This window comes from Ranitomeya variabilis, chromosome 3 (genome assembly GCF_051348905.1).
Source record: "Ranitomeya variabilis isolate aRanVar5 chromosome 3, aRanVar5.hap1, whole genome shotgun sequence".
NCBI classification, from domain to species: domain Eukaryota; kingdom Metazoa; phylum Chordata; class Amphibia; order Anura; family Dendrobatidae; genus Ranitomeya; species Ranitomeya variabilis.
In genome coordinates, this window is record NC_135234.1 from 765,041,184 (window position 1) to 765,329,541 (window position 288,358).

Below are 288,358 nucleotides of genomic sequence, written 5' to 3' on the forward strand. Positions count from 1 at the left end.
ATTATACCAGAATGGGGTCTTATACCTTGATAAGGTCATTTTACCAGAATAGGGGTCATTATGACAGTATGGGTCACAGGATGGGGGTCATTACACCAGGAGGTGGCCCATTATGGTGGTTCTACAAGGATGGGGGTCATTACACCAGGATGTGGTCAAGGATCGGACTCATTATACCAGGATGGCAGTCATTATACCAGGATGGGGATATTAATACAGGAATGGGCCAAGATGGGGTACATTATGTCAGAAAGGGCCCAGAATGGGGACATTATTACAGGATGAGGGCCAGGACGTTGAGACATTATTACAACATGAGGGCGAGGACAAGGGACATTATTACAGAAATGGGCCAGGACAAGGAACATTATTACAGAAAGGGGTCAGGACGAGGGAAGTTATTGCAGAAAGTGGTCAGGACGAGGGACAATATTACAAGATGAGGGCCAGGATGGGGAACATTATTACAGGAAGGGGCTAGGACAAGGGACTTTATTACATGAAGAGTGCAGGACGGTGGACATTACAGAAAGAGGTCAGGACAAGGGAGATTATTACAGAAAGGGGTCAGGACGAGGGAATTTATTTGGGCCAGGATGGGGAACATTATTACAGGAAGGGGCTAGGACAAGGGACTTTATTACATGAAGAGTGCAGGACGGTGGACATTACAGAAAGAGGTCAGGACAAGGGAGATTATTACAGAAAGGGGCCAGAATGAGCGACATTATTGCAGAAAGGGCTTAGTATGGGGGACATTAGTACAAAAAGGGGCCAAGATGGAGAACATTATGACAGAAAGGAGCCAGGCTGAGGGACATTATTATAGGAAGGGGTCAGGGGAGCATTGTTACATGGAGGGTGAACACATACGTCTTTATAGGATCTAGAATGCTACAAGGGTCCGTACATCTGACCAACATGCAGGTGGGGGCCCAGGTCCAAATTTCTCATCAGGGTCCAGTTATGCCACTGCGTCTGAGCTAATAATATATCAAAATATTGGACTCCACTCGGTGAAGAAAAAAAAATTAAATCTCATAAATGCAATTTTTGGCTCAATTTGCCTTTAGAAAAAAATAAATAAAAAGAGACCAGAAAGTTGAAAGGACTCCAAAATAGTAACGAAAAAAACTACAGCTCGTGCCGCGATGAACAAGAACTGACTCTATCGAAAAATCAAAATCAAAGTTTTACCGAAGGTCGAGGAAGAAAGACGGAAAGGGAAGAGCGGGCCCACAAAAAAAACTGGGGACAGTCCTGGGAAAGGTAAATCTGAAGAACTTGCCGCCCTCTGCTGATCACTGCATCCTATCTGAGCAGAGGGACTCTTCACCTCCTCCCACCCCCCCAGCAGCATTGTGCTCAGGATTAGAGGGAAGCAGTGAAAGGGTTAACGCTACTCAACTGTGCAGAGTGGGAGAAGAGTCTGGAACATTCCATCTGAGTGCACAAATGGGGGAGGAGGGGGCACTTCCTGTATCTGAGCCACACTGGGGTCCTCACAATATTTCTACCTGGTGCTACATTGTGATACATTGTATCCTAAGGGCCTGGGAGGGGGGGGAGTGCCCCTGCAGAGGAGACTTTATTAGGGGGCGCTGTAACTTTTGCATCCCAGGGATCTCCCCTCCTGCCATGCAGACAATGGTGCACACAAATTCCTGGACTCTCTGCAGCCTCTGAAATTTAGACTGGAGGAAAGATTTGAAGGGTAAGGAGCAGGCGGGCCGCTCTCCTCCTCTGTTCTTTGTATTTTCTTCACAGGGGACAATGCAAACTTTGAACCTGAGCAGAAAAAGACGATTCGTTTTGACGTTTCGCTTTTCGAAAAAATTTCCATTGTTGGGAGGAGAGAATTTACCAAAATTTTCCATTATTTGTGCCGATTTCAGTTGATTTGTTTTCAAATTTTTTGTTGCAAATTTTTTCACAATAATTTTTTCATCGTGAATTTTGTGCTTTTGCAGCCGATCGTCAGTCCTCAATCCGTAAGGCCGAAGTAAACTTATGGGAAACGTTTTCTTTCTTTTTTTTTTCTCCAGGAGTTTACAAATCTTTTCATTTTAAATGGACGGGAGCATTGAAAACAGATAGGCCTTTTAATTTATTCTTAGATCCGTCCACCCCCTTTTTCTTTTTTTTTTTTCCCGTCCTCTTTTTTTTCCCCTTATGTCAAAAATTCGAGGCTCCGGGTTTTGGGGTTCGGAAAACATTTTGCGATCTGTGACTGCCATCAGAACTTGCAGGGGTGGGAAAAGCGGTTTGCTTGAGAAAGTTTTGAAAACTTTTTCAAACTTTATTAAGACGTAATGCGATTAATTAATTGTGAGAAATGTAAAATTTCGCCAAAATTTTTCAAATTTGCAAATGATATTTTGCGCTTTAAAAAAAAGAATAAAAATCATTTTTTACCCCCTTTTAACTGTAATAGCTAATTGCTCAGGTCCAACTGTAGAGGTGAGTGTTTATTTTGACAGTTGACATGTGATGATGTCATCGTATACAGCGCTGTGACATCAGCAGTCCCTAGGGGGTTTACAATGAGCTAAGAGAAAGAACTTGTCCCTAGAGCTTGCAATCTAATATTACGCCTTATGCTATGTGTGTATGCACTTAAATATCTCATGACTACATCACTTCCAGATCTGTAAATTTCTTGGGGACTACAAGTCTCAGCAATCCTTCATGAAGCCGTAGCTTATCCTTTAACTACTATTCCATGTATCAAAATCGGTTCTAAATCCAAAAATTTACAAAAAAAAATGTTTCCGTTTTTTGGAAAAAGGATCATTTTTGGATGAAAAAAAAAAAATAGCATGAAATAAAGGAAATTGTAATACAACCGCCATCCAGCGAGGGGCGCTAAAATGCAACTTTTTTTTGTTAAAAAAAAAAACTAGTCCTACAGAAATCAGTTTTTTTCTATTCCTTAATACAAAAGCGTAAAGTTTGCCTTTTTTTTTCTTTTTTGGATTTGCAGCATTGCAGTAAATTGTCGGCGTGCTGACCGCTTTAGCTTAAAACGGGGGATGTCCTGATCTCACTATGGGGGGCGGAATGTTGGCAAGTTCCATATATTATTTGTAACAAGATTCCATCTTCTTTTTTTTCAGGAAGACATTAGAAACAAAAAAAAAAATGTTCCCATACTCTCCCCTCCAACCTCGCCTCTTTTAACCTATGCTGAGCTGGCTGCTGCTGCTGTTGCAGCAGGTTTTTCTCCCACGTGAAATCAACACACAAGAGACTGGAAAGACCAAAGGATTATTATACAAATATTTTATTTATTAAACTTTTTAAAAACATTTTTTTGGAGATGTTCAATTCTTGGATACAAGCGCAACAACAGGAACACGTCACCGCAATGCAACGCCAGCCGGAATGTGCATTATTCTAGCTGCACAGCGGGCGATGGCTACGACTGAAAGCTGGGGCTGAGCTCGAGCCAATAGAGGGTTAAACAGTTGTCAAGGAAACTTTGCGTAAACTTTTTTTTTTCCCCTCTCCTGATTTTTTTTTGTCTTACTGCTGAAAAACCAACAGGAACTAAAGTGGAATTAATTGCTGCAATTGTTAAAAGATGAAGATTTATCGACGGTCCGCCAAGGGCTTTTCAGCTCGCTTTTTTGGAAACTTTGACGGGATACTATAGTTTTGGAGAGGTCCGTTCTTTACCTACATGGATTACACATTTGAATGTATTTTAATTTATTTTTTCAAGACTTTTTATTTTTGCCTTTGAATTTTTTGGTGGAAATTTCTAGTAAAAGTGAACCTTCCCTCCCCCCCCCCCACATCCCATCAACACTACTTTCTTCTTTTTCGGGTGCGTTTGTTTTAAACAATGGCTGAAAAAGATGTGGAGAGAAAAGTTCGAATATACAGGAGTGTGTCTTTTAAAAAACTGGGAAACTGGAATGCAAAAGCTTTTAGTGAAGAGGGAGGCACGGAACTGCCCGGGAAAGGAGATGTCACCCAACCCACATGTCAAAAAACACATCGTCCCCCTGCCAGATCCCTCAGCTTAACTAGGAAGGTGTCCAAGATCTCTTCAGCCAGCAAAGACCAGAATATCCCATCGGTCCGGCAGATTTCTCATCGGTTTTCGCCCCACCAGAGGGACGACGGGGCTGTGAGCGACGATGAAAATTTAAGGAGCTCAGATCATCGTTTTCCGGCCGGAGCTTGTGAGGGCAACAGTATAGTGGAGCCTTCTCAAGGCACTCAACAAGACTTTATAAACCCGACTGGGAGTGATGGACTCTCCCTGGCACTGCCAGGTAAGTCGCATGATTTTCATAGTCCAAGCTCATGGGAATCTCCGAGCTCAGGGATTTCACTAGATGAAGTGGACACCTTCTGTAGTTTTCTACATCAGCCAGATAACCGGGAACTGTTTGTGACAGAAGGGACTAATTGGCCAAGCGTTACTGAAATGAGAAAACTTTTCGGAGATAGCACTAGAAAAGCTCCATCTAGGGCTTCTTCACTGCCCGATTGTGAAGAACCAAAGCCGGGGTCTTATTTCAGGGAGATGTCAGGGATTGAACCACAAAAATATTGTCCTATAGAAACTGCAACTGCCAAAAACTTTAATCATTACACCAAAGACCAGCCTTCGGGTCCTTCACATTTGCCCAAAAATCCTTCATCAAAGTTGGAAAGCAACTATTTCAGAACACTGTCGGAGAGTAAAAATGAACAATATACCCTGTGTTTGGATACAAAAGAACACCGAAATATTAACACTGGTCCCAAACCTCAACCTCCTCCCCCTCCTCCAAGAAGCTGTATCCCATTTGGCCTGAAATCTCACACACTTTCATCTGGTCTACCTAAACAAGAGGCAAGGCAGCAATCACTTAGTTTACATTCCTGGCATAGTTCAGGCAAACCACAGACAGCCCCTGATAATGTCAGACTCAAAGACAGCTACAGCATGGATGAGCTGCAGAGGAATACCATGCTGCCCACCGTGGGTAATAAAAACAGTTCCAATATCAGGTCCCAAGAACCATCGTCAGGAAGTGACGAGGAAGATGGGTTTGATGTCCTCAGGGAAAGTCTCAGGAAACGCTCTACTAGGAAGGAAAATTACTCTTTAGTATGTGATAATAAAGACTTGGATGAGGGTGGATACAATATTGTCAATGCAGCATGTGACATGGACCAAGGATCAAGTTTGTCTGACTTTTTAGTGCAAAAATTGGTACCAAGTTGCTTAGTTCCTTCAGTCAGGTCTGGTGCTTCTTCGCCAGAGCTAAGTACTAATGTTTCAACCACTACTCCTCATGAAACACCTAAAAGAAACTCTTCTGAGGTAGTAACACCAGGTCAGCTGGCCTCGGTGTCTCCAATGCCCACCGTGTCTCGAGTTGCAAAAGTTAACATTCCACCCTTTATGCAAAGTCCTTGCGGATCTAGAAGCAGCAGTAGATATTCAAGTACCGAAACCCTCAAAGATGATGACCACTTCAATGCATATTATGCTGGGCAAGCACGAAACCTTCAGGGAGGGTACAATGTTCATCGATCACCAAGTTTTGGCCAACATGAAAGTATGTCACGACCCGTAGTCCGTTCTAGATCAAAGATATCATGTAGTGTAACGAAACCAAGAAATGAAATTGTTAATGATGGTCTACAGTGTGATCTTGAAAGCGAAGATGCTAAACAAAAGAAATCTAGGTCAAACCCAGATATCACATTGGATACCCTAAGCTTACTGAGTTACTTAAAATCAGACTTTTCAGACTTTAAATTAAAAAACAGAGGTCCAGGGACTAGTGAGAAGGAAGGTGCCTGCTCCAGGCTTGAGGCCTGTCAGGAAACTTCTGGACAGCCAAGTTTAGTTGTCCGAGGTCGACCTGTTGGGCAGAATCGATTACAACAAGGGAGCCGTCCAACATTAAAAGATTTGACAGCCACATTACGACGTACTAAATCCTTCACATATTCTGAAAAACTGGGATCCCGACGTGTGACCGCTCACAGCTCCATGAAGCAGAGTTCTTCAGAACTCATGCTTGCCACCCTATCCAACAGTGATGGTATATTTTCACATACAGACGTTGCTAATAATGTGAAGGAAAACTATAATGAACCAGAAGCAATGCAGGATAAATACATCCAAGAAGCCAGACAAGTATTTGAGAAAATCAAGCAGATAGGGTCTCAGGAGGACTATAGTTTCGACCAGGAAGTGATTGAACATCTCAAAAGTAGAAAAAGACCTGACATATCTCACGTAAGCGTCACAGAAGATGGTGATGGCAAATGTATAGCGAAATGTACATCCAATGAAATTGGGTCCGATAGGAAGACCTCTGACTTATCTGTACAAGAGTCCAGTTTGACTGATGAAGGCATTGTTACTGAAGTAGACCCTGCACCTTGTACTTCATATCGAGACCTTGGTCAGAAACTTAAAGTTTGGAAATCAACAGAAATGTACCAAGAAGAAAATGAAATTTTGCATGCCCAGAATGGAGACTATAACACTGGTCAATCCCATACAAGTAATTTAGATAGTACTCAGTGCTCTGACGCTCCACAAATGGATTCTCCACCAACACCTGGAACTGTTAGGCGAAGACGGAAATTTCCTTCACTTGGAAATAGTGGTACAGATTCTAGTAGTGGGAGCAATGGTGAGTCTGGTAGTGACGCCTATAGATCTCTAAGCGATCCAATGCCTCACCGGAGTTACTCAATCACCGAAGATGATAAAAAATTCTCTATGGATAGTAACCTCCTCGGATCGTTAAATTCAAAGTCGGGAATCTCAGATTCTTCGGCTACAGCACTATCTGAATGTACTGGTAGTGCTGCCAGTGTACTTTCTTTCAGTAGTGACGGTGTCAAGGATTACAACACAGTCATCCAAAATATCGTTAGTCAACCTGGAGCCCTTGATAAAGTCATTGATGAAAAGGGCAACGGGAAGACCATCAAGAAAAAATCATTCAGCGATCCAAGTCGTCGTGGAGAATTGTCACCTGCTGAAGACTCCAATGAGCCTTCCAAAGAGTTGGAACAATCCATCCTGGCATCTACCAGTGAACCCATACTATCTGAGCAAAGGGATGAGTTAGAAGAACTGGATGAGATAGAAGAGGAGGCAAAGTTTCACACTGAACCAGAGCATTCATCTTCTGCAGATCTGGAAGAAAACGGTCTGGAAGGAAGTCAAAGTTTAAGTTTCGACCCAAACCTTGTAAACGTCTTGTCTCCCAGGGTGATTAGACGCAGCTTTAAAAAACGCTCCAACAGAATTGGAAGCCATGATAGCAATAAGGAAGGCGAGGAACCAAAGGAAGCACTTTCTAAAATCAGGCAAGGAAACAAACATATCCGACACACCAGTGAACCGGCAACATTTATTCCAATCTCCCCTCCAGAATGCAAAGTGTTAGTCCATGGTAGTGCCCATTTGACAAACGCAGAGTCTACAAGGCCTACAATCAAACAACACCCAGTTTTAATAACCCCCTTAGAAGATGTGTCCAAGCCAACATCAGCTACCCCAAGTAGCTCTAATAACTTCAATCCCATGGATTTGCCAAGAACAGCACCAAGCACTCCAACCACAACTGAGCCGAAGCCCCTAAGGGTTCCCAAGCCTCTCGAAGAGACCGGTAACAGGAACAAGCCTAATGTGGTGAGTACAAGGCGTTGTTAACTTTCATTCAAATTTACTGTTGTTTCATTATGGTTTGGTTTTTGGTTAATGCTGACCCTTCATAATGTATTTGGTTTTGTTGGCTTTGTTGTACACAACCAGATTATGGCCAATGTGCTACGAAGTGTTGCGGATCACCATTAGTTCATCTAAGGCTGTATTTATCTGGTAGACATCTGTCTAGTTCTACAAAGTTTTACTAAGCAATAGAAGAGCAACATGTTTATCGTCCTAATGATAAACATAGGCCTTATACTACAGTTGTAATCTTCCCTTGTGCCACCATATGGCATCGTTTTATGAAAGGTAAATTATTCCCAAGATACAGTGTTTCGAAAAGAATTCAGGATGGTCAGATGTACTAGAGTATGGCTCAATAAACTAGAGTATGGCCTGATGGTCCAGAGCATGACCTCTTGGACTAGGGTATGGCCCGATGGACAAGGGTATGGCCCGATGGACTAGGGTGTATGGTCTAATGGACTATGGTATGGCACAATAAACTATAGCATGGCCTGATAGACTAGAGCATGACCTCATGGATTTGGGTATGGCTCAGGAAACTATAGTATGGCCTGATGGACTACAGCATGACCCCATGGATTTGGGTATGGTCTGATGGACTAGGGTATGGCCCGATGGACAAGGGTATGGCCCGATGGACTAGGGTGTATGGTCTAATGGACTATGGTATGGCACAATAAACTATAGCATGGCCTGATAGACTAGAGCATGACCTCATGGATTTGGGTATGGCTCGGGAAACTATAGTATGGCCTGATGGACTACAGCATGACCCCATGGATTTGGGTATGGTCTGATGGACTAGAGTATGGCCTGTGAAACTAGAGTATGGCCTGATGGACTAGAGCATGACCCCATGCATTTGGGTATGGCCCGATGGACTAGGGTATGGCTCGGGAAACTAGAGTATGGCTTGACGGACTAGAGCATGACCTCATGGATTTTGGTCTGGCCCGATGTACTAAGAGTGTGGCCCAATGGACTAGGGTATGGTCCCATGGACTAATGATAGACTACTGTAGGTGCCTTGAGCAAGAGCAATTATATAAGCAAAGGTGCATGTTTCAAAATATTTTGATGATATACAATATATCCCAAATGGTCCATGAGCACTCTACATACAGCGCCTTTAGAGGACCCTTCATCATGGTGATATTCTCCCAAAAAGCAATAATAGTAGAGGAGAAATTCTCCGTCATACAGGATGGATGGATAGATGGATGCATGCCATAGGTTGTTTTTTAATTAAGTTGAAGGCATAACAGAGGTACAGTGTGGCCCCATAGACTGCTATTGATTGATTGTTCCTTCCAAAACCCAGACACCTTGGCCGTCTGATAACGTAGGTGTTGATAACAGTGTGTGAGAAACAGCCTGGAAAACATCTTGAGTGCAGTTTCTACATCAAGGTCCTGGGTGTCTTTCCAAGTTTTGTTTTACGAGTCTGTACTAGAAGTACAGGGTGTATTCAAGAACCTCAGAGTCCTCGGTAATTTATTTAGAATCTTTTTATACATATATTGTATTTGCGTATAGTATGAGTTTGTGTTTTTGCTTAGTGATTTATGTATGGAGCAGTCATTTTGGAATTTGACTTGCTCCTATTGAATTAATTACACTCTCCTGAACATTGGCCAAAAAATGTGCAATTGCTACAGAGGTTAAGGGTTTGGGGCCTGACGGACGTACAGGAGGCCGGCGGCTGGTCCGTTCATCGTGGCCCGTACTTGGACCGTGTCTCACAGACAAATGAATGAGGCTTTTTGGTCCTGCAATGTAACGTAAAAAAACTTGCTGGCATTTGTTAGAATTAGAATTTGTAGAATTTAACATGTTTTTTTTACAATTTCCACTTTTTTTGGGCCTTGGGTTGACTGCGAGGATTGAGAAATGTCCTGATTTAATGACCTTGTTTGGGGAGGGAAGTCTTTCACTTTCCTCAATAAGTGCTCGTTTCCTGCTGCGAGGAGTTGGCAGATTAATAAGTGAGCGTTGGATCTTTGCAGGGGACATTTTTGAGTGTGTTGTTGAATAACTCGTGTCATTTATTGATAGTGTTTTTTTATACTTTTTTTTGTGCAGTCATACAATTTTTGCTGAGCAATAGCTGTATGGTCCTCAGAGACTCAAGTTCACGATCTCGTAACTTTTCCCAATAATATGGCTTGTATTCTGTATGGAAGAGTACTCAAACTACAAAGACCATACTATTACTTGGGTGTGCGTAAATGCCTCACAGGTGGGCTTGTGGGTGCAGTATTTGTCTGTTAAAAAGTCCCCGTCACTTGCCATAAATATGTAATTTTTCCTGCGTGGTGTAAATGCCGCTGTTTTCCTGAATCTGGCGATGTTTTTGTTTTGTTCCTGCGCCTCTCCGTTCCTGAGATATGGTCGTATCTCCATCCTTACATAAATGTTGTTTTTTTTTACCAAGTGGGTGTGTTCTTTGTGAAGACGTCCATAAAAGGCTTGATGAACGCACCCATTTGACTAAAATGACTAAGTTTCGATACCGAAAAGAAGAGGCCATATCTCAGGAACAGAGAGGCGCAGGAACAAAAGAAAAACATCACCGGTTTCAGGAAAACGGCGGCATTTACACCAGATAAAAAAAGTAGACATTTATGACAAGTGACAGGTCCTCTTTAAGAGCACTCATGTGCCAGTGAAAGATACTGTAAGTGGTGGTTTGTGTTCAAGAAGGTTTGTTAAAAATTGTTAAAAATTATGTCTAACTTTTTGGTTTCTCATCTACTGATGTCTATCATGGTTCAAATTTAAGGCCATTAAAAGCCTTTTTGGCTGCTGACAAGTTGCCTGTGGCTCCTAAAACTTGACATTTGCGGTTCTCCTAACTCAATAGATGGTTGTCGCCTTTCTAAGTCTGACCGCCGTAGATGAGGCGCCCAGGAAGACCTTTTGTCTCACACAGGTTTCCTAAAATTTCAGATAATTTCCATATACTGTCGGGTTTGCTCTGAGATTGGTCACTCAATCCCAAATCTTCCTCTCGGAGATTGACTGGAGACCAATGTTACTTACCGTACCTCTCCGCGGTCCAGTGATGGTTTCACGCTGGTGGCCAAGGCTTTCAGCTGTTGGACTCCCCTGGTAATTGTAGCCTGGTGGGAGATTAATGCAGAATTTAGCCTAAGACTATTACCTGTGGATGTACAACCCGTTGAGCTAGCCTTTGTCTTAATCTTGACCTCGACCTTAGTCTTGTCGATGGATTCTGCCTTTGGATCTGTTGTACGGTACTTGTTGCCCAATCCCTTGGGTTAGACCTTTGACCTGTCCTCGTGTTAGTGGAATCCTGACTGCTCTCTCGGGAACGACTCTGGTCTTTGTTCTGGACTGTTGACCACTGCTTCGAAATCCAACCAAGAAACTCCAAACCTCCTCATGGTCCAGGGTAAAGATTTAGGAAATTTCTTAGATTCTCACTTCAGTTTAGCCAGTTACTAATTGTAGGTGAAGGATACACTTCTCCTGTTAGAATCACCGGTGTCTTACGACGCATTGTTGCTTGTTGAGGTATCGTAAACTTTAGGCACGTGACATAAAAATAAGATTCGGCTTCTGTATCTTTTCAGACACATTCCTTACCCTTGTCAGATGGATCACGTAATTTTGGCCAAGTCTGCTGATTTTTGATCATTGCCAGTCTCTGTCATCCAGCCTTGGCTTCTTCTGTTGAGTGGTGTATCTTTGGTGGAGAATTTCCATCTCCTGTAACCGCACATTTTGTCCCCACTTTCCAGACTTGATAAATCTGCCAGTTTATCCCCTGATATTGTGAGGCCTTACCAATCTTCCCTTACTTCCCATGTTCCCTTGTGTTCTCTTTCCCAACACAATAAGTAACATAGAACATTAAAAGAAAAAACTGCAAAAATATGTAAGAAAGTTGTCAGGTCACAACTGCTCTACTTCCTGGTTCTTGGCTCGTTCAGGGCTCTTCAGATGAAAGTAACATGGAGATTTGGTCTGAAACATAATCCCTTGAATTATTCTTGCCTGGAGGCATTACAAAGATTTGTCAATAAAAAAAGTAATTAAATAAATTCAACAACGAACGGCTTATGGGCCCCATCAAGTAAAACAATAGTCCTGGCAATCCTAGATTCCTTCTATAACCCAATATCTACAGGGCGCTGTGCTGTCAGACACTCCCCCTCCTGCTGACAGCCACACCCCCTCCTGCTGACAGCCACACCCCCTCCTGCTGACAGCTACACTCCACCTCCTGCTGACAGCCACACCCCCTCCTGCTGTGCTGACAGCCACACCCCCTCCTGCTGACAGCCACACCCCCTCCTGCTGACAGCCACACCCCCTCCTGCTGTGCTGACAGCCATACCCCCTCCTGCTGACAGCCACACTCACTCCTGCTGTGCTGATAGGCACACCCCCTCCTGCTGTGCTGACAGCCATACCCCCTCCTGCTGACAGCCACACTCACTCCTGCTGTGCTGATAGGCACGCCCCCTCCTGCTGTGCTGAGACACACCCCTCCGGCTGACAGGAGCACCCACTCTATTCTTTCTGTGCTGATAGGCCCGCTCTATGCTTTCTCTGCTGATAGGCCCGCTCTATGCTTTCTGTGCTGATAGGCCCGCTCTATGCTTTCTGTGCTGATAGGCCCGCTCTATGCTTTCTGTGCTGATAGGCCCGCTCTATGCTTTCTGTGCTGATAGGCCCGCTCTATTCTTTGTGTGCTGATAGGCTCGCTCTATGCTTTCTGTGCTGATAGGCCCGCTCTATTCTTTCTGTGCTGATAGGCCCGCTCTATTCTTTCTGTGCTGATAGGCCCGCTCTATTCTTTCTGTGATGATAGGCCCGCTCTATTCTTTCTGTGATGATAGGCCCGCTCTATTCTTTCTGTGCTGATAGGCCCGCTCTATTCTTTCTGTGCTGATAGGCCCGCTCTATTCTTTCTGTGCTGATAGGCCCGCTCTATTCTTTCTGTGCTGATAGGCCAGCTCTATTCTTTCTCTGCTGATAGGCCCGCTCTATTCTTTCTGTGCTGATAGGCCCGCTCTATTCTTTCTGTGCTGATAGGCCAGCTCTATTCTTTCTCTGCTGATAGGCCAGCTCTATTCTTTCTCTGCTGATAGGCCCGCTCTATTCTTTCTGTGCTGATAGGCCCACTCTATTCTTTCTGTGCTGATAGGCCCGCTCTATTCTTTCTGTGCTGATAGGCCAGCTCTATTCTTTCTCTGCTGATAGGCCCGCTCTATTCTTTCTGTGCTGATAGGCCCGCTCTATTCTTTCTGTGCTGATAGGCCCGCTCTATTCTTTCTGTGCTGATAGGCCCGCTCTATTCTTTCTCTGCTGATAGGCCCGCTCTATTCTTTCTCTGCTGATAGGCCCGCTCTATTCTTTCTGTGATGATAGGCCCGCTCTATTCTTTCTGTGCTGATAGGCCCGCTCTATTCTTTCTGTGCTGATAGGCCCGCTCTATGCTTTCTGTGCTGATAGGCCCGCTCTATTCTTTCTCTGCTGATAGGCCCGCTCTATTCTTTCTCTGCTGATAGGCCCGCTCTATTCTTTCTGTGCTGATAGGCCCGCTCTATGCTTTCTCTGCTGATAGGCCCGCTCTATTCTTTCTGTGCTGATAGGCCCGCTCTATTCTTTCTGTGCTGATAGGCCCGCTCTATTCTTTCTGTGCTGATAGGCCCGCTCTATTCTTTCTGTGCTGATAGGCCCGCTCTATTCTTTCTGTGATGATAGGCCCGCTCTATTCTTTCTGTGCTGATAGGCCCGCTCTATGCTTTCTCTGCTGATAGGCCCGCTCTATTCTTTCTGTGCTGATAGGCCCGCTCTATTCTTTCTCTGCTGATAGGCCCGCTCTATTCTTTCTGTGCTGATAGGCCCGCTCTATTCTTTCTCTGCTGATAGGCCCGCTCTATTCTTTCTGTGCTGATAGGCCCGCTCTATTCTTTCTGTGCTGATAGGCCCGCTCTATTCTTTCTCTGCTGATAGGCCCGCTCTATTCTTTCTGTGCTGATAGGCCCGCTCTATTCTTTCTGTGCTGATAGGCCCGCTCTATTCTTTCTGTGCTGATAGGCCCGCTCTATTCTTTCTCTGCTGATAGGCCCGCTCTATTCTTTCTCTGCTGATAGGCCCGCTCTATTCTTTCTGTGCTGATAGGCTCGCTCTTTTTTTTCTGTGCTATTAGTCCTGTCCTTTTCCTGCCGTTCATGAAAAGCGAAATATCTGCAAAGTTCCAGGATCGTTGTTACCTGGGGAGTGAGAACCAGAACCCCACGAGGAGCCACCGCCACGTGTCCACATCTGCGACAACTTCACAACAGGAGCACGAAGACGTTCTGTTGTCGGCCAACGTTCCTCGCCGCAGTGTTCCTCAAAACTAAGACTTCCTCTGTGTTTTTTGTTTTCGGGAATATTCCAGCTGTCACGCTGCGTCTTATATAGACCAGATCGCTACAATCGAGCGCAATCAGACCCAATTATAGAAAGCTAAACAGAAAACCAAATTATTATTATTATTATTATTATTATTTATTGTTATAGCGCCATTTATTCCATGGCGCTTTACAAGTGAGGAGGGGTATACATAATAAAAACAAGTACAATAATCTTGAACAATACAAGTCATAACTGGTACAGGAGGAGAGAGGACCCTGCCCGCGAAGGCTCACAATCTACAAGGGATGGGTGAGGATACAGTAGGTGAGGATAGAGCTGATCGTGCAGCGGTTGGTTGATCGGTGGTTACTGCAGGTTGTAGGCTTGTCGGAAGAGGTGGGTCTTCAGGTTCTTTTTGAAGGTTTCGATGGTGGGCGAGAGTCTGATGTGTTGTGGTAGAGGGTTCCAGAGTAGGGGTGATACGCGAGAGAAATCTTGTATCAACCAACCTTCGAGCTGTAACATGTCGCGGTCCCGGCTGAGATGTCAACCCCGCGCTGCCGTCTCATAGCGATATAGTCCGTAGGGTCGTGGTACATCTGTGGTCCGGCCGCCCACGTTCACTCCCGGGAAACTACAGGTTAATACAGGATAACTCCTGTCATTAACAACATGGGGATAGTCCTCTTTTTTGGTACCATATTGCGATATAATATTGCGGTGATATGGCACTGAGCATTGTTCCTGCCTATGGATATATAGTATATTATATTTTGGTCTAATTTACTTTTTATGCACTATATGGCGGTATAATATTTGACCTCTGTATAGTGGTATTATTTAGGCAACACGTGACAGTATTGTTTCGGTTCTCTATGATAGGATTTCACCTTTGTCTTTTGTGCACTGTGTGGCGGTGTAATATAGGACCAGCTATTTGAGTACTATATTGTAGTACTATTTAGTTGATATATGACGGTATTCTTTTGGTTCTGTTTTGCCAGTTATGAAGTATTAGTATGACAGTTATTTGGCCACTATATGGTGGTATTTTGGATATAGTTCTGTTACTATTACCGTATGTCACCATTTTCAGATGAGCCTCTCTCCCATGACTGTAAGAAGGCTTTTCCAGGGACCTGTTAGGTGGGATGGCGGTAGACCATTAGAGATGATGTCGCCAGTGGTCCATGATCAGCCCATCACGGGGAACCGTCCATGAACTGAACAACTCCTGTAAGAACATCATAAAGGGTTATTCTGAACTTCTGTCCAGGTAATGCTCCAAGGGGTCAAATGCTGCACCTGGCGGAGAAGACACATTCCTGACAGAGGAGGAGGATCTGTGACTAGTGGTTCTCCTGGGCACCACAGTACCCACAGGTCTGAGCCGGTGTCACATCCGTACAGGAGCTCCATCATAGAGACTGACCCAATCACAGCGGGGCGCTACTATCTGCTGAGCTACTGTATCTGATCCTATCCTGTGTGATATTGTCTGCTGTGCTGTGTATCTAATCCTCTCCTGTGTGATACTGTCTGCTGAGCTACTGTATCTAATCCTATCCTGTGTGATACTCTCTGCTGAGCCGTGTATCTAATCCTATCCTGTGTGATACTGTCTGCTGAGCCGTGTATCTAATCCTCTACTGTGTGATACTGTCTGCTGAGCTGTGTATCTAATCCTATCCTGTGTGATACTGTCTGCTGAGCCGTGTATCTAATCCTATCCTATGTGATACTGACTGCTGAGCCGTGTATCTGATCCTATCCTGTGTGATACTGTCTGCTGAGCCGTGTATCTAATCCTCTCCTGTGTGATACTATCTGCTGAGCTACTGTATCTGATCCTATCCTGTGTGATATTGTCTGCTGTGCTGTGTATCTAATCCTCTCCTGTGTGATACTGTCTGCTGAGCTACTGTATCTAATCCTATCCTGTGTGATACTCTCTGCTGAGCCGTGTATCTAATCCTATCCTGTGTGATACTGTCTGCTGAGCCGTGTATCTAATCCTCTACTGTGTGATACTGTCTGCTGAGCTGTGTATCTAATCCTATCCTGTGTGATACTGTCTGCTGAGCCGTGTATCTAATCCTATCCTATGTGATACTGACTGCTGAGCCGTGTATCTGATCCTATCCTGTGTGATACTGTCTGCTGAGCCGTGTATCTAATCCTCTACTGTGTGATACTGTCTGCTGAGCTGTGTATCTAATCCTCTCCTGTGTGATACTGACTGCTGAGCTGTGTATCTAATCCTATCCTGTGTGATACTGTCTGCTGAGCCGTGTATCTGATCCTCTACTGTGTGATACTGTCTGCTGAGCTGTGTATCTAATCCTCTCCTGTGTGATACTGACTGCTGAGCTGTGTATCTAATCCTATCCTGTGTGATACTGTCTGCTGAGCCGTGTATCTAATCCTATCCTGTGTGATACTGTCTGCTGAGCTGTGTATCTGATCCTCTCCTGTGTGATACTGTCTGCTGAGCCATGTATCTAATCCTATCCTGTGTGATACTGTCTGCTGAGCTACTGTATCTGATCCTCTCCTGTGTGATACTGTCTGCTGAGCTGTGTATCTAATCCTATCATGTGTGATACAGTCTGCTGAGCTGTGTATCTAATCCTATCCTGTGTGATACTGTCTGCTGAGCCGTGTATCTAATCCTATCCTGTGTGATACTGTCTGCTGAGCTACTGTATCTGATCCTCTCCTGTGTGATACTGTCTGCTGAGCCGTGTATCTAATCCTATCCTGTGTGATACTGTCTGCTGAGCCATGTATCTAATCCTATCCTGTGTGATACTGACTGCTGAGCTGTGTATCTAATCCTCTCCTATGTGATACTGACTGCTGAGCCGTGTATCTAATCCTATCCTGTGTGATACTGACTGCTGAGCCGTGTATCTAATCCTATCCTGTGTGATACTGACTACTGAGCCGTGTATCTAATCCTATCCTGTGTGATAGTCTGCTGAGCTGTGTATCTAATCCTCTCCTGTGTGATACTGTCTGCTGAGCTGTGTATCTAATCCTGTCCTGTGTGATACTGTCTGATGAGCTGTGTATCTGATCCTATCCTGTGTGATACTGTCTGCTGAGCTACTGTATCTAATCCTATCCTGTCTGATACTGTCTGCTGAGATGTGTATCTAATCCTCTCCTGTGTGATACTGTCTGCTGGGCTACTGTATCTAATCCTATCCTGTCTGATACTGTCTGCTGAGCTGTGTATCTAATCCTATCCTGTGTGATACTGTCTGCTGAGCTGTGTATCTAATCCTATCCTGTCTGATACTGTCTGCTGAGCTGTGTATCTAATCCTATCCTGTGTGATACTGTCTGCTGAACCGTGTAGCTAATCCTATCCTGTGTGATACTGACTGCTGAGCTGTGTATCTAATCATATCCTGTGTGATACTGACTGCTGAGCTGTGTATCTAATCCTATCCTGTGCGATACTGTCTGCTGAGCTGTGTATCTAATCCTATCCTGTGTGATACTGACTGCTGAGCCGTGTATCTAATCCTATCCTGTGTGATACTGACTGCTGAGCCGTGTATCTAATCCTATACTGTGTGATACTGACTGCTGAGCTGTGTATCTAATCCTATCCTATGTGATACTGTCTGCTGAGCTGTGTATCTAATCCTATCCTGTGTGATACTGACTGCTGAGCCGTGTATCTAATCCTATCCTGTGTGATACTGACTGCTGAGCCGTGTATCTAATCCTATCCTGTGTGATACTGACTGCTGAGCTGTGTATCTAATCCTATCCTGTGTGATACTGTCTGCTGAGCCGTGTATCTAATCCTATACTGTGTGATACTGACTGCTGAGCTGTGTATCTAATCCTATCCTATGTGATACTGTCTGCTGAGCTGTGTATCTAATCCTATCCTGTGTGATACTGACTGCTGAGCCGTGTATCTAATCCTATCCTGTGTGATACTGACTGCTGAGCCGTGTATCTAATCCTATCCTGTGTGATACTGACTGCTGAGCTGTGTATCTAATCCTATCCTGTGTGATACTGACTGCTGAGCTACTGTATCTGATCCTCTCCTGTGTGATACTGTCTGCTGAGCCGTTTATCTAATCCTATCCTGTCTGATACTGTCTGCTGAGCTGTGTATCTAATCCTCTCTTGTGTGATACTGACTGCTGAGCTACTGTATCTGATCCTCTCCTGTGTGATACTGTCTGCTGAGCTACTGTATCTAATCCTATCCTTTGTGATACTGTCTGCTGAGCCGTGTATCTAATCCTATCCTGTGTGATACTGTCTGCTGAGCCGTGTATCTAATCCTATCCTGTGTGATACTGTCTGCTGAGCTGTGTATCTAATCCTCTCTTGTGTGATACGGTCTGCTGAGCTACTGTATCTAATCCTATCCTGTGTGATACTGTCTGCTGAGCAGTGTATCTAATCCTATCCTGAGTGATACTGTCTGCTGAGCTGTGTATCTAATCCTATCCTGTGTGATACTGTCTGATGAGCTGTGTATCTGATCCTATCATGTGTGATACTGTCTGCTGAGCCGTGTATCTAATCCTATCCTGAGTGATACTGTCTGCTGAGCTGTGTATCTAATCCTATCCTGTGTCATACTGTCTGCTGAGCCGTGTATCTAATTCTATCCTGTGTGATACTGTCTGCTGAGCCGTGTATCTAATCCTCTCCTGTGTGATACTGACTGCTGAGCCGTGTATCTAATCCTATCCTGTGTGATACTGACTGCTGAGCTGTGTATCTAATCCTCTCCTGTGTGATGCTGACTGCTGAGCCATGTATCTAATCCTCTCCTGTGTGATACTGGCTGCTGAGCTGTGTATCTAATCCTCTCCTGTGTGATACTGACTGCTGAGCCGTGTATCTAATCCTATCCTGAGTGATACTGACTGCTGAGCTGTGTATCTAATCCTCTCCTGTGTGATGCTGACTGCTGAGCCATGTATCTAATCCTCTCCTGTGTGATACTGGCTGCTGAGCTGTGTATCTAATCCTATCCTGTGTGATACTGTCTGCTGAGCCGTGTATCTAATCCTCTCCTGTCTGATACTGACTGCTGAGCCGTGTATCTAATCCTCTCCTGTGTGATACTGACTGCTGAGCCGTGTATCTAATCCTATCCTGTATGATACTGTTTGCTGAGCTGTGTATCTAATCCTATCCTGTGTGATACTGTCTGCTGAGCTGTGTATCTAATCCTCTCCTGTGTGATGCTGACTGCTGAGCTGTGTATCTAATCCTCTCCCCGGTGACTACACCTCCCATCATGCACTGATGATAATGATTTCTCCGTGTTAACCTCTCGCTGCCCTGCCGTCGCTCAGCTCCACATCAGTCGCATTCTTGGGAGATTATACAATAGTTTACATTTCTTTATGAAGTCATTTCTGCGCAGACAAAGAGCTGAAGATTCTTCTTCTTCTTCATCTTCTTTTTTTCAGTGTTGGAATTTTTCTTTCTTTTTTTCCACGTCAGGTATTTCCAAAAACAAACATGTTGTTCACTGGGAGAAGCCGGAGGTGACGGTATGGGGGGAGAGCGGCTCCAAGCCCTCAGGATTGGGGATGGGGAAGTTTAAAGGGGAATTCCACCAGAGATGAAAGCCTACCGGACCCTCAGAAAAGATAGCGGAGCCCTCGTGGCAAATGTAGGGATGAGGGGGCGGAGCATAACACATGGTTACTTGGCATGCTCCGCCTCCTGAGGGCAAACATTAGACTTAGGATAGTAAAGAGGGCAGGGGAGCACAGGGGCCAAAGTCTAATAGGGCCCAAATTTGTCCACGGTCAAATGATCCCTGCAAATGGCACTTTTTCTTGTAGCGGAGCAGTGAGTTTCCGTCCAGAACCACTAAGGCTACTTTCACACATCAGTTTTTTGCTGTCAGGCAGAATCCGGCACAAATTGTGAAAAACTGATGCGACGGATTTGTTTTTTTGCTGGATCCGTTTTTTTTTTAAATTCACTGGATTGTGCCTGATGGCAAAAACTTGATGTGAGAAAGTAGCCCTAAACAGAGCGCAGCAGTCAAAATGGATTTCTCATCGTCTGCTGCGCTCTGCGTAAGCGGCAAGTGATGAAATAGCAGCTGAACAGATGATGTAAAAGACTCAATACTGTCAGTCTTTAGTGAAAGCTGTTTATGATTTTTCACACTTTTTCTAACCCTGACTAGGTTTAGGGATAAGGTCATGGATAGCGTTAGGGCTAAGTATAGGCTTAGGGCTAAGGTTATGGATAGGGTTAGGGCTAAATATAGGGTTAGGGTAAGGTTATGGATAGGGTTAGGGCTAAGTATAGAGTTAGGGATAAGGTCATAGATAGGGTTAGGGCTAAGTATAGGATTAGGGCTAAGGTTATGGATAGGGTAAGGGCTAAGTATAGGGTTAGGGTTAATGTTATGGATAGCGTTAGGGTGAAGTATAGAGTTAGGGCTAAGTTGGTTTTGAGTAAGGTTAGGTCTACGTTTGGGTTTTGTGCTAGAGTTAAGGCTAGGGCTGGACTAAGGCTATGGTTGGGCTTAAAACTAGGTTTAGGGTTATGGTGTAGTAAAGGGTTAGATATAAGGTTGGGTTTAGGATTAGCATAAGGGTTAAAGCTAAGGCTAGGCCTAGTAATAGAGTTACAGCGAAGTATAGGGTTAAGGCTAAGGCTAGAGTTAGGGTTAGGTTTAAGATTGGGTTTTGGGCTAGGGTTAAGGCTAAAGTTAGGCATAGGGCTACGGCAAACTTTAGGGTAGTGTGTTATGATCCTTAGTGGTTGAGGATCACAAATTACTCCAGCTAAGTAACAAACATAGGACAAGCTCTAGGGAGGTGGTAAACTGGACTGACCGCAAAACTGAACCTATCCAAACACACTAGAGGTAGCTGGTGAACGTGTCTAAAAATCCTAGACGTCTCGAGCCAGCCTGAGGAACTAACTACCCCTAGAGAGAATGAAAGACCTCTCTTGCCTCCAGAGAAATAATCCCCAAAGATATAGAAGCCCCCAACATGTAATAACGGTGAGGTAAGAGGAAGGCACATACACAGGGGTGAAAACAGATTCAGCAAATGAGGCCCACTAATACTAGATAGCAGAAAATAGAAAAGGGGTCTGTGCGGTCAGTAAAAAACCCTTACAAAATATCCACACTGAGATTTCAAGAACCCCCGCACCAACTAACGGTGTGGGGGGAGAAACTCAGTCCCCTAGAGCAACCAGCAAGCGAGGAGATCACATTTTAGCAAGCTGGACAATAAACATGATGAATGCTGATAATCAAAAAATGAACAAACAAAAACTTAGCTTGTCTTGGAGAGACTGGGAGCAAGGTAGTCACAAGGAATCTGAAGAGCACTGAATACATTGATAGCAGGCAAGGAACTGAGTATCCAGGTGAGCTAAATAGGAAACCAACCAAGGATAACGAACCAGCTGATGCAGCTAACCTGCAGAAAGACAACACTACACAGTACCGCTTGTGACCACTAGAGGGAGCCTAAAAATAGAGTTCACAACAGTAGTGTTAGGGCTAAGGTTAGACTTAAAGCTAAGGCAACGGTGAGGTATAGGGTTAGGGTTAAGTTTGGGTTTAGGCAGAGTCGGCTCCAGGCTTTCTTGGGCCCCTGGAGAAAGTCTCAGTGGGTCGCTTTAAATATTATGGGCACCACATACTCCTCCATACAGTATAGTGACCCCATATAGTGCTCCATTTAGTATAATGGGCACCACACAGTCCTTCATACTGTATTATGGGCACCACAAAGTGCTCCATACACTATAATGGGCACCATATATTTCTCAATTCAGTATAACGGGCACAACATAGTCCTACATACATTATAATGGGACCCATATATTGCTCCGTACAGTATAATGATCCCCATATATTGCTCCATACAGTATAATGGGCGCCATAATATGCTCCCTACATAAACGATAAATAAATACCTCTCCCCGTTCCCCCGCTGCTCTGGTCTCCTCAACATCTTCTGACCCTCTGCACTGCTCTTAACTGAGACATCACAGAGCTCTGATGCAGGGGGAAAATGATGGGAGAAGCAGCGTCAGCGAAAGGCTCCCTCTGCCACCATTGTTTTCAACTGTATCAGGATGATGAAACAGTTGTAAGTACAATACAGGGGGAGAGTGTCAGCACAGACACCGGGCCCCCTTAACTCACGGCCCACATGTCAAGCGCTGGTGTCTCAAAAGGCAAGTGCCCCCTCCCTGTGTTAGTCCAGGGCCCCAGCTGTTATGACCCCAATGGCGAGGGTCTCAGAGGAACGTGGAAGTCTGCAGAATACAAAAATCCAGCTCATAGGGCAGTGGTAACTGGGTTGACCATATATCTACTCCTAACGCCAACACTAGAAGTAGCCGGGGATCATTCCTACGTTGATTCTAGATGACACGCGCCAGCCGGAGAATCTAGCTACCCCTAGTAGAGGAAAACAAAGACCTTTCTTGCCTCCAGAGAAGGGGACCCCAAAGCTGGATAGAAGCCCCCCACAAATAATGACGGTGAGGTAAGAGGAAATGAGAAACACAGAAATGAACCAGGTTTAGCACAGAGAGGCCCGCTTACTAATAGCAGAATAAAGAAAGGTAACTTATATGGTCAACAAAAACCCTATCAAAATCCACACTGGAAATTCAAGAACCCCCGAACCGTCTAACGGTCCGGGGGGAGAACACCAGCCCCCTAAAGCTTCCAGTAAAGGTCAGGATATAGATTTGGAACAAGCTGGACAAAAATACAAAACCAAAACAAATAGCAAAAAGCAAAAGGCAGACTTAGCTGATATAACTGGAACCAGGATCAGTAGACAAGAGCACAGCAGACTAGCTCTGATAACTACGTTGCCAGGCATTGAACTGAAGGTCCAGGGAGCTTATATAGCAACACCCCTAACTAACGACCCAGGTGCGGATAAAAGGAATGACAGAAAAACCAGAGTCAAAAAACTAGTAACCACTAGAGGGAGCAAAAAGCAAATTCACAACACCCAGCATTTGCCTGGGTGCACCAGGTGGTGACACCAGCCTTGGGTTTAGGGTTAGGACAAGGGTTAGGGCTAAGACTCAGCTTATGGATAGCGTTTTGACAAATTATAGGGTTAGGGATAAGGTTGAGATTAAGGTTAGAACAAGGGTTAAGGCTAAGGCTAGGCATAGGGTTAAGGTTATGGCTAAGTATGGGTCTGGGCTTAGAGCTAGGGTTAGGGCTAAGGTAATTGTGAAGTAAAGGGTTAGGGTCAGACTTAGGGATAGGGTTATTGTGAAGTATAGGGTTAAGGATAAGGTTGGGTTTAAGGTTAGAACAAAGTTTAGGGTTACGGCTAGGCATAGGGTTAAGGTTATGGCTAAGTATGGGTCTGGGTTTAGAGCTAGGGTTAGGGATAAGGTAATGGTGAAGTAAAGAGTTAGGGTCAGGCTTAGGGATAGGGTTATTGTGAAGTATAGGGTTAAAGATAAGGTTGGGTTTAAGGTTAGAACAAAGGTTAGGGTTACGGCTAGGCATAGCGTTAGGGCTACGGCTAAGTATGGGTCTGGGCTTAGAGCTAGGGTTAGGGATAAGGTAATGGTGAAGTAAAGAGTTAGGGTCAGGCTTAGGGATAGGGTTATTATGAAGTATAGGGTTAAGGATAAGGTTGGGTTTAAGGTTAGAACAAAGGTTAGGGTTACGGCTAGGCATAGCGTTAGGGCTACGGCTAAGTATGGGTCTGGGCTTAGAGCTAGGGTTAGGGATAAGGTAATGGTGAAGTAAAAGGATAGGTCTAGGCTTAGAGATAGGGTTATTGTGAAGTATAGTGTTAGGGATAGGGTTGGGTTTAGGCTTAGGGTAATGCAAGTGTTACCTTTAAAAAATGTAATAAAAAATGAATAAAAACAATGTAGAACTTTTTAGTTTTACAACTTACCGTATATTTTAATTTACCAATAAACTAAAAGTTCAAAGAGCAAATTACAATGACCTCAATATTAAAACCCATCTGCTTGGGGAGGTAACGGGTCTCATACTGGAAAGTGGCTCAGGGAGAGAACAGGGTCGCTGGTAAATCTCATCTGAAAAAAAATTGATCGATCGCTGGCCGTCTTTACGATTGGGAGACATTGAGAACAATAGTTCATCATGTAGGAGCTGTATGACAGTAGTATAGGTGCTGTATGGCGGCACTATGTACTTATTGTCATCTTAGTGTTGTTTGGCGATAACATGTCAGTGCTTTATAGAGCTATCATATAGATATTTTATGTGTTAGTATCATTTGCAAATTTTATTGGATTGCAATGTGCACACTGTAGACTATTGCAATATCATATGGGCACTGTATGGCAGTATAATCACTAATTTATGGAGGTAGGTAATTATAGTATGAAGGTGTAACATGGGCACTATCGCAGTAGTATGAATATTGCATGTATTACATGGAGCAATCATATGGGTACTGTATAGCACTATCGTGTAGATATTGTGACTTAAGGTACCGTCACATTAAGCGACGCTGCAGCGATAGCGACAACGATGCCGATCGCTGCAGCGTCGCTGTTTGATCGCTGGAGAGCTGTCACACAGACCGCTCTCCAGCGACCAACGATGCCGAGGTCCCCGGGTAACCAGGGTAAACATCGGGTTGCGAAGCGCAGGGCCGCGCTTAGTAACCCGATGTTTACCCTGGTTACCAGCGTAAAAGTAAAAAAAACAAACAGTACATGCTCACCTGCGCGTCCCCCGGCGTCCGCTTCCTGACACTGACTGAGCTCCGGCCCTAACAGCAGAGCGGTGACGTCACCGCTATGCTTTCACTTTCACTTTAGGGCCGGATCTCAGTCAGAGCAGGAAGCAGACGCTGGGGGACGCGCAGGTGAGCATGTACTGTTTGTTTTTTTTACTTTTACGCTGGTAACCAGGGTAAACATCGGGTTACTAAGCGCGGCCCTGCGCTTAGTAACCCGATGTTTACCCTGGTTACCAGTGTAAAACATCGCTGGGTATCGTTGCTTTTGGTGTCAAACACAACGATACACGGCGATCGGACGACCAAATAAAGTTCTGGACTTTATTCAGCGACCAGCGACATCACAGCAGGATCCTGATCGCTGCTGCGTGTCAAACTAAACGATATCGCTAGCGAGGACGCTGCAACGTCACGGATCGCTAGCGATATCGTTTAGTGTGACGGTACCTTTACACTATATGGCGGTATGTTGTGGCCACGGTGCAGAAATATTTTAAGTCTGCTTTTTCCTTCTTTCCCCTTTTTGTGTCCAATAACAGAAACATTTCTGCCCCCTAAAATGTAAAGTCTGTATGTGCCCAGTATTAAGCTTTGCGGTATAACGCAGTGTACAGGGTTTCAGGGAATAGTTTTATAAAGTCTCATTTCAGCTCCTTCCCAACACAGAACAGCTGTGTAAATCTATTTCAGGCTCTCAGACTCCTCTGTTTTCTCAAGATTGTAACATTATTCCAAGGAGAGCGAAGAAGAAAGCTGAATATTATTCTTGTTACTGAGGTGCCGGGATAGTTATGTAAACCCCACAGAAGATAGATGCCCAATTCACAGCGAGTCCAGGATTAAATGACAAAGTGAAGGTTACAAAGACAAATAATCCCTTCACCGAGACTCCTATGTACAGGAGCGACTGCTGCAGAGATGCCGTATACCCCAGGTATCAGGATACAGCACAGTACCAAAGGATCACAGGAAGAAAAGCCACATTCACCAAGAATACAACTACTATAATCTGGCTCGGACTGGCCCATAGGGGAAAAGGTGAATCCCTGGGTGGGCCCTTCTGTAGGACTGCTCCTAAGTCTAAAAACATAGCTATCATATACTATTATATAACTGCCCCTATGCACAAGAATATAACTACTATAATACTGCTCCTATGTACAAGAATAGAACTACTATAATACTGCCCCTATGTACAAGAATATAACTACTATAATACTGCTCCTATGTACAAGAATATAACTACTATAATACTGCCCCTATGTACAAGAATATAACTACTATAATACTGCTCCTATGTACAAGAATAGAACTACTATAATACTGCTCCTATGTACAAGAATATAACTACTATAATACTGCTCCTATATACAAGAATATAACTACTATAATACTGCCCCTATGTACAAGAATATAACTACTATAATACTGCCCCTATGTACAAGAATATAACTACTATAATACTGCTCCTATGTACAAGAATATAACTACTATATTACTGCTCCCTATGTACAAGAATATAACTACTATAATACTGCCCCTATGTACAAGAATATAACTACTATAATACTGCTCCTATGTACAAGAATATAACTACTATAATACTGCTCCTATGTACAAGAATATAACTACTATAATACTGCTCCTATGTACAAGAATATAACTACTATAATACTGCTCCTATGTACAAGAATATAACTACTATAATACTGCTCCTGTGTACAAGAATATAACTACTATAATACTGCTCCTATGTACAAGAATATATCTGCTATAATACTGCTCCTATATACAAGAATATAACTATAATAATACTGCCCCTATGTACAAGAATATAACTACTATAATACTGCCCCTATATACAAGAATATAACTACTATAATACTGCTGCTATATACAAGAATATAACTATAATAATACTGCCCCTATGTACAAGAATATAACTACTATAATACTGCTCCTGTGTACAAGAATATAACTACTATAATACTGCCCCTATGTACAAGAATATAACTACTATAATACTGCTCCTGTGTACAAGAATATAACTACTATAATACTGCCCCCGTGTACAAGAATATATCTACTATAATACTGCCCCTATGTACAAGAATATAACTACTATAATACTGCCCGTATGTACAAGAATATAACTACTATAATACTGCCCCTATATACAAGAATATAACTACTATAATACTGCTCCCTATGTACAAGAATATAACTACTAAAATACTGCTCCCTATGTACAAAAATATAACTACTATAATACTGCTCCTATATACAAGAATATAACTACTATAATACTGCTCCTATGTACAAGAATATAACTACTATAATACTGCTCCTATGTACAAGAATATAACTACTATAATACTGCTCCCTATGTACAAGAATATAACTACTAAAATACTGCTCCCTATGTACAAAAATATAACTACTATAATACTGCTCCTATATACAAGAATATAACTACTATAATACTGCTCCTATGTACAAGAATATAACTACTATAATACTGCTCCTATGTACAAGAATATAACTACTATAATACTGCTCCTATGTACAAGAATATAACTGCTATAATACTGCTCCTATGTACAAGAATATAACTACTATAATACTGCTCCCTATGTACAAGAATATAACTACTAAAATACTGCTCCCTATGTACAAAAATATAACTACTATAATACTGCTCCTATGTACAAGAATATAACTACTATAATACTGCTCCTATATACAAGAATATAACTATAATAATACTGCCCCTATGTACAAGAATATAACTACTATAATACTGCTCCTATGTACAAGAATATAACTACTAAAATACTGCTCCCTATGTACAAAAATATAACTACTATAATACTGCTCCTATGTACAAAAATATAACTACTATAATACTGCTCCTATATACAAGAATATAACTACTATAATACTGCTCCTATGTACAAGAATATAACTACTATAATACTGCTCCTATATACAAGAATATAACTACTATAATACTGCTCCCTATGTACAAGAATATAACTACTAAAATACTGCTCCCTATGTACAAAAATATAACTACTATAATACTGCTCCTATGTACAAGAATATAACTACTATAATACTGCTCCTATATACAAGAATATAACTATAATAATACTGCCCCTATGTACAAGAATATAACTACTATAATACTGCTCCTATGTACAAGAATATAACTACTATAATACTGCCCCTATGTACAAGAATATAACTACTATAATACTGCTCCTATATACAAGAATATAACTATAATAATACTGCCCCTATGTACAAGAATATAACTACTATAATACTGCTCCTATGTACAAGAATATAACTACTATAATACTGCCCCCTATGTACAAGAATATAACTACTATAATACTGCCCCTATGTACAGGAATATAACTACTATAATACTGCCCCTATGTACAAGAATATAACTACTATAATACTGCCCCTATGTACAAGAATATAACTACTATAATACTGCCCCTATGTACAGGAATATAACAACTATAATACTGCTCCTATGTACAAGAATATAACTACTATAATACTGCCCCCTATGTACAAGAATATAACTACTATAATACTGCCCCTATGTACAAGAATATAACTAATATAATACTGCTCCTATGTACAAGAATATAACTACTATAATACTGCCCCTATGTACAGGAATATAACTACTATAATACTGCCCCTATGTACAAGAATATAACTACTATAACACTGCCCCTATGTACAAGAATATAACTAATATAATACTGCCCCTATGTACAAGAATATAACTAATATAATACTGTCCCCTATGTACAAGAATATAACTACTATAATACTGCCCCTATGTACAAGAATATAACTACTATAATACTGCCCCTATGTACAAGAATATAACTACTATAATACTGCCTCCTATGTACAAGAATATAACTACTATAATACCGCTCCTATATGCAAGAATATAACTACTATAATACTGCCCCTATGTACAAGAATATAACTACTATAATACGGCTCCTATGTACAAGAATATAACTACTATAATACTGCCCCTATGTACAAGAATATAACTACTATAATACTGCCCCTATGTACAAGAATATAACTACTATAATACTGCCCCAATGTACAGGAATAGAACTACTATAATACTGCTCCTGGAATGTCTGTATAATTATATTGAGGGGTTGGTTGTGTTTTGAGCTTCTATATACGGTGTTGGTTTTGTTACAGTGTGTCAGTGACGATGTCCTGGGGCTGGTGCTTAGGTTGTTTATTCATAGTGATCTTACTGTCATCATAGTTTTCTCTTCCGTAGATTTGGGGGTCATGTTCCTTTACTGACTCACTCTTCTTGCCTCCGGATGAGTAGCCCTGGATCGTTGCCCTGTTTATCATGCCATATAAAGGCACCCGGCTGCCATAGACAGAGCAAGGGAAGATTTTCAGAAAAACAGCTCTTATATTAAAAATAAACCCTTCACTGAATCAGTTCTGGGTGTTTTAAGCTGAACTTGATTTCTGCAATGTCTCCATGGAATAGGAGAGGAGAATAGAGGAGATGGACTGGGCTATGCTTGTTACCAGTCAGCTAATTAGCAACACTCAATGCCAAGAGGCTGCTGCTAAAGCAAAAGGTATTTTAGAGGTTGAAAAATAATAATACAACTAAATTCTGACATTATAATGCTAGGTAATGCTTCCTCCTCCTCCTTAATATAGGGTGCTAGATGCCTTTGTAAAGAAAGCGTCAGACATGCACGTGGAAAAGTATGGGGGGCGCCAAATTTTATGGGTGCGCAAAGTTTTACCCTTTCCACCTCCCCAAAATTCTCATCTTGCCCGCTGTAGCATACAAGGGTATTGAATCATGTGTGCAGTACTGCCTTCTCCTACAGGTTTCTGCCTCTTATCTATAATTTCATGAGGATAAGAGATAAGGACCTGCTCGGAGAGCTGTCCCAAAATAAACAGATAAGTCTCCTGCAAAATGTATTTATTATTTCAAACTACTAATATCATATATGTTTTTACATACTTTTTCTAACCCAAACTGAAGCTAGTATTACAGTTAGGACAAGGGTTAGGCTAGGATTAGGCTTATGGCTAGGACAAGCATTAGGTTTAGGGATTGGATTATGGCTAGAATTAAAGATATGGCTAGGATTAGGGTTAGAGCTGGGATAAGGGTTAGCGCTAATACTAGAGCTATGACTAGGTTTAGGGTTAGAGCTATGCTAATGGCTAGGGTAATAGATAGGATTAGCGTAAGAGCCAGGGTTAGAGTTAGGATTAGGGTTAGAGCTAGTGCTAGGGTTATGTCCAGAATTAAGGTTAGGACTAGGTCTAGAACAAGGGTTAGTGCTAAGACTAGGTATGTAGCTAGAATTAGGGCTAGGGTTATGGTTAGGATTGGAGCTAGGGCAAAGGTTGCGGCTAGGATTAGGTTTAGAGCTAGGGTTAAGGCAAGGATTTGGTTAGAGCTGGGACAAGTGTTAGAGCTAGGGTTAAGGTTAGGGATAGAACAATGGTTAGTGCTAAGACTACTTTTGTGGCTAGGATTAGGGCTAGGGTTATGGCTAGGATTAGGGTTAGGGCTAGAACGGGTTTGAGCTAAGACTATGTTTGTGGCTAGAATTAGGGCTAGGGTTATGGTTAGGATTAGAGCTAGGGCAAAGGTTGTGGCTGGGATTAGAGTTAGAGCTAGGGTAATAGATAGGATTAGACTTAGAGCCAGGGTTAAGGTAAGAATTAGGCCCCTTTCACACATCAGTTTTTTGCCATCAGTCGCAATCCGTCAAATTTTGAAAAAAATGGATCTGGCGTCTGATGCCGCCGGATGCGTTTTTTTTCTCATAGACTTGTATTAGCGATGGATTGCGATGGATAGCCTCACGTTTCATCCGTCGTTCACCGGATCCGTCAAGAATTGTTTGTCCGGGGGCCAGAGACAATGGATATAGCAATGTTTCTTATGTACGTCGAAATAACGGACAGTGACTTCTCCGTCCGTCATTTACTAGAATGGAAGCCTATGGCGCCGGATCCGTCAAATGAAGGAATCCGGCGACGGATTCTGTTTTTTTTAACTGAGCATGCTCCGATCCAATTAGCCAGATCCGCTAGTCAGATCCATCCAAAAAACGGATCCGTCGCATCAGGTTTTCACAATCTGCGACGGATCCGTCAAGCCAACGGATTGTGACTGACAGCAAAAAACTGATGTGTGAAAGGGGCCACAGGTTAGAGCTGGGACAAGTGTTAGAGCTAGGGCTCGGGTTATGGCTAGGATTAAGGCTAGGGCTAGAAGAAGAGTTAGCGCTAAGACTAGGTACAGTGCCTTGCGAAAGTATTCGGCCCCTGGAACTTTTCAACCTTCTCCCACATATCAATCTTCAAACAGAAAGATACCAAATGTTGTTGATTCTTCACCAAAAATTTACAAGTGGAACACAATTGTGAAGTTGAACGAAATTTATTGGTTATTTAAAATTTTTGTTGAAATTCAAAAACTGAAAAGTGGGGTGTGCAATATTATTCAGCCCCTGTAACTTAATACTTTGTTGCGCCATCTTTTGCTGCGATTACAAGTCTCTTGGGGTTTGTCTCTATCAGTTTTGTACATCGAGAGACTGAAGTTCTCGCCCATTCTTCCTTGGCAAACAGCTCGAGCTCAGTGAGGTTGGATGGAGATCGTTTGTGAACAGCAGTTTTCAGCTCTTTCCACAGATTCTCGGTTGGATTGAGGTCTGGACTGTGACTTGGCCATTCTAACACCTGGATACGTTTATTTGTGAATCATTCCATTGTAGATTTTGCTTTATGTTTGGGATCATTGTCTTGTTGGAAGACAAATCTCCGTCCCAGTCTCAGCTCTTTTTCAGACTCCAACAGGTTTTCTTCAAGAATGGTCTTGTATTTGGCTCCATCCATCTTCCCATCAATTTTAACCATCTTCTCTGTCCCTGCTGAAGAAAAGCAGGCCCAAACCATGATGCTGCCACCACCATGTTTGATAGTGGGGATGGTGTGTTCAGGGTGATGAGCTGTGTTGCCTTTACACCAAACATATCGTTTGACATTGTTGCCAAAAAGTTTGAGTTTGGTTTCATTTGACCAGAGCACCTTCTTCCACATGTTTGGTGTCTCCAGGTGGCTTGTTGCAAACTTTAAACAACACTTTTTAAGGATATCTTTGAGAAATGGCTTTCTTCTTGCCACTCTTCCATGAAGGCCAGATTTGTGCAGTGTACGACTGATTGTTGTCCTATGGACAGACTGTCCCACCTCAGCTGTAGATCTCTGCAGGTCATCCAGAGTGATCATGGGCCTCTTGGCTGCATCTCTGATCAGTCTTCTCCTTGTTTGAGATGATAGTTTAGAGGGACGGCCGGGTCTTGGTAGATTTGCAGTGGTATGATCTCCTTCCATTTCAATATGATCACTTGCACAGGGCTCCTTGGGATGTTTAAAGTTTTGGAAATCATTTTGTATCCAAATCCGGCTTTAAACTTCTCCACAACAGTATCACGGTCCTGTCTGTTGTGTTCCTTGTTCTTCATGATGCTCTCTGTGCTTCACACCGAACCGTGAGACTATCACAGAGCAGGTGCATTTATACGGAGACTTGATTACACACAGGTGGATTATATTTATCATCATTAGGCATTTAGGACAACATTGGATCATTCAGAGATCCACAATGAACTTCTGCACTGAAAGTAAAGGGGCTGAATAATATTGCACGCCCCACTTTTCAGTTTTTGAATTTCCACAAAAATGTAAAATAACCAATACATTTCGTTCAACTTCACAATTGTGTTCCACTTGTTGATTCTTCACCAAAAATTCACATTTGGTATCTTTATGTTTCAAGCATGATATGTGAGAAAAGGGTGAAATGTTCCAGGGAGCCAAATACTTTCGCAAGGCACTGTATGTGGCTAGGATTAGCGCTAGGGTTATGGCTAGGATTAGGGCTAGAACAAGGGTTAGAGCTCAGACTATGTTAGTGGCTAGGGTTAAGGCTAGGGTTAGAACAAGGATTTGTGCTAAGGCTAGGGATGTAGTTACGATTAGGGCTAGTGCTAAGGAAATAAAATAGTTGATTAAAAATTAAATAATGAAAAAAGTTAAAAAAAATATATATGCACAGCAACTGTATCATTTAGCTTTATATTCTTAACATTTTTTGTCTGATTTAAGCTAAAATCAGAATTAACTAGAAGGTCGGTCTACTTGTTACATCAGTATTTTCTGAAAATACAGGGGATAAGGGGTTCAATACTGGTCTGATGGAGGAGACTCGGAGAGCAGAATAGATGCTTGGCCCGGGCGCTGCAGAACCGCGGAGCGCCACCGGCCGGTCGTCTTATTTTCTGTTTACTCCTGGTTGGTGAGCTCATGTGCAGGATTCGAGCCGAGCAATCGAGTGATCACATTGTTAGCAGCTAAACATGATATAGCGCACTTTACTAGAAAGAAATCGCGGATGCTTGGTGGAAAAGGTAGCGCAGTACGCGAGAAAATTTGGTGCAGCACGTGAGGAAAAAGTAGCGCATGCATTCCCAAAAAAGTATCGCATCACTTTACTATTTTTTCGCCATTACTTATGGAATCTTGGACTGAGGCTCAAAGTCGGCAGTTTAGAGTTTATATATAGCCCCTTGGCTGCGGTGTCGGTGGGCAGTGGTTTGGGGGTGCTCGGTGGTGCCCCCGCGTCACATGACATTCTCTTCCTTTTTTAGTGCTCGAGCTTCTTCTTCTGAGCTAAAAATGTCCATTACGTTGCGTCTCCTCCATAAACAAGTTTCCGCTATACCTCGGCTCTATTTGATTCCCCGGCGTTCCGGCCTCAGTTTGGTTTGACCCCTTCGCTGGCACTTCATAAAATACCGAGAGGCTTCTATACTCCGCGGTGTTGGCGGGCGCCGCAGAACATGCTCTATAAATGTGCTAACGTTATTTCAGAAACACAGTGTAGCGCCCTCCTGACCTACTCCAGCGCAGCCAGCAGAGGGTTTGCTACAATGTATCAGTGTCACCAATACTGTTTAGACTTGGACTTCCATGTTTTCTGAACTGGAACATTGTAACAAACTCCTCCTGTGTAAGCAGGACGAGGGTAGGAAAGTCTCTGGATGTATCCTGCACCATGAACATCCCCCAAACCTGACCTAACCCGACACCCCACAAAGCCGTTCCCCGTACACCGCTGCTCTACTCGGACGGATTCTCAGGCTTTTTTTGGGGGGGGGTGAAATAATTTGTCTGAAAATAGACTGAACAACAGATTTTCAGCTGCAGTTTCCAGGAATAATGTCAGAAAAGGACAATGTCATCATAGAACGAGGATGAGGAGGAGGCGCTGGCTCATTGACTCCATCATCCCTGCCAAATACTGAGCCGGTCAAAAGCCCAGCGAGAGGAGAAGAATCCAGGGGTGGACGATGGCTGAGAGAGGTCAGAAGGAACATGGGTTATTTAGGGATCAGCATGTTATCCTGGCACCCTGGGGCCCTAAAATCTGTGGCCGGGGACCCATCCGTGCCATGGAGAACGTAGGGTGGAAGCCATTGTAGATGTATCAAGCTCCTCACCAGCATCTCCTCACCGCAGGTCAATGGGTGCCTTACCTTATTCTGTAAGGAAATAACCGAGGGGGTTCTCCTTATACGAGATCCATTTTATCACTTTACAAAATGAAGAACAATAATGTGAATACCCACTGGGTTCCTGAGGACACAACGCCAGTGATCTAGAGGTGGGTTTCCATCATTTGTTCCCCATAACCCATGAATCGCTCGTACTCTCCGAGTCCCTTCCACCAATCCCCAAACCCCCTTATCCCAAAAGTCCATGACATCTACTGATGTAATTATAGTTTGTCCCCTTTCCCCTGTGACTTTTTTTGCTTTTTGCTGGAATAGGACATAACATTTTTTCAAATTATATTATACTTTATCATTTTTTACTTTTTATTTATGCAGAGCACAGCAGATAAGATGATGTTGTCGGCTGCTGCGCTCTACATAGGCTGCGATCTAAATGGCAAACTTCAGTTCATTATAATGAGAGCTTTTCCATCTCGGTCGCTGGCTTTGCAGAGTGCAGCAGCAGATAAGGTGAGTATGTCATGAGCTTCTGCTCTCTACATAGGCAGCAAGTAGGATGACAACGTTTTTATTTTTTATTTTATTCACTTATATGGTGTCATTAATTCCACAGCGCTTTGCAGACATTATTCGTTATGAGAGCTTTGCTATCTCGGTCAGTGACTATGCAGAGCGCAGCAGCTGATAACAACAAACTCATGCCAAAAAAGAACCGCCACTCATGTGACAGCTGCTCCGGTGCTTGGTCGGGTATAACTTCGTACTCCATAGACTTTTTTACCAAGGGCAACTGCCTCTGTGGCTCCTACCCAACTCGGCATCACCAGTGATCTCCATCAGATGTCCCAGTCTCCAAAATCCCCCAGATTAACTCATCACTTTGCCAAGAAGGTGCTTTCCAATAGTCGGGTCTATGACCACTTTTAATAAAATCTTAGACCTGACAACTCCTATATAAACAATAAATCATTAGCAGATGTTGAGCCAGGTGGATCTCATCACCCCAAGTCAAAACTTTTTCCAGTTGGTGGAGTCTCCCCCCTTTAAATGGAGATGACTTCTATATTCTGTCACACTCATCCTCCGGAGAGCAGAACTCATCTTGGGTTTTCGGCGCGGCAGGTGTTAATCTTCCCCTAGACCCTCCAAGTCGTTCCTCCTCCTAATTATAATTTTCTTGGCAGTCGGTGTCTCAGACGTTCCGCGATATCCCGTTATCTAATAAAACTTCCGCAGGATTATAAACTTCCTCGGCTCGTGTTTTACACCCCAGCAGTCGGTGTAGAGTTGTGAACAGAGTGTTCTTACTACTGAAGTGTGTGTAGTCATTGAGCTGACGGGGTCCCTACTCATGGGGGGCTATAGGGGTCCTACACATATGTAAGTATTGGCAGATTTTGCATAGCCCCATCCATTACAATCTTCTATGGCAAGAAGTTGCTCTGAAACTCCCCCTTGTCGCCGCTGTCGTTCTGCTTCCTGTTCTGAAGTGCACTCCCTCTTTGGAAGGTGGTCCTTCACCTAAGCTCCGCAACGGCTCTCGTCACACCCATCATCACCCGTTGGTCCAACCTCTCCACTGCCTTCCGTCATTCCTGCCTTCCCACAAAGGCTGCACTAACTATTGCTCAGATTCACGCGGTACCGCCAAACTGTTCCAAAATGGCATTGAACCTCCTCCTTATCATAACATAAGTCAGAGCTGCCATCTCTCCTTGGAAAAAGAGCTTTGAATGGATTCCCGTAACCCCCAGATCCTGCCAAAGCCTTCTGGAAACAAGTGATTAAGAATTGGTTCTTTTATCCCATAATCAACTTGAATATTTAAAGAAGACCTCATACCATGCCCTTATGTTATTCCTACTACTCCCCTGAGTGTGTTGTTTTTTATTTTTTTAAATTCCTCCAAACGGTTCCAGAGATATAGCTCTTTTTATTTATGTATGCTCCTTTTTCAGGGGGTGTGGCTTACAGGATCCTCTGGGGCGTGGCCTTAAAAATTAGTTCTAAATAAAAAGACCTATATCTCTGGAACTGTATGGCGGAAATTAACAAAAATAAAAACTGGAATAATCAGAAGAACAAAGGAACGGAAACAAGAATAAAAAAATGGCCACCTGGTGACACGTGTTTCTTAAGGAGGCAGATAATTGGCATGGAATGGTCTGTCCTGTAAAGGGGACATGGCTACTGCCTTAAAGGCTTTAGTCTCCGGCAATATAACCTGTAACAATGCATGTAGAGCTGATAGTTTGTTGATGAAGAGTAGGGGGGTGACCATCACAAATCATAAACAGAAAATTACCCGTGACCACATTGTTCGCTATCATTGGCAGGTTCCAGGACTACTAAAAAAAATCAAATCATACACCATTTCATACATCAGCTTCCTGGATTCCATCACACGCACCCATAGTCATCATTGACCTCCAGCTCTGTAGTGTGGGATATGTGAGATTCCTGTATGTGACAAGTAAAAAAGAGGAGTAGGATCTCTGGAGATCCCACAGTCAGGCCTGAAAATTTAGATTTTAAGTGGACCTATGGTTTAATATGGTTGTTTTGAATTTTGCGTGGAATATTTTGATACATTTCCTGCAATGTTTAATCAGTGTCTTTTGGACAATATATCTCTCAAACATTGAAAGTGATGACAGTTTTATTATAAGATACTTCATCAATGAGTAGGGCTGAGAAAACAATCTGACTTCCTCTCTCCTATCAGATAAACTCGGGAATGTTGGGATTTGGGACCTGCGGACTGACTTAACTAATGTGCAGAGATAAAGAGGACAGATAATATAACTACTATAATACTGCCCCCTATGTACAAGAATATAACTACTATAATACTGCTCCTATGTACAAGAATATAACTACTATAATACTGCTCCTATGTACAAGAATATAACTACTATAATACTGCCCCTATGTACAAGAATATAACTACTATAATACTGCCCCCTATGTACAAGAATATAACTACTATAATACTGCCCCTATGTACAAGAATATAACTACTATAATACTGCCCCTATGTACAAGAATATAACTCCTATAATACTGCTCCTATGTACAAGAATATAACTACTATAATACTACCGCTATGTACAAGAATATAACTACTATAATACTGCCCCTATGTACAAGAATATAACTACTATAATACTGCCCCCTATGTACAAGAATATAACTACTATAATACTGCCCCTATGTACAAGAATATAACTACTATAATACTGCCCCCTATGTACAAGAATATAACTACTATAATACTGCTCCTATGTACAAGAATATAACTACTATAATACTGCTCCTATGTACAAGAATATAACTACTATAATACTGCCCCTATGTACAAGAATATAACTACTATAATACTGCCCCTATGTACAAGAATATAACTACTATAATACTGCCCCCTATGTACAAGAATATAACTACTATAATACTGCCCCTATGTACAAGAATATAACTACTATAATACTGCCCCCTATGTACAAGAATATAACTACTATAATACTGCTCCTATGTACAAGAATATAACTACTATAATACTGCTCCTATGTACAAGAATATAACTACTATAATACTGCCCCCTATGTACAAGAATATAACTACTATAATACTGCCCCTATGTACAAGAATATAACTACTATAATACTGCCCCTATGTACAAGAATATAACTACTATAATACTGCCCCTATGTACAAGAATATAAGTACTATAATACTGCCCCTATGTACAAGAATATAACTACTATAATACTGCCCCCTATGTACAAGAATATAACTACTATAATACTGCTCCTATATACAAGAATATAACTTCTATAATACTGCCCCTATGTACAAGAATATAACTACTATAATACTGCCCCTATGTACAAGAATATAACTACTATAATACTGCCCCTATGTACAAGAATATAAGTACTATAATACTGCCCCTATGTACAAGAATATAACTACTATAATACTGCCCCCTATGTACAAGAATATAACTACTATAATACTGCTCCTATATACAAGAATATAACTTCTATAATACTGCCCCTATGTACAAGAATATAATTACTATAATACTGCTCCTATATACAAGAATATAACTACTATAATACTGCTCCTATGTACAAGAATATAACTACTATAATACTGCCCCTATGTACAAGAATATAACTACTATAATACTGCCCCTATGTACAAGAATATAACTACTATAATACTGCTCCTACAGTGGTGTTCAAAAGTCCTGCATAGGTATAGGATAAATTGATTTTTCAAGTTTTAAACGTTTTCTGTCGAATATCTTCGATGCTAATATGACATATTATATATGGTTTTGTTCAGAATACAATTTTGCATTCTCTCCCTGTAATATTTTTAGCTTTTGAAGCAGTTTTGCCTGAAATTATTGCAACAATATGGGAATTGAAAGCACAACTATATATTGTACAGCTTCAGATCCAAAATTAGCCAATCACAGATGAGGTTCTTGTGACCAATCATAACCTGGATATGGCAGCCAATCACATTGCATTACATTGCATCACATCTGCTGCTTTGTTTGTTTGTTTTATCTGTTGGTCTATCTAGTGAATCATACTGTAGAGTTTTATGATGGGAGCCTTCAGATTTTTGTCAGCGGAGGATCGTGTGCGAGTTGTGGTGCTACATGAAGAGGGTTATACTGGCCCCCAGATCGCAAGGAAGGTCGGCTGTAATCAGAGTATAGTTGTAAGAATTTTGCAGAAACATAAGCAGCTTGGAATTACCCAGGACAGGCCCAGATCTGGTCGGCCCAGAAAGTCAACTAAAAGGGAGGATAGAGTACTGATAAGAACATCCTTGCCAATCGAAAGCTCACCTCTCCTCAGCTTCTGCGAGAATGGCAAGAAAAGTGCAATATTGAGGTATCAACATCAACTGTTAGGAAGAGATGTTTGGAAGCAGGATTGAAAGGGTGCAAGGCCCGAAAGAAGCCATTGATGACATCCATACAAAGACAAAGGAGAAAACTGTGGGCATTGAAATATTTAAAATGGAGGAAGGAGGAGTGGTAAAAAGTGCTATTTAGTGATGAAAGCACTTTTTGCATTTTAGGAAATGATGGCAAGTCTTATGTGAGAAGGTTCCCACATGAAGAGCACAAGCCAGAGTGTTTGAGCTTCTCTGTGAAACATCCGATGAAAGTAATGGTCTGGGGCTGTATGGCAGCCAATGTTGTTGGAAGAACAAGGTGGCTACTATTGACTGGCCAGCTCAGTCTCCGGACCTTAATCCAATTGAAAATTTGTGGCACAAGGTATCATTAGAGATATCTAGAAAACACCCAAGGACCAAGAGTGAGTTGACTGAGGCTCTGATACAGGCCTGGAACCACATCATCACTTGTGAACATCTGCAGAAGCTTGTTCACTCAATGCCACAGAGATGCAAGCTGGTGCTCAAGAGCAAAGGCTGGCCAATAAAGTATTAGAAGCTAAAGATGCACTCAAAAGGCCCTTTTCAGGACTCTGAATTAAATAAAAAATAATAAATCTTAAAAAGTAAAATTTATGTCTGTGTGAACTTGCATTGGAAGTTAATGAACTTGGAAACCTGTTCACCATTCTACACACTGTACTCGTGTAGGTATGGTTATGCTGTAAAAAAAATTATCAAAAATGCGAATGCCATAAAATTAATACACTTGGGACATTCAAAAATGAGTATGGCAAACAATGAGGGATTACAAAAACATATATGTTCCACCAGTTTCACTGTAGAGCTGCAGAAGTATGAAACATATAGTTTTCTTCATGCCTATGCAGGACTTTTGAACACCACTGTATGTACAAGAATATAACTACTATAATACTGCCTCTATGTACAAGAATATAACTACTATTGGAGCGCCCCCACACCGCCGCAGGGCCGAGGGGTACCCGGAGCCGGGCCTCTGGTTCTCAGTCTCGGGGTTGTCACGGTGGCTAGACCCGGTCCGTGGCCCTGTCCGTCAGTGGGGGACGTCCGGTGCAATAAGTGATGTTGTAATGGTAGCGATGTAGCGGTGCAGTTGTGGGGTGCAGGTCGCGGTAAATAACGAGGACACCAGGTTGCAGTCTCTTTACCTCTTTACTGAAGCTCTCTGGGTCCTCAGTCCGAAATACGGCTCACCAGGCTGCGCAAGTCCGGCCGGTCCAATGGCACTTCCAGAGCTCTCCTTGCAGGTGGAAATCTGTGCCTTCCTTCTAGCGCTATGTGTTGCAGTCCTTCCCTGCTGTGCTTACGGAAAGTACCCCACAACTGTTGTGTCTGTTTCTCGTGTTCCCTCACAACAACTTAATTCGCAATGATCTTCCTCGTCCCTCCAGATACTATGGTAGGAACGCACCCGTATGACGGGGAGGCTCGGAGATCTTCCGGGACTCTATCTGCGCCCCTCTCCTGTTGGTACCCCCCTTTGCCTTCCTGGGTGATGCGTGAGACAGTCCGCCTCAAGCTAACTGCCCTGCCGTAGGTCTGAGGTATGGCTTGAAACTCTTTACCTCCTCGGCGTTCCGGCCACCGGTAGTGCGCCTCAGTAAGGTGCTGCCTCTTTCAGCACAACCCTCACTGGTATCTCCTTTCGCTTGATTTCGTTTCTCACTCAGCACAATCTATCTCGCTTCTTAGTCCTTCCTTGGGCACCGCCGCTATGCTGAGCAGGCACGGTCCCTTTACGTTCTTTCCATGCCAAGCCTCTGCCAGGATCCCACCCCTGGCAGAGACCCTACAGTCTCTCCCTTCACAACACCCCCTGCCACAGGGTGTTGCTCCGTTCAATCCCGTCAGCGTTCTCTCTAACTTCCTGCCTGACCCCCAGTTTACCCACTATGGTGGGGAGTGGCCTAATGAATAGCACCCTTAGCTCCCCCCGGAGGCCCAGCTGTGAAATGTATTGGTGACTGTGATACCTGCTCAGAGAACTCCTTCAGTGCCATCGAACGCACCATGGCCCCCCTTAGTGGCTGAGCCATGATACTGCAACGACCAGGACTCTGGGGCGCTGCACTATAATACTGCCACTATGTACAGGAATATAACTACTATAATACTGCTCCTATGTACAAGAATATAACTACTATAATACTGCCCATATGTGCAAGAATATAACTGCTATAATACTGCCCCTATGTACAAGAATATAACTACTATAATACTGCCCATATGTGCAAGAATATAACTGCTATAATACTGCTCCTATGTACAAGAATATAACTACTATAATACTGCCCATATGTGCAAGAATATAACTGCTATAATACTGCCCCTATGTACAAGAATATAACTACTATAATACTGCTCCTATGTACAAGAATATAACTGCTATAATACTGCCCCTATGTACAAGAATATAACTACTATAATACTGCCCTATGTACAAGAATATAACTACTATAATACTGCTCCTATGTACAAGAATATAACTACTATAATACTGCCCCTATGTACAAGAATATAACTACTATAATACTGATCCTATGTACAAGAATATAACTACTATAATACTGCCCCTATGTACAAGAATGTAACTACTATAATACTGCTCCTATGTACAAGAATGTAACTACTATAATACTGGTCCTATGTACAAGAATATAACTACTATAATACTGCTCCTATGTACAAGAATATAACTACTATAATACTGCCCCTATGTACAAGAATATAACTACTATAATACTGCCCCTATGTACAAGAATATAACTACTATAATACTGCCCCCTATGTACAAGAATATAACTACTATAATACTGCCCCTATGTACAAGAATATAACTACTATAATACTGCCCCTATGTACAGGAATATAACTACTATAATACTGCCCCTATGTACAAGAATGTAACTACTATAATACTGCTCCTATGTACAAGAATGTAACTACTATAATACTGGTCCTATGTACAAGAATATAACTACTATAATACTGCTCCTATGTACAAGAATATAACTACTATAATACTGCTCCTATGTACAAGAATATAACTACTATAATACTGGTCCTATGTACAAGAATATAACTACTATAATACTGGTCCTATGTACAAGAATATAACTACTATAATACTGGTCCTATGTACAAGAATATAACTACTATAATACTGCTCCTATGTACAAGAATATAACTACTATAATACTGCCCCTATGTACAAGAATATAACTACTATAATACTGCCCCTATGTACAAGAATGTAACTACTATAATACTGCTCCTATGTACAAGAATATAACTACTATAATACTGGTCCTATGTACAAGAATATAACTACTATAATACTGCTCCTATGTACAAGAATATAACTACTATAATACTGCTCCTATGTACAAGAATATAACTACTATAATACTGGTCCTATGTACAAGAATATAACTACTATAATACTGCTCCTATGTACAAGAATATAACTACTATAATACTGGTCCTATGTACAAGAATATAACTACTATAATACTGCCTCTATGTACAAGAATATAACTACTATAATACTGCCACTATGTACAGGAATATAACTACTATAATACTGCCCCCTATGTACAAGAATATAACTACTATAATACTGCTCCTATGTACAAGAATATAACTACTATAATACTGGTCCTATGTACAAGAATATAACTACTATAATACTGCTCCTATGTACAAGAATATAACTACTATAATACTGGTCCTATGTACAAGAATATAACTACTATAATACTGCTCCTATGTACAAGAATATAACTACTATAATACTGGTCCTATGTACAAGAATATAACTGCTATAATACTGCCCCTATGTACAAGAATATAACTACTATAATACTGCTCCTATGTACAAGAATATAACTACTATAATACTGCTTCTATATACAAGAATATAACTACTATAATACTGTCCCCTATGTACAAGAATATAACTACTATAATACTGCTTCTATATACAAGAATATAACTACTATAATACTGTCCCCTATGTACAAGAATATAACTACTATAATACTGCCCCTATGTACAAGAATATAACTACTATAATACTGCTCCTATGTACAAGAATATAACTACTATAATACTGCTCCTATGTACAAGAATATAACTACTATAATACTGCCCCTATGTACAAGAATATAACTACTATAATAATGCCCCCTATGTACAAGAATATAACTACTATAATACTGCCCCTATGTACAAGAATATAACTACTATAATACTGCTCCTATGTACAAGAATATAACTACTATAATACTGATCCTATGTACAAGAATATAACTACTATAATACTGCTCCTATGTACAAGAATATAACTACTATAATACTGCCCCCTATGTACAAGAATATAACTACTATAATACTGCCCCTATGTACAAGAATATAACTACTATAATACTGATCCTATGTACAAGAATATAACTACTATAATACTGCCCCTATGTACAAGAATATAACTACTATAATACTGCCCCTATATACAAGAATATAACTACTATAATACTGTCCCCTATGTACAAGAATATAACTACTATAATACTGCCCCTATGTACAAGAATATAACTACTATAATACTGATCCTATGTACAAGAATATAACTACTATAATACTGCCCCTATGTACAAGAATATAACTACTATAATACTGCCCCTATGTACAAGAATATAACTACTATAATACTGCTCCTATGTACAAGAATATAACTACTATAATACTGCTCCTATGTACAAGAATATAACTACTATAATACTGCTCCTATGTACAAGAATATAACTACTATAATACTGCTCCTATATACAAGAATATAACTACTATAATACTGCCCCTATGTACAAGAATATAACTACTATAATACTGCCCCTATGTACAAGAATATAACTACTATAATACTGCTCCTATATACAAGAATATAACTACTATAATACTGCCCCTATGTACAAGAATATAACTACTATAATACTGCCCCTATGTACAAGAATATAACTACTATAATACTGTCCCCTATGTACAAGAATATAGTTACTATAATACTGCCCCTATATACAAGAATATAACTACTATAATACTGATCCTATGTACAAGAATATAACTACTATAATACTGCTCCTATGTACAAGAATATAACTACTATAATACTGATCCTATGTACAAGAATATAACTACTATAATACTGCCCCTATGTACAAGAATATAACTACTATAATACTGCCCCTATATACAAGAATATAACTACTATAATACTGTCCCCTATGTACAAGAATATAACTACTATAATACTGCCCCTATGTACAAGAATATAACTACTATAATACTGCCCCCATGGAGCAGCAGTCCCCGTTTGGAGCAGTATAGAGCGTTCTCTCACTCATACTCTCAGGTATCCCTGGCTGAATGTTGGTGGTATGGGGGGACGCCGGGAGGTTTGGGGTGCGGGGGTCTCTTCCTCTCTTTGCTGGCTGCAGGTCCCAGTGTGGAGACTTTGTGAGTTGATCTCTATTCGCAGGGATTTATTACTGCCTGGTAGGAGAAGGGAGGGGAGTAAGACACAGGGTTTGTTACTCTTGTGACCTAACCATCTGGAAAGCAGAGACTGTTGGGCTGAATCCTACATGCAGAAAACTCAAGCGAAAACCATCCATATTTGGTGAAAGCGCTCTTGGTTCAGAGCTCCCAGTCCTATCAGCCTTTTAACCCCCGACATGCTGCAGAGCCCATGAACTCGGCAGCAAACTAGTTAATGCTAAACACAATGATATGTACAATATATATCATCAATAACCTCTATATGCACCGCGCATAAAATGTTTCTAAGAACAATAAAGTTTTGTCCCATGATATACTGCAACACAGTGCCGCTATAATAATACTGCCCACCACAGTGCCGCTATAATAATACTGCCCACCACAGTGCCTGTATAATAATACTACTCACCACAGTGCCGCTATAATAATACTGCCCACCACAGTGCCGCTATAATAATACTGCCCACCAAAGTGCCGCTATAATAATACTGCCCACCACAGCGCCTCTATAATAATACTGCCCACCACAGTGCCTGTATAATAATACTACTCACCACAGTGCCGCTATAATAATACTGCCCACCACAGTGCCGCTATAATAATACTGCCCACCAAAGTGCCGCTATAATAATACTGCCCACCACAGCGCCTCTATAATAATACTGCCCACCACAGTGCCTGTATAACACTGCCCACCACAGTGCCGCTATAATACTGCCCACCACAGTGCCTGTATAATAATACTACTCACCACAGTGCCGCTATAATAATACTGCCCACCACAGTGCCTGTATAATTATGCTGCCCACCACAGTGCCGCTATAATAATACTGCCCACCACAGTGCCGCTATAATAATACTGCCCACCACAGTGCCGCTATAATACTGCCCACCACAGTGCCGCTATAATAATACTGCCCACCACAGTGCCTGAATAATACTGCTCACCACAGTGCCTGTATAATAATACTGCCCACCACAGTGCCTGTATAATAATAGTGCCCACCACAGTGCCTGTATAATAATACTGCCCAGCACAGTGCCTGTATAATAATAGTGCCCAGCACAGTGCCTCTATGATAACATCCCCTACCACAGTGCCTCTATAATAATGTTTTCCTGAGTTCTTTATAAAGCAGTGTCTACCACAGTGCCTCTGTAATAACAGTGCCTCTAATAACAGTACCTCTGTAATAACAGTGCCTCTGTAATCACAATGCCTCTGTAATAACAGTGCCTCTGTAAGGTCTCGCTCACACGAGCGACGAAATCGGACGAGTGCAATCCGATAAAAAATCAGATTGCCCTCGGCCCAGTGTTTTTCTATGGGGCAGATGACATTTTCTCATGCTGCGCTGCATTCGGATATCTCCCGATGCAGTGTGATTCCCGCGGACGCCGGCAGCAGAGGAGATGGAGAAATTACTTTCTCCGTCTCCTCGGCACCTGTGCTGCGATTCTCTGATGTGAGAAGATGGAGGCACCGAGCACTGACACTCATCACGATCGCAGCAGAGCCGCAGCCGAGGGTCATTGGCATCCCGCATCCGATGCCATACCCCAGTGTGACTCCGGCCTATACGCTCTTGTCAGAGTGACCCGTAATTGAGTTTAAACATGTTCAAGATCTCTGCTTGTGGAGCGCCCCCAGACGCAGGGCCGCGGGGTACTCGGTACCGGGCCTCTCTGTCTCGGTCCTGGGGTTGTCACGGTAGCTACACCCGGTCCGTGACCCTGCTGAGGGGAGTCCAATGAAAGGTGGAATGATGGTGCGTGGTGCAAGGTGCGATGAATAACGAGGACACAGGGTTGCAGTCTCTTTACCTCTTTACTGAAGGCTTCGGCATCCGCAATCCAGAGCACTGCTAACAGGGCTGGCTGAGACCGGCCGGTCCGAAGGCACATCCAGAGTTCCCTTTGCAGGTGGAAATCAGTGCCTACCTTCTAGCGCCTGGGTGTTGTAGTACTTCCCTGCTGAGCACCACGGGATAGTCCTCACAACTGTTGTGTATGTTTCTGATGTTCTTACTCTCTCCGTTCCCCAGATGATATGGATAGGATGCACCCGTATGACGGGGTAGGCCTGGAGTTATTTTATAGGGACCCTAGAGATGCCCCTCTCCCACAATTGCCTCCGTTGTCTTCATTAGGTGATTTAGGTGAGACAGCCAACCTAAAGTTAACTGTCCTGCCGTTGGTTTGAAGTAATGCTTGGAGCCCAATACTTCCTCGGCGTTCCAGCCACCGGCTACGCGCCTCAGTAGGATGTTGCCACGGTCTTAGGGCACGACTCCTACTGGTTCTATTCTCCTTTGTGCTGTGATCTCGTTTCTCACTTCACAATAAACCTCGCTTCGTGTCCTTTCTTAGGATGCCGCTGCAACGGGTGCAGGCGCGGCTCCGTAACGATCTGTCCTTTTCGCTAGGCCACTGTCAGGATCCCACCCCTGACAGAGACCCCCCTGAATCTTCCCAGGAACTCCCTCTCTCACAGGATGTTGCCTGGGCAAAACCCAGTCAGCTTCTCTCTAACTTCCTATCCAGCCCCCAGTTTTACCAGAGTGTGAGGAGTGGCCTAATACATAGAATCCTTTGCTCCCCCTGGTGGCCAGACTGTGAAGTGTAATGTGTGACTGTGATACCTGGTCAGGTGAACTCTTTTAGTGCCATCAGACGTACCATCACTCCCCTTAGTGGCAGAGCGACGTTACTGCAACGACCAGGACTCTGGGGCGCTGCACTCCCCCCCCGGTTAAATCCAGTAGTCCCGGACTGGGAAGAAGAACAACAATACATGTTAGCAAAAGACATACAACATTTTTGCTTCCCTTTATGGGAGGTAAGGACACTTGAACATTACAAACGGAAACATATTTACATTTTTACTCAAGGTTATAAATAACACTTATGATTAACTCGACTATAAATAACCATCATTACCCAGCCGGGTATTCTATCTACTAAGTGCAAATTTTTGAACAATAATTTAACTTTTCCTTTAAGGGCGTATAAGCTGAACCCACTAAAGGCTTACTATAAAACTCTAAAATATAAATTAACTTTGTCTTTATTTCTCTGACTTCGAACATGCAGGACCGCCTGGCTACTCGTCCGGGCCTACTGCCTATTTTCTTCTATAAGCTCAATTTTTATTCACAGTATAAGATCAATCAACCATCTCTCTATGGTTTCCAGGAGGACTCACTAACCCCTACGGGTTCACTTTCTTTCAACTCTTTCCTGTCCTCAATCTCTAGTATCATCATCAAACATTTCTTATTATTTCTTAAATAACTACACACTATCCATTACTATTCAACATTCTTAAAGTAACATTATACTTAAGTGCAACACATGAACATTCCCTTTAAGAGGGAACCAAGTCTCTTTGAGGTAGTGCAGACTCTCTATCTGCAAGTCCGTTTAAGGCAAGAACTTCTGCGCTGTATTCAAGAACAGTCTCTTCAAAAAGTTCTCCTTTTTGTAAAACCAGTAGGGGGCACCTTTAAGAAGGTGCGAAATATTTACAACACAGTTTGTGAACCATTCACCGTCCATGATTCGGCAGTCTTTGTAAACAATGATGAACAAAAGCAAAAACAAAAACAATAGGGATCCCAGGTAAACGAAGGGATCCCTTTAAGGACAACCCTGGTCGGGTTTTAGCAGCAAACAGTAGAAGACAAACAAATAACTATTTACAGTTCCATGACTTTGAGGCTTACTCCGGTTCTGGCGGCCTCCACCGGGGCTTTACCTGACAGGTGGCCCTCTGTGGCTCAGGCAGGCTTGATTCCAAGTCTGCTCCCGGTGCCAGGTGCACTCCATGAGTTCGGGTCTTCTGCACGACCAGGTCGTGCGCTGTGATGAGTGTCTACGTGGGCCAGTGGATAATGCCGGTGGCGGCAGAGGCTGCTGCAGCCGCTTCAGCGGCAAGCTCCTCCCCCTCGGTTCTGGATACCGCCAGGACGGCTGTACAGCACTGCATATCCCGGGCCCACCAACTTCTTCCCTTTAGATGCCGGCGATACGTCACCACATCTCCTGGCCTCAGGAGGGACTTGGCGCCGTCTCCACACAGGCAGGGCTCCACCTCGTCCTGGGTGATGCGGACTCTCAGGGCCGCTCCAATTTCTTGGACGAAGCCTTTCCCTTCCTGGGGCTGGTAGACAATCACAACGCCCCATTTCGGCAAGGAGCCATCCAGAAGCTCGCCTCGCGCCTCCCGCTCCACTTCCCGCTGGAACTCCGCGATCAGGTGGTTCCGATATTCTCCCCAAGGGAAGGGCCCGAGGTTGTGCCCCCCCGGTAATTTGGGGCCAGGCGGCGGGGACACCGGGGCGCCAGTGGTCGCAGTGGTAACTGGGTCAGGTGCGGAGGTGAGGCGTCCTCCCCGGGAGTCGCGGCACTGAGTACCTACACTTAAGGTAACTCCTCCGGCGCCACTCCACTCTCCTGAGGGAGGCGTACGGACTGGGGACCGTTCAGGCATGGGATGCCCCATCGGCAGCTCCCATGAATCCAAATCCTCCAATGGGGGCATGTCGGAGTAATCCTCCGGTGACGGGGGTCGGTGCGGGGCCATTCTTTTACGTAGGCCTTCTCTGGTCTCCAGTCCCACCTCATCTGAGTCATAGTTTCGTTTCTTCGGTCTCCGCCCGCCATAAAAGATCAGGAGGCGGGTCTCAGCTGCTGACGGACACGTCCTCAGGATACAGTAATATTTAGACTGGGCGGCCATTGCCCTTCTTCTTCTCCTGTGCTCCTCTTGTCGCTGTAATGGCGGCGGTTTTGGTGGGAATTTCTGGCGGCAAATGGCAATACACAGTCTTTGCAATAAATCACGGTTGAAGCACAATTCGGACACATTTCCAAGGCACCGATGACCTGATTCCTCAGGCTTAAGTAGATCCTGTTCGTGACGCCAAGTTGGAGCGCCCCCCAGACGCAGGGCAGTGGGGTACTCGGTACCGGGCCTCTCTGTCTCGGTCCTGGGGTTGTCACGGTGGCTAGACCCGGTCCGTGACCCTGCTAAGGGGCGTCCAATGAAAGGTGGAATGATGGTGCGTGGTGCAAGGCGCGGTGAATAACGAGGACACAGGGTTGCAGTCTCTTTACCTCTTTACTGAAGGCTTCAGGATCCTCAATCCAGAGCACTGCTAACAGGGCTGGCTGAGACCGGCCGGTCCGAAGGCACATCCAGAGTTTCCTTTGCAGGTGGAAATCAGTGCCTACCTACTAGCGCCTGGGAGTTGTAGTACTTCCCTGCTGAGCACCACGGGATAGTCCTCACAACTGTCGTGTATGTTTCTGTTCTTTCTCTCCGTCCCCCAGATGATATGGATAGGACGCACCCGTATGACGGGGTAGGCCTGGAGTTATTTTATAGGGACTCTAGTGACACCCCTCTCCCACAATTGCCTCCGTTGTCTGCTTAAGTGAATTAGGTGAGACAGACAACCTAGAGTTAACTGTCCTGCCATTGGTTTGAAGTAATGCTTGGAGCCCAATACTTCCTCGGCGTTCCGGCCACCGGCTACGCGCCTCAGTAGGATGTTGCCACGATCTTAAGGCACGACTCCTACTGGTTCTATCGCCTTTGTGCTGTGATCTCGTTTCTCACTTCTCCACAATAAACCTTGCTTCTTGTCCTTTCTTAAGATGCCACCGCAACGGGTGCAGGCGCGGCTCCGTAACGATCTGTCCTTTTCGCTAGGCCACTGTCAGGATCCCACCCCTGACAGAGACCCCCTGAATCTTCCCAGGAACTCCCTCTCTCACAGGATGTTGCCTGGGCAAAACCCAGTCAGCTTCTCTCTAACTTCCTATCCAGCCCCCAGTTTTACCAGAGTGTGAGGAGTGGCCTAATACATAGAACCCTTTGCTCCCCCTGGTGGCTGGAGTGTGAAGTGTAACGTGTGACTGTGATGCCTGGTCAGGTGAACTCCTTTAGTGCAATCAGACGTAACATCACTCCCCTTAATGGCAGAGCGACATCACTGTAACGACCAGGACTCTGGGGCGCTGCACTTGCTTTCATTGAGTGGAAATATTGCTGATTACTTGAAGAACTTTCATTATACAATGATTCTTCTGTATAAAAAGACGTTTTGGATCAGTTATGGGGCCCCTTCAGGAGGGTCACCGTGTTACTATCACTGCACCTGTAATGCTCGATGGTGGCACATGTGGTTCGTGGTGGAGCCACTGTGCCACCGGACCGTGCCTGCCTAGGAAGGGGTAACTATGGGGCTACCAGGTGTTCACTGGCACCCCTGATGGTGGAGACAGACTGGGCTGCAGGTAGATGACAGGCATCACTGCTAGGCTGTCCCCGGTACTGCATCTACTGACCCCAGGGGTCAGGTTCACTGACACGGACTAGGGCTATGTTCAGACACATCAGGTTAGGATACCGGGTCAGGGACTGGCCACACATGGACCGGGGAAACAATGTTCAGGCTCTGGCGGCATCGGGACCAGGAGACTTTGGTTTCAGGACTGGACACAGTAGGACCAGGGGACATTGTATTCAGGACTGGCTGCATCGGGACCAGGGGACTTTGTATTCTGGACTGGATGCTCCGGGACCAGGGGACTTTGTATTCAGGACTGGCCGCACCGAGACCAGGGGACTTTGTATTCAGGACTGGACGCAGTGGGACCAGGGGACATTGTATTCAGGACTGGATGCTCCGGGACCAGGGGACTTTGTATTTAGGACTGGATGCTCCGGGACCAGGGGACATTGTATTCAGGACTGGATGCTCCAGGACCAGGGGACTTTGTATTCAGGACTGGATGCTCCGGGACCAGGGGACATTGTATTCAGGACTGGATGCTCCAGGACCAGGGGACTTTGTATTCAGGACTGGATGCTCCGGGACCAGGGGACTTTGTATTCAGGACTGGATGCCTCGGGACCAGGGGACTTTGTATTTAGGACTGGCCGCACCGGGACCAGGGGACTTTGTATTCAGGACTGGCCGCACCGGGACCAGGGGACTTTGTATTTAGGACTGGCCACACCAGGACCAGGGGACAACGTTCAGGAACTGGCCGAAAGAGAGACCAGGGGACATTGAGAGAGGACTGTACGCTTTGGGACCAGGGGACAACGTTCAGGCCCTGCCCACATCTGGAGCAGGAGGATTTTGGGAACAGGACTGGCCGCACCGGGACCAAGGAACAACGTTCAGGCACTGGCCACACTGGGACCAGGGGATTTTGAGAACAGGGATGGACGCATGGGTACAAGGGGAGAACGTTCAGGCACTGTCCGCACTGGGAGTAAGGGACTTTGGGAACAGGACTGGCCACACCAGGACCAGGAGACAGCATTCAGGCGCTGGCTGCACTGGGACAGGACCAGGAGACAGCATTCAGGCACTGGCTGCACTGGGACCAGGGATTCGGGTTCAGGACGCTGGCCGCACATGTTGATTTTTATCTTCTAAATTGTATTATATGTCAAATTCTATTAATATAGAAATTAATAAAACCTGCTTTATTGGGGCATCCTGGAATATTGCTGACCTCTCCTTAGGATAAAACACCCGCCATTCAGCTAAATGAGCACCGTGTCCAAATGTGTGATTTACCTTGGAACAGCGCCATACATAGGATTGTGGCGATCCATGGTACTGCAGCTTTCAGCAGCATAGCGTTAACACAGTCAGGCATCATAGGGTGAATGTAATATAGGGTAAAGATGCCTAATAGTCCAAAAAATTTCAATAATTTGGCAACATGTGGTTCTGAATATATCGGCCCATCCAAAATCTTGTGAATGACTGTGCATTAACTCCTGCCAGTGCCAGCGAATCCATCTCTGTTCCCCCTTTCCTAAAGCCCCTAGCGTCCCTCTCCGGCCATCTGACGCCTTGGGAAGTATGAGTTAAGATGTAGAGACAGAAGTGCAGAGGGGACGATGAAAAAACAGTTTACTGCCCTAGAGCCTGGGAAAAAATTAGGGAGTATCTGTAGACAACTGGAAAATAAACACACGACTCCGGGGCCGCACATAAACATTCGGGTATTATTAGCAACTTAAATGGATTCAGAGATTTGGAGATTTTTTTCATTTTCCTCTTGTTGAAAAAAAAAGTAAAAATAAAAAACGTGCCTCCGCTCCGACCCCTTTTACCCGTGGGAGAAAAGCTTTATCGGTTAACATCTACAGATTTCCGGAGGAGACGAGGCGAAATGCCATCTACAATGGGAAAATAAAACACTGGGACTTCCACCAAAAAACGTTAAAAGTTTTTTCCTACTTATTTTTTTAGAAGGTAAAATTCCGTTACAATCGAACTACCCCATAAATGTCTTTGTGACCCGACCGCAAAGTCCACAAGAAGCAGGGGGCAAAGTTCCTCCCTCCTCCAGGTACTAGGTCAGGTCTCTACACTTTGGCCCCATAGGGTATCTTCTCCCTGCTTTGCCCCTATAGTCACTGCCAACTGCGGCCCGGCCCACTGCATTTCCTATCCACTTTCATCAAGAGAGGACTACAAACATTTTGCTTGCAGGTTCTCCATATTTGCACCCCATGGTAGCTGTCCACTTCAGTGTTGTGGCTTATACGTTCTGACTTTGTGGCCTGTGCCCACTGTGGAATTGTAGAATCTGCCCACTCTGACTATGCTGCTCTACTCACTTGGACCATTTGGACCCTACTAACTTTGTCCTTGCCCTGTCTGCCCACTTTGGCCCTGTGGTTTTATCCCACTTTCACCTTATGGACTTTATCCACTCAGTCTCTGAAGCCTCAGCCCACTTTGTCCATGTAGCATCCAATCAGTCTAACCTTACGGCTACTGCCCTGTCCTTTCAGTGTCTGCCGACTTTGGCCCTGAACCTTCTGCCCATTTTGTCCTCCCAGGCTTATTGTCTCTTCCCACTTTGTCCTTGGACCTCTATCCGGTGAGTCCTTGTGGCATCTGCCCACTTTGTCCTTCCAGCATCCGTCCAGTCTAACCTCGCAGTGCCTACCTGTTCAGCCCTGAGGTCTTTGCCTACTTTGTCCTTATGATCTCTTCCCACTTTGCCCCTATGGTTTCTTTGCACTTTGTCCTTGGACCTCTACCCGGGTGAGTCCTTGTGGCGCCTGTCCACTTTGTCCTTCCAGCAACCGTCCAGTTCCTGTGGTGTCTGCATGTTTGGCCCTGAGGTCTCTGCCCATTTTGTCCTTATGGTCTCTTTCCACTTTGCCCTTATGGTCCCTTTGCACTTTGTCCTTTGGGCCTCTACCGATGAATCCTTGTGGCGTCTGCCCACTTTGTCCTTCTGGCATCCGTCCAATGTAACCTTATGCCCTGTCCTTGCAGTGCCTGCCTGTTTAGCCCTGAGGTCTTTGCCTATTTTGTCCTTTTGATCTCTTCTCACATTGCCCTTATGGTTCCTTCACACTTTGTCCTTCTGGCATTCGTCCAATCTAACCTTATGAATGACAATAGAACGACAACTGCCCTGTCCTTGCAGTGCCTGCCTGTTTAGCCCTGAGACCTCTGCCCACTGTGCCCTCTTGGTCTTTGCCCTCTTTGACCCTGATGCCACATTTGTGCAGCATTTTACCATGATAAGGACTAAATGATGACATTGGCCCTGTGTCTGGAGCCGCTGCTAATTACTGTATTAATTACTGTATCCCAGTGAATAGAGAATCGGGGGGCAGGTCGGGCCCACGGCCGTTCTCAGAGGAACAGAAGCCATCATTCTCCATGGAGATCAGCGGTGATAGGAGCAGAGCAGCTTAGTCCTCAGTTTCCCAGTAGGCTTGTCCTGCCCCGGGCTGACCATTGACCATGAGGTTAGGGGCCCCGGATTATTGCTAACAGCAAGGAGCACAGAGTTAATAAGGGGGGAATCCTTCTCTGTATGTTAGAAAGCTCTGCGAATTCCGCCCATTTATGAGACCTCAGATTGCTGTGAGGGCATCGGAATATTCTTTACATTCAGAAAATAAAGACCTGAACTGAGCGGCTATTTCTCACTGCTGAGGGTTTGTTACAATTGTATCCAGCTAATTAGCTGAGCTTTGTTGTACCTGTGAGCTGCTAAATCTCCGACAGTTTGTTACATGTTACCGACGGTGATACATTGTATCAATTCGGAGTCTAAGTGCTTATTTCTGCTGGGTAGAAAGTGCAGAGGGAGCCACGCTGACATCTTTAATTCTGCCCAATCTCACAACTGTGTGTGTTCATGAGGAATAACACTGTTTCTGGCCATTATATGACTTGTATCCTGCACTTTTCATCAGTTCCCTCCTCTATTCTCTCTATCTCTGATTTTCAGTTGTCGCTGAGCTAGTGGGTGCATTCTGTCCTCACCATATGCAAGGCCGTGGGGGAAGGGGGTGAGACTGGCTCTCCTAAATGAGACTGGTCAAGTATGGAGTCTTATTCCCAGTGCTCCATGGGAAAAAGAAAATGCATTAGCTCTCTAATGCCACCTTTAATGCGTCTGTGCTTGACATATAGGGTAGGTGACAGACAGTAGTGAGAGGTTCTGATACACTGTAACAAGCACTGCAGCTGTGTGTTCATGGTTTTCCAGCCTCCTGATTGACTTTCAGAATGATGCAAAATGAATACACAAAACACTTTATAATCAGAAATGTTGGTAAATAGGGAGATTTCCGGCTGGCTGCGCTCCTGGAGGATTTGGTAGATCTGAGATCTGATGAAATCCATTAATTATATCTATTGGTAAATAGATAATTAATTTACAAAGTTATTTTTTTACTTCGTTTGATGGATAAATGTTTGGGGGGGATGTGGAGTAATATCCCATTTTTAGAGTTATTACATCTGCTCCTGGGAAAGCTGGGTTAGGTCGCACGTGAAATGTGTATGTGCTGCCATGATAAGTAGCCAAGAATTGATATCAGTTTATAGGAAAGTTCTATGTCAAACCCTATAGCCTCAGTATTAACGAAAACCAACATGGCCTTCACCACCCAGCTTTCCCAGTCTCAGCGGTGACAATTCTGCTTAATCATGGATAGATAATTGTATCACCCTATATTCTCCATAACCTGACATTTTTTTCCTTTCCAGTGTATGGAAAAGCTGGGTGAAAGTTATAACGCCAGCCACACAGTCTGTCACCCAGCTTTCCCAGAATCAGATCTGGATCCAAGCAGACGTCTTAAGGGCTATTTACATGGGACTTATTTCTATAATTATTGAGTAAACAGAGTTTTACCTGCGGAAAACACTGCTGGCAACCGATCCTCCAACAATGGCGTTATTTAACGAGCAAAAAAAATATATTCACTGCTAGTTTATTACAAAGTGCCCAAACTGGTAATTAAGTTATTTATTCTGTTGTAATGAGAAAATTGCTTTTTTTGTGTGTCTGGATTTTAGATTGTCAAGTCGGACTTTCCCTTTAAATTGTAGCTCCGCCTCCTGACCACACCCTGCTTGTTTATGGAACTGTGCAATGATTGGAAGTAAATAGATACAATGTAGAGCTAAGCTCCGCCCAAACCCCGCCCCTGCTTAAATGGATTTTCTATATAAACTTTTGTCCTAAATAGACACATATTAATCAAAACTTTTTGCTTTTTTTGTGGGGGAGATGACAATTCCTATCGTGGAGCAGGGGTTTTATGTTACGCCGCTGCGGATGTCGGACTTTCCCTTTAAGTGCGGAGCTTTTGAGCGCCTGTGTTATTTCAGTGTTAAAATAATCATGTTGCTAGGAAATATGTTGTATGTTATCCATCAAACGTTCGGCCGGAGGGTGACAGCATCAGTTTGGCGCAGAAAAATATCATTAGGTTTTTGGGTTTTTTTGCTGCATATTTTGAATGTCTCCATTCGCTTTATTTTTGGCCTTCATTTTTTTTTGTTTCTGAATCTGCCTTGTCGGAGATGCTGTTTATAGCAGCGGAGCGTGAAAGGCCAGCGTTACCCCGGCTCTGTGTGTTCAGCCATGTTGCTAAGAGACTAATAACAACGGATAATGATTCCGCAGAAAAGCAGCCATTAATTCCCATGTATCAGGTGGAGGAGAGAGGGAGCTGGGGACTTCATAATAAACTCCGCGCTGGTAATTGTAGTCTTGTTCTGTAGCTTTGTAAAGATATAAATACATAGAACCCAAAAAACTGCAGAAAAATAATGATGGGCTGACTATTATATCGTACTATGTCCTGCTTATTACCTGACCATCAAAATTGTACAACAGATGCCAATAAGAAAGTGGTGACATGTGCCGGCAGCTTCACATGGGATGACAAACGTTTTTTCCCCATTGATAGATATAAGAACAGTGCCCCCCCCATATACAGTATGAGCCCCCATAGAGCCTCCTATATATAGTATGATCCCCACACAGACCCTATATACAGTATGACCCCACACTTAGCCCCCTATATACAGTATGAGCCCCACATAGCCTCCTATATACAGTATGATCCCACACAGCCCCCTATATACAGTATGATCCCACACAGCCCCCTATATACAGTATGAGCCCCACATAGCCTCCTATATACAGTATGATCCCACACAGCCCCCTATATACAGTATGATCCCACACAGCCCCCTATATACAGTATGAGCCCCACATAGCCTCCTATATACAGTATGATCCCACACTCAGCCTCCTATATACAGTATGATCCCACACAGCCCCCTATATACAGTATGATCCCACACTCAGCCCCCTATATACAGTATGATCCCACACTCAGCCCCCTATATACAGTATGATCCCACACACAGCCCCCTATATACAGTATGATCCCACACTCAGCCTCCTATATACAGTATGATCCCACACTCAGCCCCCTATATACAGTATGATCCCACATAGCCTCCTATATACAGTATGATCCCACACACAGCCCCCTATATACAGTATGATCCCACACACAGGCTTCTATATACAGTATGATCCCACACACAGCCCCCTATATACAGTATGATCCCACACAGGCTTCTCTATACAGTATGATCCCACACACAGCCCCCTATATACAGTATGATCCCACACACAGCCCCCTATATACAGTATGATCCCACACACAGCCTCCTATATACAGTATGATCCCACACAGACCCTATATACAGTATGAGCCCCCATATAGCCTCCTATATACAGTATGATCCCCACACAGACCCTATATACAGTATGACCCCACACTCAGCCCCCTATATACAGTATGATCCCCACATAGCCTCCTATATACAGTATGATCCCACACAGCCCCCTATATACAGTATGATCCCACACAGCCCCTATATACAGTATGATCCCACCCATAGCCCCCTATATACAGTATGATCCCACACATAGCTCCTATATACAGTATAACACCACACACAGCCCCCTATATACAGTATGATCCCACCCATAGCCCCCTATATACAGTATGATCCCACACATAGCTCCTATATACAGTATAACACCACACACAGCCCCCTATATACAGTATGATACCACCCATAGCCCCCTATATACAGTATGATCCCACCCATAGCCTCCTATATACAGTATGATCCCACACAGCCCCCTATATACAGTATGATCCCACACAGCTCCTATATTCCTATATACAGTATAACACCACACACAGCCCCCTATATACAGTATGATCCCACCCATAGCCCCCTATATACAGTATACTCCCACACACAGCCTCCCTACATACAGTATGATCCCACACACAGCCCCCTATATACATTATAATCCCACACACAGCCCCCTATATACAGTATGATCCCCACACAGACCCTATATACAGTATGAGCCCACACTCAGCCCCCTATATACAGCATGAGCCCACACTCAGCCCCCTATATACAGCATGAGCCCACACACAGCCCCCTATATACAGCATGAGCCCACACACAGCCCCCTATATACAGTATGACCCCACACGCATCCCCCTATATACAGTATGATCCCACACTCAGCCCCCTATATACAGTATGATCCCACACTCAGCCCCCTATATACAGTATGATCCCACATAGCCTCCTATATACAGTATGATCCCACACTCAGCCCCCTATATACAGTATGATCCCACACTCAGCCTCCTATATACAGTATGATCCCACACAGCCCCCTATATACAGTATGAGCCCCACATAGCCTCCTATATACAGTATGATCCCACACTCAGCCTCCTATATACAGTATGATCCCACACTCAGCCCCCTATATACAGTATGAGCCCCACATAGCCTCCTATATACAGTATGATCCCCACACAGGCCCTATATACAGTATGACCCCACACTCAGCCCCCTATATACAGTATGAGCCCCACATAGCCTCCTATATACAGTATGATCCCACACAGCCCCCTATATACAGTATGATCCCACACAGCCCCCTATATACAGTATGATCCCACCCATAGCCCCCTATATACAGTATGATCCCACACACAGCCCCCTATATACAGTATGATCCCACACATAGCTCCTATATACAGTATAACACCACACACAGCCCCCTATATACAGTATGATCCCACCCATAGCCCCCTATATACAGTATGATCCCACACATAGCTCCTATATACAGTATAACACCACACACAGCCCCCTATATACAGTATGATCCCACCCATAGCCCCCTATATACAGTATGATCCCACCCATAGCCTCCTATATACAGTATGATCCCACACAGCCCCCTATATACAGTATGATCCCACACATAGCTCCTATATTCCTATATACAGTATAACACCACACACAGCCCCCTATATACAGTATGATCCCACCCATAGCCCCCTATATACAGTATGATCCCACACACAGCCCCCTATATACAGTATAATCCCACACACAGCCCCTATATACAGTATGATCCCCACACAGACCCTATATACAGTATGAGCCCACACTCAGCCCCCTATATACAGCATGAGCCCACACTCAGCCCCCTATATACAGCATGAGCCCACACACAGCCCCCTATATACAGCATGAGCCCACACACAGCCCCCTATATACAGTATGACCCCACACTCAGCCCCCTATATACAGTATGATCCCACACACAGCCCCCTATATACAGTATGATCCCACACACAGCCCCCTATATACAGTATGATCCCACACACAGCCCCCTATATACAGTATGACCCCACACTCAGCCCCCTATATACAGTATGATCCCACACACAGCCCCCTATATACAGTATGATCCCACACACAGCCCCCTATATACAGTATGATCCCACACACAGCCCCCTATATACAGTATGACCCCACACACAGCCCCCTATATACAGTATGATCCCATACACAGCCCCCTATATACAGTATGACCCCACACTCAGCCCCCTATATACAGTATGATCCCACACACAGCCCCCTATATACAGTATGACCCCACACTCAGCCCCCTATATACAGTATGATCCCACACTCAGCCCCCTATATACAGTATGATCCCACACTCAGCCCCCTATATACAGTATGATCCCACACTCAGCCCCCTATATACAGTATGATCCCCACACAGCCCCCTATATACAGTATGACCCCACACACAGCCCCCTATATACAGTATGATCCCACACTCAGCCCCCTATATACAGTATGAGCCCACACTCAGCCCCCTATATACAGTATGACCCCACACACAGCCCCCTATATACAGTATGACCCCACACACAGCCCCCTATATACAGTATGATCCCACACACAGCCCCCTATATACAGTATGATCCCACACACAGCCCCCTATATACAGTATGATCCCACACACAGCCCCCTATATACAGTATGATCCCACACACAGCCTCCTATATACAGCGTGAGCCCACACAGCCCCCTATATACAGTATGATCCCACACACAGCCCCCTATATACAGTATGATCCCCACACAGCCCCCTATATACAGTATGATCCCACACACAGCCCCCTATATACAGTATGATCCCACACACAGCCTCCTATATACAGTATGATCCCACACACAGCCCCCTATATACAGTATGATCCCACACACAGCCCCCTATATACAGTATGATCCCACACTCAGCCCCCTATATACAGTATGATCCCCACACAGCCCCCTATATACAGTATGACCCCACACACAGCCCCCTATATACAGTATGACCCCACACACAGCCCCCTATATACAGTATGATCCCACACACAGCCCCCTATATACAGTATGATCCCACACACAGCCCCCTATATACAGTATGATCCCACACACAGCCTCCTATATACAGCGTGAGCCCACACAGCCCCCTATATACAGTATGATCCCACACTCAGCCCCTATATACAGTATGATCCCACACTCAGCCCCCTATATACAGTATGATCCCACACTCAGCCCCCTATATACAGTATGATCCCACACTCAGCCCCCTATATACAGTATGATCCCCACACAGCCCCCTATATACAGTATGACCCCACACACAGCCCCCTATATACAGTATGATCCCACACACAGCCCCCTATATACAGTATGATCCCACACACAGCCCCCTATATACAGTATGATCCCACACACAGCCCCTATATACAGTATGATCCCACACTCAGCCCCCTATATACAGTATGACCCCACACTCAGCCCCCTATATACAGTATGATCCCACACTCAGCCCCCTATATACAGTATGATCCCACACTCAGCCCCCTATATACAGTATGATCCCACACTCAGCCCCCTATATACAGTATGATCCCCACACAGCACCCTATATACAGTATGACCCCACACACAGCCCCCTATATACAGTATGATCCCACACTCAGCCCCCTATATACAGTATGATCCCACACACAGCCCCCTATATACAGTATGATCCCACACACAGCCTCCTATATACAGCGTGAGCCCACACACAGCCCCCTATATACAGTATGACCCCACACTCAGCCCCCTATATACAGTATGATCCCACACTCAGCCCCCTATATACAGCGTGAGCCCACACACAGCCCCCTATATACAGTATGATCCCACACACAGCCCCCTATATACAGTATGATCCCACACTCAGCCCCCTATATACAGCGTGAGCCCACACACAGCCCCCTATATACAGTATGATCCCACACTCAGCCCCCTATATACAGTATGATCCCACACTCAGCCCCCTATATACAGTATGAGCCCACACTCAGCCCCCTATATACAGTATGATCCCACACTCATCCCCTTATATACAGTATGACCCCACACACAGCCCCCTATATACAGTATGATCCCACACACAGCCCCCTATATACAGTATGATCCCACACACAGCCCCCTATATACAGTATGATCCCACACACAGACCCCTATATACAGTATGATCCCACACACAGCCTCCTATATACAGCGTGAGCCCACACACAGCCCCCTATATACAGTATGACCCCACACTCAGCCCCCTATATACAGTATGATCCCACACTCAGCCCCCTATATACAGTATGAGCCCACACTCAGCCCCCTATATACAGTATGACCCCACACTCAGCCCCCTATATACAGTATGATCCCACACTCAGCCCCCTATATACAGTATGATCCCCACACTCAGCCCCCTATATACAGTATGATCCCACACTCAGCCCCCTATATACAGTATGACCCCACACACAGCCCCCTATATACAGTATGACCCCACACACAGCCCCCTATATACAGTATGATCCCACACTCAGCCCCCTATATACAGTATGATCCCACACTCAGCCCCCTATATACAGTATGACCCCACACACAGCCCCCTATATACAGTATGACCCCACACACAGCCCCCTATATACAGTATGATCCCACACTCAGCCCCCTATATACAGTATGATCCCACACTCAGCCCCCTATATACAGTATGACCCCACACACAGCCCCCTATATACAGTATGATCCCACACACAGCCCCCTATATACAGTGTGAGCCCACACTCAGCCCCTTCTCCCTATACGCAGTATCATTCCTGAGAGTGTGCTCTCGGTTTGGCAGCCATGAAGGGTTGCATTTACCAGTCAGGTCTATACTCAATAATGGAAAACTTTTTGAAAAGTATTGAAACTCAATTTAGAGGACGCCGACCCGTGTCTGCCCATAACCCGGTCCAGGCCTTCCATCTTTATAGTGGACCTACAGAAACAATCATCCTACAAAAACTGGATTTGGCCAGGGCACAAGGGGTTAAACCCCCGATCTTATTACATGCCTCGCACATGTAGACCTCTTAATCAAATCCACGTATTCTCCAGATCCGAGGCAGCCTGAGAATTCTAGCCGTCTAACGCTGGTTCAGAGTTGAGAGTTCCGTTCCAAGCATGTAATGACATCTTGAGTTATAAGAAACATTATATCACGGCACATCTGCTGCACATCGGTCCATTATTCGTGTGGTGGAGCAGAATTCACCATCATTCCTGTCCTCAAACATCATTCAGAGTATGTATCAGGATTTAATTCACGGCAGGCTGTAAATGGAGATGCTCGAGTGTAATCATCGGTGCTGACATCTAGTGGACAGTTGGAGAACTGCAATTTTTCACAATATTCAGAATGAAGGAATAATGTCTTTGTAATCCCTGCTTTGCTCCCGCTTTCTCCATCTGCATCGGTGAGAAAAATATATAAGCCGTCGATGTCAAGTCTTGCTAGAAATAACTATGTATATGAATCTGTAAATTCAGAATAACACCCCCCCACACCCAAAAAATGAAATATTCTCCATAGAGAATGCTCACCTCTATTATGTGGTCATCATAGACAGGTGAATCGGTCATGGTACAGGGGTGTCATTATGGAGGTGTTGTGATTGCTAAATTGTGGGTGGGATCTGAGTAAGCGGGGGTGGGGTTTTCACAAAAAATGGCAAATTTGCCCCTCTGACAACCCTTCCTGTTTTTGCTGTGGAATAAATCATCAATGTCTGCACTTGTGAAAAAAAAAAAAAGATCAGATCTCGGACAGAAAGTGTTAGTAAAGCCGCCGCCATCTTTGTCCTCCAAGCTTAATGCTGGATTTCATAGGAGTTCATTATTTCACTAGAGTAAATAACAAGTGATCAATCCACTGCAGGTTAAAATCCCCTGGGGGGAACTAAAAAATAGAGTAAAAGTTAATTAAATAATGACTTTTAAAAGTAGAAAACAATTTAAACCCCCTTCATTTTCCCAATAAAATAAATAAATAAATAAAAAATAAAAAAATAATTGGTATTGCTGCATCTATAAAACTCCAATATATAGCAAAGGTAAAATTAACTCATACAGTCAACGCTGACGAGAAAAAAAGATTTCAAACCGTTAAATTGACGCAACTACCTAAAAAAAAAAAAATGCAATAAAAAGACATCAAAATGTTGTAAATACCCCAAAATGTAATAAAAAAAAAAGAAAAAACTTCTGCTCACCACAAAAAAAATTAAGCCTTCATACAGCTCCATCAATAGAAAAAAATAGTTACTGGTCTCAGAAAATGGCGACACTAAGAATTTTTTTTTTCTTTTTTAAAATATTAAAATATATTAAGAAAAAAGATAAATTAATAATACAATGTTGATCGCGCTGATACATTTTTTTTTAACACACTTTGGGCTGAAATCATCACTTTTTTTTTTTAATCACTTTTTTTTTTTGTCTTGATTTTTAATTTGCTCCAACGTCTTCAAGATGGCGCATACGGTTCACGAATTTTAAGCAAATTCAAAAATGTTCTTTATTTTTCTCGTTTTGGTGACTTTTTAGTGGAAAAAAAAAAAAAGATTCTTCCCCTAAAATGTTGCAAAATTTGAGCAAAGGTTTCAGAAGTACATAAAAATCACAAGTGGGACCGGACTGGAATACATTGCAGCAAAAATTATTTTTAAAAAATGGGACTTTTTAAACCAAGAATAAAGCAAAAATGAAAAATAACAAAAAAGCGAAAATGCAACAGTGAAACTTGTTTTCAATAAATTATATGGTGAAGCGAATGAAGTCATTGAAAACTACGACTCGTCCCACAAAAATCAAATAGAAAAATAATAAGTTATTGCTCCTGGAAAGAGAGAGGAGAAAAACGAAAGCGCAAAAAAATCCCAGGACGTCAGAATGTCTGAGCGTTCATCCTCTCGGAACGGAACGTGGGCTCAGACGCTGGCAGGAAGGTTCTCGCGTGTCTCCGCTGTGGACATAATCCAGACCTCGAGCAGCGCACCGGGCCAGAACACATCGTCCCATTAAGTCATTTTCTCATTAGGAGCAGTGATTGTGTTATTAGACGAGGGTTCTGGTACCTGATGTCTGGCCGGGCCCCGATCATTTCATTACTCCACATAATAACATTCCCACTAACACAATGAAACGACAGACGTCCTACAGAAACCCCCAATAATAAATGGGCAGTGAGCGCTCATACCTACATACACTATATATATATTATTATTATTTATAGCACCATTTATTATATGGCACTAAACATATACAGTATATTACACTGATCCTGTATTATACCCCAGAGCTGCACTCACTATTCTGCTGGTGCAGTCACTGTGTACATACATTACATTACTGATCCTGAGTTACATCCTGTATTATACCCCAGAGCTGCACTCACTATTCTGCTGGTGCAGTCACTGTGTACATACATTACTGATCCTGAGTTACCTCCTGTATTATACCCCAGAGCTGCACTCACTATTCTGCTGGTGCTGTCACTGTGTACATACATTACATTACTGATCCTGAGTTACATCCTGTATTATACCCCAGAGCTGCACTCACTATTCTGCTGGTGCAGTCACTGTGTACATACATTACATTACTGATCCTGAGTTACCTCCTGTATTATACCCCAGAGCTGCACTCACTATTCTGCTGGTGCAGTCAGTGTGTACATACATTACTGATCCTGAGTTACCTCCTGTATTATACCCCAGAGCTGCACTCACTATTCTGCTGGTGCAGTCACTGTGTACATACATTACATTACTGATCCTGAGTTACCTCCTGTATTATACCCCAGAGCTGCACTCACTATTCTGCTGGTGCAGTCACTGTGTACATACATTACTGATCCTGAGTTACCTCCTGTATTATACCCCAGAGCTGCACTCACTATTCTGCTGGTGCAGTCACTGTGTACATACATTACATTACTGATCCTGAGTTACCTCCTGTATTATACCCCAGAGCTGCACTCACTATTCTGCTGGTGCAGTCACTGTGTACATACATTACATTACTGATCCTGAGTTATAGCCTGTATTATACCCCAGAGCTGCACTCACTATTCTGCTGGTGCAGTCACTGTGTACATACATTACATTACTGATCCTGAGTTATAGCCTGTATTATACCCCAGAGCTGCACTCACTATTCTGCTGGTGCAGTCACTGTGTACATACATTACATTACTGATCCTGAGTTACATCCTGTATTATACCACAGAGCTGCACTCACTATTCTGCTGGTGCAGTCACTGTGTACATACATTACAATACTGATCCTGAGTTACATCCTGTATTATACCACAGAGCTGCACTCACTATTCTGCTGGTGCAGTCACTGTGTACATACATTACATTACTGATCCTGAGTTACATCCTGTATTATACCACAGAGCTGCACTCACTATTCTGCTGGTGCAGTCACTGTGTACATACATTACAATACTGATCCTGAGTTACATCCTGTATTATACCACAGAGCTGCACTCACTATTCTGCTGGTGCAGTCACTGTGTACATACATTACATTACTGATCCTGAGTTACATCCTGTATTATACCCCAGAGCTGCACTCACTATTCTGCTGGTGCAGTCACTGTGTACATACATTACATTACTGATCCTGAGTTACATCCTGTATTATACCCCAGAGCTGCACTCACTATTCTGCTGGTGCAGTCACTGTGTACATACATTACTGATCCTGAGTTACATCTTGTATTATACCCCAGAGCTGCACTCACTACTCTGCTGGTGCAGTCACTGTGTACATATATTACATTACTGATCCTGAGTTACATCCTGTATTATACCCCAGAGCTGCACTCACTATTCTGCTGGTGCAGTCACTGTGTACATACATTACTGATCCTGAGTTACATCTTGTATTATACCCCAGAGCTGCACTCACTACTCTGCTGGTGCAGTCACTGTGTACATATATTACATTACTGATCCTGAGTTACATCCTGTATTATACCACAGAGCTGCACTCACTATTCTGCTGGTGCAGTCACTGTGTACATACATTACATTACTGATCCTGAGTTACCTCCTGTATTGTAGCCCAGAGCTGCACTCACTATTCTGCTGGTCCCCTTTTGTCCTTTATGCACCCTCATCTTGCCCAGATGCTGAGAGTTGTAGTCCTCCCCCTTCACACTGATACATTATGGCAGCGCCTGTGTCTTGCGCTCCGGTGAGCTCATCGCTTCCTCCTCTGCCTTCCTTCGCCCCACATCTTCTGTTTATACATGGTGAAGCTTTGCACAATGAGCTGACATTGAACTGTCACTGTGGTGGGGAGCGGCGCAGACTTATCTTCCCCACTGATCTCCGCTCTGGAGCACTAAATGGCTGAATTAATAGAATAATACTTAGGGGCACCGATAGGGACTCCACAGTATATGATGTTTGCGTCTATGAATGGCGCCTGCTGGTTGAGAGGGTAATGGGGACGTCCAGGAATCTGTCGGCCCCTGGGAGCTCATATATGGTCACGTCAGATCCTCGGGGCCCCACTAGGACTATAGTAATGAGTATGGCCGCTGTCAGGAGCCGCGTGCGACAGATGTGGCGCCAAACCTCCGATATCCATCTGACTCCCGGCCCACAGTCACTCATATGAAAATCTGAAATTATGGGTTTCCAAACAAACAGTCCTAGAAGTGACATCCCAGAATCACCGAGCCCACCCTCTGTAGAAACAGCAAAGCACACGGCAATGAAAGGGTCCACTAACCAGTATATTTATATGATAAGTCAGAGCTGCATTCACAATTCTGCTGCTTGTTTTTTCGAGCCAGACACCTTTCTAACGTCACACCTGAGCTCCTATTCTATGCAATACCTGAAGTAAAGATAATATAGTGACTGCACCAGCAGAGTAGTGAGTGCAGCTCTGGGGTATAATACCGGATGTAACTCAGGATCAGTAATGTAATGTATATATACAGTGACTGCACCAGCAGAATAGTGAGTGCAGCTCTGGGGTATAATACAAGATGTAACTCAGGATCAGTAATGTAATGTATGTACACAGTGACTGCACCAGCAGAATAGTGAGAGCAGCTCTGGAGCATAATACAGGATGTAACTCAGGATCAGTAATGTAATGTATGTACACAGTGACTGCACCAGCAGAATAGTGAGTGCAGCTCTGGAGTATAATACAGGATGTAACTCAGGATCAGTAATGTAATGTATGTACACAGTGACTGCACCAGCAGAATAGTGAGAGCAGCTCTGGGGTATAATACAGGATGTAACTCAGGATCAGTAATGTAATGTATGTACACAGTGACTGCACCAGCAGAATAGTGAGTGCAGCTCTGGAGTATAATACAGGATGTAACTCCGGATCAGTAATGTAATGTATGTACACAGTGACTGCACCAGCAGAATAGTGAGTGCAGCTCTGGAGTATAATACAGGATGTAACTCAGGATCAGTAATGTAACGTATGTACACAGTGACTGCACCAGCAGAATAGTGAGTGCAGCTCTGGAGTATAATACAGGATGTAACTCAGGTTTAGTAATGTATGTACACAGTGACTGCACCAGCAGAATAGTGAGTGCAGCTCTGGAGTATAATACAGGATGTAACTCAGGGTCAGTAATGTAATGTATGTACACAGTGACTGTACCAACAGAATAGTGACTGCAGCTCTGGAGTATAATACAGGATGTAACTCAGGATCAGTAATGTATGTACACAGTGACTGCACCAGCAGAATAGTGAGTGCAGCTCTGGGGTATAATACAGGATGTAACTCAGGATCAGTAATGTAATGTATGTACACAGTGACTGCACCAGCAGAATAGTGAGTGCAGCTCTGGGGTATAATACAGGATCTAACTCAGGATCAGTAATGTAATGTATGTACACAGTGACTGCACCAGCAGAATAGTGAGTGCAGCTCTGGGGTATAATACAGGATGTAACTCAGGATCCGTAATGCAATGTATGTACACAGTGACTGCACCAGCAGAATAGTGAGTGCAGCTCTGGGGTATAATACAGGAGGTAACTCAGGATCAGTAATGTAATGTATGTACACAGTGACCGCACCAGCAGAATAGTGAGAGCAGCTCTGGGGTATAATACAGGATGTAACTCAGGATCAGTAATGTAATGTATGTACACAGTGACTGCACCAGCAGAATAGTGAGTGCAGCTCTGGAGTATAATACAAGATGTAACTCAGGGTCAGTAATGTAATGTATGTACACAGTGACTGTACCAACAGAATAGTGACTGCAGCTCTGGAGTATAATACAGGATGTAACTCAGGATCAGTAATGTATGTACACAGTGACTGCACCAGCAGAATAGTGAGCGCAGCTCTGGGGTATAATACAGGATGTAACTCAGGATCAGTAATGTAACGTATGTACACAGTGACTGCACCAGCAGAATAGTGAGCGCAGCTCTGGGGTATAATACAGGATGTAACTCAGGATCAGTAATGTAACGTATGTACACAGTGACTGCACCAGCAGAAGAGTGAGTGCAGCTCTGGGGTATAATACAGGATGTAACTCAGGATCAGTAATGTAATGTATGTACACAGTGACTGCACCAGCAGAATAGTGAGTGCAGCTCTGGGGTATAATACAGGATGTAACTCAGGATCAGTAATGTATTGTATGTACACAGTGACTGCACCCGCAGAATAGTGAGTGCAGCTCTGGGGTATAATACAGGATGTAACTCAGGATCAGTAATGTAATGTATGTACACAGTGACCGCACCAGCAGAATAGTGAGTGCAGCTCTGGAGTATAATACGGGATGTAACTCAGGATCAGTAATGTAATGTATGTACACAGTGACTGCACCAGCAGAATAGTGAGTGCAGCTCTGGGGTATAATACAGGATGTAACTCAGGAGCAGTAATGTAATGTATGTACACAGTGACTGCACCAGAATAGTGAGTGCAGCTCTGGATTTCAAATCCTATCCTGTGGAATTCTGTCTGCTGAGCCGTGTATCTAATCCCATCCTGTGTGATACTACTTCTTCTATGAGGACGTGGATTGGATGCACTGGTTTTACCTTCACCAGTACGTTCTCTCCCAGTGACATACGTGGCGCCGTTCTTGTGTGATTTCCGCTCTTCTCATCTTATGTGTCTAAACGGAATACTATTCAATAAACTCCTGACAACGGGCAATGAAGGGTTAACACGTTTCGCATAGGAAGATCCTTCAGGAGGGGTCCCATTCATTGTTTACATGAGATGGGGCCCACTCTGCTCCACCGGAGGAGCAAGAGTATCAAAAATATAATATATGACCATTTAAAGTCATCCCCCATCATCTTCAGCGAGAGCACCACCGCCACCGTCCCTGGGGGTCTACATCCCGCTGTGCAGGGGATTCTCAGGGATCAAAGCGCATTTCCTCCAGAATAATAAGAAACATCCCGAATAAGTATAAATCCTGGGAAAGCTGGGAGGGAACCAGAGCCACCCCATCATAGAGAGCCTGGGCTTATGGCTACAAGCCGACCAGTAGCCAATCTGGAAAATAACGAGCCATCAGTTCTTGTAATGGGGCTGCAGCTATCAGGGATATCACAGCTATCTGCCATGCAGTTATGAAATGGTTAATACCCAGGAATGGGGGTTCTGCTTTCAAACTCCTGTGAGAAAGCCAGAGGGTCACACAATCTGCCCATGAAATAAGCTGCAGAGAGAGCAGATTACTAAGTGCACCCTGGACATAATGTAACCCAAGTCTCAGAACGCCCAAAATATCAAAGAGGCCTCCCAATATGTGGCCACAAGACGTATTAACATTCTACATGTTTCATATGGAAAACATTGACACGTATAAATATTACATTTCTATATCACAAAACTGTGCATTGTTATCAGCAAAATATAACTACTATAATACTTCTCCTATGTACAGGAATAACTACTATAATACTGCCCCTATGTACAAGAATATACCTACTATAATACTGCTCCTATATACTAGAATATAACTACTATAATACTGCTCCTATGTACAAGAATATAACTACTATAATACTGCTCCTATGTACAAGAATATAACTACTATAATACTGCCCCCTATGTACAAGAATATAACTACTATAATACTGCTCCTATGTACAAGAATATAACTACTATAAGACTGCCCCTATGTACAAGAATATAACTGCTATAATACTGCCGCTATGTACAAGAGTATAACTACTATAATACTGCCCCTATGGACAAGAATATAACTACTATAATACTGCCCCCTATGTACAAGAATATAACTACTATAATACTGTCCCTATGTACAAGAATATAACTACTATAATACTGCCCCTATGTACAAGAATATAACTACTATAATACTGCCCCTATGTACAAGAATATAACTACTATAATACTGCCCCTATGTACAAGAATATAACTACTATAATACTGCCCCCTATGTACAAGAATATAACTACTATAATGCTGCCCCTATGTACATGAATATAACTACTATAATACTGCCCCCTATGTACAGGAATATAACTACTATAATACTGCCCCTATGTACAAGAATATAACTGCTATAATACTGCCGCTATGTACAAGAATATAACTACTATAATACTGCTCCTATGTACAAGAATATAACTACTATAATACTGCCCCCTATGTACAAGAATATAACTACTATAATACTGCTCCTATGTACAAGAATATAACTACTATAATACTGCTCCTATGTACAAGAATATAACTACTATAATACTGCTCCTATGTACAAGACTATAACTACTATAATACTGCCCCTATGTACAGGAATATAACTACTATAATACTGCTCCTATGTACAAGAATATAACTACTATAATACTGCTCCTATGTACAAGAATATAACTACTATAATACTGCCCCTATGTACAGGAATATAACTACTATAATACTGCTCCTATGTACAAGAATATAACTACTATAATACTGCTCCCTATGTACAAGAATATAACTACTATAATACTGTACCCTATATACAAGAATATAACTACTATAATACTGCTCCTATGTACAAGAATATAACTACTATAATACTGCTCCTATGTACAAGAATATAACTACTATAATACTGCCCCTATGTACAGGAATATAACTACTATAATACTGCTCCTATGTACAAGAATATAACTACTATAATACTGCTCCTATGTACAAGAATATAACTACTATAATACTGCCCCTATGTACAAGAATATAACTACTATAATACTGCTCCTATGTACAGGAATATAACTACTATAATACTGCTCCTATGTACAAGAATATAACTACTATAATACTGCTCCTATGTACAAGAATATAACTACTATAATACTGCCCCCTGTTCTAAGAATAGGATGAGATTTGTACGGCTCATTGCTTTCCTCTGAGCTATATGGTTCTTCATTCCTCTCTTTTCGTATACTTTGACCTTGTAGTTAGAATAAGGTGAATGAGATAATTGTGTCTCTGTTTGTCTGTAGTGATAGTTACATTGTGTCCATTTTTTATATGTACAGTACATGGATACACAACATAAATGCATGGGGATCTATAGATCATAGACGTTTGATATTTACCTTTATGTAGATTTGGATACAATATTACACCACCAGAGGGCGATAATGAGCATTGTAGGCCAAGCTCCTCCCACTGTTAGGAGAGACCATGAATTCTCTGCCCTTCATGATTCATGATGGAAGCAATTTTCAGGATAGAAATAATGCGTTTTCATTAGAGGTATTGAATAAATTGTTATTCCTGTGTCATACACTAGTGTTTCCTGTAAAATTCTCTTTACTTTCAGCCATTAATGGAGTTGCCCTTTAAGTTTGTTTTTCCTAGTATCAAAGTTCGAGATGAATCGTTTAATCTTAGTGAATATTAATTTCCATAATTAGATCTTGTTTAATGGGATTGACCTGTTCGCCATCATCTGTTTGATCCGCGCAGTTACAAGATGTCGCCAAATCTCTTGATTGAATATTCTAAATCTCATAATCATCGTTTTCCTGGAAGGCGAGAGATTATGACTCAGCGGGAACGAAGGTATAATTTGCTGGTGATGTTTACCGGAGTTTGGCAATTAAGGGGGGAAGGGCAGAGCGGTGGGTGGGCTGGCTGCTCCTTGTAAATGGGATTGTTAGTATAGGAAAGAAATGCAAAGATAACCTCTTATATGATGGACGGGGAAGAAAAAAATATACTCTTTTTACCCAAAAATTATTAATACTGCCACAGTAACATCAATAGTAATACTCCTAGGCAGTGCCTACACAATATTTCTATTCAATGTCCAAATTATCCACCATGCAGTAGCCTAAATAATACCATCACACAACGTCCAAACAATGCTACCATATAGTCTCATTTTTCCAAAAAGTGCCTGCTTAATACTGCCAGTCAGTGCCCGAATAATACCGCAATATAATGCCCAAATAATACCATCACACAATATCAAGACAATACTACCTTATACAGTAGTACTATACACCCATACATTTCCTACACAATATATAATACTGCCAGTCAGTGCCCAAATAATACTGCCATACAATATATAAATAATACCATCACACAACGTCCGAACAATACTACCATATAGTCTCATATTTCCATACAGTGCCTGCTTAATACTGCCAGTCAGTGCCCAAATAATACCGCAATATAATGCCCAAATAATACCATCACACACTACCAAGACAATACTGCCTTATACAGTAGTACTACACACCCATACAATGCCTACACAATATACAATACTGCCAGTCAGTGCCCAAATAATACCGCAATATAATGCCCAAATAATGCCATCACACAATACCAAGACAATACTACCTTATACAGTAGTACTGCACACCCATACAATGCCTACACAATATACAATACTGCCAGTCAGTGCCCAAATAATGCCGCAATATAATGCCCAAATAATACCATCACTACCTTATATAGTAGTACTATATACCCATACAATGCCCACACAATATATAATACTGCCAGTCAGTGCCCAAATAATACCGCAATATAACGCCCAAATAATGCCATCACACAATACCAAGACAATACTACCTTATACAGTAGTACTACACGCCCATACAATGCCTACACAATATATAATACTGCCAGTCAGTGCCCAAATAATGCCGCAATATAATGCCCAAATAATACCATCACTAACTTATACAGTAGTCTATACACCCAAACAATGCCTACACAATATACAATACTGCCAGTCAGTGCCCAAATAATACCGCAATATAATGCCCAAATAATACCATCACACGATATCAAGCCAATACTACCTTATACAGTAGTACTACACACCCATGCAATGCCTACACAATATACAATACTGCCAGTCAGTGCCCAAATATTACTGCCATACAATACCTAAATAATACCATCACACAATATCCAAAGAATACAACCCTATGATCTCATAATTCCATACAATGCCTACATAATACTGCCAGTAAGTGCCCAAATAGGATTATATGGCCATTGTATGGATGATGCTATCACATAACATCCAAACAGTACTTCCAAATACTTCCATGTAGTTTCATAATTCCGTACAATGCCTACACAATACTGCCAGCCAGTGCTCCAATAATACCGCCATACAAAGCATAAAACAGTATCCACGCAATACTACCTTATAATGCTATACTCCCATACAATGCCTACCATAATAGTGACATACTACCATTTGGGCTCATATTTTCCTACAATGACAACACTATACTGCCAGTCACTACCCAAATAATACCTCCATACAATACCTAAAAAATACCAACACACAATATCCAGACAATACTACCATATGGTCTCATATTTCCATGCAATGCCTATGCAAAACAGTGCCCAATAATACTACCATACAATGTCCAATTAATGTCATCATATAGTATCTAGACAATACTGACATAAGCTGCCTACATAAAACTAACATATAGTATATTTCCATCACAAAATACTGCTACCCACCTTCAAATAAAACGGTCATTCATTGTCCACATTATACCACCATATAATGCATAAGTAATGCCACCATACTGTATCTAAATATTGCTGCCATATAGTACATAAATAAAGCGATTTATTCGTTCCCCAAGTTATATGCCCAAGAAAACTGCTATTCGTTATCTACATAATAATCCCTAAGTAATACATCACATGGTTTTCAGATAATACTACCGTAAAGTGCTGAAATAGCCCTGCTATATATTTCCCACACAAATATTGACATCCATCTCCAAATAAAACTGCAATTCACTGTTCACATAGTGCACCATAGGATGTCTAAATAGTGCTGCCATCTAGATACTAAGTAACAGCGCCACATACATACACATAAATAATACCGTCACACAGTATCCAGATAATACTACATTACAGTGCCTACATAATAATGCCATGTATTTCCCATAACATACTGCTTTCTAGAGTTTAGCAGCATTATCTGTTGCAATCTGAAGTACCGTAGTCTAAATGCGAATATCTGCTCTACTGCCATGCTCCTTCTCCATACTTTACACTGCAGCTCTGCTCTTTCAAACTGCCTCTATGTACAAGCACAAGCTGAGCAGGCGGTTGATCCTGACAGTGATTAGTACAAAATAAATCTAAACGTTAACTTTTAATTATAAGCTGTAAAGTGTTTTTCTTTTGCATTATGCAACCCTTTACTGCCAATTTTCATTTTTGTGATTTCATTTTTATTGCCGTAATTTTTTTTTTTCCCATCCATGCAGCTGTATTAGGGCTTGATTTTTTTTTTGTGCGACGAATTACTTTAACATAATATTCTGAAAAACTGATTTGAAAAAAAAAGTAGTAAAATGGTGAAAAAATGGAATTGCGCCATTGTTTTTTGGGGGTGTTGTTTTTACTTCGATTATTGTATGGCAAAAATGACCTGATATAATGATTCTTCAGGTCAGTGCGATTATGGCAACACCAAACACGTATGATCCGAGTCTTACCACCTCCACCGATCCGCTGATCGAAGGTGCTGTGGTATCGAATCATAAATGGGACAGCGCCATACCTCCATAGTGGCCTTGAATGGTACTGCTTCTCTGTCCTATACAAGTGAATGGTAGATATCGCATAACTAGTAATTCCCTAATGCAGTGTTCCCCAACTCCGGTCCTCAAGAGCCACCAACAGGTCATGTTTTCAGGATTTCCTTAGTATTGCACAGGTGACTGAATGCTTGCCTGTCCAGGTGATGCAATTATCACCTGTGCAAACTAAGGAAATCCTGAAAACAATACCTGTTGGTGGCTCTTGAGGACCAGAGTTGGGGAACACTGCTCTAATGCAACGCCGTCATCAGGGGCTTCAGCCCGGACCCCAGGTGGTTTTCTCGTCTGCCCCTTGAGTGGGACATCTCACACACAGAGGAATGTGTGAAGGGAATTAGTCGCGGTGCGGTAGGCCGGAGATCTCTTGAGTATGGACCCCCAGCAAACTGAAATATGAAATCACTTCATCTCCATCTCCGGCCAAGAATGCGAGCACCGCCGACATGGAATGTAATGGGCTGAATGTGGCAAAAGCGTGTTTTATTAAATCAGGGGGAGAAGTCATTAAAATAGCAGCAGTAGACTGCAGGGGGTAAAATCCAGAAGGACGGTGAGGTCCCCGGCCAAGGCCAAGGCCTGTGCATTAGCCTGCTCCAGATTCTGAGCGGTTTTGGCCCCTTTTCTGAGGCCTCGGTTGCAGGCGAGGTTACCCCCTAGATTGGAGACTCGCCAAGAAAAGCTGCTCTGGGATGCCAGTTACCATGGAGACTCACGAGGAGGAATCTGATCTGACAGTCAGACTAATGGACAAGTCTCCGGTTAGAGGGATTGAGGACAGAAGCAGACAGGAGTGATGTTTGGGTGACAGGTGGGTGAGCAGTGTCCAGGTGACATCAGGTCAGGGGCAGCATTCATATTGTTGTAGTACTCTAGTTTCAGGTGATCATCTGGTGGCCAGGAGCTACGTGATTGTGTGGAGGTCTAGAGTCAGGTGATAATGTGGTGGTCTGGTGTCAGGGGATTGCGTGGTGGTCTAGAGTCAGGTAATAATGTGGTGGTGTGGTGTCGGAATCGTGTGGCAGTCTAGAGTCAGGTGATATGTGGTGGGCTGGTGTTAGGGGATCGTGTGGTGGTCTAGAGTCAGGTAATGTGGTGGTGTCAGGGGATCGCCTGGTGTTCTGGTGTCAGGTGATTGTGCGGAGGTCTCTAGTCAGGTGATCATGTGGTGGTCTGGAGTCAGGTAATCGTGTGGTGGTCGGGTGTCAGGTGATCGTGTGGTGATTTGGAGTCAGGTGATCGTGTGGTGGTCTGGTGTCAGGGGATCGTCTGCTGCTGTAATTTGGTGACCACCTCACATACAGCTTATGGCTCCAGTCACCAGCACCATGGTCTGTCATCACTCTGACAACCCAATATTTGTCTTCCTGCCAATATAGCTGCGAGCCGTGTGTGTACAGATCACGTCTCACACATCTGTTTACAGACCTAGATCCTGCAAACCTAGACTCTTCCAGTGTGTCATTATCCTGTACCCCAAGTGTCAGTGTCGCTATCCTGTACCCCGAGTGTCATCATCCTGTACCCCAAGTGTCAGCATCATCATCCTGTACCCCAAGTCAGTGTCATTATCCTGTACCCCAAGTGTCATTATCGTGTACCCCCAGTGTCAGTGTCATTACCCTGTACCCTAGTGTCAGTGTCATTATCCTGTACCCCGAGTGTCAGTGTCGCTATCCTGTACCCCGAGTGTCATCATCCTGTACCCCAAGTGTCAGCATCATCATCCTGTACCCCAAGTGTCAGTGTCATTATCCTGTACCCCAAGTGTCATTATCGTGTACCCCCAGTGTCAGTGTCATTACCCTGTACCCTAGTGTCAGTGTCATTATCCTGTACCCCGAGTGTCAGTGTCGCTATCCTGTACCCCGAGTGTCATCATCCTGTACCCCAAGTGTCAGCATCATCATCCTGTACCCCAAGTGTCAGTGTCATTATCCTGTACCCCAAGTGTCATTGTCGTGTACCCCCAGTGTCAGTGTCATTACCCTGTACCCTAGTGTCAGTGTCATTATCCTGTACCCCCAGTGTCAGTGTCATTATCCTGTACCCCGAGTGTCAGTGTCATTATCCTGTACCCCAAGGGTCAGTGTCATTATCCTGTACCCCCAGTGTCAGTGTCATTACCCTGTACCCCGAGTGTCAGTGTCATTATCCTGTACCCCGAGTGTCAGTGTCATTATCCTGTACCCCGAGTGTCAGTGTCATTACCGTGTACCCCGAGTGTCAGTGTCATTACCCTGTACCCCGAGTGTCAGTGTCATTATCCTGTACCCCGAGTGTCAGTGTCATTATCCTGTACCCCAAGTGTCAGTGTCATTATCCTGTACCCGCAGTGTCAGTGTCATTATCCTGTACCCCCAGTGTCAGTGTCATTATCCTGTACCCCCAGTGTCAGTGTCATTACTCTGTACCCCAGTGTCAGTGTCATTATCCTGTACCCCCAGTGTCAGTGTCATTATTCTGTACCCTGAGTGTCAGTGTCATTATCCTGTACCCCCAGTGTCAGTGTCATTACCCTGTACCCTAGTGTCAGTGTCATTATCCTGTACCCCCAGTGTCAGTGTCATTATCCTGTACCCCGAGTGTCAGTGTCATTATCCTGTACCCCAAGGGTCAGTGTCTTTATCCTGTACCCCCAGTGTCAGTGTCATTACCCTGTACCCCGAGTGTCAGTGTCATTATCCTGTACCCGCAGTGTCAGTGTCATTATCCTGTACCCCGAGTGTCAGCGTCATTATCCCGTACCCAGAGTGTCAGTGTCATTATCCTGTACCCCAAGTGTCAGTGTCATTGTCCTGTACCCCGAATGTCAGCGTCATTATCCCGTACCCAGAGTGTCAGTGTCATTATCCTGTACCCCGAGTGTCAGTGTCATTATCCTGTACCCCGAATGTCAGTGTCATTATCCTGTACCCCGAGTGTCAGCGACATTATTCTGTACCCCGATTGTCAGTGTCATTATCCTGTACCCCGACGTGGGCCGGACGTGGTGGTGACCCATGCCAAAATGGAGAAATGCGTTTGTAATAATTATAGGGGATAACTCAGGAGACTCTTTGCATGGAACAAGACAACTACAGGACACAGTTTTATAAGTGGTAAAGTCTATATTGTCACACGGTGATTCAAACAGGTGCAGAGAGAAACTCAAGTCCATAACACTTGGAGTAAATATTAAATGCAGCTCAGCAGTCTATAGGAACTTCAGAGGAAAATGCAGTCACGCAGAAAGTCTATGAAGCACAATTATTCTTGAGGATACTTGACACGAATAAGTCCTTGTTTTAGTCCAAACACAGATAGATATGCTTATAAGGCAGTTCAATTAATATCTTAGCTCAACCAGGGAGGCCTGGGTAATAGTCTCAGGTTCTTGCAGAGCAGCAACAGCTTACATGTCCAGCAAATGCAGATGGAAGTAAACACGAGCAGCAGATGAAGGAGGATTTCTGGAACTGGTGTATGCAGCAGCAACTCAGAGCAGAGTAGCAGGATCACCACACAGGTTCACAGGAGCAGGCGTATAGCCAGGGAGTAACCAGAGGTCAGGAGCTGGATGCAAGGCAGAATACTCTAGCACAGACTGAAGGCTGGGGTGGAGTTTTATAGCAGGAAGACACAGTGCACATGAGACCAAAGACGCCATCTTGGAAAAGGGTAGTAATGCACAAAAGGTAATAAAAAATGTTCAGAGTCCTGACAGCGTTTGGCTTCACTAAACATGGGCATGTAGACCCTGACTGCAGATACCAACCTGAGGAGCATCATCTCTGTGTATTTCTGGATCACAGCGCTCATCATCCTCAGCAACCCAGCTTCTTGTAACCACAGCAATAGACAAAATATTCCTTAAATAGCTGCCGACTATAGTCTATGGAGAGGTGAGATAGAAGCTGACGGACCTGCGCAGAGTTGGTGCTGTTACGTTATAGTGACTGATGACACCAATGATTTCATTCCTAGGATCAGCGTAGGTTACCAATAACTTTATTTCCAAACTGCCTAAGGCAAAAGATTCCGAATTAAAGACCCCTAAAGTAAAAAATAACTTTAATAAATATAATACATAAGGCACGTGCTCTATTAACACCACATACAGTGTGAGATCATTAGACTATATTATACTTTATTACAGGAGATCGCGGCTTTATAAAGGTAATCTTTATCAGATATTGTGAACGATAATAGAGTTTACAAATATTTCAGGATTCAGTAGTATCATTTAAAACATAAATAACAGATCACTCAGTGACGAGCTTCGGCCTATAGTGCTTTTGCCTAGGTTTGTAGTGCTCTTGTGCTAGCATAGGTATGACAAATGTCTCCACTGGCTAGAATCACCAGAAATCTCTCTGTAGTGTTGATGGTTCTTATAGTTATTGCACCACGTGGCCACAGACCACACGTTTTTGCTCTATGTCTGTTAGCCTCCCCTAGGATTTGCCACAGGGCAAGTTAGAAGAGTGAGGCTAAGATTTTTGGGGCAGCTGAGAGCTGATGTTGGTAACCTGGGAGGGGGCCAATATCTCTGGACCCTTTCCAGGCTATTAATATAAACCCACAGCTGTCTGTTTAGCCTTTGCTTATTTGAACTTATAGGAGGACCCTGGGTCATTTTTTTCTGGGATCCCCCATAAATTCACCATTAAAGGCTAAGCAGACAGCTGTGAGCTGTTTTTAATAACCTGGGAACCTTTCGGGATATTGTCCCCTTTCCAGATTATTAGATTATTAACATCTGCTCCCAGCCATCGGCTTTCCCTTTGCTGGTTATGAAAATTACGTAGGAGCCCATGCCAAATTTTGTCATTTAATTATTTATTTTACACAGGAGGGACACAGCTGCTGCTGAATACAACTCCCATCATTGTCGTCTGGTCGCGCTGATCTCAGGGAAACCAAGTGACAATGATGAGAGCGGCCTTCAGCAGCCGGCACCTGGGATCAGCGAGAACTGTACTGCTTTTTCCCAGGTGCCGGTACGTGTCACGCTGATGATACGTGGATGTCATCTGTGTGCCATTAGTGTGCACGTGTGAGGTACACATTTTGTCCGTGCTGCTGATAAATATGGACATGTCTGTAGGTTTTTCACACAGACACACGGTCAGGAGCACTCATGGTCGTATTGACAGAGTCCGTAAAAGCAGCAGTGACCTTCACTAAACACCCAGCACGAGCCAGGTCTGCAGACCGCCTCTGACCCAATGCCGGCATTGGAACCGCTGACTGAAAAGAAGTCATGGCCTTCTGGGCCAGCATTAACCGAAGCCATGTATCTGTGGCTTTAAGCTACCATCCCAAATGTGGCTGTAGGGCCAAACGCCTTCTGAATTCCTTTCAATAACGCCACCAGGCGCTGCGCCCGCGGGCTTTTTAACAGTTATAGATGGTACTGAGGTAAATGAAGATCTCTGAGCAACACTCAGGGCATTTTTGACCCATGACAAAATAGGCGTGTAGCCAATTATTCATTATTTTTGCAACAGGAGGTACTGTAGATAAAATGAGGGGGTCAGGAAAAAATTGTAAAGGGGTTGGAAGTTGTAGAGGGGGAGGGTATGTGGCATGGAAGAATCTTTATTAGATGCTTGTGAAGCCTCATATGCTGGCTGTACTGGGAACAGTGATTACAGGTCAGGGGAATCCAATTGAATATTGGAATGCCCCACAAAGTATTTTATATCACCCAGCTGTATTTACAGCTGCATCGCTTAGTACTGTTACTGCTGTATAATATTCTCTATGTTGTTTCTTTTTAGTAAGTGTAGTACGTCATCACAATGCTGGATTCACTGCTACACTGCTCAGTACCGCTGAATAATGACTTCCATGCTGTTTTTCCTTTCCAATAAATGTTTTATCTCTTCCAAAAGCTGGATTCACAGCTAAACTGCTCAGTACTTGTACATAATGTCCTCCATACTGCTGTAGCAGTCTAGTACGTGTTTTATCTCAAGTGCTGGATTCACTTCTACACTGCTCAGTTGCTGCAGCTACTGAACATGTGCTACACAGAGGAGAGCAGGAATCCTTCATGTCTGTATGTACAGTGTATGGAAAACATCATGACACTTAGTCTCTACCCACTAGCTGAAAATTAGCGATGGAGCCTGCAAAGGAGAAAACCAGTGAAAAATGCAGGATACAAGCCATTTAATGGTCAGAAATAGTGGTATTATTCTTCTAAACACACAACGGCTAATTTTAAAAAGTCACCAGGAATAAAATTAAAATGTAGTTTGCATATTTCTGAAAAATTCAAAACACCTTTTGGGACTCTCAGGGCGGCCATAATGATTCTCCCTGTGCCTTAGATCCATTTGCATAGCAGACTACTGAGTAACCAAAGGTTCTAGGGCTCCCAGGGGTGAATGATGATGATGAAAGCAGAAAACGTTCTCACACGAACAGCTGTGCTTTTATTTTTCACCCGTGTCCAGTTCAGATGGAGCCCGGAGTCTTCTTTCTCATAAAAGAGCTTTCGTCGGCGTAGTGTGCGAGTTAGTGAGAGGAGGTCCACAACGACGGATAAGTGTCTCTTGTCTACACCATACACTGTGATGTATGACTTCTCTATCTTAGCGCTATGTTGACCCCCAGAGGATCAATGGCGATCACACAATCATATGTCTACAGTTCTTTTGGCTCCCGAAAAGCCCAAATGGCAGATGCTTTATTAAGGCATCATACAGATGCTGAACTTTCCTTGGTGTGCATATATGCCGATGAGACTTTTCGTCCAGGTCACGAGACCGCTGGTCAGACTGGAGCTTACGGATGAAATTCAGATGAGAAATAAGCTCTAAACTATGCTTTCTACAACTCAAATAACCTGTTATAACTTCTATTCCCACTAACCAGAACATTAAATCAGCTGCTATCCATTAACATTTTACAAACACCTTTTAATTAGCAAACCAACAGTTGTTTTGGAGCTGATAGCTCCTCGTGGGCGGACCCAGTACTAGGATCTCCCACAAGCTGCTTTGCTTTGAGTCTAATGAAAATTTCAAGCAGGAAAAGATAGATATTTTGTATCTTATAAGCTCCCCTGTTGCTGATGGTGGGGCCCCATTAACTAAGTTGCCGTCTGGCCATGTGATAACTTGTTAAGCTCCTTATGCCCATGGTCAATAGGTGTTTTATGTAGATATCCGCTATTTTAGGTATTGAGATCTGTACCTCTTTCCTGATGACAGTGATGGCCGGGCTTCATCAATCTCATTACAGGAGATATTGTGTTTGGAGCCAGTGAAAATGAAATCTAAAAATAAAAAAAAACAAAACGTTTTTACTCCTCCTAAAAATAGGACATAGAGATGAAACACGCAAGGAATTTCCTCTAAGTCTTGGGTTAGGGAGTGAAGAAACCGTTCTTCTTGATGTTGCTCACAGCAGAATGATTTATGGCTGCCCTTCTCGGATATTATTCCCCAATCTCTTCGTCATCATCTCCTTAGCCAGATGTCAAGCCGGGAATGTAACACTTCCCCCTTGTGCCGAGACCTACTTGAAACTCTTTTTAGGGCAAATCTTGTACTTTCTGGTATCTACAGTATATAGGGAGGTATTCTGAGTTGCCAAAGTGACCCGTGACTTAAACATTGCCCAATAAAGTATGTTTGGTATTCATTACAGCTTAAAATAACTAAAAATTGCAAAAAAAAGAGAAGATATTAAAAAGTAAAAAATAACTTTTTGCATGGCCAATCCACCTGGTTAGATCTTTGTTGATGATTTTGCTTCTTGGAAGGTTTGGGCTCTAGGTGTTTCATGGAGCACATCAGCTGCATTAACTACGGCTTATTCTGGCAAGTTTAGCCATTTCCTTTGGCTGCCTGGAGCCATTATTCTGTATGGCGCTATTATTTCAGTACTATGATGACTGGAACTGTTAGACTCTACCCTATAAAATACTTACAGTTCCTTGAAAAAGTATTCATACATCTGGCAAGATGTTTAGGGTCGTTATCCTGCTGGAAGGTGAACCTACTCCCCAATCTCAAGTCGTTTGCAACCTCTAACAGGTTTTCCTCTAGGATTGCTCGGTATTTAGCTCCATCCATCTTCCCATGAATTCTGACTAGCTTCCCTGTCTCTGCTTGTGAGAAGCATCCCCACAGAATGATGCTGCCACCACCATGTCTGACAGTGGGGATGGTGTTTTCAGGGTGATGTGCAATATAATTATTCTGTCGCTTGTTGCGTTCTGCACTTAGCCCCAAAAGTTTCCCTTGGTCTCATCTGACCAGAGCCACTTCCTGCACATTCTCATTGTGCCCCCTACGCTTTCAAAAATGGCTTTCGTCTTACCATTCTCCATAAAGGCTAAATTTGCGGAGTATACGACTAATAGTTGTCCTGTTGACAGATTCTTTGCCCTGAGCTGTGAATCTCTGCTGCCCCTACAGAGTGATCATCAACCTTTTGGCTGCTTCTCTAATCAATGCTCTCCTTGCTTGGGATGTCAGTTTGGGTAGACGGCCATGTTTTGGTTGGCTTGCAGTTCTGCCTTACTCCTTCCATTTTTGGATGATGGATTGAGCAATGGTCCGTGAGATGTTCAGAGCTTGTGCTGTTTTTTATAACCTAACCCTGCTTTACTCTCCTCCACAACTTTATCCCTGACCTGTCTGGTGGGCTCCTTGATTTTCACGATTCCATTTGATCTCTAATGTTCTCACACAAACCTCTGAGGCCTTCTTAGCACAGCTGTAGTTATACTGAGGATAAATTACACACAGGTGGCCTACTTATGTGACTTCTGGAGGCAATTGGTCACTCAGGATGTTGCTTAGGGGTATCAGACTAAAGGGGGCTGAACACAAATGCATCTCTCAATTTTCAGATTTATATTTTTAAAATAATAAGAAAACCTTGTGTAATTTCCTTTACATCTCACAAATACTTTTTGTTGGTTTCACATAAAATCTCAATAAAATACATTTAAGTTTGTGGGTGTAATGCGAACAAATGTGTAAAAGTTTACTGGGTATGAAGACTTTTATAAGGCACTATATGTACGCAATATAGTTTATAGCACTGTTACTAAGGCACTATGCTGCATGGTTCTATTACGTAGGCACCATACCATATGGAACTATTATTTAGCTGATACTGTACATTCTCAAAGAAAAGGTGAAAAAAAATGACGTACACAAAAACAATGTAATAAAACTGTATAATGTTTATTAGATATTGTTAAAAAAACACATTAAAAAAGGGGAAAACCAAAAACATCAGAACAATACACATAAAACCCCCCATAGTGCAATATTTGGAGAGGGCTAAAAGGACACAATTAAGAAGGGGTACACTCAGTAATAAATCCTCTAGTACATAGCCAATATTTCTTTTGCACACATGCATTCAGTAAAGATTAAGATATGGCAACAAAAGATAACGAGAAAAATAACATAAGTACCCTATAACATCAAATAGTCCATACCCAGTAGTATCCTGTTAGCTCCAGGATATTACTGGGTATGGACTATTTGATGTTATAGGGTACTTATGTTATTTTTCTCGTTATCTTTTGTTGCCATATCTTAATCTTTACTGAATGCATGTGTGCAAAAGAAATATTGGCTATGTACTAGAGGATTTATTGCTGAGTGTACCCCTTCTTAATTGTGTCCATTTAGCCCTCTCCAAATATTGCACTATGGGGGGTTTTATGTGTATTGTTCTGATGTTTTTGGTTTTCCCCTTTTTTAATGTGTTTTTTTTAACAATATCTAATAAACATTATACAGTTTTATTACATTGTTTTTGTGTACGTCATTTTTTTTCACCTTTTCTTTGAGGAGGTCTTACTTAGTTCTTAAAGGTGATTCTTCATTTGTATATGATTTATTGTAGCAGTTGTATTTTGATACTGTACATTGTATGGCACTTTTGTGTACTATACTGTATGGCACGGTTATGTGTGCACTATACTGTATGGCACTGTTATGTGTGCACTATACTGTATGGCACTGTTATGTATGTACTATACTGTATGGCACTGTTATGTATGTACTATACTGTATGGCACTGTTATGTACGTACTATACTGTATGGCACTGTTATGTACGTACTATACTGTATGGCACTGTTATGTATGTACTATACTGTATGGCACTGTTATGTACGTACTATACTGTATGGCACTGTTATGTATGTACTATACTGTATGGCACTGTTATGTATGCACTATACTGTATGGCACTGTTATGTCTGTACTACACTGTATGGCACTGTTATGTATGTACTATACTGTATGGCACTGTTATGTATGCACTATACTGTATGGCACTGTTATGTATGTACTATACTGTGTGGCACTTGTTGTGAACTCTGTTCTTGGGCTCCCTCTTGTGGTCACAAGTGGTACTGTGTGAGTGCTATCTTTGGGCTCCCTCTGGTGGCTCTTTTTGTCATTCTGCGGGTCTGTGGCTGGGATCAGTTGTCTCGTTATCTGCTAGTTGGTTTCCTATTTAGCTCACCTGGACCTTCAGTTGTTGCCTGCTGTCGATGTATTCAGTGCTATTCTGATCTCTCCTGACTACATTCGTTATCAGTCTCTCCAAGAGAAGCCAAGTTTCTGTTTGTTCATTTTTTGCTCATCAGTGTTCAATATGTTTCTTGTTAATGATGAGTTTTGTCCAGCTTGCTAATATGTGATTTCCTCGCTTGCTGGTAGCTCTAGGAGGCTGGGTTTCTCCCCTCACACCGTTAGTTGGTGTGGGGGTTCTTGAACTCTCAGCGTGGATATTTTGTATAGGGTTTTCTACTGACCGCACAGCTTCCTATCTATCTTCAGCTATCTAGTGATTAGCGGGCCTCATTTGCTAAATCTGTTTCATTTCTACGTTTGTATTTTCCCCTTACCTCACCGTTATTATTTGTGGGGGGCTTTCTTTATCTTTGGGGTTATTTCTCTGAGGCAAGTGAGGTCTTTACTTTCTCTATAGGGGTAGCTAGTTTCTCAGGCTGTGTCGAGACGTCTAAGAATTCTAGGCACGTTCACCGGCTACCTTTAGTGTGTGCGGTTAGGATCAGGATTGCGGTCAGTCCAGTTACCACCTCCCTAGAGCTCGTCCTATGTTCAGTTACTTAGCTGGTCAGTTCTGTGATCCTCAGCCACTAAGGATCATAACAGGCACTGTTATGTATGTACTATACTGTATGGCACTGTTATGTATGCACTATACTGTATGGCACTGTTATGTATGTACTATACTGTATGGCACTGTTATGTATGTACTATACTGTATGGCACTGTTATGTACGTACTATACTGTATGGCACTGTTATGTATGCACTATACTGTATGGCACTGTTATTTATATACTATACTGTATGGCACTGTTATGTAGGTACTATACTGTATGGCACTGTTATGTATGCACTATACTGTATGGCACTGTTATGTATGCACTATACTGTATGGCACTGTTATGTACGTACTATACTGTATGGCACTGTTATGTATGTACTATACAGTATGGCACTGTTATGTGTGTACTATACTGTATGGCACTGTTATGTATGTACTATACTGTATGGCACTGTTATGTATGTACTATACTGTATGGCACTGTTATGTGTGCACTATACTGTATGGCACTGTTATGTACGTACTATACTGTATGGCACTGTTATGTATGTACTATACTGTATGGCACTGTTATGTACGTACTATACTGTATGGCACTGTTATGTATGTACTATACAGTATGGCACTGTTATGTACGTACTATACTGTATGGCACTGTTATGTATGTACTATACTGTATGGCACTGTTATGTATGTACTATACTGTATGGCACTGTTATGTGTGCACTATACTGTATGGCACTGTTATGTATGCACTATACTGTATGGCACTGTTATTTATATACTATACTGTATGGCACTGTTATGTAGGTACTATACTGTATGGCACTGTTATGTATGCACTATACTGTATGGCACTGTTATGTACGTACTATACTGTATGGCACTGTTATGTACGTACTATACTGTATGGCACTGTTATGTACGTACTATACTGTATGGCACTGTTATGTATGTACTATACTGTATGGCACTGTTATGTGTGCACTATACTGTATGGCACTGTTATGTGTGCACTATACTGTATGGCACTGTTATGTATGCACTATACTGTATGGCACTGTTATTTATATACTATACTGTATGGCACTGTTATGTAGGTACTATACTGTATGGCACTGTTATGTATGCACTATACTGTATGGCACTGTTATGTATGCACTATACTGTATGGCACTGTTATGTATGCACTATACTGTATGGCACTGTTATGTACGTACTATACAGTATGGCACTGTTATGTGTGCACTATACTGTATGGCACTGTTATGTGTGCACTATACTGTATGGCACTGTTATGTATGCACTATACTGTATGGCACTGTTATTTATATACTATACTGTATGGCACTGTTATGTATGTACTATACAGTATGGCACTGTTATGTATGTACTATACTGTATGGCACTGTTATGTATGTACTATACTGTATGGCACTGTTATGTACGTACTATACTGTATGGCACTGTTATGTACGTACTATACTGTATGGCACTGTTATGTACGTACTATACTGTATGGCACTGTTATGTACGTACTATACTGTATGGCACTGTTATGTATGTACTATACTGTATGGCACTGTTATGTGTGCACTATACTGTATGGCACTGTTATGTATGCACTATACTGTATGGCACTGTTATTTATATACTATACTGTATGGCACTGTTATGTAGGTACTATACTGTATGGCACTGTTATGTATGCACTATACTGTATGGCACTGTTATGTACGTACTATACTGTATGGCACTGTTATGTATGTACTATACAGTATGGCACTGTTATGTGTGTACTATACTGTATGGCACTGTTATGTACGTACTATACTGTATGGCACTGTTATTTAGTCACCATACCTTATGACACTAATTTAGATGCTGCTACATTTTATTATTGGAAGATATACCACTCTCTCTACTACTAGTCTTTTACAAATGTTGAGTAACAGCCTCCATCACACCGCTATAGTATGACAACACTTCCAGTCATGTGGATTCCAGTTACTAAGTTTTACATTGTGGGGGGAGATCATTCCTGAAACGCGTTTCACGTTTTGGACATTCCATTACAGCTTCTGTACATTCTGTCCTCCGAGAATGATGAGATATGGAAGGTCTAAATGTGACTGATGACACCACTACAACCAAAAGGTACCCGTATGGTGTGCACCTTCACTGACCCTCCATACTGTGTCTTCTGACGAAGAACTGATAACAGCTGTCAGAGAGCGGTCATCCAGAAGTAAGAATAAAGCAGGGGGTGAACTGTCATATCGTAGAATTTGGAGCCAAGAGGGATCCTGAAGAATATGTCACTTCTGATGTAGAAAAACACATATTCACACGAGAAAAAACATTATACCTGGTTCTGATAAACATTATCAATCTTAAAAACCCAGTTATATTCTTGTACATAGGAGCAGTATTATAGTAGTTCTATTCTTGTACCTAGGAGCAGTATTATAGTAGTTATATTCTTGTACATAGAGGCAGTATTATAGTAGTTATATTCTTGTACATAGGGGCAGTATTATAGTAGTTATATTCTTGTACATAGGAGCAGTATTATAGTAGTTATATTCTTGTACATAGGAGCAGTATTATATAGTAGTTATATTCTTGTACATAGGAGGCAGTATTATAGTAGTTATATTCTTGTACATAGGAGCAGTATTATAGTAGTTATATTCTTGTACATAGGAGGCAGTATTATAGTAGTTATATTCTTGTACATAGGAGCAGTATTATAGTAGTTATATTCTTGTACATAGGAGCTGTATTATAGTAGTTATATTCTTGTACATAGGGGCAGTATTATAGTAGTTATATTCTTGTACATAGGAGCTGTATTATAGTAGTTATATTCTTGTACATAGGGGCAGTATTATAGTAGTTCTATTCTTGTACATAGGAGGCAGTATTATAGTAGTTATATTCTTGTACATAGGAGCAGTATTATAGTAGTTATATTCTTGTACATAGGGAGCAGTATTATAGTAGTTATATTCTTGTACATAGGGGCAGTATTATAGTAGTTATATTCTTGTACATAGGGAGCAGTATTATAGTAGTTATATTCTTGTACATAGAAGCAGTATTATAGTAGTTATATTCTTGTACATAGGAGCTGTATTATAGTAGTTATATTCTTGTACATAGGAGCTGTATTATAGTAGTTATATTCTTGTACATAGGAGCTGTATTATAGTAGTTATATTCTTGTACATAGGAGCTGTATTATAGTAGTTATATTCTTGTACATAGGGGCAGTATTATAGTAGTTATATTCTTGTACATAGGAGCTGTATTATAGTAGTTATATTCTTATACATAGGGGCAGTATTATAGTAGTTCTATTCTTGTACATAGGAGGCAGTATTATAGTAGTTATATTCTTGTACATAGGAGCAGTATTATAGTAGTTATATTCTTGTACATAGGGAGCAGTATTATAGTAGTTATATTCTTGTACATAGGGGCAGTATTATAGTAGTTATATTCTTGTACATAGGGAGCAGTATTATAGTAGTTATATTCTTGTACATAGAAGCAGTATTATAGTAGTTATATTCTTGTACATAGGGGGTAGTATTATAGTAGTTATATTATTGTACATAGGAGCAGTATTATAGTAGTTATATTCTTGTACATAGGAGCAGTATTATAGTAGTTATATTCTTGTACATAGGAGCAATATTATAGTAGTTATATTCTTGTACATAGTTGTACATAGGGGCAGTATTATAGTAGTTATATTCTTGTACATAGGGGCAGTATTATAGTAGTTATATTCTTGTACATAGGGGCAGTATTATAGTAGTTATATTATTGTACATAGGGGCAGTATTATAGTAGTTATATTCTTGTACATAGGAGCAGTATTATAGTAGTTATATTGTACATAGGGAGCAGTATTATAGTAGTTATATTCTTGTACATAGGGGCAGTATTATAGTAGTTATATTGTTGTACATAGGGAGCAGTATTATAGTAGTTATATTCTTGTACATAGAGGCAGTATTATAGTAGTTATATTCTTGTACATAGGGAGCAGTATTATAGTAGTTATATTCTTGTACATAGGGGCAGTATTATAGTAGCTATATTCTTGTACATAGGAGCAGTATTATAGTAGTTATATTCTTGTACATAGGAGCAGTATTATAGTAGTTATATTCTTGTACATAGGAGCAATATTATAGTAGTTATATTCTTGTACATAGGGGCAGTATTATAGTAGTTATATTCTTGTACATAGGGGCAGTATTATAGTTATTATTTTCTGCATTTTTGACAAAAGTATCAGCTTTGTTTCTCTTTTTAGTCTTGATGAGACAGATGCAGCAACTGGAAAATGTCTACGAGTGAGTGTAATATTCTGGTAAATCATTGAGGCCCCTGTGCAATATCCATTTTAATGTTGGTGTGCGGTATTATTTATAGCTTATAGAGGGGAAGCCTAACACCCTGAGATGATCGGAATACGTCCTAATATATGGCGTCCAAAAATGCAGCATGCTTACACCGCCTCGTTGTGTGATCTCTCTCTCACCGGTCTATTATATAACGCAGGCACGTAGGATTTTGGTTGAGATGAGTGTGTGGGGCCCGGAGAACATCCGGCCTGGTGTAATAACTCCATGATGGATTTTCCCCAATGTGACGTCTCTGGAAGTTTTTCCAGCTTTGGCTGCATTGTCGGATGAGTCTTGGTATCTTTCCTTATTCTGCCTACTGGATCGGACGTGGTATCAGGATGATCTGTATATTGGGGCACACAGAGAGTTCCAGGCCCATGGTGGGGTTATGCTTTTCGAGCTGCATAGATTCTGGGTTAGAAGGTGGACCTCAATGCAAACTAAAGCCATGCTCCACCCGCCCTACAAACATGTTGGGAGAATCCCATCACCCAAGAATGGGAATTTTACAAATATTGTGCAAAATTGGCCATTTTGGGTTTGTTTGCATTTTTTTCCAGGGGCTCTCAACTGTCCCAACTTTGGGTTAGTAGGTTTACCTTTAGTCTCCCTTTTTCCTTGACTGTTTCTTTATGACTCCATTGACCTAAACAATAATTTTTTTTAAAACAATTTTTAAATTGTCATTATGTCGCTACATTTTGCAATATGGAAATTGCTACTTTTGGGAATTTTCCTTGACACTCCGGACCCTACTCTGGAGAAAACTAATTGAAATTGTGCAACATTTTTGCATACCTTGCGCTCGCGTAGATACTTTTTAGTTTTCTCGCGAGTCTAAGGACAACTTTGCCAACATTTTTTTTATTAATTCATCATAACTTACATTACAAAAATGGTGGAAATGACAAGAGAAATGTCCGTGCCTATAAATCCTCCTGATGGCGGCTCCCGGCAGCTAATATTCATTATTAATAGGAGCGCGTGCGCGAATCATCGCGATCGGAGTACAAAGCGCCAGGCTTGATGAATCTGGGACGATATTTATATATTTCTACTATTTTTAGAGTCTTTTTTTATGGAAACTCCAGGACATTTTGTCCTTTGCGGTCGATTATAAAGACCCTTCTCGGGCCCCCCCAGTTTGTGTGAGGATCTCTGGAACCGACTGGGAAAATTGCTCCATTAACCCCGTCACTACTAATCTTCATCAGACCCCCTCCGTAATTGCTGTCATAGATTGGGTACAGGACGTTTAGTCTCCCCTGTCCCATTAAAATGTGGAGGAACCCTTTAGGCCGAATTCATCTCCTGCCCCCTCCGCTGCACCCCCCAAACTATAGAACCATCGTGTTGACACAATGTATCAGGAATTTCCTCATTGCTCTGATGCTTTTTGACAATTCTAAACCCGTCACATCATTATACTGCCATCTGCTTAGATTTTTAGGAAAAGGGCCCCCGACCTGCAGACGAGGAGAGCGGCGATATCGCAGCTGCCGGCTCCAGTTTTGGATACGTGTAACATGGACCCTACTTTTCCAGACTCCAGATCCCGGATTCTCTGTAGCATAAATATTTACGTGTTTACTTATTTACTTGTGGAACTATTACAGGAATAGAACGCCAGAAATGCAGTGGAGACCGACACACCATGGCTACCTCGTCCATTTCACTATTCAGGAGTGTGGACGAGCTGGGTACAAACCCCTACATATGGCTCATCACCCAGCTTTCCCAGAAACAGATACAATTAGGACAAAGCTAAATGGAGAATAGGATTTGTGCTGCTTGCTGTCAGTGAATCGGGGGCTTCATTGTGTCCTTTTAGTGGATGGGTGTCTGCGTGGTGAAGGCTCTGATGACGTAAAAAGGAAGGTCGATATTCACTGCCTGTAAGCAGAGGTCTTGAAAATGGCTAAGAATTGAAGCAGAAAGTATATTATAGAGTTAGGGCACTTTTCATCATGGGGTGGGCTTTATTCGCAGCCCCCCGGCGCTGGCGCTTCTATGCTTTACCAGTGGGTGTACTCATTTTCTGTGCTGATCCCCTACTAGTTTCTTACCTCTCCCTACGATCTCGCATTTAACAAGTTGCACATGATATAGGGAGGTCCTGACCTGGTATTAACCATTAATTAATTAAACCTCAATAGATGCCAATGGACTGTGGGCTCTGGTGGTTAGATGACCTAGACTGTTATAAAAAAAAAAAAAAAGTAACTTTCTAATATATTGTTGCAATTTCCCACAATTTTCAAGATCTCTGCTTGCTTTGCTGCAAGTGGGTGCAAGTAGGGTAATGGAAACTCATGCGCCTCAATGCAAAATCTCCCAAGGTCCTTGATCGTATTGGTCTTCACATATGAGCCTAAGGGATCTTTCATCAGAAATGTGCCCATAAAGTGACTGCAGACTTGTAGTATAAGACAGGACAATCCCTCATGTGAAACTGGTAACTATGCTTTGTGCTGTACCTGAACTCTCCACCAGGTGTCGCTGCAGTTGGACTTGTTCACCAGTCTGGGGGGCTCCCATTTAAATAATGCTATGCTGGTGGGATGAGCTGCTATGTTGTGAGAATCAAGACTAAATTCAATGGAGCAGGTGACTTGTAATGGTTTGGAAATGAGTAATGACCTATAGGTGCTTCATTTCATGGAGCATGCTGAGTCTTGTAGTTCTGCAACAGCTGTGGAGTCGTGCGCTGCTATAGGAACATATGGATCTATAATATATATATGACTTGGGCTCTGCTGCACAGGTGTGATTCATTGTGTCACATCTTGGATTGCCTATGGTTGTGTTCACACACAGTGGGGAATATAAAGAAAACTGCTGCAGCGCTGCTCCTCCGTAGTCTTGTAACCACTCCATAAACTGTCACGGTCATTTTAGCAAATTTTGCATAACTCAATATTACGAGCGAATTTAAGAAACTTTGGAAATATATATGATCAGAGCTATCTGCTTTTTTTTTCTCCGCTTATGAGCCATTTCTTCCTTTCCTCCTACCACATGATTTTGTCATGCGCTCTGAAAAACCGTCCCCTTGACGAGACTCTGATGTCTGCTCACTTAGTGGTCAGATTATAGCTACCTATTGAAATCAATGGAGAGAGGAGGAGCTTCACATTTACACTGCTCAGTACTGCTGTATAACATCCTCCATGTTACTGCTTCCTAGAAAGTGTGTATCTTCCCCAGAGCTGTGGGTTTTTTGCTACACAGCTCAGTACTGTTGTTTAATATCATCCATTTTGCTGCTTTTTAGTATGTGTTTTAGCTCACACCAGAGCTGGACTCACATATACACTGCTCAGTACTGCTGTATAATGTCCACCATTTTGCGGCTTTATAGTGGATGACATATCACCTCATTTACACTGCTCAGTATTGCTGTATAATTTCCTCCATGCTGCCGCTTTCTAGTAGGTGTCATCTCACCCCAGAGCTAGATTCACATTTACACTGCTGAGTACTGCTATATAATGTGCATCATATTGCTGCTTTCTATTAGATGTCATCTCACCGTATCTACACTGCTCAGTATTGCTGTATAATTTCCTCCATGTTGCTGCTTTCTAGTAGGTCGTCATCTCACCCCAGAGTTAGATTCACATTTACACTGCTCAGTACTGCTAAATAATGTGCATCATATTGCTGCTTTCTAGTAGGTCGTCATCTCACCCCAGAGTTAGATTCACATTTACACTGCTCAGTACTGCTAAATAATGTGCATCATATTGCTGCTTTCTAGTTGATGTCATCTCATCTACACTGCTCAGTATTGCTGTATAATTTCCTCCATGTTGCTGCTTTCTAGTAGGTGTCATCTCACCCCAGAGCTAGATTCACATTTACACTGCTCAGTACTGCTAAATAATGTGCATCATATTGCTGCTTTCTAGTAGACGTCATCTGACCTCATCTACACTGCTCAGTATTGCTGTATAATTTCCTCCATGTTGCCGCTTTCTATTTGGTGTCATCTCACCCCAGAGCTAGATTCACATCTGCACTGTTCAGTGCTGCTTTATAATATCCTCCATGCTGCTGCTGCTGCCTCTGAACATGTGATATATTTAGATAGGAGTGCAGGAATCTCACGGCTGTGTGTGCTGAGTATGGAAGACATCATGGCAGCTTGTCTCCAACCAATAGTTTAAAAGACAACTGAAATCAGATATGGATCCTGCATATTGGTAAACTACAACATGAAGAGAATGCTAGAAGGGCAGTGACAACTGACAGGCAGCAAAGGACTGGGGAATTAAAAATTTCTTCTTTAATAGAGTGCTTTCGAAAAAAACAAAAAAAGCCTTTCTGGGACTTGTAGTCCCTTTGGTGGTGTTCTGATCAGGTGCTTCATGTACATAAAGCTCAATCACTGTGCGGTGAAAAGATCTACAAGTTTCCAATATACTTTGCTTTTATTTTGGCACCATGTTCAATATACCTGCTTGCTGTCAGTGAAAGAAACCCCCCCATTATCACTACTAATCTTTAGGGTATGTGTGCACGATCAGGAATTTTTGCATTTTTTGCGCGTTTTTTCACGATAAAAACGCATAAAAAACGCTTGGATATGCATCCTATCATTTGGAATGCATTCCGCAATGTTTGTGCACGATGCGTTTTTTTCCCGCAAAAAAAACTATTGCGTGAAAAGAAGCATCAGGTTCATTCTTTTTGCGGATTTTTTTGCAGATTTCCCATTGTTTTGGAGTGCAGGGGAAAAAACGCAAAAAAAACGCGAAAAAAAACGCATGCAGAATTCCTGCGGAAAACCTCAGGTTTATGTCAGGAAAATTCTACATGCATTCCGGACGTGTGCACATAGCCTTAATGTTACAATTGTATCAAGTTTAGAGAAATAAGCACATTAGCAGCACACACGTCTCTCCAGCTCTGAGGGTTTGTTACACTGTATCAGTGCATGTGAAATGTATCAGTCTGAGGTCCAGGGAGGATTTATTTCACAAAGGATTGGATGCAATTGCAGCAAACCCCCAGCGCAGCTGTGTACAGGTGTTCAGCCTCCAGATGTATATAGGCTTCTTTCCATTTTCCAACAGCAAGCAGAGATCTTAATATTGAATTGAAAGGTGAAATCTGTTCGGAAGTTGCAGAACGTTTAGTTCTACAATGATTCAGCTGTGTTTACGTAGACGCGGCGCTGCCCTCTTCGGTGCTGATCATCCGTTACATTGTGTGAGTGTCTGGAGGCAGCCACCACAATAGCGCTTGATTTGCTGACGGTGGTGGAAGCTGAATATGTAACCGTTATATTTACAGCTCTGAATTGCTCCTGAGGAGAAGGTGGGCGGTTTTGCTGTTTAGTGTTTTACTATAGCATATTCTGTACTGTGGCTGCGTCTTTCCAGCCTCTCCGTGGTGTCTGTACGCTCTCCATGGTGGCTGCACGCTCTCTCCGTGGTGGCTGGACGCTCTCTCCGTGGCATTTGCATGCTCTCTCCGTGGCGGCCGCATGCTCTCTCCGTGGTGGCTGCACGCTCTCTCCGTGGTGGCTGCACGCTCTCTCCGTGGTGGCTGCACGCTCTCTCCGTGGTGGCTGCACGCTCTCTCCGTGATGGCTGCATGCTCTCTCCGTGATGGCTGCATGCTCTCCGTGATGGCTGCATGCTCTTGGCTGCATGCTCTCTCCGTGGTGGCCGCACGCTCTCTCCGTGGTGGTGGCCGCACGCTCTCCGTGATGGCTGCACGCTCTTGGCTGCACGCTCTCTCTGTGGTGGCCGCACGCTCTCTCTCTCCGTGGTGGCTGCACGCTCTCTCCGTGGTGGCTGCACGCTCTCTCCGTGGTGGCCGCACGCTCTCTCCGTGGTGGCTGCACACACTGTGTGTCTGTATGCTCTCCTTGGTGGCTGCACGCTCTCTCTCTGGCGGCTGCACGCTCTCTCCGTGGTGGCTGCATGCTCTCTGTGATAGCTGCACACTCTCTGTGGCATTTGCATGCTCTCTCCATGGTGGCTGCAAGCTCTCTCCGTGGTGGCTGCAAGCTCTCTCCGTGGTGGCTGCAAGCTCTCTCCGTGGTGGCTGCACGCTCTCTGTGGCATTTGCATGCCCTCTCTGTGGCGGCTGCACGCTCTCTCTGTGGTGGCCGCACGCTCTCTCCGTGGTGGCCGCACGCTCTCTGTGGTGGCTGCACGCTCTCTGTGGTGGCTGCACGCTCTCTGTGGTGGCTGCACGCTCTCTACGTGGTGGCTGCACGCGCTCTACGTGGTGGCTGCACGCGCTCTCCGTGGTGGCTGCACACACTGTGTGTCTGTACACACTGTGTGTCTGTACGCTCTCCTTGGTGGTTCACGCTCTCTGTGGCGGCTGCACACTCTCCGTGTGTCTGTATGCTCTCCGTGGTGGCTGCACGCTCTCTCTGTGGCGGCTGCACGCTCTCCGTGTGACTATATGCTCTCTGTGGCGGCTGCATGCTCTCTCTGTAGTGGCTGCACGCTCTCTGTGTGGCTGTACCCTGGGATTCGCCCACTGTAGCCATTGTGGGAATATCACAGCAATCTCTATGGGATGCAAGATAAAGAATGGCGCACTCTCATATACGGCATGCACTCTCATTTTCTCTACTCCCACTGCATTCCCTGCCAGAGCTGCATTCATACTTCTGCTCCCTTCTTCTTTGTGTCACTCATTTGGACTGACCGTGTGCTCACAGGTGAGGGTTTCTTAGCTTTTACCTGCACTGCTACATTGTATCAGCTCAGCAGCCATAGTATTGCCGAGTCGCTCGCTATGTGTTGTAAAACTACAACACCCAGCATGGGCTGCCAACCTCTGTCCTTGAGACAACGTCCTGAAAAATCTGAATCCTGGTCAGATCTGGTGTAAATCATTTTGATTGTCCGTTTATGATTTAATCGTTTGCAGTTAAAGGGTTAATCCCAAAATAAAATCCAGCAATCCCAATACTGGGCTGCAGACCTCGGGGTCCAGACCTCCGTACTCTGTACTTCTGGGGGTCCCAGCAGTTAAACCCCAGCAATCAGCAACCCTCTATCCAGCAATCCCAGGACTGGAGCTCTGTAGGAGGAGCCCAGGGACCTCTGTGCCATTCATTGTCTATGGGACTGCCGACTGCTGCACTGGGGTACTTCTATCAGTCCCATAGACAATGAATGGATCAGTAGTTAAGACTGGGATGCAGAGCTTGGGGTTCCAGACCCCCATTTTTTTATTATGGGGGTCTCTGCTGTTGGACAAACCATTAAACAACTTTTTTCGTATCCATAACTTTTTTTTTTTTTTTTTTTTTTGGGAACAACATTTAAATAGCACAGAATGACGATCATTGATGAAGTGTTTTACCACATCGGGGCCTATTCCCAATTTTCAAAAGCGAGATTTCAAACGTGGCTTTTTTTTTTTTTTAAAGTCGTTTTAAAACTACAGCAGAGAGGTGTTTGGCTTAAAGTCCAGTTTCCTTTTTTTTTTTTCTAGTTTATCCCACTGTGATTTATTTGTTTACTTTTAGGACTTTGTCAATAAGCAGGAAAATGAACAAATCGGGAAGTTGATGATCATTTTCCATAAACTACAAATATAAATTGAGAACGATTCAGCATGAAAGAAAACGAATCAAAGTGAAAAAAAAAGAAAATTGTCCCGAAAAGAGCGGGATCGTTTATTAGGGTGTGAGATGATATAAATGGGAGAGGTCATCGGGATGATTGGCGCAGTGAGGGGAGACTATGCGTCAATGGCCGGATTATCCTTCGCTGTGGTAGGTCCACCTGCAGTCCCATGTAAAACTGCAGCCACGCCATTGTGACTTTACCGTACGGCCTGACACGCTCTGCTCTGCTACATCTGTATTCCTAATAGTCAGATGTGTCCACCAGTGAAAGTGTTAACGTGGTGCTCAGCCCCTGCTAATCCTTCCCTGCTCTGCCTGTGATTGCTTGTGTCATAGGCAGCAGCATCAGCAGCGGCAGCATCAGCAGCGGCAGCACCTGTCAGAACAGCAGCTGCCGCCATGCAGAGGATGCAGCAGCAGCAGCGAGGAGTCAGGGCTGCAGCAACCTGGCAATAACCAAACAACAAGCCTCCTCCCAATCTGCTGTATGTTATATAGGGGGGCTTCGCTGCGTCCCCATATATATTTTTTTTTTATATTCTAGTTTTTTTTTTATTTTATTTCGTCGTGGTCCTTGCTCGCGTCGGTGAAACCCAGAGGACCCCGCATGCTGCAGATGGTGAGGACGCTCGCCCAGTTCACCATCGCGCTGGAGGACATGAGAGAGATGGGAGACAGCGCCGAAGCATCGCCGGGGGACAGCGCCGAGGAGATGCAGGAGAAGGACGCAGGCGATGGCGCCGCGCACAGCATCACCGAGGTGACGGACGGGGGGAGGGAGACGTGGGATGCTGCTGCCGACTGTACGGCGCAACAGGTGGAGGGATGAGGATTGTAAAGGGGGCTGTAGATGAAAGCACTGAGCATTGGGGAGGGGGGTGTTATATACATCTATACAGGCATGTGTATAAATCATCCCCCCCAGATGTCGCCCTATACAGCCCCACATGTCCTTGAGGCGACCTCTTCTATGAGGACGTTAATTGTAATGAGCCCCTTCACCAGCGATGTCCGTACCCGGGAAAGCTGGGTAGCCAATATGGCGGCCATTGCAGCCGCATCACTAGGCGGGTGTGCTGTTCAGGAGTCCGGGAAAGTTTGGTGACTCTTCTGCCGTGATGGACCTGGGAACTGAAACGGATCCACCTACACGTACTGAGAAGTCCGGCACGTTGGACTGGACCCGACGCCTCAGTTTTTCACTATTTTCAAGATGTCTGCTCACCGTCGAGGGAATTAACTTCTTTTTTTTTTTCTCAACTTCTAGATGTAAACAAAACTGATCTGAGGTTTTGTTACAATTGCATCCAGTCTGACTCTAGAGGCCAGGAATGTATTGTTTTCCTGCACTGTTACATTGTAACAAACTATCAGGTGCTGCGGAGGATTGTCTGGACAAGGTGCAATTGGAGCAAACCCTCAGCTGTGAGTACCAGCCGTCAGCAGTGCAGGTGGGGTGTGAGCCGGGCACCCCCCATTGTAGTAATAGTTTGGGGTCCCGGCAATCCTGCATTTATCACTATTCATCAGGGCCGTGATAAATGCTGGAGTGCCCCTTTATTTCCATCCACAGCTGTGGTAATCCGCTGTTCTCCAATGCCCTGGCACCTGCCCCGGGGGCACAAGGTGGTCGCTCAGCTCAAAACCTGGTGCCGGATATTTGACGACCTCTCTCCAGGCCCCTGCGACCAATGAGGCCGCTGCTTTCATTTTTCATCGCATCAGTGACAACCAATCAGAGCTCCGCTAACTGCTGTGTGAAAATAAAAGCTGAACTCTGATTGGTTGTTATGGGCCATCTGTTTATGGCTAGGTTTCCATGGTGATGAACATGAATGGTGGAAATAATCTCCGTATTAGGCCCCGTTCACAGGTTCAGTATTCGGTCAGTATTTTCCATCAGTATTTATAAGCCCAAACCAGGAGAGGAACAATCCGAGAAGAAGTCTAATAGAAGCCCGTCTCCACTCCTGTATTATCTCCCAGTCCTGGTTTTGGCTCACAAATACTGATGTGAAATACTGACCGATTACTGAACGTGTGAACGAGGCCTAACGATGACTATGATGATGGCTGATGAGAGATTGTGCAGTGACGCATTTATAATGAAAGAATACATCGACACTGAGGTGCTCCGTACATTGTATGTTATCAGGGTATGTTTAATATACAGTCCTGGCACCCGTGAAATTGGTCCAGAAAATGAAGTGAATGCAAGGCCACGATTTGTTATACACGCATGTATTCCCTTTGTGTATATTGGAGCAATACAAAAAAAAAAGGTAAATAGGACATAATTTCACACAACACCCGAAAAATTGTTGGCACCCTCAACGTAATATTTGGTTGCACCTTTTGGAATAAATACCTGCAATCAATGGCTTCCTATAACCATTCACAATCTTCTTACACCTCTCAGCGGGAATTTTGGGTCACCCTTCTTCTTTTACAATCTGCTCCCGGTCTTATATTTCGCCTTCTCCCAGCAGCAATTTTATGATCTCTCCGCAGGCGAACAATGGGATTTAGATCTGGACTCATTGCTGCCACTTCAGATCTCTCCAGCGCTTTGTTTCCATCCATTTCTTGGTGCTTCTTAAAGTATGGTTGTGTCATTGTCCTGCCGTAAGGACCTAGGATGCAAATCCAGCTTTTCTGACACTGGGCACTACATTGTCACCCAAAGTCCATTGTTAATCCTCAGGTTCCATGATACCTTGCATACAGTGAAGGCCCCCAATGCCTGAGGCAGTAAAACAGTTCCAAAACATCTTTGAACCTCCACCATATTTGACTGTAGGTACTGTGTTCTGTTCTTTGTAGGCCTCTTTCTGTTTTTGGTAAACAATAGAATGATGTGCTTTTCCAGAAATCTCTATCTCTTTCTTATCTGTCCACAAGACGCTTTCCCCAGAAGAATTTTGGCTTACTCACGTGCATTTTGGCAAACTGCAGTCTAGATTTTTTTTTTGTCTGTGTGTGTCAGCAGTGGGGTCCTCCTGGGTCTCTTCCTATAGCATTTCATTTCATTCACATGTAGACAGTTTGCGCTGACACTGATGCTCCCTGAGGCTGCAGGACAGCTTGAATTTCTTTGGACCTGGATTGGAGCTGCTTATCCACCATCCGGACTATCCTGCATTGCGACCTTTCATCAATTCTTCTCTGCCGTCCACATCCGGGGAGATGAGCTACAGTGCCATGGGTTGTAAACGTCTTTATTGTTGTGCTCTGTGGACAAAGGAACATCAAGATCAATGGAGAAGGACCTTGAGATTGAAATTTAAAAAAAATATTGGTTCCCAAGTCCTCAGACCGTTCTCTTCTCCTCTTCCTGTTCTCCATGCTTAGTGTGTGCGGCGCACACAGACACAATGCAATGATTGAGTCGCCTTCTTCCCTTGTTTTCTGGTTTCAGGTGCGATTTTCACATTGCCCACACCTGTTGCTTGGGATAGAACGAGGATCACGTGCTCGAAACAAAGTTGTTGGCACATTTACAAAATTGTGGGCTAGCAATTATGTGATTCCCATTTTGGGGGGGTTGTGTGAAATTATGTCCAATTTTTTTTTCTGTTTTTTTTTTTTTTGTGTGTGTTGTTCCAATACACATAGAGGAAATAAATGTGTGTATAACAGAACGTATAATTTTCTGGGAGAAATACGTGCCAACACTTTTTGCCATAACTGTACAGTGAGGAAAATAAGTATACACTGCCGTTTTTGCAAGTTTTTGTTTTTTTTCTGTAATTTTTATCATATGTACACTTAACCTGTGAGAGGCAGAATCTACAAATAAAACCAGGAAATCACATTGTATGATTTTTACGTAATTAATTTGCAATTTTACTGCCTATCAATAATGACTCAGACTGGTTTTTTTGCTTATAAATTTTGGTTTAACAGATAAAAGCATTACCCCAGCCTGGACAAAAAAAGTTGCTTCTCATAACTTGCACGTCCTTTTGAGGAAATCACTTTTTTTTTTTGCATTTTTTTATGATTTGCTTTCATCAGTAGTTTTCTCCTCGGTTGTCTTCCATGAAGTCCACTTTGGCCAAGACAAAGGGGTGCTGTCATATTTGTCCAGATCTTTTTCGTTAGTTTGTTGTTAAAACCACAATTCTGAAGCAATGTCTGATTGTCATTCGCTGATATTCAATAGATTGAATTTCTTACTTTAACAGAAGGGTGCCAACAATTTTGTCCATGTTCTTCCCCTGTACGTAGCAATATAACAGTGCCACTTGTGCTTTTGCGTTGATGTGTATGTGTGTAAAATCTTACTGGGCTCCTGAGAAATCTGATTTATCTCGGTATCACATAGGATTGGGTACTCGGCTCAGCAGACGGTATCATACACGAATCGACTTGGTCATACATGATGAGCTTAGATACTTTAGGTCGGAGACCAAAAGCTCTCACGACAAGCTTAGATGCATGCTCAGCGGACGGTATCCTACACTGACAATGCCCAGGGTATGTGTATCTAAGCCTGATACTTTTCTATACAAGGAGCAGCAATGCGATAATTAAATCAATAATAGTTGCATCCAGGCACAACCCTCATTATACGGACCAGACGAGCCGCCCGCTCACATGCACGCTGTGGTTTGGGTTCCTTTCCGGAGCGATAATCCAAGCACTTCACCACAATATGTGAGATTTGGGGGTTTTACTCCACACAGAGAATAAATTGATTTTCCATCAGTCAGAACATTTTGTTATTTATTTTTTTTATTAATTTTTCCCAGTAAACTGTATTACTGTATTTGCTGTTGTCTGTGTGACAGCGGCTTATCTAGGCTCGGCAGTACATTACACCTGTCATTAATGCCGCTCTTACAGTGCTGTAAGTCACCTCCACAACATGCTGTAAAGTGAGATGCCTTACTGTTACTGTTTGGAGTAAAGTGAGCTGTGCTGCCACCTAGTGGCAATTATATGAATTGCATTCTTATTGAGATTAAAACATTACTCAGCTGGTTCTCTTCATCCTTCGTGTCGCTTTTTGCCTGTTTTGTATTCCAGCCTCTGCAAAGTGTTTTCATTAATTAGCTCTGACTTTATATATCCCTGCTCCCCCTTACTGGTTCAGAGTCTGCACAGCGTGCTCTGTATTGTGTGAGATGTTGGCGTTATATCATGGTGTGATACAAGCTGATAGGAAGCTGGTTCTTGAATAAACAGTAGCAGATTTGGGAATGCAGCTCTGGAAATGGCCAGACTTTCTAATTTTTGCAAGGTAGCTTATGATGGATCTGATCTGCGAAAATGTTTTGCAGTGATCTCTATTGCAAAGCCAAGTAGGCTACGGTTAAACCCCAACCCTGCAGGTCTTAATTAGATACCTGTGGCAAGCTTTAAGTAAGAACCAAGCCCTGTGTTCACTATAGGTGTCAGTCTGAAAGATGAAGCAAAGTTGAGTGTGATGCTGGTGAGTGTCCAGCCAAAATGTGAGCTGTAGATGGGAAAGAGCGACATGAGCAGTCTGTGTGTGGGAGCTCCAGAGAACCGTGTGGAAGGTGCAGCAAACTCTTCAAAATGGAGCATGCAGTTCATGAATCTTGCACAAAATAAGAAATACTCTGTTTTTGTCTTTATCTTTTTTTTGTGAATTTTTAGCTGTAAAAATCCAAAATCCTTAAAAAAAATAAATTTTTAAAAAGTCATAAAAATGCACCAAACTGAAAAAGAAATCCGCCAGAAACCTGACTCCAGGCAGGGACTGGAGTGGGACACGCCAAAAAAAGTGATATTTTGTAAAAGGCGCATTTCAGGAATTTGTCCAAAAAATCAGAATAAGCAAAGTCATTCAGGAAAAATAATAATAAAAAAAGACTGAAATAGTGGCACAAAACATAGAGGAAAAAAAGTGTGCAAATACTAAAGTACGAAGAAGGAGGAAATTGCTTCAGAAAAGTGGAGACAATGCAATGATGAATCGCTGAAATGTGTGGGTTTGCTGAAGGAGTAAGCAGGGGAATTTCATCTTGAGCTTATTGTCAGGGGACCTTTCTAGCGAGTAGGCAAGGGATCCTTTAAAAAAAAAAAAAAGGGTTCCCACTTTTTAGTATTTTTGATATCTGGGTAGTTGAGATTGTAATTGTATTGCTGTTTTAGACTGAACCTGCAGATTATGTAACAAGTTTTCTGTTCCTCTGCTCTCCCTGTGCTGTTCCTCTGCTCTACCCGTGCTGTTCCTCTGCTCTACCCGTGCTGTTCCCCTGCTCTACCCGTGCTGTCCCTCTGCACTACCTGTGCTGTCCCTCTGTTCTACCCGTGCTGTTCCTCTGCTCTACCCGTGCTCTCCCTCTGCACTACCAGTGCTGTCCCTCTGCTCTACCAGTGCTGTCCCTCTGCTCTACCTGTGCTGTTCCTCTGCTCTCCCCGTGCTGTTCCTCTGCTCTCCCCGTGCTGTTCCTCTGCTCTCCCCGTGCTGTCCCTCTGCTCTCCCCGTGCTGTCCCTCTGCTCTCCCCGTGCTGTTCCTCTGCTCTCCCCGTGCTGTTCCTCTGCTCTCCCCGTGCTGTTCCTCTGCTCTCCCCGTGCTGTTCCTCTGCTCTCCCCGTGCTGTCCCTCTGCTCTACCCGTGCTGTCCCTCTGCTCTACCCTTGCTGTCCCTCTGCTCTACCCTTGCTGTCCCTCTGCTCTACCCGTGCTGTCCCTCTGCTCTACCCGTGCTGTCCCTCTGCTCTACCCTTGCTGTCCCTCTGCTCTACCCTTGCTGTCCCTCTGCTCTACCCGTGCTGTCCCTCTGCTCTACCCGTGCTGTCCCTCTGCTCTCCCCGTGCTGTCCCTCTGCTCTACCCGTGCTGTCCCTCTGCTCTACCCGTGCTGTCCCTCTGCTCTACCCGTGCTGTCCCTCTGCTCTACCCGTGCTGTCCCTCTGCTCTACCCGTGCTGTCCCTCTGCTCTACCCGTGCTGTCCCTCTGCCCTACCCGTGCTGTCCCTCTGCCCTACCCGTGCTGTCCCTCTGCCCTACCCGTGCTGTCCCTCTGCCCTACCCGTGCTGTCCCTCTGCTCTACCCGTGCTGTCCCTCTGCTCTACCCGTGCTGTCCCTCTGCCCTACCCGTGCTGTCCCTCTGCCCTACCCGTGCTGTCCCTCTGCCCTACCCGTGCTGTCCCTCTGCTCTACCCGTGCTGTCCCTCTGCTCTACCCGTGCTGTCCCTCTGCTCTACCCGTGCTGTCCCTCTGCTCTACCCGTGCTGTCCCTCTGCTCTACCCGTGCTGTCCCTCTGCTCTACCCGTGCTGTCCCTCTGCCCTACCCGTGCTGTCCCTCTGCCCTACCCGTGCTGTCCCTCTGCCCTACCCGTGCTGTCCCTCTGCCCTACCCGTGCTGTCCCTCTGCTCTACCCGTGCTGTCCCTCTGCTCTACCCGTGCTGTCCCTCTGCTCTACCCGTGCTGTCCCTCTGCTCTACCCGTGCTGTCCCTCTGCTCTACCCGTGCTGTCCCTCTGATTGGAGAATGCCTCCTTATTGCCTTCTAGAAGATTCCTATGCACAGGATCATGCCCACCACACTACATAGTAATAGCCATCGACACTAGTACTCGCACAATATAATGCCCCCATAAACCTCCCTGTATACAGTATGATTCCCCTATAGTCCGCCTACAAGTACTGGCGTGTTCACAATGGCAAAGCACGGGCGGACCAACCTGGTAATGTTATCGCACTGGGGCAAGTCTAGGGCAACAGAGTCCCAGTGTGATAACCTCTTACCGCCCTGGATGCTTCCAGTAGTTGCCCTTTTGTTCTGTGGGTCACAGTCTTAAAGCGGCCTGCAGAAAGGAGAGCAGTAGTGTAGGGCGTCCATGTCATCGCCATTTACCTATATCCACTACTGTAGTCACCGGTACAGTTTGGCAGTCGCTCCTGGTGGCCCCTCGGCGTGAAGGGGCCCAAGGTCACTGACCACCTCTCTACTTCCCCACCGATTGGCACGGATCTGTGTTAAGAAGTAACGACTACAAAACACATAAAAGATGCAGAAGCGCCGCATATGTTGTGTGCAGTGAGGAGGCGGCGAGTGAGAAGTAGGTCAGTCTGTGAGCAGGATACAGCTCTGGAGTATAATACAGCATGTAACTCCGGATCAGTAATGTATGTACACAATGACTGCACCAGCAGAATAGTGAGTGCAGCTCTGGGGTATAATACAGGATGTAACTCAGGATCAGTAATGTAATGTATGTACACAGTGACGGCACCAGCAGAATAGTGAGTGCAGCTCTGGAGTATAATACAGCATGTAACTCCGGATCAGTAATGTATGTACACAATGACTGCACCAGCAGAATAGTGAGTGCAGCTCTGGGGTATAATACAGGATGTAACTCAGGATCAGTAACGTAATGTATGTACACAGTGACTGCACCAGCAGAATAGTGAGTGCAGCTCTGGGGTAAAATACAGGATGTAACTCAGGATCAGTAATGTAATGTATGTTGTCATGGTTCCCAATGGCAAGGGAACGTCAGAGAACTTAAACAACAGACTAGCTCTTGGGTGATGGAATCTCGAGCTGACCGTGAGCTAAACCTACCACACAACTAACAGTGGCCGGGTGGCGTACCTACGTTTTATCCCTAGACGCCTAGCGCCAGCCGGAGGACTAACTAACCCTAAGGCCATGTTCACACGCTGCGGTTTTTACCGCGGAACCGCCGCGATTTTGATGCTGCGGGTCCGCAGCAGTTTCCATAGCGTTTACATTAACATGTAAACCCTATGGAAACCGCAAACCGCAGTGCACATGCTGCGGGAAAAAACGCGCAGAAACGCAGCGGTTTACAACCCGCAGCATGTCACTTCTTTGTGCAGAATCGCTGCGATTCTGCACCCATAGGAATGCATTGAACCGCTTACTTCCCGCATGGGGCTGTGCCCACGTTGCGGGAAGTAAGCGGATAATGTGCGGGTGGTACCCGGGGTGGAGGAGAGGAGACTCTCCTCCAGGCCCTGGGAACCATAAAATAGTGTAAAAAAAAGAATTAAAATAAAAAATGAAGCTATACTCACCTCTCAGCGCTGCCCGCGGCCGTCCGGTCTCAGTTGCTGTGCCGAACAGGACCTGTGGTGACGCCGCGGTCACATGACCGTGACGTCACGAAGGTCCTTGTCGGCACAGCCGCTTGCAGTGCCGGGGAGATCGCGACGTCAGAGGGTGAGTATAGCCAATTTTTATTATTTTTAACATTACTATTGATGCTGCATATTGCTGCATATGCAGCATCAATAGTACAGCAGTAATCCCGCAGCGGAAACCGCGGAACAAACCGCGATAAATCTGCAGGGATAACCACAGCGGTTTTGCCCTGCAGATTTTCAATTCCGCTGCGGGATTAACCCGCAGAGGAACCCGCAGCGTGTGAACGTGGCCTAATAGAGGAAAAGACAGACCTGGCTTACCTCTAGGGAAATTCCCCCAAAAAGGAGACAGAAGCCCCCCACATATATTGACGGTGAGTTCAGAGGAAAAGACATACGCAGTATGAAGGTAGGTTCAGCAAAGCGAGGTCCGCTTACTAGATAGCAAGAAGATACAATAGGGAACTTCACGGTCATCTGAAAACCCTATTAAAATACCATCCCGAAATTACTTTAAGACTCATGTGTCAACTCATGACACCGGAGTGGCAATTTCGGCCCACAAGAGCTTCCAGCTACAGAAAAATAACATAACTGTGAACTGGAACAAAAATGCAAAACAAACTTAGGACTAAGAGTCCAACTTAGCTGATAGTAGTCTAGAAGCAGGAACATGCAACAGAAAGGCTCTGGTTACATTGATGGCCGGCACTAGAATAACTGAGCAGCAAGGCTAAATAGGATACACCCATATCCTGATGGAAACAGGTGAACAGAGAAAGTGAAGCACACAAGTCCAGTACCACCAGTGACCACCGGGGGAGCCCAAAAACCAAATTCACAACAGTATGTACACAGTGACTGCACCAGCAGAATAGTGAGTGCAGCTCTGGGGTATAATACAGGAGGTAACTCAGGATCAGTAACGTAATGTATGTACACAGTGACTGCACCAGCAGACTAGTGAGTGCAGCTCTGGGGTATAATACAGGATGTAACTCAGGATCAGTAATGTAATGTATGTACACAGTGACTGCACCAGCAGAATAGTGAGTGCAGCTCTGGAGTATAATACAGGAGGTAACTCAGGATCAGTAATGTAATGTATGTACACAATGACTGCACCAGCAGAATAGTGAGTGCAGCTCTGGGGTATAATACAGGATGTAACTCAGGATCAGTAATGTAATGTATGTACACAGTGACTGCACCAGCAGAATAGTGAGTGCAGCTCTGGGGTATAATACAAGATGTAACTCAGGATCAGTAATGTAATGTATGTACACAGTGACTGCACCAGCAGAATAGTGAGTGCAGCTCTGGAGTATAATACAGCATGTAACTCAGGATCAGTAATGTAATGTATGTACACAGGGACTGCACCAGCAGAATAGTGAGTGCAGCTCTGGAGTATAATACAACATGTAACTCAGGATCAGTAATGTAATGTATGTACACAGTGACTGCACCAGCAGAATAGTGAGTGCAGCTCTGGGGTATAATACAGGAGGTAACTCAAGATCTGTAATGTATGTACACAGTGACTGCACCAGCAGAATAGTGAGTGCAGCTCTGGGGTATAATACAGGATGTAACTCAGGATCAGTAATGTATGTACACAGTGACTGCACCAGCAGAATAGTGAGTGCAGCTCTGGGGTATAATACAGGATGTAACTCAGGATCAGTAATGTAATGTATGTACACAGTGACTGCACCAGCAGAATAGTGAGTGCAGCTCTGGAGTATAATACAGGGTGTAACTCAGGATCGCCAGTGGCAAATTTGCTAATCCTGGTATTCTGTGGCAAATGCCAAGCCTCCTGCACGATGTTGGGCTGTGAGCACAACCCCCATCTGTGGACGTCGGGCACTCAGACCATCCTCATGGAGTCGGTCTCTAACCGTTTGTGCAGACACATGCACATTTGTGGCCTGCTGGAGGTCATTTTGCAGCCCTCTGGCAGTGCTCCCCCTGTTCCTCCTTGCACAAAGGCTGAGGTAGCGGTCCTGCTGCTGGGTTGTTGTCCTCCCATGGCCCCCTCCACATCTCCTGGTGTATTGACCTGTCTCCTGATAGCGCCTCCAGCCTCTGGACGCCACCCTGACCGACACAGCAAACCTTCTTGCCACAGCTCGCATTGATGTGCCATCCTGGATGAGCTGCACTACCTGAGCCACTTGTGTGGGTTGTAGAGTCCGTCTCGTGCTACCATGAGTGTGAAAGCACAACCAACATTCAAAAGTGACCAAAACATCAGCCAGAAAGCATTGGTACTGAGATGTGGTCTGTGGTCCCCACCTGCAGAACCACTCCTTTATTGAGGGAGTCTTGATAATTGCCAATAATTTCCATCTGTTGTCTATTCCATTTGCCCATCAGCATGTGACATTGATTGTCAGTCAGTGTTGCTTCCTAAGTGGACAGTCTGATTTCACAGAAGTTTGATTTACTTGGAGTTAGATTCTGTTGTTTGTGTTCCCTTTATTTTTTTGAGCAGTGTACAATACATAAATCTTGTGCCTCCTCCTCTCCTGACTGTATATATTGTAAATGATTACATTAACCCCTTCCCGACATTTGACGTACTATCCCGTCGAGGTGGGGTGGGCCCGTATGACCGCCGACGGGATAGTACGTCATAGCCGATCGGCCGCGCTCACGGGGGGAGCGCGGCTGATCGCGGCCGGGTGTCGGCTGCATATCGCAGCTGACATCCGGCACTATGTGCCAGGAGCGGTCACGGACCGCCCCCGGCACATTAACCCCCGGCACACCGCGATCAAACATGATCGCGATGTGCCGGCGATGCAGGGAAGCATCGCGCAGGGAGAGGGCTCCCTGCGGGCTTCCCTGAGCCCCCCCGCAGCAACGCGATGTGATCGCGTTGCTGCGAGGGTCTTACCTCCCTCCCTGCCTGCTCCAGACCCGGATCCAAGATGGCCGCGGATCCGGGTCCTGCAGGGAGGGAGGTGGCTTCACAGACGCCTGCTCAGAGCAGGCACTGTGAAGCAGCCTGTACTTCTCGCAGATCGGTGATCTGTCAGAGTGCTATGCAAACTGGCAGATCACCGATCTGTATTGTCCCCCCCTGGGGCAAAGTAAAAAAGTAAAAAAAAAAATTTCCAAATGTGTAAAAAAAAAAAAAAAAAAATATTCCAAAATAATGAAAAAAAAATATATATATTATTCCCATAAATACATTTCTTTATCTAAATAAAAAAAAAAAAACAATAAAAGTACACATATTTAGTATCGCCACGTCCGTAACGACCCAACCTATAAAACTGCCACACTAGTTAACCCCTTCAGTAAACACCGTAAGAAAAAAAAAAAAAAAACGAGGCAAAAAACAACGCTTTATTACCATACCGCCAAACAAAAAGTGGAATAACACGCGATCAAAAAGACTGATATAAATATCCATGGTACCGCTGAAAACGTCATCTTGTCCCGCAAAAAACAAGCCGCCATACAGCATCATCAGCAAAAAAATAAAAAAGTTATAGTCCTGAGAATAAAGCGATACCAAAATAATTATTTTTTCTATAAAATAGTTTTTATTGTATAAAAGCGCCAAAACATAAAAAAAATGATATAAATGAGATATCGCTGTAATCGTACTGACCCGACGAATAAAACTGCTTTATCAATTTTACCAAACCCGGAACGGTATAAACGCCTCTCCCAAAAGAAATTCATGAATAGCAGGTTTTTGGTCATTCTGCCTCACAAAAATCGGAATAAAAAGCGATCAAAAACGGTCACGTGTCCGAAAATGTTACCAATAAAAACGTCAACTCGTCCCGCAAAAAACAAGACCTCACATGACTCTGTGGAGCAAATGTGGAAAAATTATAGGTCTCAAAATGTGGAGACGCAAAAACGTTTTTGCTATAAAAAGCGTCGCTGGTTTCACACTTCCGTTTTTGTCTGCAGCGTTTTTTGCACAAAAAAACGCATGCGTTTTTTCCCTATATTTAACATTGAAAACGCATGCGGTTTTTTTGTACGCGTTTGGTCGCGTTTTCAAACGCATGCGGTTTTTTTCTGCATGCGTTCATTTTCAGAAATACAACCTGCAGTATTTTCTTGCGTTTTTAAGCACATGCGTTTGTTTGCGTTAAAAACGCATGCATTTTTATCGAAAAAAAACAGAAAACACACTGAAAAGCCACCCACCACCATCAAGGTGATAAAGGGATCCAAACCCTAACCCTAACTCTACCCCTAACCTCACCCCTAACCGTTTAATGAACATTTTCTGACAGTCATAGTGCCACGTATTTCAGTGCCACGTATTTCAGTGCCACGTATTTCAGTGCCACGTATTTCAGTGCCACGTATCACGTATTTCAGTGCCACGTGTTTCAGTGCCACGTATTTCAGTGCCACGTATCACGTATTTCAGTGCCACATATTTTAGTACCACGTATTTCAGTTGCACGTATTTCAGTGCCATGTATTTCAGTGCCACGTATTTCAGTGCCACGTATCACGTATTTCAGTGCCACGTGTTTCAGTGCCACGTATTTAAGTGCCACGTATCACATATTTCAGTGCCACGTATTTCAGTGCCACGTATTTCAGTGCCACGTATTTCAGTGCCACGTATTTCAGTGCCACGTATTTCAGTGCCACGTATTTCAGTGCCACGTATTTAAGTGCCACATATCACATATTTCAGTGCCACTTATTTCAGTGCCACGTATTTCAGTGCCACGTATTTCAGTGCCACGTATTTCAGTGCCACGTATTTCAGTGCCACGTATTTCAGTGCCACGTGTTTCAGTGCCACGTATTTAAGTGCCACGTATCACGTATTTCAGTGCCACGTATTTCAGTGCCACGTATTTCAGTGCCACGTATTTCAGTGCCACGTATTTCAGTCACGTTTAGGGTTAGGGTTAGGGTTAGGGCTAGGGTTGGAGGTAAAGTTAGGGTTGGGGCTAAAGTTAGGGTTGGGGCTAAAGTTAGGGTTAGGGTTTGGATTACATTTACGTTTGGATTAGGGTTGGGATTAGAATTATGGGTGTGTCAGGGCTAGGGGTGTGGTTAGGGTTACCGTTGGGATTAGGGTTAGGGGTGTGTTTGGGTTAGGGTTTCAGGTAGAATTGGGGGGTTTCCACTGTCCAGGCACATCAGGGGCTCTCCAAGCGCGACATGGCGTCCAATCTCAATTCCAGCCAATTCTGCGTTGAAAAAGTAAAACAGTGCTCCTTCCCTTCCGAGCTCTCCCGTGCGCCCAAAAAGGGGTTTACCCCAACATATGTGTTATCAGCGTACTCGGGACAAATTGAACAACAACTTCTGGGGTCCAAGTTCTCTTGTTATCCTTAGGAAAATAAAAATTTGGGGGGCTAAAAATCATTTTTGTGGGAAAAAAAAGATGTTTTATTTTCACGGCTCTGCATTATAAACTGTAGTGAAACACTTGGGGGTTCAAAGTTCTCACAACACATCTAGATAAGTTCCTTGGGAGGTCTAGTTTCCAATATGGGGTCACTTGTGGGGGGTTTGTACTGTTTGGGTACATCAGGGGCTCTGCAAATGCAACGTGACGCCTGCAGACCAATCCATTTAAGGCTGCATTCCAAATGGCGCTCCTTCCCTTCCGAGCTCTGTCATGCGCCCAAACAGTGGTTCCCCCCGACATATGGGGTATCAGCGTACTCAGGACAAATTGGACAACAACTTTTGGGGTCTAATTTATCCTGTTACCCTTGTGAAAATACAAAACTGGGGGCTAAAAAATCATTTTTGTGAAAAAAAAAAAAAAGAATTTTTATTTTCACGGCTTTGCGCTATAAACTTTAGTGAAACACTTGGGGGTTCAAAGTTCTCAAAACACATCTAGATAAGTTCCTTAGGGGGTCTACTTTCCAAAATGGTGTCACTTGTAGGGAGTTTCAATGTTTAGGCACATCAGGGGCTCTCCAAACGCAACATGGCGTCCCATCTCAATTCCAGTCAATTTTGCATTGAAAAGTCAAATGGCGCTCCTTCCCTTCCAAGCTCTGCCATGCGCCCAAACAATGGTTTACACCCACATATGGGGTATCAGCGTACTCAGGACAAATTGCACAACATTTTTTGGGGTCCAATTTCTTCTCTTACCCTTGGGAAAATAAAAAATTGGGGGCAAAAAGATCATTTTTGTGAAAAAATATGATTTTTTATTTTTACGGCTCTGCATTATAAACTTCTGTGAAGCACTTGGTGGGTCAAAGTGCTCACCACACATCTAGATAAGTTCCTTAGGGGGTCTACTTTCCAAAATGGTGTCACTTGTAGGGAGTTTCAATGTTTAGGCACATCAGGGGCTCTCCAAACGCAACATGGCGTCCCATCTCAATTCCAGTCAATTTTGCATTGAAAAGTCAAATGGCGCTCCTTCCCTTCCAAGCTCTGCCATGCGCCCAAACAATGGTTTACACCCACATATGGGGTATCAGCGTACTCAGGACAAATTGCACAACATTTTTTGGGGTCCAATTTCTTCTCTTACCCTTGGGAAAATAAAAAATTGGGGGCGAAAAGATCATTTTTGTGAAAAAATATGATTTTTTATTTTTACGGCTCTGCATTATAAACTTCTGTGAAGCACTTGGTGGGTCAAAGTGCTCACCACACATCTAGATAAGTTCCTTAGGGGGTCTACTTTCCAAAATGGTGTCACTTGTAGGGAGTTTCAATGTTTAGGCACATCAGGGGCTCTCCAAACGCAACATGGCGTCCCATCTCAATTCCAGTCAATTTTGCATTGAAAAGTCAAATGGTGCTCCTTCCCTTCCAAGCTCTGCCATGCGCCTAAACAATGGTTTACACCCACATATGGGGTATCATCGTACTCAGGACAAATTGTACAACAACTTTGGGGGTCCATTTTCTCCTGTTACCCTTGGTAAAATAAAACAAATTGGAGCTGAAATAAATTTTGTGTGAAAAAAAGTTAAATGTTCATTTTTATTTAAACATTCCAAAAATTCCTGTGAAACACCTGAAGGGTTAATAAACTTCTTGAATGTGGTTTTGAGTACCTTGAGGGGTGCAGTTTTTAGAATGGTGTCACACTTGAGTATTTTCTATCATATAGACCCCTCAAAATGACTTCAAATGAGATGTGGTCCCTAAAAAAAAATGGTGTTGTAAAAATGAGAAATTGCTGGTCAACTTTTAACCCTTATAACTCCGTCACAAAAAAAAATTTTGGTTCCAAAATTGTACTGATGTAAAGTAGACATGTGGGAAATGTTACTTATTAAGTATTTTGCGTGACATATGTCTGTGATTTAAGGGCACAAAAATTCAAAGTTGGAAAATTGCAAAATTTTCAAAATTTTCGCCAAATTTCCATTTTTTTCACAAATAAACGCAAGTTATATCGAATAAATTTTACCTTTAACATGAAGTACAATATGTCACGAGAAAACAGTGTCAGAATCGCCAAGATCCGTCAAAGCGTTCCAGAGTTATAGCCTCATAAAGGGACAGTGGTCAGAATTGTAAAAATTGGCCCGGTCATTAACGTGCAAACCACCCTTGGGGGTGAAGGGGTTAATAGACAAAATACAGAAGTCTACACCACAAAGGATCCTGGGAAGCAGATGCTTGTAGTTCTAATGGTGGTAGTACCACAGATCCCAGCATGCTCTGCAAGTATTGGTTGTTTGTGTGTTCTCTCCTCTGTGATTCATGTGCAGGTTCTTCTTCCTCCATCTGAGGTTGGCGCCTGCAGCTCTTCGAATCTCATCACTGGTTATAGCGCCCCCTCCAGCAGCACCAGCTCCATAGCAGCCAGTTATTATCTTTGTGATTCGGAGTCGCCCTCCAGGTCTTCCGGGGGGCTCCGTTATGTACCTTGCTTACTATGCGAGGGGCAGTGACTGGCACAGGTGCCCTGAAGGCACAAGAGCCCATTACTATATTACACCAGGTCTCCTCTGAGCTCAGATTACTGAGCAGTAGCCATCCGCATATTCACTGCACGGCCCCCAAAACCAATGCGATCAATTAGTAGGAAGGAATCGGCACATTATGTTCTTGTGCCACGGCCTTCCCGAAAAGGAATTGTACCCAGTAGGTGAGATGCCCCCTGCCCTTTGGGACCGGAACGTACCTACAAAAGCCTGGGCCCCAAAGGAAACCTGAGTGTCCTCCGTCCAGCATAAATATTTAGTAGCTTTGCATGAATCTTAGCAATCAGACTCCTTTATGTATGAGACCTCAGACAAGACCCTTTAACTATCAAATCTCACACCGGACCAGTAAGCAATGAGAATTGTCATACCCCAGACGAGACCCTCTGAAACCAGACTGTAATTAAAAAGTGTCAATTTATTGGTCTGGTATTGGATCTGATAACTATGGGGTCTGACAGGTCTTGAGATGAAGGGGCCAGGTCTGGTCCAGGCTCTTGAGATGAAGGGGCCAGGTCTGGTCCAGGCTCTTCAGATGAAGGGGCCAGGTCTGGTCCAGGCTCTTGACATGAAGGGGCCAGGTCTGGTCCAGGCTCTTCAGATGAAGGGGCCAGGTCTGGTGCAGGCTCTTGAGATGAAGGGGCCAGGTCTGGTCCAGGCTCTTGAGATGAAGGGGCCAGGTCTGGGCCAGGCTCTAGAGATGAAGGGTCCAGGTCTGGGCCAGGCTCTAAAGATGAATGGGGCCAGGTCTAGGCCAGGCTCTAAAGATGAATGGGGCCAGGTCTGGGCCAGGCTCTAGAGATGAAGGGGCCAGGTCTGGGCCAGGCTCTACAGATGAAGGGGCCAGGTCTGGGCCAGGCTCTACAGATGAAGGGTCCAGGTCTGGGCCAGGCTCTAAAGATGAAGGGGCCAGGTCTGGGCCAGGCTCTAGAGATGAAGGGGCCAGGTCTGGACCAGGCTCTACAGATGAAGGGGCCAGGTCTGGGCCAGGCTCTAGAGATGAAGGGGCCAGGTCTGGGCCAGGCTCTAGAGATGAAGGGGCCTGTCTGGACCAGGCTCTACAGATGAAGGGGCCAGGTCTGGGCCAGGCTCTACAGATGAAGGGTCCAGGTCTGGGCCAGGCTCTAAAGATGAATGGGGCCAGGTCTAGGCCAGGCTCTAGAGATGAAGGGGCCAGGTCTGGGCCAGGCTCTAGAGATGAAGGGGCCTGGTTTAGGGTCATGATAATTATCAGATCACAGACCACTTCGTTACCAGACCTTGGCTCTAAATATGTTTGCTTGTCTTTTGGGTCTCTTCAGTCCCGATGACTTTAGGTACCATTTCCTCAATCTTCTGGCAGGATGATATCCTGTATATGTCCTGACTAGTGCCAGGGCATTGTGTCCCTGAGACCACCACGGAGTGTAGCGTCCCCTACGGACAGTGTAGTGGTGCTTAATCAAGTGGAAAGGAACTAATAGCATGTCCCCTATACTAGAGAAACAGCAGAAATCTACTTATCGGGGAATGTAAGTCCGACTCCCAGGGACGCACACACTTTCGGGCAGGGTTTATGTAAGCTGAGCCCCCTTTTGGCCCATGACTGATTTGCTCCTTTTAATATTACCCCTGCCCCATCCCCCACCCGGGCACTATGGGGGTACAGTGGGTGTTTTGACATCCATCAGTTTAGTTTTATTAGGTGACGTTTTCCCTTTAATTTGCTTTTGTGACCGGCTGAGGATCGGTGCACTCAGATCTCCGTCCATGTGACTCCTTCACAGTAACACGTATGTGGGGGCGATTCTTGCGTGTTTCCATGGTGATTACTTTTTATTTTTTTTCACAATACATTGTATACCTGGGAAATGTGACGCGTCTCAGTGATGATGATGATGGTGTGGCCCCTTCACACTCCGCTACGTGCGGTCCAGTCATAGTCCTGCTACATCTCTGCACTGTGTCATTGAATAGAACAGCGCCTCCGCCTGCTGGGAATATATACCACCCCACTCACTGTATATGTGCGTTACCAGAGGAGGCACAACTGCCCCCCTAAATAGTAATGTCCTCTATTCTGGCCAATAGTTGTCACTTAGTTGAATCCATAAAATTCAACAACTTATTGGGTTGTGTCTTCTCTTGAAACCCTTCGTTATCATCTCTGATCTGTGCAGCAAGTGTTTAATACACTCACAGCGCCACCACTGGACAAGTGATGTACTGCACTATTGGGGTCCTCCAGAACTAGAGGAACTGGGCCTCCTCTCCGGCTGATGGATGAGTTGGCGATGGCACATCCCTTTTATCCTTCTGTCTTTACTGGAGTAAATGTGCAATGTGTGTTTTGTTTTGTTTTTGTTTCTTTTGTCAATAGACATATTAAATGTATTTTTTATTTTAGTTGCAATTTATGGGAAAAAATCTTGCAATTTTTCACACAGGCAGCTGGAGTTATTCTAGACTTGTAATTTAAAGTTTCATGAAATAGACACATGCACATTAGGAGCAACAGACTGACCCGACTCTCTGTTTTGTATTGAAGCGTCTCATGAGCGCGTGCAAAGGTCATTTTCAGGAGGAGGAGGAGGTGAGCTGTGACATCACCTATTGTGATTGGTGGATCCTGTTATCTACTGTATATAGAGGTGTTATCAGTCACTGTACAGGAGGAGGAGGTGAGCTGTGACACCACCTATTGTGAATGGTGGATCCTGTGTTATCTACTGTATATAGAGGTGTTATCCGTCATTGTACAGGAGGAGGTGAGCTGTGACACCACCTATTGTGAATGGTGGATCCTGTGTTATCTACTGTATATAGAGGTGTTATCCGTCATTGTACAGGAGGAGGAGGTGAGCTGTGATATCACCTATTGTGAATGGTGGATCCTGTGTTATCAGTCATTGTACAGGAGGAGGAGGTGAGCTGTGGCATCACCTATTGTGAATGGTGGATCCTGTGTTATCTACTGTATATAGAGGTGCTATCAGTCATTGTACAGGAGGAGGAGGTGAGCTGTGACATCACCTATTGTGGATCCTTTATTATCAGCTGTGTATTGAGGTGTTATCAGTCATATCAATCCAGCCTGTGATAATAATAAAAATAGCTGTCTAGTGTCCATGGAAAGATCTATTTTTTCGCTCAATCGCCTCGTGATTACTTTGATGCTAATAAATGGCTGATCTTATGATTTCTCCTCATTCTCTCGTCTTAAAAGATATTTTTTTTCTTGCAGGATATGAGAAAACATGTGTTCCTGACCCTCCTGGACACGGAGCAGTCCTACGTGGAGTCTCTGCGCACGCTCATGGAGGTAGGGCTCTGTGCACACTTATAGGGCTTCCAGCAATCGTAGCCAGTATGGACAGGCTGAGGGACACTTCATGAAAGCTGCTACTATCGTTACATCAGTGACTCACGGCGGAGTTCACATCCCAAAGGGAAAACTGTGTAACACTTACTACCTTTCTTTCTTTTTCTGACACTCACAAGATGTTCGGTAGCGACACCAATCTGTCTACACACAAGATCTAGAAGCACAAAGAGTGGGCTGGGATTGGTGCAGAATACTTGGTGTTCCGTTCTTGAAGAAATCATTACTTGTAAGGAGAATTCAAAGTTACAGCCCCCTCCCCCACTCAAAAGTAGTCCCTGGTGGGCGACACAAGATCATTGAATCCTCATCATCGGTCCATTTCAGGGGCTGAGATAGTACTTCTTCCCCTGCATGAGGTTATCCAGTCATGAGCAGGCAGCCACACACAGGGGTAGATAAAGAACATGCCCTCCTCTTTTCACTGATTTCTGCAGCTACTGTGTACACACGTACCAGAGCTGAGAATTGCATCACTACAAACACTTCCAGATTTCCTCTTGCAGAAGTCAGTGTGCAGGGAGGGTGAGAGCTGACAGAACTGTGACATGAGACCTGGATGTGTTTGTATTGATACATTGTGAGCCCTTGCAGGCAGGGTCCTCTCTCCTCCTGTACCTGTCGGTGACTCGTTTTGTTCAGGATTATTGTACTTGTTTTTATTATGTATACCCCTTTTCACATGTAAAGCGCCATGGAATAAATGGTGCTATAATAATACATAATTCTGCATCTACTGTGTAGATACAACAGATCTAGTCAAAAAATACTGTTGGCTCTCGTCTTCCCTCACTCTGACTAACAAGAGATGAGACGTGGAAGTATTTGTCATGATACATAAATTAGATTTACCATATCTTTATCATTACAAATACTTCCAGATCTCATCTCCCAGCTGTCAGTGTAGAGGGGGCGAGAGCAGACAGCACTTTAGAGATACAACAGATCTCATCTCACACTGTGGCTGCAGAGTTATGTAGCATTATAAATACTTTCAGGTCTCAAGTCACAGTGCTGTCAGCCTCCCTGCATACTGACTATCAGGAGATGAGACCTGGAAGTGTTTGTAATGATACATAACTTAGATTTACTGAATCTTTACAGTAGTGGTCAGTAAGGAGATGAGGGTGTGTTCCTTTTTTTTTCTGCATTATGCTGCCTGTTTGTGATTGGTCATCCTTAGGCAGGAGAAGAAGTACACGCTCCCAGAGACAAATCTCTGGTAACTTCACATTATCATAAATTATAACCTTTAGCCCCTTTCTGACATTAGACGTACTGTCCCGTCGAGGTGGTCTGGGCCCCTATGATCACCGACGGGATAGTACGTCATCAACGATCAGCCGCTCTCACGGTCGAAGCGCAGACGATCGTGGCTGGGTATCAGCTGATTATCACAGCTGACATCCGGCACTATGTGCCAGGAGCAGTCACGGACTGCTCCCGGCACATTAACCCCCGAAACACTGCGATCAAACATGATTGCAGCATTCCGGCAGCATAAAGAAGCATCGCGCAGGGAGGGGGCTCCCTACGTGCTTCCCTGAGACCCTCGGAACAACGCGATGTGATCGCGTTGTTCCGAGGGTCTCCTCCGTCGTCCTCCCTGCAGGCCCCGGATCCAAGATGGCCGCGGGGTCCTTCCGGGTCCTGCAGGGAGGTGGCTTGTCCGTGCCTGCTGAGAGCAGGCGCCGGCAAGCCTGCGGCACTGCCTGTCAAATCGCTGCTCTGACACAGTGCTGTGCAAAGTGTCAGATCAGCTATCTGACACTATAGCATGATGTCCCACCCTGGGACAAAGTAAAAAAAATATATATTTACATGAGTAAGAAAATAAATTTAAAAAATAAAATATATATATTTATATTGTTCCAATAAATACATTTCTTTATGTAAATTAAAAAAAAACAACAAAAGTACACATATTTAGTATTGCCGCGTCCGTAACGACCTGACCTATAAAATTATCTCACTAGTTAACCCCTTCAGTGAACACCTTAAAAAATAAATAATGCATTGTTTTTTGCCTCTATTTATCATCATACTGCCGAACAAAAACTGGAATAACACGCGATCAAAAAGACGGATATAAATTAAAATGGTACCGCCGAAAACGTCATCTTGTCCCGCAAAAAAACGAGCCCCCATACAGCGTCATCAGCAAAAAAATAAAAAAGTTATAGCCCTCAGAATAAAGTGATGCAAAAATAATTTTTTTAATAAAATAGTTTTTATCGTATAAAAGCGCCAAAACAACAAAAAAATGATATAAATGAGGTATCGCTATAATCGTACTGACCCGAAGAATAACACTGCTTTATCAATTTTACCAAACGTGGAACAGTATAAACACCCCCCCCAAAAAAAAAATAAATCACCAATTGCTGGTTTTTGTTCATTCTGCCTAACAAAAATCGGAATAAAAAGCGATCAATGTCATGTGCCCAAAAGTGGTACCATTAAAAACATCAACTCGTCCCACAAAAAACAAGACCTTACATGACTCTGTGGACCAAAATGTGGAAAAATTATAGCTCTCAGAATGTGGTAACGCAAAAACTATTTTTGGCAATAAAAAGCGTGTTTTAGTGTGACAGCTGGCAATCATAAAAATCTGCTAAAAAACCCGCTATAAAAATCAATCAAATCCCCCTTCATCACTGCCTTAGTTAGGGAAAAATAATATAATAAAAAAAGGTATTTATTTCCATTTTCCCATTAGGGTTGGGGCTAAAGTTAGGGTTGGGGTTAGGGTTTGGATAATGTTTACGGTTGGGTTAGGGGTGTGTTAGGGGTATGGTTGGGATTGGGGTTAGGGGAGTGTTGGAGTTAGGGGTGTGTTGGGGTTGGGATTAGGGGTGTGTTGGGGATAGGGGTGTGGTTAGGGTTGGGATTAGGGTTAGGGTGTGTTAGGGTTAGGGTTGGAGTTAGAATTGGGAGGTTTCCACTGTTTAGGCACACCAGGGGCTCTGCAAACGCAACATGATGTCCGATCTCAATCCATACCATTCTGCGTTGAAAAAGTAAAATGGTGCTCTTTCACTTCCGAGCTCTGCCATGCGCCCAAACAGTAATTTTCTACCACATATGGGGTATCAACATACTCAGTACAAATTGAACAACAACTTTTGGGGCCCAATTTCTCCAGACACCCTTGGGAAAATACAAAATTGGGGGCTAAAAGATCATTTTTGTGGTAAAAAAAAAATGATTTTTTAATTTTTACGGCTCTACATTATAAACTTCTGTGAAGCACTTGGGGGTTAAAAGTGCTCAACACACATCTATATTAGTTCCTTAGGGGGTCTACTTTCCAAAATGGGGTCACTTTTGGGGGGTTTCCACTGTTTAGACACATCAGTGGCTCTCCAAACGAGACATGGTGTCCGATCTCAATTCCAGCCAATTTTGCATTGAAAAGTCAAATGGCGCGCCTTCCCTTCCGAGCTCTGCCATGCGCACAAACAGTGGTTTACCCCCACATATGGGGTATCGGAGCACTCAGGACAAATTGCCCAACAATGTTTGGGGTCCAATTTCTCCTGTTACCCTTGGTAAAATAAAACAAATTGAATCTGAAGTAAAATTTTTGTGAAAGAAGTTAAATGTTCATTTTTGTTTTTATTTATTTTTATTTTTTTAACCCCTTAGTGACAGAGCCAATTTGGTACTTAATGACCGAGCCAATTTTTACAATTCTGACCAGTGTCACTTTAAGAGGTTATAACTCTGGAACGCTTTATCGGATCCCGCTGATTCTGAGATTGTTTTTTCGTGACATATTGTACTTCAAGTTAGTGGTAACATTTCTTCGATATTACTTGCGATTATTTATGAAAAAAATGGAAATATGGCGACGTGCGTCGGTACGTCGGGCCGACGCATTGCGACCGCCCCGTACCGACGCAAGTGTGAAAGAAGCCTAAGGCTACTTTCACACTAGCGTCGTACTCGGCCCATCGCAGTGTGTCGGGCCGACGTACCGACGCTAGCGTTGTAAGCGCCACACAACGGGTGCAGCGGATGCTGTTTTTTCAACGGATCCGCTGCCCCATTGTGAGGTGCGGGGAGGCGGGGGCGGAGTTCCGGCCGCGCATGCGCGGTCGGAAATGGCGGACACGTCGCACAAAAAAGTTACATGTAGCTTTTTTTGTGCCGACGGTCCGCCAAAGCACGACGCATCCGTCGCACTACGGATGCGACATGTGGCAATCCGTCGCAATGCGTCGCTAATGCAAGCCAATGGAGAAAAAACGCATCCTGCAAGCACTTTTGCAGAATGCGTTTTTTCTCCAACGACGCATTGCGACGGAAGCCAAAAAACGCTAGTGTGAAAGTAGCCTAACCCTAACCCTAACCCTAACCCTAAATTTAGCCCCAACCCTAACCCTAACTCTAACCCTAACTCTAACCCTAACCCTAGCCCTAACCCTAACCCTAACTCTAACCCTAACCCTAACTCTAACCCTAACTCTAACCCTAACCCTAACCCTAGCCCTAACCCTAACTCTAACTCTAACCCTAGCCCTAACCCTAACTCTAACCCTAACCCTAATTTTAGCCCCAACTCGTCTCTCCGGCCGGCAGATGGCAGCAGATGGCGGGCGCACTGCGCATGCGCCCGCCTTTTTCTTTCCCGACGAAGAAGCCGGCCGGCAAGAGGAGACACAGGAGGACCCAGGGACACCGGGTGAGTATTATAGGGTCCCCGAATCCCCCTATTTCTCTGTCCTCTGATGTGCGATCACATCAGAGGACAGAGAATTACAGATCGCTTTTTTTTTTTTTTTTTTTGCGGTCGCTGGTAAACTGTTAATTACCGGCGATCGCAAAACAGGGGTCGGTGCAAACCGACCCCGATCATGTTCTTTGGGGTCTCGGCTACCCCTGGGCAGCCGAGACCCCAAAGATCTTCCGGGTGCCGGGCGGCGGGCGTACTGCGCGTGCGCCCGCCATTTTTTCCTGGGAAAAAAGATGGTGGCGCCCATCGGGAGCCACGAGGAGCACCGGGGGAGATAGGTGAGTATTGGGGGGCTATCGGGGGCCATCGGGGACCCTATTTCTCTGTCCTCCGATGTGCGATCACATCGGAGGACAGAGAAATTAAAAGGCAAATCGCGTTTTGTTTTTTTTTTGTTGCGACCGCCGGTAAACGGTTAATTACCGGCGATCACAACTCGGGGGTCGGTAAAACCCCCCCGAATCATGTTCTCTGGGGTCTCGGCTACCCTCGGCAACCGAGACCCCAGAGAAAATCCGACTCTGGGGGGCGCTATTCACTTTTTCCACAGCGCCGTTAATTAACGGCGCTGTGGTTTAAGTACCCTTAGAGGCCGCCGTTAAAAGGCGTATCGGCGGTCGTTAAGGGGTTAAACATTCCAAAAATTCCTGTGACACACCTGAAGGGTTAATAAACTTCTTGAATGTGGTTTTGAGCACCTTGAGGGGTGCAGTTTTTAGAATGGTGTCACACTTGGGTATGTTCTATCATATAGACCCCTCAAAGTGACTTCATTGTAAAAATTGGCCCGGTCATTATTATTATTATTATTATTTATTTATATAGCACCATTGATTCCATGGTGCTGTACATGAGAAGGGGTTACATTCAAGTTACAGATATCACTTACAGTAACCAAGCTAACAATGACAGACTGATACAGGGGGGCGAGGACCCTGCCCTTGCAGGCTTACATTCTACAGGATTATGGGGAAGGAGAAAATAGGTCGGGGGTTGCAGGAGGTCCGGTGTTGGTGAGGCGGTAGCTTCGGTAGTGGTGAGGAGGCAGCGGGGTCAGTGCAGGCTGTAGGCTTTCCTGAAGAGATGAGTTTTCAGGTTGCGTCTGAAGGATCTGAATGTGGTTGATAGTCGGACATGTTGGGGCAAAGAAATCCAGAGGATGGGGGATAACTGGGAGAAGTCTTGAAGGCGGTTGGGTGAGGAGCGGATAAGTGTGGATGAGAGAAGGAAGTCTTGGGAGGACCAGAGATTACGTGAGGGAAGATATCGGGAGACTGAGGGAATGGGAGCCAGTGAAGAGATTTGCAGAGGGGGGAAGCGGAGGAGTAGCGAGGAGAGAGATGGATTAGTAGCCTTAGTCGGGCAGCAGAGTTAAGGATGGACTGGAGTGGTGCAAGTGTGTTAGCAGGGAGGCCACAGAAAAGGATGTTGCAGCAGTCGAGGCGGGAGATGATGAGGGCATGCACAAGCATTTTAGTAGATTGACGGTTGAGGAAAGGACGGATTCTGGAGATATTTTTGAGCTGGAGGCGACAGGAGATGGAAAGAGCTTGGATGTGCGGTTTGAAGGACAGGGCAGAGTTAAGGGTTTCTCTGAGGCAGCGGACTTCCGAGACGGGGGTAAAGCGTGATGTCGTTAATTGCGATAGATAGGTCAGGTAAGGAAGATCTATTGGATGGAGGAAAGATGATGAGTTCAGATTTGTCCACATTGAGTTTGAGGAAGCGAGAGGAGAAGGAGGAGGATATGGCTGACAGACACTCTGTGATTCTGGACAGCAGAGCGGTGATATCTGGGCCAGAAAGTTAGATCTGAGTGTCATCAGCATAAAGGTGGTACTGGAATCCATGAGACTTTGAGTTGTCCCAAGCCAAGTGTATAGATTGAGAAGAGCAGGGGTCCTAGAAGAGAGCCTTGGGGGACTCCAACAGAGAGAGGGTGGGATGAGGAGGTAGTGTGGGAGTGGGAGACACTGAATGTGCGATTGGAAAGGTACGAGGAGATCCGGGATAGGGCGAGGTCTTTGATGCCAAAGGAGGAGAGGATCTGTAGTAGGAGGCAGTGGTCAACTGTGTATAAAGCAGAGGACAGGTCTAGGAGGAGTACAGAGTATTGTCCAGTAGCTTTGGCAGTAAGTAGGTCGTTAGTAATTTTGGTCTGGGCTGTCTCAGTTGAGTGATGGGGCGGAAACCAGATTGTAGATTGTGGAAGAGCAAGTTAAGGCCCCGTCTCACATAGCGAGATCGCTAGCGAGATCGCTGCTGAGTCACAAGTTTTGTGACGCAACAGCGACCTCCATAGCGATCTCGTTATGTGTGACACGTACCAGCGATCAGGCCCCTGCTGCGAGATCGCTGGTCGTGTCGGAATGGCCTGGACCTTTTTTTGGTCGTTGAGGCCCCGCTGACATCACTGAATCGGTGTGTGTGACACCGATCCAGCGATGTCTTCACTGGTAACCAGGGTAAACATCGGGTTACTAAGTGCAGGGCCGCGCTTAGTAACCCGATGTTTACCCTGGTTACCAGCGTAAATGTAAAAAAAAACAAACAGTACATACTCGCCTTTCGGTGTCCAGGTCCCTTGCCGTCTGCTTCCTGCTCTCACTGAGATCCGGCCGTACAGCGAGAGCAGAGCGCAGCGGTGACGTCACTGCTGTGCTCTCACTTCTCAGTGTACGGCCGGCAGTCAGTGAGAGCAGGAAGCAGACGGCAAGGGACCTGGACACCGAAAGGCGAGTATGTACTGTTTGTTTTTTTTTACATTTACGCTGGTAACCAGGGTAAACATCGGGTTACTAAGCGCGGCCCTGCGCTTAGTAACCCGATGTTTACCCTGGTTACCCGGGTGCTGCAGGGGGACTTCGGCATCGTTGAAGACAGTTTCAACGATGCCGAAGTCGTTCCCCTGATCGTTGGTCGCTGGAGAGAGCTGTCTGTGTGACAGCTCCCCAGCGACCACACAGCGACTTACCAACGATCACGGCCAGGTCATATCGCTGGTCGTGATCGTTGGTAAATCGCTATGTGAGACGGGGCCTTTAGATGAGAGGTGGGAGGAGAGTTCAGCGTGGACGTGCTGCTCCAGGAGTTTGGAAGCGAATGGGAGCAGCGATATTGGGCGATAGCTGGACATAGCTGTTGGATCAAGGGTTGGCTTTTTAAGGATAGGCATGATTTGTGGCATGTTTGAAAGCAGAAGGGAAGGTGCCAGAAGTTAGTGATAGGTTGAAGAGGAGGGTTAGGAATGGGATAAGTGTGGTGGTGAGGTTGGGGAGGAGGTGGGATGGGATGGGTAATGCTTCAGTTTTGGAGTTCCAGCCTAAATATCTGCAAACACGTCTACGAACAAACTCCATTTCTGCCATCTGTATCCATACACTGTGCAAGCAGCGGCATGGCCACTGGGTACTTTTGTAGGTAATGGCATTGTTATTGGCTTTCACTTAAAGGCTAGCTGTCAGTTGTTAAGAATGAAACGTTTCATCTCGTGATCTAACCTGGAGATTGTCCTTCACTACACAGGAGTATCCTCAGCAGCTGCAGTAGCGATGCATCGGCACGGGATAATCTGAGCAGATATTTAGGATAGGCCTTGCTGGCAGTCAGATTTGCTGTAACCATGTGAAGTTTTACGTTTTTTGTTTTGCATTTGGTTATGTTTTGTTTGTTTTGTTTTTTTCCCCCTATTTTGCTCTTGTTGCAGTTGCATCAGAAATTATATTGTTGATGTTAGGGATTCAGAGACTGAACACAAAATAAAGCTTTTATAAAAAAAAACAAAAAAAAACAAACATGCAAACCACCATTGGGGGTAAAGGGGTTAATTTACAAGCAAATATATCCGCAACTTACAGGAAAAATAGTTTTTACTTTTCACAGTTTAACTCTACTCTACAGACTTTATTCCATGTAGTGTTCCATGTTGAAACTGGTCAGAGGTCCTAGTTAAGTGTTAAAAAAAAAAGTCCCCAAAAGTAGCTGGATCGCTCCCATGGGGCCGTGGGGTACTCGGTACCGGGTCCTGCGGTTTACAGGGGGATGTCATGGTGGCTGACCCGGTCCGTGGCCCTGGGACGTCCGTGTAAAAGGGAAAGGTCTTTAAAGGGATAAAGTTTGTGTTTGTGATGCCACCTGTGGTATTCGGTCAGTGGGGACCGACGCTGCTGTGAGGGGTCCGCTGGGGTGATGTTATGGCAGCTAGATGGTATACCTTCCCACAGGTGAAGTATGTCCCCAGGGCTTCCCAGTGTGTAGATGGTGGATGGTGAGAGGTGCAGTGAAGAACGAGGACACAAGGTTGCAGTCTCTTTACCCTTACTGAAGACTTCAGCATCCACAGTCCAGGGCACCAGATCACAGGGCAGGCAGGGTCCGGCCGGTTTGGAGGCAAGTCCAGAGTTCCCCTGTCCAGGTGGAAATCAGTAGCCTTCCTGTAGCGCTGCAGTGTTGTAGCCCCTTACTGCCTATGGCTTCACATAAGGGTCTCACATGTGTTGTGTCTTTCTCTCTGTCCCCCATATAGCATAGAACAAACCCATATGACTGGTGGATTGAGGCTGTTTATAGGGACTCTAGCACGCCCCGGCCTCCATGGGTGTAGGTAACTTTCAATTAGCTGTCCTGACGGTCTCTGGAGCAAAGCATAAAGGTCCATACTCCCTCAGTGTTCCGGCTACTGGGATTCTGCACCTCAGAAGGAGGCAGCCTGTGTAGGGCTGGTCCCCTTCTGGTATCCTCTCCTTTGCTACGACTTCCTTCACGCTCACTGGAATACAGTTCTGCCTTCTGTGTGTCTTTCTGGGAGCTGCAGCTCTGAGGGCATGCACAGCTCCTTTGGACCCTGGGGTGCTTCATAGCCAGCACCTTTAAACCTTCCACAGCATCATGTACCATCAGACGTTCTGCTAGCTGGGATAAATTACACTTAATATACCGGTAAAAAAAAAAAAATTATATATATATATATATATATATATATATATATATATATATATATATATATTATGTGTGCATTTTGTTCCTAATAATATGTGTGCATTTTGTTCCTAATAATATGTGTGCATTTTGTTCCTATTGGATCTTTTTCTCTTCCGATGTTTAGTAAGTGTTCTTGTTCTGACTTTCGTCTACGTGAGCTGACCTTGGACACAATGCTGATGGCAATGACGCTTGAGATCTCCAGAGAAGTATTTCCCTAGACTGTCCTAAGCTAGCGGAAAATTACCAGTATAATTCCTGCTGCCCGCCGAAATATCACAGAAATGAATGGAGAAAGTGGTCGCTGACTGTGTGTTTCTGGAGGACTATTCTTCCTGCACTGTCACTATATGCATTACCAGTTATAGAAGAGGGCGACCAGATATTAGAGACAACAGTGTTTGGAGATTGTGACATCAGTAATAAGTAATCCTGCCCAACTCGCCCTGATCGCTGTGATATCATCATATTATCTTACCAAATAACCCATCATACGATTATGAAATATTCTGTTATGCTTCAACTTATCTTGCCGATCATAGGGGAGCAGTATTATAGCAGATATATTCCTGTACATAGAGCAGTATTATAGTAGTTATATTCTTGTACATAGGAGCAGTATTATAGTAGTTATATTCTTGTACATAGGGGCAGTATTATAGTAGTTATATTCTTGTACCTAGGAGCAGTATTATAGTAGTTATATTCTTGTACATAGGAGCTGTATTATAGTAGTTATATTCTTGTACATAGGAGCAGTATTATAGTAGTTATATTCTTGTACATAGGAGCAGTATTATAGTAGGTATATTCTTGTACATAGGGGCAGTATTATAGTAGTTATATTCCTGTACATAGGAGCAGTATTATAGTAGTTATATTCTTGTACATAGGGGCAGTATTATAGTAGTTATATTCTTATACATAGGGGCAGTATTATAGTAGTTATATTCTTGTACATAGGGGCAGTATTATAGTAGTTATATTCTTGTACACAGGGGCAGTATTATAGTAGTTATATTCTTGTACATAGGAGCAGTATTATAGTAGTTATATTCTTGTACATAGGGGCAGTATTATAGTAGTTATATTCTTGTATATAAGGGACAGTATTATAGTAGTTATATTCTTGTACATAGGAGCAGTATTATAGTAGTTATATTCTTGTATATAAGGGACAGTATTATAGTAGTTATATTCTTGTACATAGGGGACAATATTATAGTAGTTATATTCTTGTACATAGGGGCAGTATTATAGTAGCTATATTCTTGTACATAGGGGCAGTATTATAGTAGCTATATTCTTGTACATAGGGGCAGTATTATAGTAGTTATATTCTTGTACATAGGAGCAGTATTATAGTAGTTATATTCTTGTACATAGGGGCAGTATTATAGTAGTAATATTGTTGTATATAGGGGCAGTATTATAGTAGTTATATTCTTGTACATAGGGAGCAGTATTATAGTAGTTATATTCTTGTATATAGGAGCAGTATTATAGTAGTTATATTCTTGTATACAGGGGCAGTATTATAGTAGTAATATTGTTGTATATAGGTGCAGTATTATAGTAGTTATATTGTTGTACATAGGGGCAGTATTATAGTAGTTATATTCTTGTATATAGGGGCAGTATTATAGTAGTTATATTCTTGTATACAGGGGCAGTATTATAGTAGTAATATTGTTGTATATAGGGGCAGTATTATAGTAGTTATATTCTTGTATATAGGGGCAGTATTATAGTAGTTATATTCTTGTACATAGGGAGCAGTATTATAGTAGTTATATTCTTGTACATAGGAGCAGTATTATAGTAGTTATATTCTTGTACATAGGAGCAGTATTATAGTAGTTATATTCTTGTATACAGGGGCAGTATTATAGTAGTTATATTCTTGTACATAGGAGCAGTATTATAGTAGTTATATTCTTGTACATAGGAGCAGTATTATAGTAGTTATATTCTTGTACATAGGAGCAGTATTATAGTAGTTATATTCTTGTACATAGGAACAGTATTATAGTAATTATACTCTTGTACATAGGAGCAGTATTATAGTAGTAATATTGTTGTATATAGGGGCAGTATTATAGTAGTTATATTGTTGTACATAGGGGCAGTATTATAGTAGTTATATTCTTGTACATAGGGGCAGTATTATAGTAGTTATATTCTTGTATATAGGGGCAGTATTATAGTAGTTATATTGTTGTACATAGGGGCAGTATTATAGTAGTTATATTCTTGTACATAGGGGCAGTATTATAGTAGTTATATTCTTGTATATAGGGGCAGTATTATAGTAGTTATATTCTTGTACATAGGAGCAGTATTATAGTAGTTATATTCTTGTACATAGGAACAGTATTATAGTAATTATACTCTTGTACATAGGAGCAGTATTATAGTAGTAATATTGTTGTATATAGGGGCAGTATTATAGTAGTTATATTCTTGTATATAGGGGCAGTATTATAGTAGTTATATTCTTGTACATAGGGAGCAGTATTATAGTAGTTATATTCTTGTACATAGGAGCAGTATTATAGTAGTTATATTCTTGTACATAGGAGCAGTATTATAGTAGTTATATTCTTGTATACAGGGGCAGTATTATAGTAGTTATATTCTTGTACATAGGAGCAGTATTATAGTAGTTATATTCTTGTACATAGGAGCAGTATTATAGTAGTTATATTCTTGTACATAGGAGCAGTATTATAGTAGTTATATTCTTGTACATAGGAACAGTATTATAGTAATTATACTCTTGTACATAGGAGCAGTATTATAGTAGTAATATTGTTGTATATAGGGGCAGTATTATAGTAGTTATATTGTTGTACATAGGGGCAGTATTATAGTAGTTATATTCTTGTACATAGGGGCAGTATTATAGTAGTTATATTCTTGTATATAGGGGCAGTATTATAGTAGTTATATTGTTGTACATAGGGGCAGTATTATAGTAGTTATATTGTTGTACATAGGGGCAGTATTGAAATGTTATCCTTTTTCTAGGTGAAATTGTTTGTTCATTGGAAACTGTATATCTGTATAGTTTTGGCCTTATGTAAATGCCACCATTGTGGGAGCTGCACCCTAGTGGATTATTAAGACATTTAGGCGGTGTACCCCTCTGTATTGGTGATTCCATGTAAGAATGGGTAAAATAGCGGAGCTTGGTGAACTATATGATCTGGTAAAATACCAGTAACCATTACGGAAGCCTAATGAGCCACATTATGGCTGATGATGTCCATCATGCGATGTATCCGCTTGTACCATTCTATTATGCCCTGCTCACATAACGTCCTATTTTTGCTCTATCTAACCAATGATTTCAGTACAATTTTCACACCTTCATCTCTCCAGAAATGCACGTGGCCTCATTACTTTATCTAAAGATTGATCCATCAGATGTGCTGGGAACATGCTGTCCACGGGATATTGTATGCCGGAGAGCGCTCCGATTGTCTGCTGATCCCGGTGACTCAGAAAATCAGAACATCCTGAAATTGTGCCATGACCTAAATGTAACACATATTATACCATACACAAAACTATTTACTTTCAATAATATTTTTCCAATTTTTAAGATATTTGGGCAAATATAGATATTTTTATGGAAAGTCAAATACTTGTCAATTTAAAAAAGATGATTCTGTGATTCTGTTCCTATTAGGGAAATATACTTTTCACACCTGATCTTAAAAAAACAAACAAACAAAAAAACACCTCAATATTATTCCTTGAATATATCAGTATAAATTCTGTTTGCTTTTATTTACTTTTTTTTTTTTTTTTTTAAGACCATCCATTAAGGTTTTACCCCTTAAATCTACAAATTAGGCATCCTCTATCCAAAGAAAAATTTGTTTTCAATGAGAGAATTTTTGAGAATCCCCTCGATCGCTGGACACAGTACCGGCGTCACCATCTGGCGCACCAGGGCAAGTGCCGGACCCTGAGCAAGCTGGAGGGTCCACTCGCTGTCATGGACATCGGCACACTAAGGGGCCTGTTAGTTGGCGGGCCCAATGCCCTCATCGTACTTTTAACTGTTTGAGATACTCACCTCTCCCTGTTCCTCCGCAGCTCCGGTCTCTTCCACGTCTTCTGACTCTGTGACGTCTCAGGGTAGAGCGTGCAAAGATGTCACTACAGAGCATCCTCTGTGCTGAGCACTGCAGAGTCAGAAGATGCAGAGGAGACCGGAGCAGTGGGGAACAAGGAGTGGGGAGTAGTTGATTATTTTTTATGTATTTAACATTATATGGAGCCCATTCTGTATGGAGCATTATATGGGGCTCATTATACTACATGGAGCATTATATGGGGCCCATTCTGTATGGAGCATTATATGGGGCCCATTATACTACATGGAGCATTATATGGGGCCCATTCTGTATGGAGCATTATATGGGGCTCATTATACTACATGGAGAATTATATGGGGCCCATTCTGTATGGAGCAATATGCAGAAAGTATTCAGACGCCTTTACATTTTTCACTCTGTTTCATTGCAGCCATTTGGTAAATTCCAAAAAGTTCATTTTTTCTCTCATTAATGTGCACTCTGCACCCCATCTTGACTGAAAAAAAGAGATGTAGTAATTTTTGCAAATATATTAAAGAAAAACTGAAATATCCCATGGTCATAAGTCTTCAGCCCCTTTGCTCAGTATTGAGTAGAAGCACCTTTTGAGCTAGTACAGTCATGAGTCTTCTTGGGAATGATGCAAGTTTTTCCCCCCTGGATTTGGGGATCCTCGGCCAGGGCCGGACTGGGACTAAAATTCAGCCCTGGCATTTGAAGTCACACAGGCCCACTTGTCGCATGGTGACTGTATAATATCTTTGTACACTTGTAGGCTACAAGAAGTGAGGGGAGTGTAACACAACTATATAACATATAATTACAGCTGTATCCAACATTACAGCTCAGCCCCCATAGACTATAATACAGCTCAGCCCCCATAGAATGTAATGCAGCACAGCCCCCATAGACTATAATACAGCACAGTCCCCATAGAATGTAATGCAGCCCAGCCCCCATAGAATGTAATGCAGCACAGCCCCCATAGAATGTAATGCAGCACAGCCCCCATAGAATGTAATGCAGCACAGCCCCCCATAGAATGTAATGCAGCACAGCCCCCATAGAATGTAATGCAGCACAGTCCCCATAGAATGTAATGCAGCACAGTCCCCATAGAATGTAATGCAGCACAGTCCCTATAGAATGTAATACAGCACAAACCCCATAGAATGTAATACAGCACAGCCCCATAGAATGTAATACAGCTCAGCCCCCATAGACTATAATACAGCACAGCCCCATAGAATGCAATACAGCACAGCACCCATAGAATGCAATGCAGCCCAGTCCCATAGAATGTAATACATCACAGCCCCCATAGAATGTAATGCAGCACAGCCCCCATAGAATGTAATACAGCACAGCCCCCATAGAATGTAATGCAGCCAGCCCCATAGAATTTAATGCAGCACAGCCCCCATAGAATGTAATGCAGCACAGCCCCCATAGACTATAATACAGCACAGCCCCCATAGAATGTAATACAGCACAGCCCCCATAGAATGTAATGCAGCACAGCCCCCATAGAATGTAATACAGCACAGCCCCCATAGAATGTAATGCAGCCAGCCCCATAGAATTTAATGCAGCACAGCCCCCATAGAATGCAATGCAGCACAGCCCCATAGAATATAATGCAGCACAACCCCATAGAATATAATGCAGCACAGCTCCCATAGAATGGAATGCAGCCAGCCCCATAGAATATAATGCAGCACAGGCCCATAGAATGGAATGCAGCCAGCCCCATAGAATATAATGCAGCACATGCCCATGGAATGGAATGCAGCCAGCCCCATAGAATATAATGCAGCCAGCCCCATAGAATGTAATGCAGGCAGCCACCATACAATATAATGCAGCACAGCCCCCATAGAATGTAATGCAGGCAGGCAGCCCCCATAGAATGTACTGCAGGCAGGCAGCCCCCATAGAATGGAATGCAGGCAGGCAGCCCCCATAGAATGGAATGCAGGCAGGCAGCCCCCATAGAATGGAATGCAGGCAGGCAGCCCCCATAGAATGGAATGCAGGCAGGCAGCCCCCATAGAATGGAATGCAGGCAGGCAGCCCCCATAGAATGGAATGCAGGCAGGCAGCCCCCATAGAATGGAATGCAGGCAGGCAGCCCCCATAGAATGGAATGCAGGCAGGCAGCCCCCATAGAATGGAATGCAGGCAGGCAGCCCCCATAGAATGGAATGCAGGCAGGCAGCCCCCATAGAATGGAATGCAGGCAGCCACCATACAATATAATGCAGCACAGCCCCCATAGAATGTAATGCAGGCAGCCCCCACAGAATGTACTGCAGGCAGGCAGCCCCCATAGAATGTAATGCAGGCAGGCAGCCCCCATAGAATGTAATGCAGGCAGGCAGCCCCCATAGAATGGAATGCAGGCAGGCAGCCCCCATAGAATGGAATGCAGGCAGGCAGCCCCCATAGAATGGAATGCAGGCAGGCAGCCCCCATAGAATGGAATGCAGGCAGGCAGCCCCCATAGAATGGAATGCAGGCAGGCAGCCCCCATAGAATGGAATGCAGGCAGGCAGGCAGTCCCCCCCCCAATAGCTCCACAATCCACTCATCACTCTTTGTTAAAAAAAAACCAAACACTCTACTCACCTCTCTCCTCGTGCCCCGCGCTGCTCTCCTCTGGCTCCGGTCTCAGCAGCTGCAGTCTGCCCGGCGCCCAGTCACACTGCAGGTGCGCGATGATATGACGTCATCGCGCACCCGCAGTGTCAGCGGCAGGCAGAGCGGGGAATGATGGGAGAGGGGGCGTCAGCAGACGCACTCTCCTCCATCATTGCATTCAACTGTACCGGCGTCTATGACGCCGGTATAGTTGAATGCGGGGCCGGGAGTGTGCCGCAACAGCGGGGGGAAGAGTGCCGACAGCGGCACACTCAAGCGGCCCACTACTGCCATCGGCCCTTCTGGCATTTGCCAGAACTGCCCTATGGCCAGTCCGGCCCTGTCCTCGGCTATTCTTCCTTGCAGATCCTCTCCAGTTCCGTCAGGTTGGATGGTGAACGTTGGTGGACGCCATTTTCCGGTCTCTCCAGAGATGCTCCATTGGGTTTAGGTCAGGGCTCTGGTTGGGCCAGTCAGGAATGGTCACAGAGTTGTTCTGAAGCCGCTCCTTTGTTATTTTAGCTGTGTGCTTACTGTCATTGTCTTGTTGGAAGGTGAACCTTCGGCCAAGTCTGAGGTCCAGAGCACTCTGGAAGAGGTTTTCATCCAGGATATCTCTGTACTTGGCCGCATTCATGTTTCCTTCAATGATAACCAGTCGTCCTGTCCCTGCAGCTGAAAAACACCCCCATAGCATGATGCTGCCACCACCATGTTTCACTGTTGGGACTGTATTGGGCAGGTGATGAGCAGTGCCTGGTTTTCTCCACATATACCGCTTAGAATTATCACCAAAAAGTTCTATCTTCGTCTCATCAGACCAGAGAATCTTATTTATCATAGTCTGGGAGTCCTTTGTGTGTTTTTTTTAGCAAATTCTATGCAGGCTTTCATATGTCTTGCACTGAGGAGAGGCTTCCGTTGGGCCACTCTGCGATAAAGGCCTTACTGGTGGAGGGCTGCAGTGATAGTTGACCTTGTAGAACTTTCTCCCATCTCCCTACTGCATCTCTGGAGCTCAGCCACAGTGATCTTGGGGTTCTTCTTTTCCTCTCTCACCAAGGCTCTTCTCTCACGATTGCTCAGTTTGGCTGAATTGCCAGGTCTAGGAAGACTTCTGGTGATCCCAAACTTCTTCCATTTAAGGATTATGGAGGCCACTGTGCTCTTGGAAACCTTGAGTAGTGCAGAAACTGTCTCTGAGCTCTTTGGCCAGTTCCTTTGACCTCATGATTCTCATTTGGTCTGACATGCACTGTGAGCTGTGAGGTCTTATATAGACAGGTGTGCGCCTTTCCAAATTAAGTCCTATCAGATTAATTACACACAGCTGGACTCCAATGAAGGAGTAGAACCATCTCGAGGAGGATCACAAGGAAATGGACAGCATGTGACTTAAATATGAGTGTCTGAGCAAAGGGTCTGAATGCTTATGACCATGGGATATTTCAGTTTTTCTTTTTGAAAAACTTTGCAAAAATTTCTATATTTCTGTTTTTTTTCAGTCCAGATGGGGTGCAGAGTGTACATTAATGAGAAAAAAATGAACTATTTTGAATTTACCAAATGGCTGCAATGAAACAAAGAGTGAAAAATTTAAAGGGGTTTGAATACTTTCCGTACCCACTGTATGTGGCTCATTTTACTGTATGGAACATTATATGGGGCCCATTATACTGTATGGAGCATTATATGGGGCCCATTATACTATATGTATGGAGCATTATATGGGCCCATTATACTGTATGGAGCCTTGTATGGAGCATTATATGGGGCCCATTATACTGTATGGAACATTATATGGGGCCCATTCTGTATAAAACATTATATAGGGCCTATTCTGTATGGAACAATATATGGGGCTCCTTATACTGTATGGAGCAATATATGGGGCCCATTCTGTATGGAGCATTAAATGGGGCCTATTCTGTATGGAGCATTAAATGGGGGGCCCATTCTGTATGGAGCATTATATGGGTCTTTTTACTGTATGGAGCATTATATGCGGCTCGTTATACGTTATACGTTATACGTAAGTTCCGGACTGGACCAAGGGAACCCAGTGGACGTAGTGTATATGGACTTTTCCAAAGCTTTTGATACGGTGCCACACAAAAGGTTGATACATAAAATGAGAGTAATGGGGATAGGGGAAAATATGTGTAAGTGGGTTGAGAGCTGGCTCAGGGATAGGAAACAAAGGGTGGTTATTAATGGAGCACACTCGGACTGGGTCGCGGTTAGCAGTGGGGTACCACAGGGGTCAGTATTGGGCCCTCTTCTTTTTAACATATTTATTAATGACCTTGTAGGGGGCATTCAGAGTAGAATTTCAATATTTGCAGATGACACTAAACTCTGTAGGGTAATCAATACAGGGGAGGACAATTTTATATTACAGGATGATTTATGTAAACTAGAAGCTTGGGCTGATAAATGGCAAATGAGTTTTAATGGGGATAAATGTAAGGTCATGCACTTGGGTAGAAGTAATAAGATGTATAACTATGTGCTTAATTCTAAAACTCTGGGCAAAACCATCAATGAAAAAGACCTGGGTGTATGGGTGGATGACAGACTCATATTCAGTGGCCAGTGTCAGGCAGCTGCTGCAAAGGCAAATAAAATAATGGGATGTATTAAAAGAGGCATAGATGCTCATGAGGAGAACATAATTTTACCTCTATACAAGTCACTAGTGCGACCACACTTAGAATACTGTGCACAGTTCTGGTCTCCGGTGTATAAGAAAGACATAGCTGAACTAGAGCAGGTGCAGAGAAGAGCGACCAAGGTTATTAGAGGACTGGGGGGTCTGCAATACCAAGATAGGTTATTACACTTGGGGCTATTTAGTTTGGAAAAACGAAGACTAAGGGGTGATCTTATTTTAATGTATAAATATATGAGGGGACAGTACAAAGACCTTTCTGATGATCTTTTTAATCATAGACCTGAGACAGGGACAAGGGGGCATCCTCTACGTCTGGAGGAAAGAAGGTTTAAGCATAATAACAGACGTGGATTCTTTACTGTAAGAGCAGTGAGACTATGGAACTCTCTGCCGTATGATGTTGTAATGAGTGATTCATTAATTAAATTTAAGAGGGGACTGGATACCTTTCTGGAAAAGTATAATATTACAGGGTATATACACTAGATTCCTTGATAAGGCGTTGATCCAGGGAATTAGTCTGATTGCCGTATGTGGAGTCGGGAAGGAATTTTTTTCCCCATGGTGGAGTTACTCCTTGCCACATGGGTTTTTTTTGCCTTCCTCTGGATCAACATGTTAGGGCATGTTAGGTTAGGCTATGGGTTGAACTAGATGGACTTAAAGTCTTCCTTCAACCTCAATAACTATGTAACTATGTAACTGTATGGAGCAATATATGGGCCCATTTTGTACAGAGCAATATATGGGGCTCATTATACTGAATAGCAGACTATACTGTCTGGTCTAAAATAAAATGTTTTGAATCCCCCCAATTTGTCGATTTCTAAGCTCTTGTAGAATTTACAATAGATACCTTATTTTTTGGACTATAAGACGCACCGGACCATAAGACGCATCCCAAATTTTGGGGTGGAAAATAGCAAAAAAAAAGATTGTTATATTGGGGGTTCGTCTTATTGTCTGAATTTAAGGTATCTTACCTGAGGGTTGGCGGTGGTAGAGCGGGGTCACAGGAGGCATGGTCCCTTCCTCAGGAAACCAGTGGCGGCAGAAGTGGGGCAATGCTGCAGTTTCGGGGTATCCCTGCGGATCCGGTGTTGGTGGTGAGGCAGAGCAGAGTGCGTTGCATGGAGCAGGGTCCCTTCCTAATGATGCCGGTGGCAGAAATGTGGCGATGCTGCAGCCCAGTGTCCACGGTGAGCAGAGCCGAGTGCATCATTGGTTTCTTGGAGGACATTTTCCAGAGACCGCGTGTGCGCAGATTGAGATCTCAACGGCCCTCAGCTTCAGGAAAATGGCCGCCGAGATCTCAATCTGCACACGCGCGACCTCCGGCGCCCATTTTTCAGAAGCCGAGGGCCACAGAGATCTCAATCTGCACACGCGCGACCTCCGGCGCCCATTTTTCAGAAGCCGAGGGCCACAGAGATCTCAAGCCCACATCCTCAGGAAAACTGAGCACGAGAGGTCAGCTGAGATATCAGTCCGCGCTCGCGCCGCCTCCTGCAGCCCACGGCTTCAGGAAGATGGCCGCAGGGAAACCAATGATGCACCCTGCACTACTCACCGCCGACACCAAGCTTCAGCATCACCACACTTCTTCCGCCACCAGTTCCCTGAGGAAGGGACGCTGCTACACCACAACCGCTACCCCCCCGGTAAGCCTGCGTTCGGACTATAAGATGCACCCCCCATTTTCTTCCCAAATTTTTTTGGGGAAAAGTGTGTCTTATAGTCTGAAAAATACGGTATCACTCATGTATTGTAAGACGTATGTGAAATCTTTGCATTGTACTATACCTATATTTCTTATCTGTGCATCATGAATTGTGGTGTGTGTTAAAGGGGCGCACTGAGACTTTCACCCGGGGCCACGAATACCTGGAGCTTGTTAGGCCAAGATTATTTCTTGAGTTGTGTAGACTAGAAACTCCCATACTTAATAGATGGCTGTTGGTTGAACGAGGTGGTTTTGGCAGATTGTTCGGCCGGTATCTTTGCCGGCTCTCCCATACACAGGAGTACTTGTTTGGCTGAAATGCTGTTGTTAAAGAAATCATAACTTGTAAGGAGAATTCAAACTTACAGCCCCCACCCCCACTTCCACTCCAAAGAAGTCCCTCGTGGGCAACAAAAGATCAACAAAGCTCCAATGAGTCGGGCTGAGATGGTCCCGGCTCTACTGAGCATGTGCTGGTTGTCAATTCTGGCACATGCTCAGTATGTGGTCCCTACTCAGTGCTATATATAAAAAGGCACTGTGTAATTTCTTGTCTTTCCTGCTGTAAATACTTGCACAAAGTTGTAGTTGGCTTCTTATGAAGATATGAAATTAAAAATGTATGCATTACGTGATGGTAAAGGCCCTTACATCATTGATAAGCTAGTGACTGTAATGCTTCCTGTTTATTATCCAAAGAGATTCTAGACAACAGTGCAAAATTACCAAATTATAACTTGGCACAAAGAGCGAATATAGTAGAGACGTTTAGTCATCTGGATTATTTGTGAATTATGGGGCCCTGAAGCCTCCACCATCGAGGGGACCTGTGATCAGATTCAGTTTAGGATAGGTGGTCTTGGAGGCCTTTCCAGATGTTCTCGGGAGAATTTTCAAGTTTCAATGTTACTTTCATGAAAAAAAGTGAAAGGAGGGTGTTTTGTGTAGAGGCCTGATTTGGCGGCCTCTCCTTGAGCAGGTGGTGGAGAATCTGAGGATGACTGAAATCTTCACATTTTGTTGTGTTCCAGGACATTTCAGAAGTCGGACTAAGTGTCCTGAACACCCGCTCCTGGCACACTTGACTGTAAAGAGGGACTACGCTTCTCACACTTGTTCACTTGCCTAAGTGCATGCCACTGCCAGTTCACACTTCTTGCTGCCACCATTCGCTATTTTGTTAGTCCAGTAAAACGATTGCCTTGGGCAACACAATAGTACACACGCGCATCCTACTTTCTAGGACCAAACAGGTACACTTCTAGAACTCTGGCACACACAGAATAACACAACCAGGCTAAACTTTCCCTCTTTGAGGTTGTGGGTTCAACCAGGCTAAACTTTCCCTCTTTGAGGTTGTGGGTACAACCAGGCTAAACTTTCCCTCTTTGAGGTTGTGGGTACAACCAGGCTAAACTTTCCCTCTTTGAGGTTGTGGGTACAACCAGGCTAAACTTTCCCTCTTAGAGGTGGTGGGTACGTTTAGAGAAGCAACAAACAAACTTATAAAAAAAATAATTTTGATTTCATATAAAAAAAAATAAACTGCTTAACCAAAATGACAACGCTGAAATAACAATGAGGCAAAACAGTACAAAAACAAGGCTATAGAAAGCTCTTACTGAATAGATCAATTGAGACATTGTAGAAATTTGGACAGATTCACAATTCTCGTTGTATCCCTTGGGTCTAACACGGTCCGTGGATGAGATTTTTATGGATCCCATCCAGAACTCTCACCACTTCTCCTGGTCAGGTGAGAAAAGGATGGCTACTTATACCCAAGGGAAGACAGGTTCAGGACATGATTTTAACTTCTCTCATATTTCCCTACTTGACCCTACTAGGAGAACAATGACCTGCATGTTTCCGAGCACATTCTTACCATCCTAAACACACCAAAAATGACTATATAATGTCCATAATTCAGGTTCAAAGGCCAAAAGTCCTGGCTCTAGAAACCACAAAAGCAACTAAGTTCCCTGATCACGATGATATTTGTGAAATCAGATTATTGTTCAGTGCGCATCGTAAGTGTCTTCTTCCTGTGTAAACGGGCTATTAAATAACCACCGGTCAGTAAATGTTTACTGATCAGTAGTCATTTAACGCTGCAAAATCAGGTAATTACAACCACAGGATTCTGATATTGTCTCCTCCTTCATGGAGATGCATGAATATTGGATAGAAGCCGCTCGTCATCGGCCATGGACGATTCTTGTCTCCGGCCTCACATTATGGATGTTTTCATTTGGGCAGGAAATCTTCATGTAGCGTCTGGTATAATGACTTCCTGAGGCCTGCTGTCTGGCACTCTGCCCGTTTATTATGTACAGTCAATCCTCTCTGCAAAGTGCTGAAATTGATTTTTCTCCACCCATTTCACTTAATTAATAAGAATTGCGACTGCGGGAGATTCATTAAAATCATGATGTTACTTGTTCCATATATAACCAAGAAAAAAGCAAAAATTTATAAATGTTATCTATTTTCTCCATCTGAAAATCAATAAAAGGTTGCATTGTTATATACACTCACTGGCCACTTTATTAGGTACACCTGTCCAACTTCTTGTTAACACTTAATTTCTAATCAGCCAATCACATGGCGGCAACTCAGTGCATTTAGGCATGTAGACATGGTCAAGACAATCTCCTGCAGTTCAAACCGAGCATCAGTATGGGGAAGAAAGGTGATTTGAGTGCCTTTGAACGTGGCATGGTTGTTGGTGCCAGAAGGGCTGGTCTGAGTATTTCAGAAACTGCTGATCTACTGGGATTTTCACGCACAACCATCTCTAGGGTTTACAGAGAATGGTCCGAAAAAGAAAAAAAATCCAGTGAGCGGCAGTTCTGTGGGCGGAAATGCCTTGTTGATGCCAGAGGTCAGAGGAGAATGGGCAGACTGGTTCGAGCTGATAGAAAGGCAACAGTGACTCAAATCGCCACCCGTTACAACCAAGGTAGGCCTAAGAGCATCTCTGAACGCACAGTGCGTCGAACTTTGAGGCAGATGGGCTACAGCAGCAGAAGACCACACCGGGTACCACTCCTTTCAGCTAAGAACAGGAAACTGAGGCTACAATTTGCACAAGCTCATCGAAATTGGACAGTAGAAGATTGGAAAAACGTTGCTTGGTCTGATGAGTCTCGATTTCTGCTGCGACATTCGGATGGTAGGGTCAGAATTTGGCGTAAACAACCTGAAAGCATGGATCCATCCTGCCTTGTATGGAGCATCTTTGGGATGTGCAGCCGACAAATCTGCGGCAACTGTGTGATGCCATCATGTCAATATGGACCAAAATCTCTGAGGAATGCTTCCAGCACCTTGTTGAATCTATGCCACGAAGAATTGAGGCAGTTCTGAAGGCAAAAGGGGTCCAACCCGTTACTAGCATGGTGTACCTAATAAAGTGGCCAGTGAGTGTATATATATGCTAAAACAGTGGGGTAAAACATAATAGTGCCGTTAAAGAATTAGTGATGGTCACCAGAGAATAGCCGGTCTAGGATGGCCTGAGATCATTGTAAGACTCGTGACACATCAGTACCACATGTACGTGCACCTGGGAAGCAGCGGTACTGTTCGCTCTGTTCCCCGGCGCCGGGTGCTGAAGACAGATCACATCATTCTCCCCTGCTCTGCCGGCGATCAGCACGAACAGCGGGGAATGTTGAGTTGTATTCATGTGATAACAGCGAGAGCAGGCGGCGGCTGTTGGGACTACTACTTCATCAGCCTTCGCCTGCTGCCGCTAATAACCATGAGAGCTGGCGGCGGCTGATGGGAGTATTCATCAGCCTGAGATATAAATAAATAAATAAAATTTAAAAAACGGCATGGGTTCCCCTGTATTTTTGATAACCAGTCAGGCAAAACTGAAAGCCGCGGGCTGGTTATCAAGAATAGAGGGGTCCCCACACTGTTGTTTTTTTAAATTATTTGTGTAATTTTAAAAAACGGCATGTGGTTCCACCTATTTTTGACAACCAGCCTTGCTACAGCAGACAGCTGGAGGCTTGTATTCTCAGGCTGGTAAGGGGCCATAAACCTTGACCCCCACCAGCCTAAAAATAGCAGCCCGCAACGGTCCAGAAAAGGCACATCTATTAGATGTGCCAATTCCTGCAATTTGCCTGACCACTTGCCTTGTAGCAGTGGCATGTGGGGTTCATATTTTTGGAGTTGAAGTCACTTTTGTATTGTCTGGTAAAATCAAGCCCACTGATTACTAATGGAGAGACTTCTGTAAGACAACTATCCATTATAATCCTACAGTGGTAATGTAAATAAAGGCACAGCCAGAATAAAGTATTTTATTAGAAATAAAAACAAAACACAGTATTTCATTTTTATTTAAAAATAACAAACACGCTTATACTCACCTAACGCCTAATTCCACCAAAGCCCTCGTTCTCCTGTAATAAACCATAAAATAAAAAATGACAATATCCCTCACCTCTTCGTTGTTCTGTCCCACGCCGTAATCCATGTCTGGGGATAAATAGTTTTCAACCTGGACGGTGCCAAGATGCGACCGTCCAGGCTGAGAACCAGTGATGAATGAGCTGCTGCGAGCTCAGCATCAGAGAGAAGCGGTGACATAATTGAGGTTTCTGCCAGTCACTGAGGCTGTGTTCCCAGCTGGGCTGAACTGTGGTGACCTCAGCACTGTGAGAAAATCACTGAGTTCAGCTCAGCGAGTTCACTGCAGATCACCATGAGAATTGTGAACTCGCTGAACTGCAGTGAACTCTGTTACTTTTTCTTACTAGTCTGAGAATACCAGCCCTCCCCCAGCTGACTGCTTTAGCAAGACTGGTTGTTAAAACTGGGGGGGACCACACATCGTTTTTTTTTTTTATTTAATCAAATAATTATAACAAAGAAAAAAAAAACATATGGGAAGCCCTCTATTCTTGATAACCAGCCTTGCTGACAGCTGAGGGTTGCTGCCCTCAGCTGTCAGTTTTTCCTGACTGGTTATCAAAAATACATGGGAAACCACGCTGTTTTTTTTTTTATTTATTTATTTTGTAGCGTAGGCGACGGCTGATGAATACTCCCATCAGGCACCGCCTGCTTTCACTGTTATCAGTTGAATACAACTCTCAACATTCTCACCTTCTCGCGCTGATCTCTGGTAGAGCACGGGAGAATGATGAGAGCCGTCTTCAGCACCCAGCGCTGGGCTACAACACTAACAGTATCGCTGCCTCCCAGGCATTGGTATGTGTCACACTGATGACACACAGATGTGATCCGTGAGTCATCAGTGTGCAGGATGTTTTGTGGCCCATGCTGCTGTTAAAAAAACGGACATGTCAGCGTATTTTGCTCACGGACACACGGTCCATGGAAACACGCTGACATGTGCACACTCATACACATAGACCCATTCAAGTTAATAAGTGTCTACGGTATGTGTGAAAACTGTCACCACGTGTACCGGACACACAGACGTCTGAGAGAGCCCGTAGAAATTTTTTTTGCCCCTTATCCTCTTCCTGCTTCTTCTACTAAACCTCAATAACCCTTCCACCAACGCCCCTTGTATTCGCTCCGTGTTCCCTCCATTCAGATGAGGATCTTGATTGGGTCTCGTTTCTCCAAGCTCCAGACTATTTTGGATTTCTAGAGCACCTATTACCGGTAACTATGAAATGGACAAGGTGGGTGATTTTTTTTTTCAGGGATTCCGGTCTAGAGCAGGTGGAGCTTTGTGTTTCTGCCGCTCGTGCTCTGGAACGCTCCCGTTTGGTGGTCCGCTGCATCGGCAATCTACTGTTCTCATCCGGCATAAGGCCCGCGTTGACAGGCTGAACATGTAATGTAACAATCTCGCTGCGTTCCTACAAGCTCCATGGTCGCGTGTGCTCGGTTCTTTGAGGTCTGTCCTCATAAATTCCTTGAATTATACATCGTTTCCTTTTGTGGTGTGATTTTTCACTTGGCACGTTCCGATCCATGCCTGCTTTTTTTGTGTTTTTGTGGGTTTTTTGAGTGATGAGTTTAGCCCTGGAGTTCATTGGCCATCCACATTTTTCACATATTTGTAGACTTATGAACCCAACAAGTGCGTTACTAACCAATACATGACTAAAATAACCTTTTATATGAATGACAACACTTCTACACAAAATGCTAAAAATAATAAAAAAATGCACAAAAACATTCCAGCGCTTCCTTTCTTGATCGCCTCCTTTCCTATAATTCTATTGTCTCATATTACAACTAAAACTAATACATTCCTAAAGAAATTATCTCTAAATTTCCCAAGAGCTCAGCCTTACTCCCTCCTTTTCTTCCTGACTGGCTGCAGCAGGATCCTCCCCCCTCTGCAAAATAGAGCCGGAGTATAGGGGACACTTGAGGCTCCAACCATCATCCTTGCCCAGTCTAGTTCTTCTGCCCCACCACCATATTTTAATTATAACTATATGGGTAGTGTATACATTGGCCATCTCCCACCTGTAAGGAAATCTGGTTCCCTCCCTATTAACAGGCCACTTTTCAAAAAGTTGGAGCTTTTTGGCAGATGACTATGGAAGTCCTCTGGAAAGTGAATTCTTATAGGGGTTGGAAGGGTTCATAGATATATTTGCATTTGAACAGTTTTCGAGTCACTCGTTACAGGGATTTCTCCATGGAAAGGGGTCATATCGGGAGGGTGAATTGTTAGAAAATTTTGTCTGCCTTCTTCCAGAAATCTCACCACCCCAGTTCAGAAGATGTTTGGTATTGCAATAGGCTGCAATACCAAACACAACCTGTAGATGGGGTGGCGCTGTTTAACATTGGTTATCTAATGTCTCATGATGACTGTACACACCAGTGATAACTGAATGTTTTGGGATTTTTTTTTTTGCCTGCAGGGTTACATGAAACCACTGAAGCAGCCAGAGAATTCCTTCTTGTGTGACCCATCTTTGGTGGACGAGATCTTTGACCACATCCCGGAGCTGCTGGAGCACCATGAACAATTTCTGGAGCAGGTCAGCTACTGTATGCAGAACTGGGCAGACATCCAGACCGTGGGGGACATCCTGGGCCAGTCGGTGAGTAGCAGAGGCCTGGGGTACGCTGTCCTTGATGTCGAAATTCACCATGTTTGAAATCATTGCAATGAATGCAAACCCATGGAGGCAAGTGCATGGCGAAAAGCAAGACTAAAAAGTATCAGAGGAGGCGACGGGGACCCCAGAGGTGACGTTCTGGCCGTGAACCAAATGTTTGCATCCTAACTAAGCTGAGACTTGCTTCCTCCTTGAAATTTCTTTTCGACACAATGTCCACACGACAGCCCACAAGCACTATCAGATGGAAATAAAAATCTTCAGGTTTCCATTAATTTTCACATTGGGAACATGACAAAATAGAACATTTTCATGTGACTTGCATTGTAGTGGTGACTTGACCCTCTCCCCTCCATTTGCTATTTTACTCCGTCTTTTTTTTTTTTTCCCAGAAGACGTAATATGCAAATAGAAAATCTTCTCATATCTGTAGAAGACTCGGCTTCACAGATCGAGACGTGTCGCACCCGCGAGGCGTCTCGTTAATTATCTGTTCCTAATTAATGCTTTGATGTCATACCCTACCAGATCACAACTTAGAGCGAGTCCCCGGAATATCTAATAATGTGATGTCGGAAGCCACGAATGTAACACCTGGGTGTCCCTGCTGGTCTCGTTGTACAGCTGGGTGACGGTCATGTCAGGTGGAATAGTTGTATTATGGTCAGATCGGGGGTCTTCTATTTTCCGACATTTTCTTTTTGCAGTCTTCAGTAATTGAGTCCAGATACATTTACTCTCTGACGCTTCTCCTCACATCACATACGATAACATTATTCCTGTAGGCTCAGAGTCTGATCTAGCCATATAATATGGCAGGGTTATTCCAAAAAATTGCCAGAAGACACATATACTGTGACCTAATGTAGAAAGGAGGAACCTCTATATGTAAAGGAACCAGATCCTCAAAGATGTCTTCAAGAAGTGGCCAGAAAAAGACGTAGAAATCTCCTGCTATGGCATCACTGCTTCTTCATTGTGCAAATCCATAGTGGCCCCATTAATGGAGAAATTAATGCAGCAATGTGATGAGAAGCCGGGGCCATTTACATATATCAGTCTCTTCTCTAATACTTTGTGTATTCTTGTAGTTTTCCAAGGAAATCCTGGTCAGCATCTACTCAGCTTATATCGATAATTTCCTCAACGCCAAGGATGCAGTCAGGATAGCGAAGGAAGCCCGTCCAGCCTTCATCAAGTTCCTGGAGGTAGGTCAATGCTATGCAAAAGGCGGACACAGCCATAATTGCAGTGTCTTGTACTTGTACCCATCACAGGGGATCGTCTCCACATCTATTACCGCACCCAACACAGAGGGTCGTCTCTTCGCCTTGTACCCTACAAAGGGGATCATCTCCTTGCCTTGTACCCAACAAAGGGGGTCGTCTCCTCGCCTTGTACCCAACACAGGGGGTTGTCTCCTCGCCTTGTACCCAACAAAGGGGGTCGTCTCCTCGCCATGTACCCAACACAGGGGGTCGTCTCCTCGCCATGTACCCAACAAGGGGGGTCGTCTCCTCGCCTTGTACCCAACAAAGGGGCTCGTCTCCTCACCTTGTACCCAACAAAGGGGGTCGTCTCCTCGCCTTGTACCCAACAAAGGGGGTCGTCTCCTCGCCTTGTACCCAACAAAGGGGGTCGTCTCCTCGCCTTGTACCCAACAAAGGGGGTCGTCTCCTCGCCTTGTACCCAACAAAGGGGGTCGTCTCCTCGCCTTGTACCCAACACAGGGGCTCTTCTCCTCACCTTGTACTCAACAAAGGGGCTCGTCTCCTCGCCTTGTACCCAACAAAGGGGCTCGTCTCCTCGCCTTGTACCCAACAAAGGGGGTCGTCTCCTCGCCTTGTACCCAACAAAGGGGGTCGTCTCCTCACCTTTTACCCAACAAAGGGGGTCGTCTCCTCACCTTGTACCCAACAAAGGGGGTCGTCTCCTCGCCTTGTACCCAACAAAGGGGGTCGTCTCCTCACCTTTTACCCAACAAAGGGGGTCGTCTCCTCACCTTGTACCCAACAAAGGGGGTCGTCTCCTTGCCTTGTACCCAACAAAGGGGGATGTCTCCTCACCTTGTACCCAACACAGGGGCTCTTCTCGCCTTGTACCCAACAAAGGGGGTCGTCTCCTCGCCTTGTACCCAACAAAGGGGGACATCTCCTCACCTTGTACCCATACTGAAGCTTCTCCAGATAATGGAAGTGTTTGAGGTCTCTTCTGAAAATTAGATGTCCCTCAACTTGTTGCTGGCAGGAGTGGCATAAGACTGCCCTGAGCGCCAAATGAACTAATTACTTAAGATGGACCCTTAATTGATCGCATTTCCATCTGTACGGGCCACAATATTGGCCACTGGGACCATTGCCCAGCCACCCGTATCGATGTCATATAATAATCTTTCTAGTTTACTGGTAACCCGGACACCATAGCAGATAATTCTCTCTGTCTGTAGCCGTCTTGGTATTTTGGTTGCCAGAATGAGCGTAGTAATTGAATTCCCGCTTGCTGACATCAGCCGGTGATTGTCCGCAGCGCCGCCTATTTATCGTTACACTTATTTCCTGTGAATCATCCGCGTGCTGTCTGGATAGGATTATTAGACCTAATTGTGTTGTTGGCCATATTGCTTTTATTGCATCTGGAATGAATTGTCCTCCGTCTCCTCCATCGCTCCGCGGCAAAGTGAAATGATTCAATTTAGTTTCCCGTCTCGGTAACGCCATTCAGCAAAGGAAGAAAATGGATGCGAGACACGGCCTATGGAGCAGAAAGCGCTTGAACGGGGCCAGCGGACCGGGCAGCTGTGTTCTTGGTCTTCGCAAACATAACACAGGCCAAGTCATGGCTTCTAGATGGAGGATGGCAGGGGAGGGAGTAATGGGATGAAGCTGTGGTGCCCGGGGGCCATAATGTGCCACAGATGCTCAGCGTCAGGTGGGTGAGGAAAGGCCACAGGTACCGTGTCCTGCAGGAAGAGGATGCGGCCGGTGCCAAGTGTACAATGGGCGCCTGCACTGACTGGCGCTATAATAAGTTACCGTGGTTACGCTTGATTAAAATATCCCGCCGACCCACAGGGTCAGTCCAGGACATGAGACATCCCCCCCCAAGCCACAGGGTGAGTCCGGGACATGAAACATCGCCCCTGAGCCACAGGGTCAGTCCAGGACATGATATATCGCCCCCGAGCCACAGGGTCAGTCCGGGACATGAAACATCGCCCCTGAGCCACAGGGTCAGTCCGGGACATGATATATCGCCCCCGAGCCACAGGGTCAGTCTGGGACATGAAACATCCCATGGGTAATGGTGTACGGGGGGAGGAGCAGGACTCAAGTGATGGTCTACCGGGAGTCGCCATGATCCCCGGCCCCATGTTCTGCTCTCTGAGGTAATTTTTTGTTATTTTTCTTCTTCTCTTCACAGCAATGTACCCGGGAGAACAAGGAGAAGCAGGCGCTGTCAGACCTGATGATCAAACCCGTCCAGAGGATCCCACGATACGAGCTCATCGTCAAGGTAAGATGCTCGGGGGCCACGGGTGGGATCCGTCATTGACATCCAGAGCTGCATTCACAGTTCAGCTGGTTGCCCAGGGAAACAAACTGCCATTCGGCTCCGCCCTGTTGTCCAACATGTGACTTATAAGCTGTCACTGAGCTGTGTATCCGATCCTTCTGACTTCGGCTGCTCATAACGAGACAGTCCCCCATCGTTCTACCTTCCAGAATGGCGTCGACATGACAATCGGCGGCCGCTGATCTCTGCGGCCTTTCAGAGCGGACATCTTTGATCATAACTGCCCACAACAGTCATGTGATATAATGGTGCCAGGAGGCACCGCGCCGAACTCACCGGCGGTTTCTCAGTTAACTCATTCTGTGCAGTGAACCACAGAGCCAATAAAATCCAAATGTTCAACACGCGGTTCCTGTTTTGACCCCTCAGCCCGGTGCCATATCATCATTGTGTTGTGTGTCACACAGACGACGTCACGCCATGCCGGCTAGTGATGTAAGTTGCTATGGATGTGCAGCGCCCCAGAGTCCTGGTCGTTGCAGTACTGTGGCTCCGCCACTAAGGGGGGCTATGGTACGTCTGATGGCACTGAAGGAGTTCATCTGACCAGGTATCACAGACACCAATACATTTCACAGTCTGGCCTCCAGGGGGAGCTAAGGGTGCTATGTATTAGGCCACTCCTCACCGTGTGGGTAAACTGGGGGTCAGGCAGGAAGTTAGTTCAGAAAGCTGACTGGGTTGGAACCAGGCAACACCTTGTGGCAGAGGGTGTTGTGGGAGAAGATTCGGTAGGGTCCCTGTCAGGGGTGGGATCCTGACAGAGGCCTGGCTACAAGAAGGAATGTAACGGGACCGTGCCTGCTCAGCATAGCGGCGGTGCCCTAAGAAAGGATCAGAAGCGAGATATATTGTGCTGAGTGAGAAACGAGATCAAAGCAATAAGGAGAATACCAGTAGGAGTCGTGCTGTAAGACCGAGGCAACATCCTACTGAGGCGCACAACCGGCGGCCGGAACGCCGAGGAAGTATTCTTATATCTAGCTCCAAGCAATACTTCAAACCAACGGCAGGACAGTCAGTCACAGGCGGGCTGTCTCACCTAAATCACCTATGCAGACATAGGGGGCAACCTGTGGAGAGGGGCGACTCTAGGGTCCCGGAAGAGCTCCGAGCCTACCCGTCATACGGGTGCCGTCCTAACCGTAACATCAGGGAGGGACGGAGGATTAGCAGAACATCATCTAATCGAGTTGTTGTGAGGGAACACGAGAAACAGACACAACAGTTGTGGGGACTATCCCGTAAGCACAGCAGGGGAGGACCACAACACCTAGCGCTAGAGGGAAGGCACAGATTTCCACCTGCAAAGAGAACTCTGGAGGTGCCATCGGACCGGCCGGACTTGCGCAGCCTGGTGGACCGTATTCCAGACTGAGGACCCAGAGACCTTCAGTAAAGAGGTAAAGAGACTGCAACCTGGTGTCCTCGTTATTTACTGCACCGCACCACCACCACCATCCACATCTATCATTCACTGTACGCCCCACAGCAGGGTCACGGACCGGGCCTAGCCACCGTGACAACCCCAGAGCAGAGACTCAGAGGCCCGGTACCGGGTACCCCTCGGCCCTGCGGCAGTGGGGGGGGGGGGCGCTACAACTTGGCGTCACGAACAGGATCTACTTAAGCCTGAGGAATCGGGTCATGTGTGCCTTGGAACTGTGATTTATCGTGCTTGGACTGTACTTTATTGCAAAGACTGTGCTGCGCCACTTGCCGCCAAAATCCGCCGCCATTACAGCGCTGAGGAGAGCGCAGGAGAAGAAGAAGGGCGTGGAGTAGGCGTGGACAAGCTGGAGAGCGCGAACGACAATGGCTGCCCAGTCTAAATATTTCTGTGTCCTGAGGACGTGTCTGTCAACAGCCGAGGTCCGCCTCCTGATCCTGTTTGGAGGGTGGAGACCATGGAGACGGGGCCACCCACGAAAGAGACCGCGGGAAGAAGACGCTGGTGAGGAGATAAAGATGGCGACGCCGGGAGCACCGCGTGGGGATGACCTGACTCGGCATGGAGCCACATCACCGGACACAGCCTCGGAGACGCCATCGTTGCGGGGACTGGCCCTCACGGAACCACCGATGGGTCGACCTAACTGGCAGATGTCCGAGGAGTGTGTGGCCGCAGCCGAGGCCCGACAGATAGCACGCCGCTTGGAGGCTGATGCCCGCGTGCTCGCTCGGCTGGGCCAGCCCACGGAGGTCCGCCTGTCTCCGGTGTCCCCGGCTCCTCCCAACCCGGCCGCGGCTGAAGGTACGCTGCTGACACAGGGCATGAGGATCTTGCCGGAGACCGAACACCTGCGGCGCTTGATGACGGCGTGGCGGAGCCGGCCCCAGCCTGCAGCCCAGATTGACCTGACCAGCGTGGAAGAAACCCCGCCGTCACACTGGGGTGTAGTGGTGTCCTTTAACTCCCGACACGGAAGGGGAGTTATACAGGAGATCGGGGAGCCGCTTCAGGTCCGTGTAGACCGGGAGGAAGTGGAGCCCTGCGGAGGAAGGTTCGCTCGCGACCTGGAGCCAGGTGACGCTGTGACCTACACCAGGTGGAGGAGGGAAACAGGTGAAGCTGGCTGGATAGCTCGGGGCGTTCAGCGGTGCGTCGCACTCCAGGCCGCTGCCGGAACATCAGAAGCCGAACCTCCTGCTGAAAAGGCAACGGAACCTGTCCCTGCGGAGCAGCGGGGAACCTGGACCCACCACGTACCTTGGGGGCGTGCCGGCCCATCAGTGAGAAGAGCATCACGGCGAGGGATCCTGTCACTGCTGGGGCAGGAACCACTCCTTGGATTGGCAGCGCGACCCGTTGGTCTGGTGAGGCCCGGAAAGAAACCACCTTCCGCACCACAAGAGTAAGATCTTAAAACTCTGCATAATATGTAAATAGTTCTTCAAACTGTTTGGTTTCTGCTACGTTGCTGCTAAACCCGTCCAGGGTTAACTCTTAAAGGGATCCCTTTGTTGACCCGGGATCCCTATTGTTTCTGCTTTTTGGTTTGTTTTCTAATTTTTGCACAACTTCCCAAAAACTGCTGGAATCATGAACAGTGCATGATACAAACTTCTTGTATATAGTTTGCACCTTCTTAAAGGTGCTTCCTACTGGTTTTATATAAAAGACGGACTCTTTGCGAAGATACGATTCTTGGAACTTGTACTGGAGTCCTAGCTGCATGCAGATTTGCAGCTTGAGAAGTTGCACTACCTCATAGAGACTTGGTCCCCTCTTAAAGGGGATGTTCATCGATAGCACTTAAGGAATGATGATGCTTTGAAAGAAGAAGTAATAATGTTGATATGTGAAAGTTAAATGTAACCAATTAGTTAATTGTAAGAAATGTTCAATAATGTTAATAGAAGGATGAGGACAGGAAGTGAACCCGTAGGGGTTAGTGGTGAGTCCTCTTAGGAGCCATATAGAGATGGCTCAGTGATCTCAAACTGAAGGAAAAACATGTTCTATACTGTGTATAGTAGTGGAAGGACAGAAGGCTCGGGCTGAAAGGAGCGGTCCTGTAACAGAAAGGAGAGGCAGTAGGTCTGGAGCCGTTAGGACAGGCGGTCCTGCAGACGTAAAGTAGGAGAATGTAGCACAGTTGCTTAAGCCTTATAATGTGTTATAAGAAGGTCTTTAGTGGATTTAGAGTGTACATCCTTAAAGGCAATGTTGAATTAATGTTTAAAAATTTTGCACTTAGTAGAATACCCGGTTGGGTAAGAAAAGTTATTTAAAAGTATTTAACCATGTTTGTAACGTTTAAGTGTCCTCACCTCCCATAAAGGGAAGCTCTGTTCAAATATGCTTATTGTTATTGCACTCACAAAAATTGTATGTCTTTTTGCTGACATGTATTGTTGTTTTCTTCCCAGTCCCGGAGTACTGGATTTAACCGGGGGGGGAGTGCAGCGCCCCAGAGTCCTGGTCGTTGCAGTACTGTGGCTCCGCCACTAAGGGGGGCTATGGTACGTCTGATGGCACTGAAGGAGTTCATCTGACCAGGTATCACATACACCAATACATTTCACAGCCGGGCCTCCGGGGGGAGCTAAGGGTGCTATTTATTAGGCCACTCCTCACCGTGTGGGTAAACTGGGGGTCAGGCAGGAAGTTAGACAGAAAGCTGACTGGGTTGGAACCAGGCAACACCTTGTGGCAGGGGGTGTTGTGGGGAAGATTCGGTAGGGTCCCTGTCAGGTTTGGGACCCTGACAGAGGCCTGGCAACAAGAAAGAACGTCACGGGACCGTGCCTGCTCAGCATAGCGGTGGTGCCCTAAAAAAGGATCAGAAGCGAGATATATTGTGCTGATTGAGAAACGAGATCAAAGCAAGAAGGAGAATACCAGTAGGAGTCGTGCTGTAAGACCGAGGCAACATCCTACTGAGGTGCACAACCGGCGGCCGGAACGCCGAGGAAGTATTCTTATATCTAGCTCCAGGCAATACTTCAAACCAACGGCAGGACAGTCAGTCACAGGCGGGCTGTCTCACCTAAATCACCTATGCAGACATGGGGGGCAACCTGTGGAGAGGGGCGACTCTAGAGTCCCGGAAGAGCTCCGAGCCTACCCGTCATACGGGTGTGTCCCAACCATAACACCGGGAGGGACGGAGGATTAGCAGAACATCATCTAATCGAGTTGTTGTGAGGGAACACGAGAAACAGACACAACAGTTGTGAGGACTATCCCGTAAGCACAGCAGGGGAGGACCACAACACATAGCGCTAGCAGGAAGGCACAGATTTCCACCTGCAAAGAGAACTCTGGAGGTGCCATCAGACCGGCCGGACTTGCGCAGCCTGGTGAACCGTATTCCGGACTGAGGACCCTGAATTCATCAGTAAAGAGGTAAAGAGACTGCAACCTGGTGTCCTCGTTATTTACTGCACCGCACCACCACCACCATCCACATCTATCATTCACTGTACGCCCCACAGCAGGGTCACGGACCGGGCCTAGCCACCGTGACAACCCCAGAGCGGAGACTCAGAGGCCCGGTACCGGGTACCCCTCGGCCCTGCGGCAGTGGGGGCGCTACAGATGCCGGGAGGTAGGAGAAAAGATCCCCGGAATACTGACCAGGGTTCTGCAACACGATCCTCTCACCTCTAGGATTTGTCTTGGGAGAATACCTGCTCTTTATATTGTCGAGATACTAAACCCCGCTGAGATGAGGCGCTTGTGGCCTCGCTCCGATATAGAGACACCGATTGTGCTTTATTGGAATCCTAGGAGAAGATTGTGAAGCAAGTGCATTTCGTGTACACTAAAAATGTGAAAACCATTTTAAAATATCTTGTTCCTAGGCCGAGATCTGAGCTCTTCACTGTAAAGGCCCAAAGCCTGAGGCTGCACTACTGAGAGCAGTCCATCCTGCATCTTACGTGGTGTGTGGACGCCGCTCTCCATCTGTTCACTGCATCCTCTCCTACCTGTGTCCATCCTTGTGGTCTCCATGATGAACGTTTTCCTGACTTTCTCAGTAGTGCAGCCTCAAGGCTTTGGACCTGTATCTTCAAAAGACCGTATCTCTGTACTGGAACAAGATATCATGAAACGGTTTTCACTTTTAAAAAAAACAAAACAATTTTTAATATTCATAAAAGGGACTTTTTTTCTGATCGTTCTATAAGTGTAGAAGAAAGGTGGTTATGGAGTTGCCCTTTAAGAGTGATGGCAGAACACAGTAACAGTAGGGGGCGCTGAAAGCTGCCGGCGGTGGCTTCCTTGTCTTGATGGTTAGAATGGTCTTAAAGGCACAGTACTTGAATGATCCTAAATCTTACCGTGCTGTTCTGCAGGGGATCTTCCCCGGGCCTGGGGACTGTACACTGCTCCACTGGTCCAGCGCTGGTCTGGGTGCTCCTGGGAGAGCAGAGAGCTCCTGCCTGTCCCCCAGTGCTGCTGGAAATCCTTACAGACACCACTAGGAGGAACTCGCAGGAGGGCATCCCTCTCCCTGGGTCTCTCCACAGTGTTGTGATATCATCGGGGTGAAGATCCTTCTGGTCTTATGGTGATGCTGGCAGCCATGGTAATTGCCTTCCCTACTGGCTCTGCTGATGCAGAGCCCCTTACAGCTCAGGATATACAAGGCATACAGCATATACTCCTATTCACAGGACATACAGTGTCATGTAAAAGTTTGGGCACCCCTGGATAAAATTACCGTATTGTGAACAGCTAAGCAAGTTGATGATAAAACACAGATGATGACACATTTCCTTTGTGTTTTAAAAATTAGGAAAAGTAAAATGGGCCACTGCAAAAGTTTGTGCACCCTGCATGGTTAATACCTAGTAGCGCCTGCTTTTGCGAGTATCACAGCTTGTAAACTCTATTTGCAGCCAGACAAGAGTCTTTTTCAGTTCTTGTTTGACGTATTCTCCTCCATTCTTCCTTAGAGAATTCCTCCAGTTCTGTGAGATTCCTGGGGCGTCTTGCATCCTATGCTATTTTGAGGTTTAGCCACAGATTTTCAATGATGCTCAGATCAGGGGACTGTGAGGGCCATTGTAAATCCTTCAGCTTGCCCCTTTTGAGGTCGTCTATTGTGGATTGTGACTTGAGTTTAGGATCTTTCTCCATTTGTAGCAGCCATCCTCTTCCTCTTTCTCTTCTCACCTTCTGCTTTTTTTACAGATGGTGTTATGTTTGCATTAAGAATCTGTTGAAATTTCATTAAATCCATTCTTTCCTCTACCCTTGAAATGTTCCCCGTGCCATTGACTGCAACACAACCCCACAGCATGATTCATCCACCCCCATGTTAATGGTTGGTAAGATGTTATTTTCCTGAAATTCTGTGCCCTTTCTTCTCCACACATACCTTTGATCATTGGGGCCAAGACTTCTATTTTATCTCATCAGGACTTGTTTCCAAAGTGCATCAGGCTTGTTTAGATCTTCTTTTGCATACATGTGACTCTGAATTTTATGGTGAGGATGCAGGAGAGGTTTTCTTCTCATGACTCTTCCATGAAGGACATAATTGTGCAGGTGTCTCTGGAGTTGTGGTACATTATTCTACTGTTCAGAGTCTGCTAAATGTTTCTGAAGGTCTTTTTCAGTCATGTGGGGGTTCTGATTTGCCTCCTTAGCAATCCTACAAGCAGCTCTCACTGAAATTTTGCTTGGTCTTCCAGACCTTATCTTGAACTCAACTGTTCCTGATAACTGCCATTTCTTAATTACATTTGGAACTGAGGAAAGGACAACTTGAAAACACTTTGCTATCTTCTTATAGCCTTCTCCTGCTATGTGGGCCTCCACCATTTTCATTTTCAGAGTGCACAGTAGCTTCTTAGAAGATCCCATGGTTGCTGTTTTTTGTCACAAGGTTAGAGGAGGCTGGGTTTTTATAAAGCTGGGAAATTTGCATCTTCCGCCTTTCCTAACGATGATGGTGAACAAGCCATAACCCTAACAGGCTAATTAGGGTCTGAAACTTATCTAGGGACGCTAATCTCCAAGGGTGCCCAAACTTTTCCATCCAGCCATTTAACTTTTTGTATTTTTTTTTTTAAAGAAGACTGTTTACAATAACCAGAATTTTGACCAAGGGTGCACAAACTTTTACATGCCGTTGTACATACTCATCAGTTGCAGTAAAATGTCCTTCGGCGGTTCTGTTAAAGGGGACATAGTTGATACAAGGGCAGATAATACATTTACCCCCTTTACAGACACGTCACGTTGCTGTGCAATCCCTCGGGCACCTTCCCACCGACAAACAGAATGTTCCAGAATCCCCCGGAGAGACTGGCGCAGCGACACACAACACTTCAACCTCCTTCGTTACATTTTGTGCAGAGAAGTCAATTAACTCAAGTTGTTTACAAAACGTTTTTCTGTGAGAAGGAAAGACGTTTCCTGATGATTTCACCACAATGTCATGAGCGCTGTGATGTGAAGCGCCACGACGAGCTTTACGTGCTCCGAGCAGCTTCTTGACGCTACAGTCAGTCTCATACAATCTGGTGCTTTTTACATGGTGAAATTGGCAGATTTTTCAGACTTCTCTTTTTTTTATTGGCCAATCATTATAGAGTATTATGGGCCCCAGTGAGTCCGACCACGAGAGCCGTGGATGCCACGCAGGATATAAGAGCTTGGCGATTATTTTCTTTCCTTCCCTTTTTAGTTTGTTAATGATTCGGTTCCTCAGGGGCGGAGACTTCTCTACAGGTTTTTCTAATCAACCAATAGCAAAAGGGATATAGGACCAACCAGAGCTGGGCAACATAGATAGCACATGATCTGTGTTTAAGGTACATATGGCAGCACATAATCATCCATAGATGCTACCTCGGGGTCCTGGGTTCGACTATAATCCAACGTCTGGCCCTCGATTTATGTTCTGTGCGATGAGTAAAAATTCATTTAAAGGGTAATATCTGACGTCCCTTATCTTTTTAATTCTGATTAACAATTGACGTAAATTGACATTTTATGCTACGGAAATAACTCAGGCAGAGGAAAGCAATGACCTTCCAGCAAGCAAACAATACCCAGCAATGACAATGGGAAAAGATGAGGTGTGCCGCCTGGTGGCCAGATCTGGAAGTGCAGCAGCTTCGTGCCTGGAATGTTCCTGTATAAGCACATGTATGGTGCGGATTTATAATGCAGTGCTATGTCTGTGCGTGTATCTGTATACTATATATATATATATATATATATATATATATATATATATATATATATATATATATATATATATATACACCGTGCGCACACCTGTACATGTATGCCGCACATATATACACCGTGTGCACACCTGTATTCCGCAAATATATACACTGTGTGCACACCTGTACCTGTATACCGTACATATATACACTGTGTGCACACCTGTACCTGTATATCGCACATATATACACTGTGCGCACACCTGTATACCGCACATATATACACCGTGCGCACACCTGTACCTGTATACCGCACATATATACACTGTGTGCACACCTGTACCTGTATACCGCACATATATACACTGTGCGCACACCTGTATTCCGCACATATATACACTGTGTGCACACCTGTATACCGCACATATATACACCGTGCGCACACCTGTATACCGCACATATATACACCGTGCGCACACCTGTACCTGTATACCGCACATATATACACCGTGTGCACACCTGTACCTGTATACCGCACATATATACACCGTGTGCACACCTGTATTCCGCAAATATATACACTGTGTGCACACCTGTACCTGTATACCGCACATATATACACCGTGTGCACACCTGTACCTGTATACCGCACATATATACACCGTGCGCACACCTGTACCTGTATACCGCACATATATACACTGTGTGCACACCTGTACCTGTATACCGTACATATATACACTGTGTGCACACCTGTACCTGTATACCGCACATATATACACTGTGTGCACACCTGTACCTGTGTATACCGTACATATATACACCGTGCGCACACCTGTACCTGTATACTGTACATATATACACCGTGCGCACACCTGTACCTGTATACTGTACATATATACACCGTGCGCACACCTGTATACCGCACATATATACACCGTGCGCACACCTGTACCTGTATACCGCACATATATACACTGTGTGCACACCTGTACCTGTATACCGCACATATATACACTGTGCGCACACCTGTATTCCGCACATATATACACTGTGTGCACACCTGTATACCGCACATATATACACCGTGCGCACACCTGTATACCGCACATATATACACCGTGCGCACACCTGTACCTGTATACCGCACATATATACACTGTGTGCACACCTGTACCTGTATACCGCACATATATACACTGTGTGCACACCTGTACCTGTATACCGCACATATATACACCGTGTGCACACCTGTATTCCGCAAATATATACACTGTGTGCACACCTGTACCTGTATACTGTACATATATACACCGTGCGCACACCTGTATACCGCACATATATACACCGTGCGCACACCTGTACCTGTATACCGCACATATATACACTGTGTGCACACCTGTACCTGTATACCGCACATATATACACTGTGTGCACACCTGTACCTGTATACCACACATATATACACTGTGTGCACACCTGTACCTGTATACCGCACATATATACACTGTGTGCACACCTGTACCTGTATACCGCACATATATACACCGTGTGCACACCTGTATTCCGCAAATATATACACTGTGTGCACACCTGTACCTGTATACTGTACATATATACACCGTGCGCACACCTGTACTTGTATACCGCACATATATACACCGTGCGCACACCTGTACCTGTATACCGCACATATATACACTGTGTGCACGCCTGTACCTGTATACCGCACATATATACACTGTGTGCACACCTGTACCTGTATACCGCACATATATACTGTGCGCACACCTGTACCTGTATACCGTACATATATACACTGTGTGCACACCTGTACCTGTATACCGCACATATATACACTGTGTGCACACCTGTATACCGCACATATATACACTGTGTGCACACCTGTATACCGCACATATATACACCATGCGCACACCTGTACCTGTATACCGCACATATATACACCGTGTGCACACCTGTACCTGTATACCGCACATATATACACCGTGCGCACACCTGTACCTGTATACCGCACATATATACACTGTGTGCACACCTGTACCTGTATACCGCACATATATACACTGTGTGCACACCTGTACCTGTATACCGTACATATATACACTGTGTGCACACCTGTACCTGTATACCGCACATATATACACTGTGTGCACACCTGTACCTGTATACCGCACATATATACACCGTGCGCACACCTGTACCTGTATACCGCACATATATACACTGTGTGCACACCTGTACCTGTATACCGCACATATATGCACTGTGTGCACACCTGTACCTGTATACCGTACATATATACACCGTGCGCACACCTGTACCTGTATACCGCACATATATACACTGTGTGCACACCTGTACCTGTATACCGCACATATATACACTGTGTGCACACCTGTACCTGTATACCGCACATATATACACCGTGCGCACACCTGTACCTGTATACCGCACATATATACACTGTGCGCACACCTGTATTCCGCACATATATACACTGTGTGCACACCTGTATACCGCACATATATACACTGTGTGCACACCTGTATACCGCACATATATACACTGTGTGCACACCTGTACCTGTATACCGCACATATATACACTGTGTGCACACCTGTTGTGAATTTGGATTCTGGGCTCCCCCGGTGGCTACTGGTGGAATTGAACTGGTGTCTTCATTTTCTCTGTTCACCTGTTCCCATCAAGATGTGGGAGTCGCTATATAACCTTGCTTCTCTGTTAGTTGCTTGCCGGTCAACAATGTTATCAGAAGCCTCTCTGTGCTTGTTCCTGCTCCTAGACAACTACTAGATAAGTAGGACTCTTGTCCATGTTTGTTTTTGCATTTTTGTTCCAGTTCACAGCTGTAGTTTTGTTACTGTGTCTGGAAAGCTCTTGTGAACAGGAATTGCCACTCTGGTGTTATGAGTTAATGCCAGAGTTTTAAAGTAATTTCTGGATGGTGTTTTGATAGGGTTTTCAGCTGACCATGAAAGTGTCCTTTCTGTCTTCTGCTATGTAGTAAGTGGACCTCAAATTTGCTAAACCTATTTTCATACTACGTTTGTTATTTCATCTTAATTCACCGCCAATACATGTGGGGGGCTTCTGTCTCCTTTCGGGGTATTTCTCTAGAGGTGAGCTAGGACTAATATTTTCCTCTGCTAGCATTATTTAGTCCTCCGGCTGGTGCTGGGCATCTAGAATCAACGTAGGCATGCTACCCGGCCACTGCTAGTTGTGTGTTAGGTTTAGTTCATGGTCAGCTCAGTTCCCATCTTCCAAGAGCTAGTTCCTATATATGCTTATGCTATGATCTCTTGCCATTGAGATCATGACAGTTTGACCGGCCCACTAAAGGGTTAAAATCCTTGGCTGAGAAAGGAGAGAAATAAGAAGTCTGCTGAGATTTTTTTTTTCTCTCCTGCTAATCTTTGAATGGCTCTGTGTCCACCTGTTTGTAATGGATCTTCAGAGTGTAACTGCAGGTTTGAATAATCTGGCCACGAAGGTACAAAATTTGCAAGATTTTGTTTGTCATGCACCTGTATCTGAGCCGAGAATTCCTTTGCCGGAATTTTTCTCGGGGAATAGATCTGGGTTTCAGAATTTTCGAAATAATTGCAAATTATTTTTGTCCCTGAAATCTCGCTCTGCCGGAGACCCTGCACAGCAGGTCAGGATTGTGATTTCCTTGCTCCGGGGCGACCCTCAAGACTGGGCTTTTTCATTGACACCAGGGGATCCTGCGTTGCTCAATGTGGATGCGTTTTTTCTGGCCTTGGGGTTGCTTTATGACGAACCTCATTTGGAGCTTCAGGCAGAAAAAACTTTGATGTCCCTATCTCAGGGGCAAGATGAAGCGGAAATTTACTGCCAAAGATTCCGTAAATGGTCTGTGCTTACTCAGTGGAATGAGTGCGCCCTGGCGGCGACTTTCAGAGAGGGTCTCTCTGATGCCATTAAGGATGTTATGGTGGGGTTCCCTGTGCCTGCGGGTCTGAATGAGTCCATGACAATGGCTATTCAGATCGATAGGCGTTTGCGGGAGCGCAAACCAGTGCACCATCTGGCGGTGTCCACTGAGAAGTCGCCAGAGAGTATGCAGTGTGATAGAATTCTGTCCCGAAGCGAGCGGCAGAATTTTAGACGGAAAAATGGGTTGTGTTTCTATTGTGGTGATTCTACTCATGTTATATCAGCATGCTCTAAGCGCACTAAAAAGCTTGATAAATCTGTTTCCATTTGCACCTTACCGTCTAAGTTTATTCTATCTGTGACCCTGATTTGCTCTTTGTCATCTATTACCACGGACGCCTATGTCGACTCTGGCGCCGCTTTGAGTCTTATGGATTGGTCCTTTGCCAAACGCTGTGGGTATGATTTAGAGCCTTTGGAGACTCCTATTCCTCTGAAGGGGATTGACTCCACCCCATTGGCTAATAATAAACCACAATACTGGACACAAGTAACTATGCGTATTAATCCAGATCACCAGGAGATTATTCGCTTTCTGGTGCTGTATAATCTACATGATGATTTGGTGCTAGGATTGCCTTGGCTGCAATCTCACAACCCAGTCCTCGACTGGAGAGCTATGTCTGTGTTGAGCTGGGGATGTAAGGGGGTTCATGGGGATGTACCTTTGGTTTCCATTTCATCATCTATTCCCTCTGAAATTCCTGAGTTCCTGTCTGATTATCGTGACGTCTTTGAAGAATCCAAGCTTGGTTCATTACCTCCGCACCGAGAGTGCGATTGTGCCATAGATTTAATCCCGGGTAGTAAATACCCAAAGGGTCGTTTATTTAATCTGTCTGTGCCTGAACATGCTGCTATGCGAGAATATATAAAGGAGTCCTTGGAAAAGGGACATATTCGTCCATCGTCATCTCCCTTAGGAGCCGGTTTTTTCTTTGTGTCAAAAAAAGACGGCTCTTTGAGACCATGTATTGATTATCGGCTTTTGAATAAAATCACTGTTAAATATCAATACCCATTGCCGTTGCTGACTGATTTGTTTGCTCGCATAAAGGGGGCCAAGTGGTTCTCTAAGATTGACCTTCGTGGGGCGTATAATTTGGTGCGAATCAGGCAGGGGGATGAGTGGAAAACCGCATTTAATACGCCCGAGGGCCACTTTGAGTATTTAGTGATGCCTTTTGGTCTTTCAAATGCTCCGTCAGTTTTCCAGTCCTTTATGCATGATATTTTTCGCGATTATTTGGATAAATTTATGATTGTGTATCTGGATGATATTCTGATTTTTTCGGATGACTGGGACTCTCATGTCCAGCAAGTCAGGAGGGTTTTCCAGGTTTTGCGGTCTAATTCTTTGTGTGTGAAGGGTTCTAAGTGTGTTTTTGGGGTACAGAGGATTTCCTTTTTGGGATATATTTTTTCTCCCTCTTCCATTGAAATGGATCCTGTCAAGGTTCAAGCTATTTGTGATTGGACGCAGCCCTCTTCTCTTAAGAGTCTTCAGAAATTTTTGGGCTTTGCTAACTTTTATCGTCGATTTATTGCTGGTTTTTCGGATATTGCTAAGCCATTGACCGATTTGACTAAGAAGGGTGCTGATGTTGCTGATTGGTCCCCTGATGCTGTGGAGGCCTTTCGGGAGCTTAAGCGCCGTTTTTCCTCTGCCCCTGTGTTGCGTCAGCCTGATGTTGCTCTACCTTTTCAGGTTGAGGTCGACGCTTCTGAGATCGGAGCTGGGGCAGTGTTGTCGCAGAAAAGTTCTGACTGCTCCGTGATGAGGCCTTGTGCCTTCTTTTCCCGTAAATTTTCGCCCGCTGAGCGGAATTATGATGTTGGGAATCGGGAGCTTTTGGCCATGAAGTGGGCTTTTGAGGAGTGGCGCCATTGGCTTGAGGGGGCCAGACATCAGGTGGTGGTATTGACTGACCACAAAAATTTGATTTATCTTGAGACCGCCAGGCGCCTGAATCCTAGACAGGCGCGCTGGTCATTATTTTTCTCTCGGTTTAATTTTGTGGTGTCATACCTACCGGGTTCTAAGAATGTTAAGGCGGATGCCCTTTCTAGGAGTTTTGAGCCTGACTCGCCTGGTAACTCTGAGCCCACAGGTATCCTTGAGGATGGAGTGGTATTGTCAGCCGTTTCTCCAGACCTGCGGCGGGCCTTGCAGGAGTTTCAGGCGGATAGACCGGATCGTTGCCCACCTGATAAACTGTTTGTTCCTGATGATTGGACCAGTAGAGTCCTCTCTGAGGTTCATTCTTCCGCGTTGGCAGGTCATCCTGGCATTTTTGGTACCAGGGATTTGGTGGCAAGGTCCTTCTGGTGGCCTTCCCTGTCACGAGATGTGCGAGGCTTTGTGCAGTCTTGTGACGTTTGTGCTCGGGCCAAGCCTTGTTGTTCTCGGGCTAGTGGATTGTTGTTGCCCTTGCCTATTCCTAAGAGGCCTTGGACGCACATCTCGATGGATTTTATTTCAGATCTGCCTGTTTCTCAGAAGATGTCTGTCATCTGGGTGGTGTGTGACCGTTTCTCTAAGATGGTCCATTTGGTTCCTCTGCCCAAGTTGCCTTCTTCTTCCGAGTTGGTTCCTCTGTTTTTTCAAAATGTTGTTCGTTTGCATGGTATTCCTGAGAATATCGTTTCTGACAGAGGGACCCAATTCGTGTCTAGATTTTGGCGGGCATTCTGTGCTAGGATGGGCATAGATTTATCTTTTTCGTCCGCTTTCCATCCTCAGACGAATGGCCAGACCGAGCGGACTAATCAGACCCTGGAGACATATCTGAGGTGTTTTGTGTCTGCTGACCAGGATGATTGGGTTGCTTTTTTGCCATTGGCGGAGTTCGCTCTCAATAATCGGGCCAGCTCTGCCACTTTGGTGTCCCCGTTTTTCTGTAATTCGGGGTTTCATCCTCGATTTTCCTCTGGTCAGTTGGAATCTTCGGATTGTCCTGGAGTGGATGCTGTGGTGGAGAGATTGCATCAGATCTGGGGGCAGGTGGTGGACAATTTGAGGTTGTCCCAGGAGAGGACTCAGCTTTTTGCCAACCGCCACCGTCGTGTTGGTCCTCGGCTTTGTGTTGGGGATTTGGTGTGGTTGTCTTCTCGTTTTGTCCCTATGAGGGTCTCTTCTCCTAAATTTAAGCCTCGGTTCATCGGCCCGTATAAGATATTGGAGATTCTTAACCCTGTTTCCTTCCGTTTGGACCTCCCTGCATCCTTTTCTATTCATAACGTTTTTCATCGGTCATTATTGCGCAGGTATGAGGTACCGGTTGTGCCTTCCGTTGAGCCTCCTGCTCCGGTGTTGGTTGAGGGTGAGTTGGAGTACGTTGTGGAGAAAATCTTAGACTCCCGTGTTTCCAGACGGAGACTCCAGTATCTGGTCAAGTGGAAGGGATACGGCCAGGAGGATAATTCTTGGGTGAATGCATCTGATGTTCATGCCTCTGATCTGGTTCGTGCCTTTCATAGGGCCCATCCTGATCGCCCTGGTGGTTCTGGTGAGGGTTCGGTGCCCCCTCCTTGAGGGGGGGGTACTGTTGTGAATTTGGATTCTGGGCTCCCCCGGTGGCTACTGGTGGAATTGAACTGGTGTCTTCATTTTCTCTGTTCACCTGTTCCCATCAAGATGTGGGAGTCGCTATATAACCTTGCTTCTCTGTTAGTTGCTTGCCGGTCAACAATGTTATCAGAAGCCTCTCTGTGCTTGTTCCTGCTCCTAGACAACTACTAGATAAGTAGGACTCTTGTCCATGTTTGTTTTTGCATTTTTGTTCCAGTTCACAGCTGTAGTTTCGTTACTGTGTCTGGAAAGCTCTTGTGAACAGGAATTGCCACTCTGGTGTTATGAGTTAATGCCAGAGTCTTAAAGTAATTTCTGGATGGTGTTTTGATAGGGTTTTCAGCTGACCATGAAAGTGTCCTTTCTGTCTTCTGCTATGTAGTAAGTGGACCTCAAATTTGCTAAACCTATTTTCATACTACGTTTGTTATTTCATCTTAATTCACCGCCAATACATGTGGGGGGCTTCTGTCTCCTTTCGGGGTATTTCTCTAGAGGTGAGCTAGGACTAATATTTTCCTCTGCTAGCATTATTTAGTCCTCCGGCTGGTGCTGGGCATCTAGAATCAACGTAGGCATGCTACCCGGCCACTGCTAGTTGTGTGTTAGGTTTAGTTCATGGTCAGCTCAGTTCCCATCTTCCAAGAGCTAGTTCTTATATATGCTTATGCTATGATCTCTTGCCATTGAGATCATGACACACACCTGTACCTGTATTCCGCACATATATACACCGTGCGCACACCTGTACCTGTATACCGCACATATATACACCGTGCGCACACCTGTACCTGTATACCGTACATATATACACTGTGTGCACACCTGTACCTGTATACCGCACATATATACACTGTGTGCACACCTGTACCTGTATACCGCACATATATACACTGTGCGCACACCTGTACCTGTATTCCGCACATATATACACTGTGTGCACACCTGTACCTGTATACCGCACATATATACACTGTGCGCACACCTGTACCTGTATTCCGCACATATATACACTGTGTGCACACCTGTACCTGTATACCGCACATATGTACACTGTGCGCACACCTGTATTCCGCACATATATACACTGTGTGCACACCTGTATACCGCACATATATACACTGTGTGCACACCTGTACCTGTATACCACACATACATACACTGTGTGCACACCTGTACCTGTATACCGCACATATATACACTGTGTGCACACCTGTACCTGTATACCGCACATATATACACTGTGTGCACACCTGTACCTGTATACCGCACATATATACACTGTGTGCACACCTGTACCTGTATACCACACATATATACACTGTGTGCACACCTGTACCTGTATACCGTACATATATACACTGTGTGCACACCTGTACCTGTATACCGTACATATATACACTGTGTGCACACCTGTATACCACACATATATACACTGTGTGCACACCTGTACCTGTATACCGTACATATATACACTGTGTGCACACCTGTACCTGTATACCGCACATATATACACTGTGTGCACACCTGTACCTGTATACCGCACATATATACACCGTGTGCACACCTGTACCTGTATACCGCGCACATATACACCGTGTGCACACCTGTACCTGTATACCGTACATATATACACTGTGTGCACACCTGTATACCACACATATATACACTGTGTGCACACCTGTACCTGTATACCGCACATATATACACTGTGTGCACACCTGTACCTGTATACCGCACATATATACACTGTGTACACACCTGTACCTGTATACCGTACATATATACACTGTGTGCACACCTGTACCTGTATACCGCACATATATACACTGTGTGCACACCTGTACCTGTATACCGCACATATATACACCGTGTGCACACCTGTACCTGTATACCGCGCACATATACACCGTGTGCACACCTGTACCTGTATACCGCACATATATACACTGTGTGCACACCTGTATATCGCACATATATACACTGTGTGCACACCTGTATTCCACACATATATACACCGTGCGCACACCTGTATACTCCTGGTCTGCACACAATACAGATGGAGCCGGTTGGATTGTTTGTTACTGGAGGGTTCTGGCAGCGGCGGCTCCTGGCCAGGATCCTCTGTGCCCGATGGTGCTGGCTGAGTGGGTGGTGAACAGACGGGTGTGTGGGCTCCCACTGACTCCTGTTTCTGCTCTTCTTGCAGGATCTGCTGAAGCACACGCCGGAGGACCACCCGGACCACCTGTGCCTTCTGGGTGCCCAGAGAAACATCAAGCAGCTGGCAGAGAGGATCAACAAGGGAATGAGGAGCGCGGAGGAGGCAGAGAGGGACACCCGCATCCTGCAAGAGATAGAGGCTCACATCGAGGGCATGGAGGACGTATGTGATCACTGCCAAACACCACTGCTGTCCACCTACATTCTGTGCTGTGCCCACCGCTCGCCCTCCTCCTGTGCCCGCTCTCTCCACCGCTTGCCCTCCTCCTGTGTCCGCTCTGTCCACCGCTCGCCCTCCTCCTGTGTCCGCTCTGTCCACCGCTCGCCTTCCTCCTGTGTCCGCTCTGTCCACCGCTCGCCCTCTTTCTGTGTCCCCTCTGTCCACCGCTCTCTCTTCTGTGTCCACTCTGACCTCTGCTCGCCCTTCTGTATCCGCTCTGTCCACCGCTCGCCCTTCTGTGTCCGCTCTGTCCACTGCTCGCCCTCCTGCTGTGTCCGCTCTGTCCACTGCTCACCCTCCTTCTGTGTCCGCTCTATCCTGTTCGCCCTTCTGTGCCGCTCTGTCCACCGCGTGCCCTTCTGTGTCCGCTCTGACCTCTGCTCGCCCTTCTGTATCCGCTCTGTCCACCGCTCGCCCTCCTGTGTCCACTCTGTCCACTGCTTGCCCTCCTCCTGTGTCCACTCTGTCCACTGCTCGCCCTTCTTTGTGCTTTCTATCCACTGCTCGCCCTCTTTTGTGCTTTCTATCCACTGCTCGCCCTCCTTCTGTGCTTTCTATACACTGCTCGCCCTCCTTTGTGCTTTCTATCCACCGCTCGCCCTCCTTCTGTGTCCGCTCTGTCCACTGCTCGCCCTCCTTTGTGCTTTCTATCCACTGCTCGCCCTCCTTTGTGCTTTCTATCCACTGCTCGCACTCCTTCTGTGCTCTCTATCCACTGCTCGCCCTCTTTTGTGCTTTCTATCCACTGCTCGCCCTCCTTTGTGCTTTTTATCCACTGCTCGCCCTCCTTTGTGCTTTCTATCCACTGCTCGCCCTCCTTTGTGCTTTCTATCCACTGCTCACCCTCCTTTGTGCTTTCTATCCACCGCTCGCCCTCCTTCTGTGTCCGCTCTGTCCACTGCTCGCCCTCCTTTGTGCTTTCTATCCACTGCTCGCCCTCCTTTGTGCTTTCTATCCACTGCTCGCACTCCTTCTGTGCTTTCTATCCACTGCTCGCCCTCCTTTGTGCTTTCTATCCACTGCTCGCCCTCCTTTGTGCTTTTTATCCACTGCTCGCCCTCCTTTTTGCTTTCTATCTACCGCTCGCCCTCCTTTGTGCTTTCTATCCACCGCTCGCCCTCCTTTGTGCTTTCTATCCACCGCTTGCCCTCCTTTGTGCTTTCTATCCACCGCTCGCCCTCCTTTGTGCTTTCTATCCTCTGCTCGCCCTCCTTTGTGCTTTTTATCCACTGCTCGCCCTCCTTTGTGCTTTCTATCCACCGCTCGCCCTCCTTTGTGGTTTCTATCCACTGCTCGCCCTCCTTTGTGCTTTCTATCCACCGCTTGCCCTCCTTTGTGCTTTCTATCCACTGCTCGCCCTCCTTTGTGCTTTTTATCCACCGCTTGCCCTCCTTCTGTGCTTTCTATCCACCGCTTGCCCTCCTTTGTGCTTTCTATCCACCGCTCGCCCTCCTTCTGTGCTTTCTATCCACTGCTCGCCCTCCTTTGTGCTTTCTATCCACTGCTCGCCCTCCTTTGTGCTTTCTATCCACTGCTCGCCCTCCTTTGTGCTTTCTATCCACTGCTCGCCCTCCCCGCCGCTTGTTTGCTGACACATTTACAGGTGGGCTCTTCTCTGTATTTTGGGGGGGGGCACACACCATTTTCTGATCAGACCTTGGGATTTTCTTCTCTGCAGCTTCCTGTTCCTTTCCGGAGATTTGTGCGGCAAGAGATGGTGGTGGAAGTGGTAAGAGCGGGACCATGTCTTATCAGTATGTAATGCTGCAGAGGTGGCACTCCCAGGAGCTGTGCGGCCATTTTTATCTGCATGTCTTTGTATGACCTCGGCTTTCTGTCCTGCGTTGCTCCCTCCTGACGTTGGGGTGACGGATATCTCGTTTTGCTGTCTCACAGAAAGCTGTTGGGGGTAAGAAGGACCGATCGCTCTTCCTCTTCACAGACCTGCTCCTCTGCACCACCCTGAAAAGAAAGTCGGGGTCCCTGCGCCGAAGCTCCATGAACCTGTAAGTGCAGAGCAGCTTCCTGTGGTTGTTACCTACATGTAACGCTCCGCACCGCTGCCATACATCGTCACTATTCTTACTTCACAGCTAATTATACTCCAGTCACTTCTGAAGCTGCGGTCACACAGGGGCCCAATGGACTGGTAGGATGTCAGAGTCCCCATTACTGAATAAAAGGATATCACTAGTATAAACTGGGATGGTGTAGATTTACTTTTGGTTCTGAGACTTTTAAGCTCCTGATCCCTGTAATGGCCATTATATCAGGATAAGGAAAGGAGATTGGTTTTACTGCTTCCCATATTTATTCATGTACCCCCAGAGCTGCACTCACTATTCTGCTGGTGCAGTCACTGTGTACATACATTACATTACTGATCCTGAGTTACCTCCTGTATTATACCCCAGAGCTGCACTCACTATTCTGCTGGTGCAGTCACTGTGTACATACATTACATTACTGATCCTGAGTTACCTCCTGTATTATACTCCAGAGCTGCACTCACTATTCTGCTGGTGCAGTCACTGTGTACATACATTACATTACTGATCCTGAGTTACCTCCTGTATTATACCCCAGAGCTGCACTCACTATTCTGCTGGTGCAGTCACTGTGTACATACATTACATTACTGATCCTGAGTTACATCCTGTATTATACTCCAGAGCTGCACTCACTATTCTGCTGGTGCAGTCACTGTGTACATACATTACATTACTGATCCTGAGTTACATCCTGTATTATACTCCAGAGCTGCACTCACTATTCTGCTGGTGCAGTCACTGTGTACATACATTACATTACTGATCCTGAGTTACATCCTGTATTATACCCTAGAGCTGCACTCACTATTCTGCTGGTGTAGTCACTGTGTACATACATTACATTTCTGATCCTGAGTTACATCCTGTATTATACCCCAGAGCTGCACTCACTATTCTGCTGGTGCAGTCACTGTGTACATATATTACATTACTGATCCTGAGTTATATCCTGTATTATACCCCAGAGCTGCACTCACTATTCTGCTGGTGCAGTCACTGTGTACATACATTACATTACTGATCCTGAGTTTCATCCTGTATTATACCCCAGAGCTGCACTCACTATTCTGCTGGTGTAGTCACTGTGTACATACATTACATTACTGATCCTGAGTTACATCCTGTATTATACCCCAGAGCTGCACTCACTATTCTGCTGGTGCAGTCACTGTGTACATACATTACATTACTGATCCTGAGTAACATCCTGTATTATACTCCAGAGCTGCGCTCACTATTCTGCTGGTGCAGTCACTGTGTACATACATTACATTACTGATCCGGAGTTACCTCCTGTATTATACCCCAGAGCTGCACTCACTATTCTGCTGGTGCAGTCACTGTGTACATACATTACTGATCCTGAGTTACATCCTGTATTATACTCCAGAGCTGCACTCACTATTCTGCTGTACAGTAATATAATTTGGCGTTGTGTGGAGGACAAGGTCTCTGTATGTAATTTGCCATCAGGCGCCCCCTGTTGGGCAGCGTGGGTGTTGCAGTGGTGACTTTCGGCTTTCTTTCCTTAGGTACACTGCAGCCAGTGTGATTGACATCGCCAGCAAGTACAAGCTGCTCTGGAAACTGCCCCTGGAGGATGTGGATGTAGTGAAAGGTTTGTTACCTGCTCTTTCCGCGCTGAGTCATTTGGATTAACCCTACTCTATTCTCATTTACTCCAGTCACATCTAAAGCAGCATCCACAGTTCAACTAGCTAATTATCCAGGTGCTGACAGACCTGAACCTGACCATTTAGCCCCGGCCCTATAATGTCGGACACTACATCACCACATCTCCCACAAGCAGACACTGAATCAGCAGGGGGAGGTGTGAGATCAGGCTGCTCAGATTAAGAAGCCGTTATGGTACCTTGTGTAGCTGCCATAATACCGCCAGAGCTATGGGAAACCACGTCCATACAAATGAGCGGCTCTGCTACATCTGTACAGTGCGGGCTGTGGTGGTGACAGTCTCTGGCGGTCGCGGGTTGTGGTGGTCGCGGGCTGTGGCGGTCGCGGGCTGTGGTGGTCGCGGGCTGTGGCCGTCGCGGGCTGTGGTGGTGACAGGCTGTGGTGGTGACAGGCTGTGGTGGTCGCGGGCTGTGGCCGTCGCGGGCTGTGGTGGTGACAGGCTGTGGTGGTGACAGGCTGTGGTGGTGACAGGCTGTGGTGGTGACAGTCTCTGGCGGTCGCGGGTTGTGGTGGTCGCGGGCTGTGGCGGTCGCGGGCTGTGGTGGTCGCGGGCTGTGGCCGTCGCGGGCTGTGGTGGTGACAGGCTGTGGTGGTGACAGGCTGTGGTGGTCGCGGGCTGTGGCCGTCGCGGGCTGTGGTGGTGACAGGCTGTGGTGGTGACAGGCTGTGGTGGTGACAGGCTGTGGTGGTCGCAGGCTGTGGCCGTCGCGGGCTGTGGTGGTGACAGGCTGTGGTGGTGACAGGCTGTGGCAGTCGCGGGCTGTGGCGGTGACAGGCTGTGGTGGTGACAGCAACAAAAGGAAAGCGTTCCGGCTCCATAAAAGAATGTTTCTTTATTCTTTCTTTAAAATTCCTTCAATTCCATAATTCCTTGCTATTATGCAAATGCTTAGGTACAAAAAAATATGCGACGCGTTTCGATCGTATCAGATCCTAACAGGCATATACTGATTCTTTTATATTGTGCTTGGACCAATGCCAAGAACAGTCCAAGTCACCTGACTGGAACTGCAGGTCCTAAACAGCAATTCTACCCCTTGCATATAAATGTAACAGTTAATTTGTACAAAACTATCTATTAAATTCGCAGGCTGTGGCGGTCGCGGGCTGTGGTGGTGACAGTCTGTGGCGGTCGCGGGCTGTGGCGGTGACAGTCTCTGGCGGTCGCGGGCTGTGGCGGTCGCGGGCTGTGGCGGTCGTGGGCTGTGGTGGTGACAGGCTGTGGCGGTCGCGGGCTGTGGCGGTCGCGGGCTGTGGCGGTCGTGGGCTGTGGTGGTGACAGGCTGTGGTGGTCGTGGGCTGTGGCGGTCGCGGGCTGTGGTGGTGACAGGCTGTGGCGGTCGCGGGCTGTGGCGGTGACAGTCTGTGGCGGTCGCGGGCTGTGGCGGTCGCGGGCTGTGGCGGTCACGGGCTGTGTACATGTGTCTGACTCTGATCACTTCTCCTCCCATTGGGCAGGAACATCCCAAACCTCCAACAGGGACAGCATCCAGAAGAGCATCAGCCGGCTGGACGAAGACCTCAGCACCATGGGGCAGATCAGCAAACTGTCCGAGACCCTCAGCTTCCCGCACCAGGTGAGGAGCATGTGGGGGTCCGAGGTCACTGTTTATATCGGGCTCTGTGGTGACGGCTTATATGGGGGTCCTGGATGATGGCTTATATAGGAGTCTGGTGTGACTGCTTATATGGGGTCCTGGGGTGACGTCTTATATGGGGGTCTGGTGTGACTGCTGCTTATATGGGGTCCTGGGGTGACGTCTTATATGGGGGTCTGGTGTGACTGCTTATATGGGGTCCTGGGGTGACGTCTTATATGGGGGTCTGGTGTGACTGCTTATATGGGGTCCTGGGGTGACGTCTTATATGGGGGTCTGGGGTGACGTCTTATATGGGGGTCTGTGATTGCTTATATGGGGGTCTGGTGTGATTGCTTATATGGGGTCCTGGGGTGACGTCTTATATGGGGGTCTGGTGTGACGGCTTATATGGGGTCCTGGGGTGACGTCTTATATGGGGGTCTGGTGTGACTGCTTATATGGGGTCCTGGGGTGACGTCTTATATGGGGGTCTGGGGTGACGTCTTATATGGGGGTCTGTGATTGCTTATATGGGGGTCTGGTGTGATTGCTTATATGGGGGTCCTGGGATTACGTCTTATATGGGGTCTGGTGTGACTGATTATATGGGGGTCTGGTGTGACTCCTTATATGGGGATCTGGGGTGACGGCTTATATGGGGGTCTGGGGTGACGGCTGTGTAATATATTGGAGCCTGTGGTGATGATCTTATTGTGGGGGGCTGTGACCGTGCCGCAATCTTGTGTTGTCCTCACCGGTCTCCACCACGCAGCCAGATCTCTAGTAGTGATGAGCGTGCTCGGATACCGTGTGCTCATGCTCTGGTGTTATCTGACTGTCTTTGGTGTGCTCGAATACTATGGTCGAGTCCCCACAGCTCCATGTCTCGCAGATGTTAGACAGACACAACACATGCAGGGATTGATGTCTAACAAACAGAAAATCTCCACATGTGTTTGTAGCTGGCGAACAGCCGCAATTCATGCTGGCGCAGAAACTCAAACATATCTGAGCACGCCAGCACGCTGGAGACACAGGGCTAACACCCGAGCACGCCGGAGACACAGGGCTAACACCCGAGCACGCCGGAGACACAGGGCTAACACCCGAGCACGCCGGAGACACAGGGCTAACACCCGAGCACGCCGGAGACACAGGGCTAACACCCGAGCACGCCGGAGACACAAGGCTAACACCCGAGCACGCCGGAGACACAGGGCTAACACCCGAGCACGCCGGAGACACAGGGCTAACACCCGAGCACGCCGGAGACACAGGGCTAACACCCGAGCACGCCGGAGACACAGGGCTAACACCCGAGCACGCCGGAGACACAAGGCTAACACCCGAGCACGCCGGAGACACAGGGCTAACGCCGGAGACACAGGGCTAACACCCGAGCACGCCGGAGACACAGGGCTAACACCCGAGCACGCCGGAGACACAGGGCTAACACCCGAGCGGGCCGGAGACACAAGGCTAACACCCGAGCACGCCGGAGACACAGGGCTAACACCCGAGCACGCCGGAGACACAGGGCTAACACCCGAGCACGCCGGAGACACAGGGCTAACACCCGAGCACGCCGGAGACACAGGGCTAACACCCGAGCACGCCGGAGACACAGGGCTAACACTGGAGCACGCCGGAGACACAGGGCTAACACCCAAGTCACGCTGCATACTGCAGGTCCTCTGTCTTCTACTCCCATCACACTCAAACCTGAGATGAGACATTGGTCCATTGCATTATGGGTAATGTTGCTGCATCATCGCTGAGCATGATCTAAAGACCCGGCATCGAAATCTGCGGCTGAAGGCGATCTGCAAACCAGCAATAAACGCAGCTCTGGATGTGACTAGAGTCTCTCTCCTGTACAGTATTTGCAGTCTTGCTATTTATGGGGGGGCAGATATTTTAGGACATATCATTTACTCATTTTAGCACATTTGGCATCGGCCTCGCCTGGAAATCCATAGTTTTTTCCTTCACTTCGGGGCTTTTGGCAGCTTCAGGTTTTATCCTCATCACTGTGGAGAAAGCTGCATTGTTCATGTGAGATGAAAAACTATGAGGCGCGAAAGATGGAGAATATTTGTGGCCGGGCTTCCCTTGTGCATCAGTCACAGACGTCCGGCCTCTCATGTGCATCAGTCACAGACGTCCGGCCCCCCATGTGCATCAGTCGCAGACGTCCGGCCCCCCATGTGCATCAGTCACAGACGTCCGGCCCCCCATGTGCATCAGTCACAGACGTCCGGCCCCCCATGTGCATCAGTCACAGACGTCCGGCCCCCCATGTGCATCAGTCACAGACGTCCAGCCCCCCATGTGCATCAGTCACAGACGTCCGGCCCCCCATGTGCATCAGTCACAGACGTCCGGCCCCCATGTGCATCAGTCACAGACGTCCGGCCCCCCATGTGCATCAGTCACAGACGTCCGGCCCCCATGTGCATCAGTCACAGACGTCCGGCCCCCCATGTGCATCAGTCACAGACGTCCGGCCCCCCATGTGCATCAGTCACAGACGTCCAGCCCCCCATGTGCATCAGTCACAGACGTCCGGCCCCCCATGTGCATCAGTCACAGACGTCCGGCCCCCCATGTGCATCAGTCACAGACGTCCGGCCCCCCATGTGCATCAATCACAGACATCTGGCCCCCCATGTGCATCAGTCACAGACATCTGGCCCCCCATGTGCATCAGTCACAGACGTCCAGCCCCCCATGTGCATCAGTCACAGACGTCCGGCCCCCCATGTGCATCAGTCACAGACGTCCGGCCCCCATGTGCATCAGTCACAGACGTCCGGCCCCCCATGTGCATCAGTCACAGACGTCCGGCCCCCATGTGCATCAGTCACAGACGTCCGGCCCCCCATGTGCATCAGTCACAGACGTCCGGCCCCCCATGTGCATCAGTCACAGACGTCCAGCCCCCCATGTGCATCAGTCACAGACATCTGGCCCCCATGTACATCAATCACAGACATCTGGCCCCCATGTACATCAATCACAGACATCTGGCCCCCATGTACATCAATCACAGACATCTGGCCCCCATGTAAATCAGTCACAGACACTTCATACAATATAATGTACAGTACATGGAGTATTGTATAGGACACACGGCCTAATCACTGAATTCTGTTTTTGCATGCCCCTGCGTATCACATCCTGCCCCGTCGTCCTCCGGGGTAAGACGTCCGGCCCCCTCGTCCTCTGGGGTAAGACGTCCGGCCCCCTCGTCCTCCGGGGTAAGACGTCCGGCCCCCTCGTCCTCCGGGGTAAGACGTCCGGCCCCCTCGTCCTCCGGGGTAAGACGTCCGGCCCCCTCGTCCTCCGGGGTAAGACGTCCGGCCCCCTCGTCCTCCGGGGTAAGACGTCCGGCCCCCTCGTCCTCCGGGGTAAGACGTCCGGCCCCCTCGTCCTCCGGGGTAAGACGTCCGGCCCCCTCGTCCTCCGGGGTAAGACGTCCGGCCCCCTCGTCCTCCGGGGTAAGACGTCCGGCCCCCTCGTCCTCCGGGGCAAGACGTCCGGCCCCCTCGTCCTCCGGGGTAAGACGTCCGGCCCCCTCGTCCTCCGGGGTAAGACGTCCGGCCCCCTCGTCCTCCGGGGTAAGACGTCCGGCCCCCTCGTCCTCCGGGGTAAGACGTCCGGCCCCCTCGTCCTCCGGGGTAAGACGTCCGGCCCCCTCGTCCTCCGGGGTAAGACGTCCGGCCCCCTCGTCCTCCGGGGTAAGACGTCCGGCCCCCTCGTCCTCCGGGGTAAGACGTCCGGCCCCCTCGTCCTCCGGGGTAAGACGTCCGGCCCCCTCGTCCTCCGGGGTAAGACGTCCGGCCCCCTCGTCCTCCGGGGTAAGACGTCCGGCCCCCTCGTCCTCCGGGGTAAGACGTCCGGCCCCCTCGTCCTCCGGGGTAAGACGTCCGGCCCCCTCGTCCTCCGGGGTAAGACGTCCGGCCCCCTCGTCCTCCGGGGTAAGACGTCCGGCCCCCTCGTCCTCCGGGGTAAGACGTCCGGCCCCCTCGTCCTCCGGGGTAAGACGTCCGGCCCCCTCGTCCTCCGGGGTAAGACGTCCGGCCCCCTCGTCCTCCGGGGTAAGACGTCCGGCCCCCTCGTCCTCCGGGGTAAGACGTCCGGCCCCCTCGTCCTCCGGGGTAAGACGTCCGGCCCCCTCGTCCTCCGGGGTAAGACGTCCGGCCCCCTCGTCCTCCGGGGTAAGACGTCCGGCCCCCTCGTCCTCCGGGGTAAGACGTCCGGCCCCCTCGTCCTCCGGGGTAAGACGTCCGGCCCCCTCGTCCTCCGGGGTAAGACGTCCGGCCCCCTCGTCCTCCGGGGTAAGACGTCCGGCCCCCTCGTCCTCCGGGGTAAGACGTCCGGCCCCCTCGTCCTCCGGGGTAAGACGTCCGGCCCCCTCGTCCTCCGGGGTAAGACGTCCGGCCCCCTCGTCCTCCGGGGTAAGACGTCCGGCCCCCTCGTCCTCCGGGGTAAGACGTCCGGCCCCCTCGTCCTCCGGGGTAAGACGTCCGGCCCCCTCGTCCTCCGGGGTAAGACGTCCGGCCCCCTCGTCCTCCGGGGTAAGACGTCCGGCCCCCTCGTCCTCCGGGGTAAGACGTCCGGCCCCCTCGTCCTCCGGGGTAAGACGTCCGGCCCCCTCGTCCTCCGGGGTAAGACGTCCGGCCCCCTCGTCCTCCGGGGTAAGACGTCCGGCCCCCTCGTCCTCCGGGGTAAGACGTCCGGCCCCCTCGTCCTCCGGGGTAAGACGTCCGGCCCCCTCGTCCTCCGGGGTAAGACGTCCGGCCCCCTCGTCCTCCGGGGTAAGACGTCCGGCCCCCTCGTCTTCCGGGGTAAGACGTCCGGCCCCCTCGTCTTCCGGGGTAAGACGTCCGGCCCCCTCGTCCTCCGGGGTAAGACGTCCGGCCCCCTCGTCCTCCGGGGTAAGACGTCCGGCCCCCTCGTCCTCCGGGGTAAGACGTCCGGCCCCCTCGTCCTCCGGGGTAAGACGTCCGGCCCCCTCGTCCTCCGGGGTAAGACGTCCGGCCCCCTCGTCCTCCGGGGTAAGACGTCCGGCCCCCTCGTCCTCCGGGGTAAGACGTCCGGCCCCCTCGTCCTCCGGGGTAAGACGTCCGGCCCCCTCGTCCTCCGGGGTAAGACGTCCGGCCCCCTCGTCTTCCGGGGTAAGACGTCCGGCCCCCTCGTCTTCCGGGGTAAGACGTCCGGCCCCCTCGTCTTCCGGGGTAAGACGTCCGGCCCCCTCGTCCTCCGGGGTAAGACGTCCGGCCCCCTCGTCCTCCGGGGTAAGACGTCCGGCCCCCTCGTCCTCCGGGGTAAGACGTCCGGCCCCCTCGTCCTCCGGGGTAAGACGTCCGGCCCCCTCGTCCTCCGGGGTAAGACGTCCGGCCCCCCCCTCCTCCGGGGTAAGACGTCCGGCCCCCTCGTCCTCCGGGGTAAGACGTCCGGCCCCCCCATATATATCTGTAATAAAGACGCTGGATACAGTGTGATATCTAGTGATCCAGAAGAGCTCATTGCTGCCCCCTGCTGGGTAATGCACTGTGTACCAGCTGCAGGCAGAGTGGGGGAAGGGCACTGACAACTGTGTTGATCACATTTCTGAAACATTGGTTGTTGTTGTGACATGCAGGACATGTTTGTGACATTTGTCTCCCTTGTCGACAGACTTTGGATGACGTCATTAAAGACATGATGGCGTCCGTCCATCGAGATCTGGCCGAGAAGCAGTCGCTCTCCTTCTCCATGTCCTTCCCACCAAACAAGGTGGAGCTGACCACCACCAAGGCGGACGGCACTGAGAGCTTCATCTTCGAGTTCAGTAACCCGGACGCCAGGCTCCACTTTGAGCAGGCCTTCGAGGACGCCAAGAAGAAACTAGGTAACGGCTATAAGAATATGAAGTCTGTGAAATGTATTCAGGGCAGCGGCTTCCAGAGCAGGAGCACAGTGGGGGTAGTAGTCTATGAGCAGGTCTTTACACCCATGGAGAGAAGGTCCACCGATGACAAAGCCTGCAGCTCCATCATTATCAGGATGCGTGGGGTTCCACAGGTAGAAACCTGATCAGAAAGTGGTGTAGACCAAGGGTCAGAAAGGACCTATTGTGGACACGGTGCCCAGAGCTGGGGGATTAAAGGGCCCACAATGTGGAGACCCTGGGACAATTATACCTTCTGCCCCAGCTATGACACTACCTACCCCTTATAGGACCAGTTGTTTCTCCGTCTGCTCCGTACCGGTGCGTCGTACAATGGTCACATCTGATGTGAAGTGCAGATGTAATGCTGAGTTATTAACCACTTGGTTGTCTTCTCAGCCACCAGCAAGAATCGCTTAGACCCAGAGTTTCTGAAGGCCATCCCCATCATGAAGACCCGCAGTGGAATGCAGGTGAGGAGAATGAGAGTTGTGATCCCACTCTGTAAACTCTGTCATGTCTTGTGCGTTCAAAGCACAGAAACAACCTAACAGCATGTGTACGGGGTGAGGATGAGGGAAAACTAAAGACGATCTACAAACTGCTCATCAGTCAGACACCAATAGGGGTCAGAAGGCCTGGAGCCCATTGTACTACCTTCTGTTCTATGGAGGCCACTAGTATTGTCCACCATACAAGCTTTTTAGGTGAAGCCACTGTACCACCTTCTGTTCCATACAAGACTATGGTGAAGCCCACTGTACCTCCTTCTGCTCCACGCAGGACTATGGTGAAGCCCACTGTACCTCCTTCTGCTCCACGCAGGACTATGGTGAAGCCCACTGTACCGCCTTCTGCACCAGGGAGGACTATGGTGAAGCCCACTGTTCCACCTTCTGCTCCAGACAGGACTGTGATGATGCCCTCTGTACCACCTGCTCCATGCAGGACTATGGTTATACCCACTGTACCTCCTGTTATGTGCAGAACTATGGTTATGCCCACTGCACCACCTTCTGCTCCTTGCAGGACGATGGTGATGCCCACTGTACCACCTGCTACATGCCGGACTATGGTGATGCCCACTGTACCACCTGCTCCTTGCAGGACTATGGTGATGCCCACTGTACCACCTGCTACATGCAGGACTATGGTGATGCCCACTGTGTCACCTTCTGCTCCTTGCAGGACTATGGTTATGCCCACTGTACCACCTGCTTTGTGCAAGCCTAGAAAGCTTTATTTCTCCAGGTCTTCCTCATAAGATATTTCTGGGGTTCTCTGTGTCGGAGTGCTGTGCTGCCTTTTGTGCTCGCTCTAGTCTATCCCCTGACCAAGTGACCTAAGGCGAAACTTACATGACGAACATGTCACCATCAACATTACTGCTCACAATGATCACAGACGGTTCGTGATGCTGAAAACGTTTCCTAATCCTGACGATTTATCTAGATAAAGGGTAATTCCGATATCTAGAAGTAAGACGTTCCTTAGTTGTTGTTGTTGTTTGTGTCGTCTTCCAGTTCTCCTGCGCGTCTCCCAGCCAGAGCAGTCCTGACAACATGCACGAGGTGTGGGTGTGTAACAGCGACGGATACGTGGGGCAGGTTTGCCTGCTGAGCATCAGGAACGAGCCCACCGTGGAGGCCTGTATCGCTGTCTGCTCGGCCCGCATCCTCTGCATCGCCTCCGTGCCGGGCCTGAAGAGGAACTACAGGTAGGGGCGACCGTCAGAAATAAAATCTGAGCCGCACGTTTGGTACAGAGGGATCTGTCAACAGCAGCTTGCTGATGGTTTCCGTAAAACCACAACCTGTTTGTATCTATGGAATGTCACCAGTGTTCTGAGGGGGGTGGAGATTCTGAGGATTTTATGTCTTGTAGCAGGGAGCGACCCCCGGCCCTGGCGAACCGGCCATCGGAGCAGCACCACCCGCAGCATCTGGATGAGCCCCCGTCCCAGCAGTGCCTCCACATCTCCATCTCTGGATCCTCCCTGGAGCTCTCTGAAAACACCGACAGCCGGGAACTGGTGCCCTTTGACAGTGACGACACTGACGATGAATCCTCTCCCAGCCCCTCCGGGACTCTCCAGAGTCAGGCCAGCCGCTCCACCATCTCCTCCAGCTTTGGAAGTGAGTATGGAGGTCCTAATGCCCTGGCCTGGTCCACATCACCGTCCAGTCTGCCGGGGCTCCATGGGGCCCTTGTGTATCTTAGTACTCATTTTTCATCCATTTAGTCTTAAATTTGCCTTTTTTTTTCAGCTTTTTCATGATTTTATAGTCCCCAACTAAAGCGCCTAAAACCATTACTGCCACCTAGTGGCCAATTATATAATGGTGGATGAGGAGGAGATTTTTTATTTATTTTTGTTGATTTTATTAGATGAAGAGATGACGAGTGCCAAGGACACGACGGCGGAGACCACCAGCTCGGAAGAGGAACAGGAGGCCGGATTCCTGCCCATCCCCAGCAACTTCAACCAGAACCGGGACAGCGAGAGTCCCACCGAGGGGTCCGCAGTGCGGAGGTCCAGCCGGGGGTCCTTCACCCGGGGCAGCTTAGAAGACCTCCTGAGCATCGACCCCGAGGCTTACCAGAGCTCCATGTGGCTGGGAACGGAGGACGGCTGGTATGTGCCCCCAATTCTAATATGGGGGGTCCTAAATTAGAGGGAAGTTAACCCCTGTACTGACCAGGGTGACGCCCGCGGGTTACACCCCTGTACTGACCAGTGTGCCTCGTCTTCTCTGTCCAGCATCCACGTCTATCAGTCGTCTGACAACATCCGAAACCGGAAGAACAGCATGAAGATGCAGCACGTGGCGGCCGTCATGTGTATCCTGTGAGTACCACAAATCTCAGCATGGTCGCCAGCCCCCATTGTTGACCTATTTTAGGTTGGGGGGGGGGGGGTCTTAAAGTCCTGTAGTTTAAAAAAAAAAAAAAAAGGTCAGTGGAGTTTTATTAAAAATGTTGCACCATTTTTTTAATTTATGCAGAAGGAGTTGACTAAGAATCCATCAGCGAGCTCGTTCTGACGGGAAGCTTGGAACTTTTTTTTTTTTTTTTTTTTATCGATTATGAATGAGCTTTGAGGAACTAAGAAAAAAAAGGGTCAGAAGACCCTTACAAACAATCAGGAGGAGCTCGCTGATGGACTCTTAGTCAACTCCTTCTGCAGACATTCCTTGGAACAGACAAATAGTGAAACATTTTGTATAATATCAAAGTGGGAAAAAATATTCTTCACCCCTAAATTATGGATTTCACACAAAAAAAAAAATGACCCCAAGGAGTCCGTAACCTTTTAATGTAGGAGTATTGAGAATAATGAGGGTCGTCCTGGTCGGTAGTAGTAGTATACATACACAGCCTTTGTAGGGGTCATATATACTTGGGCCCCGAGACCCCAGACGCTTAAGGGCCACCCGTCTGCTACGACAGAGGCGTTGTGACGTCTGTAAGCGCCCGGGGCGTATACAGGTACGATGGGCAGGAGACCCTCCGTGCTGGCCGGGGGTGAGGAACCTGGAATAGCCCCCCATACAGTACCGGGTACATGGGCCCCTTAGACCCAGGGCCTGGATCCCAGTGGAAGGATTCGCCCCGAAGTGACGGTGTGAGCCGTGTGTGATAAACGCTGTCTCCTCCGCAGATATCTGGATAATCAGGTGTTTGTGTCCGTAGCGAATGGAGACGTGATCGTCTATCAGAGAGAAGCAGGTAATGAGGCCGCGGGCTGGGAGCGCTCCCCGGGAAGGCTTGTAATGGCGCCCCCTGCTGTCACACACCTATAATGGCGCCCCCTGCTGTCACACACCTGTAATGGCGCCCCCTGCTGTCACACACCTGTAATGGCTCCCCCTGCTGTCACACACCTGTAATGGCTCCCCCTGCTGTCACACATCTATAATGGCGCCCCCTGCTGTCACGCACTTGGTATAGCACCCCCTGCTGTCACACACCTGTAATGGCGCCCCCTGCTGTCACACACCTGTAATGGCTCACCCTGCTGTCACACACCTGTAATGGCGCCCCCTGCTGTCACACACCTGTAATGGCGCCCCCTGCTGTCACACACCTGTAATGGCGCCCCCTGCTGTCACACACCTGTAATGGCTCCCCCTGCTGTCACACATCTATAATGGCGCCCCCTGCTGTCACACACCTGTAATGGCGCCCCCTGCTGTCACACACCTATAATGGCGCCCCCTGCTGTCACACATCTATAATGGCGCCCCCTGCTGTCACACACCTGTAATGGCTCCCCCTGCTGTCACACACCTATAATGGCGCCCCCTGCTGTCACACACCTGTAATGGCGCCCCCTGCTGTCACACACCTATAATGGCGCCCCCTGCTGTCACACACCTGTAATGGCTCCCCCTGCTGTCACACACCTATAATGGCGCCCCCTGCTGTCACACACCTGTAATGGCGCCCCCTGCTGTCACACACCTATAATGGCGCCCCCTGCTGTCACACATCTATAATGGCGCCCCCTGCTGTCACACACCTGTAATGGCTCCCCCTGCTGTCACACATCTATAATGGCGCCCCCTGCTGTCACACACTTGGTATGGCGCCCCCTGCTGTCACACACTTGGTATGGCGCCCCCTGCTGTCACGCACTTGGTATGGCGCCCCCTGCTGTCACACACTTGGTATGGCGCCCCCTGCTGTCACACACTTTGTTATGGCGCCCCCTGGTGTCATACACTTGTTATGGCGCCCCCTGCTGTCACACACATGGAGCAAATGATGCTGAGCCTTTGAGGATGGGTGACTAGTGACAACTGGAATTGATTGAGCTGCGTTTTATGTCTTCTCTTTCTAGGGAGTTTTTGGGACTCTCAGAATTCCAAGACTCTGCCCCTGGGTTCTCCCGGGAGCCCGATCACTAAGATGGTGTCCATCTCTGGGAAGCTTTGGTGCGGCTGTCAGAACAGGGTCATCATCCTGAACACGTCGTCCCTACTGCAGGAGGTAAATGGTGGCGGGTGGCCGACCTCAGATCTGTGCGCCTCGGTCAGACCTGCGGGACGATGGATGAACGCGCACCAACGCTCAGCGGCCTCATATCGGGCTCTGATGTGGCGGTTATGTGGACGTCAGCGGACTTCTGCCCTGATCCTTCTGTCCTTCTCCGCTTTCAGCACACCTTCCACATTGGACAGGATCAGAACCGCTGCGTCACGTGTATGGTCACCAGTAACGTTGGGATGTGGATCGCTCTGCAGGGCAGCGCTCAGGTTCGCCTTTATCACGCCACCACCTTTGAGCAGTTGTCGGAGGTGGACATCGCTCCACCCGTGCACAAGATGCTAGCAGGTAACAGCGGTCAGGACCATATGTCGCCCACCATGGTGTCCTCGGAGGGTCCATGTAACCTACGTGGTCATCTCCTATTCTTCTCCCCCCTCAAGGCTCCGATGCCATCATCCGCCAGCACAAGTCTGCGTGTCTGAGGATCACCGCTCTTCTGGCCTGCAAGGATCTCCTGTGGATAGGGACGAGTGCCGGAGTGGTCCTCACCCTCACCATCACCTCCACCACTAGCTCTTCGAAGGGCCCGATCAGCCCGGTGGGACTCTCGCAGGGACACACGGGTCATGTCCGGTTCCTCACCTCGGTGGAGCTGCCAGATGGGTTTGATGTGCACTTTCCTCTGCCTGTAGATCAAGGTGAGTGCTTGCTGCTCCCTGTCCCACAGCGTGGCAGTGCGACAACCCTAGGAACCACTCTGCAAACGTGTCACCATGGTAGTTGTCACCCTGATGGTCTTTGGTCCATGGTGGTCACATCTCCCAGTTATCCCAAGTGCCAGATTTTCACTCTTTAATTTTAACTTTTCTCTTTCAGGAAACGAACAAACGTGCGACACAGAAAAGAGAGATTCCACCCGACACCGACCCAAATCCAAGCTGCTTGTGATCAGCGGAGGAGACGGCTACGAGGACTTCAGGCTCACCAGCAGCAGCGAGACTGTGGGCAGAGACGACAGCACCAACCACTTGCTGCTATGGCGGGTGTGAAGACCCCACGGCACAGTACTCCAAGCTAGACCCTCTTCTGCCCGTACCTTCGTCTTTGGCTTTTTGTCTTTTGACGTATTCCATGCCTACACCTCCATCGTCCATCAAACATCTCCATGACGCTGGTTCCAGGAGCTTCTCTGGAGGGGTCTAAAGGGTCCTCAGGGGCCTTCAGTCCAAAGAGCCAATGAACTAAGCATGAGAGTTTTAGGGTGGTGCAGTGGGGTGGGATTGCCAAAGTCTTCACGGTGATAAATTCCGGTACTCATGTGCCTACAGCTGAATCCTTAGGATGGTGAGAACGTTGGATGTGGTCGGTGGCCCAACACTGGCTCTCGGCACCTTCGGTAAAAGGTATTAACCACTGGTGGGTGAGCAGTGACCCCAGGGACGCGTCTCGCTGCTGTCCGTCAGCCCTCCGGGTTCTGGTTTCTGTCCGCGTTTCTTACGGACAACAAAACGGGACGCGACCAGACTGAGGGTCCGGAGGGTCCGACTGTTCACTCCGAATCTGTGGCTATTAATGAACTGTGTACACGTGTCGTCGGCCCAGCAGGCAACATGTTGTTTTGTTTTTTTTTTGTTTGTTTTTTTATTGTTCTTATTTATTGTCAAGTGAAAAAAAAACTTATGTTCTGAAAGTTTTACTATTTTTTTTTTAGTGCTGTAACTGGGTCACGTATTCTCTACGTCCAGTGCTGATCGAGACAAGGGGGAGGGGGCATTAAGGTTACGACTCAGAGCTGACAGACCAAATTCATTGCAATAGGAGCAACCAGTGGCTGAGACTTGTAGTACGTGTGCAACTGAGGATCTCCCCCGTTGCTTCAACTCAATTCCATCTTCTATGGAGGCTTTAAGGAGGAACTGTCTCGGCTCCAATATGTCTTTTTTAGTAAATACACGTATTCTCCATGAGCTAACAATTCTGGAGCCGCTTTTTCGTGGCTCTGAGTTTCGCCGTTCCTCTGCTATTCCTCCTGGAAGTTAATGAATTGACAATTGATGTTACCAGTAGTGGGCGTGTCCTGACACAATCTATCCCTGTCCAATCAGTGCTGACAGTATCAGACACGCCCCCTTCCAACAAGAGGAATGAATGAACACATTGCCAGGAGGAATAGTGGGAAGAACGCTCCCGAATTGTGAAATAATGAAGTATTTACTACAAGAAGGATATGAGGAGAAAAAGATTAGACTGATTTCAGGATGGCTGCGGCGTCTTTTCCGTATACTGTACGTGATTGGTCGGACGACTCTAAACATTGTGCCTTGTGTAAGTAGAACTTGGATCGTTCATATAGAGATGTCACAGAATGTACGATGGACGGTGATGAGGTCACGGCCTCGGCGGATACAGGGTGTATAGGATGGACGGTGATGAGGTCACGGCCTCGGCGGATACAGGGTGTATAGGATGGACGGTGATGAGATCACGGCCTCGGCGGATGCAGGGTGTAGTGACGCGGGCTCAGCATGGAGGGCGGCAGTGAAGGGATCGGACCAGCGGTTACACAATGAGCTGTCGTATATTTGGCATTTTACTTCTGCCCTACGGGTCGTTAAGGTCTCATAGGATCACGCAGAGACCATTTCCCAACATGTCATTACTTTTTTTTACAGATATGGGCGGTTTTAATTTACAGTGGACATCCCCTTTAATTTTTTTGTCTTTTACGTTATTAGCTAGTCCTTTAAATTGCAGTATCTGAAGTGAACACTAGACGGCGCTGCTGCTCCTCCCCCGTTGTGTTTTTGGCGCACACTCAAGGAACTCCAGATGCGCAATTTTTTTTTAATGCTTTTTAATTAAATCAGGGTCTATAGGAAATAGTAGAATAAATGCTAAGGGGCGGCAATGGCCGGCTCCTCACTGAGCCCTCTCTTAGTCCAGAATATAAAAGTCCAAAGATATAAATCCTTTCTCCATTCAGGGGACTGCCAGGGTCTGGCCGGCACAGGGACATCTTCAGAGCCTGTCGGGCAAAGGGACACCTTCACTGGCCAATGAGTGCAGGGACATCTTTAGGGGCCAATGAGTGCAGGGACATCTTTAGGGTCCGGCGGGCGCAAGGACATATTTAGGGGCCGGCGGGCGCAGGGACATCTTTAGGGGCCAATGAGTGCAGGGACATCTTTAGTGGCCGGCGAGCGCAGGGACATATTCAGGGTCTGGGGGCCACAGGGACATATTTAGGGGCTGGCGGACGCAGGGACATCTTTAGGGGCCGGCGAGCGCAGGGACATATTCAGGGTCTGGGGGCCACAGGGACATATTTAGGGGCTGGCGGACGCAGGGACATCTTTAGGGGCCGGCGGACGCAGGGACATCTTTAGGGGCCGGCGGACGCAGGGACATCTTTAGGGTCTGGCGGACGCAGGGACATCTTTAGGGGCCGGCGGACGCAGGGACATCTTTAGGGGCCGGCGGACGCAGGGACATCTTTAGGGGCCGGCGGACGCAGGGACATCTTTAGGGGCCGGCGGACGCAGGGACATCTTTAGGGGCCGGCGGACGCAGGGACATCTTTAGGGGCTGGCGGACGCAGGGACATCTTTAGGGGCCGGCGGACGCAGGGACATCTTTAGGGGCCGGCGGACGCAGGGACATCTTTAGGGTCTGGCGGACGCAGGGACATCTTTAGGGGCCGGCGGACGCAGGGACATCTTTAGGGGCCGGCGGACGCAGGGACATCTTTAGGGGCCGGCGGACGCAGGGACATCTTTAGGGGCCGGCGGACGCAGGGACATCTTCAGGGGCCCGTGCTCCATACATCCCTCTACATAAAATCTTAGAATCTCGTGTGTCTTTGCAATGTATCACTGCTGCAGTCACATTCCGCTGCTTTCCTGTTGGCTCTCGGTCTCTGCAGACCCTCACATCTGCCGGGACGTTGTGCGCGGAGCATGCTCTGCAGATTTGCGCTGTGAGATGTGTAGTCAGCAGGCTCTGCACCACAGCTTTTCTCCCATAATGCAGTGCGGCGTATTCCGCTGCAGTTTATCTCCTTACCGCTAATAATGCTCCACGCTCTAACAAGAACACCATTAGAATGATTGACTTGTGAGTGCAGCTTTGGGTGTGACTGGAGCAGATCTAACTCCTGATCCGTGGAATAGAAATATTCCGCTACATTCTGCTACATCACACCTGATCCTGTGGCCGCCATTGCAGTGCTGTATATATGCACCTAGTGCCGCTTTATGGCGCCTCACTGTACATAATCGCTGTCACGTTACATTGTATCATAAGAAGACAATGGACCCTTTGTTATATAGAACCCCGCCTCATATCAATGCATTACATGGGAGAAAACCTCCATAACTCTGCGCAGTGTGCCATGAAGCCGCGCATGTCGGCTCCCAGGAGAAGTGGTCACACAGGGGTGGTCTGCCTCATTTGTGCAGGACCACCGCTGATAATGAATCTGAGACTGCCCCTTTAAATTATATACGACCTTGTATTTATGGGGATTAGATAGAAAGATCAAGGAAACCAGACCTGAGTGTGACTTTTGTGCTTTCTATTCTTTCAGGAGCTCTGCTTGCTGCCACTGAACGGTAACATTACTGGTTTCCATTCACAGGGGTTTTTAGCTTCAGGGTATACAGTACATTTGAATGTTCCCATTTATCAAACGCAAGTGAAGATTGTGATTGTAAAAATCTGTTTTTGTAGTTCCTGAGAAATCCAATGTTGAAATTGTATGCAAATGAGCTGCAAGTGCTTCAGGGTGGGACATCACACTTGCAGCTCTCCTCCCCGCCTGCCTCATGTCTCTGAAACCAGAGTGACCTGTCAGTCATTCCCCTGCCTCCCCTGACCTGTAAGTCAAAGATAGGAGACAGCTGGTGGGTGGGGAATAAGGAAGGAAAGTGCAAGTGCAACGTCCCACCCAGAAGCACTTGCATTTCTTGTCCTTACCTGCTTTGTCTCTGAAACCAGAGTGACCTGTCAGTCATTCCCCTGCCTCCCCTGACTTGTCAATCCAAAGGAGACAGCCAATGGGTGGGGAATAAGGAAGGAAAGCTGCAAGTGCAATGTCCCACCCTGAAGCACTTACAGTTCTTGTCCTTGCCTGCTTAATGTCTCTGAAACAAGAGTGACCTGTCAGTGATTGATCTTTCTCCCCTGACCTGTGAGTCAAACACAGGAAGCAGCCAGTGCGTGGGGAATAAGGAAGGAAAGTGCAAGTGCAACATCCCACCCTGAAGCACTTGTAGTTCCTGTCCTTGCCTGCTTTATGTCTCTGAAACAAGAGTGACCTGTCAGTGATTGATCTTTCTCCCCTGACCTGTGAGTCAAAGACAGGAGGCAGCCAGTGCGTGGGGAATAAGGAAGGAAAGTGCAAGTGCAACGTCCCACCCTGAAGCACTTGCAGTTCTAGTCCTTGCCTGCTTTATGTCTCTGAAACAAGAGTGACCTGTCAGTGATTGATCTTTCTCCCCTGACCTGTGAGTCAAAGACAGGAGGCAGCCATTGCGTGGGGAATAAGGAAGGAAAGTGCAAGTGCAACGTCCCACCCTGAAGCACTTGCAGTTCTAGTCCTTGCCTGCTTTATGTCTCTGAAACAAGAGTGACCTGTCCGTGATTGATCTTTCTCCCCTGACCTGTGAGTCAGACAGGAGGCAGCCAGTGCATGGGGAATAAGGAAGGAAAGTGCAAGTGCAACGTCCCACCCTGAAGCACTTGCAGTTCTTGTCCTTATCTGCTTTATGTCTCTGAAACCAGAGTGACCTGTCAGTCATTCCCCTGCCTCCCCTGACTTGTCAATCCAAAGGAGACAGCCAATGGGTGGGGAAAAAGGAAGGAAAGCTGCAAGTGCAACGTCCCACCCTGAAGCACTTGCAGTTCATTTGCATTCAATTTAAATTCTGAATTTGTATAAAACTACAAAACAGATTAAATAGATTTCACAATTAAGGCGTGGATTTAATTGGCACAAAAGCATCTGTAAATACATTAGTTTGAGATGTAAAATCCCTTTAAGCATAATGAGCCCTTTATGTAAAATTAACATCAGAAATTAATTGACTTGTTTCTGCAGAGTAGGGAGCAGTCTTTGGTCCTTTGAGGTCTTTTAAGATGTATCTTTGGTCCCATTGTTCTTAAAAAAAAATAAAAAAAAATTAAACTCCAGGGCTCTGAATGGATTCTGTGGGCTTCAGTCGTGGAGACCCCCTTATCCCCAATCATGAGAATTAAAGAAATTGGCCCTATGTTCTGGTTTGAGAGGTCACCATATATCTTGATATAAGCATTGTATCCAATGAACTGGTGCTGCCTCCTCTTCACCAACAATGAGGACCACATCTTAAATTGTCAGCATTTGCGGTGGTGGGTTATTCTAACTAGAGCCAATCAAAGTAGCCTTATAAATAGTCCTTGCTCTGACGCTTGCAGACTATGGGTACAATATCAATGGTCGATTTACAGATGGAAACTTCCTGTTTTGACCACAAGAGGGAGACAGAGGTCCAAATAAGTTACAGAGGATTCTGGGTGACAGATGAAGGGTCAGCGTTAAGGCTTATGGGAGAATTTAGAAAGGATATTAAGTATAAAAACGGTACTTGAAGAGTTAAGTAAAGTTATATGTGAAGAGGTCCATCCCTTTAAATAAGGTGTGTGGGGCTATTCCAATAAAGGTACATTTACTGTATAGATTCATCTAGTATATGAAAGTGATAAGAAAATATGGACATTGATTAAAAAAAAGACAGTTATTTCTACCAGCTAAGTTGTTGCCATTTACTCCCTGCAGCATGTCGGTAATTTACTCCCTGCAGCATGGGACAGTCATTTACTCCCTGCAGCATAAACTGGTCATTTACTCCCTGCAGCATAAACTGGTCATTTACTCCCTGCAGCATAAGCTGGTCATTTACTCCCTGCAGCATAAACTGGTCATTTACTCCCTGCAGCATGGGACAGTCACTTACTCCCTGCAGCGTGGGCCGGTCATTTACTCCCTGCAGCATGGGCCAGTCATTTAGTCCCTGCAGCATAGGCTGGTCATTTACTCCCTGCAGCATGGGCTGGTCATTTACTCCCTGCAGCGCGGGTTGGTCATTTACTCCCTGCAGCGCGAGCCGGTCATTTACTCCCTGCAGCGTGGGCCGGTCATTTACTCCCTGCAGCGTGGGCCAGTCATTTACTCCCTGCAGCGTAAACTGATCATTTACTCCCTGCAGCATGGGCCGGTCATTTACTCCCTGCAGCATGGGCCAGTCATTTACTCCCTGCAGCATGGGCCAGTCATTTACTCCCTGCAGCATAAGCTGGTCATTTACTCCCTGCAGCATAAACTGGTCATTTACTCCCTGCAGCATAAGCCGGTCATTTACTCGCTGCAGCATGGGCTGGTCATTTACTCCCTGCAGCGTGGGCCGGTCACTTACTCCCTGCAGCGTGGGCCGGTCACTTACTCCCTGCAGCGTGGGCCGGTCATTTACTCCCTGCAGCGTGGGCCAGTCATTTACTCCCTGCAGCGTGGGCCAGTCACTTACTCCCTGCAGCGTGGGCCGGTCATTTACTCCCTGCAGTGTGGGCCAGTCATTTACTCCCTGCAGCGTGGGCCAGTCACTTACTCCCTGCAGCGTGGGCCGGTCACTTACTCCCTGCAGCGTGGGCCGGTCATTTACTCCCTGCAGCATGGGCCAGTCATTTACTCCCTGCACCATGGGTTGATGAAGGAGGAATCCAAATACTGTGCTCAATCACTTTTTTATGAAAAACAATCCGAGAAAATATAATAATAAATGTGATTTTTATTTTTTTGTGTAAATGTAATATATATTTTATTTTCAATAAAAGCCGGTCACGGTCGCAGCCATTTTACCATAAATGTAATCCGGTGTCCTGTGGCCGATCCACTAAGCGTCGCTCTCCTGCTCTGATGTTCCCAGTAGACTCTGCCGGTATCTTGCACTGTAATAAGCCCCTTCAGCACTTACGGGGGGACAGAACATAATTTTTTGGGGGTGGAGTAAAACCACGGACTACCCTTGTGTAATGTACATAGGAGCGGACAGTATGTTGCCTTTTCTGTAAATAATATTTTAAGCGTCTGATTGTCCATTTTGATGGCTTATTTTTATATATATAAATCTATAATGTCGGCGGTCCGCGCCCAGACAGGGGGCTGTAACCACTCTGGCGCTGTCGGGGGCCGGCTGAGGTCCCCTCGGTGTATTGTTTGAGTCGATGACTGCCGTACTATATTGTCTTATTTTGTCACTGTGGATTCTTTGTAAATAAAGTTCACCAGTGTTGAATCCGAATTTTGTTTCTTGTGTCTGTTAATAATAAATAAAAGTAATCCATCAGGAAGACAAAACCTGGCGGCACAAAGATAATAAAATAATGCGGACTAGTGGTGCACAATAATAACCGGCATCGTTAGGTTTGGGCTTCAGCATCGCATTTCCTCTTGGAGACATTGTGTGACGGTATTATTAAAGCACGGCTGGCGGTATTGTATGGGCATTGTATGGAGGTGTTTGGGGGCTGATTGGCAGTATTATATGGGTATTGTACGGAGGTGTTTGGGTACTAAATTATGGTATTATGAGTATTGTACGGAGGTATTTGGGTACTAAATGGCGGTATTATGAGTATTGTACAGAGGTATTTTGGTACTAAATGGCGGTATTATGGGTATTGCACAGAGGTATTTGGGTACTGATTGGCAGTATTATATGGGTATTGTACGGAGGTATTTGGATACTAAATGGCGGTATTATGGGTATTGTACAGAGGTTTTTGGGTACTAAATGGTGGTATTATGGGTATTGTACAGAGGTATTTGGGGGCTGATTGGCAGTATTATATGGGTATTGTATAGAGGTATTTGGGTACTGATTGGTAGTATTATATGGGTATTGTATAGAGGTATTTGGGTACTAAATGGCGGTATTATGAGTATTGTACAGAGGTATTTTGGTACTAAATGGCGGTATTATGAGTATTGTACAGAGGTATTTTGGTACTAAATGGCGGTATTATGGGTATTGCACAGAGGTATTTGGGTACTGATTGGCAGTATTATATGGGTATTGTACGGAGGTATTTGGATACTAAATGGCGGTATTATGGGTATTGTACAGAGGTTTTTGGGTACTAAATGGCGGTATTATGGGTATTGTACGGAGGTATTTGGGTACTGATTGACAATTTTATGTGGGCATTATATAGAGGTATTGGGTACTGATGAGGCGCAATGATGTCATTATACTGCCATCTCCATTCAGCGCGTTGGATGAGAAGAGGGCTGCGCGGGAGCGGCTCATACAAGGTGAGGGGGATTTTTTTTGTTCTTTTTTTAAATTAAAGGGAATCTGTCATCAGATTTTTGTTATTTAATCTGACAGCAGCATGATGGAGAGCAGGAGAGCCTGATTCCAGGAGCGTGTCACTTACTGTGCTGTGTGTTGTCGTTTCTATGCAATCATTGTTTTATCAGCAGGAGATTATCACTGCAGGACTACATCTCACAAGCAGGATAGTCCAGCTAATCAGTGTAACCCCGCCCCCAACACTGATTGGCAGCTTTCTGACAATTCATGTGTACACAGGAAGGAGTCAATCAGTGATGTGGGCGGGATTATACAGAGCTCAGCAATCAGAGCACTGCTACATCTACTGCAGAAAAAGGGGATTGTGTCAAAACTGCACCTGATGACACATACCTGGAATCAGCGCGTCTGTCCCTACGTCAGGCTGCTCTCAGATTACATTGCAACAACCTGCTGATATATTCCCTTTAAGGGCACTTTTTTTTGTTTGTTTTTTATTTACAAGACCCCATACCTTTTTATTTAAAGGGAACCTATCACCAACAAAAACACTATTAACCTGCAGATAAGGGGTTAATCTGCAGGTTAATAGTGTTATAATACTGCCTGGTGCCTGCACATAACCGACGCTGCAGGGAGAAATTTAACTTTATTTCCCCCGGCAGTGTTTCATTTTTCACCTGTGAGAGACAGAATCTAAAAATGAAAACCAGAAAATCTCATTGTAGGAATTTTACATAATTAATTTGCATTTTATTGCATGAAATAAGTATTTGATCACCGACCAACAAGCAAAAATTCTGTGTCTCACAGACCTGTTAGTGTTTCTGTAAGAAGCCTCCTACTCTGCGCTCATTACCTGGATTAATTGCACCTGTTTGATCTTGTTACCTGTATAAAAGACACTGGTCCACACACTCCGACTCCAACCTCTCCACCATGGCCAAGATCAAAGAGCTGTCTAAGGACATTAGGGACACAATTGTAGACCTGCACAAGGCTGGGTTGGGCTAATAGACAATAGGCAAGCAGCTTGGTGAGAAGGCAACAACTGTTGGCGCAATTATTAGAAAATGGAAGAAGATGACTGTTAATCTTCCTTGGTCTGGAGCTCCTTGCAAGATCTGGCCTCGTGGGGTAAGGATGATTGTGAGAGAGGTCAGGAATCAGCCCAGAACTACATGGGAGAACCTGGCCAATGACCTGAAGAGACCTAGGACCACAGTCTCAAACATTACCATTGGTAACACACTACGCCGTCATGGATTAAAATCCTGTAAGGTCCCCCTGTTCACAGCAGCACATGTCCAGGAACGTTTGAAGTTTGCCAATGACCATCTGGATGTTCCAGAGACATGGGAGAAGGTCATGTGGTCAGAGGAGAGCAAAATAGAACTTTTTGGTATCCACTCCACTCGCAGTGTTTGGAGGAAGAAGTAGGATGAGTACAATCCAAAGAACACCATGCCAACCGTGAAGCATGGTGGGGGAATCATCATACTTTAGGGGTGCTTTTCTGCAAAGGGGACAGGACAACTGCACCGTATTGAAGGAAGGATTGCAGTGGTCATATGTCACGAGATTTTAGCCAACAACCTCCTTCCTTCAGTCAGAACATTGAAGATGGGTCATGGCTGGGTCTTCCAGCATGACAATAACCTGAAACACACAGCCAGGGAAACAAAGGAGCGGCTCCGTAAGAAGCATTAAAAGGTCCTGGAGTGGCCTTGTCAGTCTCCAGACCTGAACCCAATAGAAAATCTTTGGAGGGAGGTGAAACTCAATGTTGCCCAACGGCAGCTCCAAAACCTGAAAGATCTGCAGAAGATCTGTATGGAGGAGGGGGCCAATATCCCTGCTGCAGTGTGTGCAAACCTGGTCAAGAACTACAGTAAATGTCAGGGGCAGAAGGTATGTACAGTATATCAAGGGGACACAGTATATTCAGGAGTACACTATATTTGGGGGCACAATATGTTAATTTCTTGCTCAGAATTCAAACAGAATCTTCTGGAAACAATCATGCCGCCACTGTTTTCCTTTGAAGAATTGTAAGTGCGTTAAAAAAAAATGTAAAAAATAAGCTGTTTGCCCCAAAGTATTTTTTTTATTCATTTCTTTTTTATCAGTGCACTGCGGCCACAAGGCCAAAAAGATTGAGAAAAACTGCTGTAATCAATGATGGCTGAAATGTCTGCACTACACTATGTTCCAAATTATTGTGCAAATTACATTTTTCTCAGATTTTCCTAAATGGTCGGTGCAAATGACAGTCAGTCTAATAAAAGTAATCACCCGTTAGATTATACATCAAATTTTATTGAAGAAACCTCCCAATGATAACAGTATAATCTCCAAAATGAATAAAAACTCACAATGCACTGTTCCAAATTATTAGGCACAGTAGAATTTCTAAACATTTGATATGTTTGAAAGAACTGAAAATGCTCATTTGTGGAATTTGCAGCATTAGGAGGTCACATTCACTGAACAAAAAAGCTATTTAACGCCAAAACATCCTAACGGGCCAAGTTACATGTAACATAGGACCCTTCTTTGATATCACCTTCACAGTTCTTGTATCCATTGAGTTTCTGCTTGTATTTCTTTACATGAAGTCAGAATAGCCTCCCAGAGCTGCTGTTTGGATGTGAACGGCCTCCCACCCTCATAGGTCTTTTGCTTGATGATCCTCCAAAGGTTCTCTATAGGGTTGAGGTCAGGGGAAGATGGTGGCCACGCCATGAGTTTATCTCCTTTTATGCCCATAGCAGCCAATGACGCAGAGGTATTCTTTGCAGCATGAGATGGGGCATTGTCAGCATGAAGATGATTTTGCTCCTGAAGGCACGTTTCTGCTTTTTATACCATGGAGGAAAGTTGTCAGTCAGAAACTCTATATACTTTGCAGAGGTCACTTTCACACCTTCAGGAACCTTAACCCCTTACCAACATCGGACGTACTATACCGTCCGATGTCGGCTCCCCCGCTTTGATGCAGGGCTCCGCGGTGAGCCCGCATCAAAGCCGGGACATGTCAGCTGTTTTGAACAGCTGACATGTGCCCGCAATAGGCGCGGGCAGAATCGCGATCTGCCCGCACCTTTTAACTAGTTAAATGCCGCTGTCAAACGCAGACAGCGGCATTTAACTACCGCATCCGGCCGGGCGGCCGGATATGACGTCATCACCGACCCCCGTCACATGATCGGGGGTCGGCAATGCATCAGGAAGGTAACCATAGAGGCCCTTGAGACCTCTATGGTTACTGATGCCGGCGTGCTGTGAGCGCCCCCCTGTGGTCGGCGCTCACAGCACACCTGCATTTTAGCTACATAACAGCGATCTGATGATCGCTGTTATGTAGCAGAGCCGATCGGGCTGTGCCAGCTTCTAGCCTCCCATGGAGGCTTTTGAAGCATGGCAAAAGTAAAAAAAAAAAGTTTTTAAAAATGTGAAAAAAATTAAAAAAACATAAAAGTTTAAATCACCCCCCTTTCGCCCCAATCAAAATAAATCAATAAAAAAAAATCAAATCTACACATATTTGGTATCGCCGTGTTCAGAATCGCCCGATCTATCAATAAAAATAAGCATTAACCTGATCGCTAAACGGCGTAACGAGAAAAAAAATCGAAACGCCAGAATTACGTTTTTTTGGTCGCCGCGATTTACATTAAAATGCAATAACGGGCGATCAAAAGAACGTATCTGCACCGAAATGGTATCATTAAAAACGCCGTCTCGGCACGCAAAAAATAAGCCCTCAACCGACCCCAGATCATGAAAAATGGAGGCGCTACGAGTATCGGAAAATGGCGCAATTTTTTTTTTTTTTTTTTAGCAAAGTTTGGAATTTTTTTTCACCACTTAGGTAAAAAATAAACTAGTCATGTTAGGTGTCTATGAACTCGTAGTGACCTGGGGAATCATAATAGCAGGTCAGTTTTAGCATTTAGTGAACCTAGGAAAATAGACAAGCAAAAAACAAGTGTGGGATTGCACTTTTTTTGCAATTTCACCGCGCTTGGAATTTTTTTCCCGTTTTCTAGTACACGACATGGTAAAACCAATGATGTCGTTCAAAAGTACAACTCGTCCTGCAAAAAATAAGCCCTCACATGGCCAAATTGGCGGAAAAATAAAAAAGTTATGGCTCTGGGAAGGAGGGGAGCGAAAAACGAAAACGAAAAAAGCTCCGGGGGTGAAGGGGTTAAAGGACCCTACCAGCTGTTTCCCATGATTCTGGCCCAAAACATGACTCCTCCACCTCCTTGCTGACGTTGCAGCCTTGTTGGGACATGGTGGCCATCCACCAACCATCCACTACTCCATCCATCTGGACCATCCAGGGTTGCTCAACACTCATCAGTAAACAAGACTGTTTGGAAATTAGTCTTCATGTATGTCTGGGCCCACAGCAACCATTTCTGCTTGTGAACACTGTTTAGGATGGCCGAATAGTAGGTTTATGCACCACAGCAAGCCTATGAAGGAGCCTACACCTTGAGGTTCGAGGGACTCCAGAGGCACCAGCAGCTTCAAATATCTGTTTGCTGCTTTGTAATGGTATTTTATCAGCTGCTCTCTTAATCCAATGAACTTGCCTGGCAGAAATCTTCCTCATTATGCCTTTATCAGCACAAACACGTCTGTGCTCAGATTCAGCCACAAATCTCTTAACAGTACGATGATCACGCTTATGTTTTTGGAAAATTTCTAATGTTTTCATCCCTTCACCAAGGCATTGCACTATTTGATGCTTTTCAGCAGCAGAGAGATCCTTTTTCTTTCCCATGTTACTTGAAACCTGTGACCTGCTTAATAATGTGGAACATCATTTATAAGTAGTTTTCCTTTAATTAGAATCACCTGGAAAACTAATTATCACATGCGTTTAAGATTGATTTCAGTGATCCATTGAGCCCTGAGACACAATACCATCCATGAGGTTATTTGAAAAACAAAACAATTAAATCTTTATGACACTTAAATCCAATTTGCATAATAATTTGGAACACAGTGTAAACAAAAGTATCAACTGCAGGAATAATAGTAACAATGAAAGTAAAATCCAAAAACCCGTTTCACCCCAGGGCGGGGATTATTTAGGTTTGTTATGGGAGTATAATCTCTGCATGGATTTACCCCATTGTGTGGGCAGTTTATGACGGTATTATCAGTGCACTGCATGGCGACATTATATGGGACTTGTATGAATGTATTAGACAACAACAAACCTTTGTTCTGCTCTTGTCTCACAATGGCCTCAGTGCAGTCTGGGGGGATTATCAGCTGTGTGTCCTCTGGAGAGGGCGGGGGGGAGTTATTTGCCCTCAGGTGAATTTTGAGTCATGTTTTAAATATTTCCAGTGATTTCTCTCTGATTGATCCCGGCAAAGAGTTCCAGAGAGAAGAGGCGGCATAGCACAATGCACCATGTGGGAATGTACGGTACAGACACTATATTCCTATTAGATCTGGCATACAGGCGCTTCTCACAAAATTAGAATATCATCAAAAAATTAATTTATTTCAGTTCTTCAATACAAAAAGTGAACCTCATCTATTCTATAGAGTCATTACACACAGAGTGATCTATTTCACATGTTTATTTCTGTTAATGTTGATGATTATGGCTTACAGCCAATGAAAACCCAAAAATCATTATCTCAGTAAATTAGAAAAATTAACAAAAAAACCCTGCAAAGGCTCCTAAGTGTTTATAAAGGTCCCTTAGTCTGTTTCAGTAGCTCCACAATCATGGGGAAGACTGCGGACCTGACAGATGTCGAGAAGGCGTCACTGACAGACTCCACAAGGAGGGGAAGCCACAAAAGGTCATTGGTACAGAAGCCGGCTGTTCACAGAGTGCTGTATCCAAGAATATTAATGAAAAGTGGAGTGGAAGGAAAAAGTGTGGCAGGAAAAGGTGCACAAGCAACCGGGATAACCGGTCCCAGAGTCTGGAGGAAGAGTGGAGAGGCCACAATCCAAGCTGCTGGAGGTCTAGTGTGAAGTCTCCACAATCAGTGATAGTTTGGGGAGCCATGTCATCTGCTGGTGTAGGTCCACTGTGTTTTATCAAGAGCAAAGTCAGTGCAGCCGTCTACCAGGACATCAGTATCAGATCCATGACAGGACGGGTCTGCCCTTCCTTCTGCGCGCGCTCACAGGCACTTTTCCTATGAACGTTATAGTACTGTGCTCTGTCAATGTAAAAAGACTGTAGACATTTTCATGGACTCGAGTGACGACCTCTCTAAGCAAAATGAGAATTATTTGGTAATTAATGAAAATTATTATCTTTTTCCCAACATATGACTCAGATTTACGTCTCAGGTTGGGTGCGGGTTGTGTGGAGCTTTGCTGCAGATCTTGTACCTACCACTAACAGCAGCAACCAGTGCTAGCGCAGATCGCTGCTGATTAACCCTTTAGATCCCACTGTCTTTCTCTGACGGCGGCATTTATCTGACATGATTGTCTGGTGCCATCATTCTCTCCCTTTCTTTTCGCAATGGCAGCCAAGGGCCTTTTTAATGCCCCTATTGGCTGTGGTTGGGCTTCATAGAAGATCAGTCATTTTACTCTCAATAATAGAAGCAATAAAATGATCAGACTCAAGTCTCCTTGGAAGACTAAAACATTGACCAAAAAATATATTAAAAAAGTTTTAAAACTGTAAAAAAAATCATTAAAAATATAAACAATATAAAAATATTTTTTCTAAATAAAAAAAAAATTAACATTCTGTATGGCCGAGTCCTTTAAAATTCCAGTGTATAAAATTATTCAACCCAGGTGTAAAGAAAAATAAATTCAAACATGAAAACTGATTTTTTTTTTTAATGACTCCCTTTTCGCCAAAAATGGAATAAAAAGTGATCAACACGTTTTTCCTACACAAAATGGTATCAATAAACCTGACGGCTCAAACACGATCCCTGACCTCAATCTATGATGGAAAAAGTAACAACTTAGAGGTCTCTGAAATTGGTGACAGACACCCCCCCCCCATTTATATAAGTACATCGGCAGGAAGGGGTTAAATGGTGATAATAAATGTGATATTGTTCATGTAAATCCACTGATGGGCGGAAAAAACAATAACAGAAGAAGCTGAGACGAATCTCCGACCGCACAGATTACAGAGGCCGGGAAATAAAGAGCGTGTATCTAATCCTCTCCTGTGTGATACTGACTGCTGAGCTGTGTATCTAATCCTATCCTGTGTGATACTGACTGCTGAGCCGTGTATCTAATCCTATCCTGTGTGATACTGACTGCTGAGCTGTGTATCTAATCCTATCCTGTGTGATACTGACTGCTGAGCCGTGTATCTAATCCTATCCTGTGTGATACTGACTGCTGAGCCGTGTATCTAATCCTCTCCTGTGTGATACTGTCTGCTGAGCCGTGTATCTAATCCTATCCTGTGTGATACTGTCTGCTGAGCCGTGTATCTAATCCTATCCTGTGTGGTACTGACTGCTGAGCTGTGTATCTAATCCTCTCCTGTGATACTGACTGCTGAGCTGTGTATCTAATCCTCTCCTGTGTGATACTGTCTGCTGAGCTGTGTATCTAATCCTATCCTGTGTGATACTGTCTGCTGAGCCGTGTATCTAATCCTCTCCTGTGTGATACTGTCTGCTGAGCCGTGTATCTAATCCTATCCTGTGTAATACTGACTGCTGAGCCGTGTATCTAATCCTATCCTGTGTGATACTGACTGCTGAGCCGTGTATCTAATCCTATCCTGTGTAATACTGACTGCTGAGCTCTGTATCTAATCCTATCCTGTGTGATACTGTGTGCTGAGCCGTGTATCTAATCCTCTCCTGTGTGATACTGTCTGCTGAGCCGTGTATCTAATCCTATCCTGTGTGATACTGACTGCTGAGCTGTGTATCTAATCCTCTCCTGTGTGATACTGACTGCTGAGCCGTGTATCTAATCCTCTGTGTGATACTGACTGCTGAGCCGTGTATCTAATCCTATCCTGTGTGATACTGACTGCTGAGCTGTGTATCTAATCCTGTCCTGTGTGATACTGTCTGCTGAGCCGTGTATCTAATCCTATCCTGTGTGATACTGACTGCTGAGCCGTGTATCTAATCCTATCCTGTGTGATACTGACTGCTGAGCCATGTATCTAATCCTCTCCTGTGTGATACTGACTGCTGAGCCGTGTATCTAATCCTATCCTGTGTGATACTGACTGCTGAGCCGTGTATCTAATCCTCTCCTGTGTGATACTGTCTGCTGAGCTGTGTATCTAATCCTATCCTGTGTAATACTGACTGCTGAGCCGTGTATCTAATCCTATCCTGTGTAATACTGACTGCTGAGCCGTGTATCTAATCCTATCCTGTGTAATACTGACTGCTGAGCCGTGTATCTAATCCTCTCCTGTGTGATACTGACTGCTGAGCCGTGTATCTAATCCTATCCTGTGTGATACTGACTGCTGAGCCGTGTATCTAATCCTATCCTGTGTGATACTGACTGCTGAGCCATGTATCTAATCCTCTCCTGTGTGATACTGACTGCTGAGCCGTGTATCTAATCCTATCCTGTGTGATACTGACTGCTGAGCCATGTATCTAATCCTCTCCTGTGTGATACTGACTGCTAAGCCGTGTATCTAATCCTCTCCTGTGTGATACTGTCTGCTGAGCCGTGTATCTAATCCTATCCTGTGTGATACTGACTGCTGAGCCGTGTATCTAATCCTATCCTGTGTAATACTGACTGCTGAGCCGTGTATCTAATCCTATCCTGTGTGATACTGACTGCTGAGCTGTGTATCTAATCCTCTCCTGTGTGATACTGACTGCTGAGCCGTGTATCTAATCCTATCCTGTGTGATACTGTCTGCTGAGCCGTGTATCTAATCCTCTCCTGTGTGATACTGACTGCTGAGCCGTGTATCTAATCCTCTCCTGTGTAATACTGACTGCTGAGCCGTGTATCTAATCCTCTCCTGTGTGATACTGACTGCTGAGCCGTGTATCTAATCCTATCCTGTGTAATACTGACTGCTGAGCTCTGTATCTAATCCTATCCTGTGTGATACTGTCTGCTGAGCCTTGTATCTAATCCTCTCCTGTGTGATACTGACTGCTGAGCCGTGTATCTAATCCTCTCCTGTGTGTTAGACTGCTGAGCCGTGTATCTAATCCTCTCCTTGTGATACTGACTGCTGAGCCGTGTATCTAATCCTATCCTGTGTGATACTGACTGCTGAGCCGTGTATCTAATCCTATCCTGTGTAATACTGACTGCTGAGCCATGTATCTAATCCTCTCCTGTGTGATACTGTCTGCTGAGCTGTGTATCTAATCCTATCCTGTGTGATACTATCTGCTGAGCCGTGTATCTAATCCTCTCCTGTGTGATACTGACTGCTGAGCCATGTATCTAATCCTCTCCTGTGTGATACTGACTGCAGAGCTGTGTATCTAATCCTCTCCTGTGTGATACTGACTGCTGAGCCGTGTATCTAATCCTCTCCTGTGTGATACTGACTGCAGAGCTGTGTATCTAATCCTATCCTGTGTGATACTGTCTGCTGAGCCGTGTATCTAATCCTATCCTGTGTGATACTGACTGCTGAGCCTTGTATCTAATCCTCTCCTGTGTGATACTGACTGCTGAGCCGTGTATCTAATCCTATCATGTGTGATACTGTCTGCTGAGCCGTGTATCTAATCCTCTCCTGTGTGATACTGACTGCTGAGCCCTGTATCTAATCCTATCCTGTGTGATACTGACTGCTGAGCCGTGTATCAAATCCTCTCCTGTGTGATACTGACTGCTGAGCCGTGTATCAAATCCTCTCCTGTGTGATACTGACTGCTGAGCCGTGTATCAAATCCTATCCTGTGTGATACTGTCTGCTGAGCTGTGTATCTAATCCTGTCATGTGTGATACTGTCTGCTGAGCCGTGTATCTAATCCTCTCCTGTGTGATACTGACTGCTGAGCCGTGTATCTAATCCTATCCTGTGTGATACTGTCTGCTGAGCTGTGTATCTAATCCTATCCTGTGTGATACTTTCTGCTGAGCCGTGTATCTAATCCCATCCTGTGTGTTAGACTGCTGAGCCGTGTATCTAATCCTCTCCTTGTGATACTGACTGCTGAGCCGTGTATCTAATCCTATCCTGTGTGATACTGTCTGCTGAGCTGTGTATCTAATCCTATCCTGTGTGACAGTGTCTGCTGAGCTGTGTATCTAATCCTATCCTGTGTGATACTGACTGCTGAGCCATGTATCTGATCCTCTCCTGTGTGATACTGTCTGCTGAGCCGTGCATCTAATTCCATCCTGTGTGTTCCTGACTGCTGAGCCGTGTATCTAATCCTATCCTGTGTGATACTGACTGCTGAGCCGTGTATCTAATCCTCTCCTGTGTGATACTGTCTGCTGAGCCTTGTATCTAATCCTATCCTGTGTGATACTGTCAGCTGAGCTGTGTATCTAATCCTATCCCGTGTGATACTCTCTGCTGAGCTGTGTATCTAATCCTATCCTGTGTGATACAGTCTGCTGAGCCGTGTATCTAATCCTATCCTGTGTGATACTTTTTGCTGAGCTGTGTATCTAATCCTCTCCTGTGTGATACTGTCTTCTGAGCCGTGTATCTAATCCTCTCCTGTGTGATACTGTCTGCTGAGCCGTGTATCTAATCCTATCCTGTGTGATACTGTCTGCTGAGCCGTGTATCTAATCCTATCCTGTGTGATACTGACTGCTGAGCCATGTATCTAATCCTATCCTGTGTGATACTGACTGCTGAGCCGTGTATCTAATCCCATCCTGTGTGATACTGACTGCTGAGCCGTGTATCTAATCCCATCCTGTGTGATACTGACTGCTGAGCCGTGTATCTAATCCTATCCTGTGTGATACTGACTGCTGAGCCGTGTATCTAATCCTATCCTGTGTGATACTGACTGCTGAGTTGTGTATCTAATCCTCTCCTGTGTGATACTGACTGCTGAGCCGTGTATCTAATCCCATCCTGTGTGATACTGACTGCTGAGCCGTGTATCTAATCCTATCCTGTGTGATACTGACTGCTGAGCCGTGTATCTAATCCTATCCTGTGTGATACTGACTGCTGAGTTGTGTATCTAATCCTCTCCTGTGTGATACTGTCTGCTGAGCTGTGTATCTAATCCTCTCCTGTGTGATACTGTCTGCTGAGCCGTGTATCTAATCCTCTCCTGTGTGATACTGACTGCTGAGCCGTGTATCTAATCCTCTCCTGTGTGATACTGACTGCTGAGCTGTGTATCTAATCCTATCCTGTGTGATACTGACTGCTGAACCGTGTATCTAATCCTCTCCTGTGTGATACTGTCTGCTGAGCTGTGTATCTAATCCCCTCCTGTGTGTTAGACTGCTGAGCTGTGTATCTAATCCCATCCTGTGTGATACTGACTGCTGAGCTGTGTATCTAATCCTATCCTGTGTGATACTGTCTGCTGAGCTGTGTATCTAATCCTATCCTGTGTGATACTGACTGCTGAACCGTGTATCTAATCCTCTCCTGTGTGATACTGTCTGCTGAGCTGTGTATCTAATCCTATACTGTGTGATACTGACTGCTGAGCCGTGTATCTAATCCTCTCCTGTGTGATACTGACTGCTGAGCCGTGTATCTAATCCTCTCCTGTGTGATACTGACTGCTGAGCTGTGTATCTAATTCTATCCTGTGTGATACTGACTGCTGAGCCGTGTATCTAATCCCCTCCTGTGTGATACTGACTGCTGAGCTGTGTATCTAATCCCATCCTGTGTGATACTGACTGCTGAGCTGTGTATCTAATCCTCTCCTGTGTGATACTGTCAGCTGAGCCGTGTATCTAATCCTCTCCTGTGTGATACTGTCTGCTGAGCCGTGTATCTAATCCTATCCTGTGTGATACCGTCTGCTGAGCTGGGTATCTAATCCTCTCCTGTGTGATACTGACTGCTGAGCCGTGTATCTAATCCTATCCTGTGTGATACTGTCTGCTGAGCTGTGTATCTAATCCCCTCCTGTGTGATACTGACTGCTGAGCTGTGTATCTAATCCCATCCTGTGTGATACTGACTGCTGAGCTGTGTATCTAATCCTATCCTGTGTGATACTGACTGCTGAGCCGTGTATCTAATCCTATCCTGTGTGATACTGACTGCTGAGCCGTGTATCTAATCCTATCCTGTGTGATACTGTCTGCTGAGCTGTGTATCTAATCCTCTCCTGTGTGATACTGTCAGCTGAGCCGTGTATCTAATCCTCTCATGTGTGATACTGTCTGCTGAGCCGTGTATCTAATCCTATCCTGTGTGATACTGTCTGCTGAGCCGTGTATCTAATACTATCCTGTGTGATACTGACTGCTGAGCGTGTATCTAATCCTATCCTGTGTGATACTGACTGCTGAGCCGTGTATCTAATCCTCTCATGTGTGATACTGTCTGCTGAGCCGTGTATCTAATCCTATCCTGTGTGATACTGTCTGCTGAGCCGTGTATCTAATACTATCCTGTGTGATACTGACTGCTGAGCCATGTATCTAATCCTATCCTGTGTGATACTGTCTGCTGAGCTGTGTATCTAATCCTCTCCTGTGTGATACTGTCAGCTGAGCCGTGTATCTAATCCTCTCATGTGTGATACTGTCTGCTGAGCTGTGTATCTAATCCTATCCTGTGTGATACTGTCTGCTGAGCTGTGTATCTAATCCTCTCCTGTGTGATACTGTCTGCTGAGCTGTGTATCTAATCCTATCCTGTGTGATACTGTCTGCTGAGCTGTGTATCTAATCCTATCCTGTGTGATACTGTCTGCTGAGCTGTGTATCTAATCCTATCCTGTGTGATACTGTCTGCTGAGCTGTGTATCTAATCCTCTCATGTGTGATACTGTCTGCTGAGCTGTGTATCTAATCCTATCCTGTGTGATACTGTCTGCTGAGCTGTGTATCTAATCCTCTCCTGTGTGATACTGTCAGCTGAGCCGTGTATCTAATCCTCTCATGTGTGATACTGTCTGCTGAGCTGTGTATCTAATCCTATCCTGTGTGATACTGTCTGCTGAGCTGTGTATCTAATCCTCTCCTGTGTGATACTGTCTGCTGAGCTGTGTATCTAATCCTATCCTGTGTGATACTGTCTGCTGAGCCGTGTATCTAATCCTATCCTGTGTGATACTGTCTGCTGAGCTGTGTATCTAATCCTATCCTGTGTGATACTGACTGCTGAGCTGTGTATCTAATCCTATCCTGTGTGATACTGACTGCTGAGCTGTGTATCTAATCCTCTCCTGTGTGATACTGTCTGCTGAGCTGTGTATCTAATCCTATCCTGTGTGATACTGTCTGCTGAGCTGTGTATCTAATCCTCTCCTGTGTGATACTGTCTGCTGAGCTGTGTATCTAATCCTATCCTGTGTGATACTGTCTGCTGAGCTGTGTATCTAATCCTATCCTGTGTGATACTGTCTGCTGAGCTGTGTATCTAATCCTATCCTGTGTGATACTGTCTGCTGAGCTGTGTATCTAATCCTCTCATGTGTGATACTGTCTGCTGAGCTGTGTATCTAATCCTATCCTGTGTGATACTGTCTGCTGAGCTGTGTATCTAATCCTCTCCTGTGTGATACTGTCTGCTGAGCTGTGTATCTAATCCTATCCTGTGTGATACTGACTGCTGAGCTGTGTATCTAATCCTATCCTGTGTGATACTGTCTGCTGAGCTGTGTATCTAATCCTATCCTGTGTGATACTGACTGCTGAGCTGTGTATCTAATCCTATCCTGTGTGATACTGACTGCTGAGCTGTGTATCTAATCCTCTCCTGTGTGATACTGTCTGCTGAGCTGTGTATCTAATCCTATCCTGTGTGATACTGACTGCTGAGCTGTGTATCTAATCCTCTCCTGTGTGATACTGTCTGCTGAGCTGTGTATCTAATCCTCTCCTGTGTGATACTGTCTGCTGAGCCGTGTATCTAATCCTCTCCTGTGTGATACTGTCTGCTGAGCCGTGTATCTAATCCTCTCCTGTGTGATACTGACTGCTGAGCCATGTATCTAATACTATCCTGTGTGATACTGACTGCTGAGCCGTGTATCTAATCCTATCCTGTGTGATACTGTCTGCTGAGCCGTGTATCTAATCCTCTCCTGTGTGATACTGACTGCTGAGCTGTGTATCTAATCCTCTCCTGTGTGACATTGTGTGCTGAGCTGTGTATCTAATCCTATCCTGTGTGATACTGACTGCTGAGCCATGTATCTAATCCTATCCTGTGTGATACTGTCTGCTGATGCCATCAGGTGCCATCTTGCCTGAACAATAGATTTGCCGTCGGTTGGCCGCTCCTGACATCAGCACAATAATCTGCTCTGCACACAAACATGCGGTGAGCTGCAGACACAATATTCCTGGGGGCGCCCTGTGGTAATTGATAATCTAGACAGAAAAACAAGAATCACAACATGTTGAGTCATAAAGAAACCGACTCTGGAGAACGTGCTGCGTATTCACCAACATGTCTCTTTAAAATAAAGAAAATCAATTATTTGGAAATATAAATGAAGCAATGAGTTGTGAATGTTGTCATTTACTCTCTACAGCATAGGCCCAACAATGGAGAACTTACATTAACTCTCCCAGGGCTGCTCCACTATGTTCCTGTGGTTGTAGATGTGGTCATTTACTCTGCAGCATAGGCTCCACAATGGAGAACTTACAGTAACTCTCCCGGGGCTGCTCCACTATGTTCCTGTGGTTGTAGATGTGGTCATTTACTCTCTGCAGCACAGGCCCCACAATGTAGAACTTACAGTAACTCTCCCAGGGCTGCTCCACTATGTTCCTGTGGTTGTACATGTGGTCATTTACTCTCTACAGCATAGGCCCCACAATGGAGAACTTACAGTAACTCTCCCAGGGCTGTTCCACTATGTTCCTGTGGCTGTAGATGTGATCATTTACTCTCTGCAGCATAGGCTCCACAATGTAGAACTTACAGTAACTCTCCCAGGGCTGTTCCACTATGTTCCTGTGGTTGTACATGTGGTCATTTACTCTCTACAGCATAGGCCAAACAATGGAGAACTTACAGTAACTCTCCCAGGGCTGCTCCACTATGTTCCTGTGGTTGTACATGTGGTCATTTACTCTCTACAGCATAGGCCCCACAATGGAGAACTTACAGTAACTCTCCCGGGGCTGCTCCACTATGTTCCTGTGGTTGTGGATGTGGTCATTTACTCTCTGCAGCATAGGCTCCACAATGCAGAACTTACAGTAACTCTCCCAGGGCTGCTCCACTATGATCCTGTGGTTATAGATGTGGTCATTTACTCTCTGCAGCATAGGCCCCACAATGGAGAACTTACAGTAACTCTCCCAGGGCTGCTCCACTATGTTCCTGTGGTTGTAGATGTGATCATTTACTCTCTGCAGCATAGTTTCCACAATGTAGAACTTACAGTAACTCTCCCAGGGCTGCTCCACTATGTTCCTGTGGTTGTAGATGTGGTCATTTACTCTCTGCAGCATAGGCCCCACAATGTAGAACTGACAGTAACTCTCCCAGGGCTGCTCCACTATGGTCCTGTGGTTGTACATGTGGTCATTTACTCTCTACAGCATAGGCCAAACAATGGAGAACTTAAAGTAACTCTCCCAGGGCTGCTCCACTATGTTCCTGTGGTTGTACATGTGGTCATTTACTCTCTACAGCATAGGCCAAACAATGGAGAACTTACAGTAACTCTCCCAGGGCTGCTCCACTATGTTCCTGTGGTTGTAGATGTGGTCATTTACTCTCTGCCGCATAGGCCCCACAATGGAGAACTTACAGTAACTCTCCCAGGGCTGCTCCACTATGTTCCTGTGGCTGTACATGTGGTCATTTACTCTCTACAGCATAGGCCAAACAATGGAGAACTTACAGTAACTCTTACAGGGCTGCTCCACTATGTTCCTGTGGTTGTACATGTGGTCATTTACTCTCTGCAGCATAGGCCCCACAATGGAGAACTTACATTAACTCTCCCTGGGCTGCTCCACTATGTTCCTGTGGTTGTGGATGTGGTCATTTACTCTCTGCAGCATAGGCTCCGCAATGTAGAACTTACAGTAACTCTCCCAGGGCTGCTCCACTATGTTCCTATAGTTGTAGATGTGGTCATTTACTCTCTGCAGCACAGGCCCCACAATGTAGAACTTACATTAACTCTCCCAGGGCTGCTCCACTATGTTCCTGTGGTTGTGGATGTGGTCATTTCCTCTCTGCAGCATAGGCTCCGCAATGTAGAACTTACAGTAACTCTCCCAGGGCTGCTCCACTATGTTCCTATAGTTGTAGATGTGGTCATTTACTCTCTGCAGCACAGGCCCCACAATGTAGAACTTACAGTAACTCTCCCAGGGCTGCTCCACTATGTTCCTGTACTTGTAGATGTGGTCATTTACTCTCCGCAGCATAGGCCCCACAATGTAGAACTTACAGTAACTCTCCCAGGGCTGCCCCACTATGTTCCTATGGTTGTAGATGTGGTCATTTACTCTCTGCAGCATAGGTCCTACAATGTAGATCTTACAGTAACTCTCCCAGGGCTGCTCCACTATGGTCCTGTGGTTGTAGATGTGGTCATTTACTCTCCGCAGCATAGGCCCCACAATGTAGAACTGACAGTAACTCTCCCAGGGCTGCTCCACTATGGTCCTGTGGTTGTAGATGTGGTCATTTACTCTCTACAGCATAGGCCAAACAATGGAGAACTTACAGTAACTCTCACAGGGCTGCTCCACTATGTTCCTATGGTTGTAGATGTGGTCATTTACACTCTGCAGCATAGGTCCTACAATGTAGATCTTACAGTAACTCTCACAGGGCTGCTCCACTATGGTCCTGTGGTTGTAGATGTGGTCATTTACTCTCTGCAGCATAGGCCCAACAATGGAGAACTTACAGTAACTCTCCCGGGGCTGCTCCACTATGTTCCTGTGGTTGTAGATGTGGTCATTTACTTTCTGCAGCATAGGCCCCACAATGTAGAACTTACAGTAACTCTCCCGGGGCTGTTCCACTATGTTCCTGTGGTTGTGGATGTGGTCATTTACTCTCTGCAGCATAGGCTCCACAATGGAGAACTTACAGTAACTCTCCCAGAGCTGCTCCACTATGTTCCTGTGGTTGTGGATGTGGTCATTTACTCTCTGCAGCACAGGCCCCACAATGTAGAACTTACAGTAACTCTCCCGGGGCTGCTCCAATATGTTCCTATGGTTGTAGATGGGGTCACTTACTCTCTGCAGCATAGGCTCCACAATGGAGAACTTACAGTAACTCTCGCGGGGCTGCTCCACTATGTTCTTGTGGTTGTAGATGTGGTCATTTACTCTCTGCAGCATAGGCTCCACAATGGAGAACTTACAGTAACTCTCCCAGAGCTGCTCCACTATGTTCCTGTTGTTGTAGATGTGGTCATTTACATTCTGCAGCATAGGCTCCGCAATGATACTATCTAACCATTACTTCCTTATTAGTTTCCTGAAAAATGGGAAGGGATAAAATCTGGCTGACCTGCGCCCTGTTGGAGATGATGCACTCAGGGGTCGTTGGACAGCGAGATGTAGTCATGTCATTGCGCCATTCAGTGTCACTGCTGTACCAGAGTGAAAAGGAGATGGCAACAACTCTGGTCGGGGAGCCTGGATTAGGTGAATAATATATATATATATATATATATATATATATATATATATATATATGTATATATATATACATACTGTATATATATATACATACTGTATATATATAATTTGCCCAACAAATAGGGGCTGTAGGGGACATCAAACTTGGGGCTGTGAATGACATAAAAAATGGGTCTATGATGGACATCAAATATGGGGCTTTGGGGGACATGAAATGTGGGGCTGTGGGGGACATCAATTTTAGAGCTTTGGTGGATATAAAACATGGGGCTGTGGTGGAAATCAAATCAGGGGCTATGTGTGGAACATCAAATTCGGGGCAGTTGGGGACATAAAACGTGGCCTGTGGGGGACATCAAACATGGGGTGTGGGGGACATCACACGAGAGGGTGTAGAGGATATCATAATATATGAAGGAAAGTGGATACCATACTGTATACAGGGCTGTGGGGAACAATATATTGAGGGGCTGTGTTGCCCATAATGTATAGGTCGCTGTGGGTGGGGGACATTATACTGGTGGCTGTGGTGACCATACTGGATAAGGGGATGTGGTCGACATCATACTGTGTGGGCTGCTGTGAGAAACATTCTACTGTATATAAGGGGTTGTGGGGGTCATTATACTGTATGGGGAAATGAGGGGTAATTATACTCTATGAGGGACTGTGCAGGCCATAATACAGTATGGAGTGCTGAGAAGCCATCATTTTATGGCTGTGGTGGTGACCATAGTACATCATGGGGGGCTGTTGTTGGCATGGTACTGTATGCATTGCTTTGCTGAACATTATACTGTGTATGGGGACAGTCTGAGGAAAGGGTACAGTTTGGAGAGGGTGTAGCGTGGAGGGCAGTATGAGGGCATAATCTGAAGAGGGGGCAGCATGAAATGGGGGCACAGTATGGAGAGGTTAGCATGGTGGGGGACAGTGTAGAGATATAGAGTGTAAGGGAAAACAGTGGAGAAAAGAAGGCCAAGGTATACAGTAGACCATGGTTCATAGGAGCACACTGTCTAGTGGTTATAGCTAATAAGTGCAGACAGTGTGGAGGTTATAGTTAATAAGGGCAGACAGTGTGGAGGTTATAGTTAATAAGGGCAGACAGTGTGGAGGTTATAGTTAATAAGGGCAGACAGTGTGGAGGTTATAGTTAATAAGGGCAGACAGTGTGGAGGTTATAGTTAATAAGGGCAGACAGTGTGGAGTTTATAGTTAATAAGGGCAGACAGTGTGGAGGACACATACCATAGGAGGCTTATTTAGGTCATAATATGGACAGATATTTTTATGCAGAAAGATTTTTAATAACACTCTTATTTTTAAGCGCACAGTGTGGGGATATGTTGCAGAAGAGAAGAAGGAAGTCTGCAGAGAATAGCTGTGGATGTGAGAAGTCAACATGGTGTCTGATCAAGATGGAGGTGAGAAAAAAAGAGATGACTCCAGTCAGAGATGTCTCCTATGTATGGTTCCTGTATGGTCCGCAGTCTGATAATGACTAATACTAACAGCTTTTCACCTCCTGTCTTTACCAATCGCCTTATGTTACTTGGAACTGCACATAATGGCTGTAACTATAACTCTGACCCCTTTGAATATAAACAGTCTCCCGCTCCTTCCCTAGCTTACTTTCATGTCTCCTCCATATTCCCTCTCTGTGTCTGCATTGTAATGTTTGTTGAACATTACATTTGTATGTGATTTTTTAAATAAAAGGTGTTTATTTTTATCTTGATTTGTGGAACGTTGTGCATACTCCATTTCTTAGTTTGCATAGTCATCCATATAGTATAATGTACTACCCATAGTCTTCCATATAGTATAATGCATCCCCATAGTCCTTCATATCATATAACACACTCCCCATAGTCCTCCGTATAGTATAATGCATCCCCATAATCCTCCATATCATATAACGCAATTCCCATAGTCCTCCATATAGTATAATGCACTCCCCATAGCCCTCCATAGAGTGTAATGCACTCCCCATAGTCCTCCATATAGCATAACGCACAGCTCATATTCCTCCATATAGTATAATGCATCCTTATAGTCCTCCATATAATATAATGCACTCCCCATTGTCCTACATACAGTATACTGCACTCTTCATAGTCCTCCATATAATAAAATGCACTCCCAATAGTCCTTCATATAGTATAATTCACTCCTCATAGTCCTCCATATAGTATAATGCACTCTTCATAGTCCTCCATACATCATACTGCACGCTTCATAGTCCTCCATATAGTATAATGCACTCCCCATAGTCCTCCATACAGTATGCTGCACTCTTCATAGTCATCCATATAGTATAATGCACTCCCCATAGTCCTCCATACAGTATACTGCACTCTTCATAGTCATCCATATAGTATAATGCACTCCCAATAGTCCTCCATACAGTATACTGCACTCTTAGTAGTCCTCCATATAATATAATGCACTCCCAATAGTCCTCCATATAGTATAATACACTCCCCATAGTCCTCCATATAGTATAATCCACTCCCCATAGTCCTCCATACAGTATACTGCACTCTTCATTGTCCTCCATATAATATAATGCACTCCCCATAGTCCTCCTGTCACAGTCCATTTTTGGATTCGTGGCAGCTCCAGTTCCACTATGTTTTAAATGTAGCTTTATTCCTAACAGATTGCCAGCAAGGGAAACTGACATTAACCCCCGCTGGTCCTGAAAGCAAAAAAGCTACAATTAAAACAGTGGATTAAAGATGTCACACTTCAAATGATGTCACATCTGACCAAGGTCATGTCTGACCTGCTCCATTCAACTTATACCATTCAAGTGTCCATGAAATGAAGCCAGGTGAGAGAGAGGGGAGGAGGAGGCAGCAGGAGGACAGTTCACAGCAAAGAGCAATTAACAGATTGCAGAATAAGATGGAAGGATAGGGCTAGGTGTGAGGAGCACGGACATATCAATATGCATTCAGCAAATTTGAAGTATGATACATGGAATTAAAGTCAGGTAAAAAGCAGCAGCGTACCAGTTAGAACAGAGGAAGAAGAGTACATGGGATTCTGGGGTGCAGGGGGTATTCTAGTTTAAGAGATAGTTCAGACGTACCATTCAACTGTCCATGAAATGAAGCCAGGTGAGAGGGGAGGAGGAGGGAACAGGAGGACTGTTCACAGCAGGGAGCAATGGGAAGTGCATTATATTATATGGAGGACTATGGAGTGCATTATATTATATGGAGAACTATGGGGACTGTATTATACTGTATGGAGGACTATGGGGAGTGCATTATGGGGAGTCTATTCTAAACTCAGCTGCCCGACTAATCCACCTGTCCCCCCGCTGTTCCCCGGCCTCTCCCCTCTGTCAATCCCTTCACTGGCTCTCCATTACCCAGAGACTCCAGTACAAAACCCTAACCGTGACACACAAAGCCATCCACAACCTGTCTCCTCCATACATCTGTGACCTCGTCTCCCGGTACTTTCCTGCACGCAACCTCCGATCCTCACAAGATCTCCTTCTCTACTCCCCTCCTATCTCCTCTTCCCACAATCACATACAAGATTTCTCTCGCGTATCACCCCTACTCTGGAACCCTTTACCACAACACATCAGACTCTCACCTACCATCGAAACCTTCAAAAAGAACCTGAAGACCCACCTCTTCCGACAAGCCTACAACCTGCAGTAACCACCAATCGACCAAACCGCTGCATGACCAGCTCTATCCTCACCTACTGTATCCTCACCCATCCCTTGTAGATTGTGAGCCTTCGCGGGCAGGGTCCTCTCTCCTCCTGTATCCTCGCCCATCCCTTGTAGATTGTGAGCCTTCGCGGGCAGGGTCCTCTCTCCTCCTGTATTCTCACCCATCCCTTGTAGATTGTGAGCCTTCGCGGGCAGGGTCCTCTCTCCTCCTGTACCATTTGTGACTTGTATTGTTCAAGATTATTGTACCTGTTTTTATTATGTACACCCCTCCTCACATGTAAAGCGCTATGGAATAAATGGCGCTATAATAAGAAATAATAATAAGAATAATTATACCATATGGAGGACTATGGGCAGTGCATTATACTATATGGAGGACTATGGGGAGTGCATTACACTATATGGAGGACTATGGGGAGTGTATTATACCATATGGAGGCCTATGGGGAGTGTATTATACTATATGGAGGACTATGGGGAGTGCATTGTACTATATGGAGGACTATGGGAGTGCATTATACCATATGGAGGCCTATGGGGAGTGCATTATACTATATGGAGGACTATGGGGAGTGTATGATACCATATGGAGGCCTATGGGGAGTGTGTTATACTGTATGGAGTACTATGGGGAGTGTATTATACTATATGAAGAATTATGGGGAGTGCATTATACTATATGGAGGACTATGGGGAGTGCATTATACTATATGGAGGACTATGGGGAGTGCATTATACTATATGGAGGACTATGGGGAGTGCATTATTCTGTATGGAGGACTATGGGGAGTGCATTATACTATATGGAGGACTATGGGGAGTGCATTATACTATATGGAGGACTATGGGGAGTGCATTATACTATATGGAGGCCTGTGGGGAGTGCATTATACTATATGAAGAATTATGGGGAGTGCATTATACTATGTGGAGGTTTATGTAGAGTGTATTATACTATATGGAGGACTGTTTGGAGTACATTATACTATATGGAGGATTATGGGGAGTGCATTACACTATGTGGATGATTATGGGGAGTGTATTACACTATGTGGAGGATTATGGGGAGTGCATTATACTATGTGGAGGATTATGGGGAGTGCATTTTACCTCTGCTGTGGGGCCCCATGACTCCTATGTTCATTCCTAGTGAGTATAATGGTTTAATTTTTTATAAACATTAAAGATAAGATAAGGGACATGTACCAAAATTGAGGATATATATATATATATATATATATATATATATATATATATATATATATATATATATATATATATATATATATATATATATACACACACTGCTCAAAAAAATAAAGGGAACACTTAAACAACAGAGTGCAACTCCAAGTAAATCAAACTTCTGTGATATCAAACTGTTCACTTAGGAAGCAACACTGATTTACAATCAATTTCACATGCTGTTGTGCAAATGGAATAGACAACAGATGGAAATTATTTGCAATTATCAAGACCCCCTCAATAAAGGAGCGGTTCTGCAGGTGGCTGATGTTTTGGTCACTTTTGAATGTTGGTTGTGCTTTCACACTCGTGGTAGCATGAGACAGACTCTACAACCCACACAAGTGGCTCAGGTAGTGCAGCTCATCCAGGATGGCACATCAATGCGAGCTGTGGCAAGAAGGTTTGCTGTGTCCGTCAGCGTAGTGTCCAGAGGCTGGAGGTGCTACCAGGAGACAGGCCAGTACACCAGGAGACGTGGAGGGGGCCGTAGGAGGGCAACAACCCAGCAGCAGGACCGCTACCTCCGCCTTTATGCAAGGAGGAACAGGAGGAGCACTGCCAGAGCCCTGCAAAATAACCTCCAGCAGGCCACAAATGTGCATGTGTCTGCACAAACGGTTAGATACCGACTCCATGAGGATGGTCTGAGTGCCTGACGTCCACAGATAGGGGTTGTGCTCACAGCCTAACACCGTGCAGGACGCTTGGCATTTGCCAGAGAACACCAGGATTGGCAAATTCGCCACTGGCGCCCTGTGCTCTTCACAGATGAAAGCAGGTTCACACTGAGCACATGACAGATGTGACAGAGTCTGGAGACGCCGTGGAGAGCGATCTGCTGCCTGCAACATCCTTCAGCATGACTCGGCAGTGGGTCAGTATTGGTGTGGGGTGGCATTTCTTTGGAGGGCCGCACAGCCCTCCATGTCGCCAGAGGTAACCTGACTGCCGTTAGGTACCGAGATGAGATCCTCAGACCCCTTGTGAGACCATATGCTGGTGCAGTTTGCCCTGGGTTCCTCCTAATGCAGGACAATGCCAGACCTCATGTGGCTGGAGTGTGTCAGCAGTTCCTGCAAGATGAAGGCATTGAAGCTATGGACTGGCCCGCCCGTTCCCCAGACCTGAATCCAATTAAGCACATCTGGGGCATCATGTCTCGCTCCATCCACCAAAGTCACGTTGCACCACAGACAGGTGGATGCTTTAGTCCAGGTCTGGGAGGATATCCTTCAGGAGACCATCCGCCGCCTCATCAGGAGCATGCCCAGGCATTGTAGGGAGGTCATACAGGCACGTGGAGGCCACACACACTACTGAGCATCATTTCCTTGTCTTGAGGCATTTCCACTGAAGTTGGATCAGCCTGTAACTTCATTTGCCACTTTGATTTTTACGATCATTACAACTCCAGACCTCCGTGGGATATTAGTTGTGATTTACGTTGATCATTTTTAGGTTTTGTTGTTCTTAACACATTCCACCATGTAATGAATAAAGATTTACACCTGGAAAATTTCATTCAGTGATATCTAGGATGTGGGGTTTTACTTTTCCCTTTTTTTTTTTTGAGCAGTGTATGTCACAATGAGGGACATACAGTTGTGGCCAAAAGTATTGACACCCCTGCAGTTCTGTCAGATAATACTCAGTTTCTTCCTGAAAATCATTGCAAACACAAATTCTTTGTTATTATCTTCATTTAATTTGTCTTAAATGAAAAAAACACAAAAAGAATTGTCCTAAAGCCAAATGGGATATAATTCCACACCAAACATAAAAAAGGGGGTGGACAAAAGTATTGGCACTGTTCGGAAAATCATGTGATGCTTCTCTAATTAGTGTAATTAACAGCACCTGTAACTTCCCTGTGGCACCTAACAGGTGTTGGCAATAACTAAATCACACTTGCAGCCAGGTGACATGGATTAAAGTTGGCTCAACCTCTGTCCTGTGTCCTTGTGTGCACCACATTGAGCATGGAGAAAAGAAAGAAGACCAAAGAACTGTCTGAGGACTTGAGAAACCAACTTGTGAGGAAGCATGAGCAATCTCAAGGCTACAAGTCCATCTCCAAAGACCTGAATGTTCCTGTGTCTACCGTGCGCAGTGTCATCAAGAAGTGTAAAGCCCATGGCACTGTGGCTAACCTCTCTAGATGTGGACGGAAAAGAAAAATTGACAAGAGATTTCAACGCAAGATTGTGCGGATGTTGGATAAAGAACCTCGACTAACATCCAAACAAGTTCAAGCTGCCCTGCAGTCCGAGGGTACAACAGTGTCAACCAGGGCCGGTTTTAGGCAAAGTGGGGCCCTAGGCAAAGTTTATAATGGGGCCCCAAATGCTAACCTATTGCAAATCACACAGAAACATTTCGGTTGTATTTACATGCGCTGATCTCAGGCCGCTAAACGAGTGTGATCAACAATACTGAAGTTGTTCAACGCTTGTTTCCCGGCCTCTTTCCACCAGCTGAGGAATAATGATGGGACAGAACGATCACTAATAGATCACTAACAGATCACCATACAGGATCATGTTATCAGCAGCACATCTACAGTTTACATCGGCGATGTGCTGCTGAGAACAAGGATTTTTGTTCCAGCAAAAACAATCTGAATATGCATTTTACTTGTTTAGTAAAATACACCCCATAGTCCTCCATATATTATAATGTGCACCACAGTCCTCCATATAGTATAATACACTCCCTATAGTCCTCCATATTAAAATACACTGCTCAGTCCTCCACATAGTTTAATACACTCCTCACAGTGCTCCATATAGTATAATGCACCGCCATAGTCATCCATGTAGTACAATTCACTTCCCATAGTATAATGCTCCCCATAGTTCTTCATATAGTATAACGTATTCCCCATAGTCCTCGATACAGTATAATGAAGCCCACATATAGTATAATGCAGCCACCACCCCACAGAGTAATGTAACCCCCATATAATATAATGCAGCCCCCCTCATAGTTTAATGCAGCCCCCTCATAGAGTATGATGCAATCACCCCTCATAGAATATAAATATAATACAGCCCCCCATAGAATATAAATATAATACAGCCCCCCATAGAATATAATGTAGCCCCGAATAGAATAGAATACAGCCCACCTCCCCATAGAATATAATGCAGCCCCATCAAAGAGTATGATGCAATCATCCCTCATAAAATCTAATACAGCCCCCCACAGAATATAATACAGCCCACCTCCCCATAATATATAATGCAGCCCCCTATAGTATATAAAACAGCCTCCCCCATAGAATATAATATACCCCCCTTAGTATATAACACAGCCTCCCTCATAGAATATAATATACCCCCACAATAGTATATAACACAGCCACATAGTATATAACATATAATATACCCCCATAGTATATAGCAAAGCCTGCATAGTATATAGCACAACCCGCATAGTATATAGCCCAGCCCGCATAATATAGCACAGCCCATGTAGTAGATACCACAGCCCACGAAGTATATAACAGCACACGTAGTTTATAACACAGCCCACAGAGTAGTACACAGCACAGCCCACAGAGTAGTATACAGCACAGCCCACAGAGTAGTACACAGCACAGCCCACAGAGTAGTATACGGCACAGCCCACAGAGTAGTATACAGCACAGCCCACAGAGTAGTACACAGCACAGCCCACAGAGTAGTATACAGCACAGCCCACAGAGTAGTATACAGCACAGCCCACAGAGTAGTATACGGCACAGCCCACAGAGTAGTATACGGCACAGCCCACACAATAGTATACAGCACACACAGCCCACACAGTAGTATACAGCACACACAGCCCACGTAGTAGTATACTGCACAGCCCTCCCCACCCCCTCGGGAATGGCCCCACAGTCCAGTTAAAAAAAACACACACTCCTCACCTCTCCTCGTGCCCGCGCTGCTCCCTGCTCCAGTCTCAGTGGCTGCCGCTACACTGCCTGGCACACAGTGAGTGCGCTATGATGTCATCGTGCACCTACAGTGTCAGAGGCAGAGCGGGGAATGATGGGAGAGGGAGCATTGTTAGATGCTCTCTCCTCCATCATTGGATTGAACTGTACCGGCGTCATAGACGCTGGTATAGTTGAATGCGGTGGCACTGGCGGGGGGGGGCGAGTTGGCGCTGGCGCCGCTGACAACGGCACAGTGTGCAGCGGCCCACTACTGGCACCGGCCCTTCTGGCATTTGCCAGAACTGCCCGATGGCCAGTCCGGTCCTGAGTGACATCATCACTCCTGGTGCCAGCGCACACTGCAGAGCAGCCTGTGCAGGATGCTGACGAGTGACAGTAGGTATCATTAATTTTTTTATATCACTTTTTTACATTGGAGTTTTGGTTGCTGTGCAGACTGCCGTGTGTGATTGGTGTGATAGTGCAGTTCAAAAAACTCACCAGTGAGCAGTGAAGGGTCTATATGGGAACACTTCTCCTGGGTGGCAGCACAGCTCCTGTACTGTACGCCTGACTGCTTCTGCCTCCGGAACTGCAGCCGAGAGCGGACATTACAATAGATAACACAGGTGCAGCGCAGATAAGACACAGACACACTTATGTCTGCCTCTTCTGCAAAGGGAAGCACTGCCTTGTGCTATTTGAATTGTAAGTAAGCTACATCGTGGAACCAGCAGGCAGCAGGGGGGCCCCTGGAGGAGTGGGGGCCCCAGGCAGCTGCCTGGTCTGCCTGTGCATAACGCCGGCCCTGGTGTCAACCCGTACTAGCCGTCAGCGTCTGAATGAAAAGAGACATAAAAAAGCCAGGCTGGAGTTTGCCAAAACTTACCTGAAAAAGTCTAAAACGTTTTGGAAGAATGTTCTCTGGTCAGATGAGACACAAGTAGAGCTTTTTGGGCAAAGGCAGCAACATAGAGTTTACAGGAGAAAAAAAGAGACATTCAAAGAAAAGAACACGGTCCCTACAGTCAAACATGGCGGAGGTTCCCTGATGTTTTGGGGTTGCTTTGCTGCCTCTGGCACTGGACTGCTTGACCGTGTGCACGGCATTATGAAGTCTGAAGACTACCAACAAATTTTGCAGCATAATGTAGGGCCCAGTGTGAGAAAGCTGGGTCTCCCTCAGAGGTCATGGGTCTTCCAGCAGGACAATGACCCAAAACACACTTCAAAAAGCACTAGAAAATGGTTTGAGAGAAAGCACTGGAGACTTCTAAGGTGGCCAGCAATGAGTCCAGACCTGAATCCCATGTAACACCTGTGGAGAGATCTAAAAATGGCAGTTTGGAGAAGGCACCCTTCAAATATCAGGGACCTGGAGCAGTTTGCCAAAGAAGAATGGTCTAAAATTCCAGCAGAGCATTGTAGGAAACTCATTGATGGTTACCGGAAGCGGTTGGTCGCAGTTATTTTGTGCAACCAAGGATTAGGCTGAGGGTGCCAATACTTTTGTCTGGCCCATTTTTGGAGTTTTGTGTGAAATGATCAATGTTTTGCTTTTTGCTTCATTCTCTTTTGTGTTTTTTCATTTAAGACAAATTAAATAAGGATAATACCAAAGAATTTGTGTTTGCAATCATTTTCAGGAAGAAACTGAGTATTATCTGACAGAATTGCAGGGGAGTCAATATTTTTGGCCACAACTGTATGTACCAGGATGGAAGATGGGGGAGGTTCTGTGTTAGGAGTCTCTGATCCATTCATTTGCTATTTTAAAAATTTTATTCTATAAATCTGAGAGTAATAAAATGAAGCCAAAGAGAAAAAGTTCTAATGAAAAGAAGAAAATGGGACATAAGGAGGATCAGTGGCTGTAGGATCCATTCCCCAAGAGCCGCAGTGTGATTCCCACATGTGGCCGCCAGGTGTCCTCAGCGCTGTATGCAGAGAAGAGGCGGGGAGTGACGTCACGCTGAGTTTCGGGTAATAAGCTGCTGAGGACCGAAAGAGATCAGAATCCTCAGATCAGCTCCTCACCTGGTGTGTGCGGTGCTGGCGGATCGGAGCGGCTCCTTATACCTGGTGTGTGCGGTGCCGGCGGATCGGAGCGGCTCCTCACCTGGTGTGTGCGGTGCTGGCGGATCGGAGCGGCTCCTCACCTGGTGTGTGCGGTGCTGGCGGATCGGAGCGGCTCCTCACCTGGTGTGTGCGGTGCTGGCGGATCGGAGCGGCTCCTCACCTGGTGTGTGCGGTGCCGGCGGATCGGAGCGGCTCCTCACCTGGTGTGTGCGGTGCTGGCGGCTTCTTACCTGGTCTGTGATTCCTACTTCTGACAATTGATCCTCGGAGACTCATCACACCGACTTTCGTACATTTCCCGGATCTTACGGTGAGTTCTGGCTGGAAGTTACAATGAGGGGACCGGAGAGGGGTGAGAGCACCGCTCCTCAGGGTAAGGAGAGTCTGCAGAATGGATTTTGGAAGTTGCTGAAGAAGTGTGAAGTTTGAGGGACATTTGCTGGTTAATGATCTGCAGTGGAGTCAGAGGGTGCCTGTGTGTTGCGGGGGGTCCCTGTGTGTTGCGGGGGTCCCTGTGTGTTGTGGGGGTCCCTGTGTGTTGCGGGGGTCCCTGTGTGTTGCGGGGTCTCTGTGCTCTGCAGGCCGGTGCTGTGGGTTCGTGTCCTTCTGACATTGCAGCACTCGCTGTAGTCCCGGCCCAGATCTATCTGTAGGTGATGATGTGATGTCCGGATCCTGCAGCCTCCGCTCTCCTGGGCTCCGCATGTGTGGACAAGGATGTTACTTCTGTTACGTTGTGTCCAGCAGCCGATATACAGTATATACCTCCAGCTCCGACACATTGTCCCCTCCTGCTGGTTGGGTGTTGGGGCATCTGGTGTTCGCCCCTCTGTGACCTGAGATGGGCGAAATTCCTCTAAAACAAGCAGAGGTGTAGCTAGGGTTTTGGTTCAGGGGGGGGCAAAGCTTCTGAGTGGCCCCTAACCAGTTAACCTTGATTACAACTCGGTGATGCGCCCGAATAGTGGAGGAGAACGTCAGCAGATGACCTCTATATAAAGACCAAATGCTCAGTATTGGGGTATCAGGGGCAGTAATAGGGACACATACGGCAGCAGCGGCTCAGTATTGAGGTATCAGGGGCAGTAATAGGGACACATACAGCAGCAGCGGCTCAGTATTGGGGTATCAGGTGCAGTAATAAGGTCACATACGGCAGCAGCGGCTCAGTATTGGGGTATCAGGGGCAGTAATAGGGACACATACGGCAGCAGCGGCTCAGTATTGGGGTATCAGGGGCAGTAATAAGGTCACATACGGCAGCAGCGGCTCAGTATTGGGGTATCAGGGGCAGTAATAGGGACACATACGGCAGCAGCGGCTCAGTATTGGGGTATCAGGGGCAGTAATAGGGACACATACGGCAGCAGAGGCTCAGTATTGGGGTATCAGGGGCAGTAATAAGGTCACATACGGCAGCAGCGGCTCAGTATTGGGGTATCAGGGGCAGTAATAGGGACACATATAGCAGCAGCGGCTCAGTATTGGGGTATCAGGGGCAGTAATAGGGACACATACGGCAGCAGAGGCTCAGTATTGGGGTATCAGGGGCAGTAATAGGGACACATACGGCAGCAGCGGCTCAGTATTGGGGTATCAGGGGCAGTAATAAGGTCACATACGGCAGCAGCGGCTCAGTATTGGGGTATCAGGGGCAGTAATAGGGACACATATGGCAGCAGAGGCTCAGTATTGGGGTATCAGGGGCAGTAATAGGGACACATACGGCAGCAGAGGCTCAGTATTGGGGTATCAGGGGCAGTAATAGGGACACATATAGCAGCAGCGGCTCAGTATTGGGGTATCAGGGGCAGTAATAGGGACACATACGGCAGCAGAGGCTCAGTATTGGGGTATCAGGGGCAGTAATAGGGACACATATAGCATCAGCGGCTCAGTATTGGGGTATCAGGGGCAGTAATAGGGACACATACGGCAGCAGCGGCTCAGTATTGGGGTATCAGGTGCAGTAATAGGGACACATACAACATCAGCGGCTCAGTATTGGGGTATCAGGGGCAGTAATAGGGACACATACGGCAGCAGCGGCTCAGTATTGGGGTATCAGGGGCAGTAATAGGGACACATACAACATCAGCGGCTCAGTATTGGGGTATCAGGTGCAGTAATAGGGACACATACCCCAATACTGAGCCGCTGCTGCCGTATCAGGTGCAGTAATAGGGACACATACGGCAGCAGCGGCTCAGTATTGGGGTATCAGGTGCAGTAATAGGGACACATACGGCAGCAGCGGCTCAGTATTGGGGTATCAGGGGCAGTAATAGGGACACATACGGCAGCAGCGGCTCAGTATTGGGGTATCAGGTGCAGTAATAGGGACACATACCCCAATACTGAGCCGCTGCTGCCGTATCAGGTGCAGTAATAGGGACACATACGGCAGCAGCGGCTCAGTATTGGGGTATCAGGTGCAGTAATAGGGACACATACGGCAGCAGCGGCTCAGTATTGGGGTATCAGGGGCAGTAATAGGGACACATACGGCAGCAGCGGCTCAGTATTGGGGTATGTGTCCCTATTACTGCACCTGCTGTGTGGTTCTCTGTGCCCTCTAAATTCTAAAGCACCCCCCTCATAATATAGTAAAACTGGGTGCAAGTGCCCTAGAAAACAGTGGCCATATTTTGCCTCCTAGAAAGTAATATTGCCCTGGGTGCCCCTTTGATAGCCACAGTAACCTGAGTTACCCTATAACAATAAGTGCCCACTTTACATTTAATAATGTCCCGAATCTCCCCCCTGTACAGCTCCCCCATACACAGTACAATGCACCCACACAGTATACTGACTCCTTAGTAGCCCCCAAACTGTTTGATGGCTCCAAAAATGTATAATGACCCCCACACTGTAATCTCCACACTGTATGATGGCCCCTAGATAGCCTCCATATACAGTAGCATAATACACCAAATAGTCCACAATATAGTATAATGCACTCCCCATAGGCAGACTCTATAGCATAAGGCAGCCCCCATAGGCAGACCCTGTAATAAGGCAGCCCCCATAGGCAGACCCTGTAATAAGGCAGCCCCCCCATATAGGCAGACCCTGTAATAAGGCAGTAGCCCCATAGGCAGACTCTGTAATAAGGCAGCACCCCCATAGGCAGACCCTGTAATAAGGCAGCACCTCCATAGGCAGACCCTGTAATAAGGCAGTACCCCCATAGGCAGACTCTGTAGTATAAGGCAGCACCCCCATAGGCAGACCCTGTAATAAGGTGGCAGACCCTGTAATAAGGCAGCCCCCATAGTCAGACCCTGTAATAAGGCAGCCCCCATAGTCAGACCCTGTAATAAGGCAGCCCCCATAGTCAGACCCTGTAATAAGGCAGCACCCCTATAGGCAGACCCTGTAATAAGGCGGCAGACCCTGTAATAAGGCAGTACCCCCATAGGCAGACTCTGTAGTATAAGGCAGCACCCCCATAGGCAGACCCTGTAATAAGGTGGCAGACCCTGTAATAAGGCAGCACCCCCATAGTCAGACCCTGTAATAAGGCAGCCCCCATAAGCAGACCCTGTAATTATGCAGCACCCCCATAGTCGGACCCTGTAATAAGGCAGCCCCCATAGGCAGACCCTGTAATAAGGCAGTACCCTCATAGGCAGACTCTGTAGTATAAGGCAGAACCCCTATAGGCAGACCCTGTAATAAGGCAGCCCCCATAGGCAGACCCTGTAATAAGGCAGCCCTCATAGACCCTGTAATAAGGCAGCACCCCCATAGTCAGACCCTGTAGTAAGGCAGCACCCCCATAGTCAGACCCTGTAATAAGGCAGCACCCCCATAGTCAGACTCTGTAATAAGGCAGCACCCCCATAGTCTGACCCTGTAATGAGGCAGCAGCACCCATTAAAAAAAAAATAAAATACTCACCTCTCCTCTTGTGCTGCTCCCGCTGATCTCCTGACAGCAGGGGCCGGCCAGTCACAGAGGGATGATGGGAGAAGTAGCGCAGCGCTCCTCCTCCTATCAATGCGATCAGCTGTATCGGCTAAATGCCGGAACAGCTGAACTTCCGATGACGGCGGGGGGCTCACTGCTGGCACCGGGCCCCCCGCTATAGCGGCAGAGCAGGGAGACCGATTCCCCCTGCTCTGCCACAGAAAGTAACTGTATCTGCGCGATCTAGTTACAGTAGTGTAGCTCCGGGTGGGCCCCCTCAGAGCACCGGGCCCCCCCTCTGCCCCCCTCCCCGGTAGCTACGCTACTGAAAACAAGCGGTCCCCTCATGTGGGGTGCGGGGTCTCCAGGACTTCTTTCTATGACGGAGAGGGAATCCCCTAGTAATGCAGGTCACTGGCACCGGCTGCAACCCCCCCACTGGCAGATGTTCAGTGCCTGGCCGCGTTTACTGGCCATTAATAACCGGGGGGGGGGGGGCGCAGGGTCCCGGCTCGGCTCCTCCGCAGGCCGCTGTGCTGCAGAGGATGACGCGTTACATGCATCTTCTTTTCAAGACAGTAATTTTTTTTTTTTTTTGTCTTCCAATTATGACAGCAAATCAGATTGATCCTGTAGTTGGATTTAGTAAGAAGCCCCCAACCCCCCCATACGGTTTATTATATGTATTTTTTGGGCAGCATTGATTCCTCATGTGAAGGGGTTACATGAAAAGTACAACTATAGAATATGGTGAACAAGCTACAATAACAGACTAGTACAGAGGGGAGAGGACCCTGCCCTCGGGGGCTTACGGTCTATTAGATAAAGGAGAAGGGGACAGTGGGTTGTGGGCAGGTGGCGGCTCTGGGGCTGGGGTGGAGGTGGCCGTGGGGTCATTGCAGGTTGTAGCTTTCTGGAAGAGATGAGTTTTCAAGTTCCATCTGAAGGTTCTGATTGTGGTGGATAATCAGATGTGTTGGGGCACAGAGTTCCAGAGGATGAAGGTTATTTGGGTCAAGTCTTAGAGGCGATTGGGTGAAGAACGTGTAAGTGTGGAGGAGAGAAGGAGGTCTTGGGAGGCAGAGCTGTGGAGTCAGTAAGCCAAACCTCCGACTCCTCAATTCCCATGTCACCAACTCCGACTCCACCAAAATGGGCTCTGACTCCAATTCCACAGCCCGGTTGGGAGGTCCAGAGATTACGTGTTGGAAGATTAGTTTGGAGATATATGGAGGAGTCAGATTATGGACGGCCTTGTAGGTCAATGTTAGTAGTCTGAACTGGATATGTTGGGGAATTGGAAGCCAATGAAGAGATTTGCAGAGGAGAGAGATAAACTAGTCGAGCGGCAGAGTATAAGGCTGAATGGAGCCCTACGAGTGTTGGCAGGGAGGCCACAGAGGAGGATATTGCAAGAGATGATGAGGGCACTAACCTTTTAGTAGATTCAGGGTTGAGGAAAGGTCAAATTCTGGAAATATTTTTGAGGTGGAAAGAGCTTGGATGTGCAGTTTGAAGGACAGAGACAAGAGTTACTCTGAGGCAGTGGACTTCTGGTGCTGCAGAGAGCGTGGTATCATTAATGGTGATAGATCAGGTAGGGGCGATCTATGAGATGGAGGAAAGATGATGAGTTCGGTTTTGTCTTCGTTGAGTTTTAAGTGAGCGGAGAAGGAGGATATGGCTGATAGACACTATGTGATTCTGGACAGCAGTGAGATGACCTCTGGGCCAGAGAGGTAGATCTGAGTGTCATCAATGATACTGGAAGCCATGGGACTTTATTAGTTGTTCCAGGCTAATGGTATAGATGGAGAAGATTAGGGGTCCCAGAACAGAGCCTTGAGGGACAGAGAGGGTGGGATGAGGAGGTCGTGTGGAAGATGTTAAATGTGAGGTTTGAGGAGATCCAGAATAGGGCGAGGTATTTGATGTCAAGGGAAGAAAGCATCTGTAGTAGGAGGCAGTGGTCAACTGTGTCGCAGGCAAGAGGACCGATCTAGGAGCACAGAGAATTGTCTGTTGGCTTCGTCAGTAAGTCGTTAGTAATTTTGGTCAGGGCAGGTTCGGTGGAGTGGTGGGGACAGAAGCCGGATTGTAGGTTGCTAGAGTCGGCTAGATGAGGGGTGAGAGGAAAGTTCAGCGTGGACGTGCTGTTCAAGGACTTTGGAGGCGAGTGGGATCAGCAGCATGGCACGATAGCTGGACGTAAAGGTGGAGGGATGGTTTATTCAGGAGGGGTGTGATCGTGGTATGTTTGAAAGGGAAGGTTCCAGAGGTTAGTGATGGGTTGAGGAGATGGTTTGGGTCGGGATAAGCCTGGTGGTGAGATTGGGGAGGAGATGGGATGGGGTCAAGTGCACAAGTGGAGAGCTGCGATTTGGAGAGGAGGACATGAGTGAGCTCTCCTCTCCCATGGTTTATGCCGGTTTTGTTGTTACCGGAGCTTTTATTACGTTTATTTTACTTTTTAAAAAATAAAATAATTTCATATATTTCGCAAAATGACTTATGATGGTGCACGAGCTTCTACATGGAATTAAAGGGTTGTCCCCTTTCCGAAAACTTTAAGCTGCGGTACTTCGAAAAAAAACCAAAAAAAACTACTTGTCATTCCATGGAGGGATGACTCTCTGCTATTACCCTGATCTGAGCGCTGATATCATGTAGACACCGCTGCAGCCAATCACCAAGCTCAGTGGCTCTGCTTGTGTAGAGCTGCTTAGTTCACTGATTGGCTGCAGTCAGAGACCAGGGCAGTAATGGATAGCCGGCCACAGCCTAAAGTTTTTCTGAAAGGGGACAACTTCTACAGTAAGGTCACCTGTGCTGCCCCTTGTGAGGAGGGGGATGGGCGGTGGATCATTGTTCTTCTCTCCAGGTAATGTCCTGAGTGCACAGGCCCCCCACAGACTGGCCGGAGACAGGACCCTGGAGGAGGAGGGTCGGCCATTCTGGGTCCCTGGGTTGGAGGTTTGCATTGCTCACCCAAAGCAAACTTTATAACCGACAGGACAAAGGTTTTCAGTGGTGATGATTCCCTATCCATGTGGTAACTTGCGGACCACTGGGACCCCCATTAACCCTGAAAATGGTGCCCTGCTGCGCCGTCTTTAATGGAGCTCCAGCTTGACCTCCGCTGCATTCACAGGCCTGCCGGGAAGTGGTCGAGCACAGCGCTCCGCTTTCCCCACAACTCCTATAGACAATGAATGGAGGTCGAGCATGCGCATGTGTGACACGGCTGAGGACCCCCGCTCTCGGGGTCGTTGGGGCGCTCTACCTAAGTCATTGCCGCGTTCTGAGCTGCTTTTTGCGGGTGCTGCTGTTTCTGCAGATCAGATATCTTCTGGTTTCCGTCTTCTGCTTCTCTTTTCGTCTTCAGTATAAATAGCTGTGACCTCGCTGTGACATCCGGAAGCTGCAGACGAGGGATCCGCACAAACGTCGTCTTCCCACTCGTGTCACACCGGCCTCATTGTGGTGTGGAGCTGCAGGGCCCACGTTCCCCGCTGGTGACCGGCAGTGTCGTGGTCACGTCTCTGCCTGGTTCTCGCCGTCGGCTCGGGCGCTGCTGCTGTTGTGGTTTACCAGAGTTTAGTCTTTCTTGTTCTAACAGATGTTGGGGGGTGTCTGCCTTTCCACAGATCCGTGGGGGGTATACCCACAGAGTAACAGAGTAGATTCCACAGGATTTGGGGATTTTATTAGGGGGGGGGGAGAGCAGTTGGGGTGAGTGTTTAGTCACTTTTTAGAGAACTTTCTCTTGACACATGAACAAACCAAATTGTGCCCTTTTCCAGATACCTGCCCTGGTCTCACCCATACACACTCATGCTGTCATGTCACCCAGAAACGGTCGGACCTGTTGAAATCCAATATGCCTGATCCTTTATTTTTTTTTAAATGTGCGTCTGTCAACAGGCGGCGGTCCTGCTGATCCTCCACTAGTAATGTAGAAGCTCCAGTTCTCTGCATTGTTCATGTGTCTGCACAGCTGGAGCGGGAGGAGGGGCGGCTACATGACGAATACAATGGATGACCAGGGTGCCTCCTGTCCCGAGGATGTGAATGACATCAATTACCCCAGACAGGGCCGGACTGGTCCATAACTGCTCTCCCTGCCCCGGGCCGCCATACTATTATCCCAGCGTGAGCCGTGTCCATTGCTACAATGAGTTCTATATCAATTGGTTAAAATCTCTAAATGAAAATTTTTATGCAACTTTGTATAATACATTTTTTTTTTGTTTGTTTGTTAATTCTTCCCAATTTTTTTTTTTTTTTTTTTATTTGATTGCTATCGCTGAATGAGGACACTCTTGTTTCCATTCAGAGCCAGCAATCGGGTCCAAAGCACATCAGCAGCAGCTCAGCCTCCACCATCTGCTGCAGGTTTGTTACAATGGACCAGGCTGCAGTTTAGTCTACACTGGACACAATTGTATCCTCTGAGAAAGTACAGGATTACTGGTTCTGAGTGGAATCCAGTGTACCATTCACTGACAGCAAGCGGTGAAATGCAAAGTAGGTTAGAAACTTTATCACTAATAGCCTGTCTTGTGATTGTGCTTCTGATAAAAGCTGAGAATTTATACTTTTTTTTTATTTTTGTTTATATATAGCCTGACTTGATGTACATTTTATTTATTTTTTAATACTTTCCCCCGTCTGTTATCTTTCGGTGCACGTCTCGCTGTGGGCCCCAGAAAAGCGACCACGTCCACGTGTTATAGGCGGCACATCTGCTGAAGTAGATAAGCGGCAGCGTGTTTACTGATGGTGGTGGTAGAGCCGCCCCGGGGTGCACACAGTGTCCGCTCATCGCTGCACAGGACACTTGGGAAATAGCTAGAATTGTTTTTCTTGCAATCATTTTGACTATTTTTACACGTTAAAACGGACAAAAAAACCCAGGCCGGTGTAAGTGCAGATGCCAGGGTAGCCGGGCAACTAGTGGGCACATGGTCAGGAAATACAAATTCAGAGCCACATTCACACTGTGCAGGGTCACATCTGGCAGCTGCTCCACTACACTAAGAACAGAAGGAGTCATTGCTAACGTGAAATGCCTCTGACCCTTCCTGCCTGCCTTCCTTGCCTCTGACCCTTCCTGCCTGTCTTCCTCTGACCCTTCCTGCCTTCCTTCCTTGCCTCTGACCCTTCCTGCCTTCCTTCCTTGCCTCTGACCCTTCCTGCCTGCCTTCCTTGCCTCTGACCCTTCCAGCCTGCCTTCCTTGCCTCTGACCCTTCCAGCCTGCCTTGCTTGCCTCTGACCCTTCCTGCCTTCCTTGCTTGCCTCTGACCCTTCCTGCCTTCCTTGCTTGCCTCTGACCCTTCCTGCCTGCCTTCCTTGCTTGCCTCTGACCCTTCCTGCCTGCCTTCCTTGCCTCTGACCCTTCCTGCCTGCCTTCCTTGCCTCTGACCCTTCCTGCCTGCCTTGCCTCTGACCCTTCCTGCCTGCCTTGCCTCTGACCCTTCCTTGCCTCTGACCCTTCCTGCCTTCCTTGCTTGCCTCTGACCCTTCCTGCCTTCCTTGCTTGCCTCTGACCCTTCCTGCCTTCCTTGCTTGCCTCTGACCCTTCCTGCCTTCCTTGCTTGCCTCTGACCCTTCCTGCCTTCCTTGCTTGCCTCTGACCCTTCCTGCCTGCCTTCCTTGCTTGCCTCTGACCCTTCCTGCCTGCCTTGCCTCTGACCCTTCCTGCCTGCCTTCCTTGCCTCTGACCCTTCCTGCCTGCCTTGCCTCTGACCCTTCCTGCCTGCCTTGCCTCTGACCCTTCCTTGCCTCTGACCCTTCCTGCCTTCCTTGCTTGCCTCTGACCCTTCCTGCCTTCCTTGCTTGCCTCTGACCCTTCCTGCCTTCCTTGCTTGCCTCTGACCCTTCCTGCCTTCCTTGCTTGCCTCTGACCCTTCCTGCCTTCCTTGCTTGCCTCTGACCCTTCCTGCCTGCCTTCCTTGCCTCTGACCCTTCCTGCCTGCCTTCCTTGCCTCTGACCCTTCCTGCCTGCCTTCCTTGCCTCTGACCCTTCCTGCCTGCCTTCCTTGCCTCTGACCCTTCCTGCCTGCCTTGCCTCTGACCCTTCCTGCCTGCCTTGCCTCTGACCCTTCCTTGCCTCTGACCCTTCCTGCCTTCCTTGCTTGCCTCTGACCCTTCCTGCCTTCCTTGCTTGCCTCTGACCCTTCCTGCCTTCCTTGCTTGCCTCTGACCCTTCCTGCCTGCCTTTCTTGCTTGCCTCTGACCCTTCCTGCCTGCCTTCCTTCCTTGCCTCTGACCCGTCCTGCCTTCCTTGCTTGCCTCTGACCCTTCCTTGCCTTCCTTCCTTGCCTGTGACCCTTCCTGCCTTCCTTGCCTGTGACCCTTCCTGCCTTCCTTGCTTGCCTCTGACCCTTTCTGCCTTCCTTGCTTGCCTCTGACCCTTCCTGCCTTCCTTGCTTGCCTCTGACCCTTCCTGCCTTCCTTGCTTGCCTCTGACCCATCCTGCCTTCCTTGCCTCTGACCCGTCCTGCCTTCCTTGCTTGCCTCTGACCCTTCCTTGCCTCTGACCCTTCCTGCCTTCCTTGCTTGCCTCTGACCCTTCCTTGCCTTCCTTCCTTGCCTGTGACCCTTACTGCCTTCCTTGCCTGTGACCCTTCCTGCCTTCCTTCCTTGCCTCTGACCCTTCCTGCCTTCCTTGCTTGCCTCTGTCCCTTCCTGCCTTCCTTGCTTGCCTCTGACCCTTTCTGCCTTCCTTGCTTGCCTCTGACCCTTCCTGCCTGCCTTCCTTGCTTGCCTCTGACCCGTCCTGCCTTCCTTGCCTCTGACCCGTCCTGCCTTCCTTGCTTGCCTCTGACCCTTCCTTGCCTCTGACCCTTCCAGCCTTCCTTCCTTGCCTCTGACCCTTCCTGCCTTCCTTCCTTGCCTCTGACCCTTCCTGCCTTCCTTGCTTGCCTGTGACCCTTCCTGCCTTCCTTGCCTGTGACCCTTCCTGCCTTCCTTCCTTGCCTCTGACCCTTGCTTGCCTCTGACCCTTCCTTGCCTCTGACCCTTCCTGCCTGCCTTCCTTGCCTCTGACCTTTCCTGCCTGCCTTCCTTGCCTCTGACCCTTCCTGCCTGCCTTCCTTGCCTCTGACCCTTCCAGCCTGCCTTCCTTGCCTCTGACCCTTCCTGCCTTCCTTGCTTGCCTCTGACCCTTCCTTGCTTGCCTCTGACCCTTCCTGCCTTCCTTGCTTGCCTCTGACCCTTCCTGCCTTCCTTGCTTGCCTCTGACCCTTCCTGCCTTCCTTGCTTGCCTCTGACCCTTCCTGCCTTCCTTGCTTGCCTCTGACCCTTCCTGCCTTCCTTGCTTGCCTCTGACCCTTCCTGCCTTCCTTGCCTCTGACCCTTCCTGCCTTCCTTGCCTCTGACCCTTCCTGCCTTCCTTGCCTCTGACCCTTCCTGCCTTCCTTCCTTGCCTCTGACCCTTCCTTGCCTCTGACCCTTCCTTGCCTCTGACATTGCAGTTCTTGTCCGGCTGATTGCACTGACGCCTTCACCGGTGTCAGAGCTGCGCCATAGACCTCAGGGACGGCTGCGTCTTATGATGCAGAATATGCCGGATTATTGGACTTCTCGGTGCGGGATGTTATGGATCTATGAACCCTTTAGTTGCCGGGCTCGGTGCGGCCCCCATTCTCTATAGAGCCGTCCCTCTGCATTATTCATTCCCTGCATTGTGCGCTGACAATGGCGGCCTTGTGCGGTCAGCTGCAGCCTCCTACATAATGCAGAGAGGAGATCGTGTGTCCTCCATGATGAGGCCGTCTCCGCAGAGTCATCGATGGACCTCGCGCCCCACACAGGCGTCACACAATTGAGGCTTTTTATTTATTTCCTTCGTCCTTTTGTCTCTTCCTCATTATTTTAGCAACAGTTTATCCGGTATTACGAAATCCGCGGGTAGGACGGCTGCGTGTCCCGAGGTGATGGCAGTGGTGGCGTGGCACCAGATCAGTCATCATCGTGTGACGGCTGTGATCATCATGTTTCCTCCTCGCTCTTCATCAATTTCACAATTTATCTACTTCCGGGAAAGCTGGGTGATGATGGAAATGGATGGACATCCAGCTTTTCCAGGTTCCTGATGTATGTTAATACTTTCCCAGGGTCCTGAACGGCAGATATACAATGTTGGTTGTCCTGTGGACATCACCCTTTTTTTTTTTTTTTTTTTTCCGGTCCTTCATTGTTGTCTGATTCTGGGAAAGCTGGGTGATATCCAATATGGCCACAATTACTGCTGCTGCGCTCCTTAGTTGTGAGCGGAGGATGTACATAGAACCTTGTGTTCAGGCAGGTTTATCTTTCAGGGTCCAAGGAAAGTTGGGTGGTCTTCAGAGACTTATTGAAGGCCTCCCTCCTTTCTTGAGGGCACGGCTTTGTCAGCGTTACTTCTGGCGCTGGATGCGGCCCAGCCCTCATGTTCTTGTGTCCGACTTCTTCCAAAATCGTAAAATGTCACGTGATGTCCCCCAGGGTGGTCCGGCTCCGCCTCGTTAGAGTAAGGCTTTCCCTCGTTATAATGCATATAGATGTCAGTCTTTACTGTAGTTCTCTCATGCAGCTCGTGCACTGGGAGGCTCTGTATGAACAGCACAGGTAGCAATTCTGCAGCGGTGCCACTCGCCAGGATATCTTGTCCGATTCTTCCTCCTGACATTTCCTTAGTCAACAGGAACCCGGAAGTTATTTTGTGCGTTTTTATGGGAATCTCCTGCGCCGGGCGACGTCACCAGGACGGGATTTCCGAGACTGATCTCTGCCAAAACCTCTGCGTGACCGGAACTTGATGCTATGACCTCACTTCTAATATGGCCGGTATAATGGTGTCATGCTCCAGAGCTGCGCTCACTGTTCTCGGCACCCTCCATAGGGCAGCGCATATTTTGGCCGTGAACATATAATAGCGGTGATGCCCCTCGCCCCGACTTTCCCAGGATCGGGATATAACGAGGTGACTTCTATACTTTCTGCTCTGCGGTCACATCTGCTTCCTGCCTCTGACAAGTTTGTACAGTTCCCGTCTTCTGTCCTTGGGACTGATCTTCCTGTTGTGCTCCTGAGTCAGCAGGTGCTGCACCGCTCAGGTGATGGCGCTGCCCCGACTGGTTGTTCTCCAGGTGACACAGCGGCGGGGGGCCGGAGGCTGGGGACCCTATAAATAACTCCGGAGCTTATTATAGGAACATGGCTCTGATGGGAATAGAGCGCAGGGGATGGCATCAGTGGGTGGGCAGGCGCAGGGGATGGCGTCGGTGGACAGATGCAAAGGATGATAGCTGCAAATTTTTTTTCTATGTAGTGATACAGAAAACAGAATATACCTAATTAAATATAATACACTGCATAAAATAAAAAGCAAAACGTCCTTTTACATCTTCATAATTCTAGACTCTGAATTCCTGTTCTGTATCGATGACTTATCAGTTGTCTCATGATCATCACAGACAGGACTAAAATACTAGGTAGTGCCTTTATATACAGTAGATAACACCGGATCCACCATTCACAATAGGTGATGTCACAGCTCACCTTCTCCTCCTGTACAATGACTGATAATACCTCTATATACAGTAGATAACACAGGATCCACCATTCACAATAGGTGATGTCACAGCCCACCTCCTCCTCCTGTACAATGACTGATGACACCTCTATATACAGTAGATAACACATTATCCACCATTCACAATAGGTGATGTCACAGCTCACCTCCTCCTCCTCCTGTACAATGACTGATAACACCTCTATATACAGTAGATAACAGGATCCACCATTCACAATAGGTGATGTCACAGATCACCTCCTCCTCCTGTACAATGACTGATAACACCTCTATATACAGTAGATAACACAGGATCCACCATTCACAATAGGTGATGTCACAGCTCACCTCCTCCTCCTCCTGTACAATGACTGATAACACCTCTATATACAGCAGATTACACAGGAGCCACCATTCACAATAGGTGATGTCACAGCTCACCTCCTCCTCCTGTACAATGACTGATAACACCTCTATATACAGGAGATAACACAGGATCCACCATTCACAATAGGTGATGTCACAGCTCACCTCCTCCTCCTGTACAATGACTGATAACACCTCTATATACAGTAGATAACACAGGATCCACCATTCACAATAGGTGATGTCACAGCTCACCTCCTCCTCCTGTACAATGACTGATAACACCTCTATATACAGTAGATAACACAGGATCCACCATTCACAATAGGTGATGTCACAGCTCACCTCCTCCTCCTGTACAATGACTGATAACACCTCTATATACAGTAGATAACACAGGATCCACCATTCACAATAGGTGATGTCACAGCTCACCTCCTCCTCCTGTACAATGACTGATAACACCTCTATATACAGTAGATAACACAGGATCCACCATTCACAATAGGTGATGTCACAGCTCACCTCCTCCTCCTGTACAATGACTGATAACACCTCTATATACAGTAGATAACACAGGATCCACCATTCACAATAGGTGATGTCACAGCTCACCTCCCCCTCCTGTACAATGACTGATAACACCTCTATATACAGTAGATAACACAGGATCCACCATTCACAATAGGTGATGTCACAGCTCACCTCCTCCTCCTCCTGTACAATGACTGATAACACCTCTATATACAGTAGATAACACAGGATCCACCATTCACAATAGGTGATGTCACAGCTCACCTCCTCCTGTACAATGACTGATAACACCTCTATATACAGTAGATAACACAGGATCCACCATTCACAATAGGTGATATCACAGCTCACCTCCTCCTCCTCCTCCTGTACAATGACTGATAACACCTCTATATACAGTAGATAACACAGGATCCACCATTCACAATAGGTGATATCACAGCTCACCTCCTCCTCCTGTACAATGACTGATAACACCTCTATATACAGTAGATAACACAGGATCCACCAGTCACAATAGGTGATATCACAGCTCACCTCCTCCTGCTCCTGTACAATGACTGATAACACCTCTATATATGGATTGCAATGCCCGGACTGATTGTGGGGCTCCCTGCCGCCTCGTAGACCCCGCACCCAGCCCGGGCGTTGAGGTTGGTATATAGACTGAATGTGTGATCCCAGCTGTTTGGGATCTTCCCTCCCCGACTCTCTACTGATGATGTTGAGTTTCCACTGCTGATCTGATGCGCCGCTGCTGCCAGAGGAGCCTCAGCGACCTCTGCTGTGTGCACGACTTGGTAGTTTATTCCGTGAGACCTTTCTGGCGATTGGGGGCCACCTCCCGTAACCGGACTTCATCCTTGCTCACTAGATGGACTGTCAGTTCAATGAGGTGTCAAGTTACACCTCCTTTTATATATTTTACAGTGAGGAGACACAAAGATGGTGATTGTCCTTCTTACCTCATCCTGGAGCTGGATTCACAGTTACACTGCTCAGTACCGATGATTAATTTTACTCCGTGTTGCTTAATGTAAAAAAATAAATAAATGAAAAGAAGGAATCGATTAAAGTTACTTTTATACAACCTGCAGTAACCAGCGATCCACCAAACCGCTGCACGACCAGCTCTACCCTCACCTACTGTATCCTCACCCATCCTCTCTCCTCCTGTACAAGTCGTGACTTGTATTGCTAATGATTATTGTGCCTGGTCTTTATTATGTATACCCCTCCTCACATGTAAAGCGCCATGGAATAAATGGCGCTATAATAATCTGTTTTCTAATGTTTTGTTCCTCTTGCAGACGTTCCTCAGCAAAGACTTCACCTTACAGCAAAAAAATGAGGCGCCTCCGTGGAGTCCTGGTCTCCTGCTTGCTCACGGTAAGTTCTTGCTGGTCATTAACCCCTTCGTGGCTGCGGCAGTCTCATCCCTTCTCCATATTCCACACCTGTGTGTGAAGTCGGGGCCGCATGTAGGTCACCGAGGTTTAGGAGTGCCGTGCCTGACTGTTTAGTAAATAGGAGAATCTGCAGGGGCCGCGCTCGCTCCTTTGTCTGCTCTATTGCGAAACTGCTCACGCCCTGCAAGTGTGTGGTGTCAACACTATAATAACGGGGTCTTACCAATAAATGATGATGATGCTCTTCACTAAGAGACCTGTTGTTGAGGTTCTGCGCCTGTGACCACTTGAGTCGGATGCTTTGATTTCGAGACGTCCCCCCTCCCCCATACTCTGGGTTCACGTGCTTGGTGTTCATTTCACTGGAAGGTTGAATATTTCGCAAAAATTAATAGTATAACAAATGACAAAGATTCTAACAATTATATTTTTACACTTATGATCCACTTCGTATTCCCTCTGCCTCCTGGGGCTGGTGGTGAATAAAACGGTTAAATCTACAACATTAACTGTGTCCTCACTGAGGGATCAAATTACAGCTGCCAAATGAAATCTACAGAGAGGGGAAAAGGCGTAAGATACATTCTGCAGCTTTCTAGTAAGTGTTAATCTCGCCCAGAGAAGGATTCACAACTACACTGCTTAATACTCAAGTGTTACATCTTCCATGCCGCTGCTTCTGAACATGTTTCACCTACGCAGAAGAGTAGGAATCCCTTATGGCTGTGTATGAGAGACAATAGAGCCGCTAGTCTATACCCACCAGCTCAGAGACAACTGAAAATTAGAAAAACAGCTCTGCAGTGCAGTAAACTGATGAACTATGCAGGATGCAGGTCGTATAATGAGCAGAAGTGATGTTATTTTTATCTCCTTTGCCCCCTCCTCCTCCCTCCAGCTTCTATAATACACAGACGTGGTGTGTGTGTGTATATATATATATATATATATATATATATATATATATATATATATATATATATATATATATATATATATATATATATATATACACACATACATACATACATACATACATACATGCATGCATACATATATACATACATATATATATATATATATATATATATATATATATATATATATATATATATATATATATATATATATATATATACATACAGGATAATGTCCTATTAATCAGCAGACTCTAAGGATGCGTCTCGGTAGATCGATGCTGAATGTGCTGCATTGTCATGATGACGCTGCTGCTGGGAAATTGCTCGGTCTCCGCTGCCGCCTCCTCCGACGGGACGCCCAGCGTGAAGGAGACAGTGGTGCCCTTGAGGCTGCGCCGTGCACCGCTGCGGGGACGGTGGACTGTCTGTGATTGAGGAACCTCTGCAGCATTGACAGCTTGGATCCAGCTGACTCATGGGCCGCGCGGCGCTGTCTCTGCAGGGAGGTCACCGTGACTTAATATTTGCTGCACTGACTCCATTATTCACCACTTTCCCGAGTGCTGACTAGTAGATCTATGCAGCCATCCTGGGAAAGCTGGGTGACCCCTTCATGTCCATATCGATTGTCTCCCGGCTTTATAGCTTCTCCGCGTTCATCACCTTCGCAGATAATAAATATATAATGTACTCATAACGAGAAACTGAAATACTCTTAAAGGGACAGTGACACAAATATCACTGAAACCTGAGTTGCGGTTGCAGTCGAGGAGCGGTGCTACTTATAGCGACTGGTCAGGTTGCAGTAGGTGGTGTAGGGTGGCAACACCTTATATTGTTTTCTTGCGTTTTGGGGCAATAATCCCATTATTAGACCCATCCATGGATGTAAGCCGAGTCTCTGCAGAATCTGATATAATAAGTGTATCGTCCCATGAAAGACCCCGAGGTCGTGTGCTGCAGGGGGCTCATTGTGGTCGGAACAGATGGTGTCTGCGTTACTATGATACTAAACAGACGGCACTGCTGCGTCCCTCGCCCTCCTGCGCTCCGTGTCTGCTTATGGCATTCACAAATCTAGAAGACACTTCGAGGAATCCGGGACATAAGACGCTCCTGAAATAGCTTCACAGGAAATGCAGGACGGCTATAGGGCAAGATAATCCCGGACCAACCGTAGTATTATAGTAGTTATATTACTGTACATAGGAGCAGTATTATAGTTGTTATATTCTTGTACATAGGAGCAGTATTATAGTAGTTATATTCTTGTACATAGGAGCAGTATTATAGTAGTTATATTCTTGTACATAGGGGCAGTATTATAGTAGTTATATTCTTGTACATAGGAGCAGTATTATAGTAGTTATATTCTTGTACATAGGGGCAGTATTATAGTAGTTATATTCTTGTACATAGGGGCAGTATTATAGTAGTTATATTCTTGTACATAGGAGCAGTATTATAGTAGTTATATTCTTGTACATAGGGGCAGTATTATAGTAGTTATATTCTTGTACATAGGGGCAGTATTATAGTAGTTATATTCTTGTACATAGGAGCAGTATTATAGTAGTTATATTCTTGTACATAGGGGCAGTATTATAGTAGTTATATTCTTGTACATAGGGGCAGTATTATAGTAGTTATATTCTTGTACATAGGAGCAGTATTATAGTAGTTATATTCTTGTACATAGGGGCAGTATTATAGTAGTTATATTCTTGTACATAGGAGCAGTATTATAGTAGTTATAGTCTTGTACATAGGAGCAGTATTATAGCAGTTATATTCTTGTACATAGGAGCAGTATTATAGTAGTTATATTCTTGTACATAGGAGCAGTATTATAGTAGTTATATTCTTGTACATAGGGGCAGTATTATAGTAGTTATATTCTTGTACATAGGAGCAGTATTATAGTAGTTATATTCTTGTACATAGGAGCAGTATTATAGTAGTTATATTCTTGTATATAGGAGCAGTATTATAGTAGTTATATTCTTGTACATAGGAGCAGTATTATAGCAGTTATATTCTTGTACATAGGAGCAGTATTATAGTAGTTATATTCTTGTACATAGGAGCAGTATTATAGTAGTTATATTCTTGTACATAGGGGCAGTATTATAGTAGTTATATTCTTGTACATAGGAGCAGTATTATAGTAGTTATATTCTTGTACATAGGAGCAGTATTATAGTAGTTATATTCTTGTATATAGGAGCAGTATTATAGTAGTTATATTCTTGTACATAGGAGCAGTATTATAGTAGTTATATTCTTGTACATAGGAGCAGTATTATAGTAGTTATATTCTTGTACATAGGAGCAGTATTATAGTAGTTATATTCTTGTATATAGGAGCAGTATTATAGTAGTTATATTCTTGTACATAGGAGCAGTATTATAGTAGTTATATTCTTGTACATAGGGGCAGTATTATAGTAGTTATATTCTTGTACATAGGAGCAGTATTATAGTAGTTATATTCTTGTATATAGGAGCAGTATTATAGTAGTTATATTCTTGTACATAGGAGCAGTATTATAGTAGTTATAGTCTTGTACATAGGAGCAGTATTATTGTAGTTATATTCTTGTACATAGGGGCAGTATTATAGTAGTTATATTCTTGTACATAGGAGCAGTATTATAGTAGTTATATTCTTGTACATAGGGGGCTGTATTATAGTAGTTATATTCTTGTACATAGGAGCAGTATTATAGTTGTTATATTCTTGTACATAGGAGCAGTATTATAGTAGTTATATTCTTGTACATAGGGGGCAGTATTATAGTAGTTATATTCTTGTACATAGGAGCAGTATTATAGTAGTTATATTCTTGTACATAGGGGCAGTATTATAGCAGTTATATTCTTGTACATAGGAGCAGTATTATACTAGTTATATTCTTGTACATAGGGGCAGTATTATAGTAGTTATATTCTTGTACATAGGAGCAGTATTATAGTAGTTATATTCTTGTACATAGGGGCAGTATTATAGCAGTTATATTCTTGTACATAGGGGCAGTATTATAGCAGTTATATTCTTGTACATAGGAGCAGTATTATAGTAGTTATATTCTTGTACATAGGGGCAGTATTATAGTAGTTATATTCTTGTACATAGGGAGCAGTATTATAGTAGTTATATTCTTGTACATAGGGGCAGTATTATAGCAGTTATATTCTTGTACATAGGAGCAGTATTATTCATGCAGTTAATATTTTAGTTTTTCTTCAGCAGTTGTCCCTTTTCTAGCTTGGTTTTCCAGTATAAGGAATTTGTAAATCTGCTCAGTTGTCTCTTCTCCAGATTTCAGTTATACAATATCCATCACAATAGAAGCTTCTGGAGGAGATTTTTTTTCATCTCTCATCTTACATTCCTTTTGCTTTATGAAGAACTTGTGACCATTATTATCTCCCTCCCTCTCTTGCTCTGAGTGTTTCTATATCTGTCCCTGATCCGTGGCCGGCCGGCCATCTCCATTTGTACTGTGCTTCCACCGCTTCCTCGGCTCTGGAGGTTTCTTGGTAGCTGCAGTCGGCTGTATAATGTCTGGGTATTGGGTTACATGGCTGCTTGCACAGGACATTGCTACCACTATAGAGTAGTCCTGTGTCTGCAGCTGCGCACGTCCTCCGCCCGTCATCACTCATCTGTGTAGCCTAATATTGTAAAACCTTTATATTGCAGGAGCCATACTATTACAGTGCAGCCATGTAATTTGCAGTTTTATTGAATGGCAAAAATAAATATTGGCCCTTCTGTATGGTGTCTCCGTACTCCAGTTATTCTGGTGCAGTCACATTTGGGTGATTTATGTACATGTCATTAGACCTTTCAGCCTTATGTTGGGGGCATTGCCCAAGGTATACCCCGGCAGAAGGTCTGTGCTGGAGGCCTCTGCATAGAAAACCACAGTCTGGCACTTTTTTTGGCCAATCTGTACCAACCCTAAAGATTGGCATGGTGGGAGCTTATATGGCAAACATAGGGCTAAAAATGCAGCCTGCAGACAAATTCTTCTTTCTAGTTAGAAACTTTCTTAGGGGACCGTTGCTTTAAATAATGTCTATGTATACATACAACCAGGTTATAAACGTGTTTATTTCCTTTTGTGTGTGTTGCAACAACACAAAATAAACAGGGAAAAAAGGCAAATTGGACATAATCTGACACAAAACTCCTAAAATGGGCTAGACAAAATTGTTGGCTACGTTCCAAAATTGTGGGTAAACAACTTTTGTTTCAAGCATGTGATGCTCATTCAGAGTCGCCTGTGGCAAGTAACAGGAATGGGCCACATGAAAATCACACCAGATAAAAAGGGAGAAGGTGAATACATCTTTGCATTGTGTGTTTGTGTGCCACACTATGCATGGAGAACAAAGAGGAGAGAACTCTGTGAGGACTTGAGAACCAAAATTGTTGAAAAATATCCACAATGTCAAGGTTACAAGTCCATCTCCAGAGATCTTGATGTTCCTTTGTCCACGGTGTGCAACATAATCAAGAAGTTTATAACCCGTGGCACTGTAGGTAATCTCCCTTCTACTGCAAGAAAAAATGTTGAAAAATTGAAACACAGGATAGACTGGATGATGGATAAGCCCTAATCAATGGCCAAAGAAATTCGAGCTGTCCTGCAGGCTCAGGGTGCATCAGTGTCAGCGCAAACTAACCTTCCACACGTGAATGAAATGAAACGCTATGGTAGGAGACGTAGGAGGACCCCACTGCTGAGACAGAGACATGAAAAAGCTACACTGAAGTTTGCCAAAATGTACAGGAGTAAGCAGGTAAGCCAAAATCCTTCTAGGAAAAGTGTCTTGTGGACAGATGAGACCAAGAGAGAGCTATTTGGTAAAACATATCATTCTACTTTTTACCGAAAACTGAATGAAAATAACACTGCACCTACAGTCAAATATGGTGGAGGTTCAAAGATTTTTGAGTGGCAATGTAGTGCCCAGTGTCAGAAAGCTGGGTTTGCATCCTAGGACATGGGTCTTCCCGCAGGACAATGACCCCAAACATACTTCCAGAGTCCCACAGAAATGGATGGAAACAAAGCGCTGGAGAGTCCAGATCTAAATCCCATTGATCACCGGTGAAGAGATCTTACAACTGGTGTGGGAAGGGAGATATGAGAGACCAGTTTACAAAAGGGTCGTCCAAAATTCTAGCTGAGAGGTGTAAGAAGTTTGTTGATGGTTATAAGAAGCGATTGAATTAGCAATAACAAATATGAAGTTGAGGGTGACCCATTTTTGGAGTTGTGTGAAATTATGTCCAGTACACACAAAGAAAATTAAACCTGTATAACAAAACCTGGGGTGAAATTGCAATAATTTCCCGGGAGAAATACTTAATTTATAGGAACAATGTCAAGGGTGCCAACACTTTCAGCCATGTGTTTTATATATAAATTTTGGGGTTTTTTTTTCTGTCTGATACATTCTTTATCATAAACTGTAATAATATAAATCTGCCTTATAATAAATGCCAAACTATTTTTTTTTTCCTTCTCTGCAGATCCAGATCTGGGCAGGGATCTGTCAGGATCAGGGGTGTGGGATCGCAGGGATCTGTCAGGATCAGGAGTGTGGGATCGCAGAGTATCTGGATGACAATGGAATCTGTGCGCCCTGTAGAAAATGCCCCCGGGGGCAGGAGCCAGATGGGGTAAGACCACCCCATGTTATTCTTCATAGTGACATCATGACCCGGTGAATTATAATTTGGGGCCTTTTTAAACCGTTTCCCTGGAATCGCTCACTTGCGATATTATTGGCGCCCTCCTCTCTCAACGTGACTCTGCCAGGCGGCGGGCACGAGTGGCATTTCTGTTCGCCAACATTTTAGAAATCGTATCGTATCAGTTGTACGTCTGTGCGTTTTCCATCACCTTCTCTTTCCTCCGCCAGGTCTGCGGCTTTGGAACGGGCGGCGGTGTTCGCTGCCGGGTGTGCGCCCCTGGGACGTTCTCCAGCCGTTACGGCATGTCGCCCTGCACTATGCACACACAGTGCGCTAAGAAGAAGAGGGTCCATCAGAGTGCGGGCACCGCCCGATCCGACACGGACTGTGGGGCATGCCTGCCAGGGTACGGGCACTTTTTGGGGGAGTATTTGGTGTATACGGTGTGATGGCGGCCTGCAGTAAGTGTCTTGTCTTTCTTATGTCAGGTATTTTCCTCTGGTGCCCAATACTGCAAACACTTGTGTGGCGTGCTGGCTGGCGCCCCCGGACACCGTGGGATGTGAAGGTGGGTTCCCGCGTTCAGTACATTGTAGGGCCGAGGGGGGTAACGCTTCTCTCCTTCGCTGCTCTGGGGTCCCGGTAGTCGCTCTGTAGTGAAGCCCACCAGTGCACTGTGATTGAGAGCTGCATTAAGTTGCTGCTGCCTTTTCCTTCCTCCCTGCTGGGGTCATTGCTACAAATCCCTTTAGTTCCGTAGAGTCCTGTGATCACAGCAGCCTCTGCACCATTTCAAGCAGCTGGTCATTAGACGCACTGATTAGTTTTCCTTTTTTTTTTCTCAAAATTTTCTGCATTAGCGGGATGCCGCCATCTCTGGAACTACTTATATTTTGATATATCAGGCACCCTCACCAAATATCTTTATTTTTCTTAATGGGGGGCGCGGGGGAGGTAATATGAATTTTTTTTTTTTTTTTTCAAGATTTTTTATTTTTTTACTGTATTTATTAGTTCCTTTAGTGAGACATAAACCTGTGATCATCTGACGGTGCGACGATGGTAAATCTAAAAATATTGTTTAATTTTGCTTTCCTAGCGCCATGCATATATATATATTTTTTTATTTTTTATTTATTTTTTGGCCCTTGAGATTCGCTCATTTTTTCCAGATGTAAGGGGAGAACAAAAAACGCTAATAAAGGGAACCGGTCAGCATGTAAATACAGTTTTAATCTGCAAGGGAAGCTTTGTCGTTTGACATAGTTTTGTGAGAAAATATCCAGTGTGATCTGTGCTGGGATTTGTGGTCCTCTCGGAGATTGCCAGCTATCTCTGTAGCCGCACATGCTTTTTTTTGTAGCCTCCAATGAGGGGCTGATTCCCCTCCGATTTACAACAGGACACGTGGCAGAATTCGGAGGCTGCTAATCTTGGTTTCTGCTGTGAATCCGCACATGGATTGGCCTAAATTTGTGGGAATTATATAGATTTTGTCATCTGTGACCCCAATAAAAGTTAATTTGTGTGACTGGTTTACTAGAGGCATGGATGTAATCGCAAAAAAAAAAAAAAATTGTAGTATATGTAAAAGAAAAAACCTTAATGCAGGTGCAGCCTATGTGTAAATTCCTGACTGTGTGAACCAACTATGTAGGAAGCTCGGTAATTGGAGCATACGTGGCCTATAAGTCTCCTCACTCTGACATGCCGGCCTGGCTTGTCACCCTGCAGAAGACCCTAGCACATAGGTGGAATTTAATCCGGTGAATGCTGTTATTCACAAAGCTCCTTTTTTAGGTTCCAGAGTAGAAAAAATTAAGTTCAAAATCTAGAATTTTTTTTTTCTCCTTCAGGACAAAGAACACTAAGAAACCGTTCTCCAAGAACATTAGAGGCTGATAATAACCAAGAGCAAAAGCCCACCCAGAACGGCACCCGCAAAGGGGTCCCGGAGGAGTCCGGAGCTCAGTACGCGGTGCTGGCCATCGTCCCCGTCTTCTGCATGATGGGGCTGGCTGGAATCTTACTGTGCAACGTCCTAAAAAAGAAGGGCTATCGCTGCACCTCTCAGAAGGTGGAAGAGGAGGCCGAGGCCGCTCCGGAGAAAGACGGTGAGCACCGGAGATGTCTTACCTCCAGAAGTCTGACTCTATTTATCTTTCTTTTGGCATTTGAATGTTAAACTGTGTGAATGTTGCAGCCGAGGCTCGATGTCCTCCGCACCTCGCTGGGTACATGTGTGACGTCAAGGCGGGAATTACACCATGTGCCAAACCACAAGCGAGCGTTCCCTTGATGGGGCTGAGGCTCTCTGAGGAGCTGAGAACAATCCTAATTATCCTCCGTGCCGCTCCTCCCCTCTGCAGCGATTAGTCTCCACCAAGTTCATCAACGAATTAAAAAATTATTTATGATGGGAAAATTTTGGTCATTAAAAAAGTTTCTGCTTTCGTTCCCCTTCCATCTGTCTGGGTCCTTCTGTCCCCCGCTGCCGCGACGTCTGCTGTCCGCAGTGACCTCATCCCAGAAGACCCAAATAGCCAATTAGTCCTCATCCATCTGCATTAATGCTTGCCCCCCAACCTACGGGGTCTCCAATTAGTTGTTTCCATGGAGACTAATTGTTCTTTTTTGTCTTCTCATTATTGCTACAATTAATAAATCCCGGTTGACTCCTCCATCTGTCATAGTTGAGCGTTTTGGAGGTTACGCGAAGGGGCTGCAGAGTCCATGGTGGTCGGCGGAGGATTCACTCCGTCTCTCTTTCCCCCTTAGGTAATATTATGTTAGAGGAGAATGGGAACGAAGACACCATCGGGGTCCTTGTGCGTCTGATCACCGAGAAGAAAGGTTTGTACAATGAGGTTCAAATGCTGAACGCTAAATTTTGTTTTAAGACGCCATTACGTCTCAATATTCAATGTGAAAAATTGACTTTTTTTTAAGTGTGGGTTTTTTTTCCTTCCAGAAAACGCTGTGGCTTTGGAAGAACTGCTGAAGGAATATCAAGCCAAGCAGACGTCCACAACGGGTAACAAGTCGCCTGAAAAGTGAGTTTATCGGCAGCAGAAGTTTTCCTACAGCACCCCCACAGGAAAAATGAAGTATTACACCTTATGGGTCCTCCAGGGTTTGATATACTTCTTTTTTTGGGGCTAATTGATGTAGGTCCAGACTGCGCTTGAAAAAGTAGTTATACACCTGATGACCCTCTTAAGGACGCTGCCTGTATTTCTCGCCCCTTTCACCAAGCAGATAGTGTGATCTCCATTATTGCTGATGGCCGCCTGTATGTTCAATTCGAGATGAAGTGAAAATAGATCTAATGGGTCACATTGAGCTCATGTTGTCTCTTGTAATCCCACCCCGAGGCAGATTACCGAGACCTTCTTATGTGGCCGCCACCCAACTGGCGTCATAGAGCCTCAATTTTGCTCACGCCCTCTGAATTCTGACTGTAGACACAATACATGCAGAGCGGACGCCGGCGTCTACGCCTCCATTCCTGACTTGTGACTGTGACTGGCTAATCTGTTTTGCACGACATCACAAACGGCGACTACTGAGTGGTGACTTTATGCAAAATAAAAAAAATGCAAATGTCCAGGACGAATGTTCAACGTGGGAATCTGTCCTCCGTTATCAGACGTTGTGATTCTTTTTCTTCCTTCTTCCAGCAAACCTCACCTCCTACCCCAGATGCCGAACCTGTGCAAACACCAACATCACCTGCACACGGTCCAGGGCCCGGTGTCGTCCCGCACCTGCTGCACTCGCTGCAGCCAGAAGAAGTGGCCCGAGGTCGTATCCCCTCCGCAGTCCCTGGTGGCTCCCACCAGCAATGGTAAAAGTGCCAGGACCTCCGCTAAGGCTGCCGTAGGAGAGATCACCATCCTCTCGGTGGGCAGGTAAGGGGATCCCGGGAGCGGATTACTGCTGCATGATCACCAAGTAAGATCAGGGCCAATTTGTGTCCACGGGTTGTTGTTCTATGCCGACTCCAGCGCTGAGCCGCATCTTTCCTGGCAGATGATGGTTGATTCAATCAGCCATCATGTGCCTTAGCACATTAAATGGCTTTAAATTTATTAAATGGCGCTGTCAATCTCCGATAGGGGCACGTCTTATTCCACGCTTCCATCGGCATCCCTGGGCACTGATGGGCCGCTATGACCTTCTGGGATCTGCTGAAGACCCCCGTGCATGTTATTGCGATCCTCCAGTGAAAGCCGGCGTTCGTAGATCGTGATTTTTCTCTATACGTAGCAGGGCTCAAGCGCTGATGCGTATATAGCACAGACGATCGCGGCTTTAAGTCCCCTAAGTGGACTAATAAAATGCAGTAAAAAAAATAAATTTAAAAATATGACAAAAAAAACTACAAGTTCAAATCACCCCATAGAAAAAATACACATATTTGGTGTCGCTGCGATCAGAAGCGTCCGATCTATCAACGTATAAAATAAATTAAACCAATCGGTAAACGGCGTAACAAGAAGAAAATAAAACGCCAGAATTGAAGATGCAATAAGAGGTGATCAAAGCCTCATATCTACCCCAAAATGGTATCCGTAAATATAACAGCTTAATGCGCAAAAAATAAGCCCTCACCCGGCCCCAAACGCAAATAAATAAATATATTATTTAAAATATATCGGACATCAGATTGTTTAACAATTATCGTAATTCCTTTTCGACTCCCGTTTGACCCCTCAGGTTCCGTGTCGCCCGTATACCAGAGCAAAAGCCAAATCCCCCGGAAATGAAGGCCCTTTCTGACCTCTGTGTCAGGGACGTCCCGTGTCTTCCTCAAAATGACGTCCCTGAACAAAGAGTGCTGCTGTCTAACACTGTGCGAGCCAAGAACCGGAGTCTAGAAGATACCAGCAAGTTGGAGGTAAGATCACTGCATCCAGGAGGTGTTCTCAGAGCATGCTGGGACTTGCAGTGCAGTAGATGATACAGGTTCTGACTTTGTGACCCTCCATAAGCTCGGAGTGCTGCCTCTGTGTTCTCCTTTATAAAAAAAAAAACAAAAAAAAACTACAAGGTGAAAAGTGGCTGTTGTTTTGCTTTTATTTTCTTCCCGCTGTTCTTCTGAGTGTTCTACTTTTTTATAAAAAAATTCCACCATACATTTAGAGAGATGGAATGTTTTATTTAGTTCCTATTTGTAAGCCTTAGGGGGCGTGACTCATGGGGTAATTATGCAGAGCAGCCTAAAGACCCGCCCCAGAGGAGCCAACCAGCCACTCTCCATTGTAAAGACCATTAAAATTAGCACAAACGAAAAAAGGTATTTATTTCTAGAACCATATGGCAGGTTAAAAAACAAAAACAAAACGTGAATAAGCGGGAGAGCAGCAGGAATAAAGTGAGGACAAAAATCTGGTGACAGAAGCCTGGAAGAGTCTATTCTGTTCCTTTCGGCACAGTGTAGTATATGGAGGATTGGTGGTGCAGTGTATGGTCCCGTCTGCCTCAGTATATAGAGGATGGGTCCCGTGCAGTGTAGTATATGGAGGATGGGTGGTGCAGTATATGGAGGATTGGGTCCCGTCTGGCACAGTATTTGGAGGACGGGTCCCATCTGGCACAGTATATGGAGGACGAGTAGCGCAGTATATGGAGGACGGGTCCCGTCTGGCACAGTATATGGAGGACGGGTCCTGTATGGTGCAGTATATGGAGGATTGGGTCCCGTCTGGCACAGTATATGGAGGACGGGCAGCTCAGTATATGGAGGACGGGTCCCATCTGGCACAGTATATAGAGGATGGGCAGTGCAGTATATGGAGGACGGGTCCCGTCTGTCACAGTATATGGAGAATGGGCAGCGCAGTATATGGAGGATGGGCAGCGCAGTATATGGAGGATGGGCAGTGCAGTATATGGAGGATGGGCAGCGCAGTATATGGAGGACGGGTCCCATCTGGCACAGTATATGGAGGATGGGCAGTGCAGTATATGGAGGATGGGCAGCGCAGTATATGGAGGATGGGTCCCGTCTGTCACAGTATATGGAGGATGGGCAGCGCAGTATATGGAGGACGGGTCCCGTCTGGCACAGTATATGGAAGATGGGCAGCGCAGTATATGGAGGACGGGTCCCGTCTGGCACAGTATATGGAGGACGGGCAGCGCAGTATATGGAGGACGGGTCCTGTATGGTGCAGTATATGGAGGATTGGGTCCCGTCTGGCACAGTATATAGAGGATGGGCAGTGCAGTATATGGAGGATGGGCAGCGCAGTATATGGAGGATGGGCAGCGCAGTATATGGAGGACGGGTCCCGTCTGTCACAGTATATGGAGAATGGGCAGTGCAGTATATGGAGAATGGGCAGTGCAGTATATGGAGGATGGGCAGTGCAGTATATGGAGGATGGGCAGTGCAGTATATGGAGGATGGGCAGTAGAGTATATGGAGGATGGGCAGCGCAGTATATGGAGGATGGGCAGTAGAGTATATGGAGGACGGGCAGTAGAGTATATGGAGGATGGGCAGCGCAGTATATAGAGGACGGGTCCCGTCTGTCACAGTATATGGAGAATGGGCAGCGCAGTATATGGAGGACGGGCAGTGCAATTTATGGAGGACGGGTCCCGTCTGGCACAGTATATGGAGGATGGGCAGTGCAGTATATGGAGGATGGGCAGCGCAGTATATGGAGGATGGGTCCCGTCTGGCACAGTATATGGAGGATGGGCAGTGCAGTATATGGAGGATGGGCAGCGCAGTATATGGAGGATGGGCAGCACAGTATATGGAGGATGGGTAGTGCAGTATATGGAGGATGGGCAGCGCAGTATATGGAGGATGGGCAGCGCAGTATATGGAGGATGGGTCCCGTCTGTCACAGTATATGGAGGACGGGCAGTGCAGTATATGGAGGACGGGTCCCGTCTGGCACAGTATATGGAGGATGGGCAGTGCAGTATATGGAGGATGGGCAGCGCAGTATATGGAGGACGGGTCCCGTCTGTCACAGTATATGGAGGACGGGTCCCGTCTGGCACAGTATATGGAGGACGGGTCCCGTCTGTCACAGTATATGGAGGACGGGCAGTGCAGTATATGGAGGATGGGTCCCGTCTGGCGCAGTATATGGAGGATGGGCAGTGCAGTATATGGAGGACGGGTCCCGTCTGTCACAGTATATGGAGGACGGGCAGTGCAGTATATGGAGGATGGGTCCCGTGCAGTGTAGTATATGGAGGATGGGTGGTGCAATATATGGAGGATGGGTCCCGTCTGGCGCAGTATATGGAGGATGGGCAGTGCAGTATATGGAGGACGGGTCCCGTCTAGCACAGTATATGGAGGATGGGCAGCGCAGTATATGGAGGACGGGTCCCGTCTGTCACAGTATATGGAGGACGGGCAGCGCAATATATGGAGGACGGGTCCCGTCTGGCACAGTATATGGAGGATGGGCAGTGCAGTATATGGAGGACGGGTCACGTCTGGCACAGTATATGGAGGATGGGCAGTGCAGTATATGGAGGACGGGTCCCGTCTGGCACAGTATATGGAGGATGGGCAGTGCAGTATATGGAGGACGGGTCCCGTCTAGCGCAGTATATGGAGGACGGGTCCCGTCTAGCGCAGTATATGGAGGACGGGTCCCGTCTGTCACAGTATATGGAGGACGGGCAGTGCAGTATATGGAGGACGGGTCCCGTGCAGTGTAGTATATGGAGGATGGGTGGTGCAATATATGGAGGATGGGTCCCGTCTGGCGCAGTATATGGAGGATGGGCAGTGCAGTATATGGAGGACGGGTCCCGTCTAGCACAGTATATGGAGGATGGGCAGCGCAGTATATGGAGGACGGGTCCCGTCTGGCACAGTATATGGAGGATGGGCAGTGCAGTATATGGAGGACGGGTCCCGTCTGGCACAGTATATGGAGGATGGGCATTGCAGTATATGGAGGACGGGTCCCGTCTAGCACAGTATATGGAGGATGGGCAGCGCAGTATATGGAGGACGGGTCCCGTCTGTCACAGTATATGGAGGACGGGCAGCGCAATATATGGAGGACGGGTCCCGTCTGTCGCAATATATGGAGGATGGGCAGTGCAGTGTATGGAGGACGGGTCCTGTCTAGCACAGTATATGGAGGATGGGCAGCGCAGTGTATGGAGGACGGGTCCCGTCTAGCACAGTATATGGAGGATGGGCAGTGCAGTATATGGAGGACGGGTCCCGTCTGGCACAGTATATGGAGGATGGGCAGTGCAGTATATGGAGGACGGGTCCCGTCTAGCACAGTATATGGAGGATGGGCAGCGCAGTATATGGAGGACGGGTCCCGTCTGTCACAGTATATGGAGGATGGGCAGTGCAGTATATGGAGGACGGGTCCCGTCTGTCACAGTATATGGAGGACGGGCAGTGCAGTATATGGAGGACGGGTCCCGTGCAGTGTAGTATATGGAGGATGGGTGGTGCAATATATGGAGGATGGGTCCCGTCTGGCGCAGTATATGGAGGATGGGCAGTGCAGTATATGGAGGATGGGTCCCGTCTGTCGCAATATATGGAGGATGGGCAGTGCAGTATATGGAGGACGGGTCTCGTCTAGCACAGTATATGGAGGATGGGCAGTGCAGTATATGGAGGATGGGTCCCGTCTGTCGCAATATATGGAGGATGGGCAGTGCAGTATATGGAGGACGGGTCCCGTCTGTCACAGTATATGGAGGACGGGCAGTGCAGTATATGGAGGATGGGTCCCGTGCAGTGTAGTATATGGAGGATGGGTGGTGCAATATATGGAGGATGGGTCCCGTCTGGCGCAGTATATGGAGGATGGGCAGTGCAGTATATGGAGGACGGGTCCCGTCTAGCACAGTATATGGAGGATGGGCAGCGCAGTATATGGAGGACGGGTCCCGTCTGTCACAGTATATGGAGGACGGGCAGCGCAATATATGGAGGACGAGTCCCGTCTGGCACAGTATATGGAGGATGGGCAGTGCAGTATATGGAGGACGGGTCACATCTGGCACAGTATATGGAGGATGGGCAGTGCAGTATATGGAGGACGGGTCCCGTCTGGCACAGTATATGGAGGATGGGCAGTGCAGTATATGGAGGACGGGTCCCGTCTAGCGCAGTATATGGAGGACGGGTCCCGTCTGTCACAGTATATGGAGGACGGGCAGTGCAGTATATGGAGGACGGGTCCCGTGCAGTGTAGTATATGGAGGATGGGTGGTGCAATATATGGAGGATGGGTCCCGTCTGGCGCAGTATATGGAGGATGGGCAGTGCAGTATATGGAGGATGGGTCCCGTCTGTCGCAATATATGGAGGATGGGCAGTGCAGTATATGGATGACTGGTCCCGTCTAGCACAGTATATGGAGGATGGGCAGCGCAGTATATGGAGGACGGGTCCCGTCTGGCACAGTATATGGAGGATGGGCAGTGCAGTATATGGAGGACGGGTCCCGTCTGGCACAGTATATGGAGGATGGGCAGTGCAGTATATGGAGGACGGGTCCCGTCTAGCACAGTATATGGAGGATGGGCAGCGCAGTATATGGAGGACGGGTCCCGTCTGTCACAGTATATGGAGGACGGGCAGCGCAATATATGGAGGACGGGTCCCGTCTGTCGCAATATATGGAGGATGGGCAGTGCAGTATATGGAGGACGGGTCCCGTCTAGCACAGTATATGGAGGATGGGCAGCGCAGTATATGGAGGACGGTCCCGTCTGGCACAGTATATGGAGGATGGGCAGTGCAGTATATGGAGGACGGGTCCCGTCTGGCACAGTATATGGAGGATGGGCAGTGCAGTATATGGAGGACGGGTCCCGTCTGGCACAGTATATGGAGGATGGGCAGTGCAGTATATGGAGGACGGGTCCCGTCTAGCACAGTATATGGAGGATGGGCAGCGCAGTATATGGAGGACGGGTCCCGTCTGTCACAGTATATGGAGGACAGGCAGTGCAGTATATGGAGGACGGGTCCCGTGCAGTGTAGTATATGGAGGATGGGTGGTGCAATATATGGAGGATGGGTCCCGTCTGGCGCAGTATATGGAGGATGGGCAGTGCAGTATATGGAGGACGGGTCCCGTCTAGCACAGTATATGGAGGATGGGCAGCGCAGTATATGGAGGACGGTCCCGTCTGGCACAGTATATGGAGGATGGGCAGTGCAGTATATGGAGGACGGGTCCCGTCTGGCACAGTATATGGAGGATGGGCAGTGCAGTATATGGAGGACGGGTCCCGTCTGGCACAGTATATGGAGGATGGGCAGTGCAGTATATGGAGGACGGGTCCCGTCTGGCACAGTATATGGAGGATGGGCAGTGCAGTATATGGAGGACGGGTCCCGTCTAGCACAGTATATGGAGGATGGGCAGCGCAGTATATGGAGGACGGGTCCCGTCTGTCACAGTATATGGAGGACAGGCAGTGCAGTATATGGAGGACGGGTCCCGTGCAGTGTAGTATATGGAGGATGGGCAGTGCAGTATATGGAGGACGGGTCCCGTCTGTCACAGTATATGGAGGACGGGCAGCGCAATATATGGAGGACGGGTCCCGTATGGTGCAGTATATGGAGGATTGGGTCCCGTCTGGCACAGTATATGGAGGATGGGCAGTGCAGTATATGAAGGATGGGCAGCGCAGTATATGGAGGACGGGTCCCGTCTGTCACAGTATATGGAGGACGGGCAGTGCAGTACAGGTCCTTCTCAAAAAATTAGCATATAGTGTTAAATTTCATTATTTACCATAATGTAATGATTACAATTAAACTTTCATATATTATAGATTCATTATCCACCAACTGAAATTTGTCAGGTCTTTTATTGTGTTAATACTGATGATTTTGGCATACAACTCCTGAAAACCCAAAAAACCTGTCTCAATAAATTAGCATATCAAGAAAAGGTTCTCTAAACGACCTATTACCCTAATCTTCTGAATCAACTAATTAACTCTAAACACATGCAAAAGATACCTGAGGCTTTTAAAAACTCCCTGCCTGGTTCATTACTCAAAACCCCCATCATGGGTAAGACTAGCGACCTGACAGATGTCAAGAAGGCCATCATTGACACCCTCAAGCAAGAGGGTAAGACCCAGAAAGAAATTTCTCAACAAATAGGCTGTTCCCAGAGTGCTGTATCAAGGCACCTCAATGGTAAGTCTGTTGGAAGGAAACAATGTGGCAGAAAACGCTGTACAACGAGAAGAGGTGACCGGACCCTGAGGAAGATTGTGGAGAAGGACCGATTCCAGACCTTGGGGAACCTGAGGAAGCAGTGGACTGAGTCTGGTGTGGAAACATCCAGAGCCACCGTGCACAGGCGTGTGCAGGAAATGGGCTACAGGTGCCGCATTCCCCAGGTAAACAGCGGCAGAAGCGCCTGACCTGGGCTACAGAGAAGCAGCACTGGACTGTTGCTAAGTGGTCCCAAGTACTTTTTTCTGATGAAAGCAAATTTTGCATGTCATTCGGAAATCAAGGTGCCAGAGTCTGGAGGAAGACTGGGGAGAAGGAAATGCCAAAATGCCTGAAGTCCAGTGTCAAGTACCCACAGTCAGTGATGGTGTGGGGTGCCATGTCAGCTGCTGGTGTTGGTCCACTGTGTTTCATCAAGGGCAGGGTCAATGCAGCTAGCTATCAGGAGATTTTGGAGCACTTCATGCTTCCATCGGCTGAAATGCTTTATGGAGATGAAGATTTCATTTTTCAGCACGACCTGGCACCTGCTCACAGTGCCAAAACCACTGGTAAATGGTTTACTGACCATGGTATTACTGTGCTCAATTGGCCTGCCAACTCTCCTGACCTGAACCCCATAGAGAATCTGTGGGATATTGTGAAGAGAAAGTTGAGAGACGCAAGACCCAACACTCTGGATGAGCTTAAGGCCGCTATTGAAGCATCCTGGGCCTCCATAACATCTCAGCAGTGTCACAGGCTGATTGCCTCCATGCCACGCCGCATTGAAGCAGTCATTTCTGCCAAAGGATTCCCGACCAAGTATTGAGTGCATAACTGAACATTATTATTTGATGGTTTTTTTGTTTGTTATTAAAAAACACTTTTATTTGATTGGACGGGTGAAATATGCTAATTTATTGAGACAGGTTTTTTGGGTTATCAGGAGTTGTAGGCCAAAATCATCAGTATTAAAACAATAAAAGACCTGACAAATTTCAGTTGGTGGATAATGAATCTATAATATATGAAAGTTTAATTGTAATCATTACATTATGGTAAATAATGAAATGTAACACTATATGCTAATTTTTTGAGAAGGACCTGTATATGGAGGACGGGTCCCGTCTGTCACAGTATATGGAGGACGGGCAGCTGTTGTGAATTCTGCTCTTGGGCTCCCTCCGGTGGTTATAAGTGGTAGCGCTGCTGTTTGTCTTTCACAGCAGTCATCAGGTGTGGCCACTTCGGACTGGGCTATTTAGTCTGGCTTCACCCTTTGGTCAGTGCCAGTTGTCCATTGTTCCTGGAGGATTCACATCCTTTCCTGGTCTCTCCTGCTTGCTGTGCAGTTCATCAAAGATAAGTTCTGGCTTGGCCTTTTGCTGTCCACATGATGTTTGTTTTGTCCAGCTTGGTCTGTGCAAGGATTTGTTCAGCCATGCTGGTATCTCTGGAGATGCAGATATACCCTCCATATCTTTAGTTAGATGTGGAGCTTTTGTATTTTTCTGTGGTGGATATTTTCTAGTATTTTAATACTGACCGCATAGTACTCTGTTCTTTCCTTTCTATCTAGCTAGTACGGCCTCCTTTGCTAAATCCTGATTTCAGTCTGCGTATGTTTTTTCCCTCTCCTCTCACAGTCAATATTTGTGGGGGGCTGTCTATCCTTTGGGGGTTTTCTCTGAGGCAAGATAGTTTTCCCTTTTCTTATCTCTAGGGGTATTTAGATCTCCGGCTGTGACGAGGTGTCTAGGGAGTGTTGGGTACATCCCATGGCTGCTTCTAGTTGCGGTGTTAAGTTCAGGGTCTGCGGTCAGTACAGGTCCCACCTTCTCCAGAGTGTTCCCCATGCTGCTCCTAGGCCACCATATCATAACAGGCAGCGCAATATATGGAGGACAGGTCCCGTCTGGCACAGTATATGGAGGATGGGCAGTGCAGTATATGGAGGATGGGCAGCGCAGTATATGGAGGACGGGTCCCATCTCTCACAGTATATGGAGGACGGGTCCCGTCTGGCACAGTATATGGAGGATGGGCAGCGCAGTATATGGAGGACGGGTCCCATCTGTCACAGTATATGGAGGACGGGCAGCGCAATATATGGAGGACGGGTCCCGTCTGGCACAGTATATGGAGGATGGGCAGTGCAGTATATGGAGGACGGGTCCCGTCTGGCACAGTATATGGAGGACGGGCAGCGCAATATATGGAGGACGGGTCCCGTGCAGTGTAGTATATGGAGGATGGGTGGTGCAATATATGGAGGATGGGTCCCGTCTGGCGCAGTATATGGAGGATGGGCAGTGCAGTATATGGAGGATGGGCAGCGCAGTATATGGAGGATGGGCAGGGCAGCGCAGTATATGGAGGACGGGTCCCGTCTGTCACAGTATATGGAGGACGGGCAGCGCAATATATGGAGGACGGGTCCCGTCTGGCACAGTATATGGAGGATGGGCAGTGCAGTATATGGAGGACGGGTCCCGTCTGTCACAGTATATGGAGGACGGGCAGCGCAATATATGGAGGACGGGTCCCATCTGGCACACTATATGGAGGATGGGCAGTGCAGTATATGGAGGACGGGTCCCGTGCAGTGTAGTATATGGAGGATGGGTGGTGCAATATATGGAGGATGGGTCCCGTCTGTCGCAATATATGGAGGATGGGCAGTGCAGTATATGGAGGACGGGTCCCGTCTGTCACAGTATATGGAGGACGGGCAGTGCAGTATATGGAGGATGGGTCCCGTGCAGTGTAGTATATGGAGGATGGGTGGTGCAATATATGGAGGATGGGTCCCGTCTGGCGCAGTATATGGAGGATGGGCAGTGCAGTATATGGAGGACGGGTCCCGTCTAGCACAGTATATGGAGGATGGGCAGCGCAGTATATGGAGGACGGGTCCCGTCTGTCACAGTATATGGAGGACGGGCAGCGCAATATATGGAGGACGGGTCCCGTCTGGCACAGTATATGGAGGATGGGCAGTGCAGTATATGGAGGACGGGTCCCGTCTAGCACAGTATATGGAGGATGGGCAGCGCAGTATATGGAGGACGGGTCCCGTCTAGCACAGTATATGGAGGATGGGCGGTGCAGTATATGGAGGACGGGTCCCGTCTAGCACAGTATATGGAGGATGGGCAGCGCAGTATATGGAGGACGGGTCCCGTCTAGCACAGTATATGGAGGATGGGCAGTGCAGTATATGGAGGACGGGTCCCGTCTAGCACAGTATATGGAGGATGGGCAGCGCAGTATATGGAGGACGGGTCCCGTCTAGCACAGTATATGGAGGATGGGCGGTGCAGTATATGGAGGATGGGGAGCGCAGTATATGGAGGATGGGTCCCGTCTGGCGCAGTATGTGGAGGATCTTGGAATGTGACCTTGTAAGTTCCCGGATTCGGTGGCGGTGTAGTACGAGGCGTCTGATGACTCCGGTGACTGCAGGGAGTGATCAACGTGACTCTGACTCTTGTCACCTGTACGGAAATTGCTTCAGGCAAATGAAAGCTGCTGATCGTCTAAAACCAGTTCCCCGCAGAATGTGGCACCGCTCTGTGCGGCGGGGATGACACGGACCTGAGAGATCGTCCGCTAATTAAAGGATAAATCCCTCAGCGCTTCCCCACCCAAGGATTCATGTGACATAAACGTTACATTAGATTTCTGCTCATGAAAGGCGTAAATGTGTCATAATAATTATATTAAAGTGTCTTCTAAGACCTGATTCATGCAGATCACGGCCGCTAGCGGCGCCTCCACTGGCGTCACACGAGAACACCGACTATCACGGGTCGCAGGTCCTCAGCGGATGGTGGAAACATTCATTATTAGATTATTGCCATTGCAGAATTTCACATCAGTGACCGATTGTACTTCCCCCCCCCCCCCTTATTTTAATCATTCTAGGCAAACACCTTAAAAAAACCCAAATACAGTGGCATGTAAAGGTTTGTGCACCCCTGCTGAGAATAATGACTGTTATTGTGAACAGTTAAGCAGGTTGAAGATGAAATAATCTCTAAAAGGCCTAAAGTTACAGATGACACACTCCCTATGTATTTTAAGGTAAAAAAAATAAATAAAAAAATAAAATAAATATTATATACATATATATATATATATATATATATATATATATATAATGTATGTATTTATTTCCATCTTTTACTAAAAGGCAAAATGGGCCGATGCAAAAGTTTGGACACCCTTGGAGATTTGTGTGCTTATGGCTTGTTCACCATCATCATTAGGAAAGACCAGGTGATGCAAATTTCCAAGTTTATAAAAGCCCAGCCTCCTCTAACCTTGTGCCAAAAAACAGCAGCCCTGGGTTCTTCTAAACCGCTGCCTAGCACACTGATAATAGCGAAGGCCACAAAACAGGAGAAGGCTATAAGAAGCCAGCAAAGTGTTCTTCAAGTTGCTTTTTCCTCAGTTCGAAATGTGATTAAGAAATTTCAGTTACCAGGAACAGTGGAGGCCAAGATAAGGTCTGGAAGACCAAGCAAAATTTCAGTGAGGGCTGCTTGTAGGATTGCTAGAGAGGCAAATCAGAACCCCCTCTTAACTGCAAAAGATCTTCAGAAAGATTTAGTAGACTCTGAACAGTAGAACAATGTACCACAACTCCAGAGACACCTGCACAAATATGGCCTTCATGGAAGAGTCATCAGAAGAAAACCTCTCCCGCATCCTCAGCATAAAATCAAGCATCACATGTATGCAAAAGAAGATCTAGAGGGGTCTGATGCCTTTTAGAAACAAGTCCTGTGAACATCTTGTCAACTATTAAGCATGGGGGTGGATCAATCATGCTTTGGGGTTGTGTTGCAGCCAATGGCACGGGGAACATTTCACAAGTAGAAGGATGAATGGATTCAATGAAATTTCAGCAAATTCTTGATGTAAACCTAACTCCATCTGTAAAAAAAAAAAAAAAGCTGAAGAGGATGACTGCTACAAATGGAGAATGATCCTAAACACACGTCACAATCCACAATAGACGACCTCTAAAGGCGCAAGCTGAAGGTTTTACAATGGCCCTCACAGTCCCCTGATCTGAGCATCATTGAAAATCTGTTTCTAGACCTCAAAATAGCAGAGGATGCAAGAAGACCCAGGAATCTCACAGAACTAGAGGAATTCTCCAAGGAAGAATGGAGGAAAATCCCTCAAACACGAATTGAAAGACTCTTGTCTGGCTACAAAAAGAGTTTACAAGCTGTGATACTTTCAAAAGGGGGCGCTACCAGGTACTAACCATGCACGGTGCCCAAACTTTTGCTTCAGTTTATTTTTCCTTTTGTATTTTATGCAAAACAACCTGTCATCTGTAACTTTAGGCCTTTTAGAGACCATTTCATCTTGAACTTGCTTAAGTATTCACAATAACAGTAACTTTTGACCAGGGGTGCCTACACTTTTACATGCTACCGTATCTGTCAAAAGGAAAGGAGGGGGGGGGGGGGGGACACAAAACAAACAAGTTTTTGCTGTGGGAGTGGGTCACAGAAGCTGCACTGGATCGCACTGATACATTGTAACAAACCGTAAGACCAGATTCCGAGCCTCTAAGAATTTAGTCAAGTTTTTTCCATTCCAATAAGCGGCGATAAACTATTAAAAATAATGAAGACTCGAAATACCACTTTCTCTAGTTTCTTCTGTCTGTATATAATAAGTGTTGTTGCTTTTTCTCTTTGCAGGACGTTATCTGACTCCGCCGTCCGGCCAGCTCAGCCATTCACCTGCAACAATCCAAGCTGTGGCGGGAGGGTCCTCCTGCTGGTCCCGCGAGGGCCGTCCAGGCAGCAGAGTGTGGAATATGGCAGCGACCCGTCTCTACAGCGCCTCCATTGCTGCATATCACACCTATTTTTCCAAGGACAATACCATAAAACCTCTTGTGATAGGAAATCTCTGAGACCAATGTGGTGGACGGTGTCTGGAGGTCGAGCGACAGTTTCTCATGGTCCATTTAGTAATATAGATTATTTATTTTTTAATAATAAGAGACTTTATCGGTGACCTTTTATCAAGGACTTTTTAGATTCAGGGAATATGGAAATCGAGGTATTCAGGATGGGAGAGGATGCGGCGCCCCCTGGTGTCCATCCTCCATCTTTACACGCTACAGACTTTTGTTGCTGCTACTTTCCCTTTTTTTAAAAAAATAATCATATTTTTAATACTAATCTGGAGGAAACGAGGCCTGTGCAATAACTGCGGTCATGTAACTTGCCAACTAGAAAGTGTGATACTTGCTCTTCTTTGCAGAAAAGCCTTAATTTCCTTACTTCTATGCGCTATGTGAGATATTAATATCATGACTAAATATTCTGGGAATCTGCAGTATTACTTTAAGCTGGCACATAATATCCTTAATTAATTTTTGTGTTTTTATTTATGGTGGTGTTATAATGGGCTCCCTCTAGTGGTGCCTGCATGCAATGTATAGAATGTATAATGGGCTCCCTCTAGTGGTCTCTGCAGGAATTATATAATGGGCCCTTTCTAGTGGTGTCTGCAGGCAACGTATAGAATGTATAATGGGCTCCCTCTAGTGGTGTCTGCAGGAATCGTATGATGGGCTCCTTCTAGTGGCGTCTGCAGGAATCGTATGATGGGCTGCCTCTAGTGGTGTCTGCAGGAATCGTATGATGGGCTGCCTCTAGTGGTGTCTGCAGGAATCGTATGATGGGCTGCCTCTAGTGGTGTCTGCAGGAATCGTATGATGGGCTGCCTCTAGTGGTGTCTGCAGGAATCGTATGATGGGCTGCCTCTAGTGGTGTCTGCAGGAATCGTATGATGGGTTCCCTCTAGTGGTGTCTGCAGGGATCATATGATGGGCTGCCTCTAGTGGTGTCTGCAGGAATCGTATGATGGGCTGCCTCTACTGGTGTCTGCAGGAATCGTATGATGGGCTGCCTCTACTGGTGTCTGCAGGGATCATATGATGGGCTGCCTCTAGTGGTGTCTGCAGGAATTGTATGATGGGCTGCCTCTAGTGGTGTCTGCAGGGATCATATGATGGGCTGCCTCTAGTGGTGTCTGCAGGAATCGTATGATGGGCTGCCTCTAGTGGTGTCTGCAGGGATCATATGATGGGCTGCCTCTAGTGGTGTCTGCAGGAATCGTATGATGGGTTCCCTCTAGTGGTGTCTGCAGGAATCGTATGATGAGCTCCCTATAGTGGTTTCTGCAGGCAACGTATAGACAATATAATGGACTCCCTCTAGTGGTGTCTGCAGGCAAGGTATAGACATTATAATGAGCTCCCACTAGTGGTGTCTGAAGGAATCATATAGACTGTATGATGGGCTCCCTCTAGTGGCGTCTGCAGGAATCGTATGATGGGCTCCCTCTAGTGGCGTCTGCAGGAATCATATGATGGGCTCCCTCTAGTGGCGTCTGCAGGAATCATGATGGGCTCCCTCTAGTGGCGTCTGCAGGAATCGTATGATGGGCTCCCTCTAGTGGCGTCTGCAGGCATTGTATAGACAGTATAATGGGCTAGTGGAGGCTTCAGGTAGGCAGAATGTGATTCGTTGCCTCCTCCTCTTTCTGATACACTGTTCCCTATACTATGATCTGGGTTTAATTTGCACATTTCCTAAATCTTCCTCCTCCTTGGGATCTCTTGGTATTTATTCCATTTTTATATTCTATTTATTTTCCTTTTAGATCACAGATAGTGATGAGCGAGCGTGCTGGGATACGGTGTTATCATGCTCGGGTGCTCGAGAAATATGTCCGAGTCCCCGCGGCTGCAGGTCTCATGTCTGCGCCTGGCAGATGTGTATGGGGGAGTTTTTGGTTTTGGCCATTCCTTTTATTTATTTTTTTTTATTAACTTATTGAACTTCTTATCGTTTTGAAACTTTTGCTGCTTAGATTTTATCTTTGGCCCTGGGAGTTTAGAAGAAGCTCTGGGGTTATCCGTACTGGGAAGCGTTCACTTTCCCGGCAATGATGGTGCGATGTAGCAGATCTTATACTGGGAGACCCCCAGAGTCATGGGGGTGATGGTCCCAGTATGGCAGAATTAGGGTATGTTTCCACGTTCAGGAAACGCAGCGTCCAGATGTTACAGCATAGTGGATGGGATTTCATGAAATCCAGACTCCACTATGCGTTAAAAACCGCATGCGTTTTTGCCGCGAAAACGCATGTGTGGTGCGTTTTTTCGAAACGCAGCATGTTGCTACTATGAGCAAAACACGCAGGTACACCACAGGTGACCTGCCAGTGACCTCAGGTGCAGTTTTGGTCAGGATTTTACCTGCATAAAATCCTGACCAAAGCCTGAAGCAAAACTGAACGTGGAAACATACCCTTACTGGTCAGGCTGCCATCTCTGCAGCGCTGCACTGTTGTCCTGCACTATCGCCCCAAAATGGGAGTCCGGCCGCTCCTTAGGGGGTGGAAATGTATCAATAATGATCGTTTACACCTCAGTAATTTGCAGCCAACCCTTTCCCTGTGCACGCACCCTCCAGAGCTTGTGCTCCTTGTAAGGCCTCATTCACACGTCAGGTTTTTACAAACAAGAAAACCTGATGACACTCGGACCAAACTGAGGAAATGTCGTCTGTTTTTTCTCGTAAGCGAAAACAAAAATAAACAAGAAAAAAAACTGAACGGCACTCAAATAGTATCAGTGCTGTTGGGCGATTTTATTTTACTTTTTTATGGATCGCATATACTCACATTGCTGATTTTGATCCAATTCTGACATGTGAACGTCCAATCTAGACTGTCGTAGGTGTGAGTGCAATCCATGGGGGAAACCCAAAAAACGGCCCTCGTGCGAGAAACTGACGTGTGAATGAGGCCTGATGAGGGACGTCGGCTCTGCCGTCTGCAGGATCCAGTGTTCCCGACCACTGGAATATGGAAGTGCACCAGCCATAATCTGTACAACATAGGAGCTTGATGCAAGGCTACATTTGGGCTTTTGGTGGATTTTCGCCTCTTTCTGACTGCACGATGCAGATGAGGTTTGTTTTTTAAGGGTAAGTTCACACAGGGCGTTTTTGCTGCTTTCTTTTTTTTTTTTTTTTTTTTCCTGCAGCAAAACCTGATCATCTTGGCAGGAAAGAAGCTGCGTCAAAAACGCAGGTTTTGGTGCGTTTTTTGTTTTGTTTTTTTTTTGCTGCTTTTTTTTCTTTGTCCATGCCAATGTCCTTGGAAAATAATGATACCTGCGTTTTTGCTGCTTTTTTTTTTTTTCAACACCCATTCAAGTCAATGGGTGAAAAAAAAGCAGCAAAAACTCTGAAAGAAGAGACATGCTCTATGTCCAAAAAACGCAGCAAAGCACAAAATACTGATCAAACAAAAAACCAATCTGTGTGCATGAGATTTCTGAAATCTTATAGGCTTTGCTGGTACTCTAAAAAGCAGCTGAAAATTAGCATAAAAAAAGCTGCAAAAAAACGCCCTGTGTGAACTTACCCCTAAATGTTTGCTGCTGATTTATTAATTGCGACTCTCTGAGATAACTAGTCTTCTTTTTTTTTTTAAGCATTTTTGACTTCACAAAAAAGAAATTATTAAATTGGAAATGATGATGATGATTATCGGGCTCTACATGTAAACTGGTGGTGAGAGCGGACCCATTCACACAGGCAGTCTGTACTTTTCTGTTGGATTTTAATTATTATTTGTTTTTTTTTATACATCTATTTTCCATTTTGCATTCTTAATTTATAATGTGACTAATCGTGATGAGCGAGCGTGCTGGGATAAGGTGTGATTACGCTCCTGTGCTAACCGAGGGTCTTCAGCGTGCTCGAATACTATGTCTGAGTCCCCGCGGCTGCATGTTTCCCGGCTGTTGAACAGCCCCGAGACATGCAGCCGCGGTGACTCGGACATAATATTTGAGCACTCCGAAGACCCTCGGTTAGCACACGAGCGTAATCACACCTTATCCCAGCACGCTCGCTCATCACTAGTGACTAACGAGGAAAGGCTGCATGGATTTTACTTGCGCTCAAATAGCAGATAATAGTGACATTCTCTGACGTGTATGATATATACTTTCATGCAGCCCCTGATTAAAGTCCAGCATTGATAACACACGTCACTTGTCCTTGGTAACATTTAGAGTTTTTGTTAATTTTGAACCTTTTTCTTTAAATAAACTTTAACTTAAACTGGGCCTCTGTGGTGTGAACACTCACTTATTTTACTGTGATCTCTTACATTTTCTGCCAGTCCTGTAATATATTAACCTAGGCAGATATTTGGTTGTATGAGCGCTCCTGAGGATGTTTGCTGCCAATCAGTGGTCCGTGTAAACCTGGCATACCACGGGGCGTGTTTGTCGGAAGCTCGTCTTTACTGTAAGGGTACATGTGCTGCAGGAGAACGTGCCCACTGTCTCCTCCCCATACTACAGGAGAGCGTGCCCACTGTCTCCTCCCATACTACGGGAGAGCGTGCCCACTGTCGCCTCCCATACTACGGGAGAGCGTGCCCATTGTCGCCTCCCATACTACAGGAGAGCGTGCCCACTGTCTCCTCCCCATACTACAGGAGAGCGTGCCCACTGTCGCCTCCCATACTACGGGAGAGCGTGCCCATTGTCGCCTCCCATACTACAGGAGAGCGTGCCCACTGTCGCCTCCCCATACTACAGGAGAGCGTGCCCACTGTAGCCTCCCCATACTACAGGAGAGCGTGCCCACTGTAACCTCCCCATACTACAGGAGAGCGTGCCCACTGTAACCTCCCCATACTACAGGAGAGCGTGCCCACTGTAGCCTCCCCATACTACAGGAGAGCGTGCCCACTGTAACCTCCCCATACTACAGGAGAGCGTGCCCACTGTAACCTCCCCATACTACAGGAGAGCGTGCCCACTGTAGCCTCCCATACTACAGGAGAGCGTGCCCACTGTCTCCTCCCATACTACAGGAGAACGTGCCTACTGTAACCTCCCCATACTACAGGAGAGCGTGCCCACTGTCGCCTCCCATACTACAGGAGAGCTTGCCCACTGTCTCCTCCCATACTACAGGAGAGCGTGCCCACTGTCTCCTCCCATACTACAGGAGAGCGTGCCCACTGTAGCCTCCCCATACTACAGGAGAGCGTGCCCACTGTCACCTCCCATACTACGGGAGAGCGTGCCCACTGTAACCTCCCCATACTACAGGAGAGCGTGCCCACTGTAGCCTCCCATACTACAGGAGAGCGTGCCCACTGTCGCCTCCCATACTACAGGAGAGCTTGCCCACTGTCACCTCCCATACTACAGGAGAGCGTGCCCACTGTCGCCTCCCCATACTACAGGAGAGCGTGCCCACTGTAGCCTCCCCATACTACAGGAGAGCGTGCCCACTGTAACCTCCCCATACTACAGGAGAGCGTGCCCACTGTAACCTCCCCATACTACAGGAGAGCGTGCCCACTGTCTCCTCCCCATACTACAGGAGAGCTTGCCCACTGTCTCCTCCCATACTACAGGAGAGCGTGCCCACTGTCACCTCCCATACTACAGGAGAGCGTGCCCACTGTCACCTCCCATACTACGGGAGAGCGTGCCCACTGTAACCTCCCCATACTACAGGAGAGCGTGCCCACTGTCGCCTCCCATACTACAGGAGAGCTTGCCCACTGTCACCTCCCATACTACAGGAGAGCGTGCCCACTGTCGCCTCCCCATACTACAGGAGAGCGTGCCCACTGTAGCCTCCCCATACTACAGGAGAGCGTGCCCACTGTAACCTCCCCATACTACAGGAGAGCGTGCCCACTGTAACCTCCCCATACTACAGGAGAGCGTGCCCACTGTAGCCTCCCCATACTACAGAAGAGCGTGCCCACTGTAACCTCCCCATACTACAGGAGAGCTTGCCCACTGTAGCCTCCCCATACTACAGAAGAGCGTGCCCACTGTAACCTCCCCATACTACAGGAGAGCGTGCCCACTGTCTCCTCCCCATACTACAGGAGAGCGTGCCCACTGTCGCCTCCCATACTACAGGAGAGCGTGCCCACTGTCTCCTCCCATACTACAGGAGAGCGTGCCCACTGTCGCCTCCCATACTACAGGAGAGCTTGCCCACTGTCTCCTCCCATACTACAGGAGAGCGTGCCCACTGTCACCTCCCATACTACGGGAGAGCGTGCCCACTGTAACCTCCCCATACTACAGGAGAGCTTGCCCACTGTCTCCTCCCATACTACAGGAGAGCGTGCCCACTGTAACCTCCCCATACTACAGGAGAGCGTGCCCACTGTAGCCTCCCATACTACAGGAGAGCGTGCCCACTGTAGCCTCCCCATACTACAGGAGAGCGTGCCCACTGTAGCCTCCCATACTACAGGAGAGCGTGCCCACTGTAGCCTCCCCATACTACAGGAGAGCGTGCCCACTGTAACCTCCCATACTACGGGAGAGCGAGCCCACTGTCACCTCCCATACTACAGGAGAGCGTGCCCACTGTCGCCTCCCATACTACAGGAGAGCGTGCCCACTGTCGCCTCCCATACTACAGGAGAGCGTGCCCACTGTCTCCTCCCATACTACAGGAGAGCGTGCCCACTGTCACCTCCCATACTACAGGAGAGCGTGCCCACTGTAACCTCCCCATACTACAGGAGAGCGTTCCCACTGTCACCTCCCATACTACAGGAGAGCGTGCCCACTGTCGCCTCCCATACTACAGGAGTGCGTGCCCACTGTCTCCTCCCATACTACAGGAGAGCGTGCCCACTGTAGCCTCCCATACTACAGGAGAACGTGCCCACTGTAACCTCCCCATACTACGGGAGAGCGTGCCCACTGTCGCCTCCCATACTACGGGAGAGCGTGCCCACTGTCTCCTCCCCATACTACAGGAGAGCGTGCCCACTGTAGCCTCCCATACTACAGGAGAACGTGCCCACTGTAACCTCCCATACTACAGGAGAGCATGCCCACTGTAGCCTCCCATACTACAGGAGAGCGTGCCCACTGTCACCTCCCATACTACAGGAGAGCGTGCCCACTGTAACCTCCCCATACTACAGGAGAGCGTTCCCACTGTCACCTCCCATACTACAGGAGAGCGTGCCCACTGTCGCCTCCCATACTACAGGAGTGCGTGCCCACTGTCTCCTCCCATACTACAGGAGAGCGTGCCCACTGTAGCCTCCCATACTACAGGAGAACGTGCCCACTGTAACCTCCCCATACTACGGGAGAGCGTGCCCACTGTCGCCTCCCATACTACGGGAGAGCGTGCCCACTGTCTCCTCCCATACTACAGGAGAGCGTGCCCACTGTAGCCTCCCATACTACAGGAGAACGTGCCCACTGTAACCTCCCATACTACAGGAGAGCATGCCCACTGTAGCCTCCCATACTACAGGAGAGCGTGCCCACTGTTGCCTCCCATACTACAGGAGAGCGTGCCCACTGTCTCCTCCCCATACTACAGGAGAGCGTGCCCACTGTCGTCTTCCATACTACGGGAGAGCGTGCCCACTGTCGCCTCCCATACTACGGGAGAGCGTGCCCACTGTCTCCTCCCATACTACGGGAGAACGTGCCCACTGTCTCCTCCCATACTACAGGAGAGCGTGCCCACTGTCTCCTCCCATACTACAGGAGAGCGTGCCCACTGTCGCCTCCCATACTACGGGAGAGCGTGCCCACTGTAGCCTCCCCATACTACAGGAGAGCGTGCCCACTGTCTCCTCCCATACTACAGGAGAACGTGCCCACTGTAACCTCCCCATACTACAGGAGAGCGTGCCCACTGTCGCCTCCCATACTACAGGAGAGCGTGCCCACTGTCTCCTCCCATACTACAGGAGAGCGTGCCCACTGTAGCCTCCCATACTACAGGAGAGCGTGCCCACTGTCTCCTCCCATACTACAGGAGAGCGTGCCCACTGTAGCCTCCCATACTACAGGAGAGCGTGCCCACTGTCTCCTCCCATACTACAGGAGAACGTGCCCACTGTAACCTCCCCATACTACAGGAGAGCGTTCCCACTGTCTCCTCCCATACTACAGGAGAGCGTGCCCACTGTCTCCTCCCATACTACAGGAGAGCGTGCCCACTGTAGCCTCCCATACTACAGGAGAGCGTGCCCACTGTCTCCTCCCATACTACAGGAGAGCGTGCCCACTGTAACCTCCCATACTACAGGAGAGCGTGCCCACTGTCGCCTCCCATACTACAGGAGAGCGTGCCCACTGTAACCTCCCCATACTACGGGAGAACGTGCCCACTGTAACCTCCCCATACTACGGGAGAGCGTGCCCACTGTAGCCTCCCATACTACAGGAGAACGTGCCCACTGTCGCCTTCCATACTACGGGAGAACGTGCCTACTGTAACCTCCCATACTACAGGAGAGCATGCCCACTGTCTCCTCCCATACTACAGGAGAGCGTGCCCACTGTCTCCTCCCATACTACAGGAGAGCGTGCCCACTGTCGCCTCCCGTACTACAGAAGAGTGTGCCCACTGTCACCTCCCATACTACAGGAGAGCGTGCCCACTGTCTCCTCCCATACTACAGGAGAGCGTGCCCACTGTAGCCTCCCATACTACAGGAGAGCGTGCCCACTGTAGCCTCCCATACTACAGGAGAGCGTGCCCACTGTAACCTCCCCATACTACGGGAGAGCGTGCCCACTGTAGCCTCCCATACTACAGGAGAGCGTGCCCACTGTAACCTCCCCATACTACAGGAGAGCGTGCCCACTGTCGCCTCCCATACTACAGGAGAACGTGCCCACTGTAACCTCCCCATACTACGGGAGAGCGTGCCCACTGTAGCCTCCCATACTACAGGAGAACGTGCCCACTGTCGCCTCCCATACTACAGGAGAGCGTGCCCACTGTCGCCTCCCCATACTACAGGAGAGCGTGCCCACTGTCTCCTCCCATACTACAGGAGAGCGTGCCCACTGTCACCTCCCATACTACAGGAGAGCGTGCCCACTGTCGCCTTCCATACTACGGGAGAACGTGCCTACTGTAACCTCCCATACTACAGGAGAGCATGCCCACTGTCTCCTCCCATACTACAGGAGAGCGTGCCCACTGTCTCCTCCCATACTACAGGAGAGCGTGCCCACTGTCGCCTCCCATACTACAGAAGAGTGTGCCCACTGTCACCTCCCATACTACAGGAGAGCGTGCCCACTGTCGCCTCCCATACTACAGGAGAGCGTGCCCACTGTCGCCTCCCATACTACAGGAGAGCGTGCCCACTGTCTCCTCCCATACTACAGGAGAGCGTGCCCACTGTAACCTCCCATACTACGGGAGAGCGTGCCCACTGTAACCTCCCCATACTACAGGAGAACGTGCCCACTGTCACCTCCCATAGTATCGGATAGTGGAGATGAGCACATTTGCAGGACCCGGTCCAGCAGCCATATTGCTATTCTTGGGTCAGAAATAAGGACTGGAAAATGGGGCCATGATGAGATGATGATGATGTTCTACCCTCGACCTCTGGCCAAACTGTGGATCTTCCAGCCTCCTATGGCTCCGTGCCTCTAAGGCCGGCCTCACACTTGGCGTAAGACAATACGCCACGTATTATACGTCCGTACTACGGCCGTAATACGGAGAAATGTTCCCAAAATATTGATCCGTAGTCAGGGTGTGTCAGCGTATTTTGCGCATGGCATCCTCCGTATGTAATCCGTATGGCATCCGTACTGCGAGATTTTCGCGCAGGCTTGCAAAACCGACATCTAATGGATTTATGTGCTCAAATGTTCGGGAAAACATATATACAGTATATATATATATATATATATATATATATATATATATATATATATATATATATATATATATATATATGTCATAGAGACACATATATATATATTCTGTATTTAGATTTCATTCAGCGCGATATCTGTGAAAAGCCGGTAATTCAATTGCCGGCTTTTCATTTCTCCTGCACAAACCCGACAGGATATGAGACATGGTTTACATACAGTAAACCATCTCATATTCCTTTTTTTTTGCATATTCCACACTACTAATGTTAGTAGTGTGTATGTGCAAAATTTCAGCGCTGTAGCTGCTAAAATAAAGGGTTAAATGGCGGAAAAAATTGGCGTCGGCTCCCGTGCAATTTTCTCCGCCAGAATGGTAAAGCCAGTGACTGAGGGCAGATATTAATAGCCAGGAGAGGGTCCATGGTTATTGGCCCCCCGTGGCTAAAAACATCTGCCCCCAGCCACCCCAGAAAAGGCACATCTGGAAGATGCGCCTATTCTGGCACTTGGCCACTCTCTTCCCACTCCCGTGTAGAGGTGGGCTATGGGGTAATGAAGGGTTAATGTCACCTTGCTATTGGAAGGTGACATTAAGCCAGATTAATAATGGAGAGGCGTCAATTATGACACCTATCCATTATTAATCCAATTGTTGGAAAGGGTTAAAAAACACACACACACATGATTTAAAAGTAGTTTAATGAAATAAACACAGCGGTTGTTGTAATAATTTATTGTTCTCTCAATCCATCAGGAACACCCTCGCTTGGCAAAATAATAAACGCACAAGATACATACCCTCAGCTGAACCGTCACGTCCCACGAAGTAATCCATCTGAAGGGGTTAACTAATATTACAGGCAGGAGCCCTGCTAATGCAGCTGTGCTCGTGCCTGTAATCCCCAGCGAATTAATGAAACGTAGGTCATTGACCTACATTTCCTTCAGTCGCGGTGATGCGCCCCCTGGTGGATGTCCTCATATGACCTGGAGCGTGGGAAAAAGTTCCCAGGCTGCAGTTCATGAGAACATCCAGCAGAGGGCGCCTCACCGCGACTCAATGTAAGTACAGATCCTGCTTTCCTTTCAGCACCCGGGGATTACAGGCACGAGCGAGTGGTTTATTGCAGCTCGTGCCTGTAATATTAGTTAACCCCTTCAGATGGATTACCTCGTGAGACGTGATCGGACATCAGAAGGTATGTATCTTGTGTGTTTATTATTTTGCCAAGCGAGGGACTGCAAATGGATTGAGAGAACAATAAATTATTACAACAACCGCTGTGTTTATTTCATTAAAATACTTTTTAATCATGTGTGTGTGTTTTTTAACCCTTTCCAACAATTGGATTAATAATGGATAGGTGTCATAATTGACGCCTCTCCATTATTAATCTGGCTAATCTCACATTACAATAGCAAGATGACATTAACCCTTCATTACCCCATATCCCACCGCTACACGGGAGTGGGAAGAGAGTGGCCAAGTGCCAGAATAGGCGCATCTTCCAGATGTGCCTTTTCTGGGGTGGCTGGGGGCAGATGTTTGTAGCCACGGGGGGGCCAATAACCATGGACCCTCTCCTGGCTATTAATATCTGCCCTCAGTCACTGGCTTTACCATTCTGGCGGAGAAAATTGCGCGGGAGCCCACGCCAATTTTTTCCGCCATTTAACCCTTTATTTCAGCAGCTACAGCGCCGAAATTTTGCACATACACACTACTAACATTAGTAGTGTGGAATATGCAAAAAAAAAAGGGGATATGAGATGGTTTACTGTATGTAATCATGTCTCATATCCTGTCGGGTTTGTGCAGGAGAAATGAGAAGCCGGCAATTGAATTACCGACTTTTCACTAACACCGATGCGTATTTCTCGCAAGTCACACTGCTGGTCCGTGTGGAATCCGTATTTTTCTCGCCCCCATAGACTTTCATTAGCGATTTTTTTGCGCAATACGCTGACAAACGCAGCATGCTGCGATTTTGTACGGCCGTAGAAAGCCGTATAATACTGAACCGTAATATACGGCTAATAGGAGCAGCCCCATTGAGAATAATTGTGCCGTTTATTTTGCGAGTTTTACGGACGTAATTTCTGCGCTCTTACGTCCGTAAAACTCGCTAGTGTGAGGCCGGCCTAAGACTTCTCCACCTCCCTCCTTCCTTTAATTGTAAAGTTTCCTCATCTGATGCATCTGGGAAAACTTCTACCAGGAACTGTGGCAAATTCTGACGTTCACACCCAACAGCGCGAAATCCTCATTCCACAAGTCTGATTCATTCCGCTCCGTCTTCCGTCTGTTGCAATTTTCACTTTTCCACTACAATAAGGTCACGTTTCATCCAATAACAATGGAACAGGAAAATTATTCCCGTTACATGGGGTTTGTCAGGACCCGCTGATTAATGACCGCGCTGGATTCATCACATGATGGGCAAAAAATGCCACTACGAAGTAAACCATGGTGGGAACTACAAGCTCCAGCAACAACTGTTACATAAAGAAGAAAAATCACATGACGAGGTCCAAAATCTCAGCCCTTACCCCAGTAACGTGCTATAATCTGCGGGGAACAAAACGTTACGGCACATGACTGCGCAGCGTTTTTCACCTATTCAAATGAATGGAGGAAAAAAATTTTTTTTTAAAATGCACAAATTTTATGCAGCGTTTTTCCTGCCCAAACTTCAGTATTTGCAGCAGATTTTTCCCTAAGGGTATGGCTCCACGGTACGGCTTGCCGGCGGGTTCGCCGCAGCGGCGAAGCCGCTCGGCGATAAGCCCCGCCCCCTTTCTGGGACGCGATGGTGCCGGATGTGTACAGTACACATCCGGGATCATCGCACCCCTCGCCGTAGGGCCCTGTGATATGCCTTGCAGGGACGCTGCGTCCCCGCAAGGTGTACGGACATGCTGCGTTCTGAAAAGACGCGCAGCATGTCCGGAGTCGCAGGGCCGCCGCGTGCGGGTTTCCACGCATAGTGGAGACGGGATTTCATAAAATCCCCTCCACTATGCTGGAACATCTGGACGCTGCTTGTTTGACGCTGCAGCGTCAAACAAGCAGCGTTTACTGACCGTGGAAACATACCCTAAGGGTATAGCTCCACGTTCAGGATTGCATCAGGATTTGGTCAGGATTTTCCATCAGTATTTGTAGCCAAAACCAGGAGTGGAACAATCAGAGGAAAAGTATAATAGAAACATATGCACCACTTCTGTATTTATCACCCACTCCTGGTTTTGGCTTACAAATACTGATGGAAAATCCTGACCAAATCCTGATGCAATCCTGAACGTGGAGACATACCCTTATAGTCCGGACGTCGAAAGTTTAAGGCTATTATTTATTTATTTTTCTGCAGCGGGAGGGTTAACCCCTTAGTGACGGAGCCAAATTTTTTAAATCTGACCAGTGTCAATTTATGTGGTAATAACTCTGCAACGCTTCAACAAATCCCAGTGATTTTGAGACTGTTTTTTCGTGACACATTATACTTTATGATAATGGTAAATTTAGGTCAATATGTTTTGTGTTTATTTATAAAAAATATCAAAAATTTGAGAAAAATTTGAAAAAATTAGCAATTTTAAAAATTTGAATGATTATCCCTTTAATCCAGATGGTCATACCACAGCAAACCATTAATAAATAACATTTCCAACATGTTGGCTTTACATAAGCATAATTTGTAAAATGTTATTTTATTTTGTTTGCATTTTAGGAGGTTTAAAAATGTAGCAGCAATTTTTCATTTTTTCAAGGAAATTTACTAAATTTATTTTTTTAGGGACTTATCCATGTTTGAAGTGACTTTAGGGGTCTCATATATTGGGAAACCCCCAAAAGTGATACCATTTTAAAAACAGCACCCCCTGACATATTGAAAACTGCTGTCAGGTAGTTTATTAACCCTTCAGGTGCTTTACAGGAATTAATGCAAAGTGGTATGACAGAAATGAAAATGTGTATTTTTACCACCTAAATGCCTCTAACTTCTGAACAGATTACTGCAGCCGTCAGACTGTAAGGCCACTATTTGGTCATGAATTGCCATGGCAAACATCAGGACCACACAATCATGATCTGAGGGCACCAATTGGAATAAAGAGGAAGCCCCCACACTCTGTTAACCATTTATAATGATGTAGTCACTATTTACAGCAGCATCTAAGGGGTTAAACAGATTTGGACGGTGCAAACACTGATCGTGGCAGATACAGCAAGTTGTCAGCTATAGTGCACAACCGACAGATGCTGGATTGTCACCTGTATGGGGAGGCTATTCTCTTATATCTCAGGTCAGTTAAAAGACGTATTGGCGGTCATTAAGGGGTTAATTGCTCTTGAGTTCCAAATGAATAATGTGCACTTCGGAATAAGTACAACATCTACAAGGGGGGAAAAAACTAAACTATGGATCGGGACCGTAATTTTTAAGTCCCTTACTGTAAAGTGGAGCATGTGCTTCATACAAAACGAAAAATGTTCTTTATTTGTTTCCTTAACTTTTTTTTTTTTGCGACTTTTTGGCATCAAAAAGTCACATGTTTGGTGAACACTTAAAATAGATGTAAAAAAAAAAAAAAGGTGCAAATGAAAAAACGGGCGAAAAATATAAACTAATCAAAAAAAAAAGTTCCAAATGCAATATTTTTTCCTCCGTATAAAGTTGGAAATGAATGAAAAGTGACATCCCATGCAGGACGGTGCCATACTGTACCGCACCCCTCCACCTGTCATCTCTATGTATTGGGCGCTCGTTACCCAGGTAGTCGATGGTCTTTTTTTCTATCCAGTGGGAGAGTGTTACATGCTGGTTTCTACCTGTGCAGCAAGGTTTCACTTACTGACAACGGTATTGAAGCAGCATAAAGCCTCCCATTGTGGAGGAGACGACTCTCGCTACAAACGGCCATTGTGACAGTTTTTTTTTAGCTATTTGTGCAGCAGCGACTGATGAATTGTGTTATTGCTTCCGGACGATCGCTGACAAATAACTGATTGTTATAGAGACCTCACATTAAGGCTATGTGCACACGTTGCAGATTTGACTGTGGAACTTTCTGTGCAGATTCTGCATTTCTTGGCAGAAAACGCAGGTCAGACTCTGCGCCTTTTTTTTGGTCTGTGCACACATTGCAGATTTTTGTGCAGATTTCTTCCTTTTTTTTACCCCTGCAGATTTCTATTATGGAATGGGTGCAGAAACGCAGGAGATCTGCACAAAAGAATTGACATGGTCCTTTTTTGAATCTGCTGCATTTTCCGTGCAGATTTTTCCGCACCATTAGCACAGCATTTTTTTTTTTGCCATTGATTTACATTGTGCTGTAAATCACTTACGGATCTGCAGCGTTTCTGCGCGGGAAAAAAGCTGCAGATCTGCAGGAAATCTGCAACGTGTGCACATACCCTAACTAAGTGGTCATCACATCGATATCCTCCACACCTCAGTGTTTTTCCAAGTAACTTTTTCTTTTTTCACTTTTTTATTATCGTATTCCTTTGTGATTGCAGCAGAGGGGAAAGCAAATTTTACATCATAAAATAACCGTGATACCACTGACTAATGTGACTGTAAGCAAATTTTTATTTTATTTTATTTTTTTTCTTTTGGAATAAAGGAGCCTGATGTTGGGTACAGCTGAATATCTGGACAATCTGCCATTTCTCATCCAGAGTTCGGTGCCTCCTTAGCCCTCTATAGCCCCTTCGTTCTGTTTAGATTTCCCGCTTCTATTTTATTCCTTTTTTCCCCCAGTGTGTTGGATCCACTGTTGGTTCATGTGTCAGTTTTCACACTTCTTGTTACATCCATTCTTCTCTAAAGGTACCTTCACACGAAACGACTTTGTAACGATATCGCTAGCGATCCGTGACGTTGCAGCGTCCTCGCTAGCGATATCGTTTCGTTTGACACGCAGCAGCTATCTGGATCCTGCTGTGATGTCGCTGGTCGCTGAATAAAGTCCAGAACTTTATTTGGTCGTCCGATCGCCGTGTATCGTTGTGTTTGAAAGCAAAAGCAACGATACCAGCGATATTTTACACTGGTAACCAGGGTAAACATCGGGTTACTAAGCGCAGGGCCGCGCTTAGTAACCCGATGTTTACCCTGGTTACCAGCATAAAAGTAAAAAAAACAAACAGTACATACTCACCTGCGCGTCCCCTGCCGTCTGCTTCCTGACACTTACTGAGCGCCGGCCCTAAAGTGAAAGTGAAAGCACAGCGGTGACGTCACCACTGTGCTGTTAGGGCCGGAGCTCAGTCAGTGTCAGGAAGCGGACGCTGGAGGACGTGCAGGTGAGTATGTAGTGTTTGTTTTTTTTACTTTTATGCTGGTAACCAGGGTAAACATCGGGTTACTAAGCGCGGCCCTGCGCTTAGCAACCCGATGTTTACCCTGGTTACCCGGGGACCTCAGCATCGTTGGTCGCTGGAGAGTGGTCTGTGTGACAGCTCCCCAGCGATCAAACAGCGACGCTGCAGCGATCTGCATCGTTGTCGCTATCGCTGCAGCGTCGCTTCGTGTGAAGGTACCTTTAGGGTACGTTCCCATGATCAGTTTTTTTTCAGTCTTTCTTGCCTGAATCCCGCACCTCAGCTCACTTGTGCTTTTCCTTGCATTTTTCTATGTCTTTTTCCTGCTTGTGTTTTTGTCTCTTTTTGGTATTTTATTAGATGTGTAAATATAGATATTTGTGCGATACAGAATTAGTGCCGTGCTTGTGCAGTTTACTGTACTTGTATTAACCTAAGAAATAAATAAATGAATGAAAAAATTGATGTCTATTTTTGAAAGCCAGCCAAGGTAAAGCAGACAGATGAGATCTGACGTTATCAGGCTGGGAAGGTCCCTGGTTATTGGACCCTGCGCCTCTGCTCCATTCATCCTCTACTGGACTGCCATAGATAGGAGAGTACAGCCCTCAGTCCTCTCCGGCAGTCCCATAGAGAATGAATGGATCACAGTTGCGCATTCTCGACCTTCGCTCTATTCAGATTACGCCCAGTTTTCGGCATTGTCGGGGATACCTGAGATCAGATCCCCAGCAGTAAGTTTTATCTCCATGTCCTTTTTATAGTGGATCATTTAAAAAGTTCTCTGTCCCTCATCTTCCTTTATTGACAGGAGGGTGGAGATGGGGAAAAAAATGTAAAGTGTAAGTCCCCTTTAAGCGTTAAAGTATATTTGCCCTTAAACTTTAAGGCTTAAAGGGGACTTACACGCTACAATATTTTTTCTATCTCCACTCTCCTGTCAATAAAGGAAGATGAGTTACAGAGAGAGAAACAAGACCAGGAGATAGGAAGGAGCGCCTGTGCTTGGTTTGAACAGTCATTGTGTGTCGACAGGCTAAAAAAAAACAACATTACGTGGCAATAAGTGGTGAATACTCATCTTTGCACACTGAACAGAGTGGTACAGTATGGCGGCGTTATTTGGGCATAGTAACGGTTTTCCAGGCCACAGATGCATTTTATTGTAGACGGAAGCGGCAATTCTCAAATGGAAAGTGGCAGTTTGCGAATTAATTGAATACAAAATTTCCAACTCAGGTTTTCGTGTTCTGACGAAGGACGTCCACGCTCTGCCGACGGCTGAAAAAACTAAATTCCGTTTTCTAGAAATTTCTTGTCATGACTCATAAACCGAGTGTTCTGTTTGTGTCTGATTAAACAGAATTGGGATATGCAAGAGGACGGGAACTCTAGGGAAGAAGCAATCTGAAAAAGGGAAGGTGTCATAAAAAAATAAAAAATTCAACATATGAAAAAAATAGAAAGTATTTATGTTTTATTAAAATATTATCATTTGTTTTAATGAAGTAAAATATGAGAAATAACTTGAAAAAAGGTTTGGTATGTCCACTTTTAAACTCTAGGGCAGAGGTGTCAAACTGCATTGCTCGAGGGCCGCCAACAGGTCATGTTTTCAGGATTTCCTTAACATTCCACAAGGTGCTGGAATCATTCTGTGCAGGTGATTAAATTATCACCTGTGCAATACAAGGAAATCCTGAAAACATGACCTGTTGGCGGCCCTCGAGGAATGCAGTTTGACACCTCTGCTCTAGGGGGAGCAGCTGCAAAAATTTGCCATGAAAACCTAGTGCAGTGCTAGATCGCTTTACGACTGCAGTAAATGTGGGCGGGATCACAGCGAGGAGCCATTTTGTTGGTGATTCGCCACATTACTCCATATGAAAGCCTGCACTTTGGGGTGTTTGCCCCTCATCAGTCCAAAGAAGGAGATCTAATACTAAAACATGAATTGCTTTTTTTTTTTATTGAAGTATGCTTTGTATCGCCATTTTCCAAGACCCGTAACATTTTTCTTTTCCTTGTATAGAGCTGTGGGAAAACTTAAAGGGATTGTAATCTACTCGGACAAACCCTTTTCAAGTGTTATGTTCCCTGATGTAAAATACAAACAGCCTATACTCACCTCTATTGCTGACACCATTCCAGCAATGCTGACGCCGGGTCTCCTGGGGTTCGTATGCCGTCATTATGTCACGTGAGCCCTGCAGCCAGTCAGCGGCTGCTTCACTCTCACTTCCTTCGGGCGAAACTGACATCCGGGAGAAGAGAGAACTGCTACTGCTCTGAATTCCTCTGGATGTCAGTCACAGTCAGCTGATCGGCTGCAGGGCTCACATGACATGACAAAACAACATCACACAGGTCCTGGGAAACCAGGCGCCGACAGCACTGGGACAGCACTGATACCACAGATCCACAGATTGTTCTTCCTTTACACGGAAGACTCTAGTAATTGAGAAGGGGATGTGTCTGATATGTGAGCGGTGTGTGTGCTGTATGTGTCTGATATGTGAGCGGTGTGTGCTGTATGTGTCTGATATGTGAGCGGTGTGTGCTGTATGTGTCTGATATGTGAGCGGTGTGTGCCGTATGTGTCTGATATGTGAGCGGTGTGTGTGCTGTATGTATCTGATATGTGAGCGGTGTATGTGTCTGATATGTGAGCGGTGTGAGCTGTATGTATCTGATATGTGAGCGGTGTGTGTGCTGTATGTGTCTGATATGTGAGCGGTGTGTGCTGTATGTATCTGATATGTGAGCGGTGTGTGCTGTATGTGTCTGATATGTGAGCGGTGTGTGTGCTGTATGTGTCTGATATGTGAGCGGTGTGAGCTGTATGCATACCTCCCAACTTTTGAAGATGGGAAAGAGGGACAAAGTTTGCGGCGCGCTTTGCGCGCCGCGGCAAATTTTAGGCCACGCCTCTGACCACACCCATTCATAATTAGTCACACCCATATCCACATCCCAACCACACCCATTTAGCACTGCCGATCACAGTTTCATATACAATAATTATAAACAAAAAAATATGGCCACACAGTGCCCCATACTGTATTAATGGCCACACATGATGCTCCATACTGTACGATGACCACACATGACGCTCCATAATATATAATGACCACACATGACGCTCCATAATATATAATGAACACACATGATGCTCCATACTGTATGACCGCACATGATGCTCCATAGTGTATAATGACCGCACATGATGCTCCAGACTGTATAATGACCGCACATGATGCTCCATACTGTATAATGAACACACATGATGCTCCATACTGTATGACCGCACATGATGCTCCATAGTGTATAATGACCGCACATGATGCTCCATACTGTATGACCGCACATGATGCTCCATACTGTATAATGACCGCACATGATGCTCCATACTGTATGACCGCAAATGATGCTCCATACTGTATAATGACCGCACATGATGCTCCAGACTGTATAATGACCGCACATGATGCTCCAGACTGTATAATGACCGCACATGATGCTCCAGACTGTATAATGACCGCACATGATGCTCCAGACTGTATAATGACCGCACATGATGCTCCATACTGTATGACCGCAAATGATGCTCCAGACTGTATAATGACCGCACATGATGCTCCAGACTGTATAATGACCGCACATGATGCTCCATACTGTATGACCGCAAATGATGCTCCATACTGTATAATGACCGCACATGATGCTCCAGACTGTATAATGACCGCACATGATGCTCCAGACTGTATAATGACCGCACATGATGCTCCAGACTGTATAATGACCGCACATGATGCTCCAGACTGTATAATGACCGCACATGATGCTCCATACTGTATAATGGCCGCACATGATGCTCCATACTGTATAATGGCCGCACATGATGCTCCATACTGTATAATGACCGCACATGATGCTCCAGACTGTATAATGACCGCACATGATGCTCCAGACTGTATAATGACCGCACATGATGCTCCATACTGTATAATGGCCGCACATGATGCTCCATACTGTATAATGGCCGCACATGATGCTCCATACTGTATAATGACCGCACATGATGCTCCAGACTGTATAATGACCGCACATGATGCTCCAGACTGTATAATGACCGCACATGATGCTCCATACTGTATAATGACCGCACATGATGCTCCATACTGTATAATGGCCGCACATGATGCTCCATACTGTATAATGACTGCACATGATGCTCCATACTGTCTAATGGCCGCACATGATGCTCCATACTGTCTAATGACCGCACATGATGCTCCATACTGTATAATGACCGCACATGATGCTCCATATTGTATAATGACCACACATGATGCTCCATACTGTATAATGACCGCACATGATGCTCCATACTGTATAATGGCCACACATGATGCTCCATACTGTATAATGACCGCACATGATGCTCCATACTGTATAATGACCGCACATGATGCTCCATACTGTATAATGGCCGCACATGATGCTCCATACTGTCTAATGACCGCACATGATGCTCCATACTGTATAATGACCGCACATGATGCTCCATATTGTATAATGACCACACATGATGCTCCATACTGTATAATGACATACAGGCACACAGCTCACACACAGGCACGCAGCTCACACGCACGCAGCTCACACACGCACGCAGCTCACACACGCACGCAGCTCACAAACACATGCAGCTTTGACACAAATGCATCACACACGCAGCCATCACACACACACGCAGCCATCACACACACACACACACGCAGCCATCACACACACACACACACGCAGCCATCACACACACACACACGCAGCCATCACACACACACACACGCAGCCATCACACACACACGCAGCCATCACACACACACGCAGACATCACACACACGCAGCCATCACACACACACACGCAGCCATCACACACACACACGCAGCCATCACACACACACACACACACGCAGCCATCACACACACACACAGCCATCACACACACACACGCAGCCATCACACACACGCAGCCATCACACACACACAGCCATCACACACACACAGCCATCACACACACACACACAGCCATCACACACACGCAGCCATCACACACACACACACACACACACACGCAGCCATCACACACACACGCAGCCATCACACACACACGCAGCCATCACACACACACGCAGCCATCACACACACACACACACAGCCATCACACACACACAGCCATCACACACACACAGCCATCACACACACACAGCCATCACACACACACACAGCCATCACACACACACAGCCATCACACACACAGCCATCACACACACACAGCCATCACACACACACAGCCATGACACACACACAGCCATGACACACACACACAGCCATCACACACACACAGCCATCACACACACACAGCCATCACACACACACAGCCATCACACACGCAGCCATCACACACACACACACGCAGCCATCACACACACACACACACAGCCATCACACACACACAGCCATCACACACGCAGCCATCACACACACACACACGCAGCCATCACACACACACACACGCAGCCATCACACACACACGCAGCCATCACACACACACACGCAGCCATCACACACACACACGCAGCCATTACACACATCACACACACACAATCTCCTCTGTGATGCAGGGGCGGCTGATGTCCATGTGCAGCTCTCTGCTGAAGTCTTCAGTCTCCTGCTCACAGCTCTGCACTATCCCGGCACCTCCCCCGTCTCTCCTTCTCTGCCGGGATAGCAGCTAAGAGCAGAAGCCGGAGCTCCGTGCACACACAGCCAGAGGTAGTGAATCGCTGACCTTTCTTCTTGATTGCTGCAGGCTCTCTCCTTCAGCGTGGCAGCGCCGCACAGGGGGCGGGAGGGGGGGGGGTGTTGCGCGGGCGGTCAGGAGGCAGCTTTTATAAAAAAAAAAAAAAAAAAACAGGCTGGCTCTCTCTACGTCCCGGAAGTGGGCGGGGCTTCACCGGCGGCCGCAAATTCGGGATTTTAAATGCCCGAAGCGGGACAGCGGGACCCCGGTGCCAAAGCGGGACTGTCCCGCTGAAATCGGGACGGTTGGGAGGTATGCTGTATGTGTCTGATATGTAAGTGATGTATACCACTATACATATATACAGGACTTGAACAGCCGCAGCTGGGGAATAATGAGCAATTCTACACTTGAATATATATGAGAATTTAATTATTTAGCGGTTGCTTCAGTAATAATGCTATATTAGTACGACAAAGAGCAGCTTGAGCTTTATTATGGTCCCTTAAAGCAGAAAAATAATCTTTCCATTAGGCGCATTGACAGTAAAGGCAAAGTATTGGCTGCCCCCTAGTGGAGCTATGGAGGAAGGATACCCACAAAGGTGAATAACTGAAAAAGTAATGTTACTATAATTTAGTATATTAATGACCAGATCAGCCTGGATCAATATATTTATTTATATACTGGATTTAGAGCTGAAACTAAAAAAATAATTTGCTTCAGGTGGGATTTGATTTTGGTGGTGAGGACTGATCTAAATCCACTCTTTTACTTTTGGTTAAATGTTATTGATTATTGCATTTGCAACCTTTTTTTGTCTAGTTTTTTGGTGTGTTTTTTTTTACTTGTTTTTCATTTGTGCTTCATTCTTTTAATTTTTGTCTATTTTGTATGTGTTTGTCTTTTTTGTTTTTTTGTCATTGCTGCTGTGGTTCGTTTTATGCCGATTCATTATTTAACAACTTTTGGCAAAATTTTCCTCTAGAGCGATTTTCTGAAACTACTTTGGGCAAATTTACCGACATTTTAAGAGCAAAAAGTCAATAATCCCTTGATAATGAGCGTCATATGTATACGTTGGGAGAAAATAAATGAAGAAGGCTCATGTGCGGAGACCGCCCCATTCCCGGCAGGTGATGACTGTGTTATTTAGCTACCATCTACCTGTAACAAGCGCTAGTGAGCAGAGAGCCGCCCGTGGTTCTTAACCCATTAGATGCCGTTGTCATTCTCAGACAGCAACTTTTACAGCCGCAGTATTGCTGTATAGACTATAAGCGATCGGACAGGTTTAAGCTAAAAAATACAATGAAACATTAAAAGAAAACATCAAATCACCTCCCTTTTCCGCCATTTAAAATAAAGATTTTAAAAAATTCATGCCTGGTATTGCTGCGTCCGTAAAAGTTTGACTTATGAAAACATAAAATTAATTAACCTGAAACTGTAAAGAGAAAAAAAAAACAAAATTGCATTTTTAATTTTTTTTTTTGGGGGGGGGGGGGAAATCGCCACAACTAGGCAGCAAAGAGTAATAAAAAAGCCACCAAAATGACCCCCAAATAATATCAATAAAAACATCAAGTAGTCTTCCAAAAAACAAAAATAAAAAACAAGTGCTCATACATCGCCATCCACCGCCAAACTAAAACATTGTGGGTCTCAGAAAATCGCGATGCTATCAAAACATTTTTTTTATGAATTTCAAAAATTTCCAGTACAATTCAGATTGAAAAAAAAACAGGCTCTTATACGACTGTACGGAGGGAAAAATAAAAAGTTAACGCTCTTGGAAGAAGGGGAGGAAAAAAATGAAAAATTAAATAATTAAGGAAGTTAAAGGCAAAACTAAACAGTATTTTTGAATTTGTGTAAAATTCATGTGCTGCGTACACCATAATGAAGAATTTGCTGCAAAACAGTCAGCAAATACCACAGAAACGGAACTTGAAAAAAACCCTGAAAATGATGAATTCGGGTCCTTAGTTTGTTCATAAAGCCGGGTGTCCACCAATATGGCGGCATTAATTCTCACAGTGGAGCCATCACCCGGCTCTCCCGCTCTCCGCCTAAGGGCTGTCCCACACGTCCAGATAATTCCGGTACCGGAATAAATCGGTACCGGAGTTATCCGTGTCCGTGTGCCTGGGAACTCACGGAGGCCATACGTGCGGCACACGTGTGCCGCCCGTATGGCGAGTGGGTACCACACGGAGCGTGTGGTACCCACTCTGCATGGTGCTGAAGCTGCTGAAGCTGCGATTCATATCCTCTCTGCAGTAGCGTTTGCTGCAGAGAAAATATGAAGAATAGTGTTAAAAATAAAGATTTAGGTGTCCGCCGCCCCCCCACCCCCTGTGCGCCCCCCCGCTGGTCAGAAAATACTTACCCGCCTCCCTCGCTCCTTCCTGGTCTGGCCGCGGCTTCTCCTGCATGCGGTCACGTGGGGCCGATCATTTACAGTCATGAATATGTGGCTCCACCCCCCATAGGGGCGGAGCCGACTATTCATGATTGTAAATGATCGGCCCCACGTGACCGCATGCAGGAGAAGCCGCGGCCAGACCAGGAAGGAGCGAGGGAGCGGGTGAGTATTTTCTGA

General features: G+C 46.0%; 2 protein-coding genes across 2 annotated transcripts; both read left to right on the plus strand.

Moving 5' to 3' along the window:
* Positions 1-1,696: 1,696 nt before the first annotated feature.
* On the plus strand, positions 1,697-191,858 carry ARHGEF17 (Rho guanine nucleotide exchange factor 17). The gene is made up of 22 exons (XM_077298775.1): positions 1,697-1,714; positions 3,117-7,663; positions 119,626-119,703; positions 147,509-147,691; positions 148,801-148,917; positions 151,130-151,222; positions 169,702-169,878; positions 171,614-171,664; positions 171,832-171,941; positions 173,519-173,604; positions 175,140-175,258; positions 180,944-181,157; positions 181,596-181,669; positions 182,720-182,913; positions 183,081-183,331; positions 183,585-183,831; positions 183,958-184,044; positions 184,858-184,925; positions 186,040-186,188; positions 186,359-186,533; positions 186,629-186,886; positions 187,065-191,858. Exons 2-22 carry the CDS (start codon positions 3,848-3,850, stop codon positions 187,235-187,237), a joined length of 6,720 nt encoding a protein of 2,239 aa, XP_077154890.1. The 5' UTR covers positions 1,697-1,714; positions 3,117-3,847; the 3' UTR covers positions 187,238-191,858.
* Positions 191,859-224,229: 32,371 nt separating this feature from the next.
* Positions 224,230-265,906, plus strand: RELT (RELT TNF receptor). Its single transcript, XM_077298755.1, has 11 exons — positions 224,230-224,534; positions 239,907-239,985; positions 246,474-246,623; positions 246,866-247,044; positions 247,127-247,206; positions 248,495-248,752; positions 249,417-249,491; positions 249,610-249,691; positions 250,319-250,549; positions 251,358-251,538; positions 263,571-265,906. The coding sequence occupies exons 2-11, from the start codon at positions 239,944-239,946 to the stop codon at positions 263,580-263,582; spliced, it is 1,290 nt and encodes a 429-aa protein (XP_077154870.1). The 5' UTR covers positions 224,230-224,534; positions 239,907-239,943; the 3' UTR covers positions 263,583-265,906.
* Positions 265,907-288,358: the final 22,452 nt, after the last annotated feature.

What these genes read in the sequence shown, in the direction of transcription:
- ARHGEF17 (XM_077298775.1), top strand. Translation starts at nt 3,848, where the DNA reads ATGGCTGAAAAAGATGTGGAGAGAAAAGTTCGAATATACAGGAGTGTG. An exon ending in GGCCTGAAGAGGAACTACAG is followed by an intron (nt 182,914 to 183,080) that starts GTAGGGGCGACC and finishes TATGTCTTGTAG; the next exon opens with CAGGGAGCGACCCCCGGCCC. An exon ending in CGTGCACAAGATGCTAGCAG is followed by an intron (nt 186,534 to 186,628) that starts GTAACAGCGGTC and finishes TCCCCCCTCAAG; the next exon opens with GCTCCGATGCCATCATCCGC.
- RELT (XM_077298755.1), top strand. Translation starts at nt 239,944, where the DNA reads ATGAGGCGCCTCCGTGGAGTCCTGGTCTCCTGCTTGCTCACG. An exon ending in TCTGATCACCGAGAAGAAAG is followed by an intron (nt 249,492 to 249,609) that starts GTTTGTACAATG and finishes TTTTCCTTCCAG; the next exon opens with AAAACGCTGTGGCTTTGGAA. An exon ending in GGTAACAAGTCGCCTGAAAA is followed by an intron (nt 249,692 to 250,318) that starts GTGAGTTTATCG and finishes TCCTTCTTCCAG; the next exon opens with CAAACCTCACCTCCTACCCC.